Source organism: Oncorhynchus mykiss, chromosome 6 (genome assembly GCF_013265735.2).
Source record: "Oncorhynchus mykiss isolate Arlee chromosome 6, USDA_OmykA_1.1, whole genome shotgun sequence".
In the NCBI taxonomy this organism is placed as follows: domain Eukaryota; kingdom Metazoa; phylum Chordata; class Actinopteri; order Salmoniformes; family Salmonidae; genus Oncorhynchus; species Oncorhynchus mykiss.
The window spans coordinates 37,261,881-37,550,238 of NC_048570.1; the positions used below are offsets into that span (position 1 = coordinate 37,261,881).

The 288,358-nt window shown below is 42.3% G+C and overlaps 7 protein-coding genes across 15 annotated transcripts; 5 read left to right on the forward strand and 2 right to left on the reverse strand.

The window, feature by feature from the left end:
• The first annotated feature begins 44,463 nt into the window (after positions 1-44,463).
• slc4a5a (solute carrier family 4 member 5a) lies at positions 44,464-75,819 on the forward strand. The gene is made up of 23 exons (XM_036981745.1): positions 44,464-44,583; positions 45,005-45,165; positions 45,700-45,849; positions 46,148-46,228; positions 48,586-48,641; positions 50,042-50,199; positions 50,636-50,723; positions 51,058-51,212; positions 51,391-51,519; positions 56,368-56,542; positions 57,115-57,248; positions 59,344-59,524; positions 59,641-59,754; positions 62,259-62,450; positions 66,615-66,728; positions 66,878-67,039; positions 67,513-67,691; positions 67,857-67,929; positions 68,191-68,259; positions 68,928-69,101; positions 69,586-69,768; positions 69,874-69,932; positions 74,045-75,819. Exons 1-23 carry the CDS (start codon positions 44,504-44,506, stop codon positions 74,157-74,159), a joined length of 2,982 nt encoding a protein of 993 aa, XP_036837640.1. The 5' UTR covers positions 44,464-44,503; the 3' UTR covers positions 74,160-75,819.
• A 3,005-nt stretch (positions 75,820-78,824) lies between these two features.
• Positions 78,825-82,204, reverse strand: ogfod2 (2-oxoglutarate and iron-dependent oxygenase domain containing 2). 3 transcript variants are annotated; one of them, XM_021606371.2, is made up of 7 exons: positions 81,801-82,204; positions 81,637-81,693; positions 81,435-81,545; positions 81,217-81,316; positions 80,976-81,100; positions 80,706-80,837; positions 78,825-80,291 (listed from the first exon to the last, which is right to left on the reverse strand). In XM_021606371.2, exons 1-7 carry the CDS (start codon positions 81,933-81,935, stop codon positions 80,034-80,036), a joined length of 918 nt encoding a protein of 305 aa, XP_021462046.2. In that variant the 5' UTR covers positions 81,936-82,204; the 3' UTR covers positions 78,825-80,033. The 3 variants fall into 3 exon arrangements, with proteins under 3 accessions (XP_021462046.2, XP_021462044.2, XP_021462045.1); XM_021606369.2 differs by having other exon boundaries at positions 80,580-80,837; positions 81,801-82,196; XM_021606370.2 differs by lacking the exon at positions 81,435-81,545 and having other exon boundaries at positions 80,580-80,837; positions 81,801-82,198.
• Positions 82,205-86,315: 4,111 nt separating this feature from the next.
• Positions 86,316-97,701, forward strand: abcb9 (ATP-binding cassette, sub-family B (MDR/TAP), member 9). Its single transcript, XM_021606367.2, has 12 exons — positions 86,316-86,503; positions 87,673-88,412; positions 89,494-89,608; positions 89,808-89,938; positions 91,393-91,598; positions 91,860-92,057; positions 92,310-92,438; positions 92,588-92,776; positions 93,939-94,112; positions 94,360-94,519; positions 96,431-96,567; positions 97,036-97,701. The coding sequence occupies exons 2-12, from the start codon at positions 87,725-87,727 to the stop codon at positions 97,270-97,272; spliced, it is 2,364 nt and encodes a 787-aa protein (XP_021462042.2). The 5' UTR covers positions 86,316-86,503; positions 87,673-87,724; the 3' UTR covers positions 97,273-97,701.
• Positions 97,702-99,462: 1,761 nt separating this feature from the next.
• Positions 99,463-121,127, forward strand: LOC110525886 (vacuolar protein sorting-associated protein 37B). The gene is made up of 4 exons (XM_036980055.1): positions 99,463-99,691; positions 107,245-107,416; positions 117,244-117,326; positions 117,654-121,127. Exons 1-4 carry the CDS (start codon positions 99,560-99,562, stop codon positions 118,122-118,124), a joined length of 858 nt encoding a protein of 285 aa, XP_036835950.1. The 5' UTR covers positions 99,463-99,559; the 3' UTR covers positions 118,125-121,127.
• A 4,669-nt stretch (positions 121,128-125,796) lies between these two features.
• Positions 125,797-204,505, forward strand: ppp3cca (protein phosphatase 3, catalytic subunit, gamma isozyme, a). Of its 7 annotated transcripts, none has more exons than XM_021606376.2 (14): positions 125,797-126,454; positions 151,607-151,804; positions 155,080-155,204; positions 179,924-180,035; positions 186,158-186,303; positions 187,801-187,940; positions 190,289-190,366; positions 192,001-192,095; positions 192,804-192,929; positions 193,159-193,236; positions 193,720-193,807; positions 195,982-196,079; positions 201,321-201,347; positions 203,308-204,505. In XM_021606376.2, the coding sequence occupies exons 1-14, from the start codon at positions 126,385-126,387 to the stop codon at positions 203,448-203,450; spliced, it is 1,524 nt and encodes a 507-aa protein (XP_021462051.1). In that variant the 5' UTR covers positions 125,797-126,384; the 3' UTR covers positions 203,451-204,505. The 7 variants fall into 7 exon arrangements, with proteins under 7 accessions (XP_021462051.1, XP_036835952.1, XP_021462052.1 ...); XM_021606377.2 differs by having other exon boundaries at positions 125,803-126,454; positions 193,717-193,807; positions 203,317-204,505; XM_021606375.2 differs by having other exon boundaries at positions 125,804-126,454; positions 193,717-193,807.
• A 2,372-nt stretch (positions 204,506-206,877) lies between these two features.
• LOC110525887 (zinc metalloproteinase-disintegrin-like brevilysin H2a) lies at positions 206,878-220,236 on the reverse strand. The gene is made up of 22 exons (XM_021606373.2): positions 219,483-220,236; positions 218,223-218,308; positions 217,951-218,027; positions 217,604-217,682; positions 217,425-217,501; positions 217,148-217,331; positions 216,984-217,046; positions 216,664-216,735; positions 216,160-216,329; positions 214,858-214,939; positions 213,579-213,712; positions 213,133-213,310; positions 212,176-212,265; positions 211,522-211,717; positions 210,750-210,855; positions 210,471-210,627; positions 210,260-210,346; positions 209,417-209,510; positions 209,064-209,172; positions 208,816-208,903; positions 208,614-208,703; positions 206,878-208,500 (listed from the first exon to the last, which is right to left on the reverse strand). Exons 1-22 carry the CDS (start codon positions 219,538-219,540, stop codon positions 208,471-208,473), a joined length of 2,307 nt encoding a protein of 768 aa, XP_021462048.2. The 5' UTR covers positions 219,541-220,236; the 3' UTR covers positions 206,878-208,470.
• Positions 220,237-237,315: 17,079 nt separating this feature from the next.
• tcim (transcriptional and immune response regulator) lies at positions 237,316-238,349 on the forward strand. Its single transcript, XM_021606380.2, has one exon. The coding sequence runs from the start codon at positions 237,450-237,452 to the stop codon at positions 237,753-237,755; it is 306 nt and encodes a 101-aa protein (XP_021462055.1). The 5' UTR covers positions 237,316-237,449; the 3' UTR covers positions 237,756-238,349.
• The last annotated feature ends 50,009 nt before the right edge of the window (positions 238,350-288,358 follow it).

The window sequence follows — 288,358 nt, forward strand, 5'->3', positions numbered from 1 at the left end:
ATTACTCGATGCCGACACATCTTTCTAGCTGACTTACATGCGGAAGCTATGTTGCGCTTGGTGACCTCTGACTGTTTCATCCTAACATCATTGGTGCCGACATGGATAACAATATCCCTATACTCTCTACACTCGCCAGTTTTAGCTTTAGCCAGCACCATCTTCAGATTAACCTTAACGTCGGTAGCCCTGCCCCCTGGTAAACAGTGTATGATCGCTGGATGATTCGTTTTAAGTCTAATACTGTGGGTAATGGAGTCACCAATGACTAGGGTTTTCAATTTGTCAGAGCTAATGGTTGGGAGGCTTCTGCATCTCAGACCCTGTAACGGGAGGAGTACAGACCAGAGAAGGCTCAGCCTCTGACTCCGACCTGCTGGGGAGAACCGGTGGAAAGTTTCTGTCGACTGAATGAGCGACACCGGTTGAGCATTCCTACAGCATTTCCCTCCAGAAACCATGAGAAAGTTGTCGGCGAGGGGATTTATTCTACTATCCTTACTTACTGGTGGCACAGACGCTGTTTCATCCTTTCCTACACTGAAATTACCCTTGTCTAACAATTACGTCTGAAGCTGGGCTTGCATCACAGCTATCCTCGCCGTAAGGTGATTGTTCTCCTGTATATTATGAGTACAGCGACTGCAATTAGAAGGCATCAGGTTAATGTTACTGCTTCGGCTGGTGGAGGTCCTGACGAACCATGTCCAGATAAAGTTTTCGGAGGGAAAAAGTTGAATGAAAAAAAGTTGAGTGAGGGAAAAACAAAAAATATAAACGGTAATTAAAAAGTAAAAACTGTCGTAAACAAGTCTGCAAGTTGTGACTGGAAATTATAGGTATTATCTTCATCAAACCCGCCTTTTCTTATACAATGACAGAACTCCTTCCTGCTCTCCTCACTTCCAAAAATCACTTTCTTATATTATTCAAATTGAATGCCTTAATCTATATACTGTTCTTCGTCCTCCTCCTTATCAAAAATCCACTTATAAACGGCTCTCAGTCCTCAGACCAAATAACCAATTCTCAATTTGTTTATCTCCTCACCCACTGTGCTTTTCACTCACACCAAACAAACATATGGACAGACAACATTTCATTTCTATCTTCCAGGTGCCCCATAGGTTATCGTCTGTGTCAGAACTGTTCTCTCAGATACAGCTTCTGTCCCTAACTAAAAACTTCTCAGGTGTCCCATAGGTTATGGCCTGTTTCAGAACTCTCACTCAGATACAGCTTCTGCTCCTAACTACTCTTGAGTACCCTTCCCGGAAGACACCCCAGCACCCACAACACGCTAGAAGGCAAGCTACTGTTCTTAATACATATAACATATAACACACATTGACATACATCAATTACCACACATTCATTGACTTTCACATGCACATTTTAGGTTCCTTTGTTTTTACAATTACAAGAGGGAGGCGGCGCTTTTACATACCAGCGAAACACTTCTTTTAAATTACAGACTTCGATATCACAGGTGTCTGCTTACTTTACAATTTGGTGATCAGAGAAGTGGGTTCAGGTTCCGTCCAGTAACGTTGCACTCACTCCCTCCTGGCAAGCTCGCCAAATGTTGTTTCTGTTTTTCTGTGTTCCATTTTATTTACTTAACAAATAAGCAACACTCTATGTTTATCTTTGAAGTGCTTTTTCACAGACCCCATGCAATAATTCACACATTTCTCAGACCATTTCTTTATAAGAAGCAGAGACTGAGAAAATGTTACATTTTAAAACCTTATAATGAATATATATATTGTTAATCTGTAGTCTAGGATCCTATAAATGTAGAGGAGGTGGGTTCCCATAGCCCCTCCCCTTCTATTAATACAACATAAGCATAATCAATTATTATAATACATCAAACATTTGGTGCAGCCCCTATCATGTCCCCAATTTGAACCCATCAGGTCATCGGCCAGCCTGTCCTCCGGGTTTCATCCTCAATCCAATGGACCAGTCGGAGCGAGCCAATCAAAACATGGAGACGGCACTCCGATGTCTCTTTGCCAGTAACCCCAGCATCTGGTCTGGGTGGAATAAGCCAGGAACACTCTCCCCTGCTCGGCCACTGGACTCTCCCCCTTCGAATGTTCCATGCGGTATCAGCCTCCGCTCTTCCCAGAGCAAGAAGTTGAGGTCAACATACCTTCAGCCCAGATGTTCGTTGTAGCATTGTGTTATTATGAATTCATTATATTGACAGTAACAATTGTCATTACAGGTCAAAAAATAAAAATAAAACACTGGCTGTTGTTGACAAACATATTCAGTTCATATCACAGGAGGCTTCTGAGAGGATAACGGCTCATAATAATGGCCGGAATTCAGCAAATGGAATGGCATTAAGCACATGGAAACAATTTGTTTGGTGTATTTGATACCAATGCAGACATTATCACAAGCCTGTTCTCCCCAATTAAGGTGCCACCAACATGCTGTGGTTCATATACAGTACCAGTCAAAAGTTTGTACACACCTACTCATTCAAGGGTTTTTCTGTATTTTTACTATTTTCTACATTGTAGAATAATAGTGAAGACAACAAAACTATGAAATAACACATATGGAATCATGTAGTAACCAAAAAAGTGTTAAACAAATCAAAATAGATTTTAGATTTTAGATTCTTCAAAGTAGCCACCCTTTGCCTTTGCACACGCTTGGCATTCTCTCAACCAGCTTCACCGGGAATGCTTTTCCAACAGTCTTGAAGGAGTTCCCTCATATGCTGAGCATTTGTTGGCTGTATTTCCTTCACTCTGTGGTCCAACTCATCCCAAACCGTCTCAATTGGGTTGAGGTTGGGTGAATGTGGAGGCCAGGTCATCTGATGCAGCACTCATCACTCTCCTTATTGGTCAAATAGCCCTTACACAATCTGGAGGTGTGTTGGGTCATTGTCCTGTTGAAAACAAAAGATAGTCCCACTAAGCGCAAACCAGATGGGATGGTGTATCACTGCAGAATGCTGTGGTAGACATGCTGGTTAAGTGTTTCTTGAATTCTAAATACACCACAGACAGTGTCACCAGCAAAGCACCCCACACCATCACACCTCCTCCATGCTTCACGGTGGCAACTACACATGCGGAGATCATTAGTTAATCTACTCTGCTTCTCACAAAGACATGGCGGTTGCATCCAAAAATCTGAAATTTGGACTCATCATACTAAAGGACCGATTTCCACTGGTCTAATTGTTGTGTTTCTTGGCCCAAGCAAGGCTCTTCTTATTAGTATTGTCATATAGTAGTGCTTTATTTGCAGAAATAAATTCACCATGAAGTCCTGATTCACACTGATTCACTATTCTGAACAGTTAATGTTGAGATATGTCTGTTACTTGAACACTGGCTGTTGTTGATGATTGCAGACTTCAGGGAACAGCAGAGGGACCCCCCCCCTATCCACATCGACGGGACAGCAGTGGAAAAGGTGGAAAGTTTTAAGTTCCTCGGCATACACATCATGGACAAACTGAAATGGTCCACCCACACAGACAGTTTTGCCCATCTTAATCTTTCCTTTTTATTGGCCCGTCTGAGATATGGCTTTTTCTTTGCAATTGTACCTAGAAGGCCAGCATCCCGGAGTCGCCTCTTCACTGGTTACGTTGAGACTGGTGTTGTGTTGGTACTATTTCATGAAACTGCCAGTTGAGGTCTTGTGAGGCGTCTGTTTCTCAAAATAGACACTCTAATGCACTTGTCCTCTTGCTTAGTTGTGCACAACACAACTCATTGGCTCAAATGCATTAAGAAGGAAAGAAATTCCACAAATGAACTTTTAACAAGGCACACCTGTTAACTGAAATGCATTCCAGGTGACTACCTCGCAGAGTGAAGGAAAAGCAGCCAACAAGTGCTCAGCATATGTGGGAACTCCTTCAAGACTGTTGGAAAAGCATTCCTAATGAAGCTGGTTGAGAGAATGCCAAGCGTGTGCAAAGCTGTCATTAAGGCAAAGGGTGGCTACTTTGAATAATCTAAAATCTCAAATCTATTTTGATTTGTTTAACACATTTTTGGTTACTACATGATTCCATATGTGTTATTTCATAGTTTTGATGTCTTCACTATCATTCAATAATGTAGAAAATAGTACAAATAAAGAAAAACCCTTGAATGAGTAGGTGTGTCCACACTTTTGACTGGTTGTTTACGTCACAGAAGACTGAAATATAACAAAACAGTGTGACATAGAAACCAGATTTTCATCAGTTAAAATGATAATAATATGAAATTATGAAAAATATTAATAACATTCCACCCATGAAGCCAAAGAGGGTGCTTTTGGTCATTGACTGCAGGTAAGGGCTATGCAAGGTGCAAGGACAAACATCGAATGCAACAACAAATAGTTCTAGTGACGGGTGCAGTGGAGGCCACTAACAATGTCAAGTATTCCAGGGCGAGGAGTGTGGTGGAGCAGTCCTTTTCGGGATAATGAAGAAACATACATCTGAAAGAAGGATACAGTTGATATTAACTTTATGAACCAAATTGCAGAGGTGTGATCAAGTCACCGCTGTCACGAGGCATGAGGTCCAAAGTCCCAAGTCAAGTCGTAAGTCAAACTGGTCATGTCTCAAATCCCACTCCTAAGTCTCAAAGTGGCAAGTCCCGTCAAGTCACGTCACATGTCAAGTCAATAATAGAAAAGTAGTAAAGGTATCTAGAGAGTTGAAAGTCAACAGACAAGAACAAGCTTTGACTAAAATATAATATAAACAATTCCACTATTTGTGTATTCCGGAAAAACCTTCTAGGATCTTAAGCAGCCTATCTTCCCTCCCTCTATTCTCTTCCTCTCTACACTTGTTTTCTTCATCCCTCCACTGCTTTAATTTATTTCCTCTGCTCTCTCTTTAGGTTTTCCTCCTCTCACCTGTCCTTCCTCTTCCGGCTCTCCTTCTTTTGCTCATCCTTCTCTCTCTGTTCCTTTTCTCTCTGCAGTGCATCTTGCTCCCTTTTTCCATCTTCTTGGTTGACAAAATCTCTGTCTCCTCATCCGTCTTGCATATAATTTAGCAGAACGACTCACTTCGGCTCCCTCTTCCTCTTTCAAGACAGGTCATCTCTCTCTCTCACGCTCTCCCTCTGCACCTTCAACTTCTCAGAGACCACTACTACCTACCTCCTGGCTGGCCGAGGCAAAGACGACATGCTGTGTAATGGAGGGCCTGCCGTCAATCACCTCGTCCATTTTAGCATACCATTTCCAGGAGGCAGCAGTGGTCTCTCCTCACTCTGTTTGGGGACATTTCAAATGGAACTCATACATGTTATGTGTTGCTCCCATGTTTCATGAGCTGAAATAAAAGATCCCAGAATTTTTCCATATGCACAGAAAGCTTATTTCAAGCAGATGTGCACAAATTTGTTTACATCCCTTATAGTGAAAATTTCTCATTTGCCAAGATAATCCATCCACCTGATAGGTGTGGCATATCAAGAAGCTGATTAAACAGCATGATCATTACACAGGTGCACCTTGTGCTGGGGACAATTTAAAAAAGCAAGTTTTCTCAGTTTCACTGTTGGTGTGGTTACTGCGTTTTGCATTTGTAGGGCAGCATAGAGATGAGGTTACTTTATTATTACATTCAAATTCATCTCATAAAACAAATGTAATACACAACAACTGAAATATTTGATTGACTAAATTATGGTTAATAAGTGACAAGCAGCAATGGGTAGTCACTACCAACAAGGGACTTTTATTATTTGTTTTATTTTGTGTTACAGCATTCAACCCACATAATGCATTTAATGTAAAGAAAAATCATTGAAAACAAAATCGAAAACCGTGATTATTTTTAATAATTGAACTGAATCCGACCACAAAAAGCATCAAAAAGCATTAATGATGTACTGGGTGAAGTTGGAATCCTGTGATGGCATCATGTACTACAGTAGATGATGAGTTGAGTAGTTCAATATCAGGTATGAAGGTAAGACCCAGATGCAGACAACGTCGAATTAACAATGGTTTGGTTTAATAATCCAACAGGGGCAGGCAAGACAGGTCAAAGCAGGGAGGTGTCAGTAAACCAGAGGTGGGGCAACGGTACCGGATGGCAGGCAGGCTCAGGGTAGGCAGAGGTCAATAATCCAGAGGTGGGGCAATGGTACAGGTCGCAGGCAGGCTCAGGGGCAGGCAGAGTGGTCAGGCAGGCGGGCTGTGTCAGGACAGGCAAGGGTCAAAACCAGGAGGGTGAGAAAAGAGAGACTGGGAAAAGCAGGAGCTGAGAACAAAAACACTGGTTGACTTGACAAGCAAGACGAACTGGGAACTGTGACAGTACACCCCCCCCCCCCCCCCCCTCTAGGGGCACCACCTGGCGTCCTACCTGGGCGCATACCTGGTTCACCGGGGTGCTGGCAGTGGAAGTCGGCAATGAGGGCTGGGTCCAGGATGTCTATAGCGGAGACCATGTTGGAGACCATGTCCACCCGGGGTCCATGGATGTGCTGCATCATAAGCAGGGCTGTCTCCTTGGCTGTGGGTAGTTTGGAGAGAGGAATGAAGTGGGCGGCTTTGGAAAACCATTTGACCACAGTCAGGATGGCACCAAAAGCGACGTCTCACAAAGGCCAGGGTCCGACGAGAGCCTGGGTGACAGGCAAGCCTGGAGGAATGGTTCCACTCCAGGACCCCGGAGCGGACAGCGTCAGGCACAACATCCAGTTATCTGGCCCCCCAAGCAGTCGGCTGGGACTGCTGTGCCTCCCAGACCTGTTTCCCTATACCCCAGCTGAGTGCCATTGCCAGGCACGAGGTCGGAAGGAGTGGTAACCGCGCAAGACAGGGAACCGGCTTGACGTTCTTGGACCCCAGCCGGTAGGAGAGAGTGAAGTTGAACCGGGTAAACAGCAGGGCCCATCTCACTTGCCTGGAGTTGAGGCGCTTGGCGGTGCGGAGATACTCCAGGTTTTTGTGGTCGGTCCACACAATGAACGGATGTTCCGCCCCTTCTAGCCAGTGCGTCCATTCATCCAACGCCGTCTTCACCGCGAGAAGCTCCCGATTCCCCACATCATAATTCCTCTCTGTGGCATTGAGGTGGTGGGAGAAGAAGGCGCAGAGACGCAGCTTAAGGTCCAGGGCTGAACATTGGGACAGGACAGCCCCACTACGACATCCGAAGAATCGGAATCCACCACAAACTTACGGGAAGGGTCAGGATGAACCAGGATAGGAGCAGTGGTGAAGTGGTATTTAAGATCCCAGAATGCCCAGTCAGAGGCAGAGGACCATGTGAACAGAACCTTGGTAGAGGTGAGTGCAGACATGGGGATGCCAGGGTGATGTAACCCCAGATAAAACAGCGATAAAAGTTGGCGAACCCTTGCAGCTGCACCCTGGACTTAGGCGGAGGCCAATCCACCACCGCTCTCACCTTCTTGGGATCCATCTGGACACTCCCAGCAGAGATGATGTAGGCCAGAGAGGGAATAGTGGAGCGATGGAACTCACACTTTTCTGCCTTAACAAACAACCTGTTCACCAGAAGGCGCTGGAGAACCTGTTGTTTGTGGAGCATGTGTTCTTGGGGGGAGCAGGAGAAGATGAGGATGTTATCAATGTAGACAATAGACAAACTGGTTCAACATGTAAAGGAGAACATCATTCACCAGAGCCTGAAACATGGCAGGGGCTTTAGTGAGACCAAAGGGAATGTTGAAGACGGTCTTCCACTCGTCCCCCTCTCGTATCTGCACTAGGTGGTAGGTGTTTCGTAGATCCAGCTTTGAGAAAACAGTGGCCTCCTGGAGCGGCTCAAAGGCAGAGGAGGAAATGAGTGGTAGCGAATAACGGTTCTTCACAGGTAATGTCATTAACTCACCGGTAGTCAATGCACGGGTGCAGGGTCTTGTCCTTTTTCTCCACAAAGAAGAACCCTGCCCCAGCAGGAGAGGAAGAGGAATGGATAAATCCTGTCGCTAAGGAGTCCCAAATGTAGGTCTCCATAGCCTTGGTCTCTGGTCCTGACAGAGAGTAAAGACATCCCCGGGGCAGCGTGGTGCTAGGGAGAAGGTCAATCCCGCAGTCATAGGGCGGTTTGGCTGAAGGGAAGTGGCCCGGGACTTGCTGAACACCTCCCGGAGGTCCTGGCGTAGAGGTCCGGAGCAACTTCCGAGCCCCCAGGAAGACGTCCCAGGGTAAGGTGCACCGACTTCAGACAATGGGCGTGGCAGAATGGACCCAAGCCCACAATGGGACCAGTAGACCAGTTGATGAGGGGATTGTGTCTCTGGAGCCAGGAGAATCCCTTAACCACAGGAATCTGGGGGGACTTGATGAGCAGGAATTGAATGGTCTCGCTGTGATTCACTGACACACGTAGGTTGATGGGAGTGGTGTTATGGGTGACCCGGCCTATAGAGCACCCGTCCAGCGCTCAACATCCATGGGAATGGAAAGGGGCTGAGTGGGGATGTTCAGCTTGGAAGCCAGTGTGGCATCCAAAAAAAAGCTCTCATCAGCCCCAGGGTCAATGAGACCCGGAGAGATTTAGACTGGTTTCCCCACAGCAGAATGACATCAAAAGGGGTGCGAGTAAGGGAGGCTGAAAAGTTCTCCATATGGCCCACCAGAGTACTCGCTCCTACCAGTGAGCCTGGTCTTTTACCGAGCAAGGGGACACAAAATGACCAAAAGTCCCGCAATACAGAAAGCTCCTTGTGTTGATCCTGTGTTGCCATTCCGCTGGCGACAGCCCAGCTCTGCCTAGTTGCATAGGCTCGGGAAACAGTGCATCAGCCGTCTTTGGTGACTCTCGAGGAAGGTTGGGAAACTCGGATGCTCTCGGCAACGGGACCATCGGGTACTTCTGGGATAACTCGGAGGTGAGGTGGAATCCCTGAACGTGCGAGTGAAATCAAATTTCCTCTCCATCCGTCGTTCCTGCAATCGGCCATCGATTCAGATGGTCAAAGCAATGAGGGAGTCCAGTTCCATGGCAAGCTCCCGAACAGCAAGCTCTTCCTTAACCTGTCTAGGACAGGGGGAAACCCGATACCCGATAAATTCAAAATCAACAGAAATCTTATAAATCTAATTTCTCAAACAGACAAGTATTAGGCACCATTTTAAAGATAACTTTCTCGTTAATCCAGCCACAGTCTCTGATTTCAAAAATGCTTCCCACGAAAGCTCCACAAACGATTATGTTAAGTCACCACCAAGGCACAGAAAAACCCTGCCATTTTTCCAGCCAAAGAGAGGAGTCACAAAAAGAGATAAAATGAATCACTATCTTTTGATGATCTTCATCAGATGACACTCATAGGACTTCATGTTACACAATACATGTATGTTTTGTTCGATAAAGTGCATATTAATATCCAAAAATCGCATTTTACATTGGTGTTTTATGTTCAGTAGTTCAAAAACATGCTATGATTTTGCAGAGAGCCACATGAATTCACAGAAATACTCATATATGTTGATGAAAATTCAAGTGTTATGCATGGAACCGCTGTGTCAGATTTTAAAAAAACTTTACGGAAAAAGCATAATCTGAGTATGGCGCTCAGAGCCCAAACCAGCCAAAATAAATATCCGCCATGTTGCGCAGTCAACATTAGTCATAAATAGCATTATAAATATTCACTTACCTTTGATGATCTTCATCAGAATGCACTCTCAGGAATCACAGTTCCACAATAAATGTTTGTTTTGTTCGATAATGTCCATCATTTATGTCAATTTATGTCCAAATAGCTTCTTTTGTTAGGGCTTTTGGTAAACAAATCCAAATGCGCGTTCAGGTCCAGTCGGACGAAAAGTTCAAAAAGGTATATTACAGGTCGAAGAAACTTGTCAAACTAAGTATAGAATCAATCTTTAAGATGTTTTTATCATAAATGTTCAATAATGTTCCAACCGGAGAATTCCATTGTCTGTAGAAAAGCAATGGAACGAGAGATACCTCTCATGTGAACAAGGCTGCTGCCAGACCCCTTAGTCAAACAGCTTTCCTTCGCTCCCCCTTCAGAGTAGAAGCCTGAAACGACGTTCTAAAGACGGTTGACATCTAGTGGAAGCATTAGGAAGTGCAAAATCACCCACATCCCACTGTGAATTCGATAAGGGCTGAGTTCAAAAACTACAAACCTCAGATTTCCCACTTCCTGTTTGGATTTTCTCTCAGGTTCTTGCCTGCCATATGAGTTCTGTTATACTCACAGACATCATTCAAACAGTTTTAGAAACTTCAGAGTGTTTTCTATCAAAACTAATAATAACATGCATATATTAGCATCTGGGACTGAGTAGGAGGCAGTTTACTCTGGGCATGCTATTCATCCAAAAGTGAAAATGCTGCCCCCTATCCCAAAGAAGTTAACCTCCTCAGATATGCTGTGCAGGAACATGTCGAACAGTGCTTCCTGGTTCCACGCGTTCTCTGCTGCCAACGTGCGGAAATCCACCGCATAGTTGGCCGCTCTGCGGGCGGGCTCAGAGTCTGGACAGGTCAGGGTCAAAACCAGAAGGGCGAGAAAAGAGAGACTGGGAAAAACTGGCGCTGAGAACAAAAACGCTGGTTAACTTGACGAACAAGACGAACTGGCAACAGACAAAAAGAAAACAGGTATAAATACATGGGATAATGGGGAAGATGGGCGACACATGGAGGGGGGTGGAGACAATCACAAAGACAGGTGAAACAGATCAGGGTGTGACAGTTCAGTGCACCCAGCCCAGGAATAATTATCTCCCTCCCTATGTCTTGTAGTATAGATTTTTCTGAATTACAAAAAACTGTCATGGGTTAACACATCCATAGACAACATTCTGAAAATATCCTGACAATGTTGTTTCAACCTCCTGATGTGGGGAGGATGTCATAAAAGTCAACATGATGTAGGCTATTAGGCTAATTCGCTATAATTGAATCAAAAACATTGGACTACTTTAGTTTAGCGATGATATGGTTGCCATAGTGCACTGAGGTAGCCTAGGCAGAATATATTGTAAATATTTCATTATTGTTGAGTGTTTTTTTATTGCATTTTTCAACTTTTTTTTGTTTTTGATAACTTCTTGATAGAGTTACTGAAATATCTGGTGGTGACTCACAGAATTGCAGGACTGATTATTGCAAGTCAGTTTATATTTGATTATATGATTTGAATGATGCAGCAACACCAGATCGACATCATCGCCTTTTTGGCACCCTGCCCCAGTTCCTAGAGGGAAGTGGACTGCGGTGTGAGTGGATACAGAGGCTCGCTTCGTAGGGGGCTTTTCTGGACCACTGCTGAGATGTGGTGCTCTAACTGGTTCTTTTACAGTCGCCGAAGCATCACAGAGGTGGGTGCTATATTTTAGTAGTGGATGATCCAGCCTACCTACGGAGTAGGGGCTGCAACTATCGAAGATAACAAGGTGCCCTGTCACACCCTGACCTGAGAGAGCCTTTTTTATGTCTCTATTTTGGTTTGGTCAGGGTGTGATTTGGGTGGACATTCTATGTTCTGATTTTCTATGTTTTCTATTTCTTTGTGTTTGGCCGGGTATGGTTCTCAATCAGGGACAGCTGTCTTTCGTTGTCTCTGATTGGGAATCATACTTAGGCAGCCTTTTCCCCTGTTGGTTTTGTGGGAAGTTGACTTTTGTTAGTGGCACTATAACCCTGTAAGCTTCACGGTTGTTTCTTCGTTTGTTGTTTTGTTGGCGACATTTTAAAGAAAAGGAAAATGTACGCTCACCACGCTGCACTTTGGTCCACTTCTTTCGACGGCCGTGACATGCCCGACAACAAGCTCCATGGCCTGTCTGTCAGATGTCTCTACCTCCCTGCCTGGCTGTACCATCTATGCTCCCTCCTCTCATCATCTAAAGCTGTGGAGGACTAAGAACAGACAGATCCCTATGTTTGTTTTGTTTAATCGTTTAGGTAATTCTGTTTTTAAAGGAATTTAGAAATTGTACATGTAATGAAAAGTGCTATATAAAATACCTCTATTATTATTATTGTTATAACTGATGATTTATTTGTGTGTGCATGGCCCAAGGGCAATTAATGTTAGAAGTACATCTCAATCATTGATGGTGGAATTGGCATCCAGTGTTCAATTAAATGTTCTAGATGTATAACTGATGATATACATATGGTGCATTCGGAAAGTATTCAGACCCCTTGACTTTTTCCACATTTTGTTACGTTACAGCCTGAAATTGATTAATCCCCCCCCCCCCCCCCCATCAATCTACACACATTACCCCATAATGATAAAGCAAACCAAGAATTGCAGAAAGTTTTGCAAATGTGTTAAAATAAAAAAAAATATTAAGTTTGCATAAGTTTTCAGACCCTTCACTCAGCACTTTGTTGAAGCACCTTTGGCAGGGATTACAGTCTCGAGTCTTCTTGGGTATGACACTACAAAATTGGCACACCTGTATTTGGGGAGTTTCTCCCATTCTTCTCTGGAGATCCTCTCAAGCTCTGTCAGGTTTGATGGGAAGCGTCGCTCCACAGCTATTGGGTTCAAGTCCGGGCTCTGGCTGGGCTACTCATGAACATTCAGAGACTTTTACCGAAGCCACTCCTGCATTGTCTTGGCTGTTTTCTTAGGGTTGATGTCCTGTTGCAAGGTGAACCTTCGCCCCAGTCTGAGGTCCTGAGTGCTCTGGAGCAGGTTTTTAATCAAGGATCTCTCTGTACTATCTCTCTGTTCATCTTTGTCCCGATCCTGACTAGTCTACCAGTCCCTGCCGCTGAAAAACATCCTTCACCGTAGGGATGGTGCCAGGTTTCCTCCAAACGTGACACTTGGCATTCAGGCCAAAGAGTTCAATCTTGGTTTCATCAGACCAGAAAATCTTGGTCTGAGAGTCTTTAGGTTCCTTTTGGCAAACTCCAAGCATCCTGTTATGTGCCTTTTACTGAGGAGTGGCTTCCGTCTGGCCACTCTACCATAAAGGCCTGATTCCCCCTTCCCCAGATCTGTGCCTCGACACAATCCTGTCTTGGAGCTCTACAGACAACTCCTTCGACCTCATGGCTTGGTTTTTGCTCTGACATGCACTGTCAACTGTGGGACCTTACATTGACAGGTGTGTGCTTTTCCAAATCATGTCAAAATCAATTGAATTCACCACAGGTGGACTCCAATCAAAGTGTAGAAATATCTCAAGGATGATCAATGGAAACGGGATGCACCTGAGCTCAATTTTGAGTCTCATAGCGAAGAGTATGAATAATGATATTTTTATTCTTTGTGAATTTGCGGCAATTTTTTTTAACCTGTTTTTGCTTTGTCATTATGGGGTATTGCGTGTAGATTGAGGACATTTTTTTTATTATTTAATCCAATTTAGAATAAGGCTGTAACGTAACAAAATGTAGAAAAAGGGGTCTGAATTATTTCCAAAGGCACTATATGTTATGCCCTGGTCAGCAAAAAGGTACAGTATGTGTGTGAGTGAGGAAATTCCCATGGTCACATGTAGAATAGTCATATAACTCATGACTGTTGATCAGTCAACCCTATCACCACCCAAACCAGCCCCAATACCAGTTGTCCTGTTATTGAGCCAGCAGAGGGGGAGAGGGCAAGGTTTCAAAGAGAGAGAGGGGGTTAGAAAGAGAGGGTCAGAGAGAGAGAGAGAGAGGGTGCGAACTGAGAACAACTTTTCCCCATTGTTCGGTTTGGTGTTGTCAATAGTTCATTCGAGATCCAGTGATAGGCTATGTTATCATTGATGCATTCCTGCAATTAACAGAAGACCTCTCTTTCTCTCCATTTGCTCATTTCAGGCCAGGAAACTACGCCAGGTAAGACATCTTATTGTACATATATTAACCTGTTTTCCAGGTGTAGTTTAGTATGATTCCATTAGCAGAATCAAGACTCCCCTGCTGGAGATGGCAAATAGAAACAAACGCAACTCGGGCTGTTACTACTTGCTGAAGTATAGACAAGTGATGATTTTCGGAAGTCTGTATAAATTGTTGAAACTTGATGATTTATGAAATGCATTTTGGAATAATGTTTTACTTGTAGACTTTGATTTCCCATTACATAAATATACACTGGCATCTGTCAATGGATCATATATTTTTAATGTTCTTTGGGAAATAATGTTTGAACAGAAAATTGTTCTGAAGCAAAACGTCTAAAGCAATTTGGTTTAATGGAATTGAATTGCTGCTAACTGATTAAGAATGTACTCAAAACCATTTTAATCTCAATTACTATATATTATAATATTGTAAGCACTTCTCATGATACTTTTATTTTAATATTGTAAGCACTTCTCATGATACTTTCTCAACAGAATATTTTTGGGGTGATAGGTTTGTGATTGTTTCAGAAACAGACATTGTAGTCTGTTAGGCAGATGTGACAATTGAATGTACGCCAGAGAGAGGTGGGGTGAGATAGGAGGGGGGAACTGTGCGTGACAGGACTGTTGTGTGTGTGGTGCACGTGTGTGAGAGAGAGAGAGAGAGAGAGAGAGGGAATGATAGAGAGACAACGATAGACAGAGAGCAGGAGGGCGATAAAGAGAGAGCGAGAGAGAGAGAAAAAGAGGGGGAGAGAGAGAAAGACACATCGTTACAACATTGTACATATACATACTGACATTTGAAATGTCTTTATTCTTTTGGAACTTCTGTGAGTGTAATGTTTATTGTTCATTTTATTTTATGTTTATTTCACTTTTGTATATTATCTACTTCACTTGCTTTGGCAATGTTAACATATGTTTCCCATGCCAATAAAGCCCCGTGAATTGAATTGAAAGAGAGGCGAAGGGAAAGAGAGGCAGAGGGATCGAGAGAGAAACATAGAGAGAAGGGGGGGGGCATAGGGAGGGTGAGTGAGAGAGAGACCAAAGACCTATTGTTTGTATCTATCAGTGTGGCTGCATGTCCACATTAAGTGGGTTTGCAGGCCCATCGATCAGGCTGGCAGAGCAGAGAGGTGATGGCCTGTAGGTCCCACTCATCCTGCCCATTGGGTGTGAAGGACACTGATGTGACAGAACTAATTACACACACAGGAAGCCAGCAATAACAAGAGCCACACAAGCTCAACACGGCCTCAACACAGCCTTAACCACCTACGGCCATAACAAACCTATTCCCCTAATCCACTTAAAAATTATATTTAGGTATTTTTTTTAATTCGTCCACTGATGTAACATTCCCAAACTGTTTTGCATGACAGCAATCAAGTTTAAGATATAGGACTTTAAAAAAGCTAAATGTAACTTGCCTTATCATTGTGATAATGCAAAACGCATCATCATAATGATGTGGCATCATGATGATGTGTTCTCTGGGAATACTATGCCACAGTAACATGAGTCACCTAAGTATTGCAAATAGCTTTCCCAGTTTAAGAAAATATCTAGTGGTATGTCATGTGCTGAAGTACTCTGCTTATCTGTTTTAATTATGCATCTTTCCATTGAGTTAGCCTCCAATTTAATTATTTCCTCATTGATCTGTGATCATCAGAAGTCAATGCAGCTGGGTCTCTCTCTCTCTCTCACACACACGTGCACGGGGACACACACAGACACAATAGCAGTATGCACATGCACACAAACACAATAATTGTACACACACACACAAACACACACACAAACACAAAAGTTGTACACACACACAGACACACAAACACAATAGTAGTATATAGTCAGTCACAACCGGACACTCTTCTACATATACAGTATCTACACTCCCCTCCATATGTAATTGGACAGTGAAAATATATATTTTTCAATTGTCTCTATACTCGTTGGATGCATTTTCAGTTTATTGTGGGTGACTGAAGTAAAAAAAATTAAATAAGTAAGTAGATACGATGTTTCTGAGACACTTCTAAATGAATCCTGAGAATGCCATGATTAAGAAAAATCATGAATTAATAATGATGTGTGAGAAGGTTACAGAGGCTACAACAAAACATGCTAACCTCTCACCATTACCAATAACAGGGGAGGTTAGCATTTTTGTGGGATATGATCTTTGTGCCTCTAACATTCTCATCCATCATTAATCACTATTCATTCTTGGTAATCCAAAATGTTCCAAAATATATGATATTCTTACTTCGAATAAAGGTCACTCCAAATTAAACATTATTCACCATTCAGTCGCTATTGGGAAAAATATAATCTGAAACACAACCAAAACAAAATGCAAATGCATCCAACAAGTTTGTCGGGTCACAAGCTTGATGTAGTCATTGAGTGCAAGGAATATGGGACCAAATACTAAACGTTTGACTACTGTAATGCACTATAAGTGAATTTGTCCAAATACCTTCGACTTCACATGGGGGGACTAGATACAAGTGCATTAAATTCTAAACAGGACCACAGATATGTATCAAAAGAACTTGAAATAAAAGGTGACATTTTGTACTTTTGCCTCATATGAAACACTGATCTCAAATCCAAAATGCAGGAGTATCTAGCCAAATTGAAAATGTTTTCTTCACTGTCCAAATATATGTGGAGGGGAGTGTGTATATATATTTATGTATTTATTAAATATATATATAAAAATATACATGTATATATAAACTCAGCAAAAAAAGAAACATCCCTTTTTCAGGACCCTGTATTTCAAAGACAATTTGTAAAAATCCAAATAACTTCACAGATCTTCATTGTGAATGGTTTAAACACTGTTTCTCATGTTTGTTCAATGAACCATAAACAATTAATGAACATGCACCTGTGGAACGGTCGTTAAGACACTAACAGCTTACTGACGGTACGCAATTAAGTTCACAGTTATGAAAACTTAGGGCACTGAAAAAGCCTTTCTATTGACTCTGAAAAACACCAAAAGAAAGATGCCCAGGGTCCCTGCTCATCTGCGTGAACGTGCCTTATGTATGATGCAAGGAGGCATGAGGAATGCAGACGTGGCCAGGGCAATAAATTGCAATGTCCGTACTGTGAGACGCCTAAGACAGCGCTACAGGGAGACAGGACGGACAGCTGATCATCCTCGCAGTGGCAGACCACATTGTAACAACACCACAGGATCGGAACATCCGAACATCACACCTGCGGGACAGGTACAGGATGGCAACGACAACTGCCAGAGTTACACCAGGAACGCACAATCCCTCCATCAGTCCTCCATCAGTGCTCAACAACAACGTCGCCAATGAGCACAAACCCACCGTCGCTGGACCAGACAGGACTGGCAGTGCTCTTCACTGATGGTCGGATTCCCGTTTATTGTCGAAGGAATGAGCGTTACACCGAGGCTTGTACACCTTGTACTTGGAAGTGGAGGGTCCATCATAGTCTGGGGCGGTGTGTCACAGCATCATCGGACTGAGCTTGTTGTCATTGCAGGGCAATCTCAACGCTGTGCGTTACAGGGAAGACATCCTCCTCCCTCGTGGTACCCTTCCTGTAGGCTCATCCTGACATGACCCTCCAGCTTGACAATGCCACCAGCCATACTGCTCGTTCTGTGCATGATTTCCTTTAAGACAGGAATGTCAGTGTTCTGCCATGGCCAGCGAAGAGCCCGGATCTCAATCCCATTGAGCATGTCTGGGACCTGTTGGATCTGAGGGTGAGGGCTAGGGCCATTTGTTATGAGATTTTGATGAATAATGACTAAATTAGGTATACATTATTTAGCTTAAAACTACAACTAAACAGAATACAACTATGTTACTGTATGGATGTATGAATCTTATTATAATCATAGTACTGAATATAATGTGTGTAATTATAATCAAGGATTAGAATAAAGACTCTCTGTTCCTTGTTAGAAACGAATGAAGTTATTGTCAGACTGGCTAGAATGCTGTGTTCCTTACGGACATCTTATCTCTACACAGGGAGAGGAGAGACCTTGGGCTAGTAGTAAATTATTTAACAGGTGGTGGTCGATGTGGGAAGGCTTGTGAACTATACTGCCATTGTATCGGAGTGGAGGAAGGACAGTTTAGAACCTATGACGTCATTTTTAGTTTATAACCTGTTGTAAATTGTACCATGATCAGTACTCTCGAGAATAAACGCTATTGATTGATTTTGAGACTGGCCTCTGTCTATTTTATGCAAATAAGTATCTTATAAATTCTTAGAAATGGGCAGAGTGTTTTAATTGAATTGGTTAATAAACGTATAGGAATCAAATTCCTTTAACACCATTCCCCCCAGAAAACTTGCAGGTGCCTTGGTGGAAGAGTGGGATAACATCTCACAGCAAGAACTGGAAAATCTGGTGTAGTCCATGAGGAGATGCACTGCAGTACTTAATGCAGCTGGTGGCCACACCATATACTGACTATTACTTTTGATTTTGACCCCCCCCCCCCCCCCCCCCCCCCCTTGTTCAGGGACACATTATTCCATTTCTGTTAATCACATGTCTGTGGAACTTGTTCAGGTTATGTCTCAGTTGTTGAATTTTGTTATGTTCATACAAATATTTACCCATGTTAAGTTTGCTGAAAATCAATGCAGTTGACAGTGAGGACGTTTTTTTGTTGTTGCTGAGTTTATGTACATTTTTGTTAACGTAATGGTTGTGTAAGTTGTGCTTAATATACACTGTTATTTTGCAAATCTTTCCCGTAGTCTTTTTTGTCCTCCAGGATGGACCATGAGCGAATGGGAGACCGGGGAATGGGGGGCATTCACCATCGATATGAAGAGGAGGGTGAGTGAGATACAGTACATCAGGCTTTCATCCTAATCTAAAAATACATTGCTGTTCCTTTTTAAAACAAACATTATGTATATTGTACAATGGGCCTATCATAATGGAATTGGTCAAACTTTTTATTGCTTACAAGAAGACATGAGAGATGTTTTAAAGTAATCGACAAGACAGTTCAGATCAGTTACTTTTAATTGCATAGCATTCATCATTTTATTTGTATTTAAATATCTAATGTATATTTATTAGATCAATCATTTGCGTAAATGTGCAATTTATCTCAATGAAGAATAATGATAATTGGCGATTGCAAAGATTAAAGATCAACATGATTGGGATCGACATTGGATACCATTTTATATGCAGACATGAGTTTGCATGTGTGTGTCTGTGTGTTTGCGTCTGTGTGTGTGTGTGTGTGTGTGTGTGTGTGTGTGCATGCATGCATGCGCGCGTGTGTATGCGTGTGAAAGATTGTGTGTAAACCTGTGTGTGTGTGTTTGCATGTACTTTCAGTTTGGGTCACCGTGTCCTGAGCAGACCTGTGTCTATCAATTTGCCAGCAGGGATGTGTGTTGTTCCAGCAATGATTTCACTGTATTCAGCGTTGCACTGAGGAGGATGTCCCCGAGTTAGTTAGGACTAGGCCTCGCATGCTAGGATAATTTTTGTCTAGCTTCCGGGCTCCTTCAGGCAAATAATATTCCATTATTTCAACAGTTTTTTTTGTTGCACCATTGGTTTAGAACAATGTTCTAATTGCCAATAATGTTTAATTGTTGGCAACAACACAAAAGTTGACATGGTTGTGGTTTGTAGCTGACAGGAAAACATGACAAAGTATGTCACTTATGAAAGATCATGTGCAGAAGAAGAGTGGTCTTTTACAGTATGCAAATCATTAACAACAATGCATTTGATTTGTCATTCATTATGTAAGTGAGTGGCTTTTTCATTAGAGCAACATACACGAACACTGTATCATCATTTATTCATTGTTTGTTTCAATGACTGAACATTCATGGACATGTTCCTTTGTGTACCAGGGGTTAATGAATGATGTGATGGGACTCAGTTATTATGTGTTGGTTGTTGCTTGGCTTTTCTAGGTATTGTACTGTACAACTATTATCAGGCCTTGCTTGATGGATTTTTAATGATGTTCTGTTTCATGTTTTGCAGTACATTTCCCTCGATGACATGTTAATGTACTTTAATACCGTTTCTTTCCAGACCATTAGTCCAACTGCATTGGTGTCCCAGTACCCAACTTTGTTGTTAACTTAACTTTGGATTACCGTTTGTCCACAGACCAGCAGAACATCTACATCGGTGTCCCGGTGCCTCGTGGGTACAGACGGAAGCGCCGGCGAAGACGTTCTGCAGGGGGCCATGAGGTGGGGAACATGGAGAGGGGGGACAGTCACTATGACCAGCACAAACAACATGACCACGAGCATGATGACAGGGATAGATACAGAGACATAGACATTGAGGAGGGACTCGTGGACCAACACGACATCCAAGTCCCTCAAGACATCAACCGCACAGGTAAGTCATGGTCTGCATCCCAAATGGCAACCCTATTTGCTATGTAGTGCACTTATTTTTTTATCAGGTCCACAATCACATTACACTTCAGTGCCTATGCACCATAACAACCAATGGTCAGAGGTGATTTTAGCATGTAAATCTTGGTGGGGCAAACTCAACTGTTTTATTATCATGCATGCCAGCAAAGCCACAACACAACACTAAACAATACATGAATTGCACTATAACGGTGACAAACAGTGCCCAAAAACTGTTAGGGCCTACATAATGCTGTCCCAAAAGCAGAGCTTTCTTTTCAGCACCATGGAGTGAATCCTTACCACCGCCACACCCGACTATCAGCGGAGCCTTGCCTGGCGGCGAAACTGTTCATTCAGCCTCATTTAGTGCCTTTCTAAAAAAACATAGCTGACTTTTCTTTCACGTTTATTTAACCAGGTAGGCTATCTGAGAACAAGTTCTCATTTACAACTGCGACCTGGCCAAGATAAAAAAAAGCAGTGAGACACAAACAACAACACAGAGTTACACATGGAATAAACAAAACATACAGCCAATAACCCAATAGAAAAAAAAGTATATATACAGTGTGTGTAAATGAGGTAAGATAAGGGAGGTAAGGCAATAAATAGGCCATAGTGGCGAAATAATTACAATTTAGCAATTAAACACTGGAGTGATAGAGACTGGAGTGATAGGTGTGCAGAAGATGAATGTGCAAGTAGAGATACTGGGGTGCAAAGGAGCAAAAAATTAAATAAATAACAGTATGGGGATGAGGTAGTTGGATGGGCTATTTACTGATTGACTGTGTACAGGTGCAGTGATCTGTGAGCTGTTCTGACAGCTGGTGCTTAAAATTAGTGAGGGAGATATGAGTCTCCAGGTTCAGTGATTTTTTGCAATTTGTTCCAGTCATTTGGCAGCAGAGAACTGGAAGGAAAGGCGGCTAAGGTAGTAATTGGCTTTGGCGGTGACCAGTGAAATATACCTAGCTGGAGCGCGTGCTACGGGTAAGTGCTGCTATGGTGACCAGTGAGCTGAGATAAGGCAGGGCTTTACCTAGCAAAGACTTATAGATGACCTGGTGCCAGTGGGTTTGGCAACGAATATGAAGCGAGGGCCAGCCAACGAGAGCATACAGGTTGCAGTGGAGGGTAGTATATGGGGCTTTGTTGACAAAACAGATGGCACTGTGATAGACTGAATCCAATTTGCTGAGTAGAGTGTTGGAGGCTATTTTGTAAACGACATCACCGAAGTTAAGGATCGGTAGGATAGTCAGTTTTACGAGGGTATGTTTGACTGCATGAGTGAAGGATGCTTTGTTGCGAAATAGGAAGCCGATTCTAGATTTAATTTTGGATTGGAGATGCTTAATGTGAGCCTGGAAGGAGAGTTTACAGTCTAAGCAGACACCTAGGTATTTGTAGATGTCTACATATTCTAAGTCAGAACCGTCCAGAGTAGTGATGCAGGATGGGCGGGCAGGTGATGGTAGCGATCGGTTGAAGAGCATGCATTTAGTTTTCCATGGTTGACTTGATTAAAAACCTCTTAAGGATCGCCCCTTTTTTTCAATTTTCGCCTCAAATGACATACCCAAATCTAACTGCCTGTAGATCAGGCCCTGAAGCAAGGATATGCATATTCTTGGTACCATTTGAAAGGAAACACTTTGGAGTTCGTGGAATGTAGGAGAATATAACACAATGGATCTGGTAAAAGATAATACAAAGACAATAAACAACCTTTCTTTTGTATTTTTTTGGTACCATCATCTTTAAAATGCAAGAGAAAGGCCATAATGTATTATTCCAGCCCAGGTGCACCAACTGGGAACTCTGGTAAAAAAAAACACGGTTGAATCATGACGTCAGTGATCTTCAAGTCGACGCTCTAGAAAGAGGCCTGAGTTCCCGACTTGGAATTCCGAGTTGGATGACCATTCAAAACATATTTTTCCAGTCGTAGCTCATTTTTTTTCCAGAGTTCCCAGGTGTCTTGAAGTCAAAGCTTTTCCAGTTCTGAGTTTCCAGTTGTTTTGAACGTGGCAGAAGTCATGCTGGATTGACAGCATGACCAATGTATTCAACCTTTTCTGGCCCATGGTGTTGCATGTGAATGTTTATCCTTTTAAGTTTGGAAAAGAGACCCTTAAACCCAGACTTGGACCACACACCCTCTTCACTGACTAGCAGGCTAGTGATTGCTTTGTAACACTTGCAGTTAACCACTGATTCGTTCCAAACCACTCATTGTTGAATTTGCGATTTTCAACTTCTGTAATGTTTATGTCCAATAGCCAATGAGCACCGATACTTTTTATCTCTAATTTATCTTCATATGACAACAATTGCAAGGATTTGGCAGTAGATTGTCGACTTGATTCATGATAATGACTGCTTGTCTATCCTGCTACCTAAGATTTTGAAAGTATGATGTTGACATGATCAGTCCAATCACAGCTACGGTAAATAAAACGTGATTTGATGTCATTTTGTCTGTGGCCAATGACATTGAGCCTTCTTGGATGGGCACTTCTAATGTAAATCTATGGCAGCACCCAAGGGGTTTGAATTTTCGAGCTCTCCCTGTAGATTTTGGGGTGACGTAGTGTCCCCATGAGTGACAGAACACTGAGCCAATCACGGCGCAACTAGAGAACAGTACCAACCGCTACGCTCTGTATTTTCCACTGGCTGGCCCACCACCACAGAAAACACTAAGCAAAGCTGAAACACCTGAATTTTGGAGCTGCATTACTCTAGAAAGCAAAAAAAGAGACCATGTTTGCCCCACTTGTCCTGAACGACGGGTCGTCATTGACAATGATGTATACTGTATGTATGGGCAATTCCATGGTTATGCTGAAACTCAGATTTTTCACTTACAATGTATACCAAACAAAAAAATGTTGATTAAAAGCAAACCATACAAGTCTATGCACAATGACTACTTTTAACAATTTACACTGAACATTTTACAAAAACACATTTATTGGAAGAACTGTGCAGATGCAAAGTTAGTGAAGTGGATTTACACCCGGCAACGGAATTGTGGTAACGCAGTTTCATCATGTGTCCCTGATCTGTACTACACAGAAATGCATAATTAAAGATATGAATATCATTCTCTTCATGGTTATGTATCCTAAATAGATAGGCACACAAAAATGTATGAATATGCATTATCCTCCTTGGCATATTTGTGTATTATTCTACACAATGGCTATTATTTTTAATTAGCTCTGGCTCCAAACAAGACCCAATTTAGTTGGTCTGGACCGGACCAAATCTGAACCAATCATTTACGTGTATGTTTCACAAGTTTGGACATCAACGTACAGCACAGTAAGGCTCAGTAGAGTACAGCATAGAACAGTATAGTAGAGTTCAGTTCAGTACAGTAGAGTAGACTACAGTACAGTACACTAATTTAGAGTTCAGTGCAATACAGTAGTACAGTAGAGTATAGTTCAGTACAGTAAAGTACAGTGCAGTAGAGTACAGTACAATAGAGTACACTATAGTGTGCTCAACTCTAGTGTGCTCTACTGTGTACAGTACTGAACTCTACAGTACTGTACTATACTCTACTTTTCTTTACTGTACTGAATTCTACAGTACCGAATAGGAGTATAACGGTACACATATTCAACCTTGGTTCTGTGTGCACCGTGAACCCAAATGAACGAACACACACACACACACACACACACACACATACATACATACATACATACATACATACATATATACAGTACCAGTCAAAAGTTTGGACGCACCTACAGTTGAAGTCGGAAGTTTACATACCCCTTAGCCAAATACATTTAAACTCAGTTTTTCAATTCCTGACATTTAATCAGAGTAAAAACTCCCTGTCTTAGGTCAGTTAGGAACACCACTTTATTTAAGAATGTGAAATGTCAGAATAATAGTAGAGATAATGATTTATTTCAGCTTTTATTTCTTTCATCACGTTCCCAGTGGGTCAGAAGTTTACATACAAATCAAATCAAAGTTTATTTGACACGTGCGCCGAATACAACAGGTGAAATGCTTACTTACAGGCTCTAACCAATAGTGTGAAAAAAGGGTATGTGTTTGTGTGTGTGTGTGTGTGTGTGTGTGTGTGTAGATAAGTAAAGAAATAAAACAACAGAAAAAAGACATTTGAAGATAACAGTAACAAGGCTATATACAGACAACGGTCATTCAGGCTTATTAAGGTAGTATGTACATGTAGGTATGGCTAAAGTGACTATGCATATATGATAAACAGAGAGTAGCAGCAGCTTAAAAGAGGGGTTGAGGGGGGGGGCACACAATGCAAATAGTCTGGGTAACCATTTGGTTACCAGTTCAGGAGTCTTATGGCTTGGGGGTAAAAACTGTTGAGAAGCTTTTTTGTCCTAGACTTGGCACTCCGGTACCGCTTGCCATGCGATAGTAGAGAGAACAGTCTATGACTGGGGGGGCTGGGGTATTTGACAATGTTTAGGGCCTTCCTCTGACACCGCCTGGTGTAGAGGTCCTGGATGGCAGGCAGCTTATCCCCAGTGATGTACTGGGCCGTACGCACTACCCTCTGAAGTGCCTTGCGGTCGGAGGCCGAGCATTTGCCGTACCAAGCAGTGATGCAACCGGTCAGGATGCTCTCGATGTTGCAACTGTAGAACCTTTTGAGGATCTCAGGACTCATGCCAAATCTTTTTAGTTTCATGAGGGGGAATAGGCTTTGTCGTGCCCTCTTCATGACTGTCTTGGTGTGTTTGGACAATTCTAGTTTGTTGTTGATGTGGACTCCAAGGAACTTGAAGCTCTCAACCTTCTCCACTACAGCCCCGTCGATGAGAATGGGAGCGTACTCGGTGGTCCTTTTCCTGTAGTCCACAATCATTTCCTTAGTCTTGGTTACGTTGAGGGATAGGTTGTTATTCTGGCACCACCCGGCCAGGTCTCTGACCTCCTCCCTATGGGCTGTCTCGTCGTTGTCGGTGATCAGGCCTACCACTGTTGTGTCATCTGCAAACGTAATGATGGTGTTGGAGTCGTGCCTGGCCATGCAGTCGTGGGTGAACAGGGAGTACAGGAGGGGACTGTGAGCACGCACCCCTGGGGAGCTCCAGTGTTGAGGATCAGCGTGGCAGATGTGTTGCTACTTACCCTCACCACCTGGGGAGGGCCTGTCAGGAAGTCCAGGATCCAGTTGCAGAGGGAGCTGTTTAGTCCCAGGGTCCTTAGCTTAGTGATGAGCTTTGAGGGTACTATGGTGTTGAACGCAGAGCTGTAGTCAATGAATAGCATTCTCACATAGGTGTTCCTTTTGTCCAGGTGGGAAAGGGAAGTGTGGAGTGCAGTAGAGATTGCATCATCTGTAGATCTGTTTGGGCGGAATGCAAATTGGAGTGGGTCTAGGGTTTCTGGGATAATGGTGTTGATGTGAGCCATTACCAGCCTTTCAAAGCACTCCATGGCTACAGAGCCTTTGTGTTCTTGGGCACAGGGACTATGGTGGTCTGCTTGAAACATGTTGGTATTACAGACTCAATCAGGGACATGTTGAAAATGTCAGTGAAGACACCTGCCAGTTGTTCGGAGCACACGTCCTGTTAATTTGTCTGGCTCCACAGCCTTGTGTATGTTGACCTGTTAAAAGGTCTTACTCACATCGGCTACGGAGAGCGTGATCACACAGTCTTCCAGAACAGCTGATGCTCTCATGCAGGCCTCAGTGTTGCTTTCCTCGAAGTGAGCTTTGAAGTGATTTAGCTCGTCTCGTAGGCTCGTCTCACTGGGCAGCTCGCAGCTGTGCTTCCCTTTGTAGTCTGTAATAGTTTGCAAGCCCTGCCACATCCGACTAGCGTCGGAGCCGGTGTAGTATGATTCAATCTTAGCCCTGTATTGACGCTTTGCCTGTTTGATGGTTCGTCACAGGGCATAGCGGGATTTCTTGTAAGCTTCCGAGTTAGAGTCCCGCAACTTGAAAGCAGCAACTTGACCCTTTAGCTCAGTGCAAATATTGCCTCTAATCCATGGCTTCTGGTTGGGGTATGTACGTACAGTCACTGTGGGGACGACGTCCTCTATGCACTTATTGATAAAACCAGTGACTGATGTAGTGTTTTCCTCAATGTCATCGGAAGAATCACGGAATATCTTCCAGTCTTTGATAGCAAAACTGTCCTGTAGTTTAGCATCTGCTTTATCTGACCACTTTCTTATTGCCCGAGTCACTGGTGCTTCCTGCTTTAATTTTTGCTTGTAAGCAGGAATCAGGAGGATAGAGTTGTTGTCGGATTTACCAAATGCAGGGCGAGGGAGAGCTTTGTACGCGTCTCTGTGTGTGGAGTAAAGGTGGTCCAGAGTTTTTTTCCCTCGGTTTGCACATTTAACATGTTGATAGAGATTTGGTAGAACTGATTTAAGTTACCCTCCATTAAAGTCTCCGGCCACTAGGAGCGCCGCCTCTGGGTGAGTGGTTTCCTGTTTGCTTATTTCCTTATACAGCTGACTGAGTGCGGTCTTAGTGCCAGCATCTGTTTGTGGTGGTAAATAAACAGCCCCGAAAAGTATAGCTGAAAACTCTCTAGGCAAGTAGTGTGGCCTGCAATTTATCACAATATACTCTACCTCAGGCAAGCAAAATCTAGAGTCTTCCTTAGATTTCGTGCACCAGCTGTTGTTTACAAATATGCACAGACAGCCCTCCCTTTGTCTTACCGGAGTGTGTTGTTCTATCCTGCCGGATCAGCATATATCCCGCTTTCTGAATATCCATGTCGTCATTCAGCCACGATTCCGTGAAACATAGGATATTACATTTTTTTTGGTAGGATATTCGTGATCGTACCTAGTCTAATTTATTGTCCAATGATTGTACGTTGGCGAGTAATATTGACGGTAACGGCAGCTTTCCTACTCGCCTTCTGCCGGTCCTGACGAGGCATCCGGATCTTCGTCCTCTGTACCCGCGTTGCCTCCACTTGCGAATACCTGGGATGTCAGCCCTGCCGGGTGTTTGGAGAATATCATGTGAGTCTTGCTTCTTGTTGAAAAAATCTTTGTCTAATCCGAGGTGAGTGATCGCTGTTCTGATTTCCAGAAGCTCTATTCTGCCGTAAGATACAGTTGCAGAAACATTATGTACAAAATAAGTTACAAATAACGCCAAAAAAACACATAATAGCACAATTGGTTGGGCACCTGTAAAACTGCTGCCATTTCTTCCGGCACCATTTTTTAGCACTCAATTAGAATTTGGTAGCGTTGCCTATAAATTGTTTTGAGTAGCCTTCCACAAGCTTCCCACAATAAGTTGGGTGAATTTTGGCCCATCCCTCCTGACAGAGCTGGTGCAACTGAGTCAGGTTTGTCGTCCTCCTTGCTCGCACACGCTTTTTCAGTTCTGCCCACACATTTTCTATAGGATTGAGATCAGGGCTTTGTGTTGGCCACTCCAATGCCTTGACTTCGTTGTCCTTAAGCCATTTTGCCACAACTTTGGAAGTATGCTTGGGGTCATTGTCCATTTGGAAGACCCATTTGCGACCAAGCTTTAACTTCCTGAATGATGTCTTGAGATGTTGCTTCAATATATCTACGTAATTTTCCGTCCTCATGATGCCATCTATTTTGTGAGGTGCACCAGTCCCTCCTGCAGCAAAGCACCCCCACAACATGATGCTACACGGTTGGGATGGTGTTCTTCGGCTTGCAAGCCTCCCCCTTTTCCTCCAAACATAACGATGGTCATTACGGCCAAACAGTTCTATTTTTGCTTCATCAGACTAGAGGACATTTCTCCAAAAAGTACGATCTTTGTCCCCATGTCTAGTTGCAAACTGCAGTTTGGCTTTTTTTTAAGGTGGTTTTGGAGCCGTAGTTTCTTCCTTGCTGAGGGCCTTTCAGGTTATATCAATACAGGACTCGTTTTTACTGTGGATATAGATCCTTTTGTACCTGTTTCCTCCAGCATTTTCACAGCATTTGCACTTTTCGCACCAAAGTACATTCATCTCTAGGAGACAGAATGCGTCTCCTTCCTGAGCGGTATGACGGCTGTGTGGTCCCATGGTGTTTACACTTGCATACTATTGTTTGTATAGATTAACGTGGTACCTTCAGGCATTTGTAAATTGCTCCCAAGGATGAACCAGACTTGTGGAGGTCTACAATTTTATTTATTTTTCTTGGCTGATTTCTTTTGATTTTCCCATGATGTCAAGCAAAGAGGCACTGAGTTTGAAGGTATGCCTTGAAATACATCCACAGGTACACCTCCAATTGACTGAAATTATGTCAATTAGCCTATCAGAAGCTTCTCAAGCCATGACATAATTTTCTGGAATTGTCCAAGCTATTTAAAGGCACAGTCAACTTAGTGTATGTAAACTTCTGACCAACTGGAATTGTTATTCAGTGATATAATCTGTCTGTTAACAATTGTTGGGAAAATGACTTGTGTCATGCACAAAGTAGATGTCCTAACCAACTTGGCAAAATGATAATTTGTTAACAAGACATTTGTGGAGTGGTTGAAAAACAAGTTTTAAAGACTCCAACCTAAGTGTGTATGTAAACTTCCGACTTCAACTTACTCAATAAAGGGCTTTTCTTTATTTTTACTATTTTCTACATGTAGAATAATAGTGAAGACATCAAAACTATTAAACAACACGTATGGATTCATGTAGTAACCAAAGAGTGTTAAATAAATCTAAATATATTTTATATTTGACATTATTCAAAGTAGCCTCCCTTTGCCTTGATGACAGCTTTGCACACTCTTGGCATTCCCTTAACCAGCTTCATGAGGTAGTCACCTGGAATGCATTTCAATTATCAGGTGTACCTTGTTAAAAAATTTATTTGTGGAATTTCTTTCCGTCTTAATGCGTTTGAGGTAATCAGTTGTGTTGTGACAAGGTAGGTGTGGTATACAGAAGATATCCCTATTTGGTAAAATACCAAGTCCATATTTGGCAAGAACAGCTCAAATAAGCAAAGAGAAACGACAGTCCATCATTACTTTAAGAGGTGAAGGTCAGTCAATCCGGAAAATTACCAGAACTTTTAAAGTTCCTTCAAGTGCAGTTTCAAAAATCATCAAACGCAATGGTGAAACTGGCTCTCATGAGAACCGCCACAGGAAAGGAAGACCCAGAGATACCTCTGCTGCAGAGGATAAGTTCATTGGAGTTAATTGCAATTCAGATTGCAGCCCAAATAAATGCTTCACAAAGTTCAAGTAACAGACACATCTCAACGTCAACTGTTCAGAGGAGACTGTGTGAATCAGGCATTCATGGTCGAATTGCTGCAAATAAACCACTACTAAAGGACACCAATAAGAAGAAGAGACACGAGCAATTGACATTAGTAGGGGTCCAACCGCCATGTCTTCGTGAGATGGAAAGTAGGTGAACGGATGTTCTTCGCATGTGTGACTCCCACCATGAAGCATGGAAGAGGAGGTGTGATTGTGTGGGGATGCATTGCTGGTGACACTGTCAGTGATTTATTTAGAAATCAAGCCATAAGTGTGCCAGCATGGCTACCACAGCATTCTGCAGCAATACGCCATCCCATCTGGTTTGCGTTTAGTGGGACTATCATTTGTTTTTCAACAGGGCAATTACCCAAAACACACCACCAGACATTTGTAAAAGTTATTTGACCAAGAAGGAGAGTGATGGAGTGCTGCATCAGATGTCCAAACCTCCACAATCACCCATTTGAGATGGTTTGGGATGAGTTGAACCGCAGAGTGAAGCAAACAAGTGCTCAGCATATGTGGGAACTCCTTCAAGACTGTTGGAAAAGCATTCCTAATGAAGCTGGTTGAGAGAATGCCAAGTGTATACAAAGCTGTCATCAAGGCAAAGGGTGGACACTTTGAAGAATCTCAAATATATTTTGATTTTTTTTAACACGTTTTTTGGTTACTACATGATTCCATTTGTGTTATTTCATAGTTTTGATGTCTTCACTATTATTCTACAATGAAACTTTTGACTGGCACTGTATGTGAAGTGAATAAAACACTAGGCCTATAGGCTATGTCTACACTGCATTGTATGCTTTGAGTAAATCTGAGATGAAAAACATTGTAGGCTATTCCGTTAAAATAAACTAGAGCCTATGAACACGTTGTGATAAAAATGTAAATCTTAATTAATCACATTTCAAACTATCCTTTTGTGAAGCGCAGCAAGGGATCTAGTTCTTTATGATGACGAGTGATGGGGTTGATAAACCGGAATTGGAGGATCCTCTATCATCATTTAAATCTTCAGTTTGGGAAACAGTAGCAGCCAAAATGGATTGAACTTAGGTAATCAACTAAATGTTTTGAATTTATTAGAACATGATAAGATGATAGGACATGAATGAACAACATGCATAAATTCTTTGTATTTTCTTCTACTTTCTGAAGAGGCAACATCGCGGGATTGACCCATCTGTGTGTGATTGTTCTACTGCCACTACAGTGCATTTGGAAAGTATTCAGACCCCTTGACTTTTTCCACATTTTGTTATGTTACAGCCTCATACTAAAATTGATTAAATAAAACGTTTTCCTCATCAATCTACACACAATACCCCATAATGGCAAAGAGAAAACAGGTTTTTAGAAATGTTTGCAAATGTATTGAAAATACTAAAGTATTCATAAGTATTCCGACCCTTTCCTATGAGACTGGAAATTGAGATCAGGTGCATCTTGTTTCCATTTATCATCCTTGAGATGTTTCTACAACTTGATTGGAGTCCAGCTGTGGTAAATTCAATTGATTGGACATGACTTGCAAAGTCACACACACGTATGTAAGGTCCCACAGTTGCCAGTGCATGTCAGAGCAAAAAACAAGCCATGAGGTTGAAGGAATTGTCCGTAGAGCTCAGAGACAGGATTGTGTCAAGGCACAGATCTGGGGAAGGGTACTAAAACATTTCTGCAGCATTGAAGGTCCCCAAGAACACAGTGGCCTCCATCATTCTTAAATGGAAGAAGTTTGAAACCACCAAGACTAGAGCTGTCTTCCCGGCCAAACTGAGCAATCAGGGGAGAAGGACCTTGGTCAGGGAGGTGACCAAGAAACTGATGGTCACTAACAGAGCTCCAGAGTTCCTCTATGGAGATGGGAGAACCTTTCAGAGGGACAACCATCTCTGCAGCACTCCACCAATCAGTTCTTTATGGTAGATTGATCAGACGGAAGCCACCCCTCTGTAAAAGGCACATGACATCCCGCTTGGAGTTTGCCAAAAGACATCTAAAGACTCTCAGACCATGAGAAACAAGATTCTCTGGTCTGATGAAACCAAGATTGAACTCTTTGGCCTGAATGCCAAGCCTCACGTGTGGAGGAAATCTTGCACCATCCCTACAGTGAAGTATCATGCTGTGGGGATGTTTTTCAGTGGCAGAGACTAGTCAGGATCGAGGGAAAGATGAACGGAGCAAAGTACAGAGAGATCCTTGATGAAAACCTGCTCCAGAGCGCACAGGACCTCAGACTGTGGGCGAAGGTTCACCTTCCAACAAGAGAATGACCCTAAGCACACAGCCAAGACAATGCAAGAGTGGCTTTGGGACAAGTCTCTGAATGTCCTTGATTGGCCCAGCCAGAGCCCGGACTTGAACACTATCAAACATCTCTGGAGAGAACTGAAAATAGCTGTACAGCAACTCTCCCCATCCAACTTGACAAAGCTTGAGAGGATCTGCAGAGAAGAATGGGAGAAAGTCCCCAAATACAGGTTTGCCAAGCTTGTAGCTTCATACCCAAGAAAACGCGAGGCTGTAATCGCTGCCAAAGGTGCTTCATAAAGTACTAAGTAAAGGGTCTTAATACTTGTGTAAATGTAATATTTCATTTCTAAAATCCTGTTTTTGTTTTGTCATTATGGGGTATTGTGTGTAGGTTAATGAGGGAAATCCATTTTAGAATAAGGCTGTAACGTAAGAAAATGTGGAAAAAGTCAAGGGGTCTGAATACTTTTCAAAATGCCCTGTATGTATCCGTTAGCAATGATGCTCATGACAACGCCTTCTGGTAGATGAAAGGCTTTCCCAAAAACCTTCTAAGTTATATGTTAACTACAAAGTAGTCTATGCATACCTGGCTGAATTGTATCATGATTATTTACATCAATCCAGTGGTGATTTTTTCAGCAAACTCTGCAAATCACGTGTGCTTCAGAAACATTTCTAACCAAGCAAGGCTCTTGCTGGTAGCACCTAAATTAAAAGGTATCTACACCCATAAATCTACATTTCTGAGATTCTTCCCAGACCTAAAAAAAAAATGTCTCCTGATGTGGTTTAATCATTGTTATGGACTTAGAACCTCCAAATTAGTTGTTTTTCTTTTATTTAAAGTGTGATTTTGAGACTGAAAACCTGAAAAACAGGGAAAATCTGAAACATCGAAAACCAAAATGGAGAAAACGGAATAACGCAAAAAATACAAACGGTTTTATAGGACCCTACATCATATGGCTCAAGATCTATTCCTGGGTTAGTTTTACTTCTTTTGCCAAAACAAAAATGAACTACAGTAACTGTTGGCATTTCATTGTATCGAAACCGAACAGTAACCCCCAAAAACCACAATACGTACTGAACTTTCGGTTTGGTTAACGGTTACACCCCTAGTACTGAACAAACTTTACTGTACTGTACTCTTCTGTGCTGTGCTATGCTGTACTGTACTATACTCTACTTTTCTTTATTGTATTCTATTTTACTGTCCTGTACTGCACTGTATGGTACTGTACTGTGCTGTCCAAACTTGTGAACCCAACTGTGGTTTGTGACTACTATGATTTTCCATTGTAGCCAATTCAATTGCAAAAATTCCATTACCAATTTTTGGGGGAAATTCTTTTACCAATTGGTTTTAATCACTTAATAGTTCATAAACACAATTTAAATCAGTAAAAACACTAACTAATTGATACGTCTACCTTTACTTGGTACTTCTGTGAACTTTCATTATCCTTCTTTCTCATGAAGGAGAGAAATCAGAAAATATCATAAAGATATGTGGGTTTCTGGTAACGGAAATGTTCGTTTAACTTACAGAAGGCAGAAAATGTAAGACCCCCTTTCCACCTGTTTGACCAGAAATCAAAGCCTTTGTTAATTTCTAATTTTTAGGATGGAAAATAGTTGAAAGAGTTATGTATGCCTTAATTTCTCAAAAAATATAGACTATTAGCATTTTCATTTGACACCCAATTTGACATGCTCCTATGAACTTCACGTTGGTGCTCTTGGGTACTTTTACATGGAAATGTCTGTATGTCTAATCACACATTACATCACAGGCATGTCATGATCACATCAAACACATGGTTTCCATTTGTTTGATACCATTGCATTCACTCCACAAATGAGTCACATCACACTTCAGTGACGCTGAGTGCATCATAACAACGCTAGCCAGCTGTTATCTCCCTTGAGAAAACTGCAAATGTTGTCTTGTTTGGGGGAGTGGATCTGTGACTCTTACAGTAACCAAAATAGAGAGACTAAAATATAAAATAAATCAGGTGGAGTTGGAATTGCATCCCTTACCCAGAACACTCAGCTAGTTGAATGGAATTGAGGATGTTTTCACTATGTGAGGATGTACACATTGCTCAATGTGGTGTAATTGAGTTCACTGCAGCACAATAGCTTGAATACACAGTTGTTATTTTCAGTCAGCTTGTTAGCTGATTTAAGAGGGCACCTACACAGCTGCAATCTTAGCAGAGGGCTATTATACATACAATAATAATAGGAACAGTAAGTTTGAATATTTGAGAGAGTAAATACAAAGACCTTCAGGACAATAAAGTGTTAGGAGATTACATTTTATTTAACTAGGCAAGTCAGTTAAGAACAAATTCTTATTTACAATGATGGCCTTGAAACAGTGGGTTCAGGGACAGAAAAACTGATTTTACCTTATCAGCTCAGGGATTTGATCTAGCAACTTTTTGGTTACTGGCACAACGCTGTAACCACTACGCTACCTGCCACCCCTCAATGAAAGCTTAGAAACCTTAAATAAAGAAAATTAAAAATAATTTTGATGTAAACCAATCTCTCTTGTGTGAATTAAACTACTATTTTATATTATTTATATGTTTTTTTATTTAACCTTTATCTAACTAGGCAAGTTAGTTCAGAACAAATTCTTATTTACAATATGGGTCTACCAAAAGGCAAAAGGCCTCCTGCGGGGACGGGGGTTGGGATTAAAAATGTAATTCAATTAAAATATAGGACAAAACACACATCACGACAAGAGAGAAAACACAACACTACATAAAGAGAGACCTAAGACAACAACATAGCATGGCAGCAACACATGACAACACAGCATGGTAGCAATACAACATGACAACAACACGGTAGCAACACAACATGGCAGCAGCACAACATGATAGTAGCACAAAACAGGGTACCAACATTATTGGGCACAGACAACAGCACAAAGGGCAAGAAGGTAGAGACCCCCATACACCACGCAAAGCAGCCAGACACTGTGTTTGTAAACTGTTTGTGTCTACAAGTTTCTAATAGTTGCTTACAGTTGGTTAGGGTTTTTCAAAGTAACATATGAAATTAAGTTGACTTTGTTGTACCAAATGTCAGTAGCCTACTTTGTTCTGCCTATTAATCGTACATTTGTTAAATGAGCCCTCTAAATTCTCAACCTTGTCCAATGCAAGTGGATAGAGAACAGAGCACACATCCAGGACCTCTATACCAGGCGGTGTCAGAAGAAGGCCCTAAAAATTGTCTAAGACTCCAGCCACCCAAGTCATAGACTGTTCTCTCTGCTACCGCATGGCAAGTGTTACCGATGCACCAAATCTGGGACCAACAGGACACTGAACAGCTTCTAGCCCCAATCCATAAGACTCCTAAATGGTTTGTTAAATAGTTAACCCAATAGCTACCCGGACTATCTGCATTGACCCTTTTTCACTAACTTTTATGACTCATCACATAAGTTGCTGCTAATGTTTTTCATTTATCCTGCTACCGAGTCACTCTATCCCTAGTTATATGTATATATCAGTGGCGGTTGGTGCCGTTTAAGATATATATACATTTTTCATGAGCATGGCCTTATTTCTATTACAGCATATTGGACTGTCATTCATATTCCATTCACCCAGCTCAATGTAACATCAATAGGTTTAGGCTACTACATGTTTCTTGAATTTTCCCGATACCCATCAAGAGGTTGCTACAATCTAGCATATGAATGAAAGTTTACAAGTCGAGTGAAATTTGAAATTAATCAAGGTGCCAGATTCAATACTGCATTGCACAATCTTGCCTGCATCTAGCTGATCTACGGTCTAATCATTAGTCTAACCTGTTCAATGAGATTTTCAATTGGACAAATTCAGGTATGTTTATCCCCGTTTCGTTCAGTTTGCTTCTGTTTAAGAAACGTGTTTCAACAGAATCGGCGGAATGAATACACCCCTGATCACACGCAAACACAGTTCACTTTCACAGCAGCCACATACATACAACATGATCCCTTTAATTCTTATATAATTCCTTCTGATATCTACATGCTCTCCTCCTCTCTCCTTTTCCCTTCACTTGTGGACTTCAGTGCACAACACCTCAGCTGTCAGTGACCAGGTGAAAAAAACCTTTCCAAGCCAAACCTTCATATCATAATCGTTAACACACAGCCTACGTTGTCACCATATTAGCTAACATCATAGTCAACATAGCTACTAGAACTAACACATTAGTAAACCAGCTACAATCATGCAGTACAGTCAGCATGCAGTTTAGCAGTTACACCAGCAGGCCCCGGAAGCAATAAATGTGGATAGGTAAAATAAAAAAGGAGCAGACATTGAATATCCCTTTGAACATGTGTCACGCCCTGGTCTAAGTATTTTGTGTTTTTCTTCATGTATTGGGTCAGGCCAGGGTGTGGCATGGGGTTTTTGTATTGTGGTGTGTTTTGTCTTGGGGTTTTGGTGTGTATTTATTGGGATTGTAGCTAGTGGGGTTATCTAGCAAAGTCTATGGCTGTCTGGAGTGGTTCTCAATCAGAGGCAGGTGTTTATCGTTGTCTCTGATTGGGAACCATTTTTAGGCAGCCATATTCTTTGAGTTTGTCGTGGGTGATTGTCCTTAGTGTTGTTGTCCTCTGTGTTAGTTTGCACCAGTTTAGGCTGTTTCGGTTTTCACATTACGTTTATTGTTTTGGTAGTGTTTGTGTTTAGTGTGTTTCTTCATTAAACATGGATTGCAATAGACACGCTGCATTTTGGTCCGACTCTCCTTCACATACTGAAAACCGTGACAGAATCACCCACCACAAAAGGACCAAGCAGCGTGTCAACAGGCAGGAGCAGCCCAAAGAGGAGATGCGTAATAAGGATTTCTGGACATGGGAGGAAATCCTCGACGGGAGAGGACCCTGGGCTAAACCAGGGGAGTGTAGCCGCCCAAAGGTGCAGCAGGAGAAGAGGCAACAGGAGCAGCCCAAAGAGGAGTACAGTATGGACTATACTTCTTGGGAAGAGATAGACAGGTGGGCGGTCGACCCAGGGAGAGTGCCGGAGCCCGCCTGGGATTCGCTGGAGCAGTGCGAGGAAGGTTATCGGAGAATGGAGTTGGCGAAGCGAGCACGGCGGCGCGCAAGGAAGCCCGGGAGTCAGCCCCAAAAATTTATTGGGGGGGGGGGGCTAACAGGGAGTATGGCTACGCCAGGTAGGAGACCTGCGCAAACTCCCTTCTCCAGTGCGGGTGCATAGCCCGGTGCGGTATATTCCAGCTCCGCGTGTCGGCCAGGCTAGATTGAGCGTCGAGCCTAATGCCATGAAGCCGGCTCTATGCATCTGGTCCCCAGTGCATCTCCTTGGGCCGGCTTACATGGCACCAGCCTTGCGCTCGGTGTCTCCGGTTCGCCTGCATAGCCCAGTGCGGGTTATTCCACCTCGACGCACGATAGCCGCCCTCGCCGCACGATAGCCGCACTAGCAGGGCGACCGTGAGCATTCAACCAGGTAAGGTTGGGCAGGCTCGGTGCTCAAGAGCTCCAGTGCGCCTGCACGGTCCGGTCTTTCCAGTACCACCTCCACACCCCAGCCCTCCGGTAGCAGCTCCCCGCACCAGGCTTCCTGTGCGTGTCCTTGGCCCAGTACCACCAGTGCCAGCATCAGGCCTACAGTGCGCCTCGCCTGTCCAGCGCTGCCGGAGCCTTCCTCCTCTCCATCGCTGTCGGAGTCTCCCGCCTGTTTAGCGCTGCCAGAGCTTTCGGCCTCTACAGCGCTGCCGGAGTCTCCCGCCTGTTCAGAACTGCCAGTCTGCAAGGAGCTGCCAGTCTGCAAGGAGCTGCCAGTCTGCAAGGAGCTGCCAGTCTGCAAGGAGCTGCCAGTCTGCATAGAGCTGCCAGTCTGCATAGAGCTGCCAGTCTGCAAGGAGCCGCCAGAGCTGCCAATCTGCATGGAGCCGCCAGAGCTGCCAGTCTGCATGGAGCAGCCAGAGCCGCCAGTTAGCATGGAGCAGCCAGAGCTGCCAGTCAGCATGGAGCAGCCAGAGCTGCCAGTCAGCATGGAGCAGCCAGAGCAGCCAGTCTGCATGGAGCAGCCAGAGCAGCCAGTCTGCATGGAGCTGCCAGTCTGCATGGAGCTGCCAGTCTGCAAGGAGCTGCCAGTCTGCATAGAGCTGCCAGTCCGCAAGGAGCTGCCAGTCTGCAAGGAGCCGCCAGAGCTGCCAATCTGCATGGAGCTGCCAGTCTGCATGGAGCAGCCAGAGCCGCCAGTTAGCATGGAGCAGCCAGAGCTGCCAGTCAGCATGGAGCAGCCAGAGCAGCCAGTCTGCATGGAGCAGCCAGAGCAGCCAGTCAGCATGGAGCAGCCAGAGCAGCCAGTCAGCATGGAGCAGCCAGAGCAGCCAGTCTGCATGGAGCAGCCAGAGCAGCCAGTCAGCGTGGAGCAGCCAGAGCAGCCAGTCAGCATGGAGCAGCCAGAGCTGCCAGTCAGCATGGAGCAGCCAGTCAGCAAGGAGCAGCCAGAGCAGCCAGTCAGCATGGAGCAGCCAGAACTGCCAGTCAGCCAGACTCTTCCAGATCTGCCAGTCAGCCAGACTCTTCCAGATCTGCCAGTCAGCCAGACTCTTCCAGATCTGCCAGTCAGCCAGACTCTTCCAGATCTGCCAGTCAGCCAGACTCTTCCAGATCTGCCAGTCAGCCAGACTCTTCCAGATCTGCCAGTCAACCAGACTCTTCCAGATCTGCCAGTCAACCAGACTCTTCCAGATCCGCCAGTCAGCCAGGATCTGCCAGCCAGCCAGGATCTGGTAGATTCATCAACCTGCCTGAGCTTCCTCTCACTCCTGAGATTCCTCTCACTCCTGAGCTTCCTCTCACTCCCGAGCTTCCCCTCAGTCCCGAGCTGCCTCAGTCCCGATCTGCTCCTCAGTCCAGTGGGGTTCTGGGTGAGGACTACTAGGCCATGGTCGGCGGCGAGGGTGGACTATCCAGGGACGCGAGGAGAGAGGACTAAGACATTGACTGAGTGGGGTCCACTCTTCATTAAACATGGATTGCAATAGACACGCTGCATTTTGGTCCGACTCTCCTTCACATACTGAAAACCGTGACAACATGGTGAAGTTATTAATTACACTTTGGATGGTGTATCAATACACCCAATCACTACAAAGATACAGGCATGGGAGACTCCCCAAACATATGGAAGAAGGTACTCTGGTTAGATGAGACTAAAATTGAGCTTATTGGCCATCAAGGAAAACATTATGTCTGGCGCAAACCCAACACCTCTCATCACCCCGAGAACATCATTCCCACAGTGAAGCATGGTTGTGGCAGCATCATGCTGTGGGGATGTTTTTCATCAGCAGGGACTGGGAAACTGGTCAGAATTGAAGGAATGATGGATGGCGCTAAATACAGGGACATTCTTGAGGGAAACCTGTTTCATTCTTCAAGAGATTTGAGACTGGGACGAAGGTTCACCTTCCAGCAGGTCAATGACCCTAAGCATACTGCTAAATCTGTGGTATGATGTAAAGATTGCTGTACACCAGCGGAACCCATCCGACTTGAAGGAACTGGAGCAGTTTTGCCTTGAAGAATGGGCAAAAATCCCAGTGGCTAGATGTGCCAAGCTTATAGAGACATACCTTAAGAGACTTGCAGCTGTAATTGCTGCAAAAGGGGGCTCTACAAAGTATTGACTTTGGGGGGGTGAATAGTTATGCAATCAAGTTTTCAGTTTTTTTGTCTTATTTCTTGTTTGTTTCACCCCAAAAAATGTTTTGTATGTTCAAAGTTGTAGGCATGTACGTATATGCTTATAAGTCCAATGCCATTATTTTATATGATTTTATAGGAAGAAGAATAAAATGTTCCTCATCAATCTACACACAATACCCCATAATGACAAAGCAAAAATAGGTTTTTAGAAATGTTTGCAAATGTATAAAAAAAAAAACGTATTTACATAACTATTCAGACCTTTTGTCATGAGACTCGAAATTGAGTTCAGCTGCAGCCTGTTTCCATTGGTCATCCTTGAGATGTTTCTACAACTGGATTGGAAATTCAATTGATTGGGCATGATTTGGAAAAGCCCACACCTGTCTATAAGGTTCCACAGTTAACAATACATGTCAGAGCAAAAACCAAGCCATGAGGTCGAAGGAATTGTACGTAGAGCTCAGAGACAGGATTGTATACAGGCACAGATCTGGGGAAGGGTACCAAAAAATGTCTGCAGCATTGAAGGTCCCCAAGAACACAGTGGCCTCCATCATTCTTAAATGGAAGAAGTTTGGAACCACCAAGACTCTTCCTAGAGCTGGTCGCTCAGCCAAACTGAGCAATCAGGGGAGAAGGGCCTTGGTCAGTGAGGTGACTAAGAACCTCTTAAACTCTTACATAGAGTCAAATGAACTTCTTTCAGGGCTGTCGATGTGTCGGCTTGGGGGGGGGGGGATATACACGACTGTGATTATGATCGAAGAGAATTATCTTGGTAGATAATGCGGTCGGCATTTGATTGTAAGTAATTCTAGGTCAGGTGAACAAAAGGACTTGAGTTCCTCTATGTTGTTATGATCACACCACGTCTCGTTAATCATAAGGCATACACCCCCGCCCTTCTTCTTACCAGAGAGATGTTTGTTTCTGTCGGCGCGATGCGTGAAGAAACCAGGTGGCTGTACCGACTCTGATGACGTATCCCGAGTGAGCCATGTTTCCGTGAAACAAAGAACGTTACAATCTCTGATGTCTCTCTGGAAGGCAACCCTTGCTCGGATTTCGTCTACCTTGTTGTCAAGAGACTGGACATTGGCGAGTAGTATGTTCGGGAGCGGTGCGCGGTGTGCCCGTCTACGGTGCCTGACCAGAAGACCGCTCCATCTGCCCCTTCTGCGTCGCCTTTGTTTTTGGTCGTTGGCTGGGATCTGATCCATTGTCCTGGGTGGTAGACCAAACAGAGGATCCACTTCGGGAAAGTCGTATTCCTGGTCTTAATGTTGGTGAGTTGACGTTGCTCTTATATCCAATAGTCCCTCCTGACTGTATGTAATAAAACTTAAGAATTCCTGGGGTAACAATGTAAGAAATAACACATAGAAAAACAAAATACTGCATAGTTTCCTAGGAATGTGAAGCGAGGCGGCCATCTCTGTCGGCGCAGGAAGTTATACTGTATTCTATCTATTTCATCTTAGCCTATGCCGCTCTGTCATTGCTCATCCATATATTTATATTTATATATTCTTAATCAATTCCTTTACTTAGATGTGTGTATTAGGTATCTGTTTTGGAATTGTTAGATATTACTTGTTAGATATTGCTGCACTGTCGGAACTAGAAGAACAAGCATTTCGCTACACTCGCAATAACATCTGCTAAGCATGTGTATGTGACCAAGAAAATTTGATTTGATTTTGATTTTATGTTTTTCAGCGGCAGAGACTGGGAGACTAGTCAGGATTGAGGAAAAGATGAACGGAGCAAAGTACAGAGAGATCCTTGATGAAAACCTGCTCCAGAGCTCTCAAAACCTCAGACTCAACCTCAACCTTAAGCACACAGTCAAGACAACGCAGGAGTGGAATCGGGACACGTCTCTGAATGTCCTTGAGTGACCCAGCCAGAGCCTGGACTTGAACCCGATCGAACATCTCTGGAGATCCAAGATCAACCTTACAGAGCTTGAGAGGATTTGCAGAGAAAAATGGGAGAAACTCCCAAAATACAGGTTTGCCAAGCTTGTAGCTTCATACCCAAGAAGACTCGAGGCTGTAATCACTGCCAAACATGCGTCCAGAAAGTACTGCATAAAGGGTCTGAATACTTATGTAAATGTGACATTTCCGTTTTTTTATACAGTTGCAAAAATGCCTATAAACCATTTTTTTTTTGCTTTGTTATTATGGGGTATTGTGTGTAGATCGTTTCCAAATGCACTATATATTTAGAGTTATTTGGCAACGTTAGTTGTGAAAAACAAAACATATATGGTCTGCATGATGCTATTATGGGCTATTGATAATTTGAGAAAGTCCGAAAAAAAAGCTTGTGGTTTGTTCCTTGCCTCAGGCTGCACAGATGTTTTCTCATCAAGTGATCATATTTCCACCCATCATGCTATTCTGAATTTAATCTTGTCTTTGCTAATATGTCATCTGAATGCACTCCAACATCAAATGGAGGCCGCGCGCTTTCCCGCAGGTCCGTTTTTCTATGATGCCAGATTGACTACTTCGGTTTTATAGCGGAGCTGTGTTTAATGTGAGCAGCTGATAAATATAACAACACTTATTTCACTTCACACATGAGCATGCTCTGGCTGTGCGAGAGGTGATATTCCGCCGAAACTCTGTATGCCATTGGCTCTCCAACCCTGTTCCTGTAGCTACCCCAGTGCTTAATTTGGGAAACCAAGTGAAATCTGTTCGGGAACATCGATAGTAGCATGTTTTCGCAATGAAAATATTTCACTAAACTATTGACTGCGTGCTCGTGGAAGGAATAAAGGAGAACGAAGGAATAATGTAAAGGAGAGAAAGGAGGAGATGGAAACGCACGGTGGTGAGATATTCTGTGGCTAAAGGTGTCTGCCCATTAATTATGAAAATATACTAATTTCCCTAGTAGGCTATTCAAAATCAAATTCACTACCATTTCTAATTGTAAACTGCCCTACACAATCAATGAACTAACAGTATCCCCTAGGGCTGGCTGTTCTCTCCCAGACTCTTGGATATAAATGTTGGAGTGTATCGTAAGGTAACCAATCCATCAAATGTGCATAATAATACAGTCCACACTCAAGGCGAATACTCAAACTTGTTTACTTTTGGAGTAAAGGCTAGACCAAGTTTGTAGCAAAGACATCTTAAAGCAGTTTTGTTGTGTGCTTTTCTGCTATGGGTAATATGTTGTAGGTTATGTATTGTGTAACAGCATCACAATAATAATTTGAATTCATGTTTTTCCTTCGTGCTTGGGCTCACAAGTCTATGCATAAGCTCCAATAGGCTATGCATGAGGTGTATTTAATTAATAATCACCTTAGAAAGCGCTGTCCATTTCGTTTTGTTGTGTTAGACTTTGAAACAACATCCGCAACGACCATTGTTTTTCACTCAGTTTCAACCTGCTTTCGAACTTTCTTCAAATTGATCATCACAGTGAGGTGAGTTTTTAAAGCATGATACTTTTGCTTTGATGTCAGAGTGGTTAGAGGGACAATAGAGCACTGAGTACCAGGCCATTACAACCTGATGGTGGTTAGGGTACTATCAATGCATGTCCTGAGTGCATAAGAGATTACCTTAACTCGCGTGGAATTTTACTGCGGTCATGACTCCCGGTGTGATGGTAATACTGTCACTGCAACAGCCCTAATCTTATGTGGCCTAGTTACAGTTTTGACTTAAATCGGCTTGAAAATCTATGGCAAGATTTGAAAATGCCTGTCTAGCAATGATCATCAACCAACTTCACAGATCTTGAAGAATTTTTAAAGAATAATGTGCAAATATTGTACAATCCAGGTGTGCAAAGCTCATAGAGATTTACCCAGAAAGACTCACAGCTATAATTGCTGCCAAATGTATTGACATGTAGTGGCTAGGGTTCATTATTCTAAATGGCCACTTCTATAAACACCCAAATACAGGTTTGGTTCCTTATGGGTTTCCATAGATGTGGCATTTTATCATCTGGAACCTTAGCGACTACATAAGTAGAAAACTATAGCTCTACTAGGTGTCTTCCATCAAGCGCCATCACCTGTCCTAATGAGTTAGTGACACCATTTTTACCCATAACCCCTCATTCTCTATTCTTACAGGTCAACCATAGGTGTCCACCTGGTGTCACAATAGCATCCATAAAAGGCTTCTAATATAAATACTGTATTTAACATAATGAACAGTTTACATACATTCCTCTACAATAATAAGCATTCTCAATAGATTTCTATATCTTTCATAAATCAACCCAAATAAGTCGCTAACATCGAAACGGTTCTAACACTTACGTAAATGAGATATTTCTGTATTTCATCTTCAATAAATGTGCTAACATTTCATTATGGGGTAATGTGTGTAGATGGGTGAGGAGAAAAAAATCAATGTTATCCATTTTTAATTCAGGCTGTAACACAACAAAATGTGGAACAAGTAAATGGTATTTGAATACTTTCTGAAGGCACTGTTTGTCAGGTTGCTGAGTTAGCCTGAGCATTGACACCTCGTGGTAGAGATCAAGCCCTCTGGTCACAGATGTTCCTGTAGGCTTGATAGAAATGCTGTCAAGCTCAAGATCAGATCACTGCCATTGAAGTGAAGGGTAAGACAGAATGACACGTTTTTTAAACTTGCTGATCCAATTGATCAGCTTCATTTTTCAGTTTACCACCCCTTCATCCCTGTCTGTGAGGAATTATAGCAACCCAGTAAAAAATATCAAATATTCAGCTTGACCTTTTAAATATTAGGAAATGTAATCATCACCATCTGTTGTTGCACCACTGCTTGAAACTCCCCGCTTAATAAGTGGGCTCACAGGGAAGAGATTAAGCATGTTTATATTTCAGAGCCATAAAAGTCAAAAATTCTCCAGAGTAAATATGAGTCTGTCAAGCAGTGATGATGTCTGACGTGTGTGTGTTTGCCCCAGTGTCCCCTGCAGCGGAGCGTCTCCGCTATATCCTGGGAGAGGATGATGACATGCCCAACCCCACCCTCTTCACTGAGATGGACACGCTGCAGCAGGACGGGGACGAGCTGGAGTGGAAAGAGTCTGCTAGGTGACTTCTGACCCATAAATTACACACACACACAGACATACAGAAACATAATAGAAACGCACGCCAAAAGCCAGCCTTGACAGCCAATATCAAGAAGTTGACGGTCTGTTATAGTTATAACTATGAACTTCTGAGTCACCTGTATTGTAGACTCATTTATATTTTGACGTGCGTATGGTGATACCAAAAATACATTTCATAGAACAAATGATCCTATTCCTTTAGCATAGACGGATGTCATTCCAGAACCCACCAATTTTGTCATGCATTTCATGTTTATTATGGCATGCATGATGAATGAATGTCTGATTGTTAGCATGTGTCATTCCCAAGACAAGCAGTCAGTGTTTACATCCTACCAGCTTTGACATGAGTGATTTGTCCCTTCCAACTCATGCCCTCTTTCTGACCTGGGGTCCAGGTGGGTGAAGTTTGAGGAGAAGGTAGAGGACGGAGGGGAGAGGTGGAGCAAGCCCCATGTGTCCACCCTGTCCCTGCACAGTCTGTTTGAGCTCAGGACCTGTCTACAGACCGGCACTGTGGTGCTGGATCTGGAGGGATACTCACTGCCTCAGATAGTTGGTGAGCATCACAAATTCCCCTTTACAGAGCGCTAATGCATGTGTAGCCGATGTGAAATGGCTAGCTAGTTAGCGGTGGTGCGCGCTAATAGCGTTTCAGTCGGTGACGTCACTTGCTCTGAGACCTTGAAGTAGTGGTTCCCCTTGCTCTGCAAGGGCCGCGGCTTTTGTGGAGCGATGGGTAACGATGCTTTGAGGGTGACTGTTGATGTGTGCAGAGCGTCCCTGGTTTGCGCCCAGGTCGGGGCAAGGGGACGGACGTAAAGTCTATACTGTTACACATGCCAAATAAGTGTTGTGTGATTCTTACCTAATGTTTAGAGATAGTACTGTTAACAATTTCAAGTCTCTGTCACAAATGACAAGCAGAGTTTTTACCCCTTCTAAGAACAGTTAGCCTAGTGTGTGCAGTGTATTTCAGTGATGCTAGCAGCATCCAGTAGTTGACAGGAAAGGCATTATGGTACCAACAAGGAAATTAACTGTTGGTTGTGAGTGATACTACAAACAGTACTAAGACAACGTTCTCCTGCAGATGAAATCATTGAGCGGCAGATAGACGAGGGCATGTTGTCTCCTGACCTGAGAGAGAAGATCAGCTTTGTCCTCCTGAGGAAGCACAGGCACCAGACCAAAAAGCCCATCCACCGCTCTCTGGCTGACATGGGCAAGGCCAGCGGTGGTGGTGCCCGTGAGTGTCCCTCTGCTCTATGGTCAAGAATGGCCATCGGTATTCCTATACACATTATAGTACTGCCGAAGGTTTAAATTTGTAGCCTATGTATACACATAAATATATATATTATGCCCACTGCACAGGCTTTCTTACACTTTCTTTAATTGCAAATTATCAACCACAAAAAAATGTATGCAGTCCTCTCAGTTTTATTCAGTTGAATTAAATAGACTATAATTTATCCTTGGGGATAAAGTTTATCTCCTTAAACAGTCTCCTGTCTTCCTTACTTGAATTTCCTCCTCAGCTCGTAGTCCAGGGGCAGCGGCCGCATTCAACCGCTCCACAGAGGACCTACGCATGAAATCAGGAGGCTATGGTCGTCTGCGTGAGTCTCTCTCTCATCATCTTTCTAGAGCCTGTCTGTTTCTTTTTCTCTTTCTTTCATGCTCTCTTCCTGTGACTTCTTGTATCGCTCTTAAAGATGCACTCTGCAGAAATCGCTCCTCCATTTCCTAGTGGCTAAAATTCTAATAGTTTGCTTAATTTCAGTTTATATGACAAAACAAGCAAGTATAGTGTAGAGAATCATTGTTCCATCTAAACACTATGAAATATATTTTCCATAACTGAAAATCTAGTATTTTCAGCTGTTTGAAGCTGGTGTACAAAACCAAAAGTAAAAGACTTGCTTTCAATGAGACTAACAGATCTTGAACATACATTTCTATGTGAATTTGGTCGGGTCACCCAAAAAGTGACATATTGCAGCTTTTAATATCAAATGATTTGCCGCTCTCTTTTTAGATGTGTTTGAAGCGATATAGAATACTACAGGGTCCTCCCTAAAGAATGTACGAGAGGCGTAAAAAATATACAGTACCAGTCAAAAGTTTGGACACACCTACTCATTCTAAGGTTTTTCTTTATTTTTACTATTTTCTACATTGTAGAATAATAGTGAAGACATCAAAACTATGAAATAACACAGAATCATGTAGTAACCAAGAAAGTGTTAAACAAATCAAAATATATGTTATATTTTATATTCTTCAAGGTAGCCACCCTTTGCCTTGATGACAGCTTTGCACACTCTTGGCATTCTCTTAACCATCTTCATGAGGTAGTCACCTGGAATGCGTTTCAATTAGCAGGTGTCCCTTGTTAAAAGTTAATTTGTGGAATTTCTTTCCTTAATCTGTTTGAGTCAATCAGTTGTGTTGTGACAAGGTAGGTCACAACACAACAACACACAAGTAGATAGCCCTATTTGGTAAAGACCAAGTCCATATTATGGCAAGAACAGCTTAAATAAGCAAAGTGAAACGACAGTCCATCATTACTTTAAGACAAGAAGAACTTTGAAAGTTTCCTCTAGTGCAGTCGCAAAAAACATCAAGCGCTATGATAAAACTGGCTCTCATGAGGACCACCACAGGAAAGGAAGACCCAGAGTTACCTCTGCTGCACCTCAGATTGCAGCCCAAATAAATGCTTCACGGAGTTCAAGTAACATACATATCTCAACATCAACTGTTCAGAGGAGACTGTGTGAATCAGGCCTTCATGTTCGAATTGCTGCAAAGAAACCACTACTAAAGGACACCAATAAGAAGAATAAACTTGCTTGGGCCAAGAAACACGAGCAATGGACATCTGTCCTTTGATCTTATGAGTCCAAATTTGAGATTTCTGGTTCCAACCTCTGTGTCTTTGTGAGATGCGGAGTAGGTGAACGGATGATCGCCGCATGTGTGATTTCCACTGTGAAGCATGGAGGAGGAGGTGTGATGGTGTGGGGGTACTTTGCTGGTGACATAGTCAGTGATTTATTTAGAATTCAAGGCACACTTAATTAAACAGCATGGCTACCACAGCATTCTGCAGCAATACTTCATCACATCTGGTTTGCGCTTAGTTGGACTATCATTTGTTTTTCAACAGGACAATGACCCAAAACACACCTACAGGCTGTGTAAGGACATTTTGACCAAGAAGGAGAGTGATGGAGTGCTGCATCAGATCACCTGGCCTCCGCAATCACCCGACCTAAACCCAATTGAGATGGTTTGGGATGAGTTGGACCGCAGAGTGAAGGAAATGCAGCCAACAAGTGCTCAGCATATGTGGGAACTCCTTCAAGACTGTTGGAAAAGCATTCCAGATGAAGCTGGTTGAGAGAATGCCAAGAGTGTGCAAAGCTGCCGTCAAGGCAAAGGGTGGCTACTTTGAAGAATCTAAAATATTACATATATTTTGATTTGTTTAACACTTTTTTGGTGACAACATGATTCCATATGTGTTATTTCACAGTTTTGATGTCTTCGCTATTATTCTAAAATGTAGAAAATAGTAAAAATAAATAAAAACCCTTGAATGAGTAGGCGTGTCCACACTTTTGACTGGTACTGTATTTTTACTTTATTTGTTATCATATAAGGCCATATTTTGCTCTAGATTGCAGGAAACTGCAGTTACAGGTGTTAAAAAATGAAAAAACCTCGGAGTCCAAAGGGGGGCATTGACCCCTCCTGGCCTCCTCCCCAGCCATACTCAGCAGCACCTGCTTGTTAAAAAAAATCCAGAGGAGAAGTGATAATATGTAATCTTCTTCAGGTCATGAATTCATTTCATTTGAAAAAGAAAAACTCAGTTGATTTGCACGTGTCTTTGATACATAGAACACTCTCCATATCCTCAACATTGATATGATCAATTGTTCACATGTACTGTGTTGCTTTACAGGTCATGCCCATAGTAGGAGTATGAATGACATTGCAGACACTCTGAGCACAGACCAGGTGACCCACTAATGCAACATTACAACTCAGCAGGCTCAATTCATTCAAACATCCTTGCAGAGCGAAACTGCAGGTTTTATAGAATTATTGTCATAAAATAATTTAGGTCTTATAATCTAAGTTAATTTAGGGTAGTTACATTACTTAAAATGTGCACTTCCTCTGTGCAGAAATAACATTAGTTTTCCGCAACGATGTTTGATTGAATTGCAACCAGAGTGTTTGTAGGAATTCATATTCCTTCTTTTGCAATGGCAAAACGTGTTGAGTTTGTGTATACATACAGTATGTGTTTGTGCCGAATTTTCAATATCCATTTAACCAGTAAATGTGCTGAATTTGACATGTACATTTTAATTAAGTGTGGCAAGCAGCTGTACGCTGCAGAGGATTTGTATTGCAGTTGTATTTCATTGTTGCCATGGGAACGCGATGAGAGTCAGCATTGTTATAATTCTCATAAAATATTTGATTGGGTTCGTTTTAGTGTTGGTGTCACAGAGCAGTTGGGAGCAGGCTGCTTCACAATTCAGTCTTTTCTTAGGAGAATTCTTCTTTAAAAGGAGAATTCAAACCCAGTGAGACAGACGAACTCTCTTTAATTCCATTGTTAGCAGGGTTATTATGCTGTGAATGATGGAGGATGGGTCAGGCGTGTTGTGCTAAGCATTGGGTTAAAACGAATGCCTCTGACAATTTTTATGCCCAAATAATTGTCTTGAGATAATGTTCTGGACAAATACGTCGGGTTTAACTCAGTAGATATGCAAATTAATACATCTCTGGGTACTTGACTGTTTCTGCATCTATTTGGCTAGCGTAACGCAAAAACAGACTGGCTTCCAGGCTATCCCAATGTTTTTAAACTACCCTCACTGTTTAGTCTATGGTTGAGTGGTTTATACTACACGTAGGGGTATACATACGTACAGTAAATCATGTACCAGTGTGCTAGTGATACCGTTGGCCACGTTTCCTTCACACATTCAAGTCCCAGGCTACATTAATTAGAATTGACGCTCAGAGACCAATTTTGTTATCCAGCAAAAACATATGCTGCCAGAAGAGCAGTGAGGTGAAATGTAATTATGTTTTTCAAACAGATCATGGAGTGGATAGATAGAAGCCTAAAGGCATTGTTAGAGCACAATGACAATGTCAAGAAGGATAAATCTATTATATGCACATATTGTATGGTTTCACTGTCATATTTGAATAATTTATTAGTGTCATATTTATCTGGGTATATAAAAAATAACTAGGACTTGAACTTGAAGATATGATGCAATTTCACCTCAAATGTGTTTTGTCAGTTATGCTGACAAGAAATCCAGTGTCCATACCCTACAGTATATGCCACGATGTATCAACTATTTTTGACTCCCTCCCTCCCTCCATAGCTAAGGAATAAGTTCATGAAAAAGATCCCTAGAGATGCTGAGGCATCAAATGTGCTAGTGGGTGAGGTGGACTTCCTGGATAAACCCTTTGTAGCCTTTGTCCGCCTGGCACAGGCCACCACTCTGGGAGGACTTACAGAGGTTCCTGTGCCCACCAGGTAATGGCTGTCTGCCTGCCTGTCTGACACATTACCATGTCTATTCATATTACCCTTTACTCCTCTCTGTCTATCTGTGTGTTTCTCTCGCTCTCTCTCTCTCTTTTTGTCTGTCTCTCGTCTTTTTCTCCGTATTTGTTCTTATACCCATGCAAATGTATTTTGTGAGCCCTAAACCATTTTTGAGGTGTCTATTTTATCCACACTACCTAATCTAACCTTGGTTGAATGCACTGACTGTAAGTCGCACTGGATAAGTTTCTGCTAAATGACAAAAATGTACAAAATGTGGTCTGTGGTCTAACATACTTTACACATACTGTAAATAGTTGCTGCCTTACTTTCTCCTTTGCGTCTGTTCTCATGCCCAAGCGAGCACATCTTTTGACATTTTGTGAGCCGTTGTTGAGGTACCTTTTTCCCCACACTACCACAGATTCCTGTTTATTCTGTTGGGGCCCACAGGAAAAGCCAAGTCCTATAATCAGATCGGTCGAGCCATAGCTACTCTAATGGTGGATGACGTAAGTGTCTGTCAATGCTTCCTTTTTTTTCTTGAATACAGATGACATGGAAATACAGGCTTGATTGTCTGGCAACTTGAGTCAGCCAAAAATGTGTGGACTTCACATACTGATAATGAGGCCACCATGGCTTGCTGTTGGTAACGGTCAGCCTCTCCTGTCACTATCATGGGGAAAAAACATTGAATGTCAGACAGGCAACAGCCTGTTATTTCACCATAAAAGACAGGTGTTTTAAACAGAGTCCCACCATGGTCATAAATTAGGAACAGTTCCCAGGGTTTGTATCCCATTACTAATAGTAATAATAGTAATAATTTCTCTTCCCCCCCAGCTTTTTAGTGATGTGGCGTACAAGGCTAGAGATCGAGAAGATCTGATTGCTGGTATAGATGAGTTCTTGGATGAGGTGATTGTGCTGCCGCCCGGCGAGTGGGACCCCAAAATCCGTATCGAGCCACCTAAGAAGGTGCCCACGGCTGACAAGAGGTTGGAGTCATATTTAGGTTTTATAATCTAGTTTAATCTATGTTAGATCCATTACCTAATCATTTCCCCACATTTAAAAAAAGTCACCTCTAAGACCCAGATATGAGGTCCTTCTCAGTATTTCTGTCATCAACACTTCCCTTCCCTCTCTTCCTGTGTGTATTCCCTCTGTTTACAGGAAGTCAGTGCACTCTCTGAATGAGCTGGGTCAGCCGAACGGTACGGCGGGAGGAAGTGGAGGCCACTCTGAGGATGAGGAGATGCCAGTGGCTCACGAACTGGGAGAGGAGCTGGCACACACTGGGAGGTAGGCTACTGGTTGAGGACTGGGATTGACATCTTTTACATGTACGTTAGGAGACTAGGAAGAATGATAACATGAAAGGAACTGGGTCTGAACTGGGATAACGAGAAATGCCACTGAGTGAATTGAGATATGAGGTAGAGTACTTGAGTGGAACTGGTACTAGAGTTGGCCTTTAAAGAGACATTTGGACATCTAAATGTGCTTGAAAACATCATGTCTCTTGTTAATTCACATTGGGAACATTCACCCAGTGGATGGATTAGGGACAGATCACAATTTACTGGGGGGGGGGGGGGGGGGGGGGGGGGTCTAAAATAGGGGAGGGTTGTCAAACTTTTTTTTTTGCTTTGGGGAGGGTTGTGTATTTTTTTTTATTGGGCACAGGGGAGGGTAGTATGTTTTTTCCTGGTTTACATTTGCTCCTTTGGAGGTTTTAAGTTATAATTTATTCCATCATAGACACATTTCCTCATCCGCTTGCATGCGCCTCCCCAATAGAAAGGAAGGTGTTTTGGTACTTCCCATATGCATTGTGCTTTTCCGTGTGCAAATGTTTACTATACCACAGTATATTCTAACAGTCTAACGGTCTATCCTGCCCTCTATCCACCATTCATAGTGACAATAGTGGTAGGTGGATAATTGTCCAGATCTGAAATAGGCCAACGAGCAATCATAACACACATAAAAACATTCAAGTCTGCATCAATTTTTTTTTATATGAATCGACAGGAGCAAATAGGAATAGCTGTCACGACTTCCTCCGAAGTTGGTCCCTCTCCTTGTTCGGGCGGCGTTCGGCGGTCGACGTCACCGACCTTCTAGCAATCGCCGATCCACTTTTAATTTTCCATTGGTTTTGTCTTGTCTTCCATCACACCTGGTTCCAATTTCATCAAGTACATGTTGTGTATTTAACCCTCTGTTCCCCCCCATGTCCTTGTCCGTAATTGTTTGTTGTAGTGCTTGTGCACGGTATGCTGGTATGTACTGGGTTTTGTTTGACCCATCTATTGCATTATTCTGTTGACGGTGGTTTATGGTTATTAGACACAACCGTTGTGAATCCGTTTCCGCTCTCCTGCGCCTGACTTCTCTGCCGCCAGTAGCGTCGCATTACAATAGCTGATAGGCAGTGCAGAGGCCAGGTGCATCATTGCGCATGAAAGAACAGTGAAGACATGAGACACACAGCTAAAATCTCCCCTGTTGATCTTGTTTAGGGACAATACAATGATTCTACCTAGATTAGCCTACAACATCACAATGCAATTAATAATTGCATTATTGTTTAAAAGTGAGTACAACATTCTATAGCCTACTCTAGGCTGAAGTGAAAATGGAATTTGAATAACAGACCAGTTGTGGGTCCACTCAAAAGTTTATAAGGTCTAGAAAGACACAGTAGCAGGCCAGTCTGGCTGTATTTTTACTTCTGATACTGAATATGCTGTCTGTTTCACATCATCATTCTCCCAAGTTGTCCTATAATAATGTGGCCACATATGCTCCCAGCAGGCCCAATTATTCAGGAAAGCTTAACACATGCTCAGCCTCCTCTCCAATCCGAGCGGCTATTCCTCGCACACCTAGAACCTAACACTTCAATAGAGCCTAAATATTTATCATTTAACTTTTAAAATGTATGACTTTTTATATGTGGCATAAACACAGCCAGTCACAATGTTTTAATCCGAGAAGGCTACTTCAAAAGTCTCCTGTCGGCATGTCCACAATCAACCAAAATGTAATTCCAGCGTCCTCAAAATGGCTCGACATTAACCAGGTTTCCATCCAACCTTCTTATGCGAGTAAAGTAGCCTACGTGTCTGATAAATGTCACTACACCATGGCAAAGCATGCGGTTTATGAGGCTACAGATTAAATCAATTATGATGAACTTCAGAGGGTGGTGAAAGTGCACAGTGATGAGGTCGATGCTCCTTTCAATAAATATTGAGGGTCTTATTTGATGTGCACTACGTATTTACACACAGACTTTTATCTGCAACAAGTCAATTTGACGGAAACACAAGTCTGATGGGAAAATGCTCCAGGGTTTCCCTTCGCTGGTAATTGCTGGCATTTGGCTGATAAAAAAATTAAAAACTGATAAATAACATTGTAGCAGGCCAAATTGTCCAAGAGAGATTGTCTATCATAGCTGACACCCCGAATTTGCGCTTCAGCACCATTCTCTCGTGCCTTGCGTACACATGTGCCTGCTTCTGAGGAGAGAGAGCGCAAGAGAGGAGCCTTGGCCTAGGCCACCGTTGATTGCAAAGATGGAGGCCTTTTTCATTGACGTAAAACCAAAGTTAGAGAAAGAGTATGCCTATAGTGAAAAGAGGGGGAAATAATGTTTTAATATTGTAGTGGACTAAGATGAGAAGAATGCAGTGTACTGTACGACTCCTTATTTAGGTAGGATTCAATTTTAAAACTTACATTTATTTATAATAATTCGTTTTTTATCCTTTTTATTATTATCATTGTATGTCATTGTTATTATTGTAAGCCTATTTACTGAACAAAAATATATACGCAACATGGAACAATTTCAACGATTTACAGAGTTACAGTTCATATAAGGAAATCAGTCAATTGAAATAAAGTAATTAGGCCCTAATCTATGGATGTCACATGACTGGGCAGGGGAGCAGCCAGGGGTGGGCCTGGGAGGGCATAGGCCCACCCACTTGGGAGCCAGACAGTTTTTCCCCACAAAAGGTCTTTATTACAGACATAAATACTCCTCAAATTCATCAGCTGTCCGGGTGGCTGGTCTCAGATGATCCCTCAGGTAAAAAAGCCAGATGTGGAGGTCCTGCGCTGGCGTGGTTACACATGATCTGCGGTTGTGAGGCCGGTTGGACATACTGACAAATTCTCTAAAACACCGTTGGAGGTTTATGGTAGAGAAATGATCATTCAATTATGTGGCAACAGTTCTGGTGGACATTCATGTAGTAAGCATGCTAATTGCATGCTCCCTCAAAACTTGAGACATCTGTTGTAAAACTGCACATTTTAGAGTGGCCTTTTATTGTCCCCAGCACAAGGTGCACCTGTGTAGCGATCGTGCTGTTTAATCAGCTTCTTGATATTCCACACCTATCAGCTGGACGGATTATCTTGGCAAAGGAGAAATGCTCACTAACAGGGATGCAAACAAATTTGTGCACAAAATTTGAGAGAAATAAGCTTTTTGTGCATATGGAACATTTCTGGGATATTTTATTTCAGTACATGAAACATGGGACCAACACTTTATATGTTGTTGTGTTTATATTTTTGTTCAGAATATTAATTGAAACCAGTTCTTAAATCAGCATAACCTGTTTTGTTTAATTCTGTTTAAACATTTAAATTGCTAAATTCCATTAGATCTGTCTTTTTTAATTGTGTGCCCCATATATAGTTCAAGATAAGTTATAAGTAGCCTATGTCTGTCATTTGTTGGGTATGGTAGGCACTTGCCTTTGTTGATAGCCTAATTGCTGCAATATAGCCTGTTCAAAACTTGTATGAAGGTTTAAATCAGTTCACAAGTTTGCAATTTGATGAACAGAAATAGATAGACATCTGTTACAAAACACCAAAACGTTTAATTACATTCAGAGATTGTCAAGCCAAGCCTTTGATCCTGGTTAAGCCTCCAAGGTAGGGAGGGATGTGTTTTCTGATTGTCTATTTATTGTGGTGTTGAAAACACAACCCATGTCGGTATGTTTTCGTTATTGGTTGTGTTGGTGGAAAATTTGTTGCAAACAGTATATTTTATATAATTATAAACAAGCCATCAAAAAGTTGAAAATCTGATTTTCCCCATAGCTGTTCATTGTCTGCAACCGGCTCGGATTATGAAGTAATGAAACATGCAGGGAGAGTGAGCTCTTGTGGTGGTCGGCGAACCCTCAATCTTCTGGCTCATAGCCCGGCGTGGCATCGACTGGGCAACAAAAGCAAAGTAGATATCCACGTTGATAAGCACAGGGTCGCTACAGTTATTGTTATTTGTGGTCGTAAAACATTATTTTGAGTTAATTCTATGAAGGTGGAGGGTGTTCAATTTATTTTACAGTACAAGGTGAGGGTCATATGAAAATATTTTTGACGCTGGGGAGGGGGGTGCAATTTATTTTATGACACCTTGAGTTGGACCCCTCCTGGTCAAGCGTTCAGTAATATACTCTTAGAAAAAAGGGTTCCAAAGAGGTTCTTCGGCTGTCCCCATAGGATCATTTTTTTGGGGGTTCCAGGCAGAACCCCTTTTGGTTCCATGTAGAGGCCTCTGTGGAAAGGGTTCTACATGGAACCCAAAAGAGTTCTATCTGGAACCGAAAGGGTTGTACCTGGAACCAAAAAGGGTTCTTCAAAGGGTTTTCCTATGAGTACAGCCGAATAACCCCTTTAGGTTCTAGATAGCAAAATCCAAGAGTGTAGCCATGATAATCTCGTCTCCATTCCTCATCGGCCTGATATTATAGTTTTAAATCATCATCGGTTCAATTGGCCCATCCTGTCACACTGTGAAACGACAGACAGACTGAAATGAAGTGAGTCCGTGTGATGCATAAAACAGGTGATAATGAATTTCAAACAGAGTATGTGCACCACCCTTACCAAAGTGTTTGTGTCTGTGACAAGCACTTTGTGACAATTGCTGATGTATAAACTGGCTTTATAAAATATATTTGATTTATTGACTGTGTCTGTGTCACGTTCTGCATCATAACCAGAGGGTTTGTGTCTGTGCCTGTGTCCGTGACAGGTTATGTGGAGACCATAGTGTTTGTAGCTGTGTCAGGCTCTGCATCATTACCAGAGTGTCTGTGTTTTTGTCAGGTTCTGCGGAGGTCTGTTTCTGGACATGAAGAGAAAGCTGCCCTGGTTTCCTAGTGACTTTTACGAAGGCTTCCATATCCAGTCCATCTCTGCAGTCCTCTTCATCTACCTGGGCTGCATAACCAATGCCATCACCTTTGGAGGCCTGCTGGGGGATGCCACAGACAACTATCAGGTAGAGCTGATGTAGCTTGAACTCCAGAACTGTTGTGCTAACATTCTACCCCTTGTAAGCTGTGTCAAATGACAACAAGTTTGGCATATTTACGGAGTAAAATGAGTGAATCGTCGTTAGCACAAACAGACTGAGTTAGGGCTTATGACCCTTGAATTAATTTAAATGGAGTTAATTTACTGATTCAAAAAAAAATGTATCTGAGTCGATGATTTGCTAAAGAATGTTTTTAGTATGGAACATGTGCCAAAAAAATTGTATGGTAGCTAACTCACTCTAGGTGATATATGTGTGTGACGGATGGGAACAGGGACTGCACTAAATCCATTTGTTCAGCTCAACACATACTGAAACCATTTAGGATAAGTGCTCTGGCTGGCTGCTACTGATGATTCGCACAGACTGTCTGTCAGATTGAAATATAGCAGGCTCATACTGCCTTTCTCTAACACATTCACAACCACTTCTCTCTGTCTGTCTCTCTTCATTTTCCCACTCCATCTCTCTCTCCCTACTCTCTCCCCTACCCTGTTTCTCCCCCTGCCCTACCTTCTCTCTCTCCTCTATATCAGGGTGTGATGGAGAGTTTCCTGGGCACAGCGTTGTCAGGAACAGTGTTCTGTATGTTTAGTGGTCAGCCCCTCATCATCCTTAGCTCCACTGGACCCATCCTCATCTTCGAGAAACTGCTCTTCGAATTCAGCAAGTGAGTGAGAGCTCAACCCCACTTCAAAGTCAGACACTGTAGCCAAGGGGTGTCGAACTCATTTTGCCCTGGGGGCTGCATTCATTCTTCAACGAGGTCCGGAAAGCCGCACTGACATTTTTTAATATTTCCTTGCTGTCAGACTTTTCTAAACATTGTCCTCTATCCATCGTTTTTTGAATTTTCGATGCTCCCTGCCTGACTGTTTATTGATTATTAGTGAGCTGGACAGTCAAGAAACTGTATGAACATACAGTGGGGAGAACAAGTATTTGATACACTGACAATTTTGCAGGTTTTCCTACTTACAAAGCATGTAGAGGTCTGTAATTTTTATCATAGGTACACGTCAACTGTGAGAGACGGAATCTAAAACAAAAATCCAGAAAATCACATTGTATGATTTTTAAGTAATTAATTCGGATTTTATTGCATGACATAAGTATTTGATACATCAGAAAAGCAGAACTTAATATTTTGTACAGAAACCTTTGTTTGCAATTACAGAAATCATACGTTTCCTGTAGTTCTTGACCAGGTTTGCACACACTGCAAGCAGGGATTTTGGCCCACTCCTCCATACAGACCTTCTCCAGATCCTTCAGGTTTCAGGGCTGTCGCTGGGCAATACAGACTTTCAGCTCCCTCTAAAGATTTTCTATTGGGTTCAGGTCTGGAGACTGGCTAGGCCACTCCAGGACCTTGAGATGCTTCTTACAGAGCTACTCCTTAGTTGCCCTGGCTGTGTGTTTCAGGTCGTTGTCATACTGGAAGACCCAGCCACAACCCATCTTCAATGCTCTTACTGAGGGAAGGAGGTTGTTGGCCAAGATCTCGCGATACATGGCCCCATCCATCCTCCCCTCAATACGGTGCAGTCATCCTGTCCCCTTTGCAGAAAAGCATCCCCAAAGAATGATGTTTCCACCTCCATGCTTCACGGTTGGGATGGTGTTCTTTGGGTTGTACTCATCCTTCTTCTTCCTCCAAACACGGCGAGTGGAGTTTAGACCAAAAAGCTATATTTTTGTCTCATCAGACCACATGACCTTCTCCCATTCCTCCTCTGGATCATCCAGATGGTCATTGGCAAACTTCAGATGGGCCTGGACATGCGCTGGCTTGAGCAGGGGGACCTTGCGTGCGCTGCAGGATTTTAATCCATGACGTAGTGTGTTATTAATGGTTTTCTTTGAGACTGTGGTCCCAGCTCTCTTCAGGTCATTGACCAGGTCCTACCGTGTAGTTCTGGGCTGATCCCTCACCTTCCTCATGATCATTGATGCCCCACGCGGGGAGATCTTGCATGGAGCCCCAGACCGAGGATGATTGACCGTCATCTTGAACTTCTTCCATTTTCTAATAATTGCGCCAACAGTTGTTGCCTTCTCACCAAGCTGCTTGCCTATTGTCCTGTAGCCCATCCCAGCCTTGTGCAGGTCTACAATTTTATCCCTGATGTCCTTACACAGCTCTCTGGTCTTGGCCATTGTGGAGAGGTTGGAGTCTGTTTGATTGAGTGTGTGGACAGGTGTCTTTTATACAGGTAACGAGTTCAAACAGGTGCAGTTAATACAGGTAATGAGTGGAGAACAGGGCTTCTTCAAGGGCTTCTTCAAGAAAAACTAACAGGTCTGTGAGTGCCGGAATGCTTACTGGTTGGTAGGTGATCAAATACTTATGTCATGCAATAAAATGCAAATGAATTACTTAAAAATCATACAATGTGATTTTCTGGATTTTTGAAAACCTGCAAAATCGGCAGTGTATCAAATACTTGTTCTCCCCACTGTAGGTCCATTATAATTTCTACACAGTTTCAATTTATTTTCTTCATTTTAAAATATATTGAGTTCTCTCCCCCCCCAAAAAACACCCCCTGCTGTAGCCTATACAGTATATAATATATTGATACATATGGTTCCTCCCTTTGATTTGAAAGACAATTCAAACACCCACATCAGACATGATATACTATGAAAGGCACAATGGTGAGATTTGATATGCCATATTGGAGAGCTTGTCCGTACCAGCTTTATAAAAGGACGGTCTTACCTTTCACCTTCTGCCCTATATCAATGTTCTTATTTCTAAGGAACAATGGTATAGACTACATGGAACTGCGTCTGTGGATAGGGATCCACTCCTGTATCCAGTGCTTCCTCCTGGTTGCCACGGACGCCAGCTACATCATCAAGTACATGACCCGCTTCACAGAGGAGGGCTTCTCCAGCCTCATCTCCTTCATCTTCATCTCTGACGCCATCAAGAAGATGGTGAGTCACACGCAGGCAGGCAGATGCACACAGGCGCAGTCACGCTCACACTTGGGCACATACGCACACAGGCACACACGCGCACACTTAACTGTTGATGTAATGTGCTGCTACAGATGGGCTCCTTCAAGTACTATCCCATCAACACCGACTTCAAGCCAGACTACGTCACTGCCTACAAGTGCGAGTGCCTGGCCCCAGACCCCAGTGAGTCCATCCTTGGCTGTATAGTATATCATTATAGTACAGTAACAATCAAGTTAGCCAGAATTCCCAACGGGGGTCATAGTTGTTGTCATATGGTTGGAGGGGGTAGTAAATGGGGAATTAGGGCCTAGTAGCTTGGGTGCCAATCTGTTTCTGCTCTCATGTCAAATCCTTATGGAATTGTCATGCCAAACATGGCAAAGGTTTGACTTGACACTGACAGAAATGGAGTTGGCAAGAGCACAAACAGATAGGAGTATAAACAGGACCTGGCTACCTCTAAGGGATTTGGGGACATAAAGATTATCGTATGGTTTGGTAATATAAGGAGGTATTATGCCTCTCTGGAGATGTTCACTGCATTGGGAAATCGTTATGAGAATTGACTTAAGGTATTTGAATAATGTAACTGATTTGTCTTATATTTGTTTTTGCTGCACTCACAAATGGCTGCTGTCTGATGCGAGTGAGTAACACTTTGTATGCATGAGCTCCAACTAGCTACTTTCTCTGTTCAAGGTCTCCAAGTCTACCTGATGAATTCTTATTCCATTTCTCTTGTCCCTTGACTCTGCCCTCTCACTGTTTTCACTCTCTGCATCTCAATTTTTCCTTCATAACCCTCCTCTCTCCTTCTGTCTCCCTTCTTTTCACTTATTAAACAGTGGCTTCAATGATCTTCAATGGTTTAGTGCCAGTGCCAACTGATAACACCTCTAGTCTCTTTGGAGTAAGTGATTTTTGAAATTACGTTTTTACTTTGTCATGTCTAGCAACAACAACTGGGACCTAAGCCACCCACCACAAGGCCCCTAAATTTGCCCAAGAAATGCAAACAAATTTCAAACCCACACCAAACTTAAAGACAGGAATCAAACCAAAAAGAGGAGAAAAGCAAAAAACAAGGAAGATCAGATAAACGGCAACGAAATGAGTTAACCCTCCACATCTGTCAAGCCAAATTGTGCACTGGGCCAGCTGCTCTTAAATATCACCAGTGCCAGTACAGGGGAAATACCTTCTGACTAATGAGGTGACTCCAATCGGTGTGCCGACCGTGCTAACGTGCTAACATCCAACCACAAAATATAAATGGAAAAACCAAAGCCTGTAACACCTTCCCCTTTAAGGCAACAAACATACCCTATATTTACACTACCGTTCAAAAATTTGGGGTCACTTAGAAATGTCCTTGTTTTTGAAAGAAAAGCACTTTTTATGTCCATTAAAATAACATAAAAATGATCAGAAATACATTGTTAATGTTGTAAATGACTATTGTAGCTGGAAACGGCAGATTATTTTTTTAATAGAATATCTACATTAGAGTGTCAAGTTTGACGAATAGAAGCCTCACACGTGCTCATCTGGCAGCTTCATTAAATAGTACCCGCAAAACACCAGTCTCAACATTAACAGTGAAGAGACGACTCCGGGATGCTGTCCTTCTAGGCAGAGTTCTTGTGTCTGTGTTATTTTGCCCATTTTAATCTTTTATTTTTATTGGCCAGTCTGAGATATGGATTTTTCTTTGCAACTCTACTAGAAGGCCAGCATCCTGGAGTTGCCTCTTCACTGTTGACGTTGAGACTGGTGTTTTGCGGGTTCTATTTAATGAGGCTGCCTGTTGAGGACTTGTGATGCGTCTGTTTCTCAAACTAGACACTCAAATATACTTGTCCTCTTGCTCAGTTGTGCACCGGGGCCTCCCGCTCCTCTTTCTATTCTGGTTAGTGCCAGTTTGCGCTGTTCTGTGAAGGGAGTAGTACATAGCGTTGTACAAGATCTTCAGTTTCATGGCAATTTCTCACATGGAATAGCCTTCATTTCTCAGAAGAAGAATAGACTGATGAGATTCAGAAGAAAGTTATTTGTTTCTGGCCATTTTGAGCCTGTAATCAAACCCACAATTGCTGATGCTCCAGATACTCAACTAGTCTAAAGAAGGCCAATTTAATTGCTTCTTTAATCAGGTCAACAGTTTTCAGCTGTGCTAACATAATTGCAAACGTGTTTTCTAATGATCAATTAGTCTTTTAAAATGATAAACTTGGATTAGTTAACACAACGTGCCATTGGAACACAGGAGTGATGGTTGCTGATAATGGGCCTCTGTACACAATCAGTCATTTCCAGCTACAATAGTCATTTCCAACATTAAGAATGACTACACTGTATTTCTGATCAATTTGATGTTGTTTTAATGGACAGAAAATTTGCTTTTCTTTCAAAACAAGGACACTTTATCATGTAGACACTTTATCAGCCAATTGGGAATTATTTGTTTACAGCAAATGGCTTTCCTTTGAGGAGTCTGAAAAATAAGTCGATTAGTTCCCATATTATTATTTTCGTCGCCCTTATGTTCTCTTGCACTCTCTTTCCTTTTATCTTCTCTCTCTCGCTCTCTCTCTCTCTCCCAAGAAACCTCACATCCTCACAGCCATTACGCTCCCCTTCACCTTATTCTTCGACCTCTAAAACGGTGTCCTACTCCCTGCCCTCCTGCGTCCCTCTCTCCTCTTAGTTGAACATCACAGACCTGGACTGGAGCCAGCTCAGTAAGAAGGAGTGTGTGAAGTACGGAGGCTCTCTGGTGGGCAACACCTGTAAGTACGTCCCTGACCTGGCCCTCATGTCCTTCATCCTGTTCTTCGGGACCTACTCCATGACCGTCTCCCTCAAGAAGTTCAAGTTTAGCCGCTACTTTCCTACCAAGGTGAGACTAGAACGAACTGAAGAGGAGCTGGATGTTTATTCATTGACATAGAGGCTGCATCGCAAATAGCAGCCTGATTCAGCCACAGTTTCATATTTTTCAAGGCAAAGATGATCTATTTAAAACACTTGAGGCAGATATGATTATGTGTAATCTGTGGTGATTTGGGGTAATCTCCATGGAGATATGGTGTAAATAAGAGCAATGACCGAAACATGCTTAGATCTAAACTTTTGTATACAATTGTCTCCCCAAACTCCTCAATGTACATATTACAGTAGATCCCATGGTATCCTGAAACTGCATGTTACTCACAGACAGGAATATTCTATTTCACCTATATTATAGCTGAATACAGCTTCAAATCAAATCAAATTGAATAGTATTTGTCACATGTGCCAAATACAACAGGTGTAGACGTTACAGTGAAATGCTTACTTACAAGCCCTTAACCAACAATGCAGTTTTAAGAAAATACCTAAAAAAAAGTGAGAGATAAGAATAACAAACCATTAAAGAGCAGCAGTGAATAACAATAGCGGGGCTGTATACAGGGGGTATTGGTACAGAGTCAATGTGTCAATGTGCTGGGGCACCGCTGTTGTCGAGGTAATTGAGGTAATTATGTACATGTAGGTAGAGTTATTAAAGTGGCTATGCATAGATAATAACAGAGAGTAGCAGCAGCGTGGGGGGGGGGGGGGGGTCAATGCAAATAGTCTGGGTAGCCAATTGATTAGCTGTTCAGGAGTCTTATGGCTTGGGGGTAGAAGCTGTTTAGAAGCCTCTTGGACCTCGTGCTCCGGTACCACTTGCTGTGCGTTAGCAGAGAGAACAATCTATGACTAGTGTGGCTAGAGTCTTTGACAATTTTTAGGGCCTTCCTCTGACACCGCATTGTGTAAAGGTCCTAGATGGCAGGAAGCTTGGCCCCGATGATGTACTGGGCCGTACGCATTACCCTCTGTAGTGCCTTGCGGTCGGAGGCCCGAGCAGTTGCCATACCAGGGAGTGATGCAACCCGTCACTGTTGTGTCATCAGTAAACTTAATGATGGTGTTGGAGTTGTGCCTGGCCGTGCATTCATGAGTGAACAGAGAGTACAGGAGGGGACTGAGCATGCACCCCTGAGGGGCCCCCGTGTTGTGGATCAGTGTGGCGAATGTGTTGTTACGCACTCTTACCACCTGGGGTGGCCCGTCAGGAAGTCCAGGATCCAGTTGCAGAGGGAGGTGTTTAGTCCCAGGGTCCTTAGCTTAGTGTTGAGCTATGAGGACACTATGGTGTCGAATGCTGAGCTGTGGTCAATAAATAGCATTCTCACATAGGTGTTTATTTTGTCCAGGTGGGAATGGGCAGTGTGGAGTGAAATAGAGATTGCATCATCTGTGGATCTGTTGGTACGGTATGCAAATTGGAGTGGGTCTATGGTTTCTGGGATAATGGTGTTGATGTGAGCCAAGACCAGCCTTTCAAAGTAATTCATGGCTAGAGACGTGAGTGCTACTGGTCGGTAGTCATTTAGGCAGGTTACCTTAGTGTTCTTGGGCACAGGGACTATGGTGGTCTACTTGAAACATGTTGGTATTACAGACTCAGACAGGGAGAGATTGAAAATGTCAGTGAAGACATTTGCCAGTTGGTCAGCGCATGCTCAGAGTACATGTCCTGGTATTCCGTCTGGCCCAGCGACCTTGTGAATGTTGACCTGTTTCAAGGTCTTACTCACATCTGCTGTGGACAGCGTGATCACACAGTCGTCCGGAACAGCTGATGCGCTCATGCATGTTTCAGTGTTACTTGTCTCGAAGCGAGCATAGAAGTTGTTTAGCTTGTCTGGTAGGCTCGTGTCACTGGGCAGCTCTCACTGTGCTTCCCTTTGTAGTCTGTAATGGTTTGCAAGCCCTGCCACAACCGACGAGCGTCAGAGCCGGTGTAGTACGATTCGATCTTAGTCCTGTATTGACGCTTTGCCTGTTTGATGGTTCGTCGGAGGGCATAGCAGAATTTCTTATAAGCTTCCGGGTTAGAGTCCCGCTCCTTGAAAGCGGCAGCTCTACCCTTAAGCTCAGTGTGAATGTTGCCTGTAATCCATGGCTTCTGGTTGGGGTATGTACATACAGTCACTGTGTGGACGACGTCCTCTATGCACTTATTGATAAAGCCAGTGACTGATGTGGTGTACTCCTCAATACCATCGGATAAATCCCAGAACATATTCCAGTTTGTGCTAGCAAAACAGTCCTGTAGTTAACATCTGCTTTGTCTGACCAATTTTTTTATTGGCCGAGTCACTGCTGCTTCCTGCTCTAATTTTTGCTTGTAAGCCGGAATCAGAAGGATAGAGTTATGGTCAGATTTACCAAATGGAGGGTGAGGGAGAGCTTTGTACGCGTGTGTGGAGTAAAGGTGGTCTCAAATTTTTTCCCCTCTGGTTGCACATTTAACATGCTGATAGAACTTAGGTAAAACTGATTTAAGTTTCTCTGCATTAAAGTCCACGGCAACTAGGAATGCCGCCTCTGGATGAGCATTTTCCTGTTTGCTTATGGCGGAATACAGCTCATTGAGTGTGGTCTTAGTGCTAGCATTGGATTGTGGTGGTATGTAGACAGCTACAAAAAATACAGATGAAAACTCTCAAGGTAGATAGTGTGGTCTACAGCTTATCATGAAATACTCTACCTCAGGCGAGCAAAACCTTGAGACTTACTTAGATATCGTGCACCAGCTATTGTTTACAAATATGCATAGGTCCCCTCCCCGTGTCTTACCAGAGGCTGCTGTTCTGTCCTGCCGTGTATAACCCGCCAGCTGTATGTTCTTAATGTCGTTGTTCAGCCACGACTCCGTGAGATATAAGATATTTCAGTTTAATGTCCCGTACAGTCGCCCCATTTATTTTCAAGTGATTGAACGTTAGCTAGCAGAACGGAAGGCAAGGGCAGATTAGCCACTCGTCGCCTGATTCTCAGAAGGCACCCCGATCTCTTTCCGCGAAACCTACATTTCCTTTTCCAGTGAATCACAGGGATCTGGGCCTGGTCGGGTGTTTGTAGTATATCCTTCGCGTCCGACTCATTGAAGAAGAACTCCTCATCCAATTTGAGGTGAGTAAATCCCAGTTCTGATGTCCGAAAGCTTTTTTCGGTCATAAAAGACGGTTGCAGCAACAAAATGTACAAAGCAAGTTACGAACAACGCAAAAAAACAAAAAAAAATTGCATGGTTGGTTAAGATCCGATAAGATGGCAGTCCTCTCCTCCGGCACCATCTTGAACAAGCTTAAAAAACAAGTGTTTTTTCTGTGTTTGTGTCGCTGCATTTAAAGAGTTTAATTCCAAAACACTATATATCCATTTTCAGAAATGTTGGTAAATTAGCTTTTATTTTTTAAAGAAATTATCAAAGAGATTGGTGTGTTTTTTCACTATCTAATCATGGCATGGGGCTATTCAATGACAGACATGTATTTGTTTAAAATCTAGAACTTGATGGTTTCATTTTAGACAGACAAATATGTTTTTTTTGCTAAATGCAATATATCCGCCACTCAGAGAAATAAGTAGTACTGCTAGGTTTTACAGTCAAATGTAACAAATAACTACATTTTCTATAAAGAAATTTACAAATGGTACATTTGGTACATCAATATTTTTATATTTTATAATTCAATACAGTAATATGAGATATACTGTACATGTACATTTTTTGTCATTTAGCCGATGCTCTTATCCAGAGCAACTTACAGTTAGTGCATTCATCTTAAGATAGCTAGGTGAGACAACTACATATCACAGTCAAATATGCAGGATACGAACATTCCTTTCCAGCCAATCAATGGATATAGCGTTTTGCAAAAAAAACATTTTTTTTATAAAGATCTATAGTCTTTGAATTGAGAACAGAATTGTTTTGACAGACATGAAGGTAAGCAATCATTTCTGATGAAAAAAACAAATGTAAAAAATGAGTGAACGTAGTGTTTTGGAAATAAACTCTTCGTGTATTTCTTTGAGAGATGATTTATGTTTCTCGCTAGACATATTTTAATTATTTTTCATTTGCTTTGTTCTGTGTCTGTCCGTGTCTTTGTCCTTGTCTCTGTCTATTGTGTCTGTCTGTGTGTCTGTCTCTTGCTCTGTCTGTGGCTTCTGTAAACAGCTGCGGAAGCTCATCAGTGACTTCTCCATCTTCATGGCCATTATGACCTTTGTGGGTCTGGACAGGTTAATCGGGCTTAAAACCCCCAAGCTCATTGTTCCCACAGAGTTTAAGGTAAAGGAACAGGTTCAAAATAGCTACTCTTTTTATTAGTTATATTCCTGACCGTACCCTGGAACAGTTGTGCATCATTATACATGTATGTTTTTGTCCTTTAATCAATGAATGGTCACTCGGACACTGTCCCTTACTGACTCCTTTAGCCCACACGTCCCGACCGGGGTTGGATAGTGCTGCCGTTTGGGAAGAACCCATGGTGGGTGTATTTGGCCAGCTTCGTCCCTGCTCTCCTGGTCACCATCCTCATCTTCATGGACCAGCAGATCAGTGCTGTCATTGTCAACCGGAAGGAGAACAAACTGAGGGTACTTTGAGGGGTGTTTTTATTGATTGATTTAACCTTTATTTATCCTGGAAGTCCCATTGAGTTCAGGAGACCTCTTTTAGAAGGGACACCTGGATGTTCTCTATTATATACACAGCCAAGCCTGTTATAGTGCAGACATTGATAACAAGTTTAACCTCAGTTTTTTGGAGATCACAGTGGGCATCACACATGTTGTTTGCCATAATCTCGGTTAACCCAGAACTAAAATCTTGTGTAATTTGTGCAAAATCTGTCCATGAGAGAGGATGTTTGCCACAATGAGCCATTTATATTGTATATAAGAGATGTACTTGTAGAGTTAAACTATAGTTCCTAGAACCTTAATTGGGTTTTGGTGTCATGTTGGGGCCTACATAATGCATAGGACAATTGCCTCAATGTCATCCCCCAGTGTGAGTTTGTCCTAATCTGCTCTGTGTGTCCCTCCACCTGTGTGTCCCTCCCTGGCAGAAAGGGTGTGGCTACCACCTGGACCTGTTCTGGGTGGGGGTGCTAATGGCTGTGTGCTCCTTCTTGGGCCTGCCCTGGTATGTGGCTGCCACTGTCATCTCCATCGCACACATCGACTCGCTGAAGATGGAAAGTGAGTCCAGCGCCCCTGGAGAGCAGCCCCAGTTCCTTGGTGTCAGGTGAGGGAGCACTGAGCAGTGACCGTAGACTTTGACTATGGAGGATGTACTGGACAGTATAGTCCAGGCAGGGCTTGTCTCTTGTCTGCTGTCTATTATAGATGGAAAGGTTTGCTGGTAGTCACCCCCTCCCTGTTTCTCTCTCGCTTTTTCTCTATTGAACAGGGAGCAGAGACTGACAGGGATTCTGGTGTTTGTTCTCACTGGAGTCTCCATCTTCCTGGCTCCCGTTCTACAGGTCAGTAAAATGTATTCACTTCCTCTGACCTAAACAAGGACTGGATGAAGGATAAAAAGTATCTGCACTCCAAATGGCACCCCATTCCCTATGGGCCTTGGTCAAAAGTAGTGCACTGAATAGTAGTGCACTGGCCATTTGGGGTGCAATCAGTGTGTTTTCTATACCACCACGTAACATTATTAAAGGGGATCAACAAGATAATGTGCTGATGTTGTCTGTGTGTTTAAGATGTGTGTTCTCCCTCTCTTTCACTCACAGTTCATACCCATGCCAGTACTTTACGGTGTGTTTCTCTACATGGGCGTAGCATCTCTCAGCGGCATTCAAGTATGTATATACCAGAAAACAAAGTAGACAGCCAGTGGTTGTGTCAATTGAAAGTCTCATGGTATGCGGGTTCTTCCTCTGACATGAATTCAAATCTCCAAATGAAGATGCATTCTCTGTGATGTCGTTCTTTTCCTTATCAGAAACCGTGTGTCTGGAGGGAAGGTGACTGTATTCTAGCCGCGTCTAAAGCAATTTGGAGATGCATTCTGATGAGGGCATTAGCTAGGCTGCTCAGAGCGGAGCTAGGATTTCAGTGAAGGGCTCAGTGAGTCTGTTTGTGCTCTGTGTGTTGTGCTTTTTGGCTGCACCCTGCCAATCAAAGGGAAATGTCACAGACGAAAGAGTAAAATGTCAACAGCAAGGTGAACAAACATTAGACAGGGTCCATGAGTGTATACATGGAAATACAGTATGTCACAAGCCTATTGCCCACAATCCATAAACAATTGTGTGTGGCTCAGTTGGTAGAGCATGGAGCTTCCAATGCTTTGGTTGTTGGTTTGGTTCCTGCTGGGAACACCCATATAGAAATGTATATACACATTACTGTAAGTTGCTTTGGATAAGTGTCTGCCAAATTGCATATCTTATGTAGATAAAACATTGGAAATTGAGAATAATGCAGACAGTGATGAGTGTGTGTTCTCATTGTCACTCCCCTGTAGTTCTGGGAGAGGATCAAGTTGTACATGATGCCGTCCAAGTACCAGCCTGACTTCCCTTTCCTGCGTCACGTGCCTCTGAGGAGGGTCCACCTCTTCACCCTGGTCCAGATCATCTGTCTGGCTGTCCTTTGGGTTCTCAAGTCCACCGTTCTGGCCATCCTCTTCCCTGTCATGGTATTTATTCATGACTCGCTTTTGATTGGAACACGCATTAATACATAGCTGTCAAACCCATTTGAGTGTCTGCTGTTTTTTTTCTTTCCTTTCAATTTGTGTCCAATTAAGACCTAGACAACCAGCTGAGGTGAGTTGTTACCAATAAATGAGCTTAACTGATCAATCAAGTACAGTACATGGGAGGAGCAAAACCTGCAGACACTCACCCCTCAATAGAATGTGTATGAAACCCCTGCATTAATGCATAAAAAAAGATGGTCAGCTCTCACAAACTAAAGTTTTACTTAGATTTATAACCAGAAATCACAACGGACATAATTTCAGCTATACATTCAAGCACACTTCAACATACAAATGACCTGATGTGATGTAAATGTTGGTTACTTATGAAGAGTTTAACTTTCATCTTCTTTCCTGTTGATGTTATTTTCTTGTCGTGGAAGTTATGTAAGATAGGATAATGTGCTTGTGTGGTTAACAGATCCTGGGGTTGCTGGTGGTGCGTAAGATGCTGGATATGGTGTTCTCTCAACACGACCTGGCCTGGATAGATGATATCCTGCCTGGGAAAGATAAGAAGAAGGATAAGAAGAAGAAGGGCGATAAAGATGACACGAAGAAGAAAGACAAGAAGAAAGGGAGAGCAGACGACAGCAAAGACAAGGTGAGAAACGTTAAGATTTACTGCCACCAACTGGCTGGTTTAGAGCAAAAGAAACCTTGCTAAATCATGTATTTCTGATGGCTGTGTGTGTGTGTTTGTATGCAGGAGAAGTACCGCGCTTACTCCAACTGCTCGCCCAGCTCTGAGTCTGACCTGGACCGCAGGTACTGTGTGCTTAAACTACACGTCCCCTACAGAGACCTCCTTCAGCCCGCTGACGCCCAGTCACAGTGGGCCGCTCACTGCCAGCCAGGCAAATACATCCCCTGATACATAGATTACATAAACATGAAACATCAGCCTGGCAGATATATGCAGACACACACACATGGGCGCCTGACTTTGTCTTAAAGTAAAAAAAATAATAAAAAGAGTTAAACACTTTAAAAACATTTCCTGCAATTGTACACTGTTTCTTTACAGGTGGAATCTATATTTATGAACAGAACGCACCTATTTTTCTTAAGTTCTGCCACAAGTTATATTGAGGTCGAGTACTCAAGTGTTTTTAGAACACAAGGCCAGAAAGGAATATGTGCACATTTATCTAGGCCCAAATGCCAACAGTGCGCAACAATGCCTAATTTATCATAATCATTACAGATAGCAAAACCTAATTTCTAAATTGTCAATAAAAAAAACAAGTGCCATTTAAGATTTTTTTTTTTTTTAAACCGCAACATCAACTGGTTATATTATGTGATGGAATACAATCTGCAAAAGGCAGTAACCTCAGCAGTGGATCTTGCTTGTAGAATCCTATGGCTATGCAATGGCGTAGCCTTGTTTTGTTAATTTAGGACGCTCTTATTTCCCGAGCCATTATAACAGTCAAGACACCTATTTTGTAGTAAAAAAAACCCCATAATGTATTAGAACAGAATAAAATACAACAGAATATTTTTCCAAATGAAAAAAGTGTGAAGTGAATTGCATCTCGCGACTCAATTTGGCGTGTTGAAAGACATTTTTTATCATTCAGATGTTTGATTTAGTTTATTCTGCCTGTTTGGAATTTTCTAAACGAACAGTTCCAAGTAGCGAATTACGGCCACAACATATGTTTACAGTAGGCATAGGCCTAATGAATCTGATGAAAATACAGTCTTTGTCTTTGTCAAACTAAAGTTTTTGCATATTTTCAGTGAGGAACCTGTGTAGCCTAGCCCTAGACTAACCAACTCAAAGGGCACTAGCAGGTCACAACGTAACCAAAGCGGAAAATAGAAGGAACGCAACTGTCATCATTTGGCAAGGAATGTAGCTTGTGTATCCCATCGTTTAGATACTTTTTCTCTAGGCATGTATTTCTAGGCCTAATGGGAGAAGAAATGCTTGATGCTTGGCTTAGTTTATTTTTAGTTGTGCCCCGCAAATGCACACATAGGCCTATGGAACACTAGTGTCAAAGCAAATTAACATTGTCTTTCAAACTACATTCCACTAAATAGTACTGTATTTCATTATTTTTTATCTGGTTAAAGATGGAGAGAGACTGATGCCCATCCATACCTCCGACATAGTTTTTTTTGTCACCGTGTCACCATGACGATGTTTAAAACTTGTCTCAGCAGCAGAAATATTCTATGCAACGGGAGTCAATTTTACTTACCAAGCAAAGTAGAGCTGTTTTATCGGGGTACAAATATGATGTGCTTTTTAATTTTGCATTGTAACTGTGAATCGGCCACATGTGCACTCGCACCGAGCACTCAACCAGGACTGTTACTTTTGTAACTGAATTAAAACATTTTATCTATGTGATTTCACCGATTGATGTTGGGGAAATAGATGGCAAAAATGCAGAAGCGTGTTAAATACCTGTAAACAGCTTGGGGAGAAACATTTTTTCACAGATTTAATCATGTAATATGTGCCATTGCTCAGGCGCCTATGCACACACACACACACACACACACGGTCTTATACAAATAACCTTGTGGACACACACTATTAAGTCCCATTCAAAATCCTATTTTCACTAACCCCTAACCGTAAGCCGTACCCTAACCCTAACCTTAACCCTAACCCTAAAACTAACCCTAGCTCCTAACCCTAATTCCAACCCTAACACTATTTCTAACCTTAACCCTAAACCCCCTCGATATAGCATTTGACCTTGTAGGGACTAACAAAATGTCCCCAGTTGGTCAGATTTTGGTTTGTTTACTTTTCTTGTGGGGGCTTTTGGTCCCCACAAGTATAGTTAAACATGTCCACGCGCACACACACAGCTATAAATACACACATAATTTATCACAGACCGTGTTCTATATTGTTCTCAGAGAATATACCTTCACACCCTTCTCTCCATGCACTTTCATACGATGCAGATAGTTTTTGCACATGTTTTTAACCCCTAGTGCTAAGGAAAAAAAAAAAGTCTAATTAGGGCTAGGCCCCAGGACCGAGTTTGGGGAAACCCTGTGCTAAGCAAAATTTGCTGCTATTTTTAAGGCTGCGTTATGCTGCGTTAGGAAAACTAGTTGTGTCATTTTGTGTCAGTGTCTCTCGATATGTGTATACACATCACATGCATGTGCATAATTCCAGCATGCTAGCCAATCTCCTATGTATTTTCACTTTTATATTCTGTAGAAATGTTTGACATATTGGAATAGATTCATAAAAGTTTACAATTATATTTGAATGTAGTGGATGCACAGTATTTGAGTATTTGAGAGTGAACAGCGTTTGTCCCACTGTATGTGTGCATCCCCATGCCACATGCATCAGGCTTTTCTCAGAGTGTTGGTTGTTTCTTTTTCCTCCATGTGTTGTATAGTCTAGTAGCCTATCTATGGGTCCCATTCACAAACACAAATGTTTAGTTTAGTTGTGTCGTCATCCCATATAGTTGCATATTCTTCCCCTTCTATCCTTTTAGTCATGCCTACCTCTGCATGGTATTTTTGAATAGGAACTATGATAACAATTCATGTCTGCGTTACGTTTAAGGAAGCATAGTTCAGAATAGACTTATTGAAGAGTAAGATCAAGGACCAACTGAAATTTGACTTCTGCTTTATCCCAACCCCGCCGAAAGACACACAGGTTATAGATGTTGGACCAGGGGGCTGCCACACTGGGCGCACGTGGAGCAGTTGTTCTGGGTGTTAAGTGCCTTGCTCAAGGGCACAACGGTAGGCAATGGCATCTAGGTTTTGATACCAGCAACCCTCCAGTTGCCAGCTCACTCCCTGCCAGATTTTTCCCATTAGATATGGGTTTCAAACTGGCAATCCTCCGGTCGCTTGCTCGACTCTAACCGCTAGGCTACCTGCCGCCCATGGTTAGACCTACGTCTTTGCTTGTGGTTTTTCTAAATAAATTAGGAAAGGGAAAACTGCAAAGTAAGGACAAACTTTCATTAAGTGAAGTTTTGCATTTATTCTTCACAAACTGTACATTGCATTCATTCCCACCCCTCACATTCCAAATAGGGTGTGAGCTGATCAAGAAGGGTGCAATTGCAGACCGCAATTAGAAGCATTGTCTGATATAGGCGTTTCTTGATATCAAGTTACACCCATTGATGCTCGCCATTGGTCTGTGGCCATTTTTTTCACGTAGAGGACAACAATTGTTGGCAACTGCTAACCTTAACCTCAGTCTCATAACCTTCCACGCTAATTCACCTAACCTGCCACGCTAAATCGCCTAACCTGCCACGTTAATTATCCTAACCTGCCACGTTAATTATCCTAACCTGCCACGTTAGTTATCCTAACATGTTATGTAAACAAATCATCTGTGTTGAGAAACCATCAGTCTCACAACACCAGAACTGACCAATGGCAGGTATCAATGGGCGTTTCCTGATATTAGGGAACTAATATCAGTTTGCAGTTTGCAATTGCACCATATTCAGATGATCCACAGAAAGGCTTGAAACACTATGGCATAAAGAACAGACATCAATCATAGTTGACAGCCAGCCTAACTCTCTGTCCTGTTGTTTCACATTAGTTTGTCCAACCTCCCCTCTAGTCTAATTTACTCTCTGGTACTATGCATCAGATCCATATTACATCTAACAACTGACTACCTCCCTGTCTAGCCCAAGGTTACCTTACCCCTCTCCCGTCCCTCCTTCCTTCTGTGTTTCTTGCCTCTCGCTGTGTATGTCATATATTTAATTTAACATATTTTATCCAAAGCGACTTATAGTAGTGCATGCATACATTCTTGTATGTGTGGCACAGCGGTAATCGAACCAATCTGAGCCACGCAGGACCACATGTATGTATGATAACTGGAACTTGCCGTTCCTCAGCATCACCCTGCATCTGAAGATCTCCTGTCCCTCGTCCCCGACGGTCCCTATGGCCCACGGCCGTGGCATGGCCTTCCCCGTGCCCCAGGTGAAGATCGAGATGGAGTCGGACTAGGACACGGACACTGATCACCCCCGCCACAGGGACTTGGTCAGCGAAACAACGCTTTAGGCGATTGACAGACCGAGTTGTCACCTGTAGGCACTGACCGCTGTGTGACAGAGCACAGCAAAACGTGGGTCCACTGCGGACTCTGTACAGTACATAGATGTAAAATGCTGACCCACTTACACACCAAGACTCTTCTAGAATGCCTGCAAAGGACAGTACAAGGTGGCGTGGACTAACAGCTGACAGCATATGACACCTAACATAAATGAACTGGGAATACAACATGCACATGGAGCACTACATTTCCCATAGCTGTCAATTTCAATGTGTCCAAAATCCCAGCAACAGTTTCTGCTTTTAAACTAGGAGGCTCTTTGCTGAACTGTCATGGATATCTCTGTTAAGAACATGTTGACTGTATAATTTTCAGGATATGCGTAAGGTTAGAAACACAATGGAGGGATATAGGAGAAAGGTGAGTGAAAGATCTGGTATATGCTGTATATAAGAGTATTTTGTGTCAAGATATTTATTTAGATTATAAAAGTATATAGTATGTATTTTTCACTGTTCATACAGATATATATATATATAACATATATATAAATATATATATATATATATATATATATATATAAATATATATATAAATAGTAAGTATGAAGTGTAAGGTCCAGAATAACTTGAAGTGAAATCCAGAATTTCAATGTCAGTAACATTGGCCTGCCTTTTCATCTGATAAATGAGTTCTTGAATATCCTTCTTCAGCAAATACTTTTGTTTGTGTGTGTGTGTGTGTGTGTGTGTGTGTGTTGTGAGGTTGTATGGTGCCTCTTCTTGTAGAAAACTAGCTTGCCTATTCCCTCATTCCTATTCCCTCTTGTGTTTTAAAGCCACTGGGGAAAAAAGAAACAGCCAAAAAATTGTGAATAGCCTACTTGACTGAATATTGTTGTTTTTGAAAAATGATTGATTTGTTAATAACATGGTTGAATACAGCGTTTTCCAATCGTTATATTATCCCATACTGCAGGGGTCATCAACTAGATTCAGCTGTGGGATTCTTTTTTTCTTGAGGGGGGGTTATAAATTTGTACTCTGCAAATTGAAAAAAAAAATACTCTACAGGATGAAGCAAGAAGCCCAAACCAGGGTTCATACATATTTTGACAGATGGATTTTCATGACTTTTTCAGGACTTCTCCATGACATTTAAACAAGTTTCAATGACAAAAAAATGGCATGCTTAAATGTGTTATCGACACTGGGAAGCACTTACAAAAGCATGCACACCCAGTAGCTCTCCATCTTCCAAAATATTGAATAATTGTAAAACATTGCAACTTTACAACCAAATACATTTATGCCTTAATAAAAAAAATCACTCATTCAATATATCTAAGATCAAATGGCTATGATAGGCCACAAATCTTTAGAGCTGTGCTTTTGGCTTAGCCCACATATTTCTTCAGGAAATGTACTTTTTTAGTTTAGTCATATTTGTCCTAGCTAGGCCTACCTTAGAAGTATTTACTTTGCAGGCTGACAAGCATCTATTGAGTTGCAATGTCCACATACATTTGATGCCCAAATCCACTGGAAGTACAGTTGAAGTCGGAAGTTTACATAACACTTAGGTTGGAGTCATTAAAACTTGTTTTTCAACCACTCCACAAATTTCATGTTAACAAACTAGTTTTGGCAAGTCGGTTAGGACATCTTCTTTGTGCATGACACAAGTCATTTTTCCAACAATTGTTTACAGACAGATTATGTCACTTATAATTCACTGTATCACAATTCCAGTGGGTCAGACGTTTACATACACTAATTTGACTGTGCCTTTAAACAGCTTGGAAAAGTCCAGAAAATGATGTCATGACTTTAGAAGCTTCTGATAGGCTAATTGACATAATTTGATTCAATTGGAGGTGTACTTGTGGACGTATTTCAAGGCCTACCTTCCAACTCAGTGCCTCTGCTTGACATAGGAAAATCAAACGAAATCAGCCAAGCCCTCAGAAAAAAAATTGTAGACCTCCACAAGTCTGGTTCATCCTTGGGAGCAATTTCCAAATGCCTGAAGTTATCACGTTCATCTGTACAAACAATAGTACGCAAGTATAAACATCATGGGACCACGCAGCCGTCATACCGTTCCGTAAACTAGAGATGAATGTACTTTGCTGCTAAAAGTGCAAATCAATCCCAGAACAGCAGCAAAGGAACTTGTGAAGATGCTGGATGAAACGGGTACAAAAGTATCTATATCCACAGTAAAACGAGTCCTATATCGACAATACCTGAAAGGCCGCGCAGCAAAGAAGAAGCCACTGCTCCAAAACCGCCATAAAAAAGCCAGACTACGGTTTGCAACTGCACATGGGTACAAAGATCATACTTTTTGGAGCAATGTCCTGTCTGATGAAACAAAAATAGAACTGTTTGGTCATAATGACCATCGTTATGTTTGGAGGAAAAAGGGGGAGACTTGAAAGCCGAAGATCACCATCCATAACCGTGAAGTACGGGCACCCCCGCAGCATCATGTTGTGAGGGTGCTTTGGTGCAGGAGGGACTGGTGCACTTTACAAACTAGATGGCATTATGGGGAGGGAAAATTATGTGGACGGAAAATGATGTGGACATATTGAAGCAACATCTCAAGACATCAGTCAGGAAGTTAATGCTTGGTCTCAAATGAGTCTTCCAAATGGACAATGACCCCAAACATACTTCGAAACCTGACTCTGTTACACCAACTCTGTCAGGAGGAATGGGCCAAAATTCACCCAACTTATTGTGGGAAGCTCGTGGAAGGCTACCCGAAATGTTTGACCCAAGTGAAGCAATTTAAAGGCAACGCTACCAAATACTAATTGAGTGTATGTAAACTTCTGACCCACTGGGAATGTGATGAAAGAAATAAAAGCTGAAATAAATCATTCTCTAGTATTATTCTGACATTTCACATTCTTAAAATAAAGTGGTGATCCTAACTGACCTAAAACAGGGAATTGTTACTAGGGGTAAATGTCAGGAATTGTGAAAAACTGAGTTTAAATGTATTTGGCAAAGGTGTAGGTAAACTTCCGACTTATCTACAAAAACAAGTTTTGCAGCCGCATAATGCAAAATGAAGACTAAATCTAATATTTTTCCTAAAATTAGTTTTCGCGATTCACAAATTATTATTTTGATTCACATGTCTCAATTCACAACGATTGAACAGAAGCCCAACTAACACAATGGTGAATTAGTGAATCGTTCATTTCTTCAATAACAGTTTCAAATATTAATTTGTGTGGCACTTTGTATGGCTTTTTTCACAATCCTGGCTGATATGTTCATTATATATATATATATATATATATATATATATATATATATATATATATATAAAATTATTAAATATTTTATCAATTTACAAGCCATTTGCATGCAGTGTTTGTGACAAACGTTTCAGATTAAATTACCATAGGCAAAGACACGAGCAAACCCATACAGGAAAACAGAAGCCACATGTTTGCGCGGAATGTGGGTTAGCTTTCGCTCAAAGAAAGCGCCTGACTGAACACCAATGCACTCACTCCTTGAATTAATTATTATTATTATTTTATAAATTGATAAAATATTTAATAATTTTCTAAATAAAGTACCTTAACAGAAATTATTAAATTCATTTCCATGACTTTTTCCATACTTTTCGGATTTGATCATTTTTCTAAACTTTTCCAGGCCTGGAAAACACAATATTAAGATTCCATGACTTGGCCTCCCGGGTGGCGCAGTGGTTAAGGGCGCTGTACTGCAGCGCCAGCTGTGCCATCAGAGTCCCTGGGTTCGCCCAGGCTCTGTCGTAACCGGCCGCGACCGGCGACGCACAATTGGCCTAGGGTTAGGGACGGCTTGTTCGGTAGGGGTGTCCTTGTCTCATCGCGCACCAGCGACTCCTGGGGCGCAGTGTACGCTAACCAAGGTGGCCAGGTGCACGGTGTTTCCTCCGGAGCATTGGTGCGGCTGGCTTCCGGGTTGGATGTGTGCTGTGTTAAGAAGCAGTTTGGTTGGGTTGTGTATCGGAGGACGCATGACTTTCAACCTTCGTCTCTCCCGAGCCCGTACGGGAGTTGTAGCGATGAGACAAGATAGTAGCTACTACAACAATTGGATACCACGAAATTGGGGAGAAAAAGGGGTAAAATTAAAAAAAGATTCCATGACTTTTTCAGGATTTTCATGATGTACAAACCCTGTCAAGAAAAAATTGTATTTGACAAAAACAATCATTTCAAACCTTGATTACATTGGTATATGGTCATATGGTCTCTCTGTTTATGAGTGGAAATAGATGGGAATAGATTTACTAAATTGAAATAATTGTAAAGTCTTTTATGTCAAAAAACGGAAATTTAACAAAATAATTAGTAATAATTTTGTCCGCGGGCAGCCAGTTGACGATCCCTGCCCTATTGTGTGTAAATGACTGCGGACACTTACTGAGCAGACACCTAACAATAACCCAAAGACGATGTACAAACTGTATTCTTGTGATATTTTCTTTGTTGCTAAATGTTGATCCTTTCAACATGATAGATTTTATCAACAGAGAAATGCCTGTGCATTATTTATTTTTTGTATGTATTATTACAGAATTAGTAAGACCATAACTACAGTTATGCATTTATTATTATACTGAAAAAATATTTAAACACAACATGCAACAATTTCTATTTTACTGAGTTACAGTTCATAGAAGGAAATCAGTCAATTCAAATAAATTCATTAGCCCCTAATCTATGGATTTCACATGACTGGGCAGGGGTGCACTCATGGGTGGGTCTGGGAGGGTGTAGGTCCAACCCTTGGAAGCCAAGCCCAGCCAATCAGAATTAGATTTTCCCCACAAAAGGGCTTTATTACACAGAAATACTCCTCAGTTTCATCAGCTGTCCAGGTGGCTGGTCTCAGACAATCCCGCAGGTGAAGAAGCTGGATGTGGAGGTCCTGGGCTGGTGTGGTTGCATGTGGTCTGCAGTTGTGAGGCGGTTGTATGTACTGCCAAATTCTCTAAAACGACGTTGGAGGCGGCCTATGGTAGAGCAATTAGCATTCAATTCAATGGTGGACATTCCTGTAGTTATCATGCTAATTGCACACTCCCTCAAATCTTGAGACATTTTTGGCCCAGCACAAGGTGCACCTGTGCAATGAGCATGCTGTTTAATCACCTTCTTGATATGCCACACCTGTCAGGTGGATGGATTATCTTGGCAAAGAAGAAATGCTCACTAACAGGGATGAAAACATATGTTGTGCACAAAACTTGAGTAATAAGCTTTTTGTGCATATGGAACATTTCTGGGATCTTTTCAGCTCATGAAACATGGGGCAAACACTTTACATGTCATGTTTATATTTTTGTTCCGTATATTTACATGATTTATAAATTGTACAGATTAAAAATCTTGTCAACTTTCTGTGAACAAGAAACAGGAGCAAGGCCACTAAAAGTAAGCCATAAAGGGGAAGGCAAAAGCTCAGGTTCTCCCCCACTGTCTATAAACACTGGCATTTGAATATGAAATACCCCTACCTGTACAAAATACCATTCAATTCACTAGCTACACATTTTTTGTATGGACATGATGTTTTAGGAAATATAGGAATAAATGTGACACTGCATAATGAAGTTTGTAGTGAGGTGTTTTGAAGAAGTAGTGATGAGCCTCCCTATGTTCATAATGTCTCACGTTTCCTCTCCACAACTCTTCTTTGGCACATGCGATAATCTCTACGATAAGTAAACATCCAGACAATAGTTACACTAACATACACAAATACAGATGGACCAGCAACATTAAGTTAATGCAGGACACATTATACATTCTGTAGAAGAGACATCCCTATGTCACTCGTGAAGCCGTCTGCGAAACCCTCTCCTTCGACCAGGGTGGGCATCTTGTTGCACATGGGGCACAGTTTGTTCCTCTCCTGTGAGGCTCTCATCCAGACAATGAGGTTCCAGCGCTGCCCAGAGGAGATGGGCAGGGCACCGTGCATGTGTTGTCCTCTGTGGAGGATACCCTCCGTCACTTTGTGCTCTACCTCTGTACATGCTGTCTCACTCAGAGGCACCTGCAGGGGCAGCAAAAACACCATCAGCCACTGAACCATACTAGACTAACAATGAGAATGTTTACTAAAGTGCTGTGGTGACTTTTGTTCATGCAACTAATAAATCTGCGATTTCACAACCTAAAACAGTGTGTAAACCTGGTATGGTTTTTAAACCACAGTGTGTGTGGAATTAATGAGAGATAGTATGAGTATGAATCTAAACCAAGAGCACAGCTCCATTTATTATTTCATTATATATAACAGTATTGTGTTATCACACTTCCCCATCTGGCTCTAACGAGGCACCTGTCGCATGTCACCAAAGTAGAGATTCCCCTCCGTGAACTCTTTCCCCAGAGACACGTTGAGAGTGACCTCTGCATTGTCATAGTGGTAGCTGAGGTCCAAGTCTTCATGCATGTCATATTTCACCATGAAGGCCTTGTGGCTGTCCAGGTAACATCCCCCACAGTCATGGTAGAGCAGAGATGTGAGAGGCTGCAGATACTGCTCACGGAGAGGGATGATGAAGCCTTCGTCAAACCCTAACTCGTTCAGGAGGATCTGTGTGGACAAAAGAACATCACCAACAAAAGGAACATGAGTTACCACAGGTAACACTTTATACATTGAGCATTTTGCCTGAAATCTCCAAATCTAATATTCTACAGATTTCTCTCATATATATAAGAGGACGTGTACCCCATAGTTATTCATGGTATTCGGTCTGCCCTTGGGCGATCTAGATTGTTCAAAGTGTTCCATCTCTTCTATCAGCTCATCACAGAAGACTTTCTTGAACACAGGAAAGCGGAAGACCCTTGCCGCTTTAAGAAATAAAAAATAATGAGTTAATGTGGACAATGGAATAAAAATGCCTATGAAGTTGAACAGTCATGACAGGCACCACCTATGTCAAATATGAACTCTAAGGAAAACTCACCTGCTTCTGTCTGCATTAAACTCAACAGTCCCTCTTTACTGGCCTCATCACTTCGACAATAATCCACCATCTGTTTAAACTCTGGTGCCATATAGGACTCCTAAAGAGATAGACAATCTAAGTAAATTACACTGTACAGTAATACCCCAGATCAAAGGGTTAATTAACAGTATCTGTGTATGGATTTGAAGACTGCAGTACTATTGTATGATTCCTACATGGAGAAGGTAGACATGGTCATGGAGTGGTTTATAAATCTCCTTAATGGCTGCAGCTCTCTCAGCTGACTTCACACCAAGGCTCCTGCGCCTTTCAACTTCTTTCTCAATCTAGATAAGAAACATTCAACCCATACATTAAAATATAATGACAATTCAGTCCGATTTTAACAAAATACTTAAAATACATGGGTCTACTTGCCTTTTTCAGGATGTCCTTGAATTCTGTGTCAGTGGAGCAGCCAAGATTTCTTAACACCTGGAATGTAAACAGAAGTAAGGTTGCTAACTTTACACTCATCTAACAAGATGCTGTAACGTGACAACCGTCTGTAGATCTACTGCCTAGCTAGGCCAGATACCCACCGCTTGATAATCAGATCTAAACTGGTGCTCGGATAGAAATCTGACATGAAGTTTGAACTCCTCGAGGAAAATATTGTCAGTGCTAAAACAACTACAAGTGTAAAATGTTGCCTTGGAATCCTTGACGTGTTGCATGACTTGTCATATAAAGATAATACAAATCAACGTATTATAGGACAATTCATAATAATATTGGCTAATATAGCAGGGGGGATATCGCCCGCGGAACTGTAGTTGTTTGTTGTGATCCAACTATGTTATGTGTCCGATGTGAAATGATACTCTCAGCATTTAGTTTCCATGATTTGTAACCAACAAAAGAGCTCAAACAGAGACACATTGCTGTATATAAAATATAGAAATATCAAACGGTACTCTATTATTTAAATATGTGGCCATTTTTCTATATGTTGATGTAAAATGGATTCAAGAGGAAAGGTAAACTTCGAGTTGCGTTTCCGGGTCCGTCAACATAAATCGTCCGTTCGCAGAATACTAAGGAAACATACGAATCTCTCATCCGTTGACTCATTATTTAGTTGTTATTTTGTCATGTTAATATTTGTTTGCTCGTACATCGGTTACTCCTTGTAATATATAATTTGGCTCGCATATTTACAGTGGTTTTAGGTCCCTTTTTGCTGCTGGGATGTTGAGTGTGGATTCGTTGCAAGTGGTGGCTGAAGAGGAGGTGGTGGAGTCGAGCTCAAACCGACTGGGTGACATCTACACGTTTGTGGCCGAGGGCTGCTACCCCCAGACTATGAATCCTATACGAAAGAAGAATCTCAAAAGATATGCTCAGAAATTCATAATTGATGGTAAGAGAGTGAATAGATAACAAATAACAACAAGAAAATTCTTAATGTGTAGAGGGCGGTTGAAATGTGTGTTGTTGACTAGAATAGCATCTCTTTCTAATTGCATGTTGTCTGTGTGGTTTTGTTGTTCTAGAGGGTCGACTGTATTATGTGGGGCCCAAGAAGGAAGAGAAGCGAGAGGTGGTGATTGAAGCGGAACGTAAGAGGCATATATTCCTAGAGTGCCACTTCAATGACATCGGTCATCACTTGGGACAAAAGAAGACTGTTCACAAGATCCAAAGCAAGTATTACTGGCTGGGTATTGTGAAGGACGTCGTGGACTGGGTATGTGCGTCTCTTTGTGTAATGCAATAATTCAGTGTAATGCAATAATACAACTTGGAGGCATATCATTCATTTATTCTTCTTACAAATTGTGTTTGTGCATTTGTCTGCCTTAGATAAAGGTATGTGAAACCTGTCAACGCTCGGAGAGGAACAAAAACATGACAAGAACTGTTCGGCCAATCAAAGTGGAAGCTCCCTGGGAAATTCTAGGGATTGATATATTTGGTAAATAAACTCTCAGAAAACTTCTCAGAAAATTAAACTACTCATTTAGTGTAACTGGTGTAAAATGACTAGCTAATTAGCTGTGCACAGTAGTAGTAGCGTTTCAATTGGTGTCGTCACCTCAGCTGAGAAGTTGAGGTAGTTGTTTCCCTGTTTCCCGCGGCTTTTGTGGAGCGATTGGTGATCATGCTTCGTGGGAGGCAGTTGTCGATATGGTGAGAGGGTACTTGGTTCAAGCCAAGGGTGTGGCGAGGAGAGGGACAGAAGAAACACTATTACACTAGTCTCAGAACAATAGATAAAGAGTTCAAATGTTTGTCTGACTTTGTTGAATTTGCTCTTCTTTAGAAGAAAAGGAAAAGCCACACACTAATTGCGCTGATGGCAAATAAAATATGGCAATATTTTGACAGCTAGCTGTCTTCATCAGGGTTTCATGTCAAGCACTGCAGGTCACCAGTGTATTAGGTTTCCATTGGACACACGCAGGTGTTTGCAATCATGGCTGGCTATGGCATGACATCATTGGTCAATTTACACATAACAATAATATCGAGAAAAGCATGAATGGATACACAATGATCATAGCCTAGAGTACACAATTTAATTTACAATCAATGGAAAAAAATCACAAATAGCCTACATCATAAAAAGCCTTTACAATTTTATTTCAAATAGATAGAAAAATCACAGGAGTTTCTGATCAAACTCAATGTTCAGACCAAAGGAAGCAAGGGTCTTTAAATTAAAGAATCCGTTCTTCTTTTCACCAGGACCCTTCCCAGAAACCCAGCAAGGTAATTCAAGCGTGGTAATCATCACAGATTACTTCAGCAAGTGGGTGGAGGCATTCCCCATTCAAAAGAGAGATTGCCTCTCTGTTGCCAGATGTATTTCTACATCCATTTACAGGTAGCCTAATTAAACACACACATTTCAATACTAATTTGAATATTATCTGCAAGGTACAACAATCATCAACAACATGAGTTGTCATGAGATGGCGCTCAATCACCATATTTTTCCCCCCCTACCAGGTTTGGGGCAGCAAAAACAATTATCTCCACACAAAGCGTTGACTTTTGTGATGAGGTGAGAAATTATTAGCCTGTGTCTATTTACAATCTTAACGAAGTGGATAGGCCGATATCAACATTTCTCCCGTAATGTTACTTCCAGGTGACCAAGCACCTGTGTGACAGGTGGAACATAGTGCAGAGTGTATCTGCTGTGGAGCTGAACCTGCTACACGACCGCAGCAGTGGCCTGCTGAAGGAGGCCATCACTCAGGTGGTGGCAGAGAAGCGGGCAGAGTGGGACGATTTCCTGGACCCTGTTTTATATCTGTTTAGGATGACCATCGACCCCACAACCAAGTTCACACCCTATTCACTCATGTTCAGCAGGGAAGCCATTTTGCCCAGTGAGGTGATATGTTTTTTTTGTGTCACTTTGTTTGGTTTAAAAATGCATCAAATTGTGTTATTACTATGTAATTGTTCATGTTTAGTTACTAATTTACGATTTATTTTGTCAAGACAAAAGCTGCTCCTTTCAGTTACGACCAAGAGACGGATTTGTATCACTCAAAGAAAGAGGCCTCTGCTTGTATGACAGTGATGCAGGAACAGCAGATCTCTGTCAAGCAGCTGGTGAGTTTGAATTGGAAATGCAATATCTTCACTTTTGGGAGATGCTGTGCTACACCACTAAAGAGAGCCTGATACGCTTGTTTCATGGGTGCCACTTAATTTCTACTTCACTGCTGACTCACTTGACTTCAACCCTCTTGCTCTTTGGGAAGCATCATTCATCAGGACATACTGTGGGTCAATGTGTGACATTCCTATGTGAGCTTTCTCTGGATTCCATTGGAAATGGTAAATAATTGTTTGTGCTTACAGGTGATCGCCAACATGAATGCGGCCTACAAACAGGAGAAGAAGAATGCCAAGAGAAGATCTCGGAACATGCCCTCCATCACTTTCAAAGTCACCGACCCTATGTTTTGCTCGGGAGAGTCACCCTCCCAGAAAAAACTGAAACCGAGCATTTACTTGTCTTTCCCTGTAGAAACAGTCCTCGCCACTAAGCAAAGCTGCTCAGATGACAAAAAGAGTGACTTGGAATACCCCCTGGTTTCTGATGTTCATTGAGGCCTGCTATCCTGGGGTTATGGTATACAGGGTACAGAATTGAGACTCATACAGTGACTGTATTGATGGCTCAATTATTTGTCTCGCTTCAGTGCTGCGATGGAGACATTCTGTCCACAATGCTAAGCAGCTTCACCTCTGAGAGAAGATTGGCAAACATAAAGGCAACCAACATCAAGAATCCTGACCAAAAATATTGATGAATTATTGGGTTGGTCACGTGTCCAAATACATAGGATCTCTCTAGCAGTGCCTGGTGGATTTGTGGTCTTGTCATTGCTATTGTGATGCCTGTAGGTGCTAAAGGCCATTTGTTTTCAGCAAGAGGTGAACGAAATTAATACTTTTACACTAGATAATGTAGAATCCACCTCTGTTCAAAATCGGATATGAAGTCGCATTAATGTCATGGAGCAGTGCACTTGGAGCCAGCATCAGTTTTTGGGGGGCCCACACTTGGGATACTTCATATCCACAATCAGTCATTCATGAATACTTTGAATTTCAGCTCTGCTTTAGGGAAGAAATGTTATTCATTGGTTTGGGTCCATACCAAATGATGGCTTAAAAGTGTATTGCTGTGCATGGATTCAAAATTCCCCATAGGCCCCACATTCTACTGAATAATCTTTGAATAGGGACATCACCACACAACAAAGTCTTAACAGACTCGGTACCCCTAAAGTGATAAATATGACTTTCACATGGAAGTTATGAGTCACTTAATGCACATTGTAATAAGTAAATACATCAGTTCTCCTATGTTTGTCCAAATGATCTGTCTTACACACAAAACACACACACAATCTCTGAGACTCTTTGAATAAACCTCATAATAATACACTGCATGGCTCTGGCTATTTAGTCCGGTTGACGAGACTCACGTGATGTAGCGCAGGGAGCACTGTGTCAGAAGGACTCTGAAATACCGGCTCTGGATAGCATCGCCAGTTCCGTCCTGGGATGATCTTGTAGGAGGAGCCTCGCACACCATTTATATTACCGGTTTCCATATACATTGCATAAAGGATCACCAGTGCAGCTTAAGTGCAAATCGATATGAACTCAGAATGCGACATAGTGGCGAGACGGCCATGTCGCCTAAAATATAATAAATTACTGTATCAAGGAAAGTGATCGAATATCCGAGAGGAGATAAGAGCGCCGCACGGTAGGTCAATGTGATACAGTAACCTTGTCGAAACCTGATGTCACGGGTGCATTTGTGATCATGGATCACGGTAGGCATTTATACTGAACAAAATATAAATGCAACATGCAACAATTTCAAAGATTTTACTGAGTTACAGTTCATATGAGGACATCCGTCAATTTTAATAAATTCATTAGGCCCTTACCTGGGGATTGCACATAACTGGCAATACAGATATGCACAGATACCTTTAAAATGGGCCTCACTATGGGCCTAAGGAGTTAGTCACGGTATTTCTGTGCATTCAAATTGTCATCGATATTGTGTCTCTAGTTTATGCCTGCCTGCCCATACCATAACCCCACTGTCACCATGAGGCACTCTGTTCACAATGTTGACATCAGCAAACCATAAGCCACATGATGCCATACATGTGGTCTGTGGTTGTGAGGCAGGTTGGACATACTGCACAATTCACATAGGAGGTGGCTTATGATAGAGAAATTAACATGAAATTCTCTGGCAACAGCTCTGGTGGATATTCCTGCAGTCAGCATGCCAATTGCATGCTCCCACAAACTTTGAGACATCTGTGGCATGTGACAAAACTGCACATTTTAGAGTGGCCTTTTATTGTCCCCAGCACAAGGTGCACCTGTGTAATGATTATGCTCTTTATTTAGCGAGGCAGGTCAGTTAAGAACTAAATCTTATTTTCAATGACAGCCAGTGGGTTAATTGCCTTGTTCAGGGGCAGAACGACAGATTTTTACCTTGTCAGCTCGGCGATTCAATCTTGCAACCTTTCGGTTACTAGTCCAACCACTAGGCTACCTGTTGCCCCTATCAGATGGATGGATTATCTTGGCAAATGAGAAATGCTCACTAACAGGGATGTAAACAAATTTGTGCGCCAAATTTGAGAGAAAAAAGCTTCTTGTGCGTATGGAACATTTATGGGATTTTTATTTCAGCATATGAAACATGGGACCAGCACTTTACATGTTGCATTAATATTTTTGTTCAGTGTAGTTCGGTGAACTTCCATTTGGGTTGAATTCAAAACACTTGTTCGAAAAAAAACGTCATAAAATTGTAATAGCCTATAAATGTATTGTAATAGCAACAATATTAAAACAAAACAATAGGCTACAGTTTTAGCTTTTTGTATTCTTGTTTCCTCCCAGACTTGTTCATTCTTCACAGGACACTATCTCTCCACGGATAGACTGAAACGTAATGGGGGTCATAGTAGTGGTGAGCTGTATCTTGTTATTTATCCTGGTGGATGTTATTGTCACCACTGTCCTCTACTTACATGGTTGCCAGACTGCAATATTCACAGAGGATGTGCAGAACTTTGACATTCTCCACTCCGTCCTGGACCTCTGGGGGACTATGCTGGTCAGAGTCTGCCTTCTGCTTGGGGCCTCCATAGGGGTGTTATGGAACAGAGTGGACGGCCCATGCAGGGTCTCTGCCCTGGGGACCCTGACTCTCCTAATTTGCCTGACCGTCAGCACCTACGCCTTAGCTAAGCTCCTGATGCTCTCGGAGCAGGGCGATCTGGCTCACCAACCCTGGTTCCTCAGTCTGTTTTCCTGGACCTGTGTGTCAGTGCTGGGGACCGTGCTCCTCTGGAGACTCCTGGGAAGGGCTCCTAACACTGTGACTGACGGAGAGGGAGATGGTGGAGGAAGTGTCTGTGAGGAGACTGAGAGGCTAGTGGAGGCAGCAGGAGAGAATGGCACTGAGGAGGTGGATGAGCAGCAGAAGCATGGGGAGAAGAAGAGGAGTAGGGCGAGCAGGAAAGGAACAGAGGACCAGAAGAACTCAGGGGCCACACTGGGGCGTCTGCTGTCCTACTGCAGTAAATACGCTGGGCTGCTCTCTGTAGCCTTCCTCTTCCTCCTCATCTCTGCTGTGTGTAAGTGGCAACTTGTTTAATTACAATGCACAGACGACTAGGGCCCTGCGTTTTTCCTGAACACATGACCTGACCAGGAACAACGCAGGGCTCTAGGTACAGACAATAACTAGGGAACTGAGGATTTCCCTGGTCAGGTCATATCAGTTATTTGGCCTGGCCATGGTCGGGAAGAACTCGTGGGCCCAACAGATGACAAGTCAAGTTGATTAATGTAGAGATCATCACCAATGTGACGCTGGCATATTACACAGTGTTGCATGAGATAGTTACACAGAAGATGTGTAATAAAGAAACATAACCAGCCTCTTGGAAGTTCTGTTTGGATCCCATGCATTTGTATTTAAGACTTTATTACTGAACTCATAGCAGCATGGTATTGCATTCAGGGTTGCAAGGTTGCTCTACTACTCATTATAAACTGGGTGATTTGAGCCCTGAATGCTGATTGGCTGATAGACGTTGTATATCAGACCGTATACCACACGTATGACAAAACATTTATTTTTTACTGCCCTAATTATGTTGGTAATCAGTTTAAAATATCAATAAGGCACCTCAGGGGTTTGTGATATATGGCCAATATACCACGGCTAAGGGGCTGTGTCCAGGAACTCCGCATTGCGTTGTGCATAAGAACAGCCCTTAGCTATGGTATATTGGCCATATACCACACCCCATCAGGCCTTATTGCTTAATTATAGGAGTGACAAATTACATTAATGACTCATGTACCATGAATAAAGCATGATGGGGTTCCTGAGGGGCACAGTGGTCTAAGGCACTGCATCTCAGTGCAAGAGGCATCACTACAGTCCCTGGTTTGAATCCAGGCTGTATCACAATTTGCCCAGCGTCGTCCGGGTTTGGCCCGGTAGACCGTCATTGTAAATAAGAATTTGTTCTTAATTGACTTACCTAGTTAAATAAAGGTTAAATAAAAAAATACTCTACCCTACTCATTTCATTTCATTATAGACAAATCAAAATATATCTATACATTTAACTGTATTTCTATTTTACACAATTGTGCTTATTATTTTTCATAACATTTAATGGTACTATGTTATCCACTTTATAGGTGAGGCCTTCATCCCCTACTACACTGGGCAGGCTATAGATGGCATTGTTATTCACAAGAGTATGGAGTACTTCACCAAGCCCCTGATCACTCTCACAGTGTTGGCCTTAGTCAGGTAAGCCATGCTGAAGTGAACAGTGATCACAAGGCGTGTGTTTTGTTAACTGGTTGTCCTTGTTGTGTGCCATATCTTCTTTGATGTCTTGCACATGCTGCATATCTATTATGGATTCAACAATATATACATTGATCTTGTGTGTTTGTGGCGTATAATGTATCTCTGACTGCGTTTCATTTCTTGCGTCTCTCCTTAGCTCTATAGCTATTGGAGTACGAGGTGGCCTCTTTAATCTAACCTTTGCCAGACTGAATCTTCGCCTGCGAAATCTTCTCTTCAGATCTCTGATGCGTCAGGAGGTGGGCTTCTTTGACTCTAACCACACAGGTGAGCTCTCAAGATTTCTCTTTATTCCTTCCCTTCATGCTTTTCCCTTCTTCCTCTGATTAAATCAAATCAAGCAAATCAAATTTTCTCAACAATGCAGTTAAAAAGAATATGGATAATAATATGAAATAAAAGCAACTAATAATTACAGAGCAGCTGTAAAATAACAATAGCGAGACAATATACAGGGGAGTACCGGTACAGAGTCAATGTGCGGGAGCACCGGTTAGTTGAGGTAATATGTACATGTAGGTAGAGTTATTATTGTGACTATGCATAGATGATAACAACAGAGAGTACAGCGGTGTAAAAGAGGGGGGAGGGAGAGGGGGGGGGGGACAATGCAAATAGTCTGGAGAGCCATTTGATTAGGTGTTCAGGAGTCTTATGGCTTGGGGGTAGAAGCTGTTTCGAAGCCTCTTGGACCTAGACTTGGCGCTCCGGTACCGCTTGCCGTGTGGTAGCAGAGAGAACAGTCTATGACTAGGGTGGCTGAAGTCTTCGACAGTTTTTAGAGCCTTCCTCTTACACCGCCTGGTATAGAGGTCCTGGATGGCAGGAAGCTTGGCCCCAGTGATGTACTGGGCCGTTCGCACTACACTCTGTAGTGCCTTGCGGTTGGAGGCAGAGCATTTTCCATACCAGTCAGTGATCCAGCAGTCAGGATGCTCTCGATAGTGCAGCTGTAGAACCTTTTGAGGATCTGATGACCCTTTCCAAATCTTTACTGTCCTGAGGGGGAATAGGTTTTGTCGTGCCCCATCGATGAGAATGAGGGCATGCTCGGTCCTCTTTTTCTTGTAGTCCACAATCATATCCTTTGTCTTGATCACGTTGAGGGAGAGGTTGTTGTCCTGGCACCACACGTCCAGGCCTCTGACCTCCTCCCTATAGGCTGTCTCGTCATTGTCGGTGATCAGGCCTACTACCACTGTTGTGTCTTCTGCAAACTTAATGATGGTGTAGGAGTCATGCCCGGCCGTGCAGTCATGGGTGAATAGGGAGTACAGGAGGGGACTGAGCACGCACCCCTGTGTTGAGGATCAGCATGGTGGATGTATTGTTACCTACCCTCACCACCTGGGGCAGCCCGTCAGGAAGTCCAGGCTAAATGAGAGATAAGGGGTACTTGGCTCCACTTTATTAAAGCTTTGTACAAACAAGAACAGGTTCTAACCAGTTCTTACAGTATTCAACTCAAGTCTTTACATAACATTAGACTGTAACAGAACCATTTTGCCCCAACACTATGTTAAAGCCTGTGGGGTTTAAGTGTTATAGTGTAAAAGCTTTTCTCCTAAGCTCGGAGTCTGATCCCCAAATGCCCAAAAGCCCTTCACATTTCTCCCTCTACTCTGCCTTCATATTTCTGCTCCTAACCTGTCATTAAATAATGAAAATAATTCAGAAAGAGTTTGGAAAAAATACACAAAAAAAAAATGTTTGTCCTGCAGGTGACATCACCTCTCGCCTGACCTCTGACACTACTCAAGTCAGTGACCTGATCTCTCAAAACGTCAACATGTTCCTGAGGAGTATGGTTAAGGGCATAGGTTTCTTCATCTTCATGTTCGGGATGTCCTGGAAGCTGACTCTGGTCACCATCATGGGATTCCCCTTCATCGCCGTCATCTCCAATGTGTATGGGGAGTACTATAAGGTATTCACTCTGCTGCTTGTATACACACACGCACAAGCATGCACACCCACACACGCACAAGCATGCACACCCACACACGCACAAGCATGCACACCCACACATGCACAAGCTCTCACGCACACACGTACACACATAGACACTTCACCCCAGCCCATGTATTAAATTGTAATACATTTGAACACTTGTTTATTAAAAGCTTCATTCATACAGTATTTAGTTTGCAATTTTACTTGTTAAACTTTCCATGGTTCTCATCATCAGAGATTGACCAAAGAGGTCCAGACTGCCCTGGCTCAGGCTAACCAGGTGGCCGAGGAAACTGTTTCATCCATGAAGACGGTGCGCAGCTTTGCCAATGAGGAACAGGAGGCTGATTCCTACTACGGCAGGCTGCATGTCATGTTTCAACTGAACAAGAAGCAAGCGTTGGCCTACGCCCTCTACATGTGGTCCAGTTGTGTAGGTATCACCAATGTACAGTAGCTACTGCCGGTAAGACCATCAATGTACATAAGGATGAAGAACTTGTTCTTCACTGACTTGACTGGTTAAATACAAGTTAAATAAATAAAAGAAAGCTCCCTTAAATAAATAAAAGAAAGTGTTAAGGAGCTCCCTCATGTTTTATGTCTTGTGTTTTTGCATCCACTGTATCTGCTCGCTTTACCTTGGTTGTGGGGCACATTCAAATGTGTTTCTCGCTTGCTCCAGATCTCAGAACTTGTTCTTCAAGTGGCAATCCTCTTCTACGGCGGTCACCTGGTCATTACTGAGCAGATGAGTGGAGGCACCCTGATATCTTTTGTCATATATGAGCTGGAGCTAGGAGAGTGCCTGGAGGTATTTCTGACTCATTCATATACATCTCTAACTGTACACATGACAATCACAACCTATCCCTTTAACCACCTTATATTACCGTAAGTAAGACAGCTACCTAGCTAATTGTATTATCCTTTGTCCCCTGTCTTGAATAACTTGTGTTACAGAGCATAGCATCGGTCTACACAGGTCTCATGCAGGGAGTGGGAGCAGCTGAGAAGGTGTTTGAGTATATCGACAGGGAGCCCAAACACCAACATGATGGGAAAGAGGTCCCCGACACCTGCAAAGGACTGGTCGAGTTTAAAGATGTCACGTTTTCCTACCCAACACGGCCCGAAACAGACATTCTAAAGGTATGTGTCAGCTGACCATTAGGTTTGGGCTCAAAGCTAGACTGATGAGTGGAGCTATCGACAGAAACAACGTTGTCAGGCAATTCTGTATTGTTTCATGCCAGTAGTAAGCTTTTATATCATCCCCATGCAGCAAAGCCAGCCAGTACACTATCAATCATACAAGGAAGCTACTGTATTGATCAATGTCAGAACTGTTAGGTTCTAAGTTCTGGTTCAAATCCCAGTCGTACTCCGAAAAAGATTTATTCGCCACACTGGGTCATACAGCTGCAAAGACAAGATATGAAGTCACAAGCACATATATTTATGACCTCCAACTAGGCCTCAACCCCGCCCCCCTTTCCAAACAGACCCCCCTTCTGTGTGTAGGAACAATTCATCTCTGTGGCTAGGCATGTGGTGCTATCGTACCAGCTCAAATCTGGAACCTTTGCTACACCTCCACGCATCTCACGGTCTTCTTATCAGTCAGGAGAACCCTTAAGTCTAGGGAGTGCATATTCTTGCAGCCTGCCGCAGTCCGATAGATAATTATCCTCATACACAAAGAGCTATTTCTGTGAATAAGCAATCTATTCATAATATAAGGACGCAAAACATATTGAGAGGATACAATGATATAAAACAGTACAACTATAAGACAGTGTTATTGGGCAGTAGTTTACAATCATATGGCTCCTATCTCACCCTTATGGAAACTTTTTGTTTCAAAGACGGGAGCAGCTGAGATGGTTACCATCTCTTTTGAACTTTACCTCTATCAAAATACAACTGCACATAGATCATTCCATCTAACGCATAACACGCTAATCACTATTGCTAGGCTACTTTTATGATTATAAACATACTAAAATGTGCTCACGTCAATTAGTCAGTTTCACAACAGTGCTTTTTATCATGTCTAAACTTATATTAATGATATATGTATGCTTATGACATGATGGTTGGGTATATATGAACAGATGGTTTGTCTTCTTCTTGGTGGTCCTCTGTAGCTCAGTTGGTAGAGCATGGCTCTTGCAATGCCAGGATAGTGGGTTTGATTCCCAGGACCATCCATATGTAAAAAATGTATGGACGCACGACAAAGTCACTTTAGATAAAAAATATCAGCGAAATGGGATTTTACATTTTTCTTAATCTTCTTCTTCTTCTCCAGAGTGTATCCTTCACGTTGCGGCCTGGAGAGGTGACAGCCTTGGTTGGACCATCTGGCAGTGGAAAGAGCTCCTGTGTGGGTCTCTTAGAGAACTTCTACGCCCCACAACAAGGCCAGGTGCTTCTGGACGGCCGGCCGGTGCACACCTACCAGCATGGCTTCCTCCACTCGCGGGTCAGTGCTCCACATTTGCTCCTCTGGCATTTTAACTCGTTGTTTACAATGTGTACAACTAAGCCTCTGCGGTAAATCACAATCACTGTCTACCTGAGAAGTTTTCCATGAAATCGAAATATTCTGTCTCGTGCTAGATAGCTTATTCCTTTCAACCACCAGAGGGCATCAATATTCATTTTAAGATGAAGACTGGTAAAGATCCCTGTGCAGAAAGACTGAGCCTCTCTCTGTGTTGTTGTTGCAGGTAGCACTAGTGGGCCAGGAGCCTGTCCTGTTCGCCCGTTCTGTAGAGCAGAACATAACCTATGGACTGACTGACATCCCTATGGAGGCTGTGGTGCAGGCTGCCACCGAGGCAAACGCACACGACTTCATCACCGGTCTAACCAACGGCTATAACACAGGTGACATTAATGCTATTGCCTAAACTAATGGTTACCAACCTTTTTTGGTTACTATAAGAAACATTACTGTGCAGCCGTATTCATTGATCTGGCCAAGGCTTTCGACTCTGTCAATCACCACATCCTCATCGGCAGACTCAACAGCCTTGGTTTCTCAAATGATTGCCTCGCCTGGTTCACCAACTACTTCTCTGATAGAGTTCAGTGTGTCAAATCGGAGGGTCTGTTGTCCGGACCTCTGGCAGTCTCTATGGGGGTGCCACAGGGTTCAATTCTTGGACCGACTCTCTTCTCTGTATACATCAATGAGGTCGCTCTTGCTGCTGGTGAGTCTCTGATCCACCTCTACGCAGACGACACCATTCTGTATACTTCCGGCCCTTCTTTGGACACTGTGTTAACAACCCTCCAGGCAAGCTTCAATGCCATACAACTCTCCTTCCGTGGCCTCCAATTGCTCTTAAATACAAGTAAAACTAAATGTATGCTCTTCAACCGATCGCTACCTGCACCTACCCGCCTGTCCAACATCACTACTCTGGACGGCTCTGACTTAGAATACGTGGACAACTACAAATACTTAGGTGTCTGGTTAGACTGTAAACTCTCCTTCCAGACCCATATCAAACATCTCCAATCCAAAGTTAAATCTAGAATTGGCTTCCTATTTCACAACAAAGCATCCTTCACTCATGCTGCCAAACATACCCTTGTAAAACTGACCATCCTACCAATCCTCGACTTTGGCGATGTAATTTACAAAATAGCCTCCAATACCCTACTCAACAAATTGGATGCAGTCTATCACAGTGCAATCCGTTTTGTCACCAAAGCCCCATATACTACCCACCATTGCGACCTGTACGCTCTCGTTGGCTGGCCCTCGCTTCATACTCGTCGCCAAACCCACTGGCTCCATGTCATCTACAAGACCCTGCTAGGTAAAGTCCCCCCTTATCTCAGCTCGCTGGTCACCATAGCATCTCCCACCTGTAGCACACGCTCCAGCAGGTATATCTCTCTAGTCACCCCCAAAACCAATTATTTCTTTGGCCGCCTCTCTTTCCAGTTCTCTGCTGCCAATGACTGGAACGAACTACAAAAATCTCTGAAACTGGAAACACTTATCTCCCTCACTAGCTTTAAGCACCAACTGTCAGAGCAGCTCACAGATTACTGCACCTGTACATAGCCCACCTATAATTTAGCCCTATCAACTACCTCTTTCCCAACTGTATTTAATTTATTTATTTATTTTGCTCCTTTGCACCCCATTATTTTTATTTCTACTTTGCACATTCTTCCATTGCAAAACTACCATTCCAGTGTTTTACTTGCTATATTGTATTTACCTTGCCACCAAGGCCTTTTTTGCCTTTACCTCCCTTCTCACCTCATTTGCTCACATTGTATATAGACTTGTTTATACTTTATTATTGACTGTATGTTTGTTTTACTCCATGTGTAACTCTGTGTTGTTGTATCTGTCGAACTGCTTTGCTTTATCTTGGCCAGGTCGCAATTGTAAATGAGAACTTGTTCTCAACTTGCCTACCTGGTTAAATAAAGGTAAAATAAAATTTTAAAAAAATCTGAATTTTGATATGTCCAGAGTACATCTGAAGTACCCCATCATGTGCATTTTACCAGTAAGCCTATGGTCTCCTGAGTCTTCTCAAGGACCCCCTGTGGATAGGCCAAGCACCCCCAAGGGTCCTAGTAGTGAATCTAAAAAAATAGCAAACTAAAAACTGCAAAATGTTATGTTTACTGCAACATACTGTATGAACATTGGCCATATAATTTTTGAGTTACACAAAATAATAGCCTCTCCTCACTATTTGCATATGATTTTGCATTTCTATTTTAAGATCTCGAACGCAATGAAATTGTTCCTCGTTCCTCTCTTAGGAGTGGGTGAGAAGGGCACCCAGTTGTCAGGGGGGCAGAAGCAGCGGGTGGCCATCGCACGGGCACTCATCCGCAACCCACATGTTCTCATCCTGGACGAGGCCACCAGTGCACTGGATGCAGAGAGCGAACATGTTGTAAGGAGACAGGCTAAATCAGTGTTCTGTGACTGTGATCTGGGTTTAATAAGATCAAGTCGTGAATTATAGATAAAGATACAGTATGGATTTAGAGAGGAAGCATGTACTGTATATTCTGTAATATGCAGCTCCTCAAGTTTCATGACAATAACCTAGTTCACTAAATGCAGTCTAATGTTATTATAATAACTCTCAGCTGCTGGTGTCCTCTGTGCTGTTTTTAATCAGACCAAGTCTTCAACTATACTAGATACTATTAACCCTGGATAATCCTTTTTAGTATAATCAAACTCTCTGCATTGTAACTATGCTGGCTTAAAAAGGTCAGTATTATTATTTAATCTTTGACATATTCTCTTTATCGGTTGTCTCTAATTTGATGGCACTTTATCTCGTTTTCTGAATGCTATCTCATATTTGACTTTTAGTGTAGCTTAGGATCTTCTCTCTGTTCTCTCTCCCCAGGTCCAGCAGGCTCTGAACAACATCATGCGTCAGCACACAGTGCTGGTGATCGCCCACCGCCTCAGCACAGTGGAGAGGGCAGACAACATCATAGTCATCAACCGCGGTTGTGTGGTAGAGCAGGGACCACACAGCCAACTGATGGCCAAGGGGGGGCTCTACTGCAAGCTGGTACAGAGGCAGGTCCTGGGCATCGAGACGGGGGCCGTTCTTAACCCTCCAGAGGTGGACATCTGAGGGTGGTAGTCAGCGGAGGCAGAGTGGACATGATAGCAGCAGTGCCAGCGAGTCAAAATGTGAACACCACGCTACTGAGAGAGGTTCCTAGGGCTTTATTGGTAGCTAACACTGACTGACTGGCACTGCTGAGCAGTGCCTCGAAACCAAGGCATTACATTACCCTTGATGTTTTATTTGCACATGAGGTTGAATAGATTCAACTCAAGTCTATTTGACAGTGTTCAAAACCTTGAATATTTGTTATTGAATAATCAATAAGAGTAGTCATTTGACCAGTTCTTCTGGACATGAATGAGCAACACGCTAATTAGTTAATCCTAGTGGTGATATTACACTAAACAAAAATATAAACACAACATGTAAAGTGTAAAGTGTTGGCCCCATGTTTCATGAGCTGAAATAAATTATCCAAGACATTTTCCTATACGTACAGTAAGCTAGTAATTTATTTAAAAATGTGTTTACACATTTTTTCTTTGCTAAAATAATCCATGCACCTGATTAAACAGCATGATCATTACACAGGTGCACCTTGTGCTGGGGACAATAAAAGGCCATAAATGTGCAGTTTTGTCACACAACACAATGCCACAGATGTCTCAGGTTTTGAGGGAGTGTGCAGGAAGTTGTCAGAGAATTGAATATTAATTTCTCAACGATAAGCCGCCTCCAATGTTGTTTTAGAGAATTTGGCAGTACAGCCAACAGGCCTAAACCGCACACCACATGTAACCACCCCAGCCCAGGACATCCACATCTGGCTTCTTCATCGGCAGGATCGTCTGAGACCAGCCATCCGGACAGCTGATGAAACTGTGGGTTTGCACAACCAAAGAAATTCTGCACAAACTGTCTGTGTGCTTTCCCAAGACTTCACCAGGGTCTTGACCTGATGGTAGTTCGGCATCGTAATGGTCTTCAGTGGGCAAATGCTCACCTTCGATGGCCACTGGCACGCTGGAGAAGTGTACTCTTCACAGATGAATCCAGGTTTCAACTGTACCAGCCAGATGGCAGACAGTGTGTATGGTGTTGTGTTGGCGAGCGGTTTGCTGTTGATAACATTGTGGTGCCTGGTGGTGGTGGGGTTATGATATGGTCAAGCATAAGCTATGGACAACGAACACAATTGCATTTTATCGATGGCAATTTGGATGCACAGAGATACCGTGACGAGATCCTGAGACCCATTGTTGTGCTATTCATCCGCGTCATCACCTCATGTTTCAGCATGATAATGCACGGCCTCATGTCACAAGGATCTGTATACATTTCCTGAAAATGTCCCAGTTCTTCCATGGCCTGCATACTCACCAGACATGTCACCCATTGAGCTTGTTTGGGATGCTCTGGATTGACTTGTACGGCAGCATCCTCCAGTTCCCGCCAATATCCAGCAACTTCACACAACCATTAACATTCACCAGGCCACAATCAACAGCCTGATTAACTCTATGTGAAGGAGATATGTCGTGCTACATGAGGCAAATGGTGGTCACACCAGAAAAGTATCTGTGAAAAACAGATGCAGATCTGTCCCAGTCATGTGAAATCCGTAGATTAGGGCCTAATTAATTAATTGCAGTCCATAGATTAGGGCCTTATGCATATATTTCAATTGAATGATTTCCTTATATGAAATGTAACTCTTTGAAATTGTTGCATGTTGCTTTTATATTTTTGTTCAGTGTATGAATATCGTTAATATCATTGATTGTATGACGTACAAAACAATAATAGGAATTGTGATACTTTATTTCTAATTGCAATATTAGGTGGAAATGGTAAAGTTATCTCTGTGTGCATCTAGGCCTTTCTGTATCTGGTTAATTTGTAAACATATACTGTATAAAGGACAGAGAGGTGCCTTCACTGGATGAGAATGTGCAGAATGTATTTATTCTATGCAATGGGAAGTGCAATGTCTTGAAACTATATGACACTATCATTGCTGAATAGATTAGATTTCATGTGGATGCTGTCCAATACTTGATTTTGCACAAGTAAAAGTGAATGTACTGAATTAACAAAGACATGACTGCAACCAGGCTACTGAAAACATATTGTTTGTCATATTGTTGCCTGTTGGTTTTATCGTTGCAGAGGCCTCTTCGACTGTATTACATTCAGTATGACGTCATATATTCCCACCTCCTATCCTGTGCCAGAGTCACACAGCTTCCGGTTACAGTCTGTAGCTTGCTCGTTTTTTTCAGCCAAGCTGTTTAGTCTTCGGAGCGCGTGAGAGTGAAGGTGCTTCAACGAAGGGGATCTGAGGGGAAGAATGAATCTTAAGACAGATGTGACAGAAATGTCTGGTTTTTGGAACAAGTTTAGCTCCTACTCGATTGCGCAGCTCAACGAAATGCTTGAAGATGATGACAAACTTAACATAATTATTCAAGAAATGGAAGAGGTAAGCCACTGTAACAACTTCACTTGGGTTTACTGCCGCAATGTTTACATTTTTCAAGCCTTTTGTTTGGCTTTTGCCAGCAGGTAACGAAGCATTTAGTGAATGTCGAGAATTTGCGGAATTATATTGCATACCTTCCAATACATCGTTTTTCAACCTTTGGTGCGTGGACAGATAACGTTACCGTCAATGGCAGGTGTTTAAAAAATATATATATATAGTTTTACATATATTTTTTAATTATTTGAAGAACTTTTAGAATGTTGCGGTCTAACTCGAAATAGCAAACCTTCCTGGAACTCGACATGCTTTGCCACATTGTTGCCATAAAATAAACAAACACTTACATTGTCAGCGAGTAACAGCAACATAACAATATTGCTGCAGAGAAAATGTATAGTATCCATGCTTCTCTTCTCTTGATCAGCAATATATTTTGGAAGAACGTTACTTGCAGATGGATATGGACATGAAAAGAGTAAGAACACTTCCTCTCTGGGAGTGTCAACTGGTATTATGGTTGGTGACGAAGCAAAAATACCAGTGTTTACCAAGCTACAGTAATGACACGACATACAGTTCAGGAGGTCAGAGTTTCCGTTTATGAAAATTAAATTACAAGACCCAATAAGGGCAGGTGTTCATACATTTATTTTTTGTTTAATTTGGCACAATGTCAAGGTCATGCACCTCCGCGCCTGTTTTACAAAAAAAAACATGTTATCTTGTATAACCAGCTGCCTTTTTAGCCATAAGGAACCTTGAATGAGGTTTGGTAACACAATTAGCTATAAAGTCACTGATGACGATAATCATGAAATTGTCAGCTGCTGAATGAACTTTTACTGCCAGCTGTGCCGAGTCATTACACTCAGTATGGTAGTTTATTTGTTAGATTATCTTTAATATAGCCTAGTGGTTAGAGCATTGGGCCAGTAACCGAAAGGTTTGTGGATCGAATCCCTGAGCTGACAGGGTAAAAATCTGTTGTTCTGCCCCTGAACAAGGCAGTTAGCCCACTGTTCCTAGGTTATCATTGTAAATAAGAATTTGTTCTTAACTGACTTGCCTAGTTAAATAATAAATACAAACATTTCACAGACTATGTTCTCAGAGTTCTCCTCCTTGGGCAGGACTTCTAGTAGCACACCTGAGAGAAGAACAAGCTGTGAGGGTGAATTTACATAGTTGTTCCTAGACAATTCCATAGATCCATCTGTAGGGGAAAGGACAATTGTAAGCTGTAAGGTCTTTAACTGACCTTGTAAATTAATAAAGGAAACCAGCTAGCATTGATTTGCATGTGTCTCGATACCAGAGACCTGCTTTTTATAGTCCCAGTTACGATTTTATTCCTCCCTGTATCTGATTCTAGCTGCCAATGGTTTCGTTTTCCTCACGTTGTGGCAGTGGAGTGGAATGACGAAGGGCTTGATAGCATAGCTGATTGCTGTAGGTTACTTTTTTCCTCATAAATCTACACACGATATCCCATAATGACAAAGCAAAAACAGTTTTTTTTGAATTTTTTGCAAATGTATAAAAATAAAGAAAACACAGAGATACCTTATGTAAGTATTCAGACTAGGGATGTGTGATATATCGGTGAGCATATCGGAATCAGACGATATTACCTACAAATGGTGACATTGGCATCGGCCCAATGTCTAGTTTAACGGCAGTGTGCAAAACCGATGTAAAATCTGATGTGCATACGTGTTTAACGTAAGTAGATGACGTAATGACACCACGAAAAATACTAAGGGCACACTTCCAACAAGTTTAAGTTGAGCAGTCATTTGAGAGGCGAAATCCATTAACGCCAAGATAATGGAATTCATTATGCTATTTGCTATGGGCGTCACGACTGACATTTCTACCAGCGACATCAGCCCCATGGGCATGCCGAGTCTGACAGTGTAACAGTACAAATTTAAACCGTCCCCTCGCCCATACTCAGAGCAAGTGACGTCACTGATTGAAACGCTATTTAGCGCCCACGCTAACTAAGCTAGCCGTTTCACATCCGTTACAACAGCACAGTGGGTCGACGGTGATTTCGTACTGAGGAAAGCCGTGTTGCATGCTCAAGAATGTGCTGGTTGTCATACCACTGCTGCCATTTCAATGGCATTTGAGAACATGTTTGAAACATATACACACTTCTAGTGCCATTCGAACAACTCACTTGAGAAAGAAGCTAGTCAACTGCTTCTGCAGCAGACGCGATACCCTCTGTCATGGCATTGAAACGCCTGCTCAACAAACACCTGCTCAACAAAACTGCTGACACACACCGTGGGGTTAAAACTTACAAAAGAACTCGAGGCTGTGAACAATCGATTGGGTGGTATTCTGTCTGGCGCTTCTTTACTGTGTCGCCACCATGCTCTACATACGTAAATGGGGGACATAATGTAGGTAAATGCCAACAAAATAACCTTTTGTTCAGTGTGGTGTGTGTAACCTTTTTTATTTAACTAGGCAAGTCAGTTAAGAACAAATTCTTATTTACAGTGATGGCCTTTGAACCAGGGACTGTAGTGATGCCTCTTGCACTGAGATGCAGTTCCTTAGACCACTGTGTGCGTGTGTTAACTATTTAACTGTACTAGAATGCTTAAAAGGCCGCTAAAATAAAAGATAATGGTGCGTTATTTGGGGTGGGGAGGGGGTTTTGCAAGAAACATATCTGATTTTCGGTATCGGCCAAAAATGTCATATCGGTGCATCCCTAATTCAGACTCTTTGCTATGAGCCTTGAAATTGGACGTGATTTGTAAAGGCACACACCTGTCTATTTAAGGTTCTACAGGTGACAGTACATGTCAGAGCTAAAACCAAGCCATGAGGTCAAATGAATTGTCTGTAGAGTTCCAAACTGAGCAATCGGGAGAGAAGGGCCTTTGTCAGAGAGGTGACCAAGAACCCGATGGTTACTCTGACAGAGCTCCAGAGTTCCTCTGTGGAGATGGTTGCCCTTCTGGAAGGTTCTCCCATCTATGCAGCACTCCACCAGACAGAAGCCACACCTCAGTGAAAGCACATGACAGCCCACTTGCAGTTTGCCCCAAAGGAACCTAAAGAACTCTCAGACCATGAGAAACAAGATTCTCTGGTTTGATGAAACCAAGATTGAAGTATTTGGCCTAAATGCCAAGCATCACGTCTAGAGGAAACCTGGCACCACCTCTACGGCGAAGCATGGTGGTGGAAGCATCATGCTGTGGGGATGTTTTTCAGCGGTAGGGACTAAGCAACTAGTCAGGATCGAGGGAAAGCTGAACGGAGCAAAGTACAGAGGGCCTGAAAGAACTTGCTCCAGAGAGCTCAGGACCTCAGACTGGGGTGAATGTTCACCTTCCAACAGGACAACGACCCTAAGCACACAGTCAGGACAACGCCAGAATGGCTTCAGGACAAGACTTTGAATGTCCTTGAATGGCCTGGATCTAACATCTCTGGAGAGACCTGAAAATAGCTGTCCAGCGACGCTCCCCATCCAACCTGACAGAGCTTTTGAGAAGATCTGCAGAGAAGAATGGGAGAAACTCCCCAAATACATGTGTGCCAAGCTTGTAGCGTCATACCCAAGAAGACCTGAGACTGTAATCGCTGCTAAAGGTGCTTCAACGAAGTACTGAGTAAAGGGTCTGAATAATTATGTAAATGTGATATTTCCGGGTTTTTTCTTTATACATTTGCAAAAATGTATAAAACTGTTTTTGCTTTGTCATTATGGCGTATTGTGTGTAGATTGGGGGGGGGGGGGGGAATGGTTTAATCCATTTTAGAATAAGGCTGTAACGTATCAAAATGTGACAAAAGTCAAGGGGTCTGAATACTTTTCCGAATGCTTTCTGTTTTCCCCGCTGGTCACATGGATTCGAAGGGAGTGTGACAAAGAAACACACCTTATGACTGAGAGAGATTAATTCTCAACATACTTCCTTCAGACTGGAATTTGGCATTACCTGATTTGACATAGTATCTTTATTATTTATTGAGATGCTTAGTCTTCAGGCTAAAATGACATAATTACTTTTAGGAATATTTTAATAGTTGTGTCCTTGACAACGATTATGAAAAAAAATTGGTTGCAGCTCGACTCACGTTGGTTCAGCACCCTCTGCTTCTTTCCTAATTACTTTGAGCAACAGTTAATTTTAAGGAAAGTTCTTTATTGGTGTGTGCGTTGCTTTTTATACAGTTCTTCTGAAGAATAATAGCATGTGGAAAATGTCCACCCCCCGTGCAATTAACCTTTTTTACGTCTGGCCCCTGTGAGAATATGGTTGATTAGCCCTGATGTACACAATGTAATCTGAGCAGGTACCGTATGTATGTACACTGTACTGCTCCGGTATGGAAATGCATACCTGTAAATATGGACACTTTTTTTTATGCTTTATGCTAGCTAACTAACCACTCTTTTTCACATTTGGAATACACACTCGCACACCTACTCACTCTTTGTATGCAAATGGTGTTCAATGGGTGTGTGTTCCTATCATTTCAAATAACCAGAACAATGTCCAGCCTCTCACTGGAATCACATGAATCTCCTTTCTATGGCCAACCTTGGTTAATATCATGGCTACATACTGACAGTTCATATTTGTCTGTCAGTCCTGGCATGTGTGTGCCGTGCCAGGAGATATAAACCCCTTGTTCCAAGTTAACAGCAGTGCATTATCATTTTACTGCACTCTCTAATGGCATGTTTGGATTGTGTGCCTGTGTGTGTGAATGTACATGGCAGTCAGGGACAGACAGGAGTAATAGCTGCCAGACTGGTCTTGGTTAGTGCAGTTGCTGGGCCTGATCAATCTTCAATTTAACACAGCCAGCTAAGAATAGCATATCAAGCAACTAAAGTTCCTTTTCAGCAAATGTAACCGGTAGTATCTCAACACTGGGTGGCGGTTGGCCTAGTTCTCCATCACCACATGATGTGTCCGCTGATTAACTTTGTGTTTTGACATTTCACATGTGAAGTAAATTTGAGATTAAGCTGACTTTGTACAGTCATTCAGCCCCTCTGTGAATTCCTTCCATGATCAGTCAGTCTCAGTAGGCAAATCCTCCCTCTCAATAGAGTGCTGTAGAGCACTGTATTGTCACTTTGAAGTGATTGTGGTTCAAAAGAGAAATGGAAGGAAGGAAAATAACATCCACAGGTATGAGCCAGTGTCACTTAGTTGAGAAACTGTTATTTGCAGATATGTAGCTAGACCTATACCAGGCATGACATTGAGAGATGTAGCCCTCTATATCTTGCTCCCTGTTTGGCTGAGCTCTAGAATAGAATCATCTCTAGGACTGAGCTCCAGAGGAGGCACTGAATGAAAACCCTCTGTTTGGGTGTGTTGCTGGCTGCTGATGCTGCCTCTGGCCCTCTGAGCTGTGGTCCTGTATTCATAAATCATCTAAGTAGCAGTGCTGATCTAGGATTAAGTCCTCCCTGGCCATGCCTTCTTATTTCATAATAACTTCATTATGTTAGTTGGGGGGTGTCTTAAATGTGAAGAAAAAAAGGAATGTATTGAACACAGTATGTGTGTTGTGACGATTTTGGTGTTCCCTCTAGTATTTTCCCTCAGGTACTGTCACTGTGAACAGAGAAAGTGGAGAGTTTTTCTGAACGCATTTCCTTCCCCCGCAAAATGTGTTTGGTTGGACAGAATAAGCCTGCAGTTATGGATGCTATTTAAGGGCCTACTTTTTTTCGGTGCACGGCGTTGGAGTGGCTAATTGGCTTTGTTTGGTCAGCTCAGGACATGGCAGTGCAGTGGCGGAAGCAGTAAAGCACAGTGGCAATACGTGTATTTAGCCTCTGGCCTTGTCTGAAATGTTGTTTTCTCTCTGTCACCCTCTAACCCACAGCCCTGCGGCCAAAGCCCACGCGGCTGTCTGGTTTCTGTCTTTCTGTTACAAGATAATCCGTCTTGGAAGTAGTGTTCTACATGGTAGGTTAGTTTATGTATTTTCAGAGCTGGGTCACATGATTCGATTCACACCCAAGCCACTTGCTATTTCTGTCTGTTTATGTAGCTTGATGCGACTGTGAATTTGAGTCATGTGGGAAAAGCTCTTGAATAGTTAGTCATCAGCCACTGTTTAGATTCTTGGCTCAAATTAAACTCCATATTCATATTTTCTTCACGTGACTAATTTGAGTTTTTAAAAAATATATATATACTTTTTTACATAATCCACATGCCGTGGGCTTGTTTTGAGAAGTCACACAGCGGGTTCTAGTTTTGAGTGTTGACAGGACAGGCACAAGATCTGATCCCTACCCATCCTGGTGTTGCCTTCCATTGTGTTTGTGTATCCGCATGTCTTACCATGTGTGTCTTTATAATGTGTCATAAAATGTATGTCTTAAAATTGAACTGACAGCGTTTGAACTACTTTGCAGATATGAAACACAGGCAATCAGTCATATCAAATTCCCAAATATCAAGTTCCCAGTTAATGCTACAAAACCAACTTTATACAAGGTTTTAAAAATAGGTTCTATTTAACTCAAAATTCCATGATGTAGAGTAAGGCATTTTTGGCAGAATAGATGGATACAGTTCAATGCATATAATTCACTAATACATTATTTGGAAGTCCAAAAAATATTGCTATCAGGTTGTAATTCACAGCTGACCTGGTGCATTGTTTGCTGCCTCCACCCATTCAAGATGCATGGTTTGTTTCAATGACTGAATAGTTTGGACAAAAACGGACAAATGTAACCAAGGCTGGGAATGTCAATACAATCAAACAGCAATCGCCGTGACCACAAGTCAATCATATCATGGCCAATAGGTTAGCGTATCTATTCATTTAGGTCTTTATTTAGCAAGCTTGATTAAAACACGAAGCTTACTTTAGCTACCTAGCGAGCTAACTAATGGGAGTTTGTCAGCTTTTTCCCCTCATTGTTTTTCTGTGGCTACAGCTAGAGATGCAGGTGTCATTTGGTTAGCTAGCAAGAAATGGATATCACTTTGCTAGCTAGCTATGCTGAATTTGAATGACTATTATCCACAGTTAGCATGCATATCTCTTAGTTGTCAATCAAATGTATTTGGCATCAGACAAATGGGCAGACAGGCAATTCCCATCCAGTTGTCACTGCCTGTAAACACACAGTCCAGTTCAAAGTGAATGATGGCAGGCCCGTGTGGCAACTAGCTTATTTGCATATATGCCTACTGTAGCTCTGATTGGATATGGCACAACGGTCTGCGTAGAGTCCGGTCCTGGACAAGACTAACAGTTTTTATTAGGTTTTATTTACTGCAGTGTCTATTGATTGTCCGAACGCACGGCCGCTTTCCCGCAATATTGCTGTAGAATTTAACTTACTCTACGTCATTACCAAACATTCTGTGAATGTATGAAAACGTGAACATGAAGGTGTCTAAGTGCTCGCTTGTCAGAAAGCAGTCATATTCTTCCTGGGGGTGTACTGTATCTGAGCAGATTTCTATAAGATTTCATGTTGCTTAAACACTGTCAGTTTCACTGTGTGTGGGTCTTAATGTGTATTGTAGATGCAGGATGTGCAGCAGATCAAGGAGATGATCCTGGCCAGTAACCGGAGCCTGGCAGAGCAGAATCTTCAACTGCAGCCCAGCCTGGAACACCAGAAGACCCAGCTCACCAAATGCTACGGCTCACTACAGGAGAGCTTTGAGGCCTACCAGGTCCACAAGTCCAAACTAGGTAACGCATGTTCACTTGTCTGCAGAATTTGAGTAAATTTCATTATACCCTGAGTGTACAAAACTGTAAGAACACCTGCTCTTTCCATGGCATAGACGAGGGGGGGGGGGGTTGCGCAACTCCATAAGGGAAGTACCAAATCCCCTTACTATAGGGGAGGTGCATGCAAGCAGATAAGGACATTTGGCTAGGATGGAATAAATTATATTGTAAAACCTGCAAGAGAGCGAATGTAAACCAGGGGAAAAACTACCCTCCCTGTGCACCCCCCCCCCCCCCCCCCCCCCCCAACACCAAAAAAAAAAAACACAATCCTCCCCAAAGCAACAAAAAAAAGTTTGTCAACCCTCCCCTATTTTGGAACACCCCACAGTAAATTGTGATCTGTCCCTTACAATGAAAAAGCAAGGTATTTTTTGTAAAAATGATGCATGGCCATCATATTTTTAATGTTTATCGTAGGAAGAATGTAAGAGTGTGAATGCCTGCTACATTTCCTAATGTTTTACTTAAAGTTAATCTTGCATTTTAAGTACCGGAGAAAAGTACAGTGTGAACCCTTTGGAATTACCTGAACTTCTGCATGAATTGGTCATACAATATCATCTGATCTTTATCTAAGTCACAACAATAGATGAACAGTCTGCTTAAACTAATAACGCACAAAAAATGATACATTTTCATGTCTTTATTGAACGTACCGTGTAAACATTCACAGTGCAGGGTGGGAAAAGTATGTGAACCCTTAGATTTAAAATTGGTTGACCCTCCTTTGGCAGCAGTAACCTCAACCAAATGGTTTCTGTAGTTGCGGCTCAGACCTGCACAAGGGCCAGGAGGAATTTTGGACCATTCCTCTTTACAAAACCGTTTCAGTTCAGCAATATTCTTAGGGTGTCAGTTGTGAATCACCCTCTTGGGGTCATGCCACAGCATCGGGTTGAGGTCAAGACTCTGACTGTGCCACTCCAGAAGGCATATTTTATTCTGTTGAAGACATTCTGTTGTTGATTTACTTCTGTGTTTTGGGTCGTTGTCGTGTTGCATCACTCAACTTCTGTTGAGCTTCAATTGGCAGACAGATTGCCTTACATTCTTCTGCAAAATGTCTTGATAAACTTGGGAACACATTTTTCCGTCGATGATAGCAAAGCTGTCCAGCAAAGCAGCTCCAAACCATGATGCTCCCTTCACCATACTTTACAGTTGGGATGAGGTTTTGTGTCTTTTTTTTCTCCACACACAGTGTTGTGTGTTTCTTCCAAACAGCTCAACTTTAGTTTAATCTGTCCACAGAATATTTTACCAGCAGCGTTGTGAAACATCCAGATGCTCTTCTGCGAACTTCAGACGTACAGCAATGTTTTTTTTTGCAGCAGCAGCAGTGGCTTCTTCCGTGTTGTCCTCCCATGAACACCATTCTTGTTTAGTGTTTTATGTATCGTAGACTCGTAAATGGAGATGTTAGCTAAAGACTTACAGAAATCCCTGGAACATGCTGACACTCCAGGATTCTTCTTAGGCTCATTGAGCTGTGCTGTGCTCTTGCAGTCCTTTGCAGGATGGCTACTCCTAGGGAGAGTAGCAAGAGTGCTGAACTTTCTCCATTTATAAACAATTTGTCTTAATGTGGACTGATGAACATCAAGGCTTTTAGAGATACTTTTGTAACCCTTTCCAGGTTTTTGCAAGTCAACAATTCTTAATCTTGGTTCTTCTGAGATCTCTTTTGTTCGAGGCATGGTTCACATCAGGCAATGCTTCTTCTGAATAACTCACAAAATTTGAGTTTGCTTTTTTATTTTTTTATAAGGCAGGGCAGCTCTAACCAACATCTCCAATCTCGTCTCATTGATTGGACTCCAAGTTAGCTGACTCCTGACTCCTATTAGCTTTTGGAGAAGTCATTAGCCTAGGGGTTCACATACTTTTTCCAACCTACACTGTGAATGTTTAAATGATGTATACAATATAGACAAGAAAAATAGAATTTGTGTGTTATAAGTTTAAGCACACTGTGTCTGTGACTTAGATCAGATATATTTTTATGACCAATTTCATGCAGAAATCCAGATAATTCCAAAGGTTCACATACTTTTTCTTGCCACTGTAGCTACACATCACTCAGTGTTGTCTGCTGATTGAATACCCGTTTATGAATTCTCACCCGAGTGGAGAAGTGCAACTGAACATTTTTCTGATGCTGAGAAGAAATTACAATAAGAAGCATTTTAGGTCTGCGTTTACAAAACGCAGCATGATATTTCTTATGTGTTTTATATATGCTTATTTTGTGATGCATTGGAAAACCTCCCTGGTCTTTGTGGTTGAATCTGGGTTTGATATTCACTGCTCGATTGAGGGGCTTTAAAAATATCTGTATTTGTGGGGTACAGAGATGAGGTAGTTATTCAAAAATCTGGCTAAATGCTATTGCACAGAGTGAGTCCATGCAAGTTATTGTGTGACTTGTTAAGCAAGTTTTTAACTCCGGAACTTATTTAGCTTTGCCATAACAAAGGGGTTGAATAATTATTGACTCAAGACATTTTCATTGTTGAAATTTTTATTAGTTAATTCCACTTTGACATTATGGGGTATTGTGTGAATATGTAAGCCAGTTAAATTTTTTCAGCAATTATCATTTCAGACCATAAGACAACAAAATTAGCAAAAAGTCAAGGGGTGTGAATACTTTCTGAACACACTGTAAGTTTAACTTTATGAGCTTGATTGCCTGTCTATGCAATTTGTTTATTTTAATTTGTGCTCGCTAGCATATTTAGCTAGCAGCCTCCATGGAAATGTGCTATTACTTGTGCTAAATTTGTTAGCGTTCTAGTAATAGATGCCTAATGGGCATATTTTGCCGGGGGTTTTGGTGCGCCTTTGTGTAATAAGCTGGTAATACCGTAAATCATGGATGACAGAAGGACGATATGAAAATCTGTATATCGTCCAACCCTATTAATTGTGATGGCTGAATGGTTTGAAAAGGTTATGCCTATTATCTGGATTACCAAATCAGTTGACAACTCACTCTGAACTTTTGAACGTTGTTTACTGCCATGGATAGTTTGAGACGGTAGTTACAATATTTTTCTATTGTTTGTTCTTCCATTGACATGCAGATCTGACCAGTTTCTCCATTTCCTGATTATTATTATTAAATAGTGGCCCTAGTGCATTTGTCATTTTCCTTCCCGCAGTAGCTGATCTCTGCCAGTATTGAGCAGAATACAGCATTGACTTAGATCCCAGCTATACTGCAGTAGGCGAGAGTTAGAGAGTAGTTTATACCCCCATAATGGCACACCTTAGCAGCACTTTGTGTGGAGTGAGTAATAAGTTGGGTGCTGATACCTATGACCTGGTATGATGCAAAGGTTTCCAGGGAAGCCACTCTGAACAGCATGTCAACATTTCATTACTTACTTTGTTCTAGTGGGTGTAGTTTAGCACTCACTGATGAAGTTGGTTTAACCTTGTATTCTCCTGTAGTCAAAGCACCTGACCTGCCATTTGTTTGTTGAATTCCGAATTCCATTTAGTCAAATGTAGATTTTACTGTGTGCTGGCTGTCCTAGCAGCAGATGCCTGGGAAGGACAGAGCAGAACAGCACAACTGGATCCCAAATGGCAGCCTATTTTCTATGTAGTAAACTATATATAGGAAATAGGGTGCGTCATTTGGGACACATCCCATAGCAAAAAAAAATAAATCAATGTCTCCAAGCAGAATCAACCCAGTATTGTTTGATTTGTGTGTTTCCTTTTGTATACAGTGACTCCCCCACCAATCCTTCAAGGCAATGCCAAAGGGGGTTCTTCAGAAGAGACTCCCAGTCTAGCAGTGAGTGGGAGCCAGGATGACAGGACAGACTCTGCTCCCCTGCCCCTTATTACAGCAGTCCACAGTGAGCCATTGTGCTGCTGGGCATGTGAGAGCCAAACTGTGATAGAGGGAGGTAGGGATAGAGAGGGGAAAAGAGCGAGATAGAAAAGCCAAAAACTCTCCCTCAGACTACCAGTGAAGGCTGGCCTGTATCCATTACTAAATGGCAGTCTCATGATCCCTGGGTCCAAGGGGGGTGTGTGTGTGTTCCTGTTCCTCGCTGGTCTTTCAGAGGTAGAGAATCATTCCATTGTGTGGAGGAGTGCTGATACTCCTGTGAGTCTGTGTCGTTAGAGGGGGAGAGGGGGGGGGGGGGTTTCATCAGCTCAGGGGATCCAATCTTGCAACCGTACAGTAACTTGTCCAATGCTCTAACCACATGCACTCCACGAGGAGCCTGCCTGTTACACAAATGCAGTAGAGGCCAAGGTAAGTTGCTAGCTAGCATTAAACTTATCTTTATAAAAAACAATCAATCATAATCACTAGTTATAACTACTAATCCAGGTTTGCAGGCAATATTAACCAGGTGAAATTGTGTAATTTCTCATGCGTTCATTGCACGCAGAGTCAGGGAATATGCAACAGTTTGGGCTGCATGGTTCATTGCGAACTAATTTGCCAGAATTTTACGTAATTATGACACAACATGGAAGGTTGCAATGTAACAAGAATATTTAGACTTAGGGATGCCACCCGTTACATAAAATACAGAACGGTTCCATATTTCACTGAAATAATAAACGTTTTGTTTTCGAAATGATAGTTTCCGGATTCGAACATATTAAAGAAAAAAGGCTCGTATTTCTGTGTTATTATGTTATAATTAAGTCTGATTTGATAGCGCAGTCTGACTGAGCAGCAGCAGGCTGGTAATCATTCATTCAAACAGCACTTTCGTGCATTTTGCCAGCAGCTCTTCGCAATCACAGCGCTGTTTGACTTCAAGCCTATCAGCCTAATGACTGGTGTAACCGATGTGAAATGGCTAGCTAGTTAGCTGGGTGTGCGCTAATAGCGTTTCAAATGTCACTCGCTCTTAGATTTGGAGTAGTTATTCCCCTTGCGCTGCAAGGGCCGCGGCTTTCGTGGAGCGATGGGTAACGCTGCTTCGAGTGTGGCTGTTGTCGATGCGTTCCTGGTTCGAGCCTAGGTAGGGGCGAGGAGAGGGACGGAAGCTATACTGTTACACTGGCAATAATATAGTGCCTGTAAGAACATCCAATAGTCAAAGGTATATGAAATACAAATGGTATAGAGAGAAATAGTCCTATAAATACTATATTAACTACAACCTAAAACCTCTTACCTTGGAATATTGAAGTCTCATGTTAAAAGGAACCACCAACTTTCTCATGTTCTGAGCAAGGAACTTAAACGTTAGCTTTTTTTATATGTCACATATTGCACTTTTACTTCTCCAACACTTTGTTTTTGCATTATTTAAACCGAATTGAACATGTTTCATAATTTTTTCAAGGCTAAATTGATTTTATTGGTGTATTATATTAAGTTCAAATAAGTGTTCATTCAGTATTGTTGTAATTGTTATTACAAATAAATGTCAAAAATGGTCTGATTTTTAATTGGTTTCGGCTTTTTTGTTCCTCCAATAACCGGTATCGGCGTTGAAAAATCATTATCGGTCCATCTCTAATTCACATTATTCCAAACACAGGTTCTTAGGATTTATAGTCAGACTTTTAGAGGCTTTTTGTTTTAAGTGTAATTTTGTGTAAATATATGCAAAATATGCATCCTTCATACATGTGAAGTGTTTTTTTTTATTATTCCATGAAATTACAAGATTTTGATGAACTGATCTGTAAAAGTCTGACCATTTAAGTGTGTTATTACAATAAAACAAAACAAAAAACATTCTGCCTTGAAGCAATGTGTTGAAAAACAGACTCTTGTGGTATGCAAATTAGCACATTTAACTTCTTATGGCTCGGGGGCAGTATTGAGTAGCTTGGATGAATAAGGTTCCCAGAGTAAACTGCCTGCTACTCAGGCCCAGAAACTAAGATATGTATATTATTAGTAGATTTGGATTGAAAACACTCAAAGTTTCTAAAACTGTTTGAATTGTGTCTGTGTATAACAGAACTCATATGGCAGGCAAAAACCTGAGAAAAAATCCAAACAGGAAGTGGGAAATCTAAGGTTTGTAGTTTTTCAAGTCTTTGCCTATCCAAGATAGTGCACATTTGGTCCGATTGTACTTCCTAAGGCTTCCACCAGATGTCAACAGTATTTAGAACCTTGTTTCAGGCTTTTACTGTGAAGGGGGAGCGAATAAGAGCTGTTTCAATCAGGTGTCTGGCAGAAGGCCATAAGCTGGTCACGCGCGTGGCCGTGAGAGCGACATGCGTTCCATTGCATTTCTAAAGACAAAGGATTTGTCCAGTTGGAATATTATTGAAGATTTATGTTAAAAACATCCTTAAAATTGATTCTATACATTGTTTGATATGTTTCTACGAACTGTAACAGAACTTTTTGACTTTTCATCTGGACCTAGTGCTTGCGCCTCATGAATTTGGATTTGTGAACTAAACGCGCAAACAAGGAGGTATTTGGACATAAATGATGGACTTTATCGAACAAAACAACATGTATTGTGGAACTGGGATTCCTGGGAGTGCATTATGATGAAGATCATCAAAGGTAAGTGAATATTTATAATGCTATTTCTGACTTCTGTTGACTCCACAACATGGCGGGTATCTGTATGGCTTTTTTGGTGCCTGAGCGCTGTACTCAAATTATTGCATGGTGTGCTTTTTCCGTAAAGCCTTTTTTAAATCTGATACAGCGGTTGCATTAAGGAGAAGTATATCTTTAATTCCATGTATAACATTTGTATTTTCATCAACATTTATGATGAGTATTTCTGTAAATTGATGTGGCTCTCTGCAAAATTACTGGATGTTTTGGAAGTAAAACATTACTGAGCATAACGCGCCAATGTAAACTGAGATTTTTGGATATAAATATGAACTTTATCGAACAAAACATAAATGTATTGTGTAACATGAAGTCATATGAGTGTCATCTGATGAAGATCATCAAAGGTTAGTGGTTTATTTTATCTCTATTTCTGCTTTTTGTGACTCCTCTCTTTGGCTGGAAAAATGGCTGTTTTTCTGTGACTTTGTGCTGACCTAACATAATCGCAAAGTATGCTTTCGTCATAAAGCCTTTTTGAAATCGGACACTGTGGAGGGATTAACAACAAGTTTATCTTTAAAATGGTGTAAAATACTTGTATGTTTGAGGAATTTGAATTATGAGATTTCTGTTTGAATTTGGCACCCTGCACTTTCACTGGCTATTGTCATATAGATCCCGTTAACGGGATTTCAGCCGTAAGAAGTTTTAAGGACGTTTTGCCTCTTTGCATATTTTAATTCAGAAATAAATAATACTATGTAATACAATAATATATTTACTTATGTATACTTTCAACTGGAAAAGTTTCAGCCAGAGTAAAGAAAAACAAATTCCCAATTAACCTGTGGCCTTGAGCAAATTAAGGCAGCGATGCATGTTTGCAATTTTAAAGCTAATTTCCAGCAATTCTTTGCATTTTGCCTTGGCTAATGCTGTTATTCTGCTCAAACATAATAACAAAATATATAATGCTACAATTTTTTCTCTCTGACTGTCTAGCCTTTATTTTGGTGTTATTATTTGAAAGTAGTGTTTTTATTAGTTTTTATTTAATCTATTTGAAATGTTTTATATATTTTTTTACTGTTTTTGATTTACCTGTTGATTTTAGTCCCCACACACAGACACTTAGTTTGAAATACCAAAATGAACTCTGAAACAACTACATTAATTTAGGGACCAGTCGAAAAGCATTAAACATTTATGGCAATTTAGCTAGCTGTCTTGCTGTTGCTAGCTAATTTGTTCTGGGATATAAACATTAGGTTATTTTACCTGAAATGCACAAGGTCCTCTACTCTGACAATTAATCCACAGACAAGTGTTAAGAGTTTACTAGAAACAATCTCTCCTCCTTCAGGCTTCTTTGGACCTCATATGGCGGCTGGCAACTAACTTTAAGGTGCATTAGCACTACCACCGGCACTGGAGTGTGAACCTCAGTTTATCTTTCAATCACCCACGTGAGAATGCTATTCATTGACTACAACACAGCGTTCAACACCATAGTGGCCTCAAAGCTAAGCACTAAGCTAAGGACCCTGGGACTAAACACCTCCCTCTGCAACTGGATCCTGGACTTCCTGACGGGTCGTCCCCAGGTGGTAAGGGACGGTAACGACACACCCGCAACACTGATCCTTAACACTGGGGCCCCTCTGGGATGCATGATCAGTCCCCTCTACTCCCTGTTCACTCATGAACTACACAGCCAGGCACGACTCCAAGACCATCATTAAGTTTGCTGATGACACAACAGTGGTAGGCCTGATCACCAACAATGACGAGACCGCAAATAGGGAGGAGGTCAGAGACCTGGCTGTGTTGCCAGGACAACAACCTCTCCCTCAACGTGATCAAGACTAAGGAGATGATGGTTGTGGACTACAGGAAAAGGAGGACCGAGCACACCTAAAAACCAATGAGGAGATGGGAGAAGCAGGACTTGCAGTGCGTTAAGTATCACAAATAGAAGCAAGTTCAATTGTAGCGCAAGGCTTCGCAGAGGTGTGGGTGCAATGATTGAATAATGTATGTGTACGTTTATTTTGCAACGCTTCCCCCTGCGACACGAGTGGTGTAGTCAGCATGTTAGGCGACCAGAGGAAAATAAAAAAGCTTAGGTGGCCCGCCCAAGGTTTTCAATGGCAGAAAAATCCTTTGACTGGCTGGATCAACTGTGAAAAGCCTTGTGTAATGCTGGTTAAATTAAGCCTCTTATTTGGCACTGAGCGGGGAGGAGCGTGCCAGGGCTTTGTCGCTCGCTCTCTTCCCCCCCACTGGTGTTGCCAACTTTAAAACGTTAGGAGCATAACATTTAGGAGCACCAGAAAATGATTTTTTTTAAATCTATTGATATATAGCCTTTACTGTATGAATTAATGTTGTGCCCTAGAAACAAATATGTAACCCTGTAAATACATCTGATTTATTATAAACAGCTAAAATGTTGATTCATATACCGGTACTACTTTCCTATTTAGATGTATTCCATAGAGAATTGTACACTGTCTTCAAGAGTGTCAAGGTTGTTTATAATGACATCTGTTTTTAAAACTCCAGGTCCCACAGCAAAATATTTTCGTCGCACTTTATAGCCCTGAATGTATGGCTCAGATGTTCCTTATATTCGGACAACAGCGAATGGGTTTATGCATATACTTATTTTGTTATTACACATTGTACTACACGATAAGAGTATAAAACATACACTTTTTTAACCATTTAATGGTCACATCTTCTAGGCTACATGAGCTCTGTGCCTGTGAGCTTTGATTTGTCCAGTGTTGTTGAAATTTTAGCTGATTTTGCTTTGACACGGCAATTGAGAGAACAAGGGGTAGAGGAGAAGTTGTTGTGGTTGTTGGCCTCAGTGTAGAAGGGAGTAGGGTACCATTTCAGATCCAGGCTCCAGTCTTAGTTTACCACTCATTGTGGAAGACAGTCAGTCTTTTTGCTCAGATGTTCTGTCCTTGGTTTGGGTGTCAGAGGAGGTTGTTGTAGACAATGAGTGACTGATGGAGATTTAGCTCTGTGTGCGCTCGTGTTTTCTCTCACTGGTTGACTACTCCCTCATTCTTCTGTAGCAGTCATCATGTGATTTAGTGTCATGTTATTAAGGCCTGCTAATTATTTTCATCAGTACATTTTCAACGGTCCTGTGACTGAGGCGACAGAGGATGAATTATAGTTGCGGTCATAAACAAAATGCTAACTTTTGTCTTGTCCCTTTTTTTTCTTTCTCTTCTGCTCACAGACCACACCCCTGGGAACAGTTCATTGGACACATTGCTAGCTCTACTGCAGGCAGAGGGAGCCAAGATTGAAGAGGAGACTGAGGTAAGCAGCATGAAAATATCTCTCTCTTGCGCGCGCACACACACATACAGTGTCCTGCCTTTCCTGTTTTTTTTATTTGCACTTTGACCCAAGGGGCATACTATGGTTTATTAATCTAACTCTATGGTCCCTTTTGTTACAAGAAAGGTGGACACCCCTCAGATTTTCTTTATAGTTATTTTACTGTCCAATCCTCACATCTTTTCATCATATTTGTATTTATTTTTATAAGTGTTTAAAAAAAGGGGAAAAAAGGCATTTGCATGGAATATCCAGAATGTGCTTTTATTTTAACGTTTTAAACTGTTCCTGCTTCTTCCTAAACAGAACATGGCCGACTCCTTCTTGGACGGCGATGTCACCCTAGATACCTTCATAGACTCGTACCAGAGCAAGAGGAAGCTGGCCCACCTGAGGAGGGTGAAGATTGACAAGCTGCAGGAGATGGTGCTGAAGGGCCATAGGCTGCCCCAGGTGCCAGTCTCTTGCTCCCATCCCCAGGAGGTCTCAGCCAGGCCAGCCCCCCTCTACATAGAGGTCAACAACCACTCCCCTGTGCCCCAGCCCAGGAGAGCTCCCCCTCCCCCTCCAGCCCAACAACCCCCAGGTGTATCCCCCCAGCCTGCTGTCTTCTCCTATCCTGCCATCCCATACCCCCCTATCCCCCCCAGGGCAGCCCACCTTTTGCCCAGTGCCAACCCGGAGCACCAGCACCACTTCATGTCTCAGTGCCCCCCTGTCCTTCCTCAAAGGCCTCCCCCTCGCATGGCCCCGCAGTCTGGCTTCATGATTCAGTAGTGAAGGGGGTAAAGTACATGCAGTGGACTTGCACTGCAATCTTGCTGGAACTATCTTCTGTGTTGTGTCAGGCTGTGAGCCTCTGAATATGGCACAACGTAATGCAAAGGGGGTCGACTAACTTAGATTGAAGGCTGGTCTGGGCATATTCAACTGAAAAACAGAATCGAGTTTGAATTTGCACTCTTCTCACCAGAATCAGCACTCCATTGCTACAACACCCCAGAAAGGACTTGACTGACCAGTGCTTGCGTCTGCAAAGTTAAATCTCTCAGCGATAGGGCTTTAGATGTAGTCTAAAGTGAAATAAATTTATGGTTAGCTGGCCTCTTAAAATTGGGCTTGGCCATGACCCCAGTCAGATGAGGCCTATTTTTTTCAGCACTTTATGCCCCTCAGGTGTTTCCTCAGTCCTCCCTCTCCTCTTCCTGCCCGTTACAGTGAAGGTGCCTCTCATCTGTCATCTGTGGTGTCTAAAGCCGAATGGGGACTAGAGCCATTCATTGTTTCTCATTTGATCTACAGTGTCATTTGAATGTTGTTTTTATATTGTGTAACCAGAGACTTCCCAGAAGACGATGGTAAATCATATGCAATAGATATTTAGAGTACTAATGTCATACAGCGTTATTGTTGCCAGGAAAGATTGGACAGACATTTTGAAATAACTAATTTGTGAGGTGTGTGTGCACCTCTTCTCCAGCATGGACAGTTGTCAAAAAAGTGTGTGGATCTCATGCCCAATCCAATATGGAGGACAGTCGAATTGGTCTCTGTCGCTCAGGGCAGACATGTGCAAACATGCACATAGTAGGGGTGGGTGGGGGTTGGTGTCACAAACACTCTGAAACCTTGGCCTCTTGGTCTTGCCTGCGAAGGATCTGTCATTGCCATATAATCAATTTACCTTAAGTGTTGTTTTAGTCAATAATAGCATACTTGATGCGCAACAGTTTTGGAAAATAATTTTTTTGTCCTTCCATATATCACTCCTTTAATCATTGAATGGCGTTTTCTCTTGGGTACGTTATAAAGCTGATTATCGTCATTGCTGTTGAAACAAGATTAGTCTATTTAAGTTCATTCGGTGATATAACCATATACAGTCCATATCAAATCAAGTATATACTGCAACTAAGCCAGTCATCCACTGTTGTGTGAACAGTAAAACCCTCTGTAATTGAAGGTAATTATCACATTGACTGAACAAAGACTATGTTATCTTAAAGAGATTATCCGGTACTTTTATATACTTAGCCAGTAGATCTGAAAGTAGTGCTCACGAGCCAGAAGTGGTCTGCGAAAATTGCATACTATGTCACATATGTGCCGATATGTGCACCACGTTATTGCTCTGCTGTGTATGCATCTTGCTAGCTGTCTTGCAACTGGTGAGTGGCTTAAGCTCATTGGCTAGAACTCTAATTGCTAGGGGGCTGGTCCACGTGTAGGGAAAATGTTGCACAGCTTCCAGAAAAACATTGAAAAGATAAACTAGGGATTTTGTGGCTAATTGAAGTAAGACAGTAATTCTGCTCATAGATTATGAATGTATGAACTACACATTGACACATCAATTCCAAAGCCATTTATTGAGAAACCATTGTGTAAAATTACTATTTTCATACTTTCCTGCATCAATTTGTCAGGTTTATACCCATGTTATGACAGTAGTTTGAGGAGTGCACACTTTTGATCCATATTGATGAAATGTGAAAATTTATACAGTACCCATCTAAAATGTTTCTTGCACCATTTTTATTACAAGTACTAATCCTAAAGAAGTCACATCAAAAGAGTGTTTGGTTACCTTGGCCTAAATGCTGCAGTTGTGCACTGTTCGAGCCACTGAGTGCCTTCACTGAACTGGACTGATATGGAGGATCACACTGCTGACTGCTCTATGCCTCTTATCTGTGTAAACTGACCAGGCTTGACTGCTCTTCTGGTCTGGATCACCTTAGTTAGCCCCACCATCAATGTCTACTTCCCCAGCCTGTTATCATTTGCTGTCTGCAACCGATGTGATGGTGGTGCATGCCCGGGGGCAGGAGAGGCTCGAGTCCATCTGTCTGCCAGGCTTCTTCTCTCCTAACTGGTGCAGTTTTCTTCTGAACATGTGCCAGAGAGATATGTCCTTGGGGTATGTGCCTAATGCTTGTGGTACTCCTACAGCTTCTTTGTACCATCAACACAAACTGTGGTTTGCCTGCCCTGAGGTGGGTGACCACCATTTATATTCTTATGCATATCGGTGGTTCGCCAAGACAACAGGGCTCCTATATTTTTTTAAATGTATCTTAATATCTAACAGAAATGCATCTTTCTGAGAAATTGGCCAAATCGGCGCAATAACAGTTTGCCGTAAGTTAGGTTGAAGAAAAAGCCATGTCCCTATTTATTTCTCAAATGCAAGAAATGTTATGTATTGAATACCAATTGTTTTGATATACTTTAGCCTACCAGCATTTCTAAATTAAACGAATGATATTAATCATTGTGTGCATGTTTTTATTTGATTGTGATTCATTTGAGTTTTTCTGCTGTAGCAGTTTGTTTATAACTGGCATAATTTGGGTGTTTGGGCTGCTTTAAAATACAGGTTTATTTTCAATACTCATGTTCATACATGTTGTTCATTGTAATGTTGTAGGTATGTTGGCTTATGAAGATTGTAGAGGTGGTTGATTAAAATTATGAAACTTTAAAAAATTTTTAAGGACGGGACAGTGAATAAATAAATTGTTTTTTGTATTGATGTCTTTTGAGTTGCCTTACTCAATCACAGAGCTTGATCTCTGGTTATTAGGAGTCAGTTGGCCATTTCAAGTTATTTTTGAATATGAAGGCATATTCCTACACTTCAAGTACAAACTGGCGGCTGGGGTGCAATATTAGGAAGGTGTTCCTAATGTTTGGTATACTCAGTGTACGTTTTGAATTGTCAAAATCGTTTTAATTGGGAAAGCAGATGGTGTTTATCAAAATAAATCACTTTGCATGTGAAAACACAGAATCCTAGTCATTACTCCACATTCTTAACCTGTCACTTTTGTTTTGAGACGACTTCGCTGTCAAACAGAGCGTGGCACAGGGAGGCAGCCTGCTTCCAAAACGAATGCAATCACTTTTCACACGGTACAAAATATGCCCACCTGGGCCAGATTAATCGAATCCCCTCATTGAATGCAACTTTACAACAAAATACATTGTCACATTTATCTTGATTATGTTAAATGTTATTATAATGAACATTGCAGTTCACTGATTAAGTTTTTTTTTTTCAATTAACCAAATTACAATGCAGGTTCCAGCATTGATGGTAAAAGCAAGCTCTGCAGGGTAAATTGAAACAAGACCGCCATCTAGTGTTGATTTACTGACAGGTTATTATGGTGTAAAGTACTTGTTCTTTAAAGTATTTTTTACTTAAGTGGATGTTTTAGGTGTCTGTACTTTACTATTTATATTTTTACTCAAATAGTATTCTACTGGGTGTCTTTTACTTTAATTTTCTATTAATGAATCTTTATTTTTACTCAAGTATGACAATTGGGTACTTTTTCCACCACTGCATATGATGGATGTCCCGCCCTGGGAGAATATTTAGGTGTATATTTTGATGTTCCTGAAATGACGATATTCTGACCTTCCTAAAAATGAAATTGATTAGGACAGGTGGGCTGCCTGGTAGATGTGTGCATTGAATATAGCAAATGTATGATTAAGACAAACAAATGATTTGTTAAACCCAAGGAAGGACCTTATAAAACAGGTTAAACCAATGACTGTATACCAGTATATGAAAACCTTGCTGGATCAAATCCCAGAGCCGACAATGTTCAAATCCGTAATTCTGCCCCTAAGCAATTGCTGTTATGCCACATTCACGTGCTAGTTGGAACCAAGAAACTCACATTTTCGACTTGCTAACTGGTTGTAGTTATACATGTGCCACGTTCAACAAATCAGCAGGTCAGAAATGTCAGAGTTTCCTAGTTCCGACTAGCATATGAACGTGGCATTGATGTGTTCAAAAGAACTGGTAACTCAGAAAAATATGAGGTAAAATCATGACGTCAGTGATGTTCAGGTCGGAAGGTTGGAGCTCTAGAAAAAGGCCCAAGTTCCCGAGTTGGAATTCCGAGAAGGATGACCGTTCAAATAGATTTTTCCCAGTCAGAGCTTGTTTTTTCCCTGAGTTCCCAGTTGTTTTGAACGCACTGAAATCGGAAGTCAGAGATTTCCAAGTTCCCAGTTGGTTTGAATGTGGCATAACCTCCAACAACAACAACTTCTCCCTGGGCGCCGATGACGTGATGTTGATTAAGGCAGCCCCGTGCACCTCTCTGATTCAGAGGGATTGGGTTAAATGCGGAAAACACAATTCAGTTGAATGCATTCAGTTTTACAACTGACTAGGTATTCCCCTTTCCTTATCCCTTTCTGATACAGCCAACACGTTGTGGATTTTGAATGCACCCCAAGTGACCTGCACGTGTACATACTCCAATCAAAAGCCATGGATTACAGGCAACATCCGCACTGAGCTAAAGGGTAGAGCTGCCGCTTTCAAGGCGCGGCACTCTAACCCGGGGGCTTATAAGAAATCCCACTATACCCTCCGAATCATCAAACAGGCAAAGCGTCAAAACAGGACTAAGATTGAGTCCTACTACACCGGCTCCGATGCTCGTCGGATCTGGCAGGGCTTGCAAACTATTACTGACTACAAAGGGAAGCCCAGCCTGCTGCCCAGAGACACGAGACAACCAGATGAGCTAAATGACTTCTATGCGCGGTTTGAGGCAAGCAATACTGAAGCATGCATGAGAACACCAGCTGTTCTGGATGACTGTGATTACACTCTCCGTAGCCAATGTGAGTAACACCTTAATACAGGTCAACATTCACAAGGCCACAGGGCCAGATGGATTACGAGGACGTGTACTCCGAGAACAAGAACACCAAGATAACCTGCCTGAATGACTACGTCTGTAGCCATGAAGTGCTTTGAAAGGCACCATCATTCTAGAAACCCTAGACCCACTCCAATTTACATACCGCCCCAACAGATCCCCAGATGACTCAATCTCTATTGCACTTCACACTGCCCTTTCCCACCTGGACAAAAGGAATACCTACATGATAATGCTATTAATTGACTACAGCTCAGCATTCAACAACATAGTGCCCACAACTATCCTCAAAAACTTTGACAGCTGCACCATCAAGAGCATCCTAACTGGTTAAATCACCGTCTGGTATGGCAACTGCTCGGCCTCCATCCGCAAGGTGCTTTAGAGGGTAGTGCGTACAGCCCAGTACATCACTGGGGCCAAGCTTCCTGCCATCCAGGACCTCTATACCAGGTGGTTTCAGAGGAAGGCCTAAACATTGCCAAAGACTCCACCCACCCTAGTCATAGACTGTTCTCTCTGCTACCGCATGGCAAGTGGTACCTGAGCGGCCAAGTCTAGGTCTAAAAGGCTTCCTAACAGCTTCCATCCCCAAGCCATAAAACTGCCTACATGTATAGTACCAGTCAAAACTTTGGAAACACCTGCTCAGTGAAGGGTTTTTCTTTATTTTACTATTTTCTACATTGTAGAATAATAGTGAAGACATCAAAACTATGAAATAACACATGTAGAATGTGGAATCATGTAGTAATCCAAAAAGTTATAAACTAATCTAAATGTATTTTATATTTGAGATTCTTCACAGTAGCCACCCTTTGCTTTGATGCTTTGCACACGCTTGGAATTCTCTCAACCAGCTTCATGAGGTAGTCACCTGGAATACATTTCAATTAACAGGGGTGCCTTGTTAAAGTTCATTTGTGGAATGTCTTTCCTTCTTAATGCATCCAAACCAATCAGTTGTGTTGTGATAAGGTAGGGTTGGTATACAGAAGACAGCCCTATTTGGTTAAAGACCAAGTCCATATTATGGCAAGCTCAAATAAGCAAAGAGAAACAACAGTTCATCATTACTTTAAGTCATGAAGGTCAGTCAATGCAGAAAATTTCAAGAACTTTGAAAGTTTCTTGAAGTGCAGTCGCAAAAACCATCAAGCGCTATGATGAAACTGGCTCTCATGAGGACCGCCACAGGAAAGGAAGACCCAGAGTTACCTCTGCTGCAGAGGATAAGTTAACTGCACCTCAGATTGCAGCCCAAATAAATGCCTCACATAGTTCAAGTGACAGACACATCTCAACATCAGCTGTTCAGAGGAGACTGTGTGAATTAGAGGTCGACCGAACATGATTTTTCAACGCCGATACCGATTATTGGAGGACCAAAAAAGCCGATACCGATTAATCTGACTATTTTTATTTATTTATTTGCAATAATTACAATTACAACAATACTGAATGAACACTTATTTTAACTTAATACAACAATAAAATCAATTTAGCCTCAAGTAAATAATGAAACATGTTAAATTTGGTTTAAATAATGCAAAAACAAAGTGTTGGAAAATAAATTAAAAGTGCAATATGTGCTTTGTAAGAAAGCTAACGTTTCAGTTCCTTGCTCAGAACATGAGAACATATAAAAGCTGGTGGTTCCTTTTAACATAAGTCTTCAATATTCCCAGGTAAGAAGTTTTAGGTTGTAGTTATTATATGAATTAAAGGACTATTTCCCTCTATACCATTTGTATTTCATTAACCTTTGACTATTGGATGTTCTTATAGGCACTTTAGTATTGCCAGTGTAACAGTATAGCTTCCGTCCCTCTCCTCGCTCCTCCCTGGGCTCGAACCAGCAACACAACGACAACAGCCACCATCGAAGCAGCGTTACCCATGCAGAGCAAGGGGAACAACTACTAGAAAGCTCAGAGTGAGTGACGTTTTAAACGATATTAGCGCGCGCTAACTAGCTAGCCATTTCACTTCGGTTACACCAGCCTCATCTTGGGAGTTGATAGGCTTGAAGTCATAAACAGCGCAATGCTTGACGCACAACTGTTTGAATGAATGTTTATGCGCCTGCTTCTGCCTACCACCGCTCAGTCAGATACTTGTATGCTTGTATGCTCAGTCAGATTATATGCAACGCAGGACACGCTAGATAATATCTAGTAATATTATCAACCATGTGTAGTTAACTAGTGATTATGATTGATTGTTTTTATAAGATAAGTTTAATGCTAGCTAGCAACTTACCTTGGCTTACTGCATTCGCGTAACAGGCAGTCTCCTTGTGGAGTGCAATGAGAGAGAGGCAGGTTGTTATTGTGTTGGACTAGTTAACTGTAAGGCTGCAAGATTGGGTCCCCCGAACTGACAAGGTAAAAATCTGTCGTTCTGCCCCTGAACAAGGCAGTTAACCCACCGTTCCTAGGCCGTCATTGAAAATAAGAATGTGTTCTTAACTGACTTGCCTAGTTAAATAAAGGTATAAACATTTTTTTTTTTTTTTCCTGAAAAAAAAAATTCGTTAGGCAGTCAATTCCGCCTCCGCCATATTGTAGGAAATCCGTCTCTGTGTTGCCACTAGTTACCACAGTCACAAAGGCGGAATTTCCTATAATCGTAAAAATGTATTATTAATATTGTGTTGCTTTTTTGTCTTAATTTAAGTTTAGGCATAAGGTTAGCATTGTGGTTAGTGTTAAGGTTAGGTTTAAAATCAGATTGTAAGAAGATACATTTTAGAAATAGGAGGGGTTTATTACTTTGTGGTTGTGGTAAATAGTGACGACCGTCTGTGTGCGCTGTCAGATTAGAGTTTAATCCGTGGGGTTACGGTCAGAACGGGAACAATAGCTAGTTACACCTGGAACAGGGCTCGATAACCGCGAGGAAACGCTGGTTTGAAAGCGACAGGTTTTATGGATGAGTCATCTAAGTAAATTCAAGCAATTTGATAATGAGGTTACTGACTAACGTTTATATTAGCATTCAAATGGATTGCAAGTGATTTGTCAATCTGACACCCAGCTAGTTTGCTAGCTAACTCTTAAAATCGAATTAAGTTTATCCACTAAGTAAATAGTGAAGACTTTTGCTACACGGGACAATCACCACTTCTCTGTTTTCTATGGTCCATATCAATTTGTGACATTTTGACACGGATTAACGCTGTTAGTAATCGAACCTAATCAAATCAATCCTCTCGGGAAGAAAACAAATCTCTATTCACTCTCATAACTTCAAGACGGAGTAACCAGCTAGCGCTGCAAACTAGCTAGTCAAACTAGCTCATCAAACTTGGTCCTGAGTGGAGACCAGACGGAACTAACATGTCTGGAAAAGACAAAGACAAGGAGAACGCCGGAGAAAAACAATCTACAACTGAGCGGCTCGTAAAAGGTGAGTCGATTTTGCAAACGTAGCTAACTACAGTGCCGTTAACTAGCTATGTAAATTACCTAACGTTCTGTTTTAACATTCCAAATGTTGGCTAGCTGACAAGTTAGGTAACGTTACTGTAGTTACACCAAATGAAGCTGCGAGAACATGCTACAGTAATTAACTAGTTAACGTTAAATTGAACCAACCAGAACTGTATCTACTTGGCTGTAGTAACTAGCTTAGTTTAATTTAGTTCTGTCACAATGTTCAATTTCACTAAGTAACAGTAGGACACAAGTTAACTTGTTAAAATATATATATATATATATATAATATATATATATTAGTATTCACTCCCCACATGTAGAAGTCAACAGGCACGACGACATACACAGAATGGTTTGAGAAAGGATTGATAGTGGCCAGTATATTTTCAAGACATGGTTTATAGCAGGCCTGCCATGAAGCTTTACTGTGACCAGAGGTGAATCAAGAGGCACATGTGACCCCTGGCTCTAAATCACCAGGGCATAGCTTTGTGGTTGCAGGTCTGACACGTTCTTTGAGGAGGTCTACTTAGTCTATGGTCATGGAAAGTGATGTAAGGTACCTGGCATCATTAGGCAGGTTTCAGTGGGGTAGTCTAGATAGGCCAATGATATCTCATCATGAGAAATGTAGTGACTGTGTGCAGTGTGCAACACAAGGGCCACTGAGGGAGAGTGGGCCGTGAGAGGTTTGCTATTGCTGTGATTAGGCTGGCAAGGTGGATTTCTTAACTCAGCTCTTGTGGACCTTGTTAGCACTGCCTGGCCTGAAGTGTCTGTGCAGCTGAGCACAAGCCAGCTCTCCCCCTCGGCCAGCCCAGCGCTACCCACCAATTCAGGGTGAGAGGGCCAGGAGAAAGAGAATGCCCTGGCAGGGGATCAACATTTAAATGTATGCCAGTAGGGAGAGGGTGAGTTAATTGCGGAAAGAATCTCCCCAGTAGCGTGCCCGACATGGTCTAGCCACGGGTGTGGGATTGTGGGAGGAAGAGTGCGAGAAAGATATTTGTTTGTACATCCAGTCAGGACCAGTGGGGTCCCGGCATGGCAGTTTTAACTGTACCAAGGCTAAGGAGAGGATTTATGAGTAGAATGATGCTGCTAATCTTCTGATAATGGTACTATCCACCTTTTTTTGTCTCACACTAAAACTGATACTTTCTGTTTTCTTTCTGTTGAAATCCTCTCCATTGTGGATAGCCTACATTATTAAAGAGGTGGATGGGATGTGTTGTACAAGTGCTCTACTTGTACCACAACTGTAGTCCAGATGGAAAATGACAGATATTCATAATTTTTTCTTTATTGGTGAGTTGATATTTTGCGCTTCACTTCATTTATGTGGTTTAGGGGTAGCCTCAAATATCAGTAATTTGGTAATTGAACCAGACTGAACCAGAGTGTATGCTAACCATGTCTGCCTGTCTGAAAGGGAGAGGCCCAGCTTGGTCCTGTGCCATGCACAGAGCATGTGATGTCACTGACTCAGTGGCAGAGAGGACCACCACTCTGGGTTAGAGCTGGGAAGATAAGCCAGAAATGATCGACACTTATCGCAGGCATTTTGCTCATATCATTTATTACAATAAGTAGCCTATACTAGAGAGATGTGAAGTTTGAAATTAAGTAAGTATGGTAATATGGGTTATTGTTAATGGGACAATCAATGTCTACAACCATCAAACTAGTAGTAGTAATTTAAAGGATATTTTAGGGCCCTATAAAATCCGTTAACGTATCAATTCTGTCAATTTATAGTAATTTTGATTTTTGTCCATATCTACACTGTAATTGTCTAATTGGCTGAGTAATGTGTTCAGTGATTAGGGCAATTCAGATGGGAGGACAGCATAATGTCCAACTCCCCCCACAGCTACCTGAGAGATATTTTTAACCAGGAAAGTTGACTGAGAACACGTTCTCATTTATAGCAACAACCTGGGGAATAGTTACAGGGGAGAGGAGGGAGATGAATGAGCCAATTGTAAGCTGGGGGTGATTAGGTGACCATATGAGGGACAGCTTGGGAATTTAGCAGGACACCAGGGTTAACACCCCTACTCTTACGATAAGTGCCACGGGATCTTTAATGACCTCAGAGAGTCAGGACACCCGTTTAACATCCCAGCAAAAAGACAGCACCCTACACAGGGTGGGATATTTTGTTTTTAGCCCAGAGGAAAGAGTGCCTCCTACTGGCCCTCCAACACCACTTCCAGCAGCATCTAGTCTCCCATCCAGGGACTGACCAGGACCAACCCTGCTTAGCTTCAGAAGCAAGCCAGCAGTGTGATGCAGGGTGGTATGCTGCTGGCATCCTGATTCTATAGCCTAATCATTCAGTGTGCCATTGTCCCCTTTTGTGAGTGTTTGATACAATTAATAGAACGACTATTTCTATACCAGCAGGATCCAAATCTGAAACAAAGATTGAATATATATTGGCCCTTTGTCTTGTTTGTTATGCCAATTTGGGTGAGATGTAGGTCTTGTTTGTCATTGAACGGCCATGCTAATTAGTAAACTAATCTAAAGGACATAGACTATATATATACAGTGCCTTGCGAAAGTATTCGGCCCCCTTGAACTTTGCGACCTTTTGCCACATTTCAGGCTTCAAACATAAAGATATAAAACTGTATTTTTTGTGAAGAATCAACAACAAGTGGGACACAATCATGAAGTGGAACGACATTTATTGGATATTTAAAACTTTTTTAACAAATCAAAAACTGAAAAATTGGGCGTGCAAAATTATTCAGCCCCTTTTACTTTCAGTGCAGCAAACTCTCTCCAGAAGTTCAGTGAGGATCTCTGAATGATCCAATGTTGACCTAAATGACTAATGATGATAAATACAATCCACCTGTGTGTAATCAAGTCTCCGTATAAATGCACCTGCACTGTGATAGTCTCAGAGGTCCGTCAAAAGCGCAGAGAGCATCATGAAGAACAAGGAACACACCAGGCAGGTCCGATATACTGTTGTGAAGAAGTTTAAAGCCGGATTTGGATACAAAAAGATTTCCCAAGCTTTAAACATCCCAAGGAGCACTGTGCAAGCGATAATATTGAAATGGAAGGAGTATCAGACCACTGCAAATCTACCAAGACCTGGCCGTCCCTCTAAACTTTCAGCTCATACAAGGAGAAGACTGATCAGAGATGCAGCCAAGAGGCCCATGATCACTGGATGAACTGCAGAGATCTACAGCTGAGGTGGGAGACTCTGTCCATAAGACAACAATCAGTCGTATATTGCACAAATCTGGCCTTTATGGAAGAGTGGCAAGAAGAAAGCCATTTCTTAAAGATATCCATAAAAAGTGTTGTTTAAAGTTTGCCACAAGCCACCTGGGAGACACACCAAACATGTGGAAGGAGGTGCTCTGGTCAGATGAAACCAAAATTGAACTTTTTGGCAACAATGCAAAACGTTATGTTTGGCGTAAAAGCAACACAGCTGAACACACCATCCCCACTGTCAAAAATGGTGGTGGCAGCATCATGGTTTGGGCCTGCTTTTCTTCAGCAGGGACAGGGAAGATGGTTAAAATTGATGGGAAGATGGATGGAGCCAAATACAGGACCATTCTGGAAGAAAACCTGATGGAGTCTGCAAAAGACCTGAGACTGGGACGGAGATTTGTCTTCCAACAAGACAATGATCCAAAACATAAAGCAAAATCTACAATGGAATGGTTCAAAAATAAACATATCCAGGTGTTAGAATGGCCAAATCAAAGTCCAGACCTGAATCCAATCGAGAATCTGTGGAAAGAACTGAAAACTGCTGTTCACAAATGCTCTCCATCCAACCTCACTGAGCTCGAGCTGTTTTGCAAGGAGGAATGGGAAAACATTTCAGTCTCTCGATGTGCAAAACTGATAGAGACATACCCCAAGCGACTTACAGCTGTAATCGCAGCAAAAGGTGGCGCTACAAAGTATTAACTTAAGGGGGCTGAATAATTTTGCACGCCCAATTTTTCAGTTTTTGATTTGTTAAAGTTTGAATTATCCAATAAATGTCGTTCCACTTCATGATTGTGTCCCACTTGTTGTTGATTCTTCACAAAAAAATACAGTTTTATATCTTTATGTTTGAAGCCTGAAATTGCAAAAGGTTGCAAAGATCAAGGGGGCCGAATACTTTCGCATGGCACAGTATAAAAGTATGTGGACACCCCTTCAAATGAGGAGAATCGGCTTTTTCAGCAACACCCGTTGCTGACTGGTGTATAAACCCGAGCACACAGCCATGCAATCTTCATACGCAAGCACCGACAGTAGAATGGCCTCACTGAAGAGCTCAATGACTTTCAATGTGCCGCTGTCATAGGATGGATTCCAACAAGTCAGTTAGTCAAATTTCTGCCCTGCTAGAGCTGTCCCTGCCAACTGTAAGTGCTGTTATTGTTAAGTTTAAATGTCTAGGAGCAATAATGTCTCAGCCGCGAAGTGGTAGGCCACACATGCCCACAGAAAGGGACCGCAAAGTGTGTAAAAATCGTCAGTCCTCGGTTGCAACACTCACTACCAAGTTCCAAACTGCAAGCAACGTCAACACAAGAACTGTTCGTCGAGAGCTTAATGAAATGGGTTTCCATGGCCGAGCAGCCGCACACAAGCCTAAGATCACCATGCACAATGCCAAGCATCGGCTGGAGTGTTGTAAAGCTCACCTACATTGGACACTGGAGCAGTGGAAACACGATCTCTGGAGTGATGAAATCACACTTCACCATCTGGCAGTCCAATGGACTAATCTGGGTTTGGTGGATGCCAGGAGAACGCTACCTGTCCGACTGCATAGTGCCAACTAGAGGTCGACCGATTATGATTTTTCAACGCCGATCCCGATACCGATTTATTGGAGGACGATTTATTTTTTTATTTGTAATAATGACAATTACAACAATACTGAATGAACACTTATTTTAACTTAATATAATACATCAATAAAATCAACTAAATAATGAAACATGTTCAATTTGGTTTAAATACTACAAAAACAAAGTGTTGGAGAAGAAAGTAAAAGAGCAATATGTGCTAATGTTTCAGTTCCTTGCTCAGAACACGCGCCTGCTTCTGCCTACCACCACTATCAGATACTTAGGTACTTGTATGCTCAGTCAGATTATATGCAACGCAGGACACTACTTCCGGCGCCGACAGAGATGGCCGCCTCGCTTCGCGTTCCTAGGAAACTATGCGTTTTTTTATTTTTTTTTACGTGTTATTTCTTACATTGGTACCCCAGGTCATCTTAGGTTTCATTACATACAGTCGAGAAGAACTACTGAATATAATTGCAGCGTCAACTCACCATCAGTACGACCAAGAATATGACTTTCGCGAAGCAGATCCTGTGTTCTGCCTTTCACCCAGGACAACGGAATGGATCCCAGCCGGCGACCCAAAAAAAAGACTTCGTAAAAGAAGGAAACGAAGCGGTCTTCTGGTCAGACTCCGGAGACGGGCACATCGCGCACCACTCCCTAGCATACTTCTCGCCAATGTCCAGTCTCTTGACAACAAGGTTGATGAAATCCGAGCAAGGGTAGCATTCCAGAGGGACATCAGAGACTGTAACGTTCTTTGCTTCACGGAAACATGGCTCACTGGAGAGACGGTATCGGAGTCGGTGCAGCCAGCTGGTTTCTCCATGCATCGCGCCGACAGAAACAAACATCTTTCTGGTAAGAAGAGGGGCGGGGGCGTATGCTTTATGGTTAACGAGACGTGGTGTGGTCACAACAACATACAGGAACTCAAGTCCTTCTGTTCACCTGATTTAGAATTCCTCACAATCAAATGTCGACCGCATTATCTACCAAGGGAATTCTCTTCGATTATAATCACAGCCGTATATATTCCCCCCCAAGCAGACACATCGATGGCTCTGAACAAACTTTATTTGACTCTTTGCAAACTGGAATCCACATATCCTGAGGCTGCATTCATTGTAGCTGGGGATTTTAACAAGGCTAATCTGAAAACAAGACTCCCTAAATTGTATCAGCATATCGATTGCGCAACCAGGGCTGGCAAAACCTTGGATCATTGCTATTCTAACTTCTGCGACGCGTATAAGGCCCTCTCTTTTTGGAAAAGCTGACCACGACTCCATTTTGTTGCTCCCTGCCTACAAACAAACTAAAACAAGAAGCTCCCGCGCTGAGGTCTGTTCAACGCTGGTCCGACCAATATGATTCCACAGTCCAAGACTGCTTCCATCACGTGGACTGGGATATGTTTCGTATTGCGTCAGACAACAACATTGACAAATACGCTGATTCGGTGAGCGAGTTCATTAGAACGTGCGTTGAAGATGTCGTTCCCATAGCAACGATTAAAACATTCCCAAACCAGAAACCGTGGATTGATGGCAGCATTCGCGTGAAACTGAAAGCGCGAACCACTGCTTTTAATCAGGGCAAGGTGACCGGAAACATGACCGAATACAAACAGTGTAGCTATTCCCTCCGCAAGGCAATCAAACAAGCTAAGCGTCAATATAGAGACAAAGTAGAATCTCAATTCAACGGCTCAGACACGAGGTATGTGGCAGGGTCTACAGTCAATCACGGATTACAAAAAGAAAACCAGCCCAGTCACGGACCAGGATGCCTTGCTCCCAGGCAGACTAAATAACTTTTTTGCCCGCTTTGAGGACAATACAGTGCCACTGACAAGGCCCGCAACCAAAACATGCGGACTCTCCTTCACTGCAGCCGAGGTGAGTAAAATATTTAAACGTGTTAACCCTCGCAAGGCTGCAGGCCCAGACGGCATCCCGAGCCGCTCCCTCAGAGCATGCGCAGACCAGCTGGCTGGTGTGTTTACGGACATATTCAATCAATCCCTATCCCAGTCTGCTGTTCCCACATGCTTCAAGCGGGCCACCATTGTTCCTGTTCCCAAGAAAGCTAAGGTAACTGAGCTAAACGACTACTGCCCCGTAGCACTCACTTCCGTCATCATGAAGTGCTTTGAGAGACTAGTCAAGGACCATATCACCTCCACCCTACCTGACACCCTAGACCCACTCCAATTTGCTTACCGCCCAAATAGGTCCACAGACGATGCAATCTCAACCACACTGCACACTGCCCTAAACCATCTGGACAAGAGGAATACCTATGTGAGAATGCTGTTCATCGACTACAGCTCAGCATTTAACACCATAGTACACTCCAAACTCGTCATCAAGTTCGAGACCCTGTGGTGTCAGGAAAATAACCTCACACTCAACGTCAACAAAACTAAGGAGATGATTGTGGACTTCAGGAAACAGCAGATGGAACACCTCCCTATCCACATCGATGGAACAGCAGTGGAGAGGGTATTAAGTTTTAAGCTCCTCGGCGTACACATCACAGACAAACTGAATTGGTCCACCCACACAGACGGCATCGTGAAGAAGGCGCAACAGCGCCTCTTCAACCTCAGGAGGCTGAAGAAATTAGGCTTGTCACCAAAAGCACTCACAAACTTCTACAGATGCACAATCGAGAGCATCCTGTCGGGCTGTATCATCAACTGCTCCGCCCACAACCGCAAGGCTCTCCAGAGGGTAGTGAGGTCCGCACAACGCATCACCGGGGGCAAACTACCTGCCATCCTACACCACCCCATCCTACACCACCCGATGTCACAGGAAGGCCATAAAGATAATCAAGGACAACAACCACCCGAGCCACTGCCTGTTCACCCCGCTATCATCCAAAGCTGGGACCGAGAGACTGAAAAACAGCTTCTATCTCAAGGCCATCAGACTGTTAAACAGCCACCACTAACATGGAGTGGCTGCTGCCAACACACTGACTCAACTCCAGCCATTTTAATAATGGGAATTGATGTAAAATATATCACTAGCCACTTTAAACAATGCTACTTAATATAATGTTTACATACATATGAGAAGAGTATTGTAGGGTATGTGTATACTGTACTCTATATCATCTACTGCATCTTTATGTAATACATGTATCACTAGCCACTTTAATCTATGCCACTTTGTTTACAAACTCATCTCATATGTATATACTGTACTCGATACCATCTACTGCATCTTGCCTATGCCGTTCTGTACCATCACTCATTCACATATCTTTATGTACATATTCTTTATCCCTTTACACTTGTGTGTGTGTATAGTAGTAGTTTTGGAATTGTTAGTTAGATCACTCGTTGGTTATTACTGCATTGTCGGAACTAGAAGCACAAGCATTTCGCTACACTCGCATTAACATCTGCTAACCATATGTATGTGACAAATAAAATGTGATTTGATTTAGATAATATCTAGTAATATCATCAACCATGTGTAGTTAACTAGTAGTTATGATTGATTGTTTTTTATAAGATAAGTTTAATGCTAGCTAGCAACTTACCTTGGCTTACTGCATTTGCGTAACAGGCAGTCTCTTTGTGGAGTGCAACGAGAGAGAGGCAGGTCGTTATCGCGTTGGAGTAGTTAACTGTAAGGCTGCAAGATTGGATCCCCCGAGCTGACAAGGTGAAAATCTGTCGTTCTGCCCCTGAACAAGGCAGTTAACCCACCGTTCCTAGGCCGTCATTGAAAATAAGAATGTGTTCTTAACTGACTTGCCTAGTTAAATAAAAAGGCACCCAAAGATACCGATTTCCGATCGTTATGATAACTTGAAATCGTTCGACCTCTACTGCCAACTGTAAAGTTTGGTGGATGAGAAATTATGGTCTGAGGCTGTTTTTCATGTTCCAGGTTAGGCCTCTTATTTCCAGTGAAGGGAAATCTTAACGCTACAGCATACAATGACATTGTAGACAATTCTGTGCTTCCAACTTTGTGGCAACAGTTGGAAGGGCATTTCCTGTTTCAGGATGACAATGCCCCAATGCACAAAGCAAGGTCCGTACAGAAAGGGTTTGTTGAGATCGGTGTGGAAGAACTTGACTGGCCGGCACAGAGCCCTGACCTCAACCCCGTCGAACATCTCTGGGAGGAATTGGAACGCCGACTACGAGCCAGGCCTAATCGCCTAACATCAGTGCCTGACCTCTCTAATGCTCTTGTGACTGAATGGAAGCAAGTTCCCGCATCAATGTTCCATCATCGAGTGGAAAGCCTTACCAGAAGAGTGGATGGAGGATGTTATAGCAGCAAAGGAGGTACCAAATCCATGTTAATGCCCATTTTTGGAATGAGATGTTAAACAAGCAGGTGTCCACATACTTTTGGTCATGTAGTGTATATAAACTCAGTTTAGGCTTATCCTAACCTATGATTTTGTTTCCAAACTCTTGGTCCTCCTGACCAATAGCAGTTTGAATCTCGTCTCCAACTAATTTTGCAGTGGATTTAGTCACCACCACTGTAGACTGGGATCATGTGCAAGTGACCCTAGAATACTATGGCTGATCTGTGCGACGTGTGATCCAGCACTTTTGCTCAAGTCAGTTTCACTGAGATGGTGTTGTTGTTCCCAATAACTGGCCAATAGGCCTAGCCCTTGACACATTCTAGCTACTGCCTGCCTTGCCTTCGCACCTCACCGAGTTGCCATCCATCCATATTTTCTTGGATCCTTGCAGCCAGGATCTTGCCATCAGTGGGGCTAGCTAGCTAGGCTTCTAAATAAACAGTCTGAACTTCGAATCCCCTGCTAATAGAGGCTTTGCCTAATCTCTTAACGCTTGTACCCAGCTTACAGTTCCTTTCATTGCCTGCCTTGTAGGTCCAGGAACGCTTACTGTTTATTTATACCACACTTGTCAGAGCATGACAGCTTGTATTGATCATAGGCTGACCAAGTTGGAGCTCACTATGTGTTCTGCTGGTGCAATCCCACTGCAGGCCGGCCAGGTCCGTGCCAGTAATCCCCCTCCCCCATTCCCCATCCCAAGCCAGCTCATCACACAGCCAGCCTACACCCTACCTGTCCTGTGCTGCACACCAAAACGAGGCTGCTGGACTCATAGTAGGCTATCCACAAGGCTCTGGTCAAAGGTAGTACACTATGTAGGGAATAGGATGGACTTGCATTTGACTGATTTGTTGCTCCAAAACCTGTTGAAGATGCCAGTGGAGTAAAGAGATGTGGCATTTTGTTTCAGCATGACAAACGGTGTGTCAGACTGCTTCTCAGACGACAGGTAATATTATCAATTGATTCTGCTGCTGACGCATTGCACAAGTCAACCAAACCCCTCATCTCTCCAGACTGGCCTCAACCTCCTGGAAACCTGTGACTGATGATAGTAGGTAAGGTTAGGCTGTAGCCTAATGCATCAGGCTGCCTCTGGTCCTCTGGACAGTCAGGTGCAGCCACACTGATTTAAACACACCCGCAAAAAAGCTCAGTAGAGCTCACTCATATTTCAGCCATTGGTTTGTGTGGCTTTCGTGAGCGGCATGTGGCCTCGAATCTCTGTTGATGTTCTGTGCGGTGCTACAACCTGAGCCATGTGGAGACTAAGTGGCCCCTGATCCGGACTTTAACCCCGCCTGTGCCCTCTTCTCAGGCACCTGAGGTAACAGTCTGGACAGTGGTATGGATCTAATGGCACAGATTGTCAGGGGTGTGGTTTAGCAGACAGTTGTTCATGAACCCACAGTTAACCGGTTTGACGCTGACAATACATTATCGGTCTATATAGGTTTAAACTTTTTTGATGGCCACGGTTTAAAAGAGCTACTATTCTTATTTCTCAACTTGTAATTAAAGCTTGCATACCTGCCTACCATACGCCTGTCAGCGTATCACCCACCTCTTTACAATGTGAGCTGGATGCAGTATAATTGTTTGAAACGTGAACGTTTTGCTTTACTTCAAATAATGAGGAATGTCTTGCCTTGCTTCAAAGTAGCCTTGCCAAAATCCAACCATAGAAATGTGGAGGCAGTCTGTAGCAACGTTGACAGAAATGTGCATCCCTACACCCCAGACATGGCCCCGCCTGGAATGTGTATGTGATCCTAACACATTGACCAAACCGTCTCTGTGCATGTGTCATTGTACGCATTTTGATTTTTGTCCATCCCCACCAGACTCATTCATGGCACGCAAGTTAAAATGGCGAGCTGGGCGCCTGCACGCTGACACGGTTGCCAGTTGTAGTGTTTCCTCCGACACATTGGTGCGGCTGACTTCCAGGTTAAGTGTGCAGTGTGTCAAGAAGCAGTGCGGCTTGGCAGAGTCGTGTTTTGGAGGACACGGCTCTCGACCTTTCCTCTCCCGAGTCCCATCGCAGCAACTCCAGTACGGACAAGACTGTAACTACCAATTTGGATATTACAAAAAAGGAGTAAAAAAAATGAGATGGGAGATGCCGGACTTGCAGGGCATCAATCGTCTAAAAAAGAACCAATTTCTATTTTACCGCCTGGCTACGCAGATTCCTGTAGAGCGCGCATGAGCAGTTTGGATGAAATTACTGAATAACATGTACTGTATGTGGGCAATTCCACGGTAGAAAATTATATACATTTTTTTGTAATCTTTATTTTACTAGGCAAGTCAGTTAAGAACAAATTCTTATTTACATCGTCGGCCAAACCCAGACGACGCAGGGTCAATTGTGCGCTGCCCTATGGGACTCCCAATCACGGCCGAATGTGATGCAGCCTGGATTCGAACCAGGTACTGCAGTGACGCGCCACTCGGGGAGCTTTGACTCAGGTTTTTTCACTTTAAAATGTATGCCAAACAAAAATCATTGATTTCAAGTTTAACTATGCACAAGGACTACTTTTAACAATTTCCACAGAAAAATAGTCTAAAACGTATTTAGTGCAAGAACTGTGCAGATACCAACTTTGGTAACGGAATTATGGTAAATAATAATAATAAAAAATTAAAAAATTGTCTGCAGAAAGAATGTGTCAACAATGACATGGCACCTTGAGTTTGAAAAAAATCTCTTTTGGTTATTGAAGGGAAGTGGATTTACACCCGGAAACAGAATTAAGATAAAGGAATTACATTATGGGTCCCTGAACTATACAACACAGAAATGCATATGCATATCTCCTCATGTTTCACAAGTTTGGACAGCCCAGTAGAAAAAAGTGCAGTACAATACAGCACACCAAAGCAGAGTATGGTAGAGTTCAGTGTAGTTGAGTACAGTACAATATACCTTACTTTTCTGTGCTGTATTGTACTGTGTTATTGTATTAGAATGTACTCTACTGTGCTCTACTCACTGTACAGTACTTCACTGTTCTCTAGTCACTGTAGAGTACTGTATTATCCAAACATACAACTATGATAGGTTCAGATTTGGTGTGGTCCGTCTGTGGACATTATCAAGGCCAGGGTGGACTGACCAGATTTCATGGACGTCCATGGACATACGGTGTTGGTCAGTGCTCAGTGGGTGAGGATGCTGGTTACAGTAAATGGAAAGCGAGGGGCTTCATGGGTAGGTGTCAGAAAGAGCTGGGAGAGGTGGCATTAACTGGAGAGAGAGGGGGGTTGTCCATACTCAAGACTGTTTTAACACTCTTGGTTTGACTACCAGACAACAGAAAGACAAAGAAAACAGATATGAGTTGAAAATACAGTGCATTTGGAAAGTATTCAGACCCCTTGACTTTTTTCACATTACAGCCTTATTCTAAAATGGTTTAAATAAAAACGTTTCCACAATCTACAGACAATACCTCATACTAACAAAGCGAAAAGTTTTTATTTATATTTTTTCAAATGTATTATATATTTTTTAAATAGAGAAATACCTTATTTACGTAAGTATTCAGACCCTTTGCTATGAGACTTGAAATTCAGTTCAGGTGCATCCTGTTTCCATTGAAAATCCTTGATGTTTCTACAACTCGATTGGAGTCCACCTGTGGTAATTTCAATTGATTGGACATGATTTGGAAAGGCACACACTTGTCTATATAAGGTTCCACAGTTGACAGTCCATGTCAGAACAAAAACGAAGCCATGAGGTCGAATGAATTGTCTGTATATTTCTGAGACAGGATTGTGTACAGGCACAGATCTGGGGAAGGTTACCAAAAAATGTCTGCAGCATTGAAGGTCCCCAAGAACCCAGTGGCCTCCATCATTCTTAAATGGAAGAGGTTCGGAAACACCAAGAATCTTTCCAGAGCTGTCCGCCTGACCAAACTGAGGAATCAGGGGGAGAAGGGTCTTGGTCAGGGAGGTGACCAAGAACCTGATGGTCACTCTAACAGAGCTCCAGAGTTTCTCTTGTGGAGGTGGGAGAACCTTTCAGAACGACAGCCATCTCTGCAGCACTCCACCAATCAGGCCTTTATGGTAGAGTGGCCAGACGGAAGCAACTCCTCAGTAAAAGGCACATGAGAGCCCGCTTGGAGTTTGCTAAAAGGCACTTAAAGGACTCTCAGACCATGAGAAACCAGATTCTCGGCTCTGATGAAACCAAGATCGAACACTTTGGCCTGAATACCAACTGTCACGTCTGGCGGAAACCTGGCACCATCCCTACAGTGAAGCACGGTAGTGGCAACAGCATGCTGTATGGAAAATAATTTAATCAAATTTAAAATGTGTAAAAAGTCAAGGGGTCTGAATACTTTCTGACTGCACCGTAACAGTATGCCACTGGAATGGAGGCCAGTAGTTGGTGACCAAACTGTGGTTTATGACTTATTATTTCCCATTGTAGCCAATTCAGTTGCATTAATTCCATGACTGATTTTTGGTAATTGGTAACGGAATTGCACATTTATCACTTGTTTATGTATTATTATCAGTAAAATCACCATTTGGTAGCTCTACCGTTACTTGTTACTTCTGTGAACTTTCATTATTCTCCCTCATGAGGGAGATAAATTAGAAAATATCTTGTGGGTTTTTGGTAATTGAATTACATTGAAATATTTCTTAAACTTACTGAAGGTAAACAATGTATCCAAAACGAAATATAAGTGTTATTAGCTCGCAGGGTTCATTCTGTCAACATTGTGTTTTGGTGTATTTCTGATACCTTTTTAAAACTTCATAGGGATCAAATCCCGTTAGCGGGATCGATTTGACAACATCCGGTGAAATGGCAAAACGCCAAATTCAAATATTATAAATATTTAACTTTCATAAAATCACAAGTGCATTACACAAAAATAAAGCCTAACTTCTTGTTAATCCAGCCACGTGTCAGATTTCAAACAGGCTTTACGGCGAAAGCAAACAATGAGATTATCTGAGGACAGCACCCCATCATACACACACATGAAATCATATTTCAACCAAGCAGGTGCGACACGAAAGTCAGAAATAACTATATAATTCATGCCTTACCTTTGAAGATCTTCTTCTGTTGGCACTCCAATATGTCCCAGAAACATCACAAATGGTCCTTTTTGTTCGATTAAAAAAAAGTTTATATCCCCAAAATGTCAATTTATTTGGCGTGTTTGATTCAGAAAAACACCGGTTCCAACTCGCCCAACATGACTACAAAAGATCTAATAAGTTACCTGTAAACTTTGTCCAAACATTTCAAACAACTTTCCTAATCCGTCTTTAGGTATCCTAAAACGTAAATAATCTATTACATTTAAGATGGAAAAAAGTGTTCAATAGAGGATAAAATCAACGTTGAGAGCGTGAGACCTGGAGCGCGTGAAACCTGGAGCGCTCACCAAACAAAAGAGTACACTTGGCTCTACTCGTTCTGCTTCTTCATTTCTCAAAGGAAAAACATCAACCAATTTCTAAAGACTGACATCTAGTGGAAGCAATAGAAACTGCAACCAAATGCCACATCTAGTTTCCTATAGGAAACCAGTAGAAAACCGTGATCAAAATTGTATTTTATTTTCCTGGATGCTTTCTCCTCTGAGTATCGCCTGCCAATTAAGTTCTGTTTATACTCCTGACATTTCAACAGTTTTTAGAAACTTTAGAGTGTTTTCTATCCAAATCTACCAATTATATGCATATCCTAACTTCTGGGCCTGAGTAGCAGGCAGTTTACTTTGGGCACGCTTTTCATCCAGACGTCAAAATACCGCCCCCTATCCCAAAGAAGTTAAGACATTTTCTGGTAAATGTTTTCAAAGATCCCTTTTCCATCTGTTTATCCAGAAACCAAAGCCTTTACTTATGCCTATTTTTTAAGCTGGAAAATGGTTGAAAAATGTATCCATGCTTTCATTCTCCCAAAATATAGACTCTTCGCTTTAGTTTGACACCCAATTTGTATATGCCCCTATGAACTTTACATGTTTATGCTCATGGGTCCTTTGACGGAAATGCCCATGTGTACATTTATTTTGCAATGCTCACGCACCCAACGTGGCTGGTTCCAGTTTATATTAAGTGTGTTAAGCAGGGTTCAAAGCTGTGTCCCTTTAACTTGGCAGTGCAACATCAATTTTTTATTGGTTGCCAGTGATGTACATTTTGTTGCTGGTCACGTTAGTTTTTGATTCACAATTAGCTTTATTTTATTATCAAGATTTATTGAAACTGCAATGTGTATGCCTCAATTTGTATGCAGACCAGGTAGCTTATTAAAGAAGTTTGGTCCGAAGTCTTGGTTGAATCTTTGCGATGTGCAATTGTCATCATGCGCTGTTTGAATTCAAATTTCTAAAGGCTTTTCCAAAAAACCTTCCCAATTAAATGTTTTCTAAAAAGTAGGGGTACCTGGCAGAATGATACCATGATGATTTGTATCAATCGCTGGGCATTTGTTTATCAAACTCTGCCATCGCATGTAGTCTACACTAGAGGTCGACCGATTTATGATTTTTCAACTCTGATTATTGGAGGATCAATAAAAGCCGATACCGATTAATCTGCCGATTTAAAAAAAAATATATATATATATATATATTTTTTATAAGTAAATAAATAATGTATTTATTTGTAATGACAATTACAACAATACTGAATGAACACTTATTTTAACTTCATATAATACATCAAAGTCAATTTAGCCTCAAATAAATAATGAAAGATGTTTAATTTGGTTTGAATAATGCAAAAACTAAGTGTTGAAGTAGAAGTGCAATATGTGCCATGTAAAAAACGTTCAAGTTCCTCGCTCAGAACATGAGAACATATGAAAGCTGGTGGTTCCTTTTAACAAGAGTCTTCAATATTCCCAGGGAAGAGTTTTAGGTTGTAGTTATTATAGGAATTATAGGACTATTTCCCTCTATACCATTTGTATTTCATTAACCTTTTGACTGCTGGATGTTCTTATAGGCACTATAGTATTGCCAGTGTAACAGTATAGCTTCCGTGCCTCTCTTCTCCCCTACCTGGGCTCGAACCAGGAACACATCGACAACAGCCACCCTCGAAGCATCGTTACCCATCGCTCCACAAAAGCTGCGGCCCTTGCAGAGCAAGGGGAACAACTACTTCAAGGTCTCAGAGCGAGTGACGTCAACGATTGAAACGCTATCAGCGCGCACCCGGCTAACTAGCTAGCCATTTCACATCGGTTACACCAGCCTAATCTCGGGAGTTGATAGCTCAATGCTTGAAGCACAGCGAAGAGCTGTTGGCTAACGCACAATAGTGCTGTTTGAATGAATGCTTACGAGCCTGCTGCTGCTTACCACCGCTCAGTCCGACTGCTCTATCAAATCATAGACCAATTATAACATAATAACACACAGAAATACAAGCCTTAGGTCATTAATATGGTCAAATCCGGAAACTATATTTTCAAAAACAAAACGTCCAAATATTGCCGTTACATTGCACAACCTTCAATGTTATGTCATAATTATGTACAATTCTGGCAAATTAATTACGTCTTTGTTAGAAGTAAATGGTCTTCACACAGTTCGCAATGAGCCAGGCGGCCCAAACGGCTGCATATGCATATACCTTGACTGCTTGCACGGAACGCAAGAGAAGTGACACAATTTACCTAGTTAAAATAAATTCATGTTAGCAGGCAATATTAGCTAAATATGCAGGTTTAAAAATATATACAGTGCCTTGCGAAAGTATTCGGCCCCCTTGAACTTTGCGACCTTTTGCCACATTTCAGGCTTCAAACATAAAGATATAAAACTGTATTTTTTTGTGAAGAATCAACAACAAGTGGGACACAATCATGAAGTGGAACGACATTTATTGGATATTTCAAGCTTTTTTAACAAATCAAAAACTGAAGAATTGGCCATGCAAAATTATTCAGCCCCTTTACTTTCAGTGCAGCAAACTCTCTCCAGAAGTTCAGTGAGGATCTCTGAATGATCCAATGTTGACCTAAATGACTAATGATGATAAATACAATCCACCTGTGTGTAATCAAGTCTCCGTATAAATGCACCTGCACTGTGATAGTCTCAGAGGTCCGTCAAAAGCGCAGAGAGCATCATGAAGAACAAGGAACACACCAGGCAGGTCCGAGATACTGTTGTGAAGAAGTTAAAAGCCGTATTTCGATACAAAAAGATTTCCCAAGCTTTAAACATCCCAAGGAGCACTGTGCAAGCGATAATATTGAAATGGAAGGAGTATCAGACCACTGCAAATCTACCAAGACCTGGCCGTCCCTCTAAACTTTCAGCTCATACAAGGAGAAGACTGATCAGAGATGCAGCCAAGAGGCCCATGATCACTCTGGATGAACTGCAGAGATCTACAGCTGAGGTGGGAGACTCTGTCCATAGGACAACAATCAGTCGTATATTGCACAAATCTGGCCTTTATGGAAGAGTGGCAAGAAGAAAGCCATTTCTTAAAGATATCCATAAAAAGTGTTGTTTAAAGTTTGCCACAAGCCACCTGGGAGACACACCAAACATGTGGAAGAAGGTGCTCTGGTCAGATGAAACCAAAATTGAACTTTTTGGCAACAATGCAAAACGTTATGTTTGGCGTAAAAGCAACACAGCTCATCACCCTGAACACACCATCCCCACTGTCAAACATGGTGGTGGCAGCATCATGGTTTGGGCCTGCTTTTCTTCAGCAGGGACAGGGAAGATGGTTAAAATTGATGGGAAGATGGATGGAGCCAAATACAGGACCATTCTGGAAGAACCTGATGGAGTCTGCAAAAGACCTGAGACTGGGACGGAGATTTGTCTTCCAACAAGACAATGATCCAAAACATAAAGCAAAATCTACAATGGAATGGTTCAAAAATAAACATATCCAGGTGTTAGAATGGCCAAGTCAAAGTCCAGACCTGAATCCAATCGAGAATCTGTGGAAAGAACTGAAAACTGCTCACTGCTCACATCCAACCTCACTGAGCTCGAGCTGTTTTGCAAGGAGGAATGGGAAACAATTTCAGTCTCTCGATGTGCAAAACTGATAGAGACATACCCCAAGCGACTTACAGCTGTAATCGCAGCAAAAGGTCGCGCTACAAAGTATTAACTTAAGGGGGCTGAATAATTTTGCACGCCCAATTTTTCAGTTTTTGATTTGTTAAAAAAGTTTGAAATATCCAATAAATGTCGTTCCACTTCATGATTGTGTCCCACTTGTTGTTGATTCTTCACAACAAAATACCGTTTTATATCTTTATGTTTGAAGCCTGAAATGTGGCAAAAGGTCTCAAAGTTCAAGGGGGCCGAATACTTTCGCAAGGCACTGTACATCTGTATTGATTTTAATGAAAGGCATTGATGTTTATGGTTAGGCACGCATTGGTGCAACGAAAGTGCTTATTTCGCGAATGCGCTTGTTAAATCATCACCCGTTTGGTGAAGTAGGCTGTGATTCAATGAGAAATGAACAGGCATCGCATCGATTATATTCAATGCAGGACAAGCTAGATAACTACATATGGTTGATGATATTACTAGTTTATCTAGTGATTATGTTAAGATTGATTGTTTTTTATAAGTTTAATGCTAGCTAGCAACTTACCTTGGCTTCTTGCTGCGCTCGCGTAACAGGTAGTCAGCCTGCCACGCAGTCTCCTCGTGGAGTGCAATGTAATCGGCCACAAAAATGCAGATTACAGATTGTTATGAAAACTTGAAATCGCCCCTAATTAATCTGTCGACCTCTAGTCTACACTGTACATTGTACAGTACAAGAACACTGCTAGCCAAACACAAGTCTATTGCTATGCGTGCAATTAAATTACAGAGCAACTACACCCTCCACATTTCTGAAGGGGGATTATTACCAGACCTCAAAAGTGGTCTCCTGATCTGGTTTCGACATAGTTGTGGACTATTTTATGAATTATTTTGAGAGCAAAAACCTGATAAAACTCTGAGATCTGGAGAAAAATACAACAAAATTTACCAAACTATCAAACTTATTTTATAGGGCCCTACAACTGTAGAGTGACTGTTCAAAATCGCTAACAAGAACCTCCTTTTTTGAGATTGCGCAATCAATTTATTTTTCCTGCCAAACAATCAATTGTAAATATGATATTGTCAAGTTAAAATGTAATTGTGTTTATGGAGGGTAAGACATTACAGGGTACTTGCTCAGCCCACAAATTAAACATACACTTAAATGCTGCAAACTTTCCGGGGCAGTATATATATATATATTTTTCATTCGGGGCAATAGCTTTCAGTTGGCACTGGCCTGGGTTGCCACTGGCAAATTTACCTGAATGTCAAGCCCTGCAAGGGCATGCTAATTTAAAATATGGCTTGTCGTTATTAGCCTGGTTCTGTATGGAATGCAGGCACATTATGGGACACAGGTGTCTGGTCTCCACCCCGCTGATCCTCAACACTGGGGCCCCACAAGGGTGCGTTCTCAGCCCTCTCCTGTACTCCCTGTTCACCCATGACTGCGTGGCCATGCACGCCTCCAACTCAATCATCAAGTTTGCAGAAGACACTACAGTGGTAGGCTTGATTACCAACAACGAAGAGACTGCCTACAGGGAGGAGGTGAGGGCCCCCGGAGTGTGGTGTCAGGAAAATAACCTCACACTCAACATCAACAAAACAAAGGAGATGATCGTGGACTTCAGGAAACAGAAGAGGGAGCACCCCCCTATCCACATCAACGGGACAGTAGTGGAGAAGGTGGAACGTTTTAAGTTCCCCGGCGTACACATCACGGACAAACTGAAATGGTCCACCCACACAGACGCAATGTGGTGAAGAAGGCTCAGCAGCGCATCTTCAACCTCAGGAGGCTGAAGAAATTTGGCTTGTCACCAAAAACACTCACAAACTTTTACAGATGCACAATCGAGAGCATCTTGTCGGGCTGTATCACCGCCTGGTACGGCAACTGCTCCTCCCATAACCGTAAGGCTTTCCAGAGGGTAGTGAGGTCTGCACAACGCATCACCGGGGGTAAACTACCTGCCCCCAGGACACCTACACCACCCGATGTCACAGGAAGGCCAAAAAGATAATCAAGGACAACAACCACCCGAGCCACTGCCTGTTCATCCTGCTATCGTCCAGAAGGCGATGTCAGTACAAGTGCATCAAAGCTGGGACCGAGAGACTGAAAAACAGCTTCTATCTCAAGGCCATCAGACTGTTAAACAGCCGTCACTAACATTGAGTGGCTGCTGCCAAACTTACTGACTCAAATCTCTTGCCACTTTAATAATTAAAAATTGGATGTAATAAATGTATCACTAGTCACTTTAAACAATGGCACTTTATATAATGTCTACATACCCTACATTACTCATCTCATATGTATATACTGTACTCTATACCATCTACTGCATCTTGCCTATGCCGTTCGGCCATCGCTCATCCATAAATGTGTATGTACATATTCTTATTCATTCCTTTACACTTTTGTGTATAAGGTAGTTGTTGTGAAATTGTTAGATTACTTGTTAGATGTTACTGCGTGGTCAGAACTAGAAGCACAAGCATTTCGCTAATCACCTTGCAGCGGTGAAAAATTGGTGCGACCCTATCATGTGCTGGTGCCATCAACTGAAAACCTTTGTTGGAAAAAGTTAGTCTAGAGCCCTGTTAAGCTCATTGTTGATGCATTGTATGCTCATGCTTTGTCATACTAGGTGGGACAGCAATACAATATTTCCATTCACCTGCAGGCTAGAGTTGAGAGACAGAAGATCTAAGATTGATTCGATGTGTCTGATTTGGTCATTGTTTTCTAAAGAAGACCAGTGTCTCTAGTCTTTACTCCCCTGTGCTAGTAGTAGGTTAGATGAAGAGACTGTGGCTCTATGAAAGCTTTGAGGTCAATTGACCTGCTACCAATGTAACAACCAGGACGAAGGGAATGTTAGGCCCTACCTACAGTACCTGCCACACTGGAAATAATAGCCTGGGCACAAATATGTGGTAAAAGCCTTATCACGACCCTGTCTGTCTGGGTGGCTGGCTGTTGAATTCTAAAATGAAAACACACAGCTTTTCTGTTTTAAGGAATGGAGATGGTTGCTTCCTGTATTCCAACTGCCGACCCACTTCCAAGTTCCATATGTGTAGTAGTAGTATAGTCTACACCTAAAAGCAGCATCATTGTCATAATCTTTTCTAATTGCTTGCAGGTGTTGCTACTAGAGGTCGACCGATTTAATCGGAATGGCCGATTTAAATTAGGGCCAACTTCAAGTTTTCATAACAATCGGAAATCGGTATTTTTGGGTGCCGATTTGCCAATTTTAAATGATTTATTTTTTTCTATATTTTTTCTATACCTTTTATTTAACTAGGCAAGTCAGTTAAGAGCACTTTCTTATTTTCAATGACGGCCTAGGAACAGTGGGTTTACTGCCTTGTTCAGGGGCAGAACGACAGATTTTCACATTGTCAGCTCGGAGGATCCAATCTTGCAACCTTACAGTTAACTAGTCCAACGCAATAACGACTTGCCTCTCTCTCGTTGCACTCCACAAGGAGACTGCCTGTTACGCGAATGCAGTAAGCCAAGGTAAGTTGCTAGCTAGCATTAAACTTATCTTATAAAAACAATCAATCATAACTACTAGTTAACTACACATGGTTGATGATATTACTAGATATTATCTAGCGTGTCCTACGTTGCATATAATCTGACTGAGCATACAAGTATCTGACTTAGTGGTGGTAGGCAGAATCAGGCGCGTAAACATTCATTCAAAGAGCACTTTTGTGCGTTTTGCCAGCAGCTCTTCCTTGTGCGTCAAGCATTGCGCTGTTTATGACTTCAAGCCTATCAACTCCCGAGATGAGGCTGGTGTAACTAAAGTGAAATGGCTAGCTAGTTAGCGCGCGCTAACTACAGGGACGGAAGCTATACTGTTACACTGGCAATACTAAAGTGCCTATAAGAACATCCAATAGTCAAAGGTTAATGAAATACAAATGGTATAAAGGGAAATAGTCCTATAATTCCTATAGTAACTACAACCTAAAACGTCTTACCTCGGAATATTGAAGACTCATGTTAAAAGGAACCACCAGCTTTCATATGTTTTGAGCAAGGAACTGAAACGTTAGCTTTCTTACATAGCACATATTGCACTTTTACGTTCTTCTCCAACATTTTGTTTTTGCATTATTTAAACCAAATTGAACATGTTTCATTATTTACTTGAGGCTAAATTGATTTTAATGATGTATTATATTAAGTTAAAATAAGTGTTGTAATTGTCATTATTACAAATAAATGTTTTTTAAAAATCGGCCGATTTTAATCGGTGTCGGCTTTTTTGGTCCTCCAATAATCGGGATCGGCGTTGAAAAATCATAATTGGTCAACCTCTAGTTGCTACACAATTTAGCAGGGCTGGGAATTGCCAGGGACTTCACAATTCGATATTATCATGATATTATCATACTTAGGTGGCAATGCAATATGTATTGCAATTCGTCGGGGCATGGACTCTACAAGATGTCGAAAGCGTTCCACAGGGATGCTGGCCCATTTTGACTCTAATGCTTCCCACAGTTGTCAAGTTGGATGGATGTACTTTGGGTGGTGGACCATGGGAAACTGTTGAGTGTGAAAAAAACAACTACCATCCCCGTTCAAAGGCACTTAAATCTTTTGTCTTCCCCATTCACCTTCTGAATGGCACACATAGGCTTGCATCCATGTCCCAATTGTCTCGAAGCTTAAAAATCATCCCTTAAACCTTTCTCCTCCCCTTAATCGACACTGATTTAAAGTGGATTTAACAAGTGACATGAATAAGGTATCATAGCATTCACCTGGTCATTCTGTCATGGAAAGAACAGGTGCTCTTAATGTTTTGTGTACTCTGTGTATGTCAGCTGCCGAGACACGAGAGAGGCATAATTAAAACGAGTTTTGATCAGTCATGGAAATAAGTGCTGAATACATGTTGGCTCACTATTTAAAGAGAACAAGCTATAGGATGAAAAAAACGGTGTATTGGTGCAGGTACAGTCGACTAGCACTAGCTAATGCTATCGATAGTCAAAGTATCTATATAATATTGTGATGTAATGGTGTATTTTTTTCCTCATCACTACAATTTACCCTAGTTTTTTTTTAAACAAAAGATGAACATTTATTTCTTAATTTTTTTGACAGCTGAGAGTCCAGTATCTAAAACAATAAAGGGTTTTACACGATCGCAACCTTTTGCACTCTGCAAAGGATTGTGGGACTGGAGAACAGATTACCGCCCGGCCAGGTGTGCAATTTGACACTGACTGACAAGCCTACCACGGGATACAGCTGCCTGCTGCCATATAATCTAATAATGGCTGGGGTAGACACTGGATGCAGATGGGAAAGGTTTTCCATCAGTTTGTCTTAAATTACTACTTGATGGGTTATTGTTTTATTGCCTAAGATGTGGGCTCTCTAGGCGAATTTGTGTCAATGTATGTGTGTAAACTCGGCAAAAAAAGCAATGTCCTCTCACTGTCAACTGCGTTTATTTTCAGAAAACTTAACGTGTAATTATTTGTATGAACATAACAAGAATCTACAACTGAGACATAAACTGAACAAGTTCCACAGACATGTGACTAAAAGAAATGGAAAAAATGTGTCCCTGAACAAAAGGGGGTCAAAGGAGGAGGGGGATGTCTTCACTTCAACGCACAGCATTGAAATTGCCTGCAATGACCACAAGCTCAGTCCGATGATGCTGTGATACACCGCCCCAGACCATGACAGACCCTCTACCTCCAAATCGATCCCGCTCCAGAGTACAGGCCTCGGTGTAATGCTCATTCCTTCGGCGATAAACGTGAATCCGACCATCACCCCTGGTGAGACGAAACCGCGACTCGTCAGTGAAGAGCACTTTTTGCCAGTCCTGTCTGATCCAGTAACGGTGGGTTTGTGCCCGTAGTCCCGTTGTTGCTGGTGATGTCTGGTGAGGACCTGCCTTACAACAGGACTACAAGCCCTCAGTCAAGCCTCTCTCAGGCTATTGCGGATAGTCTGAGCACTGATGGAGAGAATATGCGTTCCTGGTGTAACTCAGGCAGTTGTTGTTGCCATCCTGTACCTGTCCCGCAGGTGTGATGTTCGGCTCTACTGATCTCGTGCAGGGGTTGTTACACGTGGTCTGCTACTGCGAGGACAATCAGCTGTCCCTCCTGTCTCTCTGTAGCGCTGTCTTAGGTGTCTCACAGTATGGACATTGCAATTTATTGGTCTGGCCACATCTGCAGTCCTCATGCCTTCATGCAGCATGCCTAAGGCACATTCCCGCAGATGAGCAAGGACCCTGGGCATCTTTCTTCTGGTGTTTTTCAGAGTCAGTAGAAAGGCCTCTTCAGTGTCCTTAGTTTTCATAACGGTGACCTTAATTGCGTACCGTCTGTAAGCTGTTAGTGTCTTAACGACCGTTCAACAGGTGCATGTTCATTAATTGTTTATGGTTCATTGAACAAGCATGGGAAACAGTGTTTAAACCATTTTACAATGAAGAGCTGTTTAGTTATTTGGATTTTTACAAATTATCTTTGAAAGACAGATTCCTGAAAAAGGGATGTTTCTTTTTTTGCTGAGTTTAGATAGTATGTGGTTTGCCAGCACACATTAGCAATCTGTAGAACACTGTCAGACATAATGCATTGTAGATCACTGCACTCTGACTGACTCATGGAGGTATTAAAGCTAAATGCAAGACAAATGTCTGTGGGTGGGACCCAGTGGACCTAGGTTGTACCAAAGCCCTGCTCAAAAGTAGTGCACTAAATATGAAAAGGGTACTTTTTTTGGGACACATCCTTAATATTGTATTGTTTACCGTCTTTTCCCCTGTCAAGCTGTTCCATACCCTCCCCAGCAGCGTCTCTCTATGAAGGAGCTGTTTGAGGATGGCAAGCCCAACGCAGAGACGCTCCGCACCCACCTAGTGAAGGAGGGCCGGCTGGAGGAAGAGGTGGCCCTCCGGGTCATCAACGACGGCGCCAACATCCTGAGACAGGAGAAATGCATGCTGGAGGTAGAGGCACCCATCACAGGTAAGGGAAAATAGTACTTTATTAGTCAGTTTGAGACATACAGTGGGGAGAACAAGTATTTGATACACTGCCGATTTTTGCAGGTTTTCCTACTTACAAAGCATGTAGAGGTCTGTAATTTTTATCATAGGTACACTGTAGAGACGGCATCTAAAACAAAAATCCAGAAAATCACATTGTATGATTTTTAAGTAATTTGCATTTTATTGCATATTTATTGCACATTTTATTGAAGCATGAGGTCTGATACCAACAGGCTCAGAGACAGTTTTGATCTACAAGCCATACGACTGCTGAACACTTGAACTGGACTGACCACCTGATCTGATTCTCCACACGTTAGCACACACACACACTCTTTCATGCTACACACATCAACTGCTGCAACCAGACTTATGATTGCTAAATACTGCACAACTTAAATAATTACCCCAATTTCCCCTTCCCCAAAAGACATGTAAATATTGGACTATAAATTGTGCCTTCCTGTATTACACTTACGCACAAAAATGTACAGTTGAAGTCAAGTTTACATACACTTAGGTTGGAGTCATTAAAACTCGTTTTTCAACCACTCAAAAAAACTATAGTTTTGGCAAGTCATTTTTCCAACAATTGTTTGCAGACAGATTGTCACTTTTACCCAGTGGGTCAGAAGTTTACATACACTAAGTTGACTGTGCCTTTAAAAAGCTTGGACGATTCCAGAAAATTATGTCATGGCTTTAGAAGCTTCTGATAGGCTAATTGGCATAATTTGAGTCAATTGGAGGTGTACCTATGGATGTATTTCAAGGCCTACCTTCCAATTCAGTGCCTCTTTGCTTGACATTGTGGGAAAATCTAAAGAAATCAGCCAAGACCTCAGAAAACAGTTGTAGACCTCCACAAGTCTGGTTCATCCTTGGGAGCAATTTCCAAATGCCTGAAGTTATCACGTTCATCTGTACAAACAATATTACGCAAGTATAAACATCATGGGACCACGCAGCCGTCACACCGCTCAGGAAGGAGACGCGTTCTGCCTCCTAGAGATGAACGTACTTTGGTGCGAAAAGTGCAAATCAATCCCAGAACAATGGCAAAGTACCTTGTGAATATGCTGGAGGAAACGGGTACAAAAGTATCAATATCCACAGTAAACGTGTCCTATATCGACAACCTGAAAGGCCGCTTAGCAAGGAAGAAGCCACTGCTCCAAAACCGCCATAAAAAAGCCAGACTACGAATTGCCACTGCACATGGGGACAAAGATCGTACTTTTTGGATAAATGTCCTCTGGTCTGATGAAACAAAAATAGAACTGTTTGGCCATAATGACCATCGTTATGTTTGGAGGAAATAGGGTGAGGCTTGCAAGCCGAAGAACACCACCCCAACCGTGAAGCACAGGGGTGGTAGCATCATGAGGGGGTGCTTTGCTGCAGGAGGGACTGGTGCACTTCACAAACTAGATGAGGAGGGAAATTATGTGGATATATTGAAGCAACATCTCAAGACATCGGTCAGGAAGTTAAAGCTTGGTCTCAAATGGGTCTTTCAAATGGACAATGACCCCAAACATACTTCCAAAGTTGTGTCAAAATGGCTTAAGGACAACAAAGTCAAGGTATTGGAGTGGCCATCACAAAACCCTGACCTCAGAACTGAAAAAGCGTGTGTGAGCAAGGAAGCCTGCAAACCTGACTCAGTTACACCAGCTCTGTCAGGAGGAATAGGCCAAAATTCACCCAACTTATTGTGGGAAGCTTGTAGAAGGCTACCTGAAACGTTTGACCCCATGTTAAACAATTTAAAGGCAATGCTACCAAATACTAATTGAGTGTATGTAAGCTTTTGACCCACTGGGAATGTGATGAAATAAATAAAATATGACATCACTCTCTCTCCTATTATTCTGACATTTCACATTATTAAAATAAAGTGGTGATCCTAACTGACCTAAGACAGGGAATTTTTACTTGGATTAAATGTCAGGAATTGTGAAAAACAGAGTTTTTAAATGTATTTGGCAAAGATGTATGTACACTTCCGACTTCAACTGTATTCTATTCTACTGAGGCTTTTACTTTATGTTCGTACTATCCTTTTATTATTTCTTATTGTTTCATTGTTGAGAAGGAACCCCGCAAGTAAGCATTTCATTGGACAGTGTATACCATGTGTATACCGTACATACGACTCATAAAACTTGAAACTCTCCTCGGCTGGTGAAACCAGCCTGATCTCTCCATTGTTTTACTGCACAAGTGAAATAGAATGGTGATAACGCAGGGATTAGACTGGTTTCATCAGGGTTTTTTATTTTTTTTATTTTACCAGGTGAGTTGACTGGGAACACATGCTCATCTACAGCAATGACCTAGGGAATAGTTACCGGGGGGATGATTAGGTGACCGGGATGGTATGAGGGCCAGATTGGGAATTTAGCCAGGACAGCGGGGTAAACACCCCTACTCTTACGATAAGTGCCATGGGACATTTAGTGACCACAGAGAGTCAGGACACCCGTTTAACGTCCCATCCGAAAGACGCCACCCTACACAGGGCATTGTCCCCAATCACTGCTCGGGGGCATTGGGATAACGAAACATTTACCAGTGGAAAGGGTGTCTCCTACTGGCCCTCCAACACCACTTCTAGCAGCATCTGGTCTCCCATCCAGGACAAACACTGCTTAGCTTCAGAAGCAAGCCAGCATTGGGATGCAGGGGGGTATGCTGCTGGCTAGCCTGCTCCCTCTGGCCGACACACATGCTGAGTGAGTGAGGATAGTACATGCACAACTCTTTCTCTGGCACCCAGCAGACAGACATTCACACAGTGCCATGGAATAGTGCCCAACCGGGCCCAGAGTAAACACAGCACGTGCCTGGGCACTATGCCATGGTACCACACAACTGTTAACTGTATCTGTTGACAGAAGGTGTATTGGAGTGGACCCATTTTGCTGGCCTGAGTTATGGGTGTCATCAAATGCCTTTGAACTGAACTCCCAGTTTCACACAGCTGTCCTTACTGTCCTGGTCCAGCTTAGCATATCTGTTCTGCACCATGCTAGTGCTCACACACAGCCTCAATCACATGCAAATAGGCCTACATGTCTTCGCTGTATATGAATAGATTACTTTGTCATAGACAGAATTGGGTAACTCTGAAATTACTCTCACTCTTGTGCATATCAAAGTATTGTCATATCAGACCATGTCTCTCCTGTACTAGAGGATAATTACCTATTGTTTCCTTCCCTAACAGTGTTGTTTGTTTGTCCTTAGTGTGTGGAGATGTCCACGGCCAGTTCTTTGACCTAATGAAGCTGTTTGAAGTGGGAGGCTCGCCCAGCAACACACGTTATCTTTTCCTTGGAGACTACGTAGACCGAGGCTACTTCAGTATTGAGGTGATTCTACCCTACTGACCCAATTTCCCCCTCTCCTTGAGTCTGCCAATGAAAAAGGATAATCGGAATTGGGGTGAAGCGGAGGAGTGAATAAAAAGTTGGGGATCAGGTTTGGCGACTGCTTGGTGAGTCTATTCCAGAGCACTCAAAAGGAGAGGATAACTATGATTGGCCTTATTTAGATCCTGCTGCAGGAGGAAATCCCCTGTGTTGTGTTTGAAGGCAAGCAAAGCGGTACACTACCGTTCAAAAGTTTGGGGTCACTTAAAAAATTCCTTGTTTTTGGTCCATTTAAAATAACATCAAATTGATCAGAAATACAGTAGACATTTTTGATGTTGTAAATGACTATTGTGGCTGGAAATGGCTTTTAATGGAATATCTACGTAGGCGTACAGAGGCCCATTATCAGCAACCATCACTCCTGTGTTCCAATGGCACGTTGTGTTAGCTAATCCAAGTTTATCATTTTAAAAGCCAAATTGATCATTAGAAAACCCTTTTGCAATTATGTTAGCACAGCTGAAAACTGTGGTTGTGATTAAAGAAGCATTAAAACTGGCCGCCTTTAGACTAGTTGAGTATCTGGAGCATCAGCATTTGTGGGTTCGATTACAGGCTCAAAACGGCCAGAAACAAAGCACTTTCTTCTGAAACTCGTCAGGCAATTCTTGTTCTGAGAAATGATGGCTACTCCATGCGAGAAATTGCCAAGAAACTGAAGATCTGGTACAATGCTGTGTATGTACTACTCCCTTCACAGAACAGGAGACAGAACGCGTCTCCTTCCTGAGCGGTATGACAGCTGCGTGGTCCCATGGTGTTTTATACTTGCGTAATATTGTTTGTACAGATGACCGTGGTACCTTCAGGCATTTGGAAATTGCTCCCAAGGATGAACCAGACTTGTGGAGGTCTACAATTTTTTTTCTTCTGAGGTATTGGCTGATTGCTTTAGATTTTCCCACAATGTCAAGCAAAGAGGCACTGAGTTGGAAGGTAGGCCTTGAAATACATCCACAGGTACACCTCCAATTGACTCAAATTATGTTAATTAGCCTATCAGAAGCTTCTAGTTCCATGACATAATTTTCTGGATTTTTCCAAGCTGTTTAAAGGCACAGTCACAACTTAGTGTATAAACTTCTGACACACTGGAATTGTGATACAGGGAATTATAAGTGAAATAATCTGTCTGTAAGCAATTTTTGGAAATATGACTTGTCATGCACAAAGTGGATGTCCTAACCGATTTGCCAAAACTATAGTTTGTTAACAAGAAATTTGTGGAGTGGTTGAAAAACAAGTTTTAATGTCTCCAACCTAAGTGTATGTAAACTTCCGACTTCAACTGTATAACATGGTGATATGTGTCTGGCCCTGTTGGACTAGTGTGCCATGTTTAATTTAGACATCTCTCGCTCTCTGTAGTTACCTCTCAAGCCCATTGAGGGGCATCCACTCTGCTGTGCTCTCACGTGGAATTATTTCATGTCTGAATGTTGCTCAGGGTCAAGTTTGCTAAGTCCTTTGTTACATCACATAGTCAAAACCTTAATAATAGCTGCCATTTTGGTTCGTGGTCATACTTTTGTTGCTCTTCTCAAGGCAGAGCACGTGAATTGGTGTCAGTGTCCTCTAGTTAGTTAGCTAGATTATTCTGAGTAAACTGGGTGTGTAGACCACAAAAATGGCCTACAGTGCCTTATTAAGAAAGTATTCACACCCATTGACATTTTTTTGTTAAACTTAATTATTTTTTGTCAACGATTACACCAAATACTAATTTGAAACTGGAAGAAAAATTATAACGTTAAAATATATAACACTATCATGCTGACCAGACCGCTCGCGTGCGTGCGTCCACCATCGAGCGCATGTTGATTTTGTCCACCCACACCAGACGCGATCAGGACACGCAGGTTGAAATATCAAAACAAACTCTGATCCAACAATATTAATTTGGGGACAGGTCGAAAAACATTTATGGCAATTTAGCTAGCTAGCTTGCTGCTGTTAGATCATTTGTCCCGGGATATAAACATTGGGTTGTTATTTTACCTGAAATGCACAAGGTCCTCTACTTGGACAATTAATCCACAGATAAAAGAGTAAACAGAGTACTAGAAATGACATCTCTCCTCCTTCAGGCTGTTTCTTCTTTGGACTTTATATGGCAGTTGACAACCAACTGTAAGGTGCACTACTAACTGGACTGGAGTGTGGACCTCAGTTCATCTTTCAATCACCCACGTGGGTATATGCTTCTATAAACCAATGAGGAGATGGGAGAGGCAGGACTTGCAGCAGTTCTTGCGTCACAAATATAACCAGGTTCTATTTTAGTGCCTGGCTACGCAGACGCTTCTTCACGTGTGCGAGCAGTGTGGGTGCAATGATTGAGTAACATTTATTTTGCTATGCGAGCGGTGTGGTCAGCATGTAATATATCTTGATTTGACAAGTATTCAACCCCCTGAGTCAATCAGTATTCAACCCCCTGAGTCAATCAGTATTCAACCCCCTGAGTCAATCAGTATATCTTAGAATCACCTTTGGCAGTGATTTACAGCTGTGAGTCTTTCTGGGTAAGTCTCTCTAAGAGCTTTGCACACCTGGATTGTACAATATTTGCACTTAAAAAGAATATATATTCTTCAAGCTATTCTTCAAGTTGGTTGTTGATCATTGCTAGACAGCCAATTTGTATTTATTTATTATGGATCCCCATACTTTTCCTGGGGTCCAGCATAATTAAGGCAGTTATATACAATTAAAAAAACATTACATTACATTTCACAATAGATTAAGTGTGTGCCCTCAGGCCACTACCCTTCTACCACATATCTACAACACAAAATCTATGCTATCGTGTGTCTCTCTACACAGTTGCTATTTCATTTTTACATTTTTATTTTATTTAACTAGGCAAGTTAAAAACCAGGGTCTGTGGTGAGGCCTCTAGCACTGAGATGCAGTGCCTTAGAATGCTGCACCACTCGGGAGCCCTACTGTTTGATAAGGTGTGTTTTTATATATATATTTTTTTGTTCTTGGTGTGTTTACTGCTTCCATGAGTTTCTTGATGTGGAATAGAGTTCCATGTAGTCGTGGCTCTATGTAGTACTGTGCACCTCTCATTGTCTGTTCTGGTCTTCGGAAATGTGAGGAGACCTCTGGTGGCATGTCTTGTGAGGTATGCATGGGTGTCTGAGCTGTGTGCTAGTAGTTTAAACAGACAGCTCGGTGCATTCAACATGGCAATACCTCTCATAAATACAAGTAGTGATGAAGTCAGTCTCTCCTCTACTTTGAGCCAGGAGATATTGACATTAATAATATCAATGTTAGCTCTCTGTGTACATTTTGAAGGCCAGCCATGATGCCCTGTCTGGGGCAATTGTAATTTTCCTAAGTCCCTCTTTGTGGCACCTGACCACACGACTGGACAGTAGTCCAAATGCGACAAAACAACAGCCTGTAGGACCTGTCTTGTTGTTAGTGTTGAGCAGCGTTTTATTATGGACTGACCTCTCCCCATCTTTGTTTATGTTGCATCAATATGTTTTGTCCATGACAGTTTAAAATCCAGGGTTACTCCAAGCAGTTTAGTATCCTCAACTTGCTAAATTTCCACGTTATTCATTAAAAGATTTAGATGAGGTTTAGGGTTTAGTGAATGATTTGTCCCAAGTAGAATGCTTTTCATTTATGAAATGTTTAGGATAAACTTATTTCTCGTCACCCATTCTGAAACGAACTGCAGCAATGATTTCACGTGCTGTGGCAGCTGATGTGTCGAGTCATCAGCATACATGGACACACATGCTTTAATCTGAGCCAGGTCATTAGTAAAGATGGAAAATATTAAGGGGCCTAGATAGCTGCCCTGGGGAATACCTGACTCTGCCTGGATTGTGTTGGAGAGGCTTCCATTAAAGAACACCTTGTGTGTTTTGTTCAGACGGGTAACTCGCAATCCACAATATAGCTGGGGGTGTAAAGCCAATACGTTTTTCCAGCAGCAAATTGTGATCAATGATGTCAAAAAATGCACTGAAGTCTAATAAAAAAGCTCCCACAGTTTTTGTATCATACCTTAGCTTGATTGTAAGGTATATCTTTATCATACCTTACCTTGATTGGTGGAGGTCTGCAGAGATTGTTGTATGTCTGGGAAGTTCTTCCATCTCCACAAATTATCTCTGGAGCCCTGACAGTGACCATCGAGTTCTTGGTCACCTCCCTGACCAAGGTCCTTCTCCCCCGATTGCTCAGTTTGGCCAGGCGGCTAGCTCTAGGAAGAGTCTTGGTTGTTCCAAACTTCTTCCATTTAAGAATGGTTGATGCCACTGTTCTTGGGGACCTTCAATGCTGCAGAAATGTTTTGGTACAATTCCCCAGATCTGTGCCTTGACACAATCCTGTCTCTGAGCTCTACGGGCAATTCCTTTGGCCTCGTGGCTTCGTTTTTGTGCTGATATGCACTGTCAACTGTGGGACCTTATATAGACAGGTGTGTGCGTTTCCAAATCTTGTCCAATCAATTGAATATACCACAGGTGGACTCCAAGTTGTAGAAGCATCTCAAGGATGATCAATGGAAACCGGGTGCATCTGAGATCAATTTTTGAGTCTCATAGCAAAGGGTATTTTTTAAATTTGTAATACATTTGCAAAAATGTCTAAACTTGTTTTTGCTTTGTTATAATGGAGTATTCTGTGTAGATTTGAGGAATTTGTATTTTAATACATTTTAGAATAAGGCTATAATGTAACAAAAATGTGAAAAGTCAAGGGGTCTGAATACTTTCTGAATGCATTGTATGTGTGGGGTACAGAGATGTTTTAACGTTAAATCATTTTAAACACTATCTTATTATGTAATTTATAGATCATGTAACTTATTATGTGTCTTGTTATGCAAATGTTTACTCCTGAACTTATTTAGTCTTGCCATAACAAAGGGGTTGACTCAAGACATTCCATCCTTAAAAAAATGCCATTTGTAAAAATATAATTCCACTTTGACATTGTGTGTGTGTGTGTGTGTGTGTGTGGGGTGGGGGGGGGGTGGGGGGGGGGAGTGAATGAATGAGTGTCCGGTATTAGCTATAAAGGCAATGCTTCTAAAATGCCTTTGTACTTATTTTTGAGATGTTATCAATTTCGACAATCTGAAATGTATGCGCTGCAAAGAAATACAATAGGCACCTTTACATAGGCTGAACACCAGACTGTTCTAGCGAACAGTGTTCAGATTCCCTTTGCGGTAGCCTACTTAAGCTTTGTGTTGCCAGTTTGTGATCTGCTGGGTTAAAGTACCCCAATTCAGCGAGTGTTACATCTCCTATTTCCTCGCCCGTGTCTGGTACTCCAAAAAGTTGGACGGGTTGGCAGGTTTGCCACTGGTGTAGACTAGTTTTTTTGTGTTTGCTTCTAAGTAGGGTTCAATGGTTGTGTGTCTGTCTGTGTGCGAGGAGACTGGCTGTGCGTGCATTAAAAGAGAGTCTCAGAGTCTCACGTAGCTACGTCTGAGGCCCTTGGCTGAGGCCCCCTCACTGAACCAGCTGTTTTTGTATAATCAGGCCTCCACCTCTGTGACAGACCCACAGACTATCCACCCTCAAGACTGCCTGTGTGTCTGGAATATAGTATATCAGTGGTGAGAGAGCAAAATGGTGGTGGGTTTTGACCCTAATGAGCTGTAGCACTTCTTAGACAGCCCTGCTGCTGATGGGTCCAAATGGCACTACAGGCCCATTTAGGCTCTAGTCAAAAGTAGTGCACTATATATGGCATCCATGTTGAGTGTAATGCATTACAGTAATCAGATTACTTTAAAACAGTAATATAACGTAACTTTTTACAATTGGATAATATAATTAGTTACTTTTTCAATTATACTTTCAGAATCATATCTCTGCCAGTGCGTTATATATCCTCAGTGGCCAGTTTTAGGTACACTCATCTAGTACCGGGTTGAACCCCCCCTTTGCCTCTGGAACAACCTGAATTATTCTGTGGATTTAAACGTTGCTCAGTTGGTATCAAGGGACCTAACGTGTGCCAGGAAAACATTACACCACCGCCACTACCACCTGTTCCAATCATGCTGCGTACACCAAATCCTGACTCTGCCATCAGCATGACACAACCGAAGCCGGGACTCGTCGGACCAGGCAATATTTTTCCACTCCTCAATTGTCCAGCGTTGGTGATCTCGAGCCCGCTTTTTGTTTTTAGCTAATAGAAATGGAACGCTGTGTGGTCCAATCTGTTGCAATGGCCGACGAGTTGTGCATTCCGAGATGCCGTTCTGCACACCACTGTTGTACTTTTTTTTAACCTTTTATTTAACTAGGCAAGTCAGTTAAGAACAAATTCTTATTTTCAATGACAGCCTAGGAACAGTGGGTTAACTGCCTGTTCGGGGGCAGAACAACATATTTCTACCTTGTCAGCTCGGGGATTTGAACTTGCAACCTTCCAGTTACTAGTCCAACGCTCTAACCACTAGGCTGCCCCTGGGCCCGCCTGTTAGCTTCTCCTTCATCCTCTCATCATCGAGCTGTTTTCAGCCACAGGACTGCCGCTTACTTTTTTTTTTTTGTCGCACCATTGTCGCATAATACCCCATAATGACAAAGCAAAAACAGGTTTATAGACATTTTTGCAAATTTACATAAGTATTCAGACCCTTTTGCTTTGAGACTTGAAATTGAGCCTAGGTGCATCCTGTTTCCATTGACCATCCTTGATGTTTCTACAACGTGATTGGAGTCCACCTGTGGTAAATTCAATTGATTGGACAGGATTTGGAAAGACACAACTGTCTATATAAGGTCCCACAGTTGACAGAGCAAAAACCAAGCCATGAGGTTGAAGGAATTGTCTCTAGAGCTCCGAGACAGGATTGTGTCGAGGCACAGATCTGGGGAAGAGTACCAAAAAATGTATGCAGCATTGAAGGTCCCCAAGAACACAGTGGCCTCCATCCTTCTTAAATGGAAGAAGTTTGGAACCACCAAGACTCTTCCTAGAGCTGGCCACCCGGCCAAACTGAGGAATCAGGGGAGAAGGGCCTAAATTCAGGGAGGTGACCAAGAACCATATGATCACTGACAGAGCTCCAGAGTTCCTCTATGGAGATGGGAGAACCTTGCAGAAGGACAGCCATCTCTGCAGCCATCCACCAATCAGGTCTTTATGGTAGAGTGGCTGACTGAAGCCAATCCTCAGTAAAAGGCATATGAAAGCCCGCTTGAAGTTCGCCAAAAGGCACCTCAAGACTCTGACCATGAGAAACAAGATTCTCTGGTCTGATGAAACCAAGATTGAACTCTTTGGCTTGAATGTCAAGCGTCATGTCTGGAAGAAACCTGGCACCATCCCTACGTAGAAGCGGTGGTTACGGCATCATGCCGTGAGGATGTTTTTCAGCGGCAGGGACTGGGTGTTAGTCAGGATCGAAGCAAAGATGAACGGAGCAAAGTACAGAGATCCTTGATGAAAACCTGCTCCAGAACGCTCAGGACGTCAGACTGGGGTGAAGGTTCACCTTCCAACAGGACAACAACCCTAGGCACACAGCCAAGACTACGCAGGAGTGGCTTCTGGACAAGTCTCTGAATGTCCTTGAGTGGCCCATCCAGAGCCCAATCAAGCATCCCTGGAGAGACCTGAAAGTAGCAGCGACACTCCCCATCCAACCTGACAGAGCTTGAGAGGATCTGCAGAGAAGAATGGAAGAACCTCCCCAAATACAGGTGTGCCAAGCTTGTAGCGTCATACCCCAAACGTCTCAAGGCTATAATCGCTGCCAACGGTGTTTCAACAAAGTACTGATTAAAGGGTCTGAATGCTTAAGTAAATGCCATATTTGTCTTATTTTGAATTAATTAGCAAACATTTCTATAAACCTGTTTTTGCTATGTTATTATGTGGTGTTGTGTGTAGATTAATGAGGGGGGAAAACAATTTAATCAATTTTAGAATAAGGCTGTTACATAACCGAATGTGGAAAAAGGCAAGGGGTCTGAATACTTTCCGAAGGCACTGTATATACAAAGCTCATTCCTTTCAAGCAACTTTTTTCAAATAATCTTTAGTCTCATCATGCAGCCTTACAATGTATTAAAAATCAAAACATATTGCCCGATTTTTGTTTTGTTTTTTTGTAGAACAACTAAAGTTACATTAATAACTCTAAATTAAGCATAGGAGTACATATTTCTTTGTTAGCCGCTCAACACAGAATAGCCGCATGTGCGTACTCCCTCATCGTTTGGAGAAAAATATATATTTAAAGTTTTGTTTAATTGTATTCATACTATAATGCCACAGATTATAAGCAAATATTGTATGCTAAAGCAACTGGTGTAGCACACAGTCATTTGGCATAGCCACATCAGGACCTAACATAAGGACATTTGTTTTCATTTCATGTTTCTTTAGACTTGTCTAAAATAAATAATGGATTTATTGTGAAGGTGTAGGCTATATTACATGGATTTATTTGACTTTTTAAAATGGCTTGTAGGCTATTTGTGGAAGCCAGGAGATGCTAAATGTGTTTGTTAATTAACGGTGAATTACCGTGAGACTGACCGTTATTTGCTTGACAATCACCAGCAGATGAAATTTCGTTAAAAATATCACTGTAGAATAACTGTGATTCCATGCTTTCCTCAAGTTGAAAAATATTATTTCATTCAGTTATATTTTACTATAAGTTAAATGACAATTAATAGAACTCATTAATCTGCACAGAAAGTAATTTTGTAATGTAGCACTTTACTTTGAAGTAATGGGTAATATGAAGCTTTAGGAAACGAATTCCAGCACTATAGGGCATAGGGTGCCATTTGGGATGCATACTCTTACAGCCCAAGCTTACTATTGAGTGCTGATTTGACATGTTTTGCCGTGACAGATTTGGTTAATGTAGATCAGACCCATTTTTGTATCCCCATATAGCTTTTGTGGCCTCCTGAAATTGGGTCTGCTGAAACTAGAAAAAAACGAAAATGAGACTGCTGTTGGATTTTTTATTTTAATGAGTTTTCTTTCTGCTGATTTCCTGTGCTCTCTGAATGGTCATCGTGGTAACTGCATGATTTAGCATTTCTGTTAGTTTGAAATTAGAGTGTTAAACGAAAATTTCTGTCCAGGAGCCGTTGTCATGTAAAGTGGATTAAAGCATTTCCATTATTACGTTGATAGAGGATTTAAATAATGGATTTTGCAGCCACTAAATAAGAAGAGCAGAAACGGGTAGACTTGACCCCTAGAGTGGAAACCTGGATCCTCACAGCAGAGTAGTGTTGCACTGTATGCCGAAACGTCTTAACTGTTTCGATACTAGAACATGAAAAACAGTTTGGTGCTAGGCGTTTTGTTACTTTGATACTTATGTCAAATGTTTCCCGTCGTCTACTGATTGAGAGAGGATCAAGTCTGTCTACCGTCACAGCCAATCTTCCCTTTTTACAACGCAAGCACTAGGGTTGAATGGCAGGAACGCGGTAACTGAGATTTACTGCCCAAAACCACTCCCTTTTCCCAGGATAAATAACTGCAAGAAACCAATAAATTATAATGTATTATTAATATGAACAGCATGGCGTTAAATGATATGGGTTGTCTAAATCTGGTTTCTCTACGGCCTCAGCATGATGAATCCTCAATGCTCAGGGTGGGGACAGACAGCCCATCTCAGATTGGAGCGCAGTTCATAATGTATAGATAGATCATCTCATCATGGTAACTTTTTTTCTTGTGGCAGGTAGTCCTACATTTGTTGCAGCATAGTCTTTAAAATAAAGATTGAATGTGTGTCTAATTTACCCATCACCATCTGGCTTTTGGGGGTCACCTAATTTGTTTATTGTAAAGATTTTTTTTTTAAGCATTACTTTAAAACAGCTTATCACTCGAATATCGTTGCTTTAAATCAGTGCACACGCAATCACTCTTTCACACTCTTGTGCTCTCATCAATTCCATTCAAATTGCATCAGAAATAGATCATTCTGTTCTAGTTGATATACTGTATAACCCTATATACAGATGTCCCAGCCTACGTCTTCCAGGTAATCCATTCAATGCAGTATTAGCCTTATTGTTAGCTAATTAATGATGGATTATGCATAATAAGCTTCTAACTTATAGCCTCTGTCTCTTGCACAATATGCATGCACATGTGCTCCACTGGCCTCTCTCCTTACACTCTCCTTAGCTCTTGAAGTCCAATCAAATTTTATTGGTCACATACACATGGTTAGCAGATGTTATTACGAGTGTAGCTAAATGCTTATGCTTCTAGATCCGACAGTGCAGCACTATCTAACAAATAACACAACAAAACTAATACACACAATCTAGTAAAGGAATGGGATGAGAATATATAAGTATAAAATATATGGATGAGCAGTGACAGAGTGGCTAAGATGCAATTGACTATAAAGAATAGATGGTGAAGGATACAGTATACATTATATACATATGAGATGAGTAATGCGAGATATGTAAACATTCTTAAAGTGACTAGTGTTCCATTCATTAAAGTGCCCAATGATATCAAGTCTGTAGGTAAGCAGCCACCTCTTTGTGCTATCTGATGGCCTTGGGAGAAAAGCTGTTTTTCAATCTCTCTCTCTCAGCTTTGCTGCACCTGTACTGACCTCGCCTTCTGGATGGAAGCGGGGTGAACAGGCAGTGGCTCGGGTGGTTATTGTCCTTGACAATCTCTTTTGCTTTCCTGTGACATCGGGTGCTGTAGGTGTCATGGAGGGCAGGTAGTTTACCCCCGGTGATGCAATGTGCAGACCTCACTACCCTCTGGAGAGCCTTGCGGTTGAGGGCGGTGCAGTTGCCGTACCAGGTTGTGATGCAGCCCGACAGGATGCTGTCAATTGTGCATCTGTAAAAGTTTGTCAGTGATTTTGGTGACGACCCAAAAGATTGAAGAGGCGCTGTTGCGCCGCCTTCACCACGCTGTCTGTGTGAATGGAGCATTTCAGTTTGTCGGTGATATGTACACTGAGTAACTTAAAATGTTCCACTTTCTCCACTGCTGTCAGGTCGATGTGGATAGGGAGTGTGCACCCTGAAGTCCACGATCATCTCTTTTATTTTGCTGACATTGATTGAGGTGTTCTTTTCCTGACACCATACTCCGAGGGCCCTCACCTCCTCCCTGTAGGCTGTCTCGTCATTGTTGGTAATCAAGCCTACCACAGGTGTGTCATCTACTAACTTGATTATTGAGTTGGAGACGTGCATGGCCACTCAGTCGTGGGTGAACAAGGAGTACAGGAAGGGGCTGAGAACACACACTTGCGGGGCCCCAGTGTTGAGGATCAGCGGAGTGGAGATGTTGTTTCCTACCTTCACCACCTGGGGAGGCCTGTCAGGAAGTCCAGGAGCCAATTGCTAAGGGTGGGGTCGAGACCCAGGGTCTCAAGCTTAATGATGAGCTTGGAGGGTGCTATGGTGTTGAATGCTGAGCTCTCAGCATTTTTACATAGGTATTCCTCTTTTCCAGATGGGATTGTGCAGTGTGATGACGATTGCATTGTATGTGGACCTATTGGGGCAATAAGCAAATTAAACTGGGTCTAGGGTGACTGGTAAGGTGGAGGTGATATGGTCCTTGACTAGTCTCTCAACGCACTTCATGATGACAGAGGTGAGTGCTATGGGGCGATAGCCATTTAGTTCAGTTACCTTAGCTTTTTTGGGAACCGGAACAATGGTGCCCATCTTGAAGCTTGTGGGGAGAGAAGACTGGGATAGAGATTGATTGAATATGTCCGTGAACACACTAGCCAGCTGGTCTGCGAATTCTCTGAGGACACGGCTAGGGATGCCGTCTGGCCTGGCAGACTTGCAAGGGTTAAGACGTTTAAATGTTTTACTCACATTGGCCACAGAGAAGGAGCGCCCACAGTCTTTGGTAGCGGGCCGTGTCAATGGCACTGTATTGTCCTCAAAGTTCGCAAATAAGTTGTTTAATTTGTCTAGAAGCAAGACAATGATGTGCGCAACGGGGCTAGTTTTCTTTTTGTAATCTGATTGTCTGTAGACCCTGCTACATACGTCTCGTGTTTGAGCCGTTGAATTGCGACTGCACTTTGTCTTTATACTGACACTTTGCTTGTTTGATTGCCTTACAGAGGGAATAACTACACTGTTTGTATTCGGCCATATTTCCAGTCGCCTTGCCATGAATAAATGCGGTAGTATGTGCTTTCAGTTTTGCGCGAATGCTGCCATCAATCCACAGTTTCTGGTTAGGGAAGGTTTTAATAGTCAGTGGGTACAGCATCTCCTATACACTACCTTATAAACTCGCTCACCGATTTTCAGCGTATACGTCAATGTTATTATCTGAGGCTACCCGGAACATATCCCAGTCCACGTGATCTAAGCAATCTTGAAGCTTGGAATCCGATTGGTCAGACCAGCGTTAGATAGACTTAAGCACGGATGCTTCCTGTTTTAGTTTCTGCCTTTAGGAGGGGAGCAACAGAATGGAGTCATGGTCAGATTTGCCAAAAGGAGGGCAGGGGAGGACATTGTATGCATCACAGAAGTTAGAGTAGCAATGGTCGAGCATGTTACAATAAATGCAGCCTCAGGATATATGGTTTCCAGTTTGCATAAAGTCCAGTGAAGTTCCTTGATGGCCGTCTTGGTTTCCGCTTGTGGGTGGATGTACGCGGCTGTGATAACCGAGGAGAGTTCTCTTGGCAGATAATAAAGTCGGCATATGATTGAACAAAAGGACTTGAGTTCCTGTATGTTGTTATAATTACACCATGACTCGTTAATCATGAAACATACATCCCGCCCTTCTTACCGGAGAGATAATTATTCCTGTCGGTGCGATGCACTGAAAATCCTTTTGGCTGTATGGACTCCGATAGCATGTCCTCAGCTAGCCATGTTGCCGTGAAACGGAGTATGTTACAATCCCGGATATCTCTTTGGAAAGCAACTCTTGCCTTGATTTCGTCGACTTTGTTAACTAGGGACTGGAAATGAGCAATTAGTAATATACTTGGAAGCCTCACTAGAAGACCGCTCCGGCACGCCCTCCTCCGGCGGTGTTGTTTTGGGTCGGCCTCTGGAATCAGTTCAAATGCCCTGGGCGGTGCAGACAAAGGATCCGCTTTGGGAAAGTCGTGTTCTTGATCGTTGTGCTGTTAAGTTGACGTCTCTCTGATATCCAATAGTTCTTCCCGGCTGTATGTAAAAACACTTAAGGTTTTCTGGGCTAACAATGTAAGGAATAATACATTTATAAAAAAAAACTGCACAGTTTACTAAGGACTAGAAGCGAAGCTGCCATCTCTATTGGTGCCATCTTGTCATTAACATCAAGTCCCATGCAGGAAAAGCTAGACCTTGTTGGACATAATGTTTTAGCATTTCTTATACCAATAGACTCAGGTACACAAGCTCGTTTGTTTAATGTTAAATACAGCAGCCACTAGAAATCACTGGTAGTTTGAAAGAGTGAACACGTGATGGAGAAAGGCAAAAGCAGTTATAATTTCAGACCCATAACCATTCAATCTTCATGAGAAGGGAAAGACTTATGCATCTGATTCTAGTCCTATAATAATTAAGGATGTCATTAGAATGATGAAGATCAGGACAACAAAACTTATTTCATTTAACTGTTGAAAGAGAGGAAGGAATTAAGCAACAATAAAGAGCAAAAGAGCCTACTAAGAACATTAGGGGAAATATTATTAAAACATTTTTTATTTGATTTAACCTTTTTATTTAACAAGGCAAGTCGGTTAAGAACAAATTCTTATTTACAATGACGGCCAAACCCAGTTGGGCCAATTGTGCACCGCCCTATGGGACTCCCAATCACGGCCGGTTGTGATACAGCCTGGAATTGAACCAGGGTCTGTTGTAGTGTTGCCTCTATCACTGAGATGCAGTGCCTTAGACCGGTGCGCCACTCGGTTACTCAGCCTACTAATTAGACAAATAGGCCCTTTTCAATCAAATTCGTTGGCCTATACCTTTGAAGGCCATGTGCTGCACCAGAATCCCATGTTCTCTCCTAGTTTTCGAATGGTTTGAACAATGTGCGTAATTCCAGTCCATATAATGCAGTATAATATAGTTCACGCTCAAAATATTAGCCTACTACAGCTAATATAATCCATTTACCCAAGAGAGTATACAGTCGTGGCCAAAAGTTTGGAGAATGACACAAATATACATTTCCACAAAGTTTGCTTCAGTGTCTAGATATTTTTGTCAGATGTTACTATGGAATACTGAAGTATAATTACAAGCATTTCATAAGTGTCAAAGGCTTTTATTGACAATTTACATGAAGTTGATGCAAGGAGTCAATATTTGCAGTGTTGACCCTTCTTTTTCAAGACCTCTGCAATCCGCCCTGGCATGCTGTCAATTAACTTCTGGGCCACATGACTGATGGCAGCCCATTATTGCATAATCCATGCTTGGAGTTTGTCAGAATTTGTGGGGTTTTGTTTGTCCACCCGCCTCTTAAGGATTGACAACAAGTTCTCAATGGGATTAAGGTCTGGGAAGTTTCCTAGCCATGGACCCAAAATATCAATGTTTTGTTCCACGAGCCACTTAGTTATCACTTCTGCATTATGGCAAGGTGCTCCATAATGCTGGAGACGGCATTGTTCATCACCAAACTGTTCCTGGATGGTTGGGAGAAGTTGCTCTCGGAGGATGTGTTGGTACCATTCTTTATTCATGGCTGTCTTCTTAGACAATATTGTGGGTGAGCTCACTCCCTTGGCTGAGAAGCAACCCCACACATGAATGGTCTCAGGATGCTTTACTGTTGGCATGACACAGGACTGATGCTAGTGCTCACCTTGTCTTCTCCGGACAAGCTTTTTTCCGGATGCCCCAAACAATCGGAAAGGGGATTCATCAGGGAAAATGTCTTTACCCCAGTCCTCAGCAGTCCAATCCCTGTACCTTTTGCAGAATATCAGTCTGTCCCTGATGTTTTTCATGGGGAGAAGTGGCTTCTTTGCTCCCCTTCTTGACACCAGGCCATCCTCCAAAAGTCTTCACCTCACTTTGCGTGCAGATGCACTCACACCTGCCTGCTGCCATTCCTGAGCAAGCTCTGTACTGGTGGTGCCCCAATACCACAGCTGAATCAACTTCAGACGGTCCTGGTGCTTGCTGGACTTTCTTGGGTGCCCTGAAGCCTTCTTCACAACAATTGAACCGCTCTCCTTGAAGTTCTTGATGATCCGATAAATGGTTGATTTCAGTGCAATCTTACTGGCAGCAATATCCTTGCCTGTGAAACCCTTTTTGTGCAATGCAAGGATGATGGCACGTGTTTCCTTGCAGGTAACCGTGGTTGACAGAGGAATAACAATGATTCCAAGCACCACCCTCCTTTTGAAGCTTCCAGTCTGTTATTCGAACTCATTCAGCATGACGGAGTGATCTCCAGCCTTGTCCTCATCAACACTCACACCTATGTTAACGAGAGAATCACTGACATGATGTCAACTGGTCCTTTTGTGGCAGGGCTTAAATGCAGTGGAAATGTTTTTGGGGGATTCAGTTCATTTGCATGGCAAAGAGGGACTTTGCAATTAATTGCAATAAATCTGATCACTTTTCATAACATTCTGGAGTATCTGCAAATTGCCATCATACAAACTGAGGCAGCAGACTTTGTGAAAATGAATATTTGTGTCATTCTCAACTTTTGGCCACAACTGTATATCAAGCTACATCTATGGACTTTTCTGTTTTTCTGTTGTGTGTAATGTTAAATAGCCTATATCATACACTACTGGTCAAAAGTTTTAAATACCTACTTATTCAAAGGTTTTTCTTAATTTTTTTACAATTTTCTACATTGTCGAATAATAGTGAAGACATGAACTATGAAATGACACTCATGGAATCATGTAGTAACTGAAAAAGTGTTAAACAAACAAATATATTTTATATTTGAGATTCTTCAAATAGCCACCCTTTGCCTTGATGACAGCTTTGCACATGCTTCGCATTCTCTCAACCAGCTTCATCTGGAATGATTTTCCAACAGTCTTGAAGGAGTTCCCACCAGTGCGGAGCACTGCTTTTCCTTCACTTTGCGGTCCGACTCATCCCGAATCATCTCCACTTGGTTGAGGCTGGGGGATTGTGGAGGCCAGGTCATCTGATGCAGCACTCCATCATTCTCCATCTTGGTAAAATAGCCTTTACACAGCCTGGAGGTGTGTTGGCTCATTGTCCTGTTGAAAAACAAATGATAGTCCCACTAAGCCCAAACCAGATTCTGCAGGGATATTCCTGCAAAATGCTGTGGTAGCCATGCTGTTTAAGTGCACTTTGAATTCTAAATAAATCACAGACAGTTTTACCAGCAAAGCACCCCCACACCATAACACCACCACCTCCATGCTTTACAGTGGGAAATACACATGCAGAGATCATCCATTCACCCACACCGCGTCTCACATAGACAAACGGCGGTTGAAACCAAAAGTCGCCAATTTGGAAAGGACAGATTTCCACCGGTCTAACATCCATTGCTTGTGTTTCTTGGCCCAAGAAAGTCTCTTATTATTATTGGTGTCCTTTTAGTAGTGGTTTCTTTGCAGCAATTCGACCATGAAGGCCTGATTCACACTGTCTCCTCTGAACAGTTGATGTTGAGATGTCTGTTACTTGAACTCAGTGAAGCATTTATTTGGGCTGCAATTTCTCAGGCTGGTAGCTCTAATGAACTGATCTTCTGCAGCAGAGGTAACTCCGGGTCGACCATTCCTGTGGTGGTCCTCATGAGAGCCAGTTTCATCATAGCACTTGATGGTTTTTGCGACTGCACTTGAAGAAACGTTCAAAGTTCTTCAAGGGTTACATATTGACTGACCTTCGTATCTTAAAGTAATGATGGACTGTTGTTTCTCTTTGCTTATTTGAGCTGTTCTTGCCATAATATGGACTTGGTATTTTACCAAATAGTTTTATCTTCTATATACCCCCCCACCTTGTCACAACACAACTGATTGGCTCAAATGCATTAAGAAGGAAAGAAATTACACAAATACAAATTGAAGAAAGCACACCTTTCGAATTGAAATGCATTACAGGTTACTACCTCATGAAGCTGGTTGAGAGAATGCCAAGCTGTCATCAAGGCAAAGGGTGGCTATTTGAAGAATCCCAAATATAATATATATTTTGAATTGTTTAACACTTTTTTGGTTACTACATAATTCCATATGTTATTTCATGGTTTTGATGTCTTCACTATTATTCTACTATGTAGAAAATAGTGAAAAATAAAGATGCTAAATGTAAATTTATTTTAATATAGGGCTCATAAAATGTATTTATTGTATGGCTCATCAGGCTCAGTTAACATCAGGCATGCATTTTCTATCAAAGCTCTAATCAAATCCAGACAGGCCTATTTATATGCTTTAGAATTACACTTCGGGTTTTGGCAGGAATAGAGGGTTACCCGGGAGAAAAGTGATTTATTGTCAGGTGGAACATTTGTAAAACACCGGGAAAGTATTCAATCCTAGCGAGTGCACCGTGCCTGCTCCTCTTAGTCGTTGCTAGCTCTAGCCTGTCCTGATGAACCACTGCACTCACTGGGAGTCTGGGCTGATTCACATTCAACACTTATTCAAGTGTGTTAACTGCAGCATAATGTAACGCTGTGTTTTTAGTTATTTTCTTTTTAATTACGGAATTACTGTTCACACAAGCATATCCATTACAGGCTAGAACACTTAATGCAAGAAGATACAGGTAGCATCCAGCTTTGTAGGCTAACTTTCCTTGCTTGCATATAGCTGAAGCTAACATCAATTCACTACCCTAGTATCAGCAAAATATTGCCGATTTTTAAAGATTGTCACCAAAAACTTTATTCATTCACTTAGTCTCCCCCGCCTCGCGTCTCTACTGACTGCATGTGTGAATGAGACACTTTCATAAAATAAGAGATTGCTTCTTCTATGCAAATATTGTTGATCAGTACAATAAATAAGTCCCAAATGGAAAGAAAACAGATTGTGTTTCATCTATAGCCCATGAAATCAGCCAAAATGAGCTCAATACCTCACTACATGTACTCACACCTCTATTGTGAATAGGCCTAGGCTGGCCTACAGCTTGATTTACTGAGTTTATCATTAGAGATGTACTATTCAAATAAGTGATTACCATTATGTAGTTAGATTGGTAAACAGTCATATTGACTATAAATTTCAAATGTAATGATATTCAACGCAAAAGATCTGTCTGGCTCAAGCACCATTCTGTAACTTTGTCTAATAAGCCTGCTTTTTTTCGTTTTGAGTATTGTAATGGTATTGAGTATCGTGATACTAAACCTGGTATCGAATACAAAATTCTGCAGAGTTTGACTAGTCCTCAGGGTGCAGAACTGGGCTGGCTGAGTTATGACCTGTGGGTGTTGAATGGAAGAGTCGACGGGGCTATAGGGCTGAGGGGGGTTGAATGGAAGAGTCAACAGGGCCATAGGGCCTGGACGGCTAACTGGGCTAAGCATCGACCTGCTTTGTCTGTGGTTCTGGGGGGCTTTTGATGGGAGGCGGTAGGTGAAATGTCACAGATGAAAAGGTGTCGGTGAAAGAGCATAGGGAATGACGGGTGACTCCTGGGCCATTGATCAGCTATTCTAGATTAAATGCTCTCTTCCCCTCATAACCAGACAGGACTCACAGGAAATAGGTAGGCTAATGTCCATCAATGACCCCTCTGGAAGCACAATGGAGTTATGTGCCTGTAAAAATCAAGGCTCATTTCACTCACCAAAAAGTTTTTGAAACGCTTATTGTGTAGTCAAGCCTCCGTCGTTTGGCGTTCACTTGATTTTCACTTTACTCCCAGGAAAACAGTGTGAGGCCCTATTAAAATCTATTTTATTTTGCCGACTTCGTTCTGTTTTTCCCAAAATCACACTTTAATAGAAAAACAACAAAAGTGGATTTTCAAGTCCACAACAATGCTTAAACCACATCAGGAGACTACTTTTGAGGTCTGTGAAAAATCTGACATTTGTTTTATTTTAGGTGTTGTTAACCTTTAATGCAACTGAGCACCAGCCAGAGACTGTTTGGTTAGCAGTGTTTCTGTAGCGCTTGTGATTGCAGAGTTTGCAAAACAAATGGCCACTGGATTGATGCAAATAATCATGAAATCATTCTGCCAGGTAGGCTACTTTGTAGTTATCATTTAATTGAGAATGTTTTTGGGAACCTTTTACCAGAAGACGATTGTCATTAAATTAGCATCATCGCTATAGGCTACACAAAGTAGTAGACAAACAGACTGGGGCATTCCTGTGCTGTTGCCTCTTCACAAAGTTGAAGTAAAATACGATGTATTTTGTTCATGTCTTATGATAAACTTGGGGAAAATGTGTTAATTAAAATTCAGTTTTAATGTCTTGATTCTGTCCACGTTCTCTGCAACACAGATTTTCTAGGGCCCTAACAGTGGCAAGTGTTACTTAGTTGAATATCCTGGTTAAAATGACAAGAATGAAATGACTCCATGTGCTTTCTGTTACACATCAAATATCTGCTAATATGATTACCGGCTGTGCTTTAGTCTAGGGGTAAGGAGGAGGGTACTGCCAGTGCCTTGCCCTCCTAGAAGGACTGGCAAAGCAAAGCTCTCTTTGATGTGCTGCGTAAATTAAACCAGTGTGTTGACTAGGCCAGTAATGAGATCTACCATTGGACATGGGCCAGAGGTGGACCACAGCATAACTCACTGGATTTATGGGTGGATGCGTTCCAAATGACACCCTTTTCCCCTATGTAGTGCACTACTTTTGACCAGGGCTCATAGGGCTCTGGTCAAAAGTAGTGCACTACATATGGAATAGGGAGACACATGGTGAGCTCTACATGTAATTTCCAGAATAATGGATACTTGAGTAAATAAAGGATACAAAGTATATTGGAAGCAGGTCCTTCCATACAGGTGTGATTCCTGAGTTAATTAAGCAGTTAACATCCCATCATGCTTAGTCATTATTTTGGCTACCAGGCTATGCCCCCATAGGATGACAATGCCCCCATCCACAGGGCATGAATGGTCACTGAATGGTTTGATGAGTGTGAAAATGATGGAAACCGTATGCCATGGCCGTCTGTCACCAGATCTCAACCCAATTAAACACACAGGCGATTCTGGAGCGGAGCCTGAGACATCATTTTCCATCAACCAAACACCAAATGATGGAATTTCTCATGGAAGAATGGTGTCGCACGGAGTTCAAGACACTTGTAGAATCTATGCCAAGGTGCATTGAAGCTGTTCTAGCTCGTGGTGCCCCGACGCCCTGTTAAGGCACTTGTTGGTATATGTACACCCAGATTGATTTTGATTTCGTGGAAATGGGCTCAGAAACCTGTGTTCTAGTTCCATATGAAGGCCAAGAATGGAAAGACTGACCTTATCCTTTCGTAGAAGGTAGGTAGCTTTACCATTTTCAGGCCAGACATTTGCTCGGTCTAAATTGAGTACGTGTGAGCCATCCATTTTGATTCTCCTGTGTGCCCTCCTTTGCATCACCGCCTCCTCATTCCTTTCTCCCTCTTTGATGCAGGAAAGTGCTCTAACCTATAGACCTCTCCCAGCCTCCAGCCACCACCAGGCAGCACACTGCTGTCTGAAGTGAAGTGTGTGTGTTTCGAGGTGAGGGAGGTAGCAGCCACTTGTGTCTGACACACAACGTGCTGTTCTGCTGCCTTTGTCTGCCTCCCCCGCTCAACGCACGCAGGCAGGCAGGCAGGAAGGGAGGGAGAGAGAGGGGGGGAGAGACTCATTAAATCGCCCTTCAGCCTGAGGCACTCCACTCAAAGCCCCTCACTCAGACTAGAGGTCCTTTCACTGACTCTAAACTGCCCCTCTCCTCACCCTGGCTCCCTCCCTGGCTTGAACCTCTCCCCATGGTCAACCAGTCCCCTAGTCATAGTTAACCGATGTTTGACATGCCAAAGAATGACAAGGAGTTGGCATGATGATGACACAAACAATCCCAAGTCCCTACCTGCGCTTCTCCGCTTCGGAACACCCCATCCTTCCTAGAAACTCTGGAATTATGGGTAGCGCAATGCCCACTTCTCTATTGTGTATTATTTGAATGGACACCTGCTGGCCTTGGTTGCCTTGGCATCCTGTTCTAGGGACTTAATGTAGGGCTCTGGTTGTGTTCCTGCCTGGCTGTATTTTAAAGTAGAGGATGAAGAGTGAGGGGGCTGAGATAGAGGGAGACTGAGAGTGGCAAGCCAAGTGGAGACTAATGAGTGCTGCTACCTTGTTTGTCTGTCGTCTGAGGCTGGAAAGTGGAAGGGGAAGCAATCTCATTTGGATTGTAAATGTAGCCCGCTTTTCATATTGTCGTCACACATTAAATGCGGCCCGAACTCTATTTGGGTACTGCATCAAAGAGTGTCTGAGGGTGAATTAAATTTGATTGAATCTGGTGTTTTTTTATCCTCTCTCATTGAAAGCCCTAAACGGGGAGAGAATGACTAGTCTGTTGTTGCTTTTCAGAGGAGACCTGGGCCCGTAGCCACAAATCAGCGCAAAAAAGGTCCTTTGAATCCTGTTAACCTGTTTTGACAAAAAAAATCATTTCCCGAGTAGATTTTAGGACGATGTTAATAAGACACTGCCCAGACAAACTCTGAGCCAGGACTAAAATCAACTCATAAAAGTGTATCTCAGGTGGTAGTCACTGTAGTTTGAGGCAAAGGAAAGATTGTGATGATGCTCATTGGCATTGTTTCAAATTATGGGGAATAACAAATTGTGATGAGGCATCGCCAGCTGGGAACTCTATAGCACGCTTCAGACAACCACAGTAAATGTGACTACATCAAATTTTGCAATGGTTAAAGGTCCAATGCAGTTGTTTTTATCTCAATATCAAATCATTTTTGGGTAACAATGAAGTACCTTACTGTGATTTGTTTTCAATTGAAATGGTAAAAAATAAACAAAAATTGCTTCTTAGCGAAGACAAATTTCTCAAGCAAAAATGTTGTTAGGACTGTCTGGTAGTGGTCTGGGTGGGGAGCGGGAAACTAGCTGTTATTGGCAGAGCGATTTGGAACTCTTTCATATCGGTCTATTAACTCATTTTACCGCCTGGTGATGTCACTAGCAGGCCAAAACTCCATCCCACCAAAACAGGCTGCTGTTTCAGGCAGTCTTTTCAAATAAACAGTTCTTACACTAAAAGGGCATTATCATAATTTTCATAATTTCACAGTACTAGTCCAACCTCATAGTGTGGAAATATATTTAAAACGCATGAAAATCATGTTTTCGACAGCACTGGCCCTTTAAACATTTTATATAATTTTCACCTGACATAATCACTTTGCCTACTCTTAACAATTGACAAATACAGTATGTTGGAATAACTTTCTGTTTAACCTATTCTGAACAGGTACAAAATTATCTATATACACAGTAAAACAAGTCCTATATCAACATAAATTGAAAGGCCGTTCAGCAAGAAAGAAGCCACTGCTCCAAAACCGCCATAAAAAAAAAGACTACGGTTTGCAACTGCACATGGGGACAAAGATCGGTTAAAAGCAGAATTTTGACTTTGCATATAATGTGAAATAGGCCTCGTGAAATCGTTGTTAAAGTGCAAGCGATACTGTTGCATGTAGATTTAGATTATTTATGGCTTGATCATATATGGATATATCAAAACATTATTTTAAAGGCCCAGTGCAGTCAAAATGTGATTTACCTTTAGTTTTATATACATTGTGTATACATAACATTAAGAATGAGACAGACTGACCAGGTGAGTCCAGGTGAAAGCTATGATCCCTTATTGATGTCTCTTGTTAAAATAGACTTCAATCAGTGTAGATGAAGGGGAAGAGACAGGTTCATTAAGGATTTTTAAGCCTTGTAAGAATTGAGACATGGATTGTGTGCCATTGAGAGGGTGAATGGGCAAGACAAAATATTGAAGTGCCTTTGAACGGGGTATGGTAGTAGGTGCACCTGTTTGTGTCAAGATCTGCAAGGCTGCATGTTTTCTCACATTCAACTGTTTTTCATGTGTGTATCAAGAATGGTTCACCACCCAAAGGACATCCAGCCAACTTGACACAACTGTGGGAAGCATTAGAGTCAACATGGGCCAGCATCCCTGTGGAATGCTTTCGACACCTTGTAGAGTCCATGCCTTGATGAATTAAGGGCTCTTCTGAGGGCAAAAGGTGCGCGACTCAATATTAGGAAGGTGTTCCTAATGTTTGGTGTACTCTGTGTACATTTCCACACTGAGGTTGGAATAATTCAGTGAAATTGTACAAATTATGATAATGCCGTTTTAGTGTAAGAGCTGTTTGAAAATAACTGAAATTTCAGCCTGTTTTGGTGGGATGGAGTTTTGGCCTGTCTGGCGACATCACCAGGCGGTATAAGTTAATATACCAATAACAAAGAGTTTCAAACCTCTGCCAATATCAGAGTTTCCTGGTTACATTTCCCTCTCATTAGGCTTGTCCAATTAGGCCCATCACTCAGACCACTCTGAGGTTGACACAGGAGTGAAAATTAATTATTGTCCATCTTGTCCTGTCAAACTTTTTCGCATACTTGTCTGTCCCATCCCGATAAAAATCACTTCCGACCCATGCAAACTTTTATACGCAGCCTGGTTGTAGCTAGATACTTTCAACATTTTTAGCTAACCCTAACCTTTTCCTAATCTTAACCTAATTATCCCAACCTACCACGTTAATTCTCCTAACCTGCTACGAAAAGTCACTTCTTATAGTCACAACCGGAAGATATTCCCTGAGAAGTCTTTGTTTCCACTAATGCGATACAGGCGCTCTGCGTGTGAGTAGCCTAGCAACTGCTCGTTTTGGCTGCTGCTCAGCGCTCACGAGACAGTTGCCTGTACACAACTGATAACAACCAAATGAGAACCCGCAGGAGTCCTCTTCCCGCTTGTAGCAAAATTCTTCCTTAAGAAATTGTTCTTTGCTAAGAAGCTATTTTTAACCATTTTAACAATTTAAAAAAGAACACTAAGGCACTAATTATTCTATATTGAGATAAAAATTGTCCCTTTAACAACTCCAATGCAATTGCGTGTGGCACACTGCTCATGAGGTGTCCTAAATACAGTATCTGTCGCCTAGATGGGGCTCTTATGACTAAAGAGGCTAAATGTATAGCTTTTATTTTTACCCATAAGGATAGGTGTAAAGTCTTTATTCTCAGCACTTACAACCGATTTCTACTCTGAGGCACTTTGTGGATACGACCCCAGTTTTAATGCCCTGTTTTATTGTTTTTATTTTTGCACTGTACTGTAGACACAGGCCATCTGGTTGGTTGAAGAGGTGTAGGCAAACCTTTTGGCTGGAGCGTATCCGTTTTAAACTACCTGTTGCAGTTGACAATTCTCCTCGTCCTTACAATCTGAGGGGCCTGGTCCTGTGGTTCTTCTATCATTTTGTGTTTTCTGACCTTCTCAGCCTCAACCGAATGTAAACGTTTATTTTGTGTAGAGATTTGTGATTTATAATTCATGTTGGGCATTCAGGATCTATGTTTGGGTTGTGTGCTTGACTTTCATGTCCTGGTTGCCTTGTGTCCCTCACTCGCTCTCTCCTCTCACAGTGTGTGCTGTACCTCTGGTCACTCAAGATCAATCACCCGACCACACTCTTCCTCCTGCGAGGGAACCATGAGTGCCGGCACCTCACAGAGTACTTCACCTTCAAACAGGAATGTAAGTATACTGTCACTGCAGCATGATATGTCACACCAATGAGGGCAAGCCTAATGTGATGCAACACCATAGGGTACTACTTAGAGATCAAAGGCCCTCTGCAACCTAGAGAAGCAGACTTGGCCCTACTCTGCAAACAGACATGAAGTACATACTTGAAGGGGACATTCTTCCCCCTAGCTCTGTGGCTTATTGATGTTCTTATTATAGTACAGTATTATTTGTGGCTGGTGAGCTTAGCAACCGTTCAGTGACAGACAGAGACAAACCAAGAGATAAACAGACATTCAGACAGAGAGACGGAGTCATTCACAGAGACAGACAGACACACGCAGGCACACAGGCACAAAGAGACAGACCCCTCCCTGCCTGTGCCTGGTGGCTGTCTCCGTGATTGAACAGCCTCCCTCTACTCTGACACATCAGGATCAGGAAGCCTGTCTGCCACAGTTCCCAATAGGAACATCTCATTGTTCAGGTGTCTTTATCCATCGTGCATAGAGACCATGTCTCCTCTTCACGGTGCAGCCAGACGGCGAGCTGCTGAGGCATGGAGAGCAGCCAGCCATGCAGATGACGTTATTCAGACCGTTACACACAATGAAAGAGAGCTGCCACACCCACAAGGTGTGTGTGTTTGTGCACGAGTATGGGTATGTGTGAGTGAACACTTATCGCTGTGCATTCAAGTGGCGGCACAGGTGTTAGGCATTAGTATGCAAACCTCATCAAAGAAACAAACCTTGCGTTGGCGGACAGGACAGGAGAGGCAGCAACAACATTGGCAAACAGCATTTGAATGGGAAGAACCTATTGGAAAGAAAGATGCTTCAGTCTAATTAGTTTATAATGAATGCATTCATTAGCATGCATTTAAACTAATTGACAAGCGCTGGGCTGACAGAGGCAGTTAGCCTTAAGCAGCAGATGGCTCCACTGATAAGTGTTGCTCTTTTCTTCAGGATGAAAGTCAACATACTGTAAAAATAGACTGCTCCCCTCCTGCTTTAGATTTAGGTGGTGTTCCAGGTCGTCGTTTAGCAGTCACGCTGCACAGCCGAAGATTTCTAGATCATGTTAATGTGGTTTCTGGGATGTTTCTCCAGGTGTTGTGAGATCGAATCATCTGAAAAAATCTGACCTCGAACACCCCCGGAGAGAGTGGGTGTGCCTGTATGTTTCTCAGGCATTTTGAGAAGTGACAGGTCTAAGACACTCTGCGCGTTCTAAATGGCACCCTATTCCTTATGTAGTGCACTGCTTCTGACCCGAGCCCTACGGGTGCCATTTGGGACACAGGCTGCGCCTAACCGTTGAGCCCAGTCAGTCCGTGTCTGTCTGTTGTTACTAAAGCCTGGTCTTGTAACGGCAGCCCTGGTCCACCCCCATCTGTCAGGACCTTATTATTTCTCCTCTCCGGATGTCCTTCTTACGCTGCCAGGAGTTCATGTAACTGACAGTTTATCTCTGGGTCCTTTATGCACCTTGGGGAGATACATGACTTTTTCACTTGATCGGCTACATCTGTAGATTAAATTAGCTTGGCTATTGTCTAGCCATAGTATTTCAAAGAGACTTGCTGTTTGACTGTTGTTGTTTTGGTTGGTTCTTCAGCCTTTGGGTTTGTGCAAGGCTATTGCAAGACTGATAAATGAACTTCTGTGTTGCTAGAAAGGCCTCTGAACATGTTAACCATATCAGGAAGCATGAGTTCCATGCTAACTGACTTCAAAGCCTGAAGGCCAAATGAAGGGACTGCGGTGCAGTGTCGTGCTCTCTCCCTTCCCTACCTTGGAATCGTTTGAATGCTAGCTACTCTCTCTCACCCCAGGGACTCGCAGATTATCTCGCTTTCCTTGAGCTCTCAGTGAGAATGGCCCCTGTCCAGCACTAAGCATTTTATGCGGAACAAAAATATAAACACAACCTGTAGTGTTCGTTTCATGAGCTGAAATAAAATACATTTTAGATACACACAAAAAGCTTATCTCTGAAATGTTGCGCACAACTTTGTTTACATCCCTGTTAGTGAGCATTTCTCCTTTGCCAAGATAATCCATCCACCTGACAGTTGTGGCATATCAAGAAGCTGATTAAACAGCATGATCATTTCACAGGTGCACCTTGTGCTGGGGACAATAGGCCACTCTAAAATGTGCAGTTTGATCACACAGCACAATGCCACAGATGTCTCAAGTTTTGAGGGAGCATGCAATTGGCATGCTGACTGCAGGAATCTCCACCAAAGATTTTGCTGTGGGTGGAAACAAGTGTTTTAACTCGCCAGTTGTCACATTCGCTGAGGTTTCCGATCTTTGGCAGTTTGACGATAAGGCCTTTTCTCCAGTCTTGTGGCTCCCAGATCTTGCTAAAGAGATCAGTCAGCACCTTGGTAACCGTGTTGTCATCAGCTTTAAGTAGCTCAGCCTGCTGAGAGAATCCCTGGTGCTTTGCCACTCTTCATAGCCTTGATGGCTTCTTGGACCTCTGCTTCAACTGGTGGGTCGGTGTCTATACCATCAATCTCATCCGAGGGTGGTGGGTCTGCTGGATCATTAGGCTTTGGCCAGTTGAGGACCTCTCCATCTTGCAGTTTGTTCCTCTTTGGTTGTTAACATTTTACCTGGTCTTTGACTGGCATTGTGTGGTTGCTAGCTTGGCCACGGAGATGTCTTGTGATCTTATATACAGTGCTTAGTTCTCCTCTTGCTGCAGCTTGTTCTGCCTTACAGGCCAATTCCTGGACAAAGGCTCTCTTATCCCTTCAAGCACTCATTTTACGTCTTTGTCCATGGTCTTGTATTCTTGCTGTGCTCGCACAATCAGCCTGGGGGATTTTGCGCTCAGCAGATTTTTGCCCAGCCTTCTCATCTATACGGAATAAAAATATAAACGCAACAATTTCTATGATTTTACTGAGTTACAGTTCATATAGGGAAATCAATTTAAAGAAATTCATTAGGTCCTAACTATGGATTTCACACGACTGGGCAGGGGTGCAGCCATGGGTGGGAGCCCGGCACAGCCAATCAGAATAAATTTTTCTCCACAAAAGGGCTTTATTACAGACAGAAATACTCCTCAGTTTCATCGGCTGTCCGGGTGACTGGTCTCAGACGATCCCACAGGTCAAGAAAGCCGAATGTGAAGGTCCTGGGCTGGCGTGGTTACACGTGGTCTGCGGTTGTGAGGCGGGTTGGACCAAATTCTCTAAAATGACGTTGGAGGCGACTTTTGGTAAAGAAATTAACATTCAATTCTCTGGCAACCGCTCTTGTGGACATTCCTGCAGTCAGCATGCCAATCTGTGGCATTGTGTTGTGTGACAAAACTGCACATTTTGGAGTGGCCTTTTATTGTCCTTAGCACAAGGTGCAATTATCATGTTGTTTATTCAGTTTATTGATATGCCACACCTGTCAGGTGGATGGGTTATCTTGTCTTTTGAAGTTTCAAACATGGTGCGGACGTTCCATGCTATAAGGCGGGCTGTGGTTTTGGGCCCAAGAAAAGTTATCGCGCTCCTGATTTCTCAGGAGCGCGATAACTTGAAAGACAAGTTACACTCAATCTGATAGGAGTTGTCTATTAGGCCTGAAGTAAAACAAGCTTAAGCAATCACCTAGGAGAACACAACATCCCCTGCGGAGTAGCTAGTAACTGTGGAGTTAGTGGTTGAAAACATATAGGTTACCAAAGCAACAACACCCTCTGAAAACCCAGGCTACAGTGCCTTGCGAAAGTATTCGGCCCCCTTGAACTTTGTGACCTTTTGCAACATTTCAGGCTTCAAACATAAAGATATAAAACTGTATTTTTTTGTGAAGAATCAACAACAAGTGGGACACAATCATGAAGTGGACGACATTTATTGGATATTTCAAACTTTTTTAACAAATCAAAAACTGAAAAATTGGGCGTGCAAAATTATTCAGCCCCTTTACTTTCAGTGCAGCAAACTCTCTCCAGAAGTTCAGTGAGGATCTCTGAATGATCCAATGTTGACCTAAATGACTAATGATGATAAATACAATCCACCTGTGTGTAATCAAGTCTCCGTATAAATGCACCTGCACTATGATAGTCTCAGAGGTCCGTTAAAAGCGCTGAGAGCATCATGAAGAACAAGGAACACACCAGGCAGGTCCGATATACTGTTGTGAAGAAGTTTAAAGCCGGATTTGGATACAAAAATATTTTTTCCCAAGCTTTAAACATCCCAAGGAGCACTGTGCAAGCGATAATATTGAAATGGAAGGAGTATCAGACCACTGCAAATCTACCAAGACCTGGCCGTCCCTCTAAACTTTCAGCTCATACAAGGAGAAGACTGATCAGAGATGCAGCCAAGAGGCCCATGATCACTCTGGATGAACTGCAGAGATCTACAGCTGAGGTGGGAGACTCTGTCCATAGGACAACAATCAGTCGTATATTGCACAAATCTGGCCTTTATGGAAGAGTGGCAAGAAGAAAGCCATTTCTTAAAGATATCCATAAAAAGTGTTGTTTAAAGTTTGCCCCAAGCCACCTGGGAGACACACCAAACATGTGGAAGAAGGTGCTCTGGTCAGATGAAACCAAAATTGAACTTTTTGGCAACAATGCAAAACGTTATGTTTGGCGTAAAAGCAACACAGCTGAACACACCATCCCCACTGTCAAACATGGTGGTGGCAGCATCATGGTTTGGGCCTGCTTTTCTTCAGCAGGGACAGGGAAGATGGTTAAAATTGATGGGAAGATGGATGGAGCCAAATACAGGACCATTCTGGAAGAACCTGATGGAGTCTGCAAAAGACCTGAGACTGGGACGGAGATTTGTCTTCCAACAAGACAATGATCCAAAACATAAAGCAAAATCTACAATGGAATGGTTCAAAAATAAACATATCCAGGTGTTAGAATGGCCAAGTCAAAGTCCAGACCTGAATCCAATCGAGAATCTGTGGAAAGAACTGAAAACTGCTGTTCACAAATGCTCTCCATCCAACCTCACTGAGCTCGAGCTGTTTTGCAAGGAGGAATGGGAAACAATTTCAGTCTCTCGATGTGCAAAACTGATAGAGACATACCCCAAGCGACTTACAGCTGTAATCGCAGCAAAAGGTGGCGCTACAAAGTATTAACTTAAGGGGGCTGAATAATTTTGCACGCCCAATTTTTCAGTTTTTGATTTGTTAAAAAAGTTTGAAATATCCAATAAATGTCGTTCCACTTCATGATTGTGTCCCACTTGTTGTTGATTCTTCACAAAAAAATACAGTTTTATATCTTTATGTTTGAAGCCTGAAATGTGGCAAAAGGTCGCAAAGTTCAAGGGGGCCAAATACTTTTGCAAGGCACTGTATAGCTAATTGAGATGATTCCCTAGCAGTTATTTTGGCATACATTGTTTTTCTGGATCAAAAAGTGGCTTAGGTCGTGAGTGGGGGCAATGTTCAGCCCCAATTATTGAGGCCCCCCATCTTGGCTGAAGAGCATTTCTGTGTTTTAAAGCAAACTTTTTGCAATTTTACACATTTTTGCCATGGAGCTGAGAGAAAATGTTGCAGTTTTAAAGCAATTTTTTTTCTGCAATTCAATACTTAAACATTATAACAAAATAAATACTCCTGAATTCAGGCTCACTGGTTTGAGTTTGTGTGTCAAGAATGGTCCACTAGCCAAAGGGCATCCAGCCAACTTGACACATCTGTGGAAAGCATTGGAGTCGGGGCCAAGCATCCCCGTGGAACGCTTTCGACACCTTAGAGTCCATGCTCGACGAATTGAGGCTGTTCTTAAGGCAAAAAAATGATAATATTAGGAAGGTGTTCCTAATGTTTTGTACACTGTATCTAGGTCCATTATCTTTTCTACGTACTTTATATATGATTTTAGTCATAAAGTTTACACTGAAATTGTTTTCCAATCCCGAAAATGTATTAAAAAAATATATATATATATTTACACTTTCATTAATGCAGAAAAAACCTGGCATGTAGTGAAGCTTAGTTTGACCTTGGTTACAATTGAAGTGGTACTGCCTCATTTAATCAAGAGTTTAGCAAGCGCAAGCAGATGTGCTCTGAAAGCGATAGTGAACCATATCTTATGTGAATCCCCTGTTCCATGTTTAGGTAAGATCAAGTACTCAGAGCGCGTGTACGATGCCTGCATGGAAGCCTTTGACTGCCTGCCGCTCGCTGCTCTCCTCAACCAACAGTTCCTGTGTGTACATGGTGGGCTCTCACCAGAAATCAACTGCCTAGACGACATTAGGAAAGTAAGTCCGTGTTTGACTACAAACTAAGTTTGGATGAATTTAAACTCAGCAAAAAAAGAAATGGCCCTTTTTCAGGACCCTGTCTTTCAAAGATAATTCGGAAAAATCCAAATAGATCTTCATTGTAAACGGTTTAAACACTGTTTCCCATGCTTGTTCAATGAACCATACACCATTAATGAACATGCACCTGTGGAACGTCGTTAAGACACTAGCAGCTTACAGACGGTAGGAAATTAAGGTAACCGTTATGAAAACTTAGGACACTGAAGAGGCCTTTCTACTGACTCTGAAAAACGCCAAATGAAAGTTGCCCAGGGTCCCTGTTCATCTGCGTGAACGTGCCTTAGACTGCAGATGTGGCCAGGGCAATAAATTGCAATGTCCGTACTGTGAGACGCCTAAGACGGCGCTACAGAGAGACAGGACGGACAGCTGATCATCCTCGTAGTGGCAGGCCACGTGTAACAACACCTACACAGGATCGGTACATCCGAACATCACACCTGTGGGACAGGTACAGGATGGCAACAACAATTGCCCGAGTTACACCAGGAATGCACAATCCTTCCATCAGTGCTCAGACTGTCTGCAATAGGCTCAGAGAGACTGGACTGAGGGCTTGCAGGCCCTCAAATAAAAGTGCTCTTCACAGACGAGTCACGGTTTTGTCTCACCAGGCGTGATGGTCGGATTCGTGTTTATTGTCGAAGGAATGAGCGTTACACCATGGCCTGTACTCTGGAGTGGGGTCGATTTGGAGGTGGAGGAGGGTCCGTCATGGTCTAGGGCGGTGTGTCACAGCATCATCGGACTGAGCTTATCATTGCAGGCAATCACAACGCTGTGCGTTACAGGGAAGACATCCTCCTCTCTCATGTGGTACCCTTCCTGCAGGCTCATCCTGACATGACCCTCCAGCATGACAATGCCACCAGCCATACTGCTCTTTCTGTGCGTGATTTCCTGCAAGACAGGAATGTCAGTGTTCTGCCATGGCCAGCGAAGAGCCTGGATCTCAATCCCATTGAGCACGTCTGGGACCTGTTGGATCGGAGGGCTAGGGCCATTCCCCCCAGAAATGTCCAGGAACTTGCAGGTGCCTTGGTGGAAGAGTGGGGTAACATGTCACAGCAAGAACTGGCAAATTTGGTGCAGTCCATGAGGAGGAGATGCACTGCAGTACTTAATACAGCTTGTGGCCACACCAGATACGGACTGTTACTGTTGATTTTGACCCCCCCCACCCCACCTTTGTTCAGGGACACATTATTCCATGTATGTTAGTCACATGTCTGTGGAACTTGTTCAGTTTATGTCTGTTGTTGAATCTTATGTTCATACAAATATTTACACATGTTAAGTTTGCTGAAAATAAACACAGTTGACAGTGAGAGGACGTTTCTTTATTTGCTGAGTTTAGTGGATAAAAAAAATCTGTGATCAATCAACTTTCTTTGACTCATGGTGCTGTGCGTGTGTGTCTGCGCTCCACAGTTAGACAGGTTTAAGGAGCCTCCAGCATTCGGCCCTATGTGTGACCTGATCTGGGCTGACCCAGGAGAGGACTACGGCAGTGAGAAGACAGCAGAACACTTCAACCACAACTCTGTTCGAGGCTGCTCCTACTTTTTCAGGTGTGCTACCTGCTCTATATCAAGGTTCAGCTACATAAGAAACTTATATGGCCAATAATACTGGCCATAAGTTGAAAATAATACAGTTTGCTACTTGAAGAGCTACTGGTGACACACCAGGGATATATCTGTGTTTTAGTTAGTTGAAGTATAGGCCACTGCACTGTCCAGTTTGGGAGTGTACTGTAAGGTATTGACCCTAGGAAGCGCCAGTCCATTGCCTCCCTAGCAGTACTAGCATTCAGAAAATTTTTCCACATTTTATGTTACAGCCTTATTCTAAAATTGATTAAAAAAATTCTAATTAATCTACGCACAATACCCATAATGACAAAGCAAAAACTGTTTTTTAGATTTTTTTTCAATGTATTAAAAATAAAAAACTGATATCACATTTACGTATGTATTCAGACCCTTTACTCAGTACTTTGTTGAAGCACCTTTGGCAACGATTACAGCCTCGAGTCTTCTTGGGTATGACGCTACAAGCTTGTCACACCTGTATTTGTAGAATTTCTCCCATTCATCTCTGCAGATCCTCTCTGTCAGGTTGGATGGTGAGCGTCACTCCACAGCTATTTTCAGGTCTCTCCAGAGATGTTCGATCGGGTTCAAGTCCGCGCTCTGGCTGGGCCACTCAAGGACATTCAGAGACTTGTTCCGAAGCCACTCCTGCGTTGTCTTGACTGTGTGCTTAGGGTTGTTGTTCTGTTGGAAGGTAAACCTTCCCCCCAGTCTGAGGTCCTGAGTGCTCTGGAACAGGTTTTCATCAAGGTTCTCTCTGTACTTTGCCTTGTTCATCTTTCCCTTGATCCTGATTAGTCTCCCAGTCCCTGTCGCTGTAAAACATCCCCACAGCATGACGCTGCCAACACCATGCTTCACCGTAGGGATGGTATTGGTCAGGTGATGAGCGGTGCCTGGTTTCCTCCAGACATGACGCTTGGTTTCATCAGACCAAATAATCTTGTTTTCCACGGTCTGAGTCATGTCGGTGCCTTCTGGCAAACTCCAAGTCCGCTGTCCTGTGCCTTTTACTGAGGAGTGGCTTCCGTCTGGCCACTCTACCATAAAGGCCTGATTGGTGGAGTGCTGCAGAGATGGTTGTCCTTCTGGAAGGAGCTCTGAACCATAGGGTTCTTGTTCACCTCACCGACCAAGGCTCTTCTTCCCCAATTGCTCAGTTTAGCCTGGCGTCCAGCTCTAGGAAGAGTTGACGGTTCCAAGCTTCTTCAATTTAAGAATGATTGAGGCCTCTATGTTCTTGGGGACCTTCAATGCTGCAGAAATGTTTTTGTGACATTCCCCAGATCTGTGCCTCGACACAATCCTGTCTCTGAGGTCTACAGACAATTCCTTCCACCTCATGGCTTGGTTTTTGCTTTGATGAGCACAGTCTGTCAAGTGTGGGACCTTATATAGACAGGTGTGTGCCTTTCCAAATCTTGTCCAATCAATTGAATCTATCACAGGTGGACTCCAATCAAGTTGTAGAAACATCTCAAGGATGATCATTGGAAACAGGATGCACCTAAACTCAATTTCGAGTCTCATAGCAAGTTTCTGAATACTTATGTAAAGAAGGTATTTCAGTTTTTTAAACCTTTTTGGTTTGTCATTATGCGGTATTGTGTGTAGATTGATGAGGGGAAAAATAGTATTTAATCCATTTTAGAATAAGGCTGTAATGTAACAAAAGTGAATGAGTCTGAACACTTTCCGAATGCACTGTATATCTCTTTCTGCTGTTGATGGGTTTTTGCCATGCTAACTAAATGCAGGTGTCCGGCTAATTACCCGAGCAGTCTTTTATGAGAGGTGGAATAGGCTGGTGGGGTCATTGTAGAAACCCAAGTAAAAGCCGGTCAGCCACATAGATGGTGTGCTTCCCAAATGGCACCTTATTGCTTATATAGTGCACTACCTTCGGCTATGGCCCATAGAGCTCTGATCAAGGAAGTACACTGTTTAGGGAATAGGGTGCCATTTGGGATTCACACCAGGTCTGCTCTCCTGTGGCTGTGGCCTACTGGCTGCCTCTGGAGCAGCTATACGAGTCCATAAATACCACAGCCCTCCTTGGCACTGTTCTGCTCTGGCCTCAGTGGTTCAATTAAACCCTCCCTACCTCCCAGGCCAGAGGGCAAGATACTGACAGGAATTCCTAATGTATTTCCAAAAGTAAAGAACAGCCAGAAAATGCTTCTAATGGCCACACGCTGTTCCTCAAAGAATTTCAGTCATATCTCACACTACATGGCTGCCAAGACTGACTGTGCGGTCCAGCTTTAACCTCACTCCACTGGCTGTTCTAATTGGCTGTTTTTCCTCTCTCTCTTGCCTTGCAGTTACCCGGCAGTATGTGACTTTTTGATAAATAATAACTTGCTGTCGGTAATTAGAGCACACGAAGCACAGGATGCAGGGTAAGTTTCACTGTTTACAGAGTAATACATTTAACCGTAAAACGGATTTTTATTTAAAGTGAGGCGAAAAAATAAAATAATAATATAAACATTTTATAAGTTGTACCCCTTGTAATAATATTAAACAATCTTAGGACAACACCTCAAGAGATTTTAGCCTTTTGGTATGGCAGTGACTGGAGGGGCAGGGAATAGAACATGGGATGCTGCTGTGAAATGCAAAGACCCTACACATCGCACCAATTGGGTAAATCTACTTGGTGGGAATTCTAAAGTAGCTCATATAGCGAGCATTGCTACAGTGCCCTTTCCGAACGGAAGGCACGCCCCGCGCTTTGAATACTCGGCACCCTAGTACGTCCTGGCCGTGTGTTCCGATACCCTCACGGCCGTCTTCCCACCTCTGCACCAATTTAGCAAACGCCGTGGCAGGGAATCAAAACCGGGTCACTGGTGTGAAAGGCCAGAGGGTAAACCCTCTTGGTGGGAATTGTAACGCTGCTCATATAGCGAGGATCATGATAGTATAATGGTTTTGAAATGACAGATCCACTACATCCACTAACCCAGTTTTAGTCACAGATGCATAGATCTACCATTTTTAATAATTGATGTGCTGCTGATAGCAGTCTACTAAACTAATTAGACTTATTCTTACTATACTGAACTGCTTCAGTTTGTGCTTGAACTATTTAGCTTGAGTTCTACACGTCTCCCACTACCATACAAATAAGACGGCTGAAGCAAGCGCACACCTTTTCTTCAGCGAATGTAGTTATTCTGTAGTGGTTCCCCTAACCACGCAGGTAGCCTAGTGGTTAGAGGGTTGGGCCAGTAACTGAAATGTTGATAGATCGAATCCCTGCGCTGACGAGGTAAAAATCTGTCGTTCTGCCCCTGAACAAGGCAGTTAACCCACTGTTCCTAGGCCGTCATTGTAAATACGAATTTGTTCTTAACTGACTTGCCTAGGTAAAGGTTAAATAAAAAATAATTGAACTGCCTCCTAGCAAGAGACCATTGTGTGACTATTAGCAGAAATAAAGGCTATTGCTCACCCGATTTGATACCAAGCATCATATCATTCTGCAAGGTAGGCCTACATTTAATTGCCGTGTTTTTTTTTAAAGGTAACCTTTAGAATTGACTGTTTTGGCATGCTTTTCCATATTGCAGATTTTATAGGGCCCTATATATACTGTATCTTACCTAAGAAGTGTTTACCTCAGGCTGACTTCTGGAATCTATTGGTGCAATGTTCCATAAATGTCCAAATCAACTTAAAGTATCTACAAAATACGTTTTTTTGCAGCGACAACAATCTGTAAGGCTACAGCTAACATGTTTTCCTTTTACCGTTTGCGATTCACAAATGATTTGATTCACCTTGATTGAACAGAACCCTAACTATTACAATGGCAAAGCGAATCATTTGATTTCTCAAAAATAATTGTTTAAAATAATCGATTCATATTAATTAAATGAATCGCTCTATATGTGTATGTGTGTGTGTGTGTGTGTGTGTGTGTGTGTGTGTGTGTGTGTGTGTATTTGTATGGGCTTACAAAAAAAAATGTTGCTCTCTCTTCACCATTTTATTTCTCAAACTAAGGTAATTTTGTCTCTCTTCCCAGGTATCGGATGTACAGAAAAAGCCAGACTACAGGCTTTCCTTCATTAATTACAATCTTCTCAGCACCAAATTACCTAGATGTATACAACAACAAAGGTGTGTGTACTCTTTAGATCAAGACTGTGATGGGTTATATGCATAGTGTAGCACGTGCCTTTGTGCTGTTGTAAAGAGCCATTTTCTGTTTACCATCAAGCGTCACGTTCGAGTGAGGCGCGTGTCCCTCCATCAAAAATCTTTGTAACAGGATAGCTAACGTTGATGTCAGGACCTTGACAAACGTCCAGTGAGTGAGTGAAGACAATGAAAACATGCAAGACTGGTGGCTATAGCTATGTTCAACAAGTATACTATTCTTCTGGCTTTATCTAGCTCTGTTTGTGATGTTTTACTTTGCGTTGCTGGCTTGCTATGTAATCAACCCTTTTGACGACGATAACCATCTGATTACGTGTTTGTTGACTTGCACGAGCTGAATTTGAAGTTGCATGTGATCGTATCCTCCTTCCATGTAAACAAACTTTCTGACACACACGTGTGGGCAACTATTCATGACCGGGCCGGGAAATGGGTCTATAGCTGTTGTCTTCTGGCTGGCGTACAGCCACGGGGGTCAGGTTTCACAAATCTGGGATTTTGATTCCCGTCCCTCTGACCTTTCTGCCCCTCCAGGTCCACTTGGGCTGTCCCCAAAATATGACAACAATTGGCTAGTAGTGTTTGTCAGTGAAACATTTAGTCTTGTTAGTCAGAATGGCTAACTTGATCATTCTTTTGTTCTTTACATCTCACTCCAACTTCCAGCTGCTGTATTAAAGTATGAGAACAATGTGATGAACATTCGGCAGTTCAACTGCTCCCCCCACCCCTACTGGCTGCCCAACTTCATGGACGTCTTCACCTGGTCTCTGCCCTTTGTCGGAGAGAAAGGTATGTATGTGCTCCCTGTCCATATCAGTGTTTTTGTCAGAGTTAAGAATGTGCCAGTAGAATTCCAGGAATGAGCATTGGAAAATTCTAGCATGAGAGGGGTGTGTTTTGGTGCTAAAAATGCAACTACAAAAAAACAGTACTAGGTCTGCACTCTAAAAGATGTAGCAAAGAGCGTTTTGGTGGTGGTGCTAGCTGAGTTGTGGTGGTACCTCCCTTCTCTGCACAGTGACAGAGATGCTGGTGAATGTGCTGAACATCTGCTCAGATGATGAACTCATGTCAGAAGGAGACGACCTGTGTGAAGGTAAGAGGAACAGCCAGGATTTAATGAGGCACGTTAAGACCCCCGCCCGCACCCCTCCTAACTCCTCACTAGTGTTAAGAAGGTAAAGCTGGTAGCTTCATTTTTCATTACAGCTGGTTCATCCACAGCATGTCATAACAGCTCTGTCAGACAAACACACACAGTCTCATATCTGGAGTTCATCTAGAACATCTCAGGAGTCACAAGAGATCTGACGGTGCTCAACTCGACATTCCACTGTACACTCCTCTCCTTTACTCCTCTCCCCTCCGCTCCCTCTCCTCCGCTTCCACCTCCTCCCCTGTTCCCCTCTACTTCCTTCCTTTTCTCCTCTTTACTCTCCTTTCTTTCCTCTGTTCCCTTACTTTTCTCATTTTCTTTCCACCTTCCTCTGCTCTGATGTTCACAGACTATTTAAAGCAGTAGAACGCATTATAATGCCCAACCAAATGCTTAGAATATTTTGTTGTATTTTATGAGAAGATGGAGGAATCCCAGCAGTGCGTAAGGAGGTGATCCGGAACAAGATCCGAGCCATCGGGAAAATGGCCAGAGTCTTCTCTGTTCTCAGGTGAAAAAGCCTTTCACTCTCTCTGTCTCGTCATCACACACGACAGCATAAAGGCTGACCTAAATGGCACACTATTCCCTATGTAGTGCACTGCGTTTGACCAGGGTCCATAGGGCTCTGGTCAAAAGTTGTGCACTATACAGGGAATAGGTTGACATTTTGGACTCAACCATACTGAAAAGGGAAAGTCAGAGTGAATGGAGCGGGGTGGGAATAGACTGCAGTCTCTATTTTTAGTTGAGACTAGAATGAGTCTAGTTTATGAAATGAGTGAAGTCAATTTGAAAGTGCACAATGACTTCGTGTTTGAAAACACAGTGCCGCTTTTCGATAAGGATGAATGAGCAGGCAACAGTGAGTCACGAGGCAGCACACCACCGTGTGCATAATGCCATTAGACATGATTCCAGATTAATGCTGTCTCTGTGATTTAGCCTGCCACACAACTGCAATGGGGAAAGGGAGATATGTAGATCAGCACAGAGATCCTAGAATTGAAGTTTGTTCTAGAAGTAGGCCTATTTCTATATAGAGCAGTCTGTCTTTCACAGTGGCCCATATACAGAGATATCATGGGATGCTGCTACAGCTCTGTATGAGCAGAAATGACGAGTGTTTTAACATATGTAAACTCAGCAAATAAAGAAACGTCCTCTCGCTGTCAACTGCGTTTATTATCAGCAAACTTAACATGTGTAAATATTTGTATGAACATAAGATTCAACGACTGAGACATAAACTGAACAAGTTCCACAGACATGTGACTAACAGAAATGGAATAATGTGTCCCTGAACAAAGGGGGGGTCAAAATCAACCGTAACAGTCAGTATCTGGTGTGGCCACCAGCTGTATTAAGTACTGCAGTGCATCCTCCTCATGGACTGCACCAGATTTTCCAGTTCTTGCTGTGACATGTTACCCCACTCTTCCACCAAGGCACCTGCAAGTTCCTGGACATTTCTGGGGGGGTGGCCCTAGCCCTCACCCTCCAATCCAACATGTCCCAGATGTGCTCAATGAGATTGAGATCCGGGCTCTTCGCTGGCCATGGAAGAACAATGACATTTCTGTCTTGCAGGAAATCACACACAGAACGAGCAGTATGGCTGGTGGCATTGTCATGCTGGAGGGTCATGTCAGGACCAGGAAGGGTACCAGAATGAGGGAGGAGGGAGTCTTCCCTGTAACGCCCAGCGTTGAGATTGCCTGCAATGACAACAAGCTCAGTCCGATGATGCTGTGACATACCACCCCAGACAATGACGGACCCTCCTCCAAATCGGTCCCGCTCCAGAGTACAGGCCTCGGTGTAACGCTCATTCCTTCGATGATAAACACGAATCCGCCATCATGCCTGGTGAGACAAAACCGTGACTCGTCTGTGAAGAGCACTTTTTGCCAGTCCTGTCTGGTCCAGCAACGGTGGGTTTGTGCCCATAGGCAACGTTGTTGCCGGTGATGTCTGATGAGGACCTGCCTTACAACAGTCCTACAAGCCCTCAGTCCAGCCTCTCTCAGCCTATTGCAGACAGTCTGAGCACTGATGGAGGGATTGTGTGTTCCTGGTGTAACTCAGGTTGTTGTTGTTGCCATCCTGTACCTGTCCCGCAGGTGTGATGACCGCATGTACCGATCCTGTGCAGGTGTTGTTACATGTGGTCTGCCACTGCGAGGACGATCAGCTGTCCGTCCTGTCTCCCTGTAGCGCTGTCTTAGGCGTCTCACAGTACGGACATTGCAATTTATTGCCCTGGCCACATCTGCAGTTCTCATGCCTCCTTACAGCATGCCTAAGGCACGTTCAATCAGATGAGCAGGGACCCTGGGCATCTTTCTTCTGGTGTTTTTCAGAGTCAGTAGAAGGCTTCTTTAGTGTCCTCTATGTTTCCATAAAAGTTACCTTAATTGCCTACCGTCTGTAAGCTGTTAGTGTCTTAACGACTATTACACAGGTGCATGTTCATTAATTGTTTATGGTCCATTGAACAAGCATGGGAAACGGTGTTTAAACCCTTTTCAATTAAGATCTGCAAAGTTACTTGGATTTTTACGAATTATCTTTGAAAGACAGGGTCCTGAAAAGGGGATGTTTCTTTTTTTGCTGAGTTTAGTTACTGAAAGCTTTGTTAGATCTCTAAGGTGTTTGTGTCTCTCGCTCCCTCTCTTTCTTCAGGGAGGAGAGTGAGAGTGTGCTGACACTCAAAGGACTGACCCCCACTGGGTCGCTGCCTCTAGGAGTGTTGTCAGGGGGCAAAGAGACCTTGCATACCGGTACGTGTCTCTCTCCCCCTCCTCACCCCCTCAAACGCCCCTCTCCTCCCGCACCCTGCTGTCTTTCTCTCTCTCTCTGAAGCCCCCATGCCCTACCCCCACAGAGGGCCTTGGGGTGTCATTTAACACTGCCGTTCTCCCTGCGCTAACACAGGCTTAGCCCAACCGCACGGTAAACTGAAGGATGTACGCTTCACTGAACGTTTTTACATTTTTACATTTCATTATGGAAAACAAATCATAGACCCTGCTCCTCTGTGTTCCGTTTTCAATTATGCAGTCGAGAGGGAAACTATCACTGCCACTGAAGCCTACATATGGGACGCAGCATTTGTCTGTTTGGGTCTCTGTGTCAAGCCAGCTGTCCGCTTTGGGTAGTATTGAAAACCCGACCCGAGGCAACAGAAAATGGTTTCAATGACTCTCTTGGTATAGAGGAACTACGTCACTGCCTAAAATACACTGCCTTTTAGTTAAGGTAGCTGATGTGCCATCTAGTCAAATGGCTACCCAGCATTTCACTATAAGGTCTATTCAGCGCATGTGACAAATTTGATTTAATGCGAACTAGCCACTTAATGCACTCGTTAAAAAAATAACCTCTTTGTTCTCCATCTTGCTTGCTATTATTTAGTATTTTATTAAAGCCGATAAAGTAATAACGAAGGCAGTGTCGTAGTTCTTCTTTGCCAAAAGTCATTGAAACCAGACCCTAGTCACTGTGTTGCCTTGGGCCAGATTTTCGAGACTAGTTGGGTAGAAGGTTAGGGAGACTGAGCTGTGGGCGGGCAGGCGGTTGGAGGGGGGCTGGACCAAAGTGGCCTGTCACTGATGTGGTCAACCAGCCCAGCTAAAGGTCAACCAGCCCAGCCAGCTGGGGGAATGCACACACACGGCGCAGGAGGACCTGGTCTGTCAGCAGGGAGGAGAGAAGGGAATGCTGGAGGTTGGGGGCTGGTCTCCTCCCAGGCGAGGCAGAGGTGTAGCGAATAGAGGTAGAGCTGTGAGCATTCGGACGGAAACCACATGACATGACCTTTACCAGAATGCCATTGTCTGTATGCGTCCCAAATGGCATCCTATTCACAATAGAGTGTACGACTTTTGACTAGAGCCCTATAGGCAATGATCAAAGGTATTGCACTGTATATAGAATAGGGTGCCATTTAGGGGACGCACCCTGTGTCTGTCAGTCCCTCCAGTCAGATGTGTGTTCTGGTTCATTACATCCCGTTTGTTGTTTCTCTTCACTGCTTCCTAGCAGTACTCTAGTGACATTTTAGGGATACACTGTCCAGTTTTGACTGCAGTGCTCTTTAAAAACATGCCGTGCCAAATTAAGAAGGGAAATGCCTTAGCCTAGCAATTTCTATTCCACTCCTTCGAAGATGTTTTATTGTCACACACACCGGATAGCTGCATCGAAATTGCCTTGCTCAAGAGCACATCAACCGATACAAATAAAAATAAAAATATATATATATTTTTTTCATTTTTTAAAATTTCACATTGTCAGCTTGGGTATTAGAACCAGCGACTTTTCTGCTACTGATTTTGAGGGACGCATTTTTTGAGGGAATAATTGTTTGTTAAATCAATTTGCGGGGGCCACCCGAGTGGCGCAGCAGTCTAAGGCACTGCATCGCCGTGCTTGAGGCATCACTAAAGACCAGAGTTCGATCCTAGGCTGTGTCACAGCTGGCCGTGATTGGGAGACCCATGAGGCGGCACACAATTGGCCCAGCGTCGTCCGGGTTAGGAGAGGGTTTGGCAGGCAGAAATGTCCTTGTCCCATCGCGTTCTAGCGACTCCTGTGGCGGGCTGGGCGCATGCGCGCTGACACGGTCGCCAGGTGCACGGTGTTTCCCCCGACACGTTGGTACGGCTGGCTTCCGGGTTAAGTGGGCATGTAAAGAAGAAGTGCGGCTTGGCTTGTTCGTGTTTCAGAGGACGCACCGCTCTCGACCTTCACCTCTCCCAAGAGTTGCAGCGATGGGACAATACTGTAACTACCAATTAGATACCACAAAATTGGGGCGGGAAAAAGGGATAAAATGATGTCTTTGCCCCCCCCCCTGCTCTATCCGCTAGGCTACCCGCTGCCTGTATGACTATAACAAATGAAAGATGGTCTTATAGCTAGATTCACCACCACTTATTATGTAAGTGACACCAGTAACAAAGCACCTCATTAAGAACAACTCAAATAGAAAGATTAAATCTGTCATCTCACCACAGTTCTCATCTGTCTTCATCACATGTATGTGTTCCTTTTGAAAACTGAGCCTAAACACACTTCATTATGACAATGTGAGACGTAGTGAGCTGCCTGAAATCAGTTCCCTTCTCCTCCCAGCAGACTTCATCAATTGATTTGGTTCCCATAACAAGATCCAGAATAACTATATAAAGGCCTGTGTGTGTGTGTGCTCACTGCGCAGCAAAATCCCAATGGCTCTTTAACGCCAGCAAGCACCATCTTAAGGTCTCCAGCAGGCATCTCTCACTCTAGGTGTGTCCTTAATTACACTCTATTCCCGATAGTGGACTTCTTTTGACCAGAGCCCTATGGGCTCTAAAGGAATAAAGTGTCACTAAGGATGCAGATGATTTTATCACACTTAAAACCAGTTTGAGGTGTATTTGAATTGTACAGTCTCTCTGTAAGTAGCCTTTTAGAAGCATTTATAACATGTGTAGATGCGGCAGGTAGCCTGGCGGTTAGGAGCGTTGGGCCAGTAACCAAAAGGTTGCTGGATTGAATCCCAGAGCCGACAAGGAAAAATCTCATTCTACACTTGAGCAAGGCAATTAGCCCTTATTGCTCCAGGATCGCCGTCAATAATGTCTGATCCCTGGCCGTGACCCCACTCTCCGAGGATGTCTAAGGGGAAGTGGGATATGCAAGATAAACATTTCCATTTCACACCTGTACAGGTTACCCACTTGTACATACAGTGAAACAGAGCTATACAGTCAGTGGTGTAAAGTACGACTTAAGTCGTTTTTTTTTGGTATCTGTACATTACTTTACTATTTATTTTTTACAACTTTTACCTCACTACATTCCTAAAGAAAAGAATGTACTTTTTACTCCATACAGTTTCCCTGACACCTAAAATGACTCGATAGGTTTTGAATGATTAGCAGGACAGGAAAAATGGTTTAATTCATACACTTATCAAGAGAACATCCCTGGTCGTCCCTACTGCCTCTCATCTGGCGGACTCACTAAACACAAATGCTTTGTTTGTAAATTATGTCTGAGTGTTGGAGTGTGCCCCTAGCTATCTGTAAAAAAGAAGGTAAAAAAGAAAATTGTGCCTTCTGTTTTGCTTAATATAAGGAATTTGAAATTATTTATACTTGTACATTTGATCAATTATATTTACTTTTGATAATTAAGTATATTTAAAACCAAATACTTTTAGACTTTTACTCAAGTAGTGATTAACTTGAGTAATTTTTTATGAATGTGTCTTTTTCAAGTATGACGATTGGTACTTTTTCCACCACTATACACAGTGCATTTGGAAAGTATTCAGACCCCTTGACTTTTTCCACTTATTGTTACATTAAAGCCTAATTCTAAAATTGATTTAAAAAAATGTTTCCTTGAACAGTACCCCATAATGACAAAGTGAAAACAGGTTTTTTGAAATTTTTGCAAATGTATAAAAAGTTATACAAATAAATATGTTAATTACATAAGTATTCAGACACTTTGCTATGAGATTTTAAATTGATCTCAGGTGCATCCTGTTTCCATTGATCATCCTTGATGTTTTTACAACTTGATTGGAGTCCATCTGTGGTAAATTTCAATTGATTGGACAGGCACACACCTGTCTATATAAGGTCCTACAATTGACAGTGCATGCCAGAGGTCGAAGGAATTGTCCGTAGAGCTCAGAGACAGGATTGTGTTGAGGCACAGATCTGGGGAAGGGTTCCCAAAAATGTCTGAAGAATTGAAGGTCCCCAAGGACACAGTGGCCTCCATCATTCTTAAATGGAAGAAATTTGGAACCACCAAGACTCTTCCTAGAGCTTGCATGCTCGGCCAAACTGAGGAATCAGGGGAGAAGGGCTTTGGTCAGGGAGGTGACCAAGAACCCAATGGTCACTCTGACAGAGCTCCAGAGTTCCTCTGTGGAGATGGGAGAACCTTTCAGGGGGACAACCATCTCTGCAGCACTCCATAAATCAGGTCTTTATGGTAGAGTGGCCAGATGGAAGCCACTGCTCAGTAAAAGGCATATGACAGCCCGCTTGGAGTTTGCCAAAAGGCACCTAAAGACTCTCAGACCATGAGAAACAAGATTCTCTGGTCTGATGAAACCAAGATTGGCCTGAATGCCAAGTGTCACGTCTTTAGGACACCTGGCACCATCCCTACAGTGAAGCATGATGGTGGCAGCATCATGCTGTGGGGATGTGTTTCAGCTACAGGGACTGAGAAACTTGTCAGGATCAAGGAAAATATATACGGAGCAAAGTACAGAGAGATCCTTGATGAAAACCTGCTCTAGAGTGCTCAGGGCCTCAGACTGGGGCGAAGGTTCACCTTCCAACAGGACAATGACCCAAAGCACACAGCCAAGACTACGCAGGGGTGGCTTTGGGACATGTCTCCGACTTGCCCAGACTTGAACACAATCAAACATCAAAGAACGGACAGAGCTTGAGAGGATCTGCAGAGAAGAATTGGAAAAACTCACCAAATATAGGTGTGCCAAGCTTGCAGCATCATACTCAAGAAGTCTTGACTGTAATCGCTGCCAAAGGTGCTTCAACAAAGTACAGAGTAAAGGGTCTGAATACTTCTGTGAATGTAATATATCATTTTGTTTTTTGCTAAATTTTCTAAAAACTTGTTTTTGCTTTGTCATTATGGGATATTGCGTGTATAGATTGAATATTTTTTTCCCCCTCATCAATCAATTTTAGAACAAGGCTGTAACGTAACAAAATGTGGAAAAAGTCAAGGGGTCTGAATACTTTCCGAATACACCTAATTCTATATTATTATAATTATTATTATACCGCCTATGTTTGTCAGGGATGTTTTTCTCCTGCCTGCCTGTGTTTTCTCTGATCATGATGTTGATAATGGGGGGGGATCTCGTCTATGATGGGTTGTTTGGATGATTCGGACTGTCTGTTCTGTGGTTGATGATCTCTGGTTCTCTGCATTGATGACTCACTTTTCTCCTCTCACCACTACTCACATTTACATAGCCGCCGCTGAGGCAGCGGAGGCAAAAGGTACGCAAGCGGTCCCCGGATCCCTCCCTCAGTGTGTTGTTACTTCTAACCCTTCCAACAGGGCCCTCATTCTTTATGCACCCCTGTTGTCCCTTTTTAAATGTTCATTTTGTTATTGTTGTGCATTCACTGTGTGTGTGTGATTTGTGAGTTTTGCCATGGATTGGTGTACTTCATTTTGCAAAATTGCTGCTCTTGCATTACCAGTTCCTGCTACTACTGTACATGCATGATAGGACTCAAATGCAGTGGGCACTCCATTTGGCAGGAAGGACTTTAGCTTGAACCTCAACAGGCACTGTATAGTTACATTGTTCCTGGGTCTAAACACAGTCTTCACAGATAGGCTACAGATATAGATACCGATACAGAGAGTCAGGCATTTGGCCTAACAGTGACATGTTGAGAAACAGAGACTTGTTAACAAACAGCTGTAGGCAGAAGTCACATGGGTGGGAGCTAGATTCCTTGCCACTGCTGCAGGCAGCTCGTCCCTGAGCAAAGCCAGCTAAGACTCTGCTAGCCTAGGGAGCACCTCCTTCCTCCTCCTGGCTATCCAGGGATATATTCAGGGTCTAATCCTGTTACGCTGCTTGGCTGTTGCTACTCTGTTACTGTCTGCTTCTGTTGGCATGTTACTGTTCTAGCATTCAGATACACTCTTTGATCGCATACACATTTGGAGTAGTAATAGGTAGTTTGGTTTCTGTCCAAATATATTTTGTTGATGTCAGAGCATGTTTAATAGCAGGGGTGTCAAACTCATCTTGGCCCGGGGCCCACATTCGGTCTTCAACGAGGTTCCGGAGGGCCGCACTGAAAGTTTATTTCCTCTCTGTCAAAATTTTCTGAAGAATGTCCTCTAGCCATGGATTTTAGAATTTCCGATGCTGTCTTACTTTCCTTTAGGTGATTATTAGCGAGCTGGACATGGTCAAGAAACTGTATGAATGTAGTTAAATTATTGTCATTCTTTTACTCAAACCACCCGCGGGCCGGATTGGGGAGACCCCTGATTTATAGCCACCTATTAAAGCTGCAATATATAACTTTTTGGGCAAGTTGACCAAATTCACATAAAAATGTGAGTTATAGATCTGTCATTGGAAGCGGTAGATCTGTTCTAGGTGACCTATATCTAGGCTTCCAGATTATTATTTTTTTGCGTGTTTTACCTTCGGTTTTGTCAGCTGAAAATACTATATTTTTGTTAATGGAAGAGAGATTTCACAACAGTTCAGATGGTACAATGATTCTCTACAATATACTTGCTTGTTTTGCCACCAAACGGAAATTAGGTGACTATTAGAATTTTAGCAATTTCAGATTTCTGCGTAGTGCACCTTCAACTACAACTAATGTTTGCCTTGCAATGATACATTTCTCATTAGCAAACCAACTAACTTAAGATGTTATTTAAAATTGCAGATCTGTTTTCTATGAGTGCAGTGTCATTGATCACATTCTCCTATTGTCAACTGTAAAACGTCCATATTTTCCTCTTATTCTAAATGTTTGCCTTATTGATGTTGTTGTTGAATAGTTACTTACAGTATATCTCTCGTTTGCCCATGTTTTCTTTGTGGTTTTTACTTGGCACTTGGAATTTTACAGTAAGTCCCACATTCACTGTGAGGTGTTGTACTGTAGCTTGTTCTGTGGTTTTGTCAACAGTACTAGGACTGTGTATTCACCGTACGTACAGCTGTTGTATGTCTGCACTGTTTGTCTAAGGACGGTCAGCTATTACCTGCATTTGTAAGCATAAGAACCTGGAGTTTACTAAGGACCTACAATAAAGGCAAAACAAATAGGTTAATTTTCAGGTTAATACCTGAAGATCCTTTATTGCAGATCCTTAAAAGAGATGGCTAAATATTTTTTCACAAACATTTCAAGTTGAAGCATTCAAACCATTTTTTCCTTTGATTTCTAATTTTCCCTCTCCTCTTCCTTCTAGCTATTCAAGGCTTCTCTCCCACGAGGAAGATCAAGGACTTTGCGGAGGCGCAGAGCCTGGACAAAGTCAACGAGAGGATGCCTCCACGCAAGGATGGCCAGCAGCCGGTCAACCCAAATGCCCCCAAGAATGGCACAGACTAGGCCCGGAGAGTGACCCCCCCCTCTCTCATCCTCACCAGACACAGGCCATGGCCCTGTCTCATACACCAAAACTATCTTCTCTCGCTCTCTGTTTTCTATCTCCCTCATTCTCTCTCTATCTCTATCTCTCTATCTCTATCTATCTATCTCTCTGTCCCATTGTGACTCTTCACCCAGCTGGCCTATAGTTGGACAAGCACAGGACATGTAGGTAGGGAAGACACCACCACACTGGGAGAATGGTTTCAGACACCACAGAGTACAACCATGAAAATAAACAAAAAAACATTTTATTTATTAAATGAATAATATTAGGTATATTATGTAATGCTACAATTGAATGAACACATACATTTCTAAGATGTTCAAATAAGCATATAACTATGGTAAATGTCAAAGATCAAGACCATTTTGTAAATTTGAGTTGAGGATTGAGGTAGCTAGTAAAGGAGACCTTATCCTTTATTAGTCAATGCAAGTGTTTCTACTGTTATTTTATGTGCTTTGCAAGGGAAAGTTGACTGAATCTACAGATATCTACAGTTTGTGCTCTCATACATGTTGTCCATTTAAACATATATGTGTTAAGTAGAGAGAAAATAATGAAGGGAACGATTTGACACCATTGCAGAAGATTCTTTTATACCTCCAGCAGAAGTTCAGTAGAACTGTTTTGTTCTTTCGTCTAATTTCTTTGGTAAAAACCTTGAAACCACTGAATGCTATTTATGCTGCTTTGGGTCAACTTGTTGCCCCTATATTTTATAGTTAGGTTAAACAGGATTTAATTTGACAGCCTTTAGTCAATCCTTGAGAAACTGCACAGAATTTCCAAATGATTTGTCAAAGAAATTTTAAAAAACCATGACAGAATTTATTCTAGTTTGCTACGATCATTGATGTGATGTATCAATGGACGGTGATTCGTTTTTCTAGTGCTAGGTGTTCTACATAGTGTTTTGATAGTTGTTGTTTGCAAGCTGTCACTAACCAACCATTACTAACAGTGTGTTTAACTGAGGTCAGTTGGGGGGGGGGGGGGGGTTTATATAATATATACACTGTGTGTACAAAACATTAGGAACACCTTCCTAATATTGAGTTGCACCCCCTTTTGCCCTCAAAGCAGCATCAATTTGTCGGGGCATGGACTCTACAAGGTGTTGAAAGCGTTCCACAGGGATTCAGGCCCATGTTGACCCCAATGCTTCCCACAGTTGTGTCAAGTTAGCTGGATGTCCTTTGGGTGGTGGATCATTGTTGATACACACAGGAAACAGTTGAGCATGAAAAACCCAGCAGTGTTGCAGTTCTTGACCCACTCAAGCCGGTGCGCTTGGCACCTATTACCATACTCTGTTCAATCCATGTCTCCGTTGTCTCGAGGCTTGAAAATCCTCCTTTAACCAGTCTCCTCCCCTTCATCTACACTCATTTGAAGTGGATTTACAAGTGACGTCAATAAGGGATCATGGCATTCACCTGGTCAGTTTATGTAATGGAAAGAGCAGGTCTTCTTAATGTTTTGTACACTCGGTGTAGATATTCTGCAAAGGTAAAGTTTGATTCAAAAGGGATATAGGCCGACAGTATGTATTGAAGACAGCCACCAGTACCTTGGGTGTGTGGTGCCCCCATTTGGTCAGCTTTTCTGGAACATTGAGTGGGGAGCGGCCTACTATTCTTGAGTGATGTGCTGAATGTGGAAGGAAGAAAGTCCTCATGGTGAAGAAACATACTAAACACAAGGGAAGAACAACCAGTGGTGTCGTCTTCTCAATGCCCTCCGTGACAAGATGGTGGAGAAATCTTTCCCATGGAGCAAATGGTAACGCCACAGATATGTCCCAAAATGAACTGAAGCTTCTTCGTGTTCATTATTTTATGTTTTAAGATAAAACATTTCTGTGTTGAAATAATAATGACGCTTAGTTTGATTTCATATTGCTTTCCTTGTCAACGCTACATAAAGGAAATATTTGGGGCGTTTCTTGACAAAAGCTGTGTTAATGTCTCCATCTACTGTTGATTTGATGCAGATGCGTTCAAATGACTCCAATGTTGGAAACGTACGGGTAAGCTGGCCTCCAAATCGGCTCCAATTCAATGTTTTAGTTGCTAGCAGTTTGAGGAAAGCAGTACCCTGAAGAGGAGTGGATTGAGTCATCCAGTGAGACGCTGTGAAGATTGATGTTATCGGAATTTCCATTCTCTTTAGTGGCTCTTTGTCCATCCTATGAGTTATCTCCCCCTATGACAGTTTTCACTATCTGTGGTAGAATCAAAGCTGCGGACCTACAGTGTCTCTACATTGATCATGTAGTAATGTCTGATGGTTCTTCTGAATTAATTTGATTGTGAGTATTATATGGTCTTAACATATACATAGTAATTGTTCCTCCATGGCAGGAACTGACCCTCCATGGTAGGAACTGACCCTCCATGGCAGGAACTGACACTACTTTTATAACACCCGCTCTCAACCCTTTAAGGTTTGACTTGATTCTTTAGGACTTGTGACTTAATGAACCGGTGCTTAGTTTTAGCCCAACATTTTTGGGGGCTACAACTGCTTGTCTGACACTCCTCCCGTCGCGCCACATGTACACACATTTATTCTATTGTGTTAATCATTCAAGAAGAGCTTTTAAGATTTTTATTCTCATGTGAATTTTCCCTTTTATAATATATATATTGTAAGGCTTTTAAACGAGTTGCATTCAATGTGCCATGCCACTACCAAAACACACGCCAACACCTGTGTGTGACTGGTGAGGAGAAGGGAAATCAGAATGTCCCATTCTTGTGTTCAGCAGTGGTCATGGAGAGATCTTGGCGCCTGTTTCAACTCAACATGGGTCAGGTTTATCTGAGTTGTGTCATGGCCCAGATACTTTTGTTTTGTATTTAAAAATGTGATTTGTTTCTTTTCCCTGTATTGTGCTCCGAGTTAGGGGAAGTACAGGCCCCGTAGGAGGGCCGTATTTCTCACCTCTTGTCAGTTTCTAAACATATCTCGAATGTACAAAAATATTTGTAATTTAAAGTCTCTTAATAGCTGTAAAAAAAGGGTGAGGAAAAATAAGTCCAGTGCTTGTCATGCGAGGCCATGAAATCTATGTAGATGTATCACTTAAAAAAATAAAATTTAAATGCAATGTTTCTTGTTCTCCCTGTCGTGGCTTTCTGGAGTTTTTAGCTCTGCAGGTTTGAGGACAGTCTGCCAAATACCTTCTCACTTCAGTTGCTCGTGTTAGGCCTACATTCTAGGTATCTCTTGATCTGAATTATACTACATGTTGCTAATCTATTCTCTACACGTCTGGTTGAATGGGTGGATGCATGTCCTCTGGTAGACTTCAGTGTCTAAAATGTTGCGCGCCGAGTAGTTGTTTATAAATGTCAAAGTACTACATAAACAGGACAATCGTGTCAAAAATAAAAACATTTTATGCCTGACATTTTAATCAGGTGGCATCTTTTTACAATCCGAGAGAGAGATTGTGATTACAGAAAAGGCTGTTCAAGTAATAGTATACTGTAATAGCAAATCAGACACGTTCACACACAGATACAGTGCCTTGCAAAAGTATTCAGAACCCTTGGATTTCACTTTCTTTTCTTTTAATAAATTCAGTACTAAATATATTGTTGCATAAGTATTCAGCCCCTTTGTTTAGTTAAGCCTAAATTAGTTCAGGAGTACATTTTGGCTTAACAAATAATAGGGGTTGACATGATTTTGGAATGACTAAGCCTTCCTCAGTCCCCCATACATACATTTTCAGGTCCCTCAGTCAAGTATTGAATTTCAAGCACAGATTTAACTACAGAGACCAGGGAGCTTTTGGAAAGCTTTAACAGAAGGGCAGTGATTGATTTGTTAGTTACCCATCTACCAGACATTGAATATCTCTTTTAAACATGGTTAATATAATGCTGTGGATTATGTATTAAATCACCCAGATACATAGTCATCCAGGTACATATCTTAGACTTCCCCAAGAAGACTGACAGCTGTAATCTATGCCAAAGGTGTTTCTACCATGTAGTGACTCAGGGAGCTGAATACTTATGTAACGACTATTTTAGTTCCACTTTTATTCGTCTTAAAGAATACTTTTTTTAAACTTTTTTTTTTTGACCGTGTATTTTGTGTTGATTGCCAAAATGACAAATCAAATTGAATCCCACTTTGTGACAAAATCCAAGGGGTCTGAATAGTTTTGCAGTTGTATTCTCAGACGGTGGATGCAGACTTGCAGTTAGTTGTGCAGCATTTAAGAATGTTCTATAAAAAAAAATCTGTAAATTCTTGCTCACTAGAATTCCTAAATCTAAAATTGAGTTACTTTATCAGTATTGAGCATGTGTATTTTTTTTTTATATACAGAACTTTAGTCAGCAATGGCTGTGCTCAGTAAATCTTTGAATTAATAAAAAATATTTACTGTAGACTCAGTACTCAGCCAAAGTCAGGAATATACAGTCACCATTGATAAATGTAATAGTATGAAAATAAATGGCATATTATCACATACTGAACACTCACTCCCTGACATGGCAGTGACAAATAAATTACAGGTATAAAATGAATACTAAAAAGTGTCATTTTTTAAGACGTTCCTCGTAAAGAGGACTCCTCAGTCCATTCCATATTTGTGACTATACTGAGTTCACCCATCATGCACATCATTGGCACAAACACATTCCTTGGGCTTCATAGGTAGCCTGAGTGCCAGTCTGTTTGTGCCATCATGCTAATTCCTTGTCACTCGTTGTCATGCCAAACAATGAGCAATGGAGTTGGCCAGAGCACAAAGAGATCTGGGACAAGGCTTTTTCAGAAGTGGTGGCAGAGCCAACTTGTCTCTAGTCTAGGGTTCTGTAAAATTATCCCAAAGAAGTGAGGTCTCTGGACTGACTGCACTGGCTGGCCTAGCAGTTGTGGCCCTGCATTTGAGGTCTTGGTAAGGGTTGAGTTCCTCATGTTTCCACTCTTCTCCTTTAGATGTTGACATCAGACACGTGGTGGTGGTGGTCTCAGAGCCTGAGAGAGAGAAATATTTACTTAATACTAAATGTTATTCCCATTCATATCTAAATGGATTAATTCACCTATGTGCCATTGTAATATCTAAAATTATGCTAATAGTCTCTTACCTGTCGTGCGGCCCTGAAGTCATAGACCGGGACTTGTGATTGGTTAGCAGCTGGAGGGGGTGGGGGCGGAGCTACTTTTGGTCGCTTGGGCTGGAAATAGTAAAGCTATTCATAAATAGGCAACAGTGCACGGACACAAGAACCTTATCAACCAAGACCAACATTGAGATGATACTGTATAAATCAAAAGGTATTTCATTACCTGCTGTGGCATAGCTTTATTTTGGCTGGGAATTGGCAGTTTATGGATGTGGTTGTCCACTTCATGGATTTTCTTCTGGGTATGGTGGCTGGTGGATGAGCAGACAGATTTTTATTTTTATCCAGGAAGTCCCAATGATGTCAGAATACGTATTTTACAATGGAGACCTGACAATTGAGTACATCTTAATGTATCAAAGAATTATCTTGGCAGTGAATGTTTATATATGCCCCACGTGGTGGACTAACCTAGGCAGAGTGGGGGACTGTCGTCTCTTCTTTAGGAACACAGCCACTGCCCCAGCAATAGCAGCCAGAAGCAGCAGAGAGACTGTCACCGCAATGCCAATCACTCCTTCTACAATCACACATAGAGAGGTTGGCAAGGTTAAGGAAAGGTCTATACAGAAGTTGAATACAATGAAAACACAGACCAAACCTATTGGCAAAACTATACATAAAGATGCTCAAATTCCTGTAGTAACACTAATTACTCTAGCAATATTGGAGTAACATGTATCAATGTTATCCCTTGTATCAATTGAAACTGTTTTTGGTTTTTTTTTAACACGATTTTCTGATTTATGTCTTTAGGGGCCTACCTCTGGAGAGGCCCGTGAAGCTTCCATCCTTTGTATCACAGCCTGGAAGTGACCATCCAGGTTCACACTGGCACTCCATTCTGTGATTACACACCTGCAGTGTCACAACACAGAAACACATACATTATAATAAAGGCAGGGGTCTTCAACCTTTACGTGCCTAGGGAACCCCCTCCCCGGCAACCCCATAATACATTAACAAAAAGGTGAATGATAATGGAAAGATGCATTTTAAAATGAATAGATTTGGTAGATAGTTTCGTTATTTTGACCTTCCCACATAAAATTTGGTAGAGGAAGTGTAAATTCTAACAGCCTATCAGCATGAAAGGTAACCCCAAACACATTTTTGCTAAGAGCAGCTGTTTAGCTGGTTAAACAAAGGTTAGCCATGTGTTGGCAAAAATGTCCAAGTCAAGAAAGCTTACCAGCAGCAAATTGCCATAATGGTAGCCTACCACGGGTGCATTTTCAAAGCCTATGTCAAATAATCCAGTGAGTGCAATTGGCTCCAATGAGTGTAATTTGCTCAATATTTGGAGTTGAGAATTAAAAAATGTACATCATTAGAAAGAAAATATTATCCTTTTTTTCCTACAGTAGGTATGTCATTCAACATTAGTTTGGCTTTTTCACCAAAAAGAAAGCGCAACCAAGAAACACTTGGAGGAGAGACGTCCAAGCAGAGATGACAAAAAGCAGCCTCAACTGGTGAGGCCTGGAAAATCTTGCCTCAAACCGAATGAGATGGAGAACATTCGTCAATGGCCTATGCTTCTTATTAGCAGTGTTTCTTCCTGAGCTCACAAATACCAAACCAGAGACGGGGGGTGCTGTACTCACAGCATGTCCTTTGCACCGTGCTGAGCAGTTGGTGGCTTTGGGTCCGTAGGCTGTCTCAAGATCCACACACTCGTTCTTGCTGCACACCTTAGAATAGAAGACAGGAATGGGCACCAGAATAAATGAGAAAATAACACGGTACACATTCAATTTGATTTTATTTCTAAAAACTAGAGGTGGCCCCAGTAGCAACAGACAAAAGTAACCTTACCTTCCCATCATTACACTTGGTCCCCGTGTTCACCTGTCCAAAGTCACTGGTGTGATCACCGTAGAATGTGGCTTTGCAGTCGGAGAATTTCACCATGCGACCATAGTTGGGGTCATCATTACCGTTCTTGCAGAAGAGTTTCCCGCACTGCACATCTCTACAGAGGAGAGCCACAGGAGGGAGTCATATCAGTGACATGTCGCTTATATAAGCAACACTACAATCTGAGTGTAAAAGCAGCCTATTGAAATAACATGTTATTTGCTCGTTAGGCCTCACTGGCTCTGGCAGGGGATGAACTGGTCCTGTGAAGGCCGTCTGCAGTAGGCATAGTACAGTCCTCTGGTGTTCTGGTTATAGCAGTACGTTGTGGCCTTTTCAGCAGCTGAGGAGGGAATAACACCCAATGTTACACAATGCATTAGAGTAGTTCAGAAAGGAAACACCACGTGTACGTTTAACCATTTATTAGAAAATATTACAACGCATAGTCTTGGCGTTAGGGCTCTGCTCCTTCAGGGTATCTGCCAGAGCGTAGCGTCATATGAAGATGATAATATAACTACAGGCAGTGAGCACGATATCATATATCAGATACCCCGATGGAAGAAACAGAACCCACAGGTGGAGGCTGGGGTGGTGGGATATCAGAAACCGCAAGCATAGCGAGTAACAGCTAGTTACAGCAGCAAATGTAGCAAGAGACACCAGGGCATGGTTGCGCATGACATCCAGCATTGAAGAAGCATTTGTACAATTGGTCAAATTTAAATAGCATTTAAGTAGAGTTTGAATCAAATTGGTGCAATATCTACTGATACGACCCCGTTCGTGTTTCCCTTTTGACACCACGTGTCAAAAAGGCTGCAACAACAAAAGTGACCATTTTTTCCACACTTTAAACATTAGCATTAGAATACACTTGACTTTACCATTTCATGACAGAAAATGTCATCTAAAAAAAAGACCAGAAAAGCTAGCTACCTTCATGACCTGATCTGATGAGAGGTGACTCCGTGATGACGAGACAGGGAAATGCTTTCACACTTACATGGGCCATACATTTTCACACACTGGTCATGATGCTGTGGACACTGGCCGTTGCGGCAGTAGCCCCTCCCTCTGTCACAGGAGATCCCATTGACAGAGAAGACGTCCTCAGGACAGACGGCTGAATTCCCTGTGCAGTACTCCGCTAGGTCACAGTCGTCATGTTTCCTTCTGCACTCTGTGGACGAGGCCATGATCTGTGGAGAGTGGTTGTTGCTATGTTCACTATCACTAGCTTGTTAGTCTTCCGACAGTCATGAGTATAGAATGTATAGTCTATTAGCTTGGTGAAGGAGATGTGAAGCTGCATCTGTACTCTGAATCCACTCCGATTGCCGAAATAGAAGATTAATTTACGTGTACACCGCGAGTTGCTTTTGCCAGCCTAGTTCTAAACAAAATACGCATTCAAGAGGATTTGTTTTCAAGTGATGACATGGAAAATATTCTGCTTCCACTAATTCCATTCCTTTTTAAGTTTGATCAAATAAAGGAATGCAAGTGAAATGTCTTCAATGCACTTGAGTCATAAAAAGCCTTTGACATAGTTATACGTGTCTGCTGCATGTTCTCGAGGGGGCTGTAGAATCAAAGGAACACATCCGGATGTCTAGAGCAGACGGAGAGGCATGGTGGCTATGTGGTCGGGTCTCACCTTACAGTCTTCACAGCACTCTCCTGCAGCACATTCTGAGCCTTTGGTCAGTGTGCAGCTGGTGGAATTACAGCAAGGGTTTGTACACTCCTATAACATCAACATCCTACATGTCATTATGATGATGCTATGAGGGGGATCAGAAAGTTATTAAGGAATGAGAACATAACGTACGTCCATCCAGTGTGTAAGTTGTCTCAAAGTCAAGCCACTATGCATGTGTAGGCTTTAACTAGATAACTTGGGGTTTCCCCACTCCATGATTACTGCTAGAGTATTATACCGCAGTAAGACACGCTAACTAACTAAAACAAACATTGTACCTTAGTAGGCTATGAATAGGAATTACAAGCATCTGTAACAAACACGACTTGGCAGGAGAGGTGTAGTTTAGCAAGATAGTTACACAAAAATATGGTATCTTATCCAACTGACTTAACAGGTCTGGACAGATTGACGTGAATGAACTGCTCTGCACACTTAACTCCCTCTGACTGGAATGTAAACAGATGCTCATGGATTGTTACCTTCAAAGTTTCCTTTACCAGATCACCATATAGCCATGACTCTCATACTATGTGTGGAAATGTATAGACTGCAATGTCTGGAAATGTGAATCATCTAGTGAGTCTTATCATTGCATTACTGCTATGTTAGTACTCATTTGAAGAGACATTCCCAAACTGGGTAAATATGTACGTTTTTCTAAGGCTGGTGGTGGTGGATATATATATCAGGATAGGCCTGTGCTTGTTAAAGGCATTCTCCCTTTTGCCCCGAGCTAAGGAAAACAGGCAAGACCACGCACGTAAATCTGAAATGTTATTCCCAGAAATGTAATGTAATCACTTGACATACTTGTATTAACTCCACGAGAACCAACTTTTGTCTGATTTGATTGCTACATTGTTGATCTAAATGGTGGGTAGATGGAATAGAATGAGAAGGTTAATTCACCTCCAGGGAGCCACAATCACACTCCTCTCCTCTCTCCAGAAAGCCATTCCCACACACTGGGGTTGATTCCACATTTCGGTAGTCTGGCTTGTTCAGTAGGCACTCAGGGTTACGATTATTCAGGAACTGGTCATAGCTCAAACTACTGCAGCTACTGAATGACTTTGGGATATCCCAGCTGAAAGAAAAAACTGTTACCCATAAGGTCATATACTGACTTTCAATATAACCACTGTAGCACAAACCACTGTGCTGTCCAAGGGGTCAGTACTGTATGGCTGCTCTGTGTGTGTTATGAGCAGAGAAAACAATGCCTGTAAGTATTCTTTAATACAAGTTCCCTCTTGCTTGTAAACCGCAATCAATCATATGGTTTATCATTGACAGCATTCCAATCTAGTCACAACATTATATATCTTGAAACTTTTCATAATAACAGTCCTTACCTGAGGGCCCCAGCCATTACACAGCTATTCCCAGAACAAGCACAGGCACTGGAGTCATCGTGGTTCATGCCCAGGTTGTGGCCCATCTCGTGGGCCAATGTGGCCCCCACAGCTATGGCCCTGGGGTTGTGATCCTGTAAGGAAGTAAATAGTTAACATGAAATAGAATTGACTGTGTTTGATGACATGTTCTATCAGTGAAACTAACCTGGATGAATAAATTAGAGATTAAATTGATATACAATGACTGTCACTGTCTCATTCTATCAAAATGCGCTAAGATCTAATCGAGCTTCCTTTTTCTGATTTAGACATCTTGTTCTGCATGTTGGTTGATTAGAGCAAAAAGCAACTTCTCATTTTGAAAATTCCTACGTGGCTTTGATATGAGTCAGAAACATTTATTCTACTGTCAAACTTTACTACAAAGTGTAAATAGGATACTTTTGCTCATAAAATCTGTCTCGTCCAAAACTGAGATTTAGGAAAAAATTGTGTGTCACAGAATACAGGGTACGCAATTCTTTCCCCCCTTGGGTTGGGTTTGTTTAAATCCTGCACAAATGCCCACAGCACCGAAATAATCATCAATTAATAGCGCAGCTGCATGCAACCCGATCACAATGCCCAATGACATTCGATATCCCTATGGGGCTATTTAGGGACCATCAGTAAATTACACAATGTACATGGGAAATAAAAATGATGTCAATAGCTCCAAAATCAATGACTTAAAAACCTCAAACCAACTATAAGTTGTAGAAATTCATACACAAATATTGAAAACATTTAATGAGACAACTAAAGTTGTGCAACATGAAAATATTGTCCCATTTACATTGTGTAATTTATTAATGGTCCCTAACTAGACCCAGAGAAGTCTTTAATGACTTCTCTGGGGCCAATGATTACACTTTTCATACATTTTTTCCACATGAGCGACATAAAGTAGTGAGTGCATATATTTGTTGTACTTTTTTGTATTCCTGTGGGAATTGAACCCAAGAACCATGCTCTACCAACTCAGCCACATGGGACCGTAAAATACATTTCATTACCATGCCATTTTTCTCACAACTATTTCTAAAGAAGTTAATCTTGCAATTCAATCTTCTCCCTTTCTGCTTTGTAAACGTCACAGTTTGAATGCTTGGTAGAACCTCTCCATTGTCCCATTTTACTTATTCAATTCCTCGAAGCAAAAACGATCCTACTTCCACATTTCAAATAATGGCAGCTTATTGTGTAGGCAAATGTACACCTAATGAATGTACTTTACCTGCACCACCCCAGCAGAATGACCTGAACATAGAGTCCCGATAAAGGCCAGACCCACCGTCGATCCCTCAAAGTCAATGCCACTGAAACACAGGGAACAAGAAACATGTCAACCCCACATACGTATGTATTCATGTCAGCCACAGTGTTTTTGTGCTGCCCGTGTATTCGTTGTTTTTGTTTGTTTACTCGTGGATTTGCGACGAATGAGGATTACTTTTACTCAGGATGAGCTACTGAATATTAGAGACACATTGCCAGCTGTTTTTGTTCACAAACTTTTGTCCTCAGCCACCGAAATACTGATATTGTATCTGTATGATGTCTGTGGACTGGGTATGTGTAATTATGTACTGGGTGGTTCGAGCCCTGAATGCTGCTTGGCTGAAAGCTGTGGTATATCAGACCGTATTCCATGGGTATGACCATTTTTTAAAACATTTTTTTACTGCTCTAATTACGTTGATAACCAGTTTATAATAGCAATTAGGCACCTTGGGGGTTTGTGGTATATGGCCAATATACCACGGCTAAGGGCTGTGTGCAGGCACTCCGCATTGTGTCGAGCAATAGAACAGCCTTAAGGCGTGGTATATTGGCCGTATACCATCCGTCCTCAGGCCTTATTGCTTTAATGTACTTGGTGAATAAAGAAGATTATGATCCTGATGTCAAATACCCATGTTATGAATTCTTCAATATGAGTCTATCAAGAATAACAATGTTCCAAACCAAGATGGCCTAATCAGGTGACCATCAGCTGACCCTATAAAGGTGTCTGACAAGCACACACTAAACGAGAAAAACAATTTTTACGCCACTTCGATATCGCTACGAACAGAAGTTACCTTTTTCGTAGCAGGTTAGGAGAATTAGGGTTAGCAAAAAATGATCACCTAACCTGCTACGAAAATCACTTCCGGTCGTAGCTGTATCGAAGTAGTGTGAAAAGAGTGTCCCCAAACCAAACATTTCATGGTTTGGCAGACATTGGAGGACTTGCGTTCATGTCCAAAGTGAATGTTATCTGCCTCTTATTTTATACTCACTGTTTACCTTATATTCAACCATGAGTGACTCACAGAGATGAAACACTTAAACCAGTCAGAGATTGAGGTGAGGACATTTAGAAAAACAATTCCATTTCTTTGGCTGAGTCCTATAGTTACCTGATTAGATCTGCGTTGTGGCCTACCTGATGACGTGTGTATGTCCAGGCCTACCCAATGAGGTGTGAGTTGGGGCTTACCTGATGAGGTTTGTGTTGGGGCCTATCTAATAAGGTGTGTATGTCATGGCCTACCTGATGAGGTGCGCGTTGTCGTGGGGCTTAGTCTTGACCAAGTCGTTGTTCCTCCACGTGGTAAAGGCGTCCAGGGTGGCGCCAGCAGGGGCGGTCACTGATATCTTATCACTGTCTGACCACACCTCCAGACCAACCAGGGCAATAAAGGTGTTGAGGGGCTTATACACCTGCAGGCAGATTTGTTTCATGATTAGGTTAAACTCTCCCCATTAAAACAATTAGGGGTGGTTTACCAGAACTAGGCCTAATCGGTGTCCTGGAAACCATTACAGTTCATTGGAAAGCAATTAAAACATAGAGCGGTTTGAGTTGAATGACCTTCATAAGGCAGAGAAGCAAACAAGTACTGTCCAAGCAGAGCCAGAAGACCAAAAAAGTTGTGGTGAGAAACGGATTAAATGTGAAGGTGTTGGATATTCGGATACCAGGCCAACAGGGACACGGTGCTGTAAGGGGATCTTGTAGGTATGTAAAGCTGGCATCACAATGTGACTGACTCACCATGTTGACAAAGTTAACCACTTCAAATATCCTCTTACGCAGCTCTCCCCGATTACTCTCCATCTTCTTGTACTGAAACGGTATGGATGCGATATGTTTTAGTGTGCACACGAGAACAACGGACACCCTGTCACGATGCATTGCTCACCAATTAGATATGATTATTAACATTATTTTATAGATATTGCGTTGCTTTCCTAAATATTATTTGGTCAAAAATATTGGCCAAATAAATGATAAAAATGAAATGTTGAAGTTTATTGTGTTGATTCGGGTAGAGGTGAGGCACTTGTGTTAGCTGGTGTATTGTCAGTTCTTACCTCACGGTTGTCTGCAACGAGGACAAGCTCAACATATTTTTGCTGTTGAAGTATAGATGGACCCTAGTAAACAGGAAAACGTTGTGGTTAGAAGTGGAGGGCGCTAAACCAATGTGAGTTGAGGTGCAACCAAAAAAGAATTGGGATCATCATTGATGTCTTACTGAGGCTCGAGAACGGCTCCTGCTAGTAATGGAAGGGTAGTCTTCGTTCCAGGTAGAATTAGTGACTCCACACAGCATAGGCTTGGAGCTCTGGTCCTCGTATTTTAGCACTGCGTGATCCCCATCATCCCCCCCTGACAGGGGCTCAATCAGGTACCTTTGGGCGGCCGTTCTGAAATATCCACTAAAATAAAAACACGCAATAGACATTATACAATCGATTTAGGGGATGAAATAGTGTTTCACTGTGGACTGATAGAAATGTAGTGCTGCCTGCCTGAGTCCATCGCAGGTGCTCATGCTGACCATAGACTCACTGTCATCCACAATACTACCGTGATAGTAGCAGTGATCCTGGAGAAGAGAATTAAGTAGAAGGCGAGGTTAAAGGGCCTTAATCAAGACACTTATAAACAGCCTACGGCTACCTATCAAGGGTATGTTCTAATCACTTACCATATCCTGAGGCGTAGAGGTGACTGGTGTGCCATCCTCAGTGTAGTAAGTCTCACTATAGTCTTTCGTGAGTAATTCCCTGAGGGGATTTAAAAAAAAAAAAAATTATTTATTACATGTTCAAAGGAATTCATGAGGTGATAACAGAATTCATGTATTTTTTAAAAATATATTTGAGGATGCAGTGTGTGGCTACAAATGGCAACTAAGATAAGACTGTGGAAAGACAGTTCTCCACATAGTGCCGTTCCTTATTTAGGGGTAAGAAGAAGCATGTGGTAATCCTACTTGTGTGAGAGGTCAACATTTTGGAGAATGAGATAGGAGTCTTTTGCCAGAGTACATACCTATTCTTCTCCAGATGCATCTCAATGTCTCTCCCACCCACTCTCATTGCATACTTCAAAGTTTCTGGCCTGGATGACTGAGAGAGAGGATTAGGATTAGTTGATACCATAGATATAATCTCTCCTCAGTATATTAACATGGTCTCTTTTACCACTTTGTTACAAGCAGTAAACACATTTGTTAACAAAGAATAGGTTGGCATTGATGTCTACAGAGTACTTCACAGCAAAACAGCTCCTGTGCAGGAAGGAAGAACAGGAGACAAATGTACCTCGGTTTCTCTTTTCCGCAGAGTATGTAGTCTGATGGGTCGGACTACCTCATAGTCCCTCACTCCTTCAAGAGGACCATGACTCACTGTGGGGAGAGAAGGAGAGAGAACGTGAGGGATAGAGAGAGTTCAAGAATGGACCATCTTTGTCTTTTTCCATTCTATTCTAAACGTGTCATAAGCTGAACCTTGTTTTCAGGTATTGACTGGTCCATTGGTAAGGAACAGTCAGATGGCAGTATAGCAGTGTTTTACCCTTGAACTATAGGAGTATAACCCCAGCTTTCCTTATATTCAATGCATTTCATTCATGTTTACACATTGTCTAATAAAACTACAGTCTGAATACCTCAGATACATGATGAACACAGGCTGTTGGACCCTCGTATATGATCATTATACTAGGTGCTGTTTTGTTAGAGAGTGTATATCAAGGGCTGACACATGGATAGATGTTTTTTTTTTTTTTTCCGTCAGGCCTGTTTGATTTGTACTTGACCTTGGCCCATTGAGCCATGATTGGGCCGTAGAGGAACATTGGGAATTATGTCATTAAATTGGTCATCTCGTTTCCAGACACTTCCACAGCACAAGGTTTTGACATATGGGCGATGTCCACCACAGTCAGTTTGAGTTGACCAGATAATGCAATAATCTCTGTCTTGTCATTCCATCCGTACTGCACCTGGTGTGTCAACACTTACTAACACTACTAAATTGATGTTTCCCAATAGTCGCTGTGAGAATGAGACTTGGCTAAGGATTTATCACTATAAATCAGTGATTCTTGACTGGTGGAGTGGGAGGTTTTGAAAGGGTTGAGGGTGTCTGAGTAAAAAATAAATCACTTAAACCACAAAAACACAGTAGAAAGTGATAAAATAATTTAATCTCTGATCAATTCTTCTTCAGTCAGTATTTTGAATATAGAGCTATTTGCTGTGCTGTTCAGCGGATTTGGTTGATTTGTGGTCTCTAACCGGTGAGCTTATTAACATCAAGAATATGGGCAAAATTGAATTATTGACAATGAAAAGGTGGGAATGTTGTTCCCTTGTTATACAATTGCTACATTTACTATCAATATAGCAGTAAAAAAAAAAAAATCCAGATTGCATTTTAGCGATTCTTTCTCTGTATCTATATACTCACTGTACTGTTAATGCAACCAGTCTGAATAAAGTGCCCTTTGACTATGGCTGACTAGGGCTTAACCTGTGCCATTGTGCTGTGAGGAGACGGGTGTATCCAATGACTTACCTGAGAGATTGAGGGAGGCAGTTAGGGTAAAGATCCACAATAGACGTGTATGTGTCATTGTCGAAGTGCAGACAGCTACTGAAACACAAGTGATGGTCTGAGGGGTTTAATGGGTTACCTGGTTGCATGCTCATGTGATACCATCTACAGGCCACACCTTATTGGGCGGCCCCAGCCTGTCAGTGATGGAGTTTGTTTTTCATGGCACGGTGGTGTTCGTGGCCACTTCCTGTTAGTCATAGCTAGTGTACACACGACTTGCTACAGTGCCTGTGTTTCCCAAATGGCACCCTATTACCTATAAAGTACACTACTTTTGACCGGTAGTGCACTATAAAGTGAAAAGTACTGTATGAACACATGTATTTACTTAGTTAATCTCTGTAATGTTGTGACTAAGGGTACAATGAGAATATATATATTTGTCGCGTATGACAAATAACATTTGATTTGGTATCTATCTCGATATATTTTTCAAAACATCGTACACATTTAAACAGAACATTTCAATTACATGTAAGCAATATTCACCACTTTCCACACTGACCAATCACTGAGTCATCTTAATGTTATTATATTATTTTACTCATGTGAGTCCTGGCCTCCGGTAAGCTGTTTTTGTCTGTTAGGAGAAACTAACCTTTGAGAGTAAAATAAATACAAAATTGTGAGGAAAATATAGCACCACAAGAGGGCAATCTCTCCTCATAATACCTCAGGCTCTCATGCCAAGTGAATCACTGCAGTCCACAGTGGAGCTCAGCTCAGCTGCCTGCCTGCTCTGCCTGCCTTTCTTCCTGCCCTGCCTCCCTGCCTGCCTTTCTTCCTGCCCTGCCTCCCTGCCTGCCTTTCTTCCTGCTCTGCCTCCCTGCCTGCCTCTCTGCCTGCCTTTCTTCCTGTTCTGCCTCCCTGCCTGCCTCTCTACCTGCCTTTCTTCATGCTCTGTCTCCCTGCCTGCCTGCTCTGCCTGCCTTTCTTCCTGCTCTGCCTCCCTGCCTGCCTCTCTGCCTCCCTGCCTGTCTGCTCTGCCTGCTCTGCCTCCCTGCCTGCCTCTCTCTCTGCCTCTCTGCCTGCCTTTCTTCCTGCTCTGCCTGCCTCTCTGCCTTTCTTCCTGCTCTGCCTCCCTGCCTGCCTGCTCTGTCTGCCTTTCTTCCTGCTCTGCCTCCCTGCCTGCCTCTCTGCCTCCCTGCCTGCCTGCTCTGCCTGCCTTTCTTCCTGCTTTGCCTCCCTGCCTGCCTCTCTGCCTGCCTTTCTTCCTGCTCTGCCTCCCTGCCTGCCTCTCTGCCTGCCTTTCTTCCTGCTCTGCCTCCCTGCCTGCCTCTCTGCCCAGGCAGGTCACCCGTGATACAAGTCAGTATTCGACGTCCATCCATGTCTGAGGACGTCGGAAGTTGATGTGGAATTCAGCAACTAGGGGCATCAGTGGGTGCTATTACCTTCAAGTAGGTTTTGGCGTTGCGGACAGGGATGGCGTATGGGTGTAAGCAAAGGTTGCATGTTCAAATCCAGCGATAGAAAGTTGTTTTCATATTTTTGCTTTAAGCCTGTCCCAAACCGTAGCCCTTACCATAACCATTCGGAGTGAATGATTAACCTTAAAAATGAGGAGATCATGCCTAAACATAACCTTAACCACTTTGAAATTTGACGTTTGAGAAACATGGATGAACGTCTAATTTTGACGTGAGAATGTGAGAGTTTGTAGCTCGGCCTACCTCTCTGTCTCTCTGCTCTTCCTGCCTCTGCATGCCTTCTCTGCTCTGCCTACCTCCCTTCTTCCCTACCTCTCTGCCTGTCTCTCTGCTCTGCCTGCCTGCCCGGGGCAGATATGAGCACAGGGCAAAAAGAGGACAGCTGGCTGGGTTTGTTTGCGCATCTCTGTGGTTGGAGCCTTGCCAGGGACATGGCAATCTGTTCTTTGTTTTTTTGTCCTTGATGACAGAGGGAAAGTGTGTGGCAGGACTGTGCACCACTGTTTTATAATTGGATTTGTATGCACCATTTACAATGCATGTCACCAATAAAGAAGGACAAATCAGACAAATCTCAGACACTTTTGGGAGACGGGGAGATTATGCTCGAATTTGGGTTTGGATCTTTTTATGCGGAACTCTTTCTCCAACACGCACCATGTTGCATGATTCATGATTCCCTGTCTCTGAAGGAGGAGGTTACGTCTGCCTTTTGAAGCTGAAGCCTGTCCTGTAAAACGGATTACCGTGTTATGCTATTGCTATCATGACAAACGAGAGCTGTCTATGCATGTATTTTTATTGCTGCTTGGTTTAATGCGTGTAGGTGCAGGCTGCGGTGCTGAAAGTCACTGTGAGGAACCATACAAATGAGGAACTGCCACTGCAGAAAACATTTGCATGTGTGGTCCAGGTTGAATTCTTAATAGAATACAGCGTCAATATAAATAACTTAGGTTAGGCATCCTTTTAAAGCTTTGAAACTAGGGGATTTCTAATATAACCTACAGAATTGGCATGATTATTAATGATATGACTGAAGCTCAGTAGAGCCTTCATTTGTATTCACTGTCTATTTCTTTTTGTGTAACACAATGCTGTGGGCTGAGCCGTAAAAAAAAAAATGAGGCTCTGTGGTGCTTTGTCTTACGTCAGACAGCATGACTTTTGTCAAAACGCGACTGAGTTATTGAGGATGCAAGGTGACGTTTTGTAGATGTTTTTCAGTCTAATGTGATTTGTCGATATGTCCATTCTACGATGGATGTTATCAAACACCGCGCGTGTCTGTCTGTCTGTCCGTCTGTCTGTGGTGCTGGTCTGCAGATGCGGTTACCGTGGAGTTTTGCTAATGTCACCAGATTGGAAGATGCAGCCTTGACCAAGATGGCTGAAAAGGAGGAACTCCAGAACAACGCAAACAACAGAAGTCAGCTGAGAGATTGAAAGTTCATGCTAGACTGGAATGATCCACTGGGCTAGAGTAGCCGACTGCACGTGTGGGACTTAAACAACAGAGCAGGGATAATGTTGCCTGCTACAACACATGGTCTATTCTGCTCCAAAACACTATCTCTTACAATAAGCCTCCTGTCTTCTCGGCTAAATTTAGAAAGAGTCAAACACACGTGAATGGTTTTATAGAATTAGTCTCATTGTGGAGTTGGAGAGTCATGTCTGTTTGACCTAATTCTGTTCTTCTCTTTCCTCACTATCCGTCATTCTATGATACAATTCCAGGAGAGCTTGTGCACTTTCTAATCATCCTTGAGATGCTGGGAGAATAATTGTTGGTATGGTTGAATGTTATTCCCGGCCTGTCTCTCCCTGTATGGTGAGCTGCTGATACTGATATTGCTGTACCTCTCTGACCTGCTTTCTCCATGTTCTGGCCCTAGAACTGATGCTATGCTGGTGGATATCCAAAGCCCTGCCTTGTAGTGAGTTAAGTCATCTGCAAGATTGGTTTATTTTTCCGGCTGACCAGTTTGAACCAGCATAGAACCGACTGCACTAGGCCCGGCTAGTCCCTGGCCGAGCTGTCGGCTCTCAGTTCCTCATCCGCGCAGCCACGCTAAGCACAATAAAACCTCTCTGAGCTCACACTGTTTCCTGCGGGGCCAGTCGCAAGACAGCTCTGTTGTGGTCAATCCTTCTGTTTTTATTATTTGAGTATTGTTACGTATTACTATGTGTAAATCTCATTGGTGTTTTGTAGGATTTGCATTTTAATAAATACACCCCACTGCAGGTTGTATAATATGAGGTACTGTCTGGTTGGATGACCTATTTATTTTAATTATCATATTTTTGTGTGGAGAATGGTAATAAATGTTGGTCATATTCATTCAGTCTTTATAGAAACAATACAGACACTAACATTTGTCACACTTTCCGTTATGTTGTAGAACAGCTGTAGAATGTCTGACGTAACTTGACCTCCTCTACACTAGCTTTGCTCCACTTTGATCGTTGCCCGATTGTAAAGGGGATTTCCAGGTGGACAAGGAGAGCAGTCGTTGATAATATCAATAAATAATAAAAAATCTGGTTTATTACAAGTTGCAACAGGGAGACACCTCCAGAACAGAAGCCGAGAAAATGTCTAACGATCCTTCTCTGAGAAGACCGTTATATATTAAACGCACAGTACCAAATGTTCTGTAAACACCAGCCCCACCAGCCCCGAGAGGAAGTCACAACATCAGCTGCTACAGAATCACACAGTGTCACAGACACATTATCAGTGTTCCCTTGAATCCAGCCGGGCGTCAAACTTTAACCACAACATTCAACACGGGCAGACATTTGATACTGGCAGTTAAACAGGTCAAAGGTAGAACATCAGTACTTAGTTACAACAGATTTTGTAGACAAACAAGTGAAAACTACTTGATTAAATATGGCGCGTAAACATACATGGTTAACTCCTGTTTTCCTTCTCCCAGGGGGAATGCATCTGTCTGCGTCTTCCCGCACGTACATTCATGTTTAATACGTATCAATCCATATCAACAGTAAATCACATACAGGAAAATAATGAATAATAATTTCCCATTACACCAATGAAAACCACACATTGGTTTTGTTTTGTAGTACCGGGCAACCCTACTCTTTAGAGTTCAGAAGCGCCAGCTTGAACATTGAAAGTGCTGATGTGGATATCCCAAGCTTTAGCCAGGGTTTCCGTCAAAGTCTGCAGATAGTTACTGTAAATAAGTGCTGTAATGTTGTCCCTTAGCCAATCTGTTGGTTCTAGGGCCCTTGGCCCTTGGCCCAGTGCTCCCAGTCCAAATATGTCCTTTGGCACACAGCATACTCTGCTGCCCTCAGTAGGTAGGGGCTACCACAGACACTAGCAGATGATTAAAGGCATCCGCATTCTTCCCAGCCGAAACACTTAGTGTATTTTTTTTAAACTAGGCAAGTCATTTAAGAACAAATTCTTAGTTACAATGACGGCCTAGGAACAGTGGGTTAACTGCCTTGTTTAGGGGCAGAACGACAGATTTTTACCTTGTGAGCTCAGGGATTCGATCTAGTCACCTTTCCATTACTGGCCCAACGCTCTAACTACTAGGCTACCTGCCAGCCCATATATGACCAGTAGTGGAAAAGGTACCCAATTGTCATACTTGAGTAAAAGTGAAGATATCTTAATAGAAAATGATTAACGTAAAAGTGAGTCACCCAGTAAAATACTACTTGAGTGAAAGTATAAAAGTATTTGTTTATAAATATACTTAAGTATCAAAAGTAAATGTAATTGTTAAAATATACTTAAGTATTAAAAGTAAAAGTATTAATAATTTCAAATTCCTTATATTAAGCAAACCAGACGGCCCAATGGTCTTGGTTTTAAATTTACGGATAGCCAGGGGCACTCTCCAACACTCAGACATCATTTACAAACAAAGCAGGGATGACCAGGGATGTTCTCTTGATAAATGTGTTAATTTGGAAAAATGTTCTGTCCTGCTAAGCATTCAAAATGCAATGAGTACTTTTGGCTGTCAGGGAAAATGTATGTACATTATTTTCTTTAGGAATGTAGTGTGTAAAAGTTGTCCAAAATATAAATAGTAATGTACAGATACCATCAAAAACTACTTAAGTAGTACTTTAAAGTATTTTTACTTAAGGACTTTACACCACTGAGTGAGGAGGGAGCTAGTCAAAGGCCCCAGCTGTGGGAAGAGGGAAATGGAGAGTATAGGGAGTTGGGAGGCTCTAGTCGTGAGGACAGGGGGAGGGAGCTCCAGGAGCGGAGAGTGTGGAGGCCCCAGCCATGGGGTGGAGAGAGGGGAGTCAGCAAGACTGAGCCCTGGGGAGGGAGCACCAGCCTCAAGTCTGCCTGCTCTGACCTTGTCCTCCAGCCAGGATGAACAATGAGCCTGTCCCTCCCAGAGCCTCTCCCACTCTCCTCTGGAACTTTCCTGTCCTTCACCTGGCGCCAGTCCAAACGACTCCCCATGGGATTGTAGGCTCAATGTTAGGTCGGCAGGGCCAATTGGACAGATCCAAGATAAAATTATTCTTGGCAGGACCTATGCTGTCAGTTTGATTGTTACTCAAGTAATTGTGTCCATCGCTATTGTAACTGGCGTTCCTGTGCGTGCCTAACAGTATAGCTTCCTTCCTAAAAAGTCCTTACTGGTACTCGATCTCAGATCCTCTGCCTTTCAAACACACGTGACCGCCCACTTGCCAACATCTTATCCAAAACCACTTACATAATAAGTGGGAAGAAAGGGATGCCATATCCCTCTGATGTGGTCGGACAAAATGGCCAAAACCATTTGCCACTGTGACAGGAAGCCACATTCTAATGTACTAACCATTCTGACTAAGTTGTGAGTGGGACTGCATTACTATGGTGATTGGTGACACAGTCGAACGTGCTGATATCATTCACCCTGCCTTCCTACTCCCTCTCGCACCCCCCCCCCCCCCCCCCCCCCCCCACCTCCCCCCTCTCACCTCTCCCCCATTCACCTGATCTTGTTGTCACCTCAGCGTGTGGTATTGTTGGAAATCCCTTCCCCCTCACCTTTCCTGTTTGTGTCCCTGCATTGCCATGGAGATGGTATGTAGCACATGACCCACAGGTGATCTCAAAGACACAACAACAGTGTTCGTCACAGGTAACCTAACCTAACTTAGCAGGTGTAAAAGAAAAGTCTGAAACTAGATCCCCTACATACTGGTCTTGATGCGAAGAAAATAAATGTTGGGGAAGGTTCTCGTCTGCACATTTCAACCTCCAATTAAGTCCAATTAACTCCAATTAAGATGGAGTGTTGCCTTGTTAACATCCATAAGCAAAAGTCGTGTCACAGGCTCTCTTTCCATTTCCCCTGAAAACCGGAACATCTGTAATGATACACATAGACAGCAACAATGTGTCGGTTTTTGTTCTGGTTTTAGTGGTTATTATGTTGTAACTGAAACTGTACGATATCAAGAGACATTAAGTTTGACTGATACCTATTTATGTTCTTGTGAGTTCCATGCAAGACAAAGCAACATTTTAAAAAATAAAATAAAAATTTATTTTTTATTTATTTTTTACTTCTGACCTGATTTGGTACAGTCCGACGCTATTCACACCTATAATTCTAGGATGCATCCTAAATGGCACCCTATTCCCTACATAGTGCACTACTTTGGACCAGGTTCTCTGGTCCAAAGTAGTGCACTATATAGGGTACAGGATGCCATTTGGGATGGTGCCCTAGTCTGGAATGTCACCTTGACCCCCTAGGACCATGCAGTGACCCTAATGAGGTACCTGATCATGTGTTGTATTGATGTGTCTTTGGCGTTCAGACTCTGATTGGATAGTGATGTGAAGACAGATGCACCATGGCCCTCGTGGCCGTCTTAGTGCAACCAGCCGTGATCAGAGGTAGAGGCAAGCCGGCAGCAGCCGGTTTGAGCCGGTTCTGTGTAATGCTGCCTGCCTGCCTGGGTGCCCAGGCTGTGTGTGGGAGCGATGCACAGTCATTTAATCTGCATGTTCAGGCCTGTCCCTGGGGGAGAGGAGGACAAAGGGAGAAAGAGAGAAAGAGGAAACACAAGCTCTATAGCTCTGCCTGCTCTGTGCGTGCCAGTGCTGCCTCCAGAATCTCTGGCCAAAAGTTGCCCGATCTCTCTCTTGCCTGCCTTCTGCGCCAGGCTCCCTGAGGGTTATGAAACTCATCCCAGAAAAACTGAAAAAGCTTACTAGTTTTTGTTTTCCTTTTTGTCATCGAAAACACAAACCTTTTCTGGTAAACGCTACTCCGCTAGATGATATATTAAGCCTATTTCCCATAACTGTAGGTATTAGACTTTTATTGACACTAAAACTGGATTGGACCCCCCTTGAAGAGCTCGTCTTTATAATAGGCTTTAAAAGTCAGTCAAGCGTTGCTGTGTGTTTTTCAGTCACAGGCCAATGAGTGAACTGATGAATGCACCTGTGTTACCGTCAGGAGATCACGCACGCAAGCACACGCACACACGCACACACACACACACACACACACACACACACACACACACACACGTTCTTGTACAGGTAGCGTTGTGGGGACACACAATTCAGTCCCATTCAAATTATATTTTCCCTAACCCTAACCTGCACTCTTACCGTAACCCTAACCCTAACCTTAACCCAAAAACCTAACCTTAACCCTAAACCTAACACTAGCTCCTAACCCTAACCTTAAATCTAACCCTAGCTCCTAAACCTAACCCTAAAGCTAATTCTAACCCTAACACTAATTGTAACCTTCATAGTAGCCACATACAAACAGCACGATCACTTTGCTCGTTAATAAATCCCTCTACAGTATACGCCCTGTCTAAGCTGGGGCAGGGGGGTTCTACTAAACTGTATGGAATTGTTTTAAGAAGGTCATACTCAGGATAACTTAGCTTTTAGATTTTGAATTTTAAAACACAGATTTTTTTTTTTGAGATAAAAAAAAATATTTGGCCCATTAAAACGCATTGAATAACAGAAAATTCCCCAAATAAATTGAAAGGAAGTAGGTTCGGAAGTATCTATATCTGAGAGATACATTATAAGAAGGATCAGGATTTTTTTTTTGTTACATATATTTAACCCCTTATTTTTGGCTCTAAATAGTCTCCATATATACTTCCATAAATCTTTTCAACGGGTACCGGGAGACCTTCATACAAGTATTGTGAGGCCTGTGGGCGCCCTAGAGCAAAACAACCAACACATTCATGAGAGTCTCACCTTCCCACAGAGGGGTGGAAAGGTTAGTGTGTAGCCCAAACTGTTTGGACGCTACAGACAGAAGTTGGCAGATCGGCTGTACCGACTTCAGAACGGAGAACTGAGAACACCATCGTGTTAGTGAGAGTCTCATCTTTCCATAGAGGGTTCACAATAGTTTTGTAGGCCAAACTTTTCAGACGCTACAATAGATTTTGTGTGAAGATCGATTTTCGTCTCATGGTCTTGACAAACACCACTGTAGCTCTGTCATCTTCACCTCAGATTCGGAAATGAGACATCGGCGGATGCGGTGTCGCAACAATATCTCTAACTTAAACTGACACATTTTTCAGGTGAATTTTTTATTATGCTAATTGTTATCCCCGGGCCGCAGAAATTGACGCTAGGTGTTTCTTCTCGCATCCACACGCTCTCCTCCTCTCACCTTTTCCCCAATGCTTGTGGACTTCAGTGCACATCACATCAGCTGTCTGTGACCAGGTGAAAAAACCTTTGCAAGCCAGACCATCATAACCGCTTCACACAGCCTACATCATTGTCATCCTATTAGCTAACGCCATGATCAACATAGCTACTAGAACTAACGCGTTAGAAAACCCGCTACAATCATGCAGCACATGCAGTTTAGCAGTTACACCGGCGGGCCTCGGTAGCAATACATTAACAAAACCAAAAGCTTATCTTGGAAAATCACCAGTGTTGGATAGCCATAGACAGCTGGCTAACATGGCTACCCTCTATATTTGAGCCGGGTGTTTGAGTAGGCTAAACTGACTAGCTGCATTCGCTAGCTAAGTAAGTGAAAGTGAAAAAAATACAAGAAAATACAGCTAGCTCTCTCTCTCTCTCTTTTGCTTCTCCTTCATTTTTGAATAAATGCATTATCTCAAAACTGTTCCACTATTGTCTTTCTCTCTCTTCGAGTGAACAACTCACCACATCTTATGTACTGCAGTGCTAGCTAGCTGTAGCTTATGCGGTCAATACTAGATTCATTCTCTGATCCTTTGATTGGGTGGAAAACATGTCATTTCATCTTGAAAGAGGTCTGACACACATAACTCTGATAATGTTTATATCCCTCGGTAGTGCAGTGCTTCGGTGTTCCAGTGCCCTGTTCCGTGTTCCATCCCTCTGAGCCCCTGCCTGACTGCCAGTCAGAAGCAGGAATATGTCTGGTATGCCGGCCTGGTTCATACTATGAGTATTGATGTGTTGCTGCCATGCTATGTTGTTGTCTTAGGTCTCTCTTTATGTAGTGATGTGGTGTCTCTCTTGTCGTTTTGTGTGTTTTGTCCTATATTAAAAAATATATAATTGTTTTAAATCCCAGCACCCGTCTCCGCAGGAGGCCTTTTGGTAGGCCGTCATTGTAAATAAGTATTTGTTCTTAACTGACTTTCCTAGTTAAATAAAGGTTAAATAAAAAATAAATTTAAAAAAGATGCTGGCTTGCCACTGCCATTGGAGAGGTGCCATGGGTAAGATCTGTTATAAACACAGCCAGGGCCCAAATTCACTTCTCAGAATTGCGTAATAAGGTGGCATTGGATCATGGTTATGGGATGATTTCTGCCAGCACCACAGATTCTTGTAAGGCAGGGATCATCAACTAGATTCAGCCACTGGATTATTTTTTCTTGGTCGGATGTTCAGGGGGCCGGAACATAATTACTAATCATTTGTGTACGGCAAATTTACTGCAAGAAGCCCAAACAGATATAATATCTGACTAAAACATAATCATTTCAAACCTTACTTACATTTGTATATGATCACGTGTCTCTCTATTATGCGTGGAAATACCTGGGAACAGATTTCCAAAATTAAAATCCTGGTGTTCTTACATACAGTTTTTTATGTCCAACAATGAAAATGCAACCCCTCCCCCCAGTGAATACAGCAGAACTGTAATTGTCCCACCCTATATGATAAGAGGACTGTGTCGTTCAGTACAGAACAACCTGGTCTCACACACACCTGGCCCCAATTCCCAGTGATTAGTAATTGAATAAGTGTGTCCTTGGTTTACCATTGTCCTGTCGATTATTGTTACAATGTCCGTTGGTGCGTGTGTGTTTTGGCTTTCGTGCCATTGTGGATTGCGCAGATGATTACGGGTCTCGGCCCATGTGTTAATCATTGTGCGCTTGTGTTATTTATTTGAGGTACTCCTCGCTCTTTTGTTTTGGGTTTCTACCCTGTGTTTTGTATACGTGTTTGTTTGGTCTTTGCCCCCGTGCCTTTACACGGCACGCCGTAATTTTGGTGTAATAAAACACCCTATTACGCATTCCTGCCCCTGTCTCCCGAATCATTCATACCAACTTGACAATAACTGTGCCAGTCAGAACAACAGTAGCTGAGTAAACAACACACAGCTTGACGTACCTATTTGACAGTTATTTGACAAAGTTATCTGAGTGACACGCAATAACCTGCGCTAAATAGGTAATGGGGTGCCAGACTGCTCCGTCTGTCATAGAGCCTCACTAAGATAATAATGGATAGAAATATCAACACCCACACCCTACATTATTAATATAGGACATGGCCACGTTAACTGGCTGGTTGACATCATATCCCAAACTACAATGCATGAAATCATCCACTCCAGACAAAGCTCCAAGAATATCCGACAACATCCGACAATGGTGTAACCCGAACTCCAGCATGGTAAGCCATGCACACACAGACAGGATGGAGAAGAACTAAAAGAAAATCAGTTTACCTCATTTAAACCACTAGAATGCCAGCTCATAACACTGGCCACAACGCCAATATTATTGAATTTGACTGATATTAGTGATAGAGGAGATAGTGGTTATCAGTGGCACTATATATTGTCATATAATGCACCTTAGAATCCATCATAAAACAAGATGCAGACATGATCAAGACATGGGGATAGGGGATAGAGTTAGCTACAGAAGGACATTGACCCTGTTGGTCTAGTACACATTTATGATTCAGACATGAACAAACTGTTCTGCCAAGCAAGCGGAGACAGTTTATGTCTGGAAAAGGAGTCTCCACAGAGTTGACCCCAAGGGGAAGAATGATGACAAGACCTTTGACCCTCGCTAAATTTAGCCCCCTTTTGTTGTGATTAATACGGGGACACTTGTCTGCATGAGAGAACGGGGTAAATGGCCCGAACTTCCGTTTCCCCGCTGGCTGCACCAAGAGATCTCATTGTGCAGCGCTGGCTGTCTGTGACTGTGTCTCACAGTCTAAAATGATCCTCGCTCACCCGCACAGTCACGAAGAAGGTGCGACAGCGCCTCTCCCCCCTCAGGAGGTTGAAAAGGTTTGGCATGGGCCCTCAAATCCTCCCAAAAATATACATCTGCGCCATTGAGAGCATCTTGACTGGCTGCATCACTGCTTTATATGGCAACACACATGGCGCTACAGAAGGTGTTGCGGACAAGCTCCCTGCCATCCAGGACCTCTATATCAGGCGGTGTGAAAGGAAGGCCTGGAAAATGGTTAAAGACTCCAGCCACCCAAGTCATATGCTGTTCTTTCTGCTTCCGCATGGCAAGCGGTACCGGTGCATCAAGTCTGATACCAACAGGCTCCTGAACAACTTCTATCCCCAAGCCATAGCTAACAAAATGGCTACGCGGACTATCTGAGTTTTCCATATTTTGGCACTGTCTCTATGCACACTAACAGGACTCTACATGCTCGCTCGCTCACACACACACACACACACACACACGCACACACACACACACACACACTTCATTTGCTCACACACACATAACATGCACACACATTTATACTGATTCTATACACATGCACACACACTCACATACAATCATCATGTACGCTGCTGCTACTACTTTATCATATATCCCAATGCCTAGTCACCTTACCCATCCCTATACATACATATCTACCTCTATCTATTTTGTTCTACCTCATGATATTTTTAGTACTATATTCACATTGATTACTGCATTGTTGGGTTTAGAGCTTGCAAGAAAGGCATTTCACTGTACTTGTGCACATGACTGTGTCTCTGCTCTGAAGGCCAAGGCAAAGTTTTTTATAAACATAATTTGTGAAGCAAAGGGAAATTCTAAACTGATCTGGGAGACTCTAAAAAAGTGAACAGGGAAAGAGCATAGTAACACTGCAAAAAGACTAGAAATCATAGTGAATAACAATCTAACACAGGATGCAGTCGAAATAGCAATAGCCTTCAATTCCTACTTTATTGACTCTGTCAGGGTACTGACACAGAACCCCTCCACTGGTTTCTTGGGCTCAGTGCTAGTAAATGATGCTCAACCTGTCTTCATCATAAGGGAGGTTTCTGAGTCAAAGGTGAACAAGGTAATTAGCTCACTAAATAACTCTAAAGCCAAATATGTGTTTGGGCTGGACTCTACCTTTCTTAAAAACTACAAAGAGTCACTCATTGGCCCCATGACTAAGGTCACCAATACATATATTGGTCTCGGGGTGTTTCCAAGGGTATGGAAGTTGGCTATCTTTAAATCAGGCGACACTGCTGACGTGAGTAACTACAGGCCCATTAGTATACTACCTGTGGTGTCAAAGGTTGTTGAAAAGTGTGTAGCAGAACAACTGATTGCCCACCTCAACAACAGCCCCTTCACATTACGCTCCATGCAGTTTGTCTTCAGAGCGAAACACTCCACAGAAACGGCCAACTGCTTTCTTCTGGAAAATGTGAAGTCCAAGATGGACAAAGGGGGCATTGTTGGGGCTCTGTTTCTGGACCTAAGGAAGGCTTTTGATACTGTTAACCATGAGATTCTCATCACAAAATTGTCCAAGTTCAACTTTTCCCCTGATGCCTTGAGATAGATGAAATCATACCTTGAAGGCGGAACTCAGTGTGTCAGAGTGAGCAATGAGCTGTCGCCCACTCTTAGCTATGATGTGGGCGTGCCCCAAGGGTCAATACTGGGGCCCCTCCTGTTCAGCCTGTACATTAATGAACTGCCTTCTGTCTGTACTGGGTCTGAAGTTCAAATGTGTGCAGATGACACAGTGCATGCAAAGAGCAAACAACAAGCTGCACAAGAACTCACTAATGTAATGGTCCAGGTTACAAAGTGGCTCAGCGACTCGTGTTTGCATCTCAATGTGAAAAAAAATGTTTGCATTCTTCACAAAGAGGGCAACAGATGCTACTGAGCCAGATGTATATGTGTCAGGGAAGAAGCTCCAGGTGGTATCTGATTTTAAGCACCTTGGCATCATACTTGATTCCAACCTCTCTTTTAAAAAGCATGTGAAAAAGATAATTCAAATAACCAAATTCAACCTAGCTAATTTATACGATTTATACGAAATTGTTTGACTACAGAGGTAGCAAAACTGTACTTCAAATCTATGATACTCCCCCACTTAACATACTGCTTGACTAGTTGGGCCCAAGCTTGCTGTACAACATTAAGACCTATTCAGTCTGTCTACAAACAGGCTCTCAAAGTGCTTGTTAGGAAACCCAATAGCCATCATCACTGTTACATCCTCAGAAAGCATGAGCTCCTGAGTTGGGAAAATATTGTGCAATACACCGACGCATGTCTTGTATTCATGATCCTATATGGCCTGGCTCAGTATTTTTGTTAAACAAAAAACCCAAACATATGGCAGCAGATCCACAAGGTCTACCATGAGAGGTGACTGTATAGTTCCCTTAAGGAAAAGCACCTTTAGTAAATCCGTTTTCTCTGTGAGAGCTTCCCATGTCTTGAATACACTGCCATCAGACACACATAACTGCACCACACATCACACTTTCACAAAATGCTTGAAGACATGGCTAAAGGTCATCAAATTTGTGAACATGGTCCCTAGCTGTGTGTTGCCGCTTTCCATGTTGTCTGTTGTCTGTAGCTTGTGAGGTGTGGAAACACTTTGTTGCTTTTATGAATTTTGTCTTGCTGCTTTTTGTTCTATGTTGCTATGTCTGTATGCTACGTCTTGCTTGTCCTATGTTGCTCTGTCTGTATGCTACGCCTTGCTTGTCCTATGTTGCTATTGTCTATATTGTAATTGTTTTTAATAACCTGCCCAGGGACTGCGGTTGAAAATTAGCCGGCTGGCTAAAACCAGCACTTTTACTGAAACGTTGATTAATGTGCAGTGTCCATGTAAAAAATAAAATAAACTCAACTTAAGTACTTTTGGGTCATAAATATGCCATTTTGCTGACTCAACCTTTCCAAAACCTGGCTAATATTCTGTGTCCTCAGCCATAACTCCCATGCCAGCTCGAGACAGGCAAGTATCCTGTGGCGAGACAGTGTACAGACAGCCCTGGGGCCTCAGTACAGAAACGGAGTTTAAGTCAGGGGTTATGTATTGTACATTGTTTCACTCAGCACAGACAGACAATGACAAAATAACCAGCATTCCATACCTTGGCACAACTCTCTAAACAACTTCTCTAGAGACACATACCAGAACAATTGCTGAGAGAGGTAACAGTCTCTAACCTTTGTTTCCATATAAGGGAGTGTGTACATCAATGAGGGGAGTGAACTACATAACAAAGGGCAGTGGGAACTTTCCCTCAGTCCAGGCAGGGCAAACATGCTAAGGAATGGGGGGCAGCTTGAGGGTTCAAGCTCCATGAACATTCACAGTGAGTATTTACAAGATATGTGCCCTAGACGTTTGTGTATGATGTGGAGTTTATACATTCCAAAGTTTTTAAAGAGGAACGCCTTTCTCTGGCTCAGTCCCAAATGCCACCCTATTCCCTATATACTACACTACTTTTGACCAGGGCCAATTGGGAATAAGGTTCCATTTGGGATGCACACTCTGTTATCATCAGTAGGGAGCTGGGTCTCGGGATGCACCCCTTCCTCCCAGTCAGACCTGCCAGTAAAAACAACAACATCCCCCCCTGGTTTGGAAAACGTAACGAAGGGTATTTATAGCGCTACTAACTGGAATGTTTAAATGTAACCTGTTTTTATATTTTAGAAAGTAAAGGCAGTAATAATACTGACAGCAACAGTAATAAGTTGAAGAGACTGAACTGCTGGGTGTCACCCTAGATAGCAAGCTATCATGGTCAAAACATGTAGACTCAATGGTTACTCAAATGGGAAGTGGTCTGTCCTTGATAAGGCATTGCTCTGCTTTCTTAATATCTCACTCAATCAGAAAAGCTCAACAGGCACTAGTGTTTTGTCGCTCCTGGACTACTGTCCAGTTGTGTGGTCAGTTGCCGCAAAGAAGGACAAAGGCAAATTGTAGTTGCTCCAAAACAGAGCAGCGCGTATTGCACGTAGATTTACATGGAGGGTGAATGTCAATGACATGCATGTCAATCTCTCCTGGCTCAAAGTTGGGGAGAGATTGACTGCATCACTTTTGGTCTTTGTGCGAGGTGTTGATGTACTGAAGGTACCAAACTGTCTGTTCAAGCAGTTGGCACACAGATTGGACACTCATCGGTATCACACAAGACATGCAACCAGAGGTCTCTACACAGTTCCTAGGTCCAGAACAAAGGCTGGGAAACACACAATATTAAATAGAGCCATGACTAAATCGAACTCTCTGCCACCCCAGGTAACTCAAACTAGCAATAAAACCATATAATAATAAAAACGATTCACTAGCTGTGGGTCGCTCTGGAAGGGAGTGTCTGCTGAATGGCTAAATTGTAATGTAAATTCAGTGCTATGTATGTATATTTATGAATATTTTGTATTTTATTTGTTGTGTTGTTTCCTGTTTGGACCCCAGGAAGAGTAAAATTCAGACATTTCCAAGCCTTGCCATAGATTTTCAAGACGATTTAAGTCAAAACTGTAACTAGGCCACACAGGAATATTCAATGTCATCTTGGTAAACAACTGTAAATTTGGCCTTGTGTTTTAGGTTATTGTCCTGCTGAAAGGTGAATTAGTCTTCTAGTATCTGTTGGAAAGCAGAGTGAAGCAGGTTTTCCTCTAGGATTTTGCCTGTGCTTAGCTCCATTCCATTTATTTTTTATCCTAAACAACTCCCTAGTCCTTGCTGATAACAAGCATACCTTTAACATGATGCAGCCACCACCATGCTTGAAAATATGAAGAGATGTACTCAGTGATGTGTTGTGTTGTATTTGCCCCAAATATGTATTCTGTGTATTCAGGACATAAAGTTAATTTATTTTCCACATTTTTGCAGTTTTACTTTAGTGCCTTATTGCAAACAGGATGCATGGTTTAGAATATTTTTATTTGGTACATGCACCTTTCTTTTCATTCTGTCATTTAGGTTAGTATGGTGGAGAAACTACAATGTCGTTGATCCATCCTCAGTTTTCTTCTATCACAGCCATTAAACTCTGCTACTGTTGTAATAAAGTCACCATTGGCATCATGGTGAAATTCCTGAGCGGTTTCCTTCCTCTCCGGCAACTGAGTTAGGAAGGACACCTGTATCTTTGTAGTGACTGGGTGTATTGATATACCATTCAAAGTGTAATCAATAACTTCACCGTGCTCAAAGGGATATTCAGTGCCTGCTTTTTTTTACAAGGCATTGGAAAACATCCCTGGTCTTTGTGGTTGAATCTGTGTTTGAAATGTACTGCTCGACTGAGGCACCTTTCAGAAAATGTTATGTGCGGGGTACAGAGAGGAGGTAGTCATTTAAAAAGTTACAAATCATGTTAAACACTATTGTTGCACACAGAGTTAGTCCATATCATCTTATTATGTGACTGGTTAAGCACATTTTTACTCCTGAACTTATTTAGGTTTGCCATAACAAAGGGGTTGAATACTTACTGACTCAAGACGTTTCAGCTTTTCATTTCTTAATAATTTGTCAAACTTTCTAAAACACAATTCCACTTTAACATTATGGGGTATTGTGTGTAGACCAGTGACACACAATCACAATTAAATCCATTTAAAATTCAGGCTGTAAACAGAACAAAATTTGGAAAAAGTCAAGGGGTGTGAATCCTTTCTGAAGGCACTGTAAGTAGCTTACTGTTGCAGTCGGTGTAGAGAGTCAGTCATTCCCTGGAACCAGTGATGTCACTTCTGTAACTGGGGCTTGACTGCACGAGCTTCCCTCTAATCCCTTTAAATAGCGCAGGCAGCGCTCACAGCGTTCACTCACTGCAATCCCTCTCAGGCGAGTAGTGCTCTCTCTCCCCCCCTACAACACCAGTCAAAGGAGTTGCTGGACCAGTTTCTGAGACTGCACCGCAGCCGCTACAAGAGAGTCATCAAGATGACTAGCTACATTGTATCCTCCGACTCTCGCCGAGTCAGCCCATCGGTCCACGGGAACAAATTCGACACTGCCTACCGCAAGAAGGCCGTGCCCAACATATTCGAGAACGTCAACCAGGACGCGGTGATGAGGCTGTTCGAGAAAACCGGGGACAAGAAAGCGGAGGAGAGGGTGAGGAGCATCTTCTCCTTCACGCAGGACCCAGCGGAGACGGCCAAAGCTCTGATGGCGCTCAAGCAGCGAAAGAAGGACAAGTTCTTCCAGATCGTGGGCCTGGTTCGCCACATGCTGAAACTGCGTTGAACATTCTCTTTCGGCTCTGCTGAACGAGTTGAATTGAAGTGCCCAACAATGTCGCTGCAGCGGTTGGTCAGGTAATGCCGACCTGTCATGGAGAAGAAACGTCCTCGAATGGATTTTGCCTAAATTCAAGCCACTTGCTTCGAAGGCAACAAAGTGAGACTATTCCATGAACATGCACTCCGTGCGTAATGGTATGTTCGTTTGGATACGTCGTGCTGGATGGAGAAAGAAGGAGGTGAATGGAATACCGAGGGTTGTTGTCCCGAACAAAGAAACATGGATACACGATGCTCTCCCTGACTGACTATGCATTCTGTCGAATGCTTCACATTCAATGTGTACCTTATAGGTGCCTGTTTGCTGGTACATAGTAATTATAAGAAGAGACTGCCGAAGAAACTGCCTGAAAATGCCTGTTCCGGTGAAAACATATGCCTTGTCTCTGTATCATATTAACTTTGTGATACCTGCTATAAACACTGTTTATTAGTGGCCACAAATGTATTTGTAACAAAAATGTTACAGCAATATAATGACATGCATTTATGAAATGTCCTTTTGCAATTTCTTTAATAAATTATTATTGAAATATAATGTCCATTCTCTTTGCTTTCATTTAAAATGACTCCATATCACATTACTTTGTTTGAATCCTCTCTGATAGACCTGTTTTCACCTTAGTTTTTAAATACACTGTAATTATTTCAGGCTTCATTTAGTCTAAAAGGGGGTTCATCCTTTATTAATAATTCCATTAAGTTACACCTTTATATAATAAAATGACTGTTTTTCCAGATGGAACTTCACTTGTGGCAAGTTGGATAAGATAAATATATATAGTAAACATATAAACAGCAACATTCACACAGAGATAAAAATGCTTATAAGATATATATATATTATAAGACCTAAGTCTACGCCCTGATGGCAGGACTGAAACGAGGGGGGGGGGGGGGGGATTTTACACATTGCTTGATGTGGTTAACCTTCATCGGTTTCCCCTCTGATGTGGCTTACTCCAGACCGGTGCAAACCAGTTCTGCTGGGGAGGTTTGCTGCTGTGCACAGCAGTGTTTGTCTAAGGTGTATCTCATCATCCCCGCTCTGCAGATAAGAATTAGTTTGACTAGTATTACAGGGTTTAGGTCTGCTGTGTTAAGAGGTTCTACAATACGCTGCCTTTACCTGTCTTTCATCAGACAGTACAGTGACAATATCACCTATTAAACTGTCTAATAACAGTTTACATCTTTTCACACACTTTTGGGGTCTTAATCAGTTCTGTCATTTTTATCAGGGTTTTGTTACAGGTTGGATTAGCTGGCGTCATAGGGATCAGTGAGAGTCTGCTAATCTCATTGCTTTGGTAGTCTCAAACCAGTTCAAACCAGAGGCATGGATGATTTGTCTGACATCTGAACATGTACTTGGCCGCCGCTTGCAACAGACACAGGAAACCCTGCCTCTAGCCTGAGGGTGGGGATTTCTCAGGAAAATATCTACCTGTGCCAGACCCTACAGGCACGGTGACGCAAGGTAAAACATACCATACAAACACTCTCTCTCTCTTTCTGTCTCTGCCTCTCTCTCTTTTTCTCACCCACACACAAATGCACACGCTTTCACTCGTTCACTACACTAGTGTCCGGATTCAGTCCGTATCGCAGAAGATCTGCGTTAAAATATAAAGGTAATTTCCGATTGAGCCAACATATACTGTTAATGCAGTCTCCGTGACCATGGGAACAATGACTTGGATTGTCAATCGCACTATAAATCAGATCTTCAGCGCTACGGATTAAATAGAGCCCTGACTAGATCACGTTCTTTGTGTCTGCGCGATCTGCTTTTTAAACCTGTGAAAATCAAACACAGCTCTTTGCTTCATAAACACACTAAAAAGTAACTGGCCATCTCGGTTTGAAAAAAAGTGCCTGACATGATTGTTATAGGGTTATGTTCAAATGACTCTTCCTCCCTTTCATACAGCTCAGTGCTGCATCGCTTTGATGTCAACAGACACTGTGGCAGACGACCATCTAGCCTCTGTGTTGGTGCCATTGCTATGGTGACAGGGAGTGAGAGAGTGAGAGGGGAGTAGAGGCGGGATTTTCTGATCAGAAGGACTGTCCTCTGATTCCAGTGTGGACCGGTTTTAATCATGCTCTTTAGAAGAGGAACTAAGAGTGAGCTGGATGTTAATATTAGTCAGCATTAGCTGGGAAGATCCTATCTATAACAGCCGCAAGTTACCCTCATGACTCATATTTTCTCTCTTGATAAAGAATTGAAAAAGCTGGTTTGTTCTGGTATTTGCTCTGGTAACTCTGTGACCCATGCATCCCATCTACTGAAAAACTCATTTGGTTTCAAGTGTTCCCCACAACAAAGCAATTACATATTTACTGGCGTCTACTGAAAACAGACAGTGAATAACTATTTAGCTTGTCACCCTCAGCTCTAAAACTCAATCACCCCTTTTTCTCAATAGCCTAAATGCTGACTCACTCTCTCATACCACTCAGTTCTTAGTCTCACATGTCTTGACTCTGATGGTCCTAACCTAAGCACTCAGGTGCTATGGCCAACCTTTCTTCTTTCTCAGTCAATCTTGTGTGTCAAAAGCAGCTGGTGAGAGAGAGAGAGAGAGAGAGAGAGAGAGAGAGAGAGAGAGAGAGAGAGAGAGAGAGAGAGAGAGAGAGAGAGAGAGAGAGAGAGAGAGAGAGAGAGAGAGAGAGAGAGAGAGAGAGAGAGAGAGAGAGAGAGAGAGAGAGAGAGAGAGAGAGAGAGAGAGAGAGAGAGAGAGAGAGAGAGAGAGAGAGAGAGAGAGAGAGAGAGAGAGAGAGAGAGAGAGAGAGAGAGAGAGAGAGAGAGAGAGAGAGACCTCCTAAAGGTCAAATGGGATGAAAAAAGTGGGCTCCATACAGGAAAGTCAGGAATTTGCTAGAGGTACAGATGGAGACGAACAGGAACTGACCAATACTTTTCCTTTGTGTGTCTTACAGTCTGACTCATTCATTTTTCCCAAAAGGGGTCAGCCAGCCAGCCAAGCGCATCAGCAGTACTGACAACCTCATAAAGGGTACACAAAACAATCACACAGAAATGACTCGTTTCCAGTTCTGGAATATCTGAGATATCTAGATTTTGGCACATTCTTGTGGTTGTTAATAACTGGCATTATGTCGTAGACAGCGACACACAACTAACTCTAGTCTGAGTTCCTCTTTTGTTTTTGGATGAATCAGTGTATTGGTTGTGTTTGGTGCAATTTGTGTAGGATTGGTCCTGCAGGGCTGTAGATTGAGGCCAGTGTTTGTGTGTGTGTGTGTGTGTGTGTGTGTGTGTGTGTGTGTGTGTGTGTGTGTGTGTGTGTTGCTTCAGTCACTTCCATTTGAGATGACCCTTGCTGGCCCGTCATGAGCCCAGAGGAGAACCATGGAGACACACTGATGCTTCTTTCACTTCCCAAACAAAACATCACTCTACTGTCTATTCCTGTTGCCATGGATTTATTAAGGGTGTTGACATGACAAGTCCATTATCAGTGGGGACACATACAGTGCATTTGGAAAGTATTCAGACCCCATTACTTTTTCAACATTTTGTTATGTTAAAACCTTATTTTAAAATGGATTAAATTAAATTTTTTCATCATCAATCTACACACAATACTCCATAATGACAAAGTGAAAACAGGTTTTTAGAAATGTATTAAAAATAAAAAACAGAAGTACCTCATTTACATAAGTATTCAGACCCTTTAGTATGAGACTCAAAATTGAGCTCAGGTGCATACAGTTTCCATTGATTAGAGTCCACCTGTAAATTCAATTGAATTTGACATGATTTGGAAAGGCACACACCTGTCTACATAAGGTTCCACGGTTGACAGTGCATGTCAGAACAAAAACCAAACCATGAGATCAAAGGAATTGACGGGTAAAGCTCCACGACAGGATTGTGTCGAGGCACAGATCTGGGGAAGGGTACCAAAAAATGTCTGCAGCATTGAAGGTCCCCAAGAACACAGTGACCTCCATCGTTCTTAAATGAAATAAGTTTGGAACCACCAAGACTCTTCCTAGAGCTGGCCGCCCAGTCAAACTGTGCAATTGGGGGAGAAGGGCCTAAATTCAGGGAGGTGATAAAGCTGATGGTCACTCTGACAGAGCTCCAGAGTTCCTTTGTGGAGATGGGAGAACCTTCCAGAAGGACAACCATCTCTGCAACACTCCACCAATCAGGCCTTTATGGTAGAGTGGCAAGACGGAAGCCACTCCTCAGTAAAAGGCACAGCCCGCTTGAGGTTTACCAAAAGGCATCTAAAGGACTCCCAGATCATAAGAAATTATCTGGTCTGATGAAACCAAGATTGAACTATTTGGCCTGAATGCCAAGTGTCACGTCTGGAGGAAACCTGGCATCAGCATGGTGTTGGCAGCATCATGCTGTGGGGATGTTTTTCAGCAGCAGGCACTCAGAGACTAGTCAGGATCGAGGGAAAGATGAACGGAGCAAAGTACAGAGAGATCCTTGATGAAAACCTGCTACAGAGCGCTCAAGACCTCAGACTGTATTTTATTTATTTAACTTTTATTTCCAGAACCAGGTTGTCCCATTCAGGTCAGCTTGTCAAGTGCTTGACTTGGACTTAAATAGGTGCCGGTACTGTTTATATTTAGGTGCAGGTGCTCCACAATACATTTGAGCTTATATTCTACAAGAGGAACAGGAGCTCAAGCAGTAGAAATTTGAGGTTCCAGTACTCAGCTAATGTTAGCTCCTGCCCAAATCAAGCACTGTGCTTGTCCCCATTATAGGCTAGGCCTTTAAACCTAACACAATGGGTCAAATCATTTTTTTCTCAACTCACAGATATTGGGTGTTGATATGAGCAGTAATCTTGTACACCCCAGCACTACATCAACGCCGAACAGGGCTTAGTGGGGGGGATCTCTCCATGCAGAGCAGTTCTTCTAAGATTGTGTAACCATTTCTCTCCTCCCTCCCCTCCCTCTCTGACAGGACTTCCTGTTCTTTCGGTTGTGTGCGTTAAGTCCCTGGAGCTGGAGTTATGTTCGGGGCCGGGCTTGTAGACCTGGGATGGCTGTGTATGTGTCTGTCTGTCTGTCCTGTCTGTCCTGTCCTGTCCTGTCTGCCTGTCTGTCTGTCTGTCTGTCTGTCTGTCTGTCTGTCTGTCTGTCTGTCTGTCTGTCTATATGTGTGGGGGGGGCTGCTCCAGAGAAGCCTTTTCCTGTGTGGCGCTGAGGTTCCTCCTGGGGCTGGGTTGGCCAGTACGCCAAGCAGACTGGCTGTCTCGCTCCAGTTCCACCATGCGGCCTTGCCATTGTTCTCTCTTTCACTCCCTCGTCCTGTCCCCTCCGCCCCTCACGCCAACCCCCCAGTGCCCCTTCCCCACCTTGCCCTGCTCCTGGCCCTGCAGGTGCAGCTGGACTATAGGCCTGAGGAGGAAGCTAAGCCAAGACATAGACAATGGCAGATCCCAGCTTCTATTTATATATCACTTTTAGGTCCTCACTGATGAAGATTTTGTAACGATGGGTTATGAAAAGGTTCTTAGGTGAATGATAAGTATTTCTTGCCCCACTGCACTGTGGATGAAGAAGGCCAACAGTGTCAGGAATTTCCCAATGTCATCTTTCTTAGGTTGTGGCGTACACACTGTATATGGTAGACTGTGATACTTCTGTCTTTCGATTGTCTTTGATATTTGAAAAGCAAAACCCACCATGACTGACATGTTGTAACATTCTCTCTGGAAAGTGAACACAAGCTACAGTAGCTTTGATGTAATGGCTGAATATAGGTGCCATTTCAAGGGTCAACTGTTATCAGTGCTGGTCAGGTGCAGTCGTCACCACAGATAACACATAACATCCATGCTATGAGAATATGGCGAGTACATTGGCAGACAGATCCTATCATTGACACTTGGTATAATGCTGGTTATACCTACACAGAGACTGATAGAGTTATAGGCCAATGGGTGCTTGACCCAGGCGTTGTGGGGTTTTAAAACAAGTTTTCTTTATTTCTACACATTTTGTCATGGGGCGGAGAGAAATGTTTGCAGTTTTGAGAATGATATCTGAGTGAGAGTGACCAACAAAATCAGTGGGGGCCCCCAATCGGTAATTCGACCATGGTTAATATAAGTTTAGATAGCTGGCTAGACTACCTTAACAATACAAAAATGTTAGCTGGCATGGGCTAATTGGGTGATTGTCAGTGACTGACATAACAAGAGTAAAACTGCTGATGCACAACCAAATGTAGAAATTGTACCTCGTGCAGAGGCGTCTCCTTCTCCTGCTGGAGAAGATTTTGGGCCCAGTTATCCCTCTTGCTTCGCCTCTTCCTGTCTGACCAGACTCAGCCTCTATCGCATTAGTGTCTATGGGAGAGCACTCCCCTTAAGTAGACCGGAACTTCACTGGTAAATGGCCTATCTTCACAGAGTAAGAGTATACTATCCACCATCTTTGTAGTAGACTAGAATGAGACCTACCTCATTTGATTTTATTTCAACTGTCGGTGAATGTGATGGGTAGGACTCGTAGGGGATTAATTTAATTTGATCAAGCTTGGGGGAGGGGTGGGGTTGCCTGTACTACAGACGGCTATATCAGTCCGCAAATACAGGATTTGTAAAGGCCCAATCCATTACTTTTGTGAGAATAAAAAAAAAAAAGACATAAAATAAGATATTTTTTACATTTCCTATTTTTCAGGGGGTGCTGCGGCACCCTCAGCACTCCGACTTCCTGTGGCTATGTACACAATTGACAAAAATTGCTTTAATTCTTATAGTTATAATACCATATACGAGTGTGGCAGTTGTACTAAACCCCTAAGCCATAACAGTTCTTAAAAATATATGTGGATCATTAATAAAATTGCAATCAAGCAGGTAAAGTTTAGATAACCTATGCAGAAAAATACACATTTACAGTTGAAATCAGAAGTTTACATACACTTAGCTTGGAGTCATTAAAACTCGTTTTTCAACAACTCCACAAATTTATCGTTAACAAACTATAGTTTTGGCAAGTCGGTTAGGACATGTACTTTGTACAAGACACAAGTAGTTTTTCCAACAATTGTTTACAGACAGATTATTTCACTTACAATTCACTGTATCACAATTCTAGTGGGTCAGAAGTTTACATACACTAAGTTGACTGTGCAGTTAAACAGCTTGGAAATCTCCCGAAAATGATGTCATGGTTTTTGAAGCTTCTGACATCATTTGAGTCAATTGGAGGTGTACCTGTGGATGTATTTCATGGCCTACCTTCAAACTCAGTGCCTCTTTGCTTGACATCATGGGAAAATCAAAAGAAATCAGGCAAGACCTCAGAAAAACATTTGTAGACCTCCACAAGTCTGGTTCATCCTTGGGAGCAATTTCCAACCACGTTCATCTGTACAAACAATCGTTCGACGCGTTCTGTCTCCTAGAGATTAACTTACTTTGGTGCGAAAAGTGCAAATCAATCCCAGAACAACAGCACAGTAAAACAACCTTATGAAGATGCTGGAGGAAACAGGTACAAAAGTATCAATATCCACAGTAAAACGAGTACTATACAGACATAACCTGAAAGGCCACTCAGCAAGAAAGAAGCCAATGCTCCAAAAGCTCCATAAAAAAGCCAGACTACAGTTTGCAACTGCACATGGGGACAAAGATTGTACTTTTTGGAGAAATATCCTCTTGTCTGATGAAACAAAAATAGAACTGTTTGGCCATAATGACCATCGTTGTGTTTGGAGGAAAAAGGGGGAAGCTTGTAAGCCGAAGAACACCATCCCAACCGTGAAGCACGGGGGTGGCAGCATCATGTTGTGGGGGTGCATTTGCTGCAGGAGGGACTGGTGCACTTAATAAACTAGATGGCATCATGAGGTAGGAAAATCATGTGTTGATATATTGAAGCAACATCTCAAGACATCAGTCAGGAAGTTAAAGCTAGGTTGCAAATGGGTCTTCCAAATGAACAATGACCCCAACCATACTTCCAAAGTTGTGGCAAAATGGGATAGGGTCCTTTTTTCCTCAATTTCTGCCTGACTGACGTGCCCAAAGTAAACTGCCTGTTGCTCAGGCCCTGAAGCCAGGATATGCATATATAGATGGTACCATTGGAAAGAAGAGACTTTAAAGTTTGTAGTAATGTTAAAATAATGTAGGGGACTATAACACAATAGATATGGCTGGAGAACATCCAAAAGAAAAACCAACCAGAATTTTATTTTGTTTTGAGAGCCCATGCTCTTACAATGGGAAGTATAGGGAAATGTTTAAATCTAGCTCCCAGTATGCAATTCCTATGGCTTCCACTGGGAGTCAGCACTCAATGTTCCAGGTTTCAGGCTTGTTTCGTCCAAAACGAGTAAGAATAATGAGTTTTACTATAGGGACACAGTCTAGGAAATTTGTGTCAGCGCGTGCAACGAAGAGGAGACGCACCTGCTAATATCGTTTTTCTATTGAACATACTTCTTTGCATATGAAATATTATAGTTTGACAAAATGTTAGGGTATCTGAGGAGTCAATAGAAACGTATTTTGACTTGTTTTAACAAAGTTTGGCGGTAGATTTTTGTATTCCTTTCTCTGCATGTTAAACGAGTGGATTACTCAAATCGATGGCGCCAACTTAACAGTCTTTTTGGGATATAAAGAAGGATTTTATCAAACAAAATGACACTACATGTTATAGCTGGGACCCTTTGGATGACAAATCAGAGGAAGATTTTCAAAAAGTAAGTGAATATTTAATCGCTATTTGTGAATTTATGAAACCTGGAAAAATAAAGCCCTCACCTCAATCCTATGAAAAATTGTGGGCAGAACTGAAAAAGCATGTGCGAGCAAGGCCTACAAACCTGACTCAGTTACACCAGCTCTGTTAGGAGGAATGGGCCAAAATTCACCCAACTTATTGTGGGAAGATTGTGGAAGGCTACCCGAAACGTTTTACCCAAGTTAAACAATTTAAAGGCAATGCTACCAAATAATAATAATAATTATATAGTGTACAGTCATGTCCAAAAGTTTTGAGAATGACACAAATATTAATTTCCACAAAGTTTGCTGCTTCAGTGTCTTTAGATATTTTAGTCAGATGTTACTATGGAACACTGAAGTATAATTAGTATAATTAGTATAATTAGCATTTCATACGTGTCAAAGGCTTTTATTGACAATTACACGAAGTTGATGCAAAAAGTCAATATTTGCAGTGTTGACCCTTCTTTTTCAAGACCTCTGCAATCCACACTGATGGCAGCCCACTCTTGCATAATCAATGCTTGGAGTTTGTCAGAATTTGAGGATTGACAACAAGTTCTCAATGGGATTAAGGTCTGGGTTGTTTCCTGGCCATGGACCCAAAATATCGATGTTTTGTTCCTTGAGCCACTTAGTTAGCACTTTTGCCTTATGGCAAGGTGCTCCATCATGCTGGAAAAGGCATTGTTTTCCACCAAACTGTTCCTGGATGGTTGGGAGAAGTTGCTCTCGGAGGATGTGTTGGTACCATTCTTTATTCATGGCTGTGTTAGGCAAAATTGTGAGTGAGCCCACTCCCTTGGCTGAGAAGCAACCCCACACATCAATGGTCTCAGGATGCTTTACTGTTGGCATGACACAGGACTGATGGTAGCGCTCACCTTGTCTTCTCCGGACAAGCTTTTTTCCGGATGCCCCAAACAATCGGAAAGGGGATTCATCAGAGAAAAGGACTTTACCTCAGTCATCAGCAGTCCAATCCTTGTACCTTTTGCAGAATATTAGTCTGTCCCTGACGTTTTTCCTGGAAAGAAGTGGATTCTTTGCTGCCCTTCTTGACATCAGGCCATACTCCAAAAGTCTTCGTCTCACTGTGCGTGCAGATGCACTCCTGCTGCCATTCCTGAGCAAGCTCTGTACTGGTGGTGCCCCGATCCCGCAGCTGAATCAACTTTAGGAGACGGAGCCTTCTTCACAACAATTGAACCGCTCTCCTTGAAGTGCTTGATGATCCGATAAATGGTTGATTTATGTGCAATCTTACTGGCAGCAATATCCTTGCCATGAAGCCCTTTTTGTGCAAAGCAATGATGACGGCATGTGTTTCCTTGCAGGTAACCGTGGTTGACAGAGGAAGAACAATGATTCCAAGCACCACCCTCCTTTTGAAGCTTCCAGTCTGTTATTCGAACTCAATCAGCATGACAGAGTGATCTCCAGCCTTGTCCTCATCAACACTCACACCTGTGTTAATGAGAGAATCACTGACATGATGTCAGCTGGTCCTTTTGTGGCAGGGCTGAAATGCTGTGGAAATGCTTTTTTGGGATTCAGTTCATTTGCATGGCAAAAAGGGACTTTGCAATTAATTGCAATTCATCTGATCACTCTTCGTAACATTCTGGAGTATATGCAAATTGCCATCATACAAACTGAGGTAGCAGACTTTGTGAAAATTAATATTTGTGTCATTCTCCAAACTTTTGGCCACGACTGTATGTAAACTTCTGACCCACTGGGAATGTGATGAAAGAAATTAAAGCTGAAGTAATCATTCTCTACTGTTGTGACATTTCACATTCTTAAAATAAAGTGGTGATCCTAACTGACCTAAGACAGGGAAGTTTTACTAGGATTAAATGTCAGGAATGGTGAAAAACTGAGTTGAAATGTATTTGGCTGTGGTGTATGCAAACTTCCGACTTCAACTGTATGTCATACAATTATAATGATTATGCCAAAATTCTCTGACCACCTCCCTACAACAACACCTACTTTGAGCCCCCCTCAGATTGTTTGGGTGCATGATGCCCCTGACCTTGTGTATTCTGCTATTTTAACTGTCAACACTACGTTGAGACCCTGACTGAGTTCGACCAAAAAATATGAATCGCATGCCTACAAAAGGGGGAACTGGCGGATAGTTGTCCATCCCTGGCCTAGATTAAATCAGATCAAGCGTTAGCCGACGATAGCCAACACCCGCACAGCTGATGTTTTGGCAGTGTCAGAGGTGTAACGGCACTGTCAAATCGGTGAGCAGATGCTCTTGTGATCATTGTCACAAAGCCACACCCATCCCACTCGCATTAGAAGTTCGGAATGAGAAAGTATAGGCTATATAGAAATAATGACGCTTAATTTGAAAATCATTGAACAAAATATTGACTTCTATCAGTCTAATTGGGGTGTAGATTACACTTCTCACATTCCAGTGTTTGCGCTTGTAAACAAGGCTGAATGGGGTTTCTCTTAATGTGACTCCATACAGCCAATGGCAATGTCCGCTTTAGGTATAATGCCTGGAGCTGCTTGTGGATTTGACAGCTCTAACGTAGTTCCACTTCCGACACTTCCAAAACAACCACTATGTGAGTGTCGGCTAGCATGAATCGGATAGAATCTAGCCCAATGGCTCTTTCCCTGTGCAGACTCGCCTCACATCCATCAGTTCAGACAGGAACTTGATAGGGGAAAGGGAAACTGATAAGCCTCTATTGCTTCGCGGCTTGATCCGTATCAGGCCTGGCTAACTTCAGGAGCTAGTCGTCTCTCGTATAGTCAGATCTTTAAGGCCCGTAAATGACTGCTTCCTAATCTGTTGTGCGGTCATGAAGGGTCAATCGTTTGTGTGTTTAGATTACTATTCAGTGCATACATGCAAAGGTATTTTAGTGGAAAACACAGTTCCTTGTGTCTATAGAATTGATTTGCGGTCTATAATACAGCCACGCTTCCAGGCCACACTATCTGGGCCTCCATATTGATCATCACATGATGTCTCTTTGACTGAACAATAAACAACTAGTAAATAGTAAAGTACTTACTGAACTCTTTGTACTATAGAATCTTTCTATTCGTGGAATGCACTTCCTCTTCTGTATTTCCTCAGTCTACATAAAGTGAACCAGTAATGCAGGAAACAGCAAAAGAAACAGTCTCTCTCTTTCCCTCTCAGTCCTTTTCCTATAGCGCACTACTTTTGATCAGAGTCTAGGGTGCCGTTTGGGGCACACCCATGGGGTAACATACAGTACTGTGAGGAAAGGGGTTAGTGCTCAGTACTCTGGGTCAATGCAACTCAACTCAATTGCAGCCCCCCACCCGTCAAAATAACACTAACACTAAACTAACACCTGAATTCCAGCCAAGGGGGACAAAAGGGTAGAGTTAGTGTAAAAGCTCCATATGTCTACATACTGTGTGCAAACCAGGGCAACTTTAAATCCATAAATGAGAGCAAAGATGTCATTGGCGATTTGATTTCTTCTGTCTCACTGATCTTTGTTTCCCCACTCCTATACTGTTTCAGCGGCTCTTGCTGTGTTGCGATGAAAAAGTACATGTTGGTTTCTGCACATTTATTGAAGAAACAATGGATCCATCTCAGTACTTTTCTCCCAATGACACGCTGTCAATACTAGAGTAGAGTTCATCATCACATCAACATTGGTTGTGTAACAAGGCAAAAAACTCCCAAAGTTTTGAAAGAGTTATTTGAACAAGTTCAAAATAACAGAAACATTGGAAATGATGATATTTGGATAAACTTTTGAGGGGATGGCAAAAATAACAAACCCCAGAATAACCTCTGGGTCTGACAGATAATAACATCAGAGAGCTTCTTAGAAAAGGACCAGCAGATGTCCAAATAACATCTAAGACACACCCAGAGCTGAGTAGACAGTAACTACACATCTGGCTGTGCAGAGAGAGAACACACACAGTATCACACTGTATCTGGCCCAAGTAGTAGCAGCAGTCGAACCAGAGCTGCCTGAGCTTGGGTACCGCAGCCAAAGAACCGGTTTGAAACCTGTTCAGATTAACACAGCAAGTCAAGTCAGAGTGAGTTGGAGAGGGCGCTGCCGTCAGAGAGTATGCCAGCTAGGCAGGCCACCTTATCACGGGCGGAAGCCTAACACTTAAAGCCCATAAGCAGCTCATCTGTCAGCCTGCCAGGATGCATGACCGTCCCGTACCCAATGCCTGACCAAAACACAGATGACTCACTGCAGCAGGTGAAATCGTGGTACAGTGACACAATTACCATCTAGCTAAGCACCTCCAAAATATCAACTGACTTAAAATGGAAAGTATTTAATCAGGATCATTACGAGATGATTATAGTATATTATAAGTGGGTCATACATGCTTAGGAGGTCTTACAATGCATTATACACTGAGTGTACAAAACATTAAGGACACCTGCTCTTTCCATTACTTAGACTGACCAGGGTAAAGTAAATGATCCCTTATTGATGTCACTTGTTGAATCCACTTCAGTCAGTGTAGAAGAAGGGGAGGAGACAGGATAAAGGAGGATTTCAAGTCTTGAGACGTGGATTGTGTATGTGTGCCATTCAGAAGGTGAATGGGCGAGACAAAATATTTAAGTGCCTTTGAACGGGGTGTAGTAGTAGGTGCCAGGCGCACCGGTTTGAGTCAAGAACTTCAAAGCTGCTGGGATTTTCACACTCAACAGTTTCCTGTGTGTACCAAGAATGGTCCACCATCCAATTGACATCCAGCCAATTTGACACAAATGTGGGAAGCATTGGAGTCAACATGGGCCATCATCCCTGTGGAACGCTTTCGACAACTTGTGGAGTCCATGCTCCAACGAATTGAGGCTGTTCTGAAATGAAAAGGGGTGCAACTCAATATTAAGAAGGTGTTCCAAATGTTAGTTTTATTCAGTGCATATTCCATTTTAATATAACATTTACATTTTAGAACATTTGAATATTATAAAGACATCATAATGCATTAAGAAAAGCGTAACCTTGTATTTCGTTTCAAGCTCTGGCTCGTTTTCTATGCAGAGCCATATCATATGGTATTTTTGTCCTACATGTGCTTAGGGAGGCTGTTCTGTCACACTCTGGTGAGCAGATCCAATTCAGTGTCTCTCGTAACAATGCCTAAAGCACCTTGTGACTGAGTCAGTCTCAGATCAATCCTTGCAAATTCCCATCAGCTTTTTCTTCAAATACCAAGGATAAAATGGATAAAGGTGTGACTGTGGATCAAGAAAGTTAATGCTGGCACGACTCATCTTACAAATGACTCTTAAATGGGGTAAATAAAAACAACAACACAAACTATAACAGGTAGCAGGAGCATGGATGGAAACGCTAAGCTGCTTATTGCTCAGAGTGAGGTGTCAGGTGGTTTCCTGAGTCAGACAGGCAGGGGGTTATGTCACAACACTGGTCTGGCTGGGTATAAACTTCACCACTTATTGCCAATCAGTCGAGGGAGCGAGCAGTCCAAAGACCTCTCTGCATACACACACTATGGAAGAGCAGTCTGGGTAGAAAGCAACACAGATCGAGCTGCTGTGTTCTACATGTATTGTTGTTGTGTAAACACACAGAGGTTGTTGTCAACTAGTGGAATGACCCAGAACCTACCAGCAGGATAAATCAGACCTGCTTATCTTGTTTTATTTGTCAAAGTCGCGCTCTCTCACCAGACAGGGGCACACTGTCTCCAAGTAGTAGCATCTCTCCTCCCACCCACCGGCTCCTCACAAACCCACAACCAATAGTGTTCATGTGTCATTTGACTAGAGTCTAATTGCCTGCATTTGTTTGTGTGTATTTGTGTGTGTGTGTGTGTGTGTGTGTGTGTGTGTGTGTGTGTGTGTGTGTGTGTGTGTGTGTGTGTGTGTGTTTGCAGCAGATTAAAAGATGGCTGAAGAAAGAGTGACAGAGAGAGAGAGAGAGAGAGAGAAAGACAGTGACACACACAGAGAGAGAGAGAGGCCTAAGGCAGTGTGACGCTGCAGTCTGCAGCGTATTTGTGACAGCTGCTTTGTCTTGTTGTTGACGCACCAGATCTTTGTTCCAGGCCCACACATTCTACCAACGTCTCTTACAGTACATCCTAGAGCCTGCTCACTATTGAACATGGGCTGGAAAATGGACTGGAAAACAAAGAAATGTCTATTGACTCTTTGATAACATCAGTCACAGTTCTTGCATCCCAAATGGCTCCCTATGTAGTGCACAACTTTTGACCAGGGCCCATAGGGCTTTGCTCAAAAGTAGTGCACTATATAGGGCCCATTGGGACGGAGCCAGTCTTCTTGTGCCCTGCTGAGTGTGTGTTTACTCACTTCACCTGATTGTATTTGTTCACGTTTTTATAGCAGTGCACTGGACTGGGAAATCCCAACCAAAACTTTATATGTCAAGAGCTCCATCTACTGACCGAATTATGCATTTCCCCTACACATTTTTTTATATATATATATATATATATATATATATATATATATATATATATATATATATTTTTTTTTTGAGTCAATTAGCAGACACTCTTATCCATAGTTAAGTGTCTTGCTCAAGGGCACATTGATAGAATTTTCACCCAGAGCTCGGGGACTCGAGCCAAAGACCTTTCGGTTACTGGACCAACGCTCTTTATTTATTTGATTTATTTCACCTTTATTTAACCAGGTAGGCAAGTTGAGAACAAGTTCTCATTTACAATTGCGACCTGGCCAAGATAAAGCAAAGCAGTTCGACACATACAACAACACAGAGTTACACATGGAGTAAAACAAACATACAGTCAATAATAATGACTAGGCTACCTTCCCTACACTGTAGAGCAATACAGAACTCCAGCTCATGCCATCTATAATCTAGTATGCTGTCAGTGCTCTTTTGGAGAATGTAGCACTATCTGTGTATTAGCGTACCTTGCTTTGCTACCGTTTTAAAATTAAAAACATCCTCTACTGGTGATAGACTAGGGTACAAACAAACCCTTTGTATGGAATTGTAGTTTAAATAAACAAACAAGTAAACAAACGAGTACTTGGCTGGATTTAATGAGTCCACCCGGCCGGAACAGATTGTGCTCCTGCCAGTTCAGGTCACCAGGACACGCTACAATGAACTCTGAACCCCAGGCACTCCTTCCCTCCCAGTGTTTGTGGGTGTTCTGTATGACATATGTATCCTCTACCTGCATTCTACAGTACCTCTACCTATCTTCTCTACCTTTTTTCTTTAATGTATTCATATATATAGGCTATATAGTACATATTAATATTCCTCTGAGTCTGTTCTTTTCATTCATGCAAGTTTTTGCCATATGTTCCTGATTAGTTAATATATCCCATCAGCCAGTGCAAGACAGCAGCTCCAGATGATAACAATGTCCACATTCTTCAGCATGCAGTCCTTATCTCCATAATTTCCCAATAAAAGAGCAGCTACTGCGTCCCAAATGGCACCCTATTCCCTACATAGCGCACTACTCTTGTCAAAAGTAGTGGGAATATAGTGCCATTTGGGAAACAACCTTGGTATTTTTTTGTGTAATTGTTGCAGGGCTAAAGGTCAAAGCATCGTTCATCTACAGAGCATTAATAAAAGGATGTACTGTTATTGTATGTTCAGTTACTGTATGTTTCAGATGACTTCCGATGTAAATCTCTAGTGATTTTTTGCCCGATTTTGATGAACTATTAATCATTTACATTCTAGCAGATGAAAGGGCAATGTCTAATGGAAGTTGAAATCCATGGGATGTATATCACTAACATTGGTAATAAATAAAAGTCAAAAGTCAAATAAAAACAAAAAAAACAATTGATTGTGCTATATTCCCTCACACGTACTGTTTTCTCCATTTGCAACTTATTTTTCTTTGCACTATTCCTCCATCTTGTGGTCAAACTGCACACTGCATCTTTAGTTGCAACGTACAGGAATTGGAATAGCAGGTATGTGCAGTACAGAAGTAGCAAACATATTAACATCATTTGATCATATATTATTATGAAATAAGAATGGAAGTTTTAACATTGAAAAACAACACAAAAGCCTGCATCCAGACAATAATATCCCATCACTTGTTCTGAGCACATACTTCAGACTTTGGGCAAGACAATAAACAAAGTTCCCAGAAGAGTGAGGGAATGGGAATGACATTTCCTCTATTTCTGATTGTCTGTTTCTGACACTTTACACTTCAGTCAAGTTGTGCTGTTTTCAATGGTCACTGTTATAAAGTCATTGTGGTTAGAACTTGACAATGACATACCAAGCATACGGAAGCAAGGTATGCAAGAAAGAGCATTAAAACATCCACATGTGACTCACCCTTTTAATACACAGGAGAGGATATAGGAACAACCATGCTTTCTTCTATGTTTTATTCAACCTATCAAAAAGGGGGGGGGGGGGGGGGTCACAATTACTTATTGAACATGTATTGTCCACTACATCCATTATTTGATCCCAAGATGTGACTTGAACTTCAGATCATGTTTAGCACAACTGGCTTAATGGACAATGACAATATGTTGACATTTGGAAAAAAATGAAATACACATGAAATACTGAAAGGTCACAGAGTAGACAGAGAGAAAAGGGTACTAGAGCATCAGGTCTCGGACCAACAGGCTCAGAGACAGCTTCTGTCTCCAAGCAGACTGTTGTATAGCTAACCAATGGCTGCTGTCCCCCCCATCTGCACTGATCAAATCTGCACGGACTCCATGCACACTCTCAGGTCTCGATCCACGCACTCCCACACAAACACTTACACTGTCACACACAACGCACACACACACTCGCGCATGCTGACGCCACACGCACACCTACACACACCTACACACACACTATCATACATGCACACACACTTTCACCGTATTTGATGCTGCTATAGGGCTAAGGCATGGACTGGGGCTGGTGCTTGTTTAGGTGCTTCCTGTACCCTAGGGCACGGTACATTCAAGGCCCCAGCTAAAGGCCAGCTGTTCACAATGATTACTGAACACACACAACTGCGGGCAAGTGCCCTCTTTAAAAAGGTCCTTTATAGAAGAGCTGAGCAACAGAGGGCCTAGGGAGGGTGTCTCTCTGGTTGAAGGTAGTGCACTATATTAGGGGATAGGATACCATTTCGGAAGTGGACAATGTTCACCGGTGGTTTGAAAGTGTTGGCCCACTGCCTGAGGCTAGCTATAGTAATACTATAGAGGTCAGGTATTGAAGTCTTATTTATTGTTGGGGATTTAATGACAGTATTGGGACTCTTCTTTATTTATCTTTATCTCCCTGTTGTCCTCTCTGAGTACTTCTCTCTCTGAAACAACACTGCCTCTTTGCTGAGCAGGCGGGATTGTGGGGTTTTCCAAGACATGAAATGATTATCAAGACGACCAGAAATATAGTCATTGAATTTGACATGGCTATTTTCCCTTAATTGCTGTTTTGCTGCCAGAGGCTGTGACTGCCTAGTGGTGGAGACCAATCACTGTGGGAGAGCTGAGCTTGTGAATGCATCCCAAATGGCACACTGTTCCCTACATAATGCACTACCTGGTCAAAACTAGTGCACTATATAGGGAATATAGTGCCATTTGTGATGTAGCCTGCATCTCCAGCAGTCTCCAGCAAAGCCATCTGTATGGAGATGAGGCATAGTGACTGTCAGATCTCAGATGTGAACACAGATATTCACTCAGAGGAAATGGATATAATTATGCTGTCTGTATAGTGGAGGCTTGATCCACATTTTTAAGATTCAGGGGAATTGTTAAGAGGGGTGAAAAGTGTTTTCCGCTGCGTGAGTGAGTGCTCAGCTGAAACAATGGCTGTTGTGACAAACACCCATTTTAAGGGACATCTTGATTATCCTTGTCTTCTCTGTGGAGGTAGAAGCAGGATTGAAGTGCCTTAAACTCTCGGAGTGGTCTACAATGTGTTTTTTAAATCTGTAATATGTATTGACAGTTGTGACATTGTCACGTGACACTACACATTGTTCTAACTTAGAATAGAACAGAATAGAACTAACAGGAGATGGGGTAATGTTAACACATTATTGATTATTTCTCAGTAGTAGAAGTACAGTTCGTTTAGATGCCATGCAGTGAGGGATGATCATTTCAAGTCAAGACATCCACCCTGTATCTCAGTAACGTTAAAACAAATCTCAAATTTGTCCCCTAGTCTGACCTCATTTCACATTTGACTCAGAAAAGATTGCCTGCATGCCCCTCCCCCTGCAGTGCTTCTGTCTAAGTCCATTATGCTGAGCCGCTCATGTAGCCATCAGCCACAGGAAGCAAAAACTCACAAACGCCTACAGGCTCAGGTCATCCTGCAAGGGCACTATGCACTCAACCGCTTATGCTTGTTCTCATGCTACTACCCTCAATCACACCAGGCTTTTAGCTTCACTAACACACGCAATGGGAAAAAAATAACAACACACACACCCACTCAGCCGAGCCAACAATATTGTCATGGAATGTGCACTGTATGCAACCAGATAAAACACATCCAAAGCCTGGTCATATTGTGCCATATAGAGGCCATGAGAAGACTGCTGCATGACACTCGTCATTAACATACGTGTGCATTCCCACTAGGCAAAAACTGGTTGAATCAATGTTGGTTCAACGTCATTTCAACCAAAAATGCAATGTGATGATGTTGAATCAATGTGAAAAACTGATTGGATTTGCGAAAAGTCATCAACGTAAGGGAATTTAGTATTTTTCACCCAATTCTTTACCTAAATCCAATGACAGGGTGACAGGATCATTTTGGTTGATTTAACATTGAATTCCCATTAGTTGACAACTCAGCCAAATGTAAATCAAAACTAGACATTGAACTGACATCTGTACCCAGTGGGTTCAGATTGCTATCATACATGCTTTTAACATAGACATATTTTTCCTCATATAAGAGGCTGTAACACGCTGTTCAGAGGATTGTCTTTATTCTCTAGAAGCAACCACCATCTCAATCATTTCATGTGACTGTTAGGGTTTTCTTCCTGGGAAGGAGAGGCGGACCAAAATGCAGCATGGTTATGGTTAAACATCTTTAATAAAGATGATAACGTGAACAATATACATATACAAAACAAGAAAACATGGAAAAACCGAAACAGTCCTAACTGGTGCAAAACACAGAGACAGGAAACAGTCACCCACGAAATACCCAAAGAATATGGCTGCCTAAATATGGTTCCCAATCAGAGACAACGATAAACACCTGCCTCTGATTGAGAACCACTCTAGGCAACCATAGACTTACCTAGAATACTACACTGAACACAAACCCATCAATCTACAAAACCCCCTAGACAAGACAAACACATAATCACCCATGTCACACCCTGGCCAAACCACAATAATAAAGAAAACCCCCCCCTCCCCCAAAGGTGCGGACTCCCGGCCGCACACCTAAACCCATAGGGGAGGGTCTGGGTGGGCGTCTGTCCACGGTGGCGGCTCTGGCGCGGGACGTGGACCCCACTCCAACACAGTCTTAGTCCACTTACTTAGCATCCCTTGAGTGGCGACCCTCACCGCCGACCTTGGCCTAGTAACTTTAACAAAGGGTCCACCTGGACTGAGGGGTGCCTCATTACCGAGGAAGCTCAGGCCTGAGAGGAAGCTCAGGCCTGAGAGGAAGCTCAGGCAGGTTGGCGGCTCTGGCGGATCGCGCTGGACAGGCGGGAGACTCTGGCGGATCGCGCTGGACAGGCGGGAGACTCTGGCGGATCGCGCTGGACAGGCGGGAGACTCTGGCGGATCGCGCTGGACAGGCGGGAGACTCTGGCGGATCGCGCTGGACAGGCGGGAGACTCTGGCGGATCGCGCTGGACAGGCGGGAGACTCTGGCGGATCGCGCTGGACAGGCGGGAGACTCTGGCGGATCGCGCTGGACAGGCGGGAGACTCTGGCGGCGCTGGACAGGCGGGAGACTCTGGCGGCGCTGGACAGGCGAGGCGGACTGTAGGCCTGGTGCGTGGTGCCCGGCACTGGTGGTGCTGGGCCGAGGACACTCACCTCAGGGCGAGTGCGGGGAGCTGCCACCGGAGGGCTGATGCGTGGAGGTGGTACCGGATAGACAGGACCGTTCAGGCGCACTGGAGCTCTTGAGCACCGAGCCTGCCCAACCTCACCTGGTTGAATGCTCCCGGTCGCCCTGCAGTGCGGCAAGGTGGAATAGCCCGCACTGGGCTATGCAGGCGAACCGCGGACACCGTGCGCAAGGCTGGTGCCATGTAAGCCGGCCCAAGGAGACGCACTGGAGACCAGATGCGTAGAGCCGGCTTCATGGCACTTGGCTCGATGCCCACTCTAGCCCGGCCGAAACGATATGGGCAAGATTCCACTAAAATCACCAATTCAGTTTTTTGCTTCTTCTCAGAGCTGCATCGGATTCAGTAACAACTATCACAAGGTTGTAATCTCTCGTGGACAGATAATCTGGGTGTCCAGATTATGTCAGAAAGGTTGGTGTCTCAATAGCTTCTAATTGTTGCTACAGTAGCAGTAATCTGGGTTAATTTCGTTGAGTTTACTAAATATTATAATTTAATAATGTACTTATACTGAATGTGCATGTTGCCCATTATGACAACCTGAACCTCCTTGCCATCCAAGCGGGAGGATAAACCAACTAGTACACCACAGAGTACATGTACTATCTGCATAAGTACTAGGTGTTACACAGGATTTGCAAGTTAAAAATAAATGTAGGGGGTACTTACTTTTAATAAATGTGTACTTATATAATACATTACTCATCCTTACATCCTGGCCCTCATTTTATGGCTTCTGGAAGCACCATCCAAGTGGGAAGATAAACACGCTAGTACACCTCAGAGTACATGTAATATCTGCCGAAGCACAATGTAGTTACCAGCTAGTAAAATGAACTGTATCTTGAGGAGTACTTGTAATTATTGTTACAAGTAAGTACATTACCTACAAACTGTTGATACAGTGCCTTGCAAAGTATTCCGTCCCTTTATATATCTTCACATTTTATTGTGTTACAAAGTGGGATTAAAACGGATTGAAGTGTCATTGTTTTGTCAATAATCCACACAAAATACTCTGTCAAAGTGGTAGATTTTTGTTGTTGTTGTTGTTGATTAATACAACTTTTAAAACAAAAAATATAATCGTTGCAGCTCCCTGAGTCAATAGATGTTAGAAACACCGTTGGTATTGACTACAGCTGTGAGTCTTCTTGGGTAAGTATCTAAGAGCTTTGCAAACCTTGTGCAATATTTGCCAATTATTCTTTTCAAAGTTCATCAAGTTCTGTCAAGATGTTGGGGAGCGTGGCTAGACAGGAATATTCACTGTCCTCTTGGTAACCAAGATTTGGCCTTGTGTTGTAAGTTATTGTCCTGCTGAAAGTTGAATTCCTCTCCCAGTGTCTGGTGTAAAGCAAATGGAAGTAGGTTTTCCTCTAGGACTTTGCCTGTGCTTAGCTCCATCCAATTCATTGGTATCCTGAAAAAACTCCCCAGCATTTTACTGATGTCAAATAAGGAGGCAGTTACTCCATGATGTGTTGGATTTGCCCCAAGCATAAGGCTTCGCATTTAGACCAAAAAGTTTATTCCATTGCTGTTTTTTTTTTTTTTTTTTGCTGTCTGATTTGTTATTGTTACCCATCTACTAATCACTGCACTTCTTTATGAGGCTTGCCTAAACAAAGGGTCTACATACTTGTGCAAAGACCATATTTTTGTTCTATATATTTAGTTTTATGTATCAATGATATCAAATTACATTCAAGAGTATTTTGTATTTTGTGTAGTTTGTGCAGTTTGTAGAAGAAAAAACATCACTTTGTAACAAAATAAAATGTGAAGAAATCCAGGGGGTCTGAATACTTTTGCAAGGTACTGTAGTTACCTATGAGTAATTATCATATGCTTCCTTACATTACAAAGTCAAAACAAAACAAAAGCTGAGCTTCTGATTTAGTCAATATTCTTGCAACATGTAAAAACATTCCTTACAAAATAATAAGGACTTTTATTGTTGGATTAATAATTTGATTAATTAGAATGAACAAAGATATAGACTCACTCAATAACATAAAATAAATATTTTCTCAAATCTGTAGCCCTATGGTGAGTAGCCTAAGCAGCTAGCTAGCTAATTCAGAGAAAATGGGATTGTCTTGTTCTCCCCTTTATACAACATTACTCATCTGTTTCTTTCTTGTAAGCATTTTCCTATCCTGGAGTCTGAAACCTTGTGGGAATCTGTAAAGTAGAAGAATGTTTGACAATTTAGGAAAGGACACTCTAAAATTAACCCACTGGCTAGCTATAATGAGATATATTATAGGGAACTTCCTCCAACGTCACGGATCCCCCCGGTACTGCTGCTCATTCTGTTCACCAGTTCCGGAGGTCTACGCCACCGGCTTTCTAGGCTTCACTGAACGGGATTCATCATCATCAACCCCGGACTCTCTTGTCAGATTACACACGCCTGGTTCCCATTTGTATGTTATATATGTGCCCTCTGTTCCCTCTGTCTTTGTCGGTTATTGTTCCCATGTCCGTTGGTCGTGTGAGTACCTATGCGTTGGTGCAGCTGTTATGCTGTGTGCTTTATATATTGTGTATTACGGGTCTCATCCCGTGTCATTCAATGAGGTTTACCCTCACTCTTTTGTTTGGGTACAGCCCAGTGTTGTTGTATACGTGTTTGTTTTGGGTGTATTAAAAAACCCTATTGTGTATTCCTGCGCCTGTCTCCAAATCCTTTATACCGCGTGACATCCAATATCTCTGTTATCATAATTATCATGATTTCTATTGTTTAAGGCCTAGCTACCTAGTTGTTATCCAGCTAACATTATACTAATAATAGTGCTTGCCAACGTTAATAAGCTAGCTAGTGTTTACATTGAAAATGAACTACTCATTGGTATGTTGACCCTATGTTGACACAAGTACCTAGCTAGCTAACGTTAACATGCTGGTTGTGTCTCACGTAATACTGTATCTCCACTGTGTTACTTCAGCACAATGGACAGGGTGCGCCACGGTGTCTGTAGGGGGCTATGGAAAGCCACTCGGCGGTTAGGTATGACTCCTTTGGGTTTCCATAAAAAAGTGGGGGAAAAATGCTTCTCACCTCTATTCTCTGAGGTAGGCTAAGTGAATAACGTGATACTTCTCCACCTGTAATATTTGATTTTTATTTTATAAGGGCGGGGTCAAGTTAACCGTTGAAGCTTCTTGAAATGGAAAAGCCAGGTGAGTGCGTTGCACCGATGGGCAGATCTTGATGTGATGCCTTAATTCTTGGGCTAAATAAATAAGTGCACCAATGCATCCCATCTAAAAGTGAGAATGTTCTTCAACCGCGAAACCCTTGCAAATTTACATGATGAAATGATAGGTTGCCTTATGACCATTTTAGGTGCAATTATAAATCAAGTCAAATTTATTTATATAGCCCTTCTTACATCAGCTGATATCTCAAAGTGCTGTACAGAAACCCAGCCTAAAACCCAAAACAGCAAGCAATGCAGGTGTAGAAGCACGTTGGCTAGGAAATACTCCTTAGAAAGGCCCAAACCTAGGAAGAAACCTAGAGAGGAACCAGGCTATGAGGGGTGGCCAGTCCTCTTCTGGCTGTGCAGAACATGGCCAAGATTTTCAAATGTTCATAAATGACCAGCATGGTCAAATAATAATAATCACAGTAGATGTCGAGGGTGCAACAAGTCAGCACCTCAGGAGTAAATGTCAGTTGGCTTTTCATAGTGGATCATTAAGAGTATCTCTACCGCTCCTGCTGTCTCTAGAGAGTTGAAAACAGCAGGTCTGGGGCAGGTAGCACGTCCGGTGAACAGGTCAGGGTTCCATAGCTGCAGGCAAAACAGTTGAAACTGGAGCACCAGCACGGCCAGGTGTACTGGGGACAGCAAGGAGTCATCATGCCAGGTAGTCCTGAGGCTCAGGTCCTCCGAGAGAGAGAAAGAAAGAAAGAGAGACAGAGAGAATTAGAGAGAGCATACTTAAATTCACACAGGACACTGGATAAGACAGGAGAAGTACTCCAGATATAACAGAATGACCCTAGTTCCCCGACACAAACTACTGCAGCATAAATACTGGAGGCTGAGACAGGAGGGGTCAGGAGACACTGTGGCCCCATCCGATGACACCCCCGGACAGGGGGTGTCATCAACCTACTCAAGTGACGCACCCCACCAAACAGGCAGGATATAACCCCACCTACTTTGCCAAAGCACAGCCCCCACACCACTAGAGGGAAATCTTCAACCGCCAACTTACCATCCTGAGACAAGGCCGAGTATAGCCCACAAAGATCTCCGACACGGCACAACCCAAGGGGGGGCGCCAACCCAGACAGGAAGATCACGTCAGTGACTCAACCCCCTCAAGTGACGCACCCCTCCTAGGGACGGCATGGAAGAGCACCAGAAAGCAAGTGATTCAGCCCCTGTAATAGGGTTAGAGGCAGAGAATCCCAGTGGAGAGAGGGGAACCGGCCAGGCAGAGACAGCAAGGGCAGTTCGTTGCTCCAGATCCTTTCCGTTCACCTTCACACTCCTGGGCCAGACTACACTCAATCATGTGACCCGCTGAAGAGATGAGTCTTCAGTAAAGACTTAAAGGTTGAGACCGAGTCTGCGTCTCTCACATGGGTAGGCAGACCATTCCATAAAAATTGAGCTCTATAGGAGAAAGCCCTGCCTCCAGCTGTTTGCTTAGAAATTCTAGGGACAATTAGGAGGCCTGCGTCTTGTGACCGTAGCGTACGTGTAGGTATGTACGGCAAGACCAAATCGGAAAGATAGGAAGGAGCAAGCCCATGTAATGCTTTGTAGGTTAGCAGTAAAACCTTGAAATCAGCCCTTGCCTTAACAGGAAGCCAGTGTAGGAGGCTAGCACTGGAGTAATATGATGACATTTTTTGGTTCTAGTCAGGATTCTCGCAGCCGTATTTAGCACTAACTGAAGTTTATTTAGTGCTTTATCCGGGTAGCCGGAAAGTAGAGCATTGCAGTCGTCTAACCTAAAAGTAACAAAAGCATGGATTAATTTTTCTGCATCATTTTTGGACAGAAGGTTTCTGATTTTTGCAATGTTACATAGATGGAAAAAAGCTGTCCTTGAAACAGTCTTGATATGTTCTTCAAAAGAGAGATCAGGGTCCAGAGTAACGCCGAGGTCCTTCACAGTTTTATTTGAGACGACTGTACAACCATCAAGATGAATAAACCATTATTCAACCAACCAATTATAAACCATTATTCCACCCGGTTACGTAACCCTGCACCTTAGAGGCTCCTGCCCCATGTACATAAACTTGAAATCACTGGCCACTTTAATAATGGAACACTAGTCACTTTAATAATGTTTGCATATTTTTGCTTTACTCATCTCATATGTATATACTGAATTCCATTCTACTGTATTTTAGTCTATGCCACTCCGACATTGCTCATCCTAATATTTTTTATATATTTCTTAATTACATTGTTTTACTTTTAGGTTATGTGTATTTTGTATATTTGTTGTGAATTGTTACATATTACTGCAATGTTGGAGCTAGAAACACAAGCATTTCACTACACCCGTAACAACATCTGTGAATGTGACAAATATAATTTGATTTGATTTGAGCTTAGTAGGCTCACAATTTGGCAAGCACTGAATGCCTATCTCAAAAGTACATCCATAATTGTTTATTCATGTGTTAAAAATGTTTTACTGACGTTTTAAGACATGCTCCGGAACATTGGAAACCACCAAGTATTTTTTCATACCTCCCGCTTTGGGCTGGATGTGTCAACGTGTACAGTAGTTCATACATGCATAATCTATGAGCAGAATTACAGTCTTACATCAATTAGCCAAGAAATCCCTAGAAAATCCAATATAATATATACAGTACCAGTCAAAAGTTTGGACACACCTACTCATGCAAGGGTTTTTCTTTATTTTAATTTGTTTTCTACATTGTAGAATAGACATCAAAACTATGAAATAACATATATGGAATCATGTAGTAACCAAAAAAGTGTTAAACAAATATATTTGATATTTTAAATTATTCAAAGTAGCCACTCTTTGCCTTGATGAAAGCTTCGCACACTCTTGGCATTTTCTCAACCAGCTTCACCTGGAATGCATTTCCAACAGTATTGAAGGAGTTCCCACATATGCTGATTCCATATGTATTCTTTCATAGATTTGATATCTTCACTATTATTCTACAATGTAAACGCTTGAATGAGTAGGTGTCGCAGCTTTTGACTGGTATCAATTACTCCTGTCAATTAGGTTAGTATTGTGGAGTAAGTACAATGTTGTTGATTCATCCTCAGTTTTCTCCTATCACAGCCATTCAACTCTGTAACTGTTTTAAAATCACCATTCTCCTAATGGTGAAATCTCTGAGCAATTTCCTTCCTCTTCGGCAACTGAGTTATGAAGGACGCCTGTATCTTTGTAGTGACTGCGTGTATTGATAACCATCCAAAGTGTAATTAATAACTTCACCATGAACAAAGGGATGTTCAATATCTGTTTTTTTAATAGATGCCCTTCTTTGTGAGGTATTGGAAAACCTCCCTGGTCTTTGTGGTTGAATCTGTGTTTGAAATTCCCTGCTCGATTGAGGGATCTTAAAGATAATTGTATGTGTGGGGGGTACAGAGACAAGGTAGTCATGGTAAACAATGTTTTTGCACACAGAGTGAGTCCATGCAATTTATTACGTGACTTGCTAAGGACATTTTTACTCCTGAATTTATTTAAGCTTGCCGTAAGAAGGGGTTAAATACCTATTGACTCAATACATCAGCTTTTCATTACGTATTTATTCCTAAAAAAAATAGTTTTATTTAATTCCACTTTGACGTTGTGGTATTTAGGGCAGGCCAGTGACCCAAAATATTCTCTATTTAATCCAATTAAAATTTAGGCTGTAACACAACAAAATGTGTCAAGGGGTATGAGTACATTCTGCGGGCACTGTATATCACCAAAGAAACTACTTAGGCCTACATAGCATTTGCGAAGTCATCAACAACTATTGTTTCAATTCAACCCAGGGTTCAAATAAAAATAGACAATACATATAGGCATAGGGTTTCAAGCTTTAATTGATTTCAAATGTAATCTTCAAGTTAACAATTTATATGTCGGTTTCACGTCTCCATTTCAACCGAAAAAGTTAAAGAATAGAACTAAATCAAATCGAAATATATTTCAAGCGCATTTAAAGTATGATTTGATTTAGTCCTATTCTTTAACTTTGTTGGTTTGTAGACAAACTGGATATTGAATTGTGTTTGGTGGTCAATGCAACATTTGAAGGAGATGTATTGTCTGCCATCTGTGCCACTGACTTAATCTGGCTTTTAATTCCAGTTTGTCTACAAAATAATTATTGATATGTTGGATTCACATCTCCATCTCAACCAGAAATCGTTAAAGAAGTTAAAGAATAGGACTAAGCCAAATCAAATCAATCTTTAAATGCATTTTAAAAACAGTTTGATTTGATTTAGTACTATTCTTTAACTTCAATGTTTGGTTCAGATGGAGACGTGGATCCAATATATAAATTATATATATATTTTTAGACAAACCGAGTTAAATCTAGACTAAGTCAGTGGCACAAAAGATACACCTCCTTCAAATGTTGATTCTTGGTTGTGTTGACAACCAAACACACTTCAACATGGGGCGGAAGGTAGCCTCGTGGTTAGAGAGTTGGGCCAGTAACCACAAGTTTGCTTGATCGGATCCCCGAGCTGACAAGGTAAAAATCCGTCGCGCTGCTGAACAAGGCAGTTAACCAACTGTTCCTAGGCTGTCATTGTCATTGTCATAAATAAGAATTTGTGCTTAACTGACTTACCTAGTTAAATAAAAACATAACTCTTGCAATACAGTAAATGCCCTATTACTTGTCGAAAAGTTAAAGGTCCAATGCATCTGTTTTTATCTTAACATCAAAATAATTTCTAGGTAACAAATAAGTACCTAAACTGTGATTGTTTTCAATCGAAATTGTCAAAAAGAAACAAAAATAGCTTTTTAGCGACTAATATTTCCTCAAGCTAGAATTTTGCTGTGGAGTGGTCTGAGTGGGGAGAGGAAAACTTAAACTAGCTGTTGTTGGCAGAGAGGTTAGGAACTCTCTTTCTTATTGGTCTATTAACTCATTTATGACTTGTTGATGTCACCGGGCAGGTCAAAACTCCATCCCACCAAAATAGGCTGAAATGTCAGTCTTTTCAAACAGCTCTTACACTATAAGGGAATTATCATAATTTTCACAATTTCACAGTATTATTCCAAGTATAAAATATACAGTCAGTTTATTAGGTACACCACCATGTTCACAAAAATTGAACGCTCCTACAGACACTGAGTCACGTGGCCATGGCTTGCGAAATAAAGCAGGCAGACAGGCATTGAGGTATTCCTTTACTGTTCAATTGAACATTGGAATGGGCAAAACGAGTGACCTAAGCGACTTTGAGTATGGTATGATCATCGGGGCCAGGCACGTTTTCCTGACACACGCAATGTCCCTTGATACCAATTGAGAAACCATTCCTCTTGAATAATTCAGGCTGTTCTAGAGGCAAAGGGGGCTCTGACCCGTTACTAGATAGCTGTACCAAATTAACTGTGTGTACCTAATAAAGTGCATAGAAAACAAGGAAAACTCTTTTTTTTTTCTTGCACTGGGCCTTTAACAAATGATACGTTGAAATCTTCTCCAACCAAACCAAAAATAAATGTCAAAGAAAAGGATTAAGCCAGTGGCTCAAATGAAACTATCCAAGCATTAGGTATCCTTTAAATGCTTGTATTTGGTTGTGTTGTCAATGAAACATAATTCAATATGACTTTTGTAATACAGTAAATAGCCTAAAGTTAAGGCTATAATACTAGCTAATGTAACAGTATTTATTCAACCTTAAAAGGAGTGACACATCCATGGCCACGTTTTGAGGTTACTAGAACTATAAATGTATGATTATGTAATCATAGAAAGCGTGCAAGTTCAATATAGCATGCAAAGGTCGCAGGTCTGTGGAGATTTTCACAATTGCTCTAGTAATCTGTACATTGATCACTTGCACTTTGTATTTTCATGTACTCTCAACTGCCTTCCAGGTCATTTGGTTGTGTTATTAGATGAAGCACAGTGATAACACATTTAGATGTCAACTAAACAAACATTTCTGACGTTGTTTTTCCATTGGAATTTGGTTGTGCTTTTAGAAGGTTGAAAGCATAGTGATAAAACATAGGGAATTCAACAAACCTCTGGCTGTCTTTCTGCCTGTGAATAAAGGTTTCTCTCATTGATCAAAGTCTCAATCAAATGTTACCCAAATGGTGTGCCCAGTGGGATGTGTTACTCACTTAGAAAACGTCCCTGTTTCTAAACCATAAAAGAAAAACTGTACATGTTGTTTTAAGAAGCAAAATCCCCCCCCCCCCCCCCCCGCCCCCGCTTGCCTGAATCCCCTTGCCTAATCAACCACCCTCATAGTATTTAATAAACGGTATCCATCTTCACTCCTTTGTACTTCTGCCTAACAAACAGTCGTACTGCAGGTTGTGCTGATCCTTTGACCCACTCCCCCGTCCCCCCCATTGAGTCACCCTTCAGGCTTCCTGCACAGTGGCGGTCCAGCTCAACCTTGGTCCCCGCCTGTAGGAGGGGCAGCACAACCTTGCCCTACGGCTGAGAGCTGACCCCGCCAGCAGGCTCAGCACAATTACCACCCACGTCAAAACCCTTCTACCAAACTCCATCAACTACTACCCCTTCCGACACGTTTGTCAGATGGTGAGAAGAAGAACTCATGAAAAAGTTAAGACCAGACAGAGGCAGCATAAAGGAGCTCTACAAAACGTGTCTTTATTCTGAATCATTTCACGCGACGACAGGAATTTACAAGACACATGCCAGGCACTACTAATCATTGATCATCAACTCCAATTCTCACTCTTACAAGGCAATCAATGCATAGTAGCACTGTATGTGAAAAGAGAGAGAGAGGGTGTTGAAATTCCCCAGTGTGGTAGATGCCTGGGAACTGTTTTACATTGTTGTCGCTCAAACCTTTGATCGGCTAGAGTGACGGAGAACTCGGGGGAGAATAGAGGAGCGCAGAGCAGGTTCATTCTCCTGGGCCCACAGAATGACAACATCCAGGGGGCAGAGAGAAAGAGAGATAGAGGTGTGGATAGAGAAAGAAGGCAAGAGAGAGAGAAAGATGAGAGAGAAAGCGAGAAAGAGAGATAGAGGCGTGGATAGAGAAAGAAGGCAAGAGAGAGAGAAAGATGAGAGAGAAAGCGAGAAAGAGAGAGTAAGAAGCAGGAAGAGAAAGAAAGATGGAGAGACCACATGCAGCCAAGTTTGGCACACCAGCGGCGAATAAATCTCATGCATCTTTAATGACCTGCTTTACAAGGAGAACACGCATGGAGGGGGTGTGGGACTCAATTAGGTTGGGGGAGAATATGGAGAATGTCACATCCCTGATCCTGTCTGTGGAAATGAACAGAGCAAAACATACTGTCATGCTTCGCTGTCGTCTGTTCTTCGGGACGTTGCTGTTTCAGGGTTGACCAAAGTGACTGGTGCAGTGTTAACATAACTGGTGGTACTGCATGGTACCGTGTGTGCTTGATTGAGCAAATGGACAAATGCAAGGGGCAAATGTGAATTCATTAGTCAATTCGACGTCTATTCCACATTGGTTCAACGTAATTTCCTTGAAATTATGTGAAATCCACGTTAATTCAACCAGCATATGCCCAGTGGGTTGGGTGCATAATTATCTGAGCATAGAACAACAAAATGAAATAAATAAAACAACAACGGTCACAGCTGGACTATCCGTTACTGTATGGTTAAAAATTGGACTCACATGGTCTACATACATGTCACCCTTCACTTTAAGAGAAACATCTACAGAGAGTCATGGTGGGCATGAAGACAATTGTGCTATTCATCTTAATACACACACAGCGTTCTGATTAGTTATCTGAATCTAATATATTCTCGCTCCTCTCGGACTGAATCATATTTTCATTTCCCCCCTGTAAAAAGATAGCTTTTGTTGTAATCCGATAAACAGTTTTATGATTAAAAACTCAGTGGGAAGCATACTTAGTGTAATTTAATAACTCTACGCTTTATTTGACAGCCCTGGGTTTTGGCACTAAAAGTAACTTAATGAGAGGGAAAAAGACGTGTCATATGAAATGTTTCTGTAAAACATTCATGTGTTTACCTTCTCCGAGACTCTCAAGAGTGATGCCACAGTAAAGCGACACAGACCCCAGTGGAGGGCTGGCTTCAAAATGTATGTGACTTTTTGCTGAAGATTACAATTGAGACCACCGCTGATTAATTATAAAGGTAAGTGAATTATGTTTCAGGCATTAAAGGTGAAGATAAGATCATATGGATGTCTGAATTTAAAAAAAAAAATGAAATTGTAAGCACGGGTTAGATAGAGCCGAACAGTGTTATATTATAAAAATAAAGAGATGGCCGCCAGTTAAGAGTGTACAGCTCTGAGTCTGAAGGCTCAACAGGATTACTCAGACTCAGAGTCTGTCCCGAATGCCTCCCTATTGCCTATATAGTGCACTATTTTTGACCAGGACCCATAGGATCCATAGGACCCATAGGACTTATAGGGCTCTAGTCAAAAGTAGTATGTTATATAGGGAATAGGGAGCCATTTGGGACTCTCTCTGAGTTTGAGTAACCCTGGTTAGATCTGCTTAGCACAGTCACAATTGCTATATGCCCCCTGCAGAATGGCGATAAGGGAATGTTGAAGTTGCGCCTCTGCAATAGTCATCACTGATGTGCCGCTGATAATCTCCAGCACCTCAAAATGCTAAAAATAAATCCGTCAGAGATTAAAGTGCAGAGCCAGGAGGGGACACAATAGTGATTTGAAAGGACGTTAATACACGTTTAGGCTACTTCTTGTCATATTCCACTGGGTATACAGTACCCTATTAACAACATGATGGATAAATGTACTACAAATAGCAGAAGGGATTGTACATCTTTAGGCAGGTGATTTAGCTGCATGATAAGAAACACAGGCAACAATGAGGCCAGTGACAGTGACTTTGACATTCCTCAGCAGCTGAGAGAATCATTCACTTGACAGGTGTCTGTATTATCAGCCTGATCTCGCACACTGACATTGTCATTTAGCGAGGGACTGCCGCCTTCAGGGCACTCAATGTTTTTCAATCTGTCATCACTCATTCTCTCATTCGGCATTCATAGGAGAAGAACAGAAGCTAAGCAGGACAATTATCTGCAGAAAAAAGTCTGCATCACATGCTACATGATGTAGTTAGTTGTTCTTTCTTTGCCACAATATGGATATGAGAGACCCAACAGCTAATCTTAAAAAATGTATGCCATTGGGCATGGATAAGGACAGAGAATCAGGTTTTATATGAGTTTTTGTCTGCTGTAGACTAAGGTGTCAACCCCTAGCAAACAGGGGATGTCCTAAGGACATTAGGCAACATTAGGTCACATTAAATTCCCAGAAATCCGCTTTTTCCGAGGTGAAAGACAATGGCCAGAGCTTACCTATGATGTTGCACAACAATGTAAGCCAATAAGTCATTGTTTTAGTCAAAGTATGATATATTTTCGGCTTGAAGTGACAAATCCGAACTGCCCACTTTGTGAAAATCCGTATGAATGTGGTGTCTTTTCCTAGCTAGCATTCACTTGTTTTTGCAGAGACATCTGATGACCTAATGTGGTGCATGATGGAATGAACATGAATTTCTCCAGTCCTTCAATGTTGGAGACATGACGCAAGTGGTGCTATGCTGTCAAATAATTGACATTTGTTTGTTGAAAACAGTAGGATAAATACACATGTAGGTACAGTCCATTCTCATTTTTTTCCTTCACTTTTTATTTTAAGAGCTTTGTCACAACATGGAGGTTTTATCTAGTTGCCGGTTTGTTCCGGGGACGTCCCCGAGAACGTTTTTAGGACGTTCTTGGGATGTTGTGTCATGGTCCCCTGGAGGTTTTTGTGTAGTTCTCATTTGGTTCCAGAGACGTCCCCAAGGAAGTTTTTAGGAAGTTTTTAAGATGTGTCATCATCCCCTGGAAGTTTTTGTCTAGTTGAGTTTTTTTGTCTAGTCCTAAAAATGTCCTTGGGGATGTTCCCGGAACAAACCGGGAACTAGACAACATATCCAGAGGACAATTACACAACGTCCTGACTCCTTGGCACTTTAGGCAACCATTTTGTGATGTTCCAAGGATGTCCTTACGACTCATTTTTGTTTGCATGGTAGGACATCAAGTGATGATCCCGAGGGAACCTTTGTGTAGTTCCCTGTAAGTTACCAGGACATAATTGCAGATCTGGACAAACAATCCACCTGGCACTATTGTCACTATGAATGATGGATAACGGGCGGGATAGATTGTTAGACTGGTAGACTATATTGACCTGTGGTATAGTAAAAGTTAGCACACAGAAAAGCGTAGCGCGTAAGGGAAGTACCAAAACACCTTGATATAGTGGAGGCACATGCAAGCAGATGAGTAAATTTGCCAAGGATGGAAGAAATTATATTGTAAAAACTGCAAAAGAGCGAATGTGAAAGAGGATAAAAAACGCAATGCCCTTCCCTGTGTCCAATAAAAGACCACACAACCCTCCCCAAAGCAAACAAATAAGTTTGACAACCCTCCCCTATTTTGGACCAAACCTCCCCCCAGTAAATTGTGATCTGTCCCTAAATATAATTGTTTGTTTTGCGTGTGTTTTTTAAGAGAGCTGAGATTTACTTTGAAGTGCAAAGTGTAGGAGTGTCACGTTCTGACCTTTATTTCCTTTGTTTTGTATTTATTTAGTATGGTCAGGGCGTGAGTTGGGTGGGCAGTCTATGTTTGTTTTTCTATGTTTTGGGGCATTTCTATGTTTCGGCCTAGTATGGTTCTCAATCAGAGGCAGGTGTCATTAGTTGTCTCTGATTGAGAATCATACTTAGGTAGCCTGGGTTGCACTGTTTGTTTGTGGGTGATTGTCTATGTTAGTTGCTTGTGTCAGCACAGTCCTTATGATAGCTTCACGGTCTTTATTTGTTTATTGTTTTGTATCCAGTGTTCAGTTCTTTCTTTAATTGAACATTCAACATGAACACATACCACGCTGCATTTTGGTTCTCTGATCCTTCTCGCCTCTCCTCTTCAGATGAAGAGGAGGAAGAACGTGACAAGGAGTACAGGGGAAATTTGTCATTGATACAGACATGGTGTCATAGCAGGAAGATCGAAATGCCGTGAACCAAGAGGTTGTGAGTTCAAATCCCAGGAGCCTCATTTATAACATTTCACACTAAATGTCTGTGTGGGCCATTTCTGAAAAGAGATTTATGAACTTGGTGCACGCCATACATACGCATGTTTCCCGTTATAAATCAGAACCGTCCTGAGAACAAGCATTAAAACTCTGCCTGAAAAACGCCCATCATTCACCTTTTATGGTGACAATAACGCCCTTATTTGCTGTATACTTTTTAAGTATTGGAATTAGGCCAAGGCCTTTTCTAAAAGAAACAAAAATTGTGAACTCGATCAAATGTCTCTGGAGGCGTTGTCAGAATGTTTTAAACTTTTACAGTGACATTTGCTGTATCTGACAGTTTCTGAAAGAACCCATGGTTAATGTGCACTCTCATTTTAGAGTCAACCCTTTAGTGGTGTGCGCCACCAGGAAGCAATGATGATGACGGTACATGACAGCTATTCGACAAGACCATGAGGCTCTTTGACTTTTAAATGTTGTATAGACCTGCTTATCTTTTTTTCTGTAGAAGCACATGGATGTGCGTGAAACGGATGAGCAAAAAGATTTGGGGATTTTGTCATATATGCGAAAACTTTGTGAATTGTTCAATGTTAGTAGATAGTAGCCCAGTAAATGATGTATCGTGCAATATTGGCGTTCTACAATTGTGAGAGACCATGTGGGAAAAAAAGTAAACCTTGAATTTGGAAGTAGAAATTGCCTTGCAGAATTTGTTACAGGAAATAATCACTGCAACCTGCTCCGGTTAGCATAGGGATAAATGTGCCAGGTTATGTAATGGGAACAGCTAACACGTAACGTTTGATCACGTGCAACTAAGTTGACCATTGTAATTGTTGGATACACCTTTGGAGATGCGAATATGTCCCCAGCATGTTAAAAGCACTGTTTCTGATGTCCCTAAAATGGCAAACACATAAAGTGTTGTGAATGGATCAGTGGTTCACCAGTCACCAGCCTTGTTGGTCCTGGCAACAGTAACTCGGGGAGATGTGTAATGAAACTAGTTTGCAGGGGATCCTTTCTACAGGTGGACATGCAGTACAATATGACAAGTCTGATTACTTCCAGCTCATCTTCAAAACTCCGCACACACACATAACACATAGGCTTCTAGTCACAAATGTTCTACTGGCTTTATCATTTGTTGCCATCTTTTTTTTTAAAATTGAGAGCAAGCGTGCTAAAATGACTTATATATCTCACTCCACAGGAGGCCTGCAAAAAAAGGCTTCAAATATTCAACAGGTATCCCCTGGCACGCAGTATTAACTGTCAGGGGGTTATGGAAACAAAGATGCTTTGCAGCAGAGATATTACACTTGGGGACAGGCTCTCATCAGCTAACTCTTAGCTCATATACAGGCTCTGTAGACTCTCTAGCAAAACAAAAGCCACGTTCCTGTGCTCTCAAGTGTCCTGCACCACATGGGAAATGAATTGAACGTGGCCATTTCTCTGGGATCTGGTTGCAATGGGCGAGCTAGTGTTTCACAATGTCCAATCAGATTTAGCAACACAATACGTTTTTATCTCTGGGTGACATTCAGTGTTTTGCTGTGGGGTTCACTGGGAGTTAAACTTAATCCAGGATGTTTTCAGTGACAAAGTATTGGTAAAATGGGGCCCACGGACTGCATGTACTGTGTAATGGTACAGTAAAATTGAATAGCTTACCATGCAAACAGATGAAATCCCATAGCGTACATTATGAGAATGAGCTTTCCTCTGTAATGCCCCTTGTCTTCCTTTATAGCAGCCTTTACTGTAGATCTACCACACCTGTAACCACGTTTCAGTAATGAGTGAATTCCAGTCCTGGCACTGTGTCCACCTCTCCGTTAGAACTATATCGATCTGGTAAAAACTTCAACATAACTCCTGACAAACAAAGAAGGTTAGAATTCAAATCTCATTCAGAGCATGGGGAGCCTTCCACAAATCAAATCATGCCAAGCAGTCAGTTGTGATGAGAGGAGAATATTCATGCTAAAATGGCATGATCTACTACCAGAGGAGTCTATACATTTTGGTGATTTTAAGTGGAAGTTCACCCACATCAATCTGAAAGATGAAGTGAACCTATCCCCATTACTCTCTCTCTCTCTCTCTCTGAGTTTATCCTTTAGGAGTCGATGTTTGTGTCCCAAGGTTCTGGTCAAAAGTAGTGCGCTATGTAGTGCATCAGATGCCATTTGGGATACAACCAATGTCTAACACCCTGTTCATTGGATTCAAGGAGGAATCTGTCGACTAGCAACATGTTTCACTCCAATACATAAATAAACACGGAAAGCCTCACACTGTTGCGTGTCCGCTCCATTCATTATTCAAATTTCTACAACGGGTTAGCCAGAACAAGCATTGTGATTGGTTGAGACGCGTTCTAAGCCATATTCAAAAACATGTTTAGCACGGGCAAGCCTTTGACCCAAAAATGGGCATTTTGTTATCTGTTCCAAATGAGAAATCCCTGAGCATCCACTATCCCATCAGCCCAGCCAGCCAATTCATTAACTTGATCTCCACTGTAAAAAGCATCCAGACATTATTTCCCCTTGCTTCTAGCCTAACATTTTGTTAGCAAAAACGGGGGTTTGTACAAAAGTTTCTGTCTGTCTCTCGAGCCTTTGCAACGTACAGGTATATTGAATATTTCTGGAATTCAATCTCCACTGTCCTATTGACAATTAACAGGACAAGACAGACATCTTTTCTCAGCCAGTCGAAATCATGAATCAGCATCATTTTTATGGATATATAGAAAGAAATGTTACTAGAGAAACTGGTCAAACAACATGAAATGCAGCTAGTCTGCTGTCTTATCAGCTTCCGTTTGAAGTGATTAAGTTATCTGTGTTGTTGGCTAGCTCCTCTGAACAGTGTCCTGACGAGAGAGGACATTTTCTATGCCAGGCGAAATCGCTCCTCATTAGCTCATTGTTATGGATGTATCCAAAACAGCTTATTAAACAAACACAAATGCAGCTACTTTGATGTTATTCTAGGTGGACTGTTTGACCTGACTGTGTTAGTTGTAGTTGGTTAGCTAGCAAGAAAGAGATAAGAGCGTTCCCAGCCAGCATGGCAACGGAGCATTTAGAACCAACGACTGGGGTAACGTCCATAGATATAGAACAAAAAGAGTTCACGACTGGGTCGCGTCTCTGGCAACCTAACCTATAGAACGAATGGCCAGCCGGCTTGGCTAGCAACCGTAGATGTGTCGGGACTAGGCCTATATTTTTATTGAGGGATGAAATAGTAACCTATGAATACACTTATCAAAATTAAGTTACGTATTTAATTGGTGACCCATTGTAGAAAAGCAATTGTACACTTGAGGTTGTGTAAAACAACTTTTTTTTAGCACGGCTGTGCTGATCTACGGAGCCCTCGTGCCCTCTTGTGTAGAGAAGCCACAAATCAATGACTTCAGTGTGTGATAGGGCTGTAGAGGGAGAGAGAGCGTATTATAATAATTAATATGGTGTATATATATATATATATATATATATATATATATATATATATATATATATATATATATATATATATATATATATATAGAGAGAGTGTGTATATATATATATATATATATATATATATATATATATATATATATATATATATCAGGTTTTTAGAAATATTTGCAAATGGATGAATAATTCAAAACAGAAATAGTTTATTTACATAAGTATTCAGACCCTTTGATATGAGACTCGAAATTGAGCTCAGGTGCATCCTGTTTCCTTTGATCATCCTTGACATGTTTCTACAACTGGATTGGAGTCCACCTGTGGTAAATTCAATTGATTGGACATGGTTTGGAAGGGAATACAGCTGTCTATATAAGGTCCCGCAGCTGACAATGCATGTCAGAGGAAAAAACAACCCATGTGGTTGAAGGAATTGTCCGTAGAGCTCCGAGACAGGATTGTGTCGAGGCAAAGATCTAGGGAAGGGTACCAAAACATTTCTGCAGCATTGAAGAGAACACAGTGGCCTCCATCATTCTTAAATGGAAGAAGATTGGAACCAACAAGACTTTTCCTAGATCTGGCTGCCTGGCCAAACTGCGCAATTGGGGGAGAAGTGCCTTAGTCAGTGAGGTGACCAAGTTCCTGATGGTCCCTCTGACAGAGCTCCAGAGTTCCTCTGTGGAGATGGTTGAACCTTCCAGGCGACCAGACGGAAGCCACTCCTCAGTAAAAGGCACATGACAGCCCTCTTGGAGTTTGCCAAAAGACACCTAAAGGACTCTCAGACCATGAGAAACAAGATTCTCTGGTATGATGAAACCAAGATTGGACTCTTTGGCCTGAATGCCAAGCGTCACGTCTGGAGGAAACCTGGCACCATCGCTACGGTGAAGCATGGTGGTGGCATCATCATGGTGTGGTATTTTTATCAGTGACAGGGACTGGGAGGCTAGTCAGGATCGAGGGAAAGATGAACGGAACAAAGTACAGAGAGATCCTTGATGAAAACCTGCTCCAGAGCGCTCAGGACAACGACCCTAAGCACACAGCCAAGACAACGCAGGAGTTGCTTTAGGACAAGTCCCAAGTCTTGAGTGGCCCAGCCAGAGTCCGTACTTGAACTGAATACTTATGTAAATGTGACATTTCAGTTTTGTTGAAACATCTGCTTTTGCTTTGTCATTAAAAACATTTGTATCCATTTTAGAATAAGGCTGTAACGTAACAAAAAATGAAAAGTCAAGGGGTCTGAATACTTCCCGAATGCACTGTACATGGTACTTTTTATATACAGCATTCACATGACAAAGATATCATATGTATATACAGTATATAAACACACATACAGCACATATACCAACATACATTTACTCTGGTATACATTATATGTAGTGTTTCAAAAATACAATTTTGGATCATGAGGTCCTTAATCCTACCCCTCGGCTACTCTCAGCCCACCCATCACCGTAGACCACCCTCATTTGGTTTCCGTGTACAATATATGGAAACAATAAATTAGTTTTGCATTCTGAAGTTATTACCCAATAGGACTGGTTGTTTGTTATTTTCTGATGTTTTGACCCAGTCATTAATTCCAATCATTCTATTCTTTCGACGTTGCTATGCTAAACAAATCATTGGCATGTGGCTAGCTAGCAGAGACTCAAAGATGATGAGAGACAATAACTTCGATAAATAACGATTTACTAGAATTAACATCCAATAATAGCCTTACATAGGCAGCAACTATTATGGTTGACGAATCCGAGTTAACGAAACTAGTTGGTGATGTTATTAGTGATGGTTCCCTTGATGGCCCGCGAGTGGAACTGTCCATCGTCCTGGTGCTGGTTTGCGACAGCCAGAACTTGCTTCTTCTTTCGAGGAGAATAGGACGACCCACTCACATTGTTGCCAGTTTAAATGGCACTCCATTGCTTTCTGTTCTTAAAGTTAGGGGCTGCCAATAACTCTTGAGTGAGATCTCACACCGATTGCCACTCACAGCCATTATTTATCTTCTATCCAATGCGGGCCTGGATACCTTTTTGCATTCTGAAGTTGCAACCCAAGCGGGCTGGTCATTTTCTCATCTTTTGACACAGTCCTTAATTCTAATAATTGAAATTAATTTGACCGTTGCTATGCTAAACAAATCATTGGCATGTAGCTTAGATTCAATAACGATGAGAGACAATAATTTAAATAAACCACTTAGCTAGTTAATTGTTTACGGTTGTTTCCATGGTGAATTATTAGTTTCGCATGAATTCTTGGTCTAGCTAGTCTACCGGCAGACAGATAGGTTAATACAATCCCCCATGGTTGCAAACCAAAGAGTAGCATGGAAAAATAATGTGTGAACACTTTTTTCCCGAGGGAGATTAAATTCATGAATTTCCTGCCTGGGCTGCGGGGACAGTGGAATTATGAGATTAACACACCATGTATTTTGCGGGAGTTGTTGTCCCACAACTCCCACATATCAACCACTTTATAAAAACGTTTTATAAACTGAAGTATACGACTTGATTTAGCACTCTGAATGATTCATTTTGTAACATTTATGTGATCAGTTTAATCTAATGGAGCTTTTCAGACACATGCTTTTCTTTTGAATAATGACAAACATTTTTGTCTCTCCTCATAATACTTAAACTGACGTCCATGATCTTCACTTCCTCTCTGACGTATTTGATGTATATGTGTTTTTTTTATATATGTTCAGTACTGTTGCAAGATTTTACACCGGATGGAGATTTTCAGACACGTGCTTTTCTTCACACAAGGCGATCTGGAACCCACTTTCTGAGCCCAGAAGATAAACCAAAGTAAAGCTATAGCTCAACTTTACTGCGTTTCCAGCATATCTGAAGAATCTCCCAATCAGACACAAGCGGCCCCTCACATCAAAGCAAAAGCATTAAAGTGTAATAGAGAGCAAATGTCAACACTTTCTTTCTCTATTGGCTTTCCATCTCATTGCCCTCCTCCGCAAGATTCTGCTGAGTCTTCAAAGCTTGATTAATCCACACATGACAGCGCTTCTCCTCTCCTCAGCTCAGTTTTGACTTGCTCTGCAATCTCTCCCTCATTTTTTATAATTAAATTCAATGTTCTTTCACAAATGCCTTGAGATAAAGGCATGGCTCTCTACCGGAAAGTCAATGATGAGAACGAAGCCGGGTTAGGAGAAGGGAAAGAGTGTAGTTGAAATGCATTGGGAACAGAAATCTCTCCCACTTAATCCCATATACAAATCCCACAGTGTTTTACTCCATCCCTTTCTATTCCGCTATACATTGCTGATCCTACTTGATTTCCCTGTACTGGAAAGAGCAGATGACATATGCAAGGTTTAGTTCATTTGAGTCTTGGAGAGGCAGGAGAGGCAAAAGGTCTAATCAATCAAATCAAGCTTGTGTGTTACACACTTGGTTATTATGTTTCTTGCTTTTGCTATGGCAATGAGAACAATTATAATAGCTTACAGTAGGATAAGGTCAAATCATTGGCACCCTTGATAAAGATGTGCAAAAATGGTTAAAATCATATTATTTTATTGTAATACATTTTCTCAGAGAAAGAGATTTTGTTAACAAGTGATACATTTTTTTAAATAAAAACGATTTTTGTAAAAAATATTGGCACCCCTGTTTTCAATACTTTGTGCACCTTCCCCATTACAAGGATAACAACACTGAAACTTTTTTATGATGTTTTATGAGATTGGAGAACATATTGGGAGGGATCTTAGAACCTTCCTCCATACATAATCTTTCCAGATCCTTGATATTCTTTGGTCTGCACTTAAGGACTGCCCTCTTTAATTCAAACCACAGGTTTCCAATGGGGTTCAAGTCTGGAGACTGAGATGGCCATTGCAAATAGTTGATTCTGTGGTCAATTACAAATGTCTTTGTGGATTTTGATGTGTGCTTGGGGTCAGTGTCTTGCTGGAACATCCACCTGCTGCCATGATCCAGATAATTGGTAGAGTTCATGATGCTGTTGACCTTAACAAAGGCCCCAGGACCAGTGGAAGCAAAACAACCCCATAACATAAAATATCCACTATCATATTTTAGAGTAGGTATGAGGTTATTTTCTGCATATGCATCCTTCTTTCGAAGCAAAACCCACCGCTGGTTTGCGTTGCAAAAGACCACATTTTCATCTCATCTGACCATAGCACCAGGTTCCAAAGTGCCAATGCTGTTTAGAAAACGCCAGGTGTTTACGTATGTTGGTTGCGCTCAATCAAGGCTATATTCTGGCAACTCTTTCACAGAGCCTATTGGCATGGAGGTGGCTCTAAATGTAGATTTGGAGACATGGTGACACCAACATACAACCAAGTTCTGTAATTCTCCAACTGTGGCCCCTTGGTTTTTCTTTACCTTCTGAACCATCACCCTCACTGTGCCTGGGAACAAGATACACGTGTGTCCTTTAACAAGTTACTACTGTTCTATTGGTTTTAATCAAAATGATTGCCCTAATAGTGTTAAGTATTTTTTTTTGTTGCTATTTTTCTGTACCCATTGCCTGATTTTATGAAGGTCAACAAGCATTTGTTTCTTTTCATTTGTGAGTTCTTTGCCTTTCCCCATGGTGATGGATGACAAATGGATTTTGCAGTTCCCTCAGTGTGTTACCTTATTTGTATACCCTAGTGAAACAGAAAACCATGGAAGGCCACAATACAGTTCCTTAAGCTGAGATACATTTTAAAAAGTAGAATGTTAATGCAGATTTGATAATGTTTGATTTTATTTATAAGAATCTTTAGGGGTGGCAATCATTTTTGACAGCTATGTTTCCTAGATACAAAAAAAATCATTCTTAAACTAAATATTTTTCTCTGAGCAATTGTATTATTATCAAATAATGTATTTTTCAACAAGTTTTGAGCATACAATATAGCTCCGTATTTGTATTATTTATTGTACACAGTCTTTTTCAAGGTCGACAATAATTCCGGAGGTGTCTGTCTGTGCATAGGTTGAGTAATTATTTTACATCTGTGACTCATGAAGGTCACTTAGCACTTTGGCAGGAAATTGAGGGAGGGTGTGATGCTTGTTGTTAGTAAAGAGACAACGGCACAGTGTAGTAATGTGCAATTATACGATGTTCATTCTCCCTAGACTGAGTCTCAAAGTCAAAAAGCGAGTGTGAAAACAAACGTGTGAATAATTTTTTTTTTGGAGCTTGAATCGTGTCAACGGGGGTGTTGTTGAACGCAATTCTGAAAATATATTATGAGCAATATCTATCTTTAAGATAGACTGGATAGGGAATATTTTTTGCCTCATTCCATCACGGTGTAGATACACTTGGTCTACACTTTCCTCTGGGTCATCATGGGAGCTATAACATTTTCTAATTACATCTCTTGGAAAGAGTACAGAGCAATTTCCATATGAGGCATGCAGCTATCTTCATTTATAATGAGATGGTTCACTCTTTTTTTCATTATTTTCCTTGAATCCCTATTCAAAATATGGGCACGTGGCCAAACCCCATACAGTACATTCTATTCATGCAAAATTGTTCTTGTTCTTGCAATTGTCTTTCATGGCAGGACAAAATAAGTTAAACATTCTCACCAGTAGGAAGCCCACAGCAAACCAAAAAGTCAGACATTATAAACCATAATCAGTAACTTCATTATGCCATTCTTAATGCAAATTTAGACAAATTAAAAAGACCTAGCTAGCTAAGATAAAGTCAAACAGTTCCTTTAAAAATTGTAATTCATTTTCTCAAATTGTGTTTGTCCATTTCCACAGGTTTATAATGCATATTACCTCTATGTCAGTGTTATACCACACGGTCCAATTCATCCCAAACCATCACAATTGGGTTGAGGTCGGGTGATTGTGGAGGCCAGGTCATCTGATGCAGCGCTCATCACTCTCCTTCTTGGTCAAATAGCCTTTTAGATTATTATAACTATAATCTAAAACTTCTGATATCGTATTAATTATCAGGAAAACATTGGGCGTGTCGAATTTCACTCTATAATAAAGTCTGATAGCTCATTCATTGCTCTCTGAGTTCATTAGACTCTGGGATCCTTTTTCTCAGTCTCTCCATAACTCATCTCTGTATGAGAGACAGAGGCTGTCATGGTGGTGAAGGCGAAAGCAGATCATCTGTCTGTCATAGTCTTCAGCTGATGGATAGGTCATCTCTCATAAGTGCGCGTTCCAAATCGCACCCAATTCCCTATACAGTGCACTACTTTTGACTAGTGCACTATAAGGGAATAGGGTGCCATTTGGGACGAATGTATAGTCTGCCGCTGATGGATAGGTCATCTATGTCAGACTGAGCAGATGGATGAAGTCATCGGAGGGCACAGATCTGTGTGTGATGAGCATACAGTAGATTAGGAGAAGGAGAAAAGGGCAGGCGGAGAGGCTGGAACTTCTGTTATTATTCTTCTCTCAAGACAGATGAGGTGGAGCTGTAGAGGTGCACCCAGCTGACAACAAACGTTCCCACAACTTTAAAGGATGTTCCCTTAACATGGGGTGTTGACTTAGTTACAGTGCCTTGTGAAAGTATTCGGCCCCCTTGAACTTTGCGACCTTTTGCCACATTTCAGGCTTCAAACATAAAGATATAAAACTGTATTTTTTTGTGAAGAATCAACAACAAGTGGGACACAATCATGAAGTGGAACGACATTTATTGGATATTTCAAACTTTTTTAACAAATCAAAAACTGAAAAATTGGGCGTGCAAAATTATTCAGCCCCCTTAAGTTAATACTTTGTAGCGCCACCTTTTGCTGCGATTACAGCTGTAAGTCGCTTGGGGTATGTCTCTATCAGTTTTGCACATCGAGAGACTGAATTTTTTTCCCATTCCTCCTTGCAAAACAGCTCGAGCTCAGTGAGGTTGGATGGAGAGCATTTGTGAACAGCAGTTTTCAGTTCTTTCCACAGATTCTCGACTGGATTCAGGTCTGGACTTTGACTTGGCTATTCTAACACCTGGATATGTTTATTTTTGAACCATTCCATTGTAGATTTTGCTTTATGTTTTGGATCATTGTCTTGTTGGAAGACAAATCTCCGTCCCAGTCTCAGGTCTTTTGCAGACCATCTTCCCATTAATTTTAACCATCTTCCCTGTCCCTGCTGAAGAAAAGCAGGCCCAAACCATGATGCTGCCACCACCATGTTTGACAGTGGGGATGGTGTGTTCAGGGTGATGAGCTGTGTTGCTTTTACGCCAAACATAACGTTTTGCATTGTTGCCAAAAAGTTCACTTTTGGTTTCATCTGACCAGAGCACCTTCTTCCACATGTTTGGTGTGTCTCCCAGGTGGCTTGTGGCAAACTTTAAACAACACTTTTTATGGATATCTTTAAGAAATGGCTTTCTTCTTGCCACTCTTCCATAAAGGCCAGATTTGTGCAATATACGACTGATTGTTGTCCTATGGACAGTCTCCCACCTCAGCTGTAGATGTCTGCAGTTCATCCAGAGTGATCATGGGCCTCTTGGCTGCATCTCTGATCAGTCTTCTCCTTGTATGAGCTGAAAGTTTAGAGGGACGGCCGGGTCTTGGTAGATTTGCAGTGGTCTGATACTCCTTCCATTTCAATATTATTGCTTGCACAGTGCTCCTTGGGATGTTTAAAGCTTGGGAAATCTTTTTGTATCCAAATCCGGCTTTAAACTTCTTCACAACAGTATCTCGGACTTGCCTGGTGTGTTCCTTGTTCTTCATGATGCTCTCTGCGCTTTTAACGGACCTCTGAGACTATCACAGTGCAGGTGCATTTATACGGAGACTTGATTACACACAGGTGGATTGTATTTATCATCATTAGTCATTTAGGTCAACATTGGATCATTCAGAGATCCTCACTGAACTTCTGGAGAGAGTTTGCTGCACTGAAAGTAAAGGGGCTGAATAATTTTGCACGCCCAATTTTTCAGTTTTTGATTTGTTAAAAAAGTTTGAAATATCCAATAAATGTCGTTCCACTTCATGACTGTGTCCCACTTGTTGTTGATTCTTCACAAAAAAATACAGTTTTATATCTTTATGTTTGAAGCCTGAAATGTGGCAAAAGGTCGCAAAGTTCAAGGGGGCCGAATACTTTCGCAAGGCACTGTACATAAAGTTAAATAGTTAAATAAAGGTTCAATAAAAATGTAAAACTGCAGTGGGCTAAATCAGGTTCACAAAGACTGTTTCTTGGTAGTCAAACAAATCTACTTTGAAACTAAAGTATACACCTCACACACATGATTATGGTCTTAAAAAATGTCAGATATAGTGTTGAAATGTATTCCATTTTGAGTTTGCATCCCAATGTTACACTATATAGACTTCACAGAAGACTGAAATATAACAAAACCGTTTGACATAAAAACACCAGGTTTTCGGCTGTTTTTTTTTAAACACTGTTTATAATTTATGAAACTAAGAAAAATATTAATACTGTAATATTGCACCCATGAGGCCACTAGGTCATTTGACTGCAGGAAAGGATTACGAGTCTCATTAGGTCATTAACTAACGGTTTCATAGGAATGCTCCTGTGATGTGCAAGGAAAGTTTCCAAGAGACCATTCCCTTAAAGTCAAATAGAACTTAACCAGAACTTTGTTACCATGTTCTCCGAACTTGATATTAATGTACTAGACACGTTTCATGGGAACGTTGCAAGAACATTCATGTATCACAGTTTTCTGTGGGTTACGAGAATATTCCATCAACGTCCCAACTAACTTTAACAGAACGTGGTTGCTATGTTCTCAGAACATAAGATATTCATTTTCTAGACACTTTTCATGGAAACGTTGTAAGAACATATCTGTGTCCGAAAAAAGTTTAATTATACATCACGTCTTCTTACCGAGCCATACAAGGCCCTGATTGGTGACCCACTGATCCTTGCATAGCTCTTTGTCTGTTGGCAAGGTTAGGGATACTTAAACACACATTGTGTTTAACATATGGTGTTTTAAACGTACATACAGCGCATTTGGAAAGTATTACCCTTGACTTTTTCCAAATTTAGTTTTCGTTACAGCCTTGTTCTAAAATGTATTTAATACATTTTTAAAATCCTTATCAATCTACACATAATATCCCATCATGACAAAGCAAAAACAGGTTTTTAGAAAAACAAAAACAGAAATACCATAAGTATTCAGATCGTTTGCTATGAGAAATTGAGCTCAGGTGCATCCTGTTTCCATTGATCATCCTTGACGTTTCTACAACTTGATTGGAGTCCAATTTTGGTAAATTCAATTGATTGGACATGATTTGGAAAGGGCCACACCTCTCTATATAAGGTCCCACAGTTGACAGTGCATGTCAGAGCAAAAACCAAGCCATGAGGTGGAAGGAATTGTTCATAGAGCTCCGAGACAGGATTTTGTCGAGGCACAGATATGGGGAAGACTACACATTTCTGCAGCATTGAAGGTCCCCAAGAACACAGTGGTATCCATCATTCTTAAATGGAAGAAGTTTGAAACCACCGAGACTCTTCCTAGAGCTGGCCGTCCGGTCAAACTGAGCAATTGGGGGAGAAGGGCCTTAGTCAGGGAGGTTGACAAAGAACCCATCACTCTGACAGAGCTCCAGAGTTTCTCTGTGGAGATTGCGAGAACCTTCCAGAAGGACAACCATTTCTGCAGCACTCCACTAATCAGGCCTTTATGGTAGAGTGGCCAGACGGAAGCTACTCCTCAGTAAAAGGCACATGACGTCTCACTTGGAGTCACTACAGTGAAGCATGGTGGTGGTAACATCATGCTGTGGGGATGTTTTTCAGCGGCAGCGACTGGGAGGCTAGTTAGGATCGAGGGAAACATGAATGGAGCAAAGTACAGAGAGATTCTTGATGAAAACCTGCTCATGGCCTCAGACTCGGGCGAAGCTTCACCTTTCAACAGAACATCATCCCTAAGCAAAATATGGAAAAAGTCTAGGGGTCTGAATACTTTCCAAATACACTGTATTCACCGAATCCAATGGTTGTGAAGATGGGGAGAGGTCTGTCCGTAATGAAGCGATGCTCTGCTTTTTTGACACCACACTCCACAAAGCAAGTCCTGCAGATGGTAATTTTTATCTTAATTATTGTCCAGTCATATGGTCAAATGCTGCAAAGAAAGACTTCGTTAAGCTGCAGCTGGCTCTGTTCAGAGCGGCACATCTTGATCTTCATTGTAATCAGAGGGCTAATATTAATACTATGCATGCCAGTCTCTCTTGGCTAAGAGTTGAGAAAAGGCTGACTCACTTTTAAAAATAAGAAACATTCATGTTTTGGAAATTCCAAATTGTTTGCATAGTCAACTTACACACAACACTGACACACACACTTACCCCACCAGACATGCCACCAGGGGTCTTTTCACAGTCCCCAGGTCCAGAATAAATTCAAGGTACAGTATTATACAGAGCCGTGAGTGCATGGAACCCCCTTCCATCCCACAAGTGAACGGCAAGTCTGGTTTAAAAAAAACGACTGTAATAAAGCAACGCCTCATGGAATAACGCCTCCCCCATGTGACCTACTTGTTGTATGTATACTGACATGTATGTGTAACTGATAGATACACACACACACTAGATGTTCATGTTTTAAAATGTACGTCAATTGTAAAGTATTTTGTCTGTAATGTCTTTTTCGCTATGTGTCGGACCCCAGCAATCAAACTCTACCTTGTAGGCCTACCCAGTATGCAAGGCTTGACAGCAGCACACCACCCTGCATACCACTGCTGGCTTGTTTCTGAAGCTAAGCAGGGTTGGTCCTGGTCAGTCCCTGGATGGGAGACCAGATGCTGCTGGAAGTGGTGTTGGAGGGCCAGTAGGAGGCACTCTTTCCTCTGGTCTAAATAATATCCCAATGCCCCAGGCCAGTGATTGGGGACACTGCCCTGTGTAGGGTGCCGTCTTTCGGAAGGGACATTAAACGGGTGTCCTGACTCTCTGCAGTCATTAAAGAGCCCATGGCACTTATCGTAAGAGTAGGGGTGTTAACCTCGTTGTCCTGGCTAAATTCCCAATCTGGCCCTGAAACCATCACGGTCACCTAATAATCCCCAGTTTACAATTGGCTCATTCATCCCCCTCCTCTCCCCGTAACTATTCCCCAGGTCGTTGCTGCAAATGAGAATGGGTTCTCAGATAACGGATAAATAAACAATCTCTGCAGTATTTAAACATGACCATGACGCTATGAAACCTAGTGCAGACACAGGCAACTACACATAGACAATCACCCACAACCCACAATGACAAAACGGGCTACCTAAATATGCTTCCCAATCAGAGACAACGACTAACACCTGCCTCTGATTGAGAACCATATCAGGCCAAACACAGAAACAGACAAACTAGACATCCAACATAGAATGCCCACTCAGATCACACCCTGACCTAACAAAACATAGAAACATACAAAGCAAACTATGGTCAGGGTGTGACACAAATGTTCCCACTCTGGATTTGGCACGTGCACTCTAGCCAACAGCTTGCAGAAATAGTGCAGGTATAGCCTACTACATGATGAGATTATTATGGAAGAGATAATTTTCATCTGTCAAATATCAGCCAAGCATCGATCATAATGTCACCAGAATAAGACCCTCCATATTTATTGAAAGGAGCATCAACCTCATCACTGTGCACTTTTACCACCCTGTGAAGTTCATCGTCATTTATTTCATCTGTAGCCTAATAAACTGCATGCTTTCCCATGGTGTAGCAACATGTTTTATCCAACATGTATTTTACTCGCATAAAAAGGTGGGACGGAAACCTGGTTAATGTCAAGCTATTTTGAGGATGCTGGAATTACATTTTGGACGAATGTG

Bases quoted from the DNA above. Each gene is read 5' to 3' on its own strand.
- tcim (XM_021606380.2), top strand. From the start codon at position 237,450: ATGACTAGCTACATTGTATCCTCCGACTCTCGCCGAGTCAGCCCATCG.
- slc4a5a (XM_036981745.1), top strand. From the start codon at position 44,504: ATGCCCAACCCCACCCTCTTCACTGAGATGGACACGCTGCAGCAGGAC. The intron at 51,520-56,367 runs GTAGGCTACTGG...TGTTTTTGTCAG, and splicing joins GAGCTGGCACACACTGGGAG to GTTCTGCGGAGGTCTGTTTC. The intron at 68,260-68,927 runs GTATGTATATAC...ACTCCCCTGTAG, and splicing joins CATCTCTCAGCGGCATTCAA to TTCTGGGAGAGGATCAAGTT.
- LOC110525886 (XM_036980055.1), top strand. From the start codon at position 99,560: ATGAATCTTAAGACAGATGTGACAGAAATGTCTGGTTTTTGGAACAAG. The intron at 99,692-107,244 runs GTAAGCCACTGT...TGTGTATTGTAG, and splicing joins TTATTCAAGAAATGGAAGAG to ATGCAGGATGTGCAGCAGAT. The intron at 117,327-117,653 runs GTAAGCAGCATG...CTTCCTAAACAG, and splicing joins AGATTGAAGAGGAGACTGAG to AACATGGCCGACTCCTTCTT.
- ogfod2 (XM_021606369.2), bottom strand. From the start codon at position 81,935: ATGCAACACGTCAAGGATTCCAAGGCAACATTTTACACTTGTAGTTGT. The intron at 81,694-81,800 runs GTGGGTATCTGG...TTTACATTCCAG, and splicing joins TTAGATCTGATTATCAAGCG to GTGTTAAGAAATCTTGGCTG. The intron at 80,292-80,579 runs GTGCCTCGTTAG...CTGCCCCTGCAG, and splicing joins ACTTTGGTGACATGCGACAG to GTGCCTCTGAGTGAGACAGC.
- abcb9 (XM_021606367.2), top strand. From the start codon at position 87,725: ATGGGGGTCATAGTAGTGGTGAGCTGTATCTTGTTATTTATCCTGGTG. The intron at 88,413-89,493 runs GTAAGTGGCAAC...TCCACTTTATAG, and splicing joins CCTCCTCATCTCTGCTGTGT to GTGAGGCCTTCATCCCCTAC. The intron at 89,609-89,807 runs GTAAGCCATGCT...GTCTCTCCTTAG, and splicing joins ACAGTGTTGGCCTTAGTCAG to CTCTATAGCTATTGGAGTAC.
- LOC110525887 (XM_021606373.2), bottom strand. From the start codon at position 219,540: ATGACACATACACGTCTATTGTGGATCTTTACCCTAACTGCCTCCCTC. The intron at 216,330-216,663 runs GTGAGTCAGTCA...ATCTGCCTGCAG, and splicing joins TGGTTAACTTTGTCAACATG to GTGTATAAGCCCCTCAACAC. The intron at 212,266-213,132 runs GTGAATTAACCT...TTGATGTTATAG, and splicing joins GTGATTGTGGCTCCCTGGAG to GAGTGTACAAACCCTTGCTG.
- ppp3cca (XM_036980056.1), top strand. From the start codon at position 126,385: ATGTCTGGAAAAGACAAAGACAAGGAGAACGCCGGAGAAAAACAATCT. The intron at 180,036-186,157 runs GTAAGTATACTG...TTCCATGTTTAG, and splicing joins CTTCACCTTCAAACAGGAAT to GTAAGATCAAGTACTCAGAG. The intron at 187,941-190,288 runs GTGTGCTACCTG...CTTGCCTTGCAG, and splicing joins GGCTGCTCCTACTTTTTCAG to TTACCCGGCAGTATGTGACT.